The sequence below is a fragment of the Cynocephalus volans genome, chromosome X, assembly GCF_027409185.1.
Source record: "Cynocephalus volans isolate mCynVol1 chromosome X, mCynVol1.pri, whole genome shotgun sequence".
Lineage (NCBI taxonomy): Eukaryota > Metazoa > Chordata > Mammalia > Dermoptera > Cynocephalidae > Cynocephalus > Cynocephalus volans.
Window position 1 is genome coordinate 30,776,546 of NC_084478.1, and position 243,793 is coordinate 31,020,338.

Below are 243,793 nucleotides of genomic sequence, written 5' to 3' on the forward strand. Positions count from 1 at the left end.
TTGAGTTTTCTATGGAAATATTTAAAGTATAAAAAAGTACCAAGAGGAAAATAACAACCGCCCACATTTCTACCATCCAGAAATAACCTCAACATTTTGGCATTGCTACTTCCAATTACAGTTCAGAAAAGATCTATTTCACTGCTGGGAGAGGCAGTGAATTTAATGGAGAACTGGGGGTGGCCTGGCTCAGTCTAGTTACTGTGGCTAAGGAGAGAAGGGAAGTGATAGAAAGGATATGGTCTAGAAAGGACTTGGCACTGACTGAGAAATGGCTGAAAGAGAGGGCAGCAAATAGGATGAACCCCAGGTGTTTGGTGTAATCAAGTGGGTGATGATGATGCTATTAGGGAGATGGGAAGGAGGCGTGGAATAGGTTGGAAGTGGGGAAAGGAGACCAAGAATTCAGTAACTTATAGGTGTACATGGCGTACAAATGGTGCTGTCAAACAGGCCATTGGAGAAAAGATTCTGGGGCACAGAGAGAAGATATTAATTTGAGATGTTGCATATAGATGCTATTTAAAGCCAGGAAAATGGAAGAGATCACCTGGGGAAAAATTCAGAAGAGGAGAAAAGGGGCCAGGACTGAGCCCCAAGAAAAGCCAACATGAAAATGAGTTAGAGGAAGAGCAATGGGGCTAAAAGAATGAAAATGCCTAGCCACGGGGGTAGGAGGAAAAGCTGATAAAGTCTGTCGTAGGCAGAATAGTGGCCCCAAGATATCCACACCCTAATTCCTGGAACCTGTGATAGTTGTTACCTTACATGGCAAAAGGGACTTTGCAGATAGAGTTAAAGTCATGTGCCTTAAAATAGGGAGATCACCCAGGATTACCCAGCTGGATCCAATGTAACCACATGGGTCCTTGAAAGTGGAAGAGGGAGGCAGAAGAGGAGGTCAGAGATGTGATGATGAAAGAAGAAGCAGGAGAGAGTCTAAGTGCTAAGGAACTTGACCCACCATTGCTGGCTTTGAAGATGGTAGAAGGGGTCTGCGAGCCAAGTAATGCTGGGAACGGCCCTCAACTGACAGCCCACAGGAAACTTGCTGTGGGACCCTACAACCATCTTGAACTGAATTTTGCCTACAACCTCAATGAGCTTGGAAGCAGATTCTTCCCCAGAGCTTCTGGAAAGGAACCCAGCTCTGCCAATACCTTGATTTTAGCCCCATGAGGCCCATGCCAGACTCCTGACCTACAGAACTGTAAGATAATACACCGTGTTGTTTGAAACCCCTAAGTTTGTAGTAAATTGTTATGGCAGTTGTAGGGAACGTGAAGGAAAATGGTCAGGGCCCCTCAGATGTTCAGAATCTTGCCAAGCATTTGATGTAAATATGCACATGCGCCCAGGTGTTCCTTGGTTATTGTCTAATGTAATTGTGCATGTGCACCCAGTGTGCTGGGTTATGGGCTTAAGTATAAAGGACGAGCGGCTCTGATCGACAGCACACCCCACCCACCGGATGGCCCCAGTGGCCACAACTGCAGCTGAACGCAATTGCTGCCAGTGCCCATGGGATGCTCCGAGAGGGCCACCGCTGCTGCTGCTTCTGCTGCTACTGAGGACTGAGCTCATGTCACCTGCCAATGGCTCCTTGGATCTTTCCCAATTACCTAGAGCACGGAGCTGCATGTGAGGGGTCTGGTGACCCAGCCTGTGCAACGGGTTTGAAGGGTCTGAGCCCTAGCCTTGACAATACAAATGGAAACTTAGTATAACTAAAATAATGAAACGTTTTGGCTTTAGTTATGAATTGCTTTAACAATACAATTGTCTGTAGCAATACAGCAATTTTTTTGGTGCTCAAAAAAATTAGCTATTATTTTCCTTTTTTGAGACTGTCTTCCTGTTTAACAAATGAAGGTATTGCTTCTCTCATTTGTGGCATAGGTGATCCTTACAAGGTATAACTAAACTACCCGTAGCAGACAGTGTCAGAGGCAATGGTTGATGGGTCTTCTGTTATGTCAGCCTTTCTTAATTAATTGGTTGGCAGTTTTGGGTTTTCTATGGAAATGTTAAAAGTACAAAAAAGTACCAAGAAGAAAATAACAACCTGCATGCTGCACAAGGTATGTTACCTGTCTCCTTACCTCAGTCGTGTCTAGGACTTCTTAGTCCATCATCAGAATTCCTATCCCTGGCTAATTCCTCATGTTCAGAGAAGCAAAGAGGAGCTACATACACAGTACCAGAAGTGGTGAGATAGTTGTGCTCCCTGCCTAAATGTCAGGCTCTAATGATTATTTCTTGCCTGTTGTTCCCATGACAAGGATAATGTCATAGTTCTTGACAGCTGGAATTTACTCATCTATTAAACAGAGCCCTCCAGGGAAAACCTGCAGTCTGTTTGTCTTAGAGCAGTGCTTCTCAAGCCTGGCTGCACATTAAAAGCAGCTGGGAAGTTTTTTAAAAATACTGAAACTCAGGCCCCACTGTAGACCAATGAACAAGAACCTCCAGGCATGGGACAGGGCATGGGTACATTTCGAAAGCACCTGGGTGATCCAAAATGCAGTGATGTTGGAGAAGCACAGCTTTAGAGACTTTCCCCTCCACTCACTTGGTCTCCTGAGGGTAGGGGAGGCCACCTTCCTGTCTATTAAAGCCTGAATCTTTCAGAGCTAATGGACAGAGGCTCCCCAGCTCCACAGTGCAAAGCACTTCCATGGAGCCATCCGGAGATGAACGTCTCCACATAGGAATGGAGGTCTCAGCTGCAGCTGCCTTCGGTGGTGATACTGTGCTCCGGGTCATCCGGGAGACGGGAAGTGTCTAATGCTTGGCAAGCAAAGGTATTTCACTCTTTCTTTCATAAGCTTTATTCAAGATGCTCAATTTTTTAACTAAGCTAGAAAAGTTTATTGATTCTACTTTCACAATGCAGTAGACAAAATGCTATCTACATGCCTTTGTCAGCTCAGGCTTCTATAACAAAATACCATAGACTGGGTGACTTAAATAGCAGGCATTTATTTCTCATGGTTCTGGTGGCTGAGAAGTCTGAGATCAAGGTGTGGGCAGATTTGGTTCCCAGTGAGGACCGGATTCCTGGCTTGTAGACGTCCATCTTCTTGCCATGTCCTTACATGGCAGGGAGAAGAATCTCTGAGGTCTCTTCTCCTTCATATAAGGCTACTACTTCTGTCATGGGGACCCCACCCTCATAACCACATCTAAACCTAATTACCTCCCAAAGTCCCCACCTCCAAATACCATCACATTGGGATTAGGACTTCAACACATGAACTTTGAGGGGACACAAACATTCAGTCCATGGCATCCTATAATTTCCTGAGAATATGTGAACCCAAATAGCCAGACCTTCATTGGAAAGGAAACCTCTTTGGAGTCCTCGGCTAAGACTGACAGGGGGTTGCTGTGGCAGGAAGAATGCCTTGGATTGAATGTCCCCCCAAAACTTAATTTCAATTGTAACTGTTGAGGATGGGAAATCCTATTACGGTAATTGAAAGGTGGGGCCTTGAAGAGGTGATTGGATTATGAAGACCCTACCATAGCGAATGGTTTAATGGTGGTTGTGGTCCTGAAGGCTTTAAAAGGAGAGTGCTTGAGAAGCTCATTCTCTCTCTCTCTCTCTCTCTCTCTCCTTCCGCCATCTCACAATGTGATACTCTTTATAAATCACCCAGTTTCAGGTATTTATGTTATAAGCAACAGAAACAGATGAATATGCCCGAGGAACCCAAATAGCCAGACCTTAATAGAAAAGGAAACCTCTTTGGAGTTCTTGGCTGACACTGACATGGGATTGCTGTGGTAGACAGAATGTCCCCCAAAAGGTGTCGATGCCCTAATCCCTGGAACCTGTAAATATGTCACATTACATGGCAAAAGGGGCTTTGCAGAAGTGATTAAGGCTATGGGCCTTAAAATAGGAAGGTTATTCTGGATTACCCAGGTGAGGCCAATCTAATCACATGGGTCCTTAAAAGCAGAGAACCTTCTCTGGCTGGAAACAGAAGAAATGCGGCAAGAGGGGAAGTCAGACGGACTTGAAGCAGGATAACTCCTCTGTGTACCATCATGGGAATGAAGATGGGGGCAATGTGATGAGGGATGCAGGCAGCCTTGAGGGGCTGAGAGAGGTTCCTGGATGACAGCCAGCAAAAAAAGGGGTGGGGGGCAGATTTCAACCCTCTAACTACAGGCAACTGTGTTCTACCAACATGAATGATCTTGGAAGCAGACTGTTTTCCACAGCCTCCAAAAAAGAGCTCAGGCCAACTGGCATCTTGATTTCCGCCTTGTGAGGCCTAGAACAGAGGAACAAGGGGAGCCCACCCAGACTTCTCACCTACAGAACTATGAGTTGATAAACTTGTGCTGTTTTAAACTGCTAAATTTCTGGTAATTTTTAAGGCAGCAATAGAAAACTAATACAACTGCCAAGGCCGTTTTGAGTTACTATCCCATTGATAAACAATTTTAATGACAATGACTTTGATGGTTGAACATAAACCGTAAGTTGAGATATGAGAAACCCGGCAAGTTTTGGCAGTCAGTTTACTCCTTGAACATTTAGCCTGACTACTGACTTGCCAAAGATGAGTTGTGACAGTGACAACTTGGAAAATGTTTGTTTCCACAAAGTCCTCAAAGACAATAAAGGAAAATATTGATGGGTGTCAGAACTTGTGTCCGGCCAGCCATGTTGTAGTCATATGAAACAGAGCTATGACTATCGAAAAATAATGGTTGAAATAAAATGCATGAATTTGGAAAAGAGATTTAACCATCATCATGATGATTTTCTCCTATAATAGACCTACAAGAACAATAGACTTTTGAGCAATTTATCTTGCTCCTTGCCCACGGATGTTATGCTAAGCAGCTGGGCATATCCCCAGCCCTTATGGTCTTAATTTCCCAGCATCAGATTTCTAGCTCCTGGCCAGTGGTCCCACTAGGAAATGCCTGCATTCTGAAATCACAGCATGAACCTCTAAAAGATTTCCTTGTAGGCATATTTTATTACCTCCAACAACAGAAACCAACTCTACTTACCTTAGGCAGAAAATGGATCTATTCCAATTTATTGAATAGCTCATGAAATTAACAGGAAGTTTGGAGAATCGGCTCTGTAAATGGGCAAGAAACAAAGGAAGCTGGATCCACTCTAAAATTACAGCATAGGAAGAGTCTATAAAAGAAGCCACCTCTGAGCCATGGATGTTATGCCTGACCTGTCACCTCTGGATGCTGGTTACAATGGCTAAAGCTGCAAAGAATCCTAAACGATTCTGCATTTCTAACTCCAGATCCAAAATCCCATGTGGAAGGATGTAAATTTTCTCAGGTTAGGTAATACGGAAAAAAAAAAAAAAAAAACATCCAGTCCCAAAGGTGGAGAAAAGTACTTACTTTAGTTTCCCTAGTAGGAGGTAGGATTCTTCTCCCTTCCAAGACTTACTGCAGGCCACTCCCCAGACATAAAAGGGTGCAAGGTGTGCAGGACTCTCCACCCTGGTCAACATCCCTGAAGACTCTTCTCATACTTTTCATACGTGTGTGTGTATATTTTCTCACTTCAAATAGTACAACCTACCCCATTCCCAAAGAAAATAACCCAATATTTCATCAGTTGCTTCTTCTGGCCCCTCATCCAAAGTATCTGAGTGATACTATTTTTTGTCCAAATCCCTTCTCAACTACCAGCACAGTCTATAAATCATAGTGGGGTAAAGGAAGAGGAAAGAAAGGGCAATCACTTAAAATATGTAAATATGTACATGGCACAGCAAGGAAGAAAATCTGAGTAGAGCTTCTCGTACTTGTTTTTACTCCTGATGATGAGGTTTTTCTGACTTCCCTCCTCCTTTAACCATTCCCTGCCCCCGTTACCTTCAGCCCACCTTGGCTGGCTGCAATGGTATGCTGATAAATGTTTAACAATAATAAAAATATAAATTTTACTGATGTACCGAATATTTAGTGCACAATTTACAAGTAATAAAATATGCAATGTTTTTATTGTAAATTCCATAGAGCCAATTTATAGTCAAAGAGTGACTTACAAATAAATCAACTGGACCACAAATAGAGGCTTGATGACTACCCAATTTGCCCAAAAAGTTGCTCACATCATTAACTGATGAGTGTAGTTCTGACATGGATATTGGTTAATAATCTTGCTTGTATTAACAGGTAAGATGAAAGTTTAAAAAGTAATATATGATGGAACGTCCCTTGTTCATCAGTGATGTGCCTTACTGCTTTACTGAATCAGATCAGTTTTCAAACACTGGAAGAATATTTCCTCAAATTTTTGTGCTCTTCACCATGTAATGGCTACAGATACAACCTGGTCTTAAGTTTAATCTGCATTATGAACATTTGCCCCATCACTTTCTTATGTCTAGACAATGAACAAAAGATATCATGACTTCATCTCTTTTAAAAATACGTAAACCGGCCGGAAGCTCCCGGTCCTCGGGCGCGGGGCGGTCGGTCGTCTGGAAGGCCCGGAGCACGGTGCGCAGTTGGCGGCCGGGCGACAGCGGGGTGGCGCGGAGAAGCCCCTCCCGCCTCTGTAGGAGCCCGGGCGAGTCCGCAGAAAAAGACGGCGCGGGAGCCGCTGGGACGTGGAGTCCGGGGACCTGACCCCGAAGCGGCTCCGCCCTGAGTGCAGCTCTCTGGCCACGCCTCCAGGTCTGGCGTGCCAGTGTGGCAAACGGGCGGCCCATGGGTCCTCTGCCCCTTCTCAGACAACATTCCTGAACTAGCAGCGGCCCTGAGTTCTGTGCACACCGCGTACGCTTTCTCACTCAGCTCCCCTCAAGCTGCTGTCACCTCCTCTAGGAAGTCCTCCCGGATTTCCTTAGCCTGGGCCCCCCTCTTTGTTCCCACTGCAACTGTCCTTCCGTGCACTAAAGTGGGGAGGGCGCTCCTCGCACACGGAGATTAAACTCCAGACAATTACCTGTCCAAGGGCCCTGCAGGATCGCCCTGGCCACACTGGCCTTTAGCTGTGCTGTTCCTGCTACCCAGAATGCTTTCCCTTCAGCTGTCACCTCCTCAGGGCACCCTCCTGGGGTATGAGGAGCCTTGAGTGGATGGGATGGGGCTGACTGGGTCTGGGGAGCCCTGACCAGCCCCTTTAGAAACATGCATTGGCATTAAAACAATTTTTAATTTTTTGAAGTTGCAATGGTAACAAACTGCCATTGCAAAGCAAATTCAGATGATATGCAGACATTTTATAAAGGGAAAAATGGGCGTCCAATTCCTTTCCCCACAATTGTCAGCCTGGCATTTGTTCTTTTCGACCCTTTTCTGAACATATTTAACAGTAATGCCCATGCACACACATGTACACCCACAGAGGTTTGTTTTAAAATTCTAACGTAATGGGATCTTTTTGGAGGAAGAGGGCCCCAGCTTACATTTTTGTTCAGCATTATAGGCTGGACATGTGTCCTTGTCAACTGGGTCCTGGCTAGTCGAACTAAGCCTCTAGTCCCCGTAGGAGTCTACCATGGGAGAAGGAAGGCCTTCCAATGCAAGAGCCACCTGTTGCCATTCAGGCTCCTGCTGGCTGCATTGCAACTGTCCCCAACCTCTGACTTGCCCTTCCGTTCTGTCCCCCATGTAGCTCTTCCTCATGCCCCTCAGACCTTCACTGGACACTGACCCTCTGCTAGTTCCCACCAGCAGCTCTGCTTTGCCAATGGTGGGATTCTCTCGGTTTGTTAGACACTGGGCACAACCACACCACCTGTCCCCAGAAACAATCCTCCTGGCCTGGCACTGGTGACAGCCCTTTCTGCCCTGCCAGTCTGGCCTGAGCACAGGTGTGCTTGATTTTCTCTTGTCCAGATTCCCAGCGCCAGGCATCCTCTTTTTTTTTTTTTTTTTTTTTTTTTTGGCAGCTGGCCAGTGGGGGAATCCGAACCCTTGACCTTGGTTGACACTGTGCTCTAACCAACTGAGCTAATTGGCCAGCTGCCTCAGGCATCCTCTTGAGGATACAGATCGGGAGGTATCCCCTGCCCAGTTTACCACCTGGTCAGGACGTGGAGGAGCCTGGGGAGCCAGGTCTGCAGACAGTTTCCGCCACAACAGTGGCATTGCAGGGTGTGGGCAGGTGGAGGGATGTCGGAAGCCCATGGCCTTGACTGGGTGGGTGTGTGTCCAGGCAGGTGGTGTGTGTGTCTTGACTGAGGATTAGGGAAACTGGCTTCCCACCTTGCTACGACAGACAACCCAGCACCCCTAGAGCAGGAAGAGCTCATGGTCATCAAGATGGAGGAGGATGAGGCCACCCCATGGGAGCCTGGACCCTTGTCTGACCCTCAGGCCATGACCCTGCCACCTGAGCTCAACAGGGAAACCCAGCAGTGCTTCCCCAGCTTCCGCTATGAGGAGGTGGCTGGCCCTTGAGAGGCCCTAGCCCACCTGCACGAGCTGTGCTGCCAGTGACTATGGCCCGAGGTGCACTCCAAGGAGCAGATGCTGGAGCTGCTGGTGCTGGAGCAATTCCTGGGTGTGCTGCTGCCTGACACCCAGGTCTGGGTGGAGTCCCAGTGTCCTGAAAGCGGGGAGGAGGCTGTGGTGCTGGTGGAGGACCTTGCCCAGATGTTGCAGGAGACTGGTGAGCCACAGGGATCCAGGGGACTTGTCAGGAGGCCTGGGGCAGGGGAATGTGTGAGGGGACACAGTTCATGACCTGGGACCTGAGTATTTCCCTGCCCCATCTGCCTAGTGTCAGGGTCCCTGTGTTAGGGAGAAAGACTTAGAAGCTGCAACACATTTGGGGCCTTTTACAACCTCTGAGCCCCCCAGAGGCAGGAGCTTGAAGTTGGTGTGACTTCCCCCCTCTTAGGGTGCATCCAGCCTGTGTTCCCTGCATTTCTCCTTCCCCACAAGGTCCCTGAGTGCCTGCCACATGTCAGGCTTTACAGATACAGTGTGGCAGTACACAGGTAAGGCTCCAATGTTGGGTGCGTATATATTTATGATTGTTATGTCTTCTTGATGGATAGATCCTTTTATCATTATATAGTGGCCTTCTTTATCTCTTTTTATGGTTTTTGGTTTAAAGTCTATTTTATCTGATATAAGAATAGCTACTCCAGCTCATTTTTTGTTTCTATTTCTATGGTATATTTATTTCCATCCTTTCACTCTTAGTCTATGTGTGCCTCCACAGGTGAGGTGAGTCTCTTGAAGGCAGCATATTGTTGGGTCCATATTTTTAATCCAGTCAGTCAGTCTGTGTCTTTTGAGTGGGGAATTTAATCCTTTTACATTAAGACTTATTATTGAAAGGGGTTGATTTACTCCTGGCATTCTATTGATTTTTGTTTTGATGTCTTAAGTATCTTTTGTTCCTTTCTTTCTGATTTATTGTTTGTCTTCTGTGTTTGTTGGTTTCTTGGGATAGTAGATAAACTTTTTTCTCTTTATTGTTAGTATTTTTATTTTACTGGTGGGACTTGTTCTTTCTTGAGTGATAGTTGATTTTCAGGTACCAAACCTACTACTCCCTTGAGCATTTCTTGTAAGGCTGGTCATGTGGTAGTAAACTCCCACAGTTTTTGTTTGCCAGAGAAGTATACCATTTGTCCTTCGTTTCAGAGGGGTAGCCTTGCTGGGTAAAGTATTCCTGGCTGACAATTTTTGTCTTTTAGAATTTTGAATATATCATCCCGTTCCTTTCTGGCCTTTAGGGTTTCTGATGAAAAGTCTGATGTTAGTCTGATTGGGGCTCCCTTATAGGTGACGACGTTTCTCTCTTGCTGCTTTTAAGATTCTCTCTTTGTCTTTGAATTTTGCTGATTTGACAATAACATGTCTTGGAGAGGACCTTTTTGGGTTGAATATATTTTGGATCTTTGAGCCTCTGGAATCTGAAAATCTGTGTCTTTCCCTATACCTGGGAAGTTTTCTGCTATTATTCCATTGAATATGTTTTCAATGGCATTTCCTTTCTCTTCTCCTTCTGGAATACCCATGATTCTGATATTTGACAACTTAAGGTTGTCTGTTATCTCCCTTAGATTATCTTCAATTTTTTAAATTTTTTTCTTTTTTCTGGTCTTCCTTTGTTAATTCTAACAGCCCGTCTTCAAGGTCAGAAATTCTCTCTTCTGCTTGTTCTAGCCTGCTGGTTAGACTCTCAGTTGTGTTTTTTATCTCATTGAATGAATCCTTCAGCTCCACAAGCTCTGCTACATTCTTTTTCAGTGCATTGATTTCTTTGTAAATGTCTTCTTTCAGTCCTATATACTTTTTCTCATTTCATTGTGTTGTCTGAGTTTTCTTGTATCTCATTTAGTTTCCTTAGAATTGTTGCTCTAAATTCCTTGTCAGTCATTTCAAGGACTTCTTCTTCTATAGGATCTAGAGCTTGAGAGTTATTATTTTCCTTTGGTGCTGTCCTACTTTCTTGATTTTTCATATTTCTGGTATCTTTCCTTTGGTGTTTAGTCATTGTGGCAGGGCGGTTCTCGATCCACTCCTTCCTCCCTCGTGTCTAGCCTGGAACCCGCAGGGACTGCCAATTCAGTGTGGCTGCCTTGGGGCCTGTGGGCCTGGTGGCTCTCAGGCCTCTCTGGATGGTGGAGACTGGCCTGGGTTGGGGGGTATCCTATTTTCCCATGAATTTTTTGAGGTACACTCATATATCATCCCAAGAAGACTATTTCTACAAAGGGTATTTATAAATTGTAAAGTCCTGTATGGATGTAAAATCAACTATAATTATTATAATTATCAACACCAACTAGAATTCCAAAAGTAAAGTATGCCTTAGATCATCAAAGGAGGTTTATTAAATAAAACACTATTTCTAAGGGAATCCCATCTATAAGAATATTTTAGGCCAGCAGCATTCATTCATTTATAGGAGAGTTTTGTGGAAATTAGAGTTATTGAAAATTAGGCCAATACAGTGCCTATAGTATTTTAGTCTCTTGCTGTTGCCTATGTCATAGGGACCACCCTAAGCAAAGTGTTGGGTTGTCTTACACACATTCTTGTCTTTCCCTTCCTCACCTTTCTTCTTACCTTGAGACAAACTTTACCTAACCTTTACCAGAAACTCAATCCCTTCCTTCTTTGCCTCCCTGTGCCTAACAAGAACCTCTTAGCCATTTACTTCACTTGAAAGCATCTGACAGCATCGCACTTTTGTGTTTTTTCAAGAGCATGTTAATAAAGTACCAAGATAGCCACAGAGGTATATATCGAGTGGGAACATTTCATACACAAGGGATAAGCCTACTGTAGAGATGTTTGGAGAAAGGAATGTTACACTGTTCGCCCTTAATTTAGATGACAACCAATTTTTCCAACTGATAAAATCAGTCATAGATGGTAATGAATGACACCGAAGGCACAATCCCTCTCTGTACACTGCAATACCCATAAAAGTCTCCCGTCAGTTCTGTGTGATCCCAGTAATGCTCCACAGTGAATTTCACCTTAAAGTGCACTGCTCTCTACTCAAATTTTACAGCTACCCCTCTCCCAATAACGTGACCTTCCTTCACTTTACTTTCAAGGCTTCTTCTATTCTTCCATATCACTCACATAAAACAACAGTAGAAGCAAGTCACTTTGTAGCAAAGGAATAAGAGTACCTGTCCACAAGTCAAGAAATTGTTGTGGATCTAATCGCAATAATTTGCTGATATAAAATGCATTAAATAACTGATGATAAAGTAAGTAGTTTAGCTAAGAGTAACACACCAATAGTGATTTCGTATATTTGATGATAGGTCATGGTAATGTGAGATGATAAGATTAGAAGAAACAAACAGGTTGAGGGGTATATGGGAACCCCCCTATACTATCTGTGTGACTGTTCTGTAAATTTAAAAGTATTCCAAAGAATAAGTTTATTCTAAAAATTGATGAGGAGGTCCGTTGGCCAATTCCTTTGGGAAATTTTCAGTTAAGCAATTAATTTTCTCAATGCTTGTAATTATCAGAGCTTTGGGAGTATCTAATTAATAAGCATCATAACTTTACCAGAGGGCATATATGGTGCTGCATTTTCCAAACATATTTGGCCAGAAACCTTTTTATTTTCTTCAAAAAGTCCCTTTCCAGAAAAGTGCTGACATAGAAAGTTTCTCTCAGAGTGTCACAGCCTCCTGTCCTATACTGGACCATGTTCAGATCTTAATCAGCATCTTTGTCCGAAGAGAGAAAGAAGCCATGAACATTAAATTGGCAGAAGATGTGAAACTAGGGATAATATGACGGATGAGAAAATAATCACAAAAATTAAACTTAATAGGCTACGTCAATTTACCAAACTTAATGGGATGAATATAAAAGGATAAATATATAGTCTACTTTTAGTTAAACAAATTACAAAACAAAACAACAACAGAGTAAGTACAGGATGATGAAGAAGAATGGACTTAAGTGCCCATTACACTACTATGAACAGCTTTGTGTCTCAGGAGATCTTAGGTCAAACTAGTAGAACTTTGACCGTCAGTGAAAAGGCCCTAAAAGTACCTTTATGGTAAGGCCATTTCTGAGATATTGTTTCTTTTTCTTTTCTTTTTTTTCTTTTTTTTTTTTTTTTTTGTTAAGTTCAATGTGCTACATAGTAAAAGGTCCTCAATGAGCCATTTCCAAAGCAGAGGGAACAGGATGATGTGGATCTGGGAAACCATGTCATAGCAAGAAATGTTGAAGAAACTGGAACTATTACCGATGAACAAACATCCTAAGGGGATTTGACAGTTGTCCTTACGTACACAGGGATACAAGGAGAATGAAATCTATTCTGTGTAACTTCAGAAGTCAGAAGAAGGATCTAAGGAAGCAAGTGGAAGCACATCATCTCTGTGACCATTAAACAGCCTCACAAAAGAATGAACATCCTTGAAATGAAGTGAGCTTCCTGCCTCTGGGATTGTTCAAATAGAAGCTGGATGCCCAGCTGTCCAGATTGCTGCCAGGTTGTCTTCTGCATTATACCTGATAAATGACTTCTACAGAACCTTCTAGTGCTAAATCTCAGAATATATGAAACCACAGGGAAGGAAAAAAGTGAGAGGCACCGAGAAGAATGACAAACCACTGAAAACACCCCCAAAGGTCCCTCAGGCCGCACTCTGCCTCTCTTCTAACCATCATCCCTGTGATAATATCTGGAAGCTGCAGGACAAGTGCTGGGGGTTAGCTGAAGAATCAGAGGCAAAATGCCATCCCTGAGTATGTACCTGAGAGACCATTGATGGTATAATTTAATTTACACTAGAGGGCAGGGGAGTGATGAATTCCTCTAGACCAAGTATAGTTGATACTCCAAAAGAAATTTACCAATATAAACAAACACATAAACACACAAACATACAAACAAATAAGTTAATTTTTTATAACTCCCTATTTTTTTCTCCTATGGAAATAATTGGCCTATAAAAAGTTCAATGTGTACAAATTTAAGGCCTGCTTCAAGGTTGCCCCCAAGCTGAGCAAGAACTATCCTGACAAGAGTGAGAGTGAGCTGGACACTCAGGACACACAAGTTAGGAAGGCGCTCTCTCAGGGTCCTGTAATTGCTGGCAGGGTCAGCCCCTGAGAGGGAGTGCCTCTTTAAATGTACGTCACAGACGCCTGCTTACATCACACGAGTCCTGGCCCCGTGATTGGTCAGGCATTCAACGCCCCTCCCCTCTGCAGCCTCAAACACTGGTTGCTTAGGTAACAGCCGCTTCAAAGCCTGCAGAGTGGGAGGCTGCAGACCAGACCTTCTCGCATCTCCTGACCGTATGTAGGCCAGAAGCTGGCACCGACACTACCTCTACCCTACAATGTCCCGGGTCCCGGACTGGAAGAGGGCAGAGCGTAGTCCAGGAGCTCCTGGGGCCAGCTGCGATGACAGAAGTGACAGAGGCAGCAGTTGGAATGGCCCCTCAGGCGGTTTGGGTCCTAGAGCCGCAGGCTCCCATGAACCACCACTCTGCTTTAGACTGGAGAACCACCTGGTTGGCTCAGTCATTGGTCGTGGTGGGTCAAAAATAAAAGACCTACAGCGTTCGACAAACACTAAAATACAGATAATAAGGGGAGATTGCGAAGCAGTAGTGAAAATTTTTGGCAGCAAAGATATGAAAGCAAAGGCCAAGGCAGCTATAGATACTCTTATTAAAAGACAAGAAAGGTACCGTTCAGAATCGGATGTGGATAATGCTGCGTCCCAACCTCCTGTTGGGAGAGACGTAAGCACAGTTAACGTTGTCAGAGAAGCTCCGCCATTGATTGATTGGGATCGTATTAAGGCAGAAGCCATAGCGTGGGAAAAAAGAAAATGGGCAGATTTACCACCAATTAAGAAAGACTTTTACACAGAATCCAAAGCTACAAGCTCCATGTCTAAAGAACAGGTAGACAAGTGGAGGAAAGAAAATTACAACGTAATGTGTGATGACTTGAAAGATGGTGAGAAGCGTCCCATCCCTAATCCAGCTTGTGAATTTGAGGACGCTTTCCGTCCATACACAGAACTTATGAAAAGCATAACAAGGGCGGGTTTTCAAAAACCAACACCAGTTCAGGCACAGGCATGGCCCATTGCCTTAAAAGGAGTAGATCTTATAGGAGTTGCCCAAAATGGCACAGGCAAAACATTGTCCTACTTGATGCCTGGGTTTATTCATCTTGATGGTCAACCGATATCTAGAGAACAAAGGAATGGACCTGGCATGCTAGTCCTCACTCCCACCAGAGAATTAGCTCTTCAGGTGGAAGCTGAATGTTCTAAATATTCATATAAAGGTCTGAAAAGTATTTGTATATACGGTGGTAGAAAGAGAGAAGGACAAATTCAAGGCATTACCAAAGGTGTAGATATCATCATTGCAACTCCTGGAAGACTCTATGACCTGCAAATGAATAAGTTTGTTGACCTACAAAGCATAACCTACTTGGTCTTAGATGAGGCAGATAAAATGCTAGATCTGGGGTTTGAGCCCCAGATTAAGAAAATTTTGTTAGATGTGCGCCCAGATCGGCAGACTGTTATGACAAGTGCAACTTGGCCAGATTCTGTCCGTAGACTTGCACAGTCTTATTTGAAAGAGCCTATGATTGTTTATGTTGGCACTCTGGATCCAGTTGCTGTAAACACAGTGAAGCAAGATATAATCGTTACCACAGAAGCAGAAAAACGAGCTCTTATCCAAGAATTCCTTGAGAATATGTCACCGAAAGACAAAGTCATAGTGTTTGTCAACCGAAAACTTGTTGTTGATGACTTATCAAGTGATTTTGGTATCCAAGGCCTCCCTGTGCAATCACTACATGGTGACAGAGAGCAATGTGATCGAGAGGAAGCATTAGAAGACTTTAAAAGTGGAAAAGTGAAGATATTGATTACAACTGATTTAGCATCCCGAGGCCTTGATGTTAACGATATCACACACGTATATAACTATGATTTCCCACAAAAGACTGAAGAATATATCCACAGAGTAGGGCGTACTGGACGATCAGGAAAGACTGGAATATCGATTTCCCTTATCACTCAAGATAATTCAAAGATTGCCAATGAATTGATTCAAATTCTGAAAAGAGCAAATCAGAGTGTCCCAGAAGATCTTGTAGTGATGGCCAAGCGATATAACTTCCAGAAACAATAAAAGGACACAGAATAAAGACCAGGAAAGTCTTGAGAAAAACCCAAGAAGTTTTAGTTATGTTTACACTGAAAAGCTGTACCAGCTACGGGAAGATTTAAGGCATGCTGAACATACACAGTATTCAAGATACATAAGAAAGTTATTGGGAACATACTGGTGGTTTGAAGACACGACCGATTCTTAAATAACTCTAAGCTTTTAGTATTGTGTATGTTCCTTAATTTTAAAAAAAAGTTTATAAATGACAGTGTGAGATACTTTGTGGGGAAAATTAAATGTTATGTGTTGGTAAAGTCTTGTTTCTTTTATAGCCTGCCATGTCGATCTGTCTTAAACACTTGGTAGAAGGCAGTGATGGTGTTTTTCTTGCTTTAAAATAGTTGTGCTGAATTGAAGCATACATAGCTTTCATTAAGCTTATTCCATCAAAATATTCTCTCCCCAGCACCCCTAATGGTTGATGCCACAGTGATCCCTAAACATATCTCCACTGTCATTCCTGAATTATTTTTTTTAGTTCATTAGAAAATAAGTGCTAAATCTTCTAGAAGATTCTGCAGTTCTATATTATCAGATAGATGTAACCAAGAGAACACGTGTCTGACTCTCTGGGAATCATATCCTTACATGAATTCTTTCACTAACCATTGGTTAGAAATTCCAGGGAGGTCACTTGTCTTCTCTAGGCCTCAATTTCTCCACTCATAAAATGGGATGGTTATCTTAAAAACTTTGGGGTCTCCTTCACCTGCAAAATTCTGTGATCCTATACCTAAAATTGTGTACGCAAGCCTTGTATTAACATCTTAATATCTAATCTAGGGAAAATTGCACCCTTGTGCAATAAATTGAGCAAAGAAACCCTTTTTAATGACCAGAAATGCATTCAGCATTTTAAATAATTTTTGTAATGTGACTGGCAGGTTTCTTTCTATTCTTTGCTTTTCGTCATATTTTATTTTTAATTTTTAATTCAATTTCTCTTGAAAAGGTGAAAACCATATATACACACACATCAGGGGGAAAAGTGAATGTGAAAGAAAAATATAATCTATTGGGGAAAATCAAAAAATCAGATGTCACTCTTGCCAAAGGAACCGATTTTAGTAGAACTCTGATTTTGTTTATAATTCTATCTCTTATGCCTTACTTAGAAGCAATATACATCTCACAATGGCAAACAGAAATCTCCACAATCACACTAAGTAAACTCCAAAATTCAGTATTCATGAAAACGTTGAAATTAGTTAAGCCTTAACATTTCTGGCAAAATAAAGAGAAAAATTCATGCAACTATCTTTTTCCCCAGCTTGCCTTAGTTGTGACCAGAAAGAAGTCAGAAATTAAGAGGAAAAAAGGAGGTAAACATTCTAGGCATAGGTATTAGAGGTTTAAAGTCTGCTTTTAAAAGTTTTATATATAGGCCTCAATATCTCATGAGAAAATTAATAACAATGGTTAACACTTTTGAGTGACATATGCCAGGTGCTTAATCTCATAATTTCTAATATTCATAAGTAACCTACTCAATCATGTTTAAATAACAACAGGAACTATCACTCAGTGTCTATGGGTAAGAAAAGAAAAGTGTGCCTTTCTTCTATAAGTAAAGGCTGAAAAGAAGAGCCAGTGTATGGAGAAGGTAAGTAGAGATAGAACAATGGTTCTTAACCAGGGTACTTTGCTACCCAGGAGACCTTTGACAATATGTGAAGACAGTAATGGTTGTCACAACTTTGGGCGGGGGGTGAGAAGCTACTGGCATCTAGTGGGTAGAGGTTGCTAAACACCCTACATCCTACGGACAGCCCCACATATCAAAGAATTATCTGGCCCCAAACAATAGTGCTGAGGTGGAGAATCCCTGAGAGACCATAAGCAAAACAAAAGAACCAGTTGCATAGTAACCAAGGAGGGACTCCACAGGGAAAAAAAAAATAGAGGTTTTCTAAGCTGTATCTTATGGATTGTACAGAATAAAACCCTACAAATTTCCTATCTTTGGTATCGGCGGTCCTCCACCAGAGACAATTTTGTCAATGTCTAGATACAGATTTGGTTGTCACAACTGCGGTTGGTGATGGTGGCACTGGCATCTCCTGGGTACCACTGAACATCCCACAGTGCATAGGAGAGGCCCCCCCCAACAAAGAATTATCTGGTGCAAATGTCAGTAGTGCCGTGGTTGAGAAACCCTGCAATAAATTAAGCAAAAAGAAAAAACAAAGAACAGCACCAAATCTAGTTGCAGAGAAACCATATTAGTCTGTTTCTGTTGCTCATAACAAAATATACGGAACCGGGTATTTTATAAAGAAAACGAAATTTATTGCTGACAGTTTCTGAGGCTGGGAAGTCCAAAGTCCAAGGAACATATCTGGTGGTGGTGACAATGACCCCTCACATTGCAAGATGGTGGAAGCAGAGAGAGCAGAGAGACTAACCTCCTCATTCACTCTTCTTTTAAAGCCCTCCATGACCCTGACCACCATTTTTAATCCATTCACTACAGCACGGTCCTGAAATCTAATCACCCCTTCAAGGCCCCACCTTTCAATTACCGTAATAGGATTTCCCACCCTCTTGACACTGTCACAGGGTGGGGGGCAGCCAAGGTTTGGGGGCACATATAACCCAAGGCAATACGAATCTTTCTATGAACTTTGTGAAGACCCCTCGTACACTGATTGTTTTATACATTTATTCACTCAGTCATTCCTCAGATTTTTTGAGGGTCTACTATGTTGCAGATGATGTGGCATGCACTAAAGACAAAATATTGGACATAAAGCCCTGACAGAGGTTAGATAGAGCAAATACCACATCATGACGCTTTCCTACTTGGAACCTTTCAATGGCTTCTCATCTGACTTTGAAAAGGATCCAAACGCATTAACATTACCAAAAGGTCATAGATGACACCACCCCTGGCCACCTCTGCAGCCCGTCTCCTACTGTATCACCCTCACTCGCTATACTACAGTCACATTGCCTCTCTTTTAGTTCTGCAAATAAGCCAACATCTGTCCTCCTTTTAGGCCTTTCTTTATGATAATTTCTCTGCCTGGAAAGTTCTTCCCTACTGCTCACCTCATTGCCTCACCATCTCTCCTTTACTACCTCTTTAAGTGAAATGAACCAAAGTCACTCAAAGTCTGTCAGAATGAAGTATTAGAAATGAGTCTTGAAACCCTGGACCTGAAGTCAAGAGGCTTGAGGGCACGTCCTAGCTCTTCGGAAGGCTGCTCGTCAGTTGTCTCACTGGTAAAGTAAGGGGTGAACTGCATGCCCTACCACGCCTTGACATTAAAGATTATCTATTCCAAACTTCTGTCTTGCTGATGAGAAAACCAAGGTCCAGAATAGTTCGATTAACTTGCCGTGGCACACTAAACAGCTTAGAGATCTTTGGTTGGGCAAACCCTTTTTCCAACACTATGTGGAAACTGTTGGCCTATGAAACTGAACACGTTGTTTTGTACTTGGTGGGAGCAGGGGAGGGGGAAGACAGGAGTATTTAACTAAGATAGTAATTCGAAATGCATGTATTTGTAGGTAGGCAGAATATAACAGTATATATATATAACATATATTTAATATACATAATATAGCTACCATTATATCAACTGGAATTTTAAATTTTATCCCTAAGTGTTAAAAATATTCTTCTGGATTGAGTTATTATAATTATTATTTGCACACAATTGATCAAAACAACATAAATATATTATAAATGTTGATAATCATTAAACATTAAAAAGCAAATTTAATTGCATTTTCATTTTTTAGTAATATGGATGGGGCTGATTTTTAATAACTAGTTCATGTATTTATGGAGTAATATGACGTTGCTAGAATGAGAGAGGGTTCAACACCAATTCAACAATTCATTCCTATTTTTCCAGGCCAGTTCCAGCTGTAACCCTTACCTGGCCAGGCAGATCCTGCTTCCTGACTCTTGGAAGGCATCTGCCTTATGCTGATATTCTAGCCTGATATTAATTCGATATTGTCTTATTTTGATATTACTGGCACATTATTATACATGTAAGCACCGAGACAACTTGCTGACATAAATAAGTATATAGGAATGAAGGAATTTTGCTATACCAGTGTCACTCAATTTGTTGAAATTTTTCCAAGTACATACTAAATGCAACATATGATCTATTGACAAAAAATATTTTTATCATGTATCAGCTCATAGCTCATAGGTTTTCTAATTTTGTTGAAAGCAAAGAATTAGAACTATATGACTTGAGAAATAAATTGTCATCTACTCTTCACATCATTTACTTTCTCCATTTCTGAAAGTGCACCAAAAAGACATTACTTACCACACAACTGTTAATTTTACTTGTTCTTTCTCCAACAGGCATCTTGTTTAGCTTAATATACTTAGAAATTTGGCAAATACTTTTCATGAAGTATTCGTCACTACAGTATTATTCCTGAAGTACTTTTATTTCAGCACATGCTTTAATTACATTTTCATCAAAAACCTGGAATGGCACCTTTAGGTCATTCAAGCTATAGAAAATGTCTGCCATATAATCTACATGGGAAAGCCCGTTCTCATTGTCAAACCAACTAGTGGAAAACTATACATCAATCATTACTATGTCCATATATCTTTAGAGTCCTTGCAAATGGATTTTTTGCATCTCAAATTCATTTAAGGTGAGTCACAATTGAGTCCAGGTTTTAGCCAACTCACCAAGTAAGCTATTAGAACTACTTTCATCCTCGAGTTATCCTAGTAGATCTAGAATCTCTGGTAAGTAGACCCATATTGATTGATTCAGCCCAATATGAAGTTTTGTTTTTTCTTTCCAGTTTTGATCTAGCACCCTTAGAACTCATTTCCACATATAATTCCCAGAGTTTTGCTAATTATAAATTAACAACCTGCAATTATTTTGGTGTGTAAGCATTCTTCTTCTGGGGTGACTTGGTGATTGGCCCCCAGAACATGCTGATCTGACTGCAGGGGTGGGAGGAGTAGAGCGTGAGAATTAGCTTTCTGTTGAGTCACTTCTTTTTGGTAAGATCAGAGTCCAGTCAGGAGACACAAACCATACAGTAAATTGAACAAGGAAAGTTTAATATAAAAAATTATTAACCAGTGACAGGAGATAAGGTGCTAAATGGTAAGGAGAACTGAAAAGAACACAGAAATGGTGGATATTGGAAGCAGCCACTACCTGCAGGCTAAGGCAGAACACCCAAGGAAGGAACGAATCTGGAGGAAGCCCCACCCACCAAGACCTAGATTCAGACCTTGGCATAGGGAGTGCTATGGTTTGAATGTGTGTATCCCTTAAAACTCATATATTGGAACTTAAACCCCAAGGTGATGTTATTAAGAAGTGAGGCCTTTTGGGGAGTAATTAAGTCATGAGGGCTCTGACCTCATGAATGGGATTGATGCTCATAAAAGAGGCTTCTGAGAACTGCCTGGCCCTTACATCTCTTCTGCTACATGAGGACACAGCATTTGTCTCTTCTGCCTTTTCCACGATATAAAAATGACACGAGAAAACATCATCTATGAAACAGACCCTCACCAGATACGGAATTTGCCAGGACTCTGATCTTGGACTTACCAGCCTTCAGAACTGTGAGAAAAATTACCAGCCTTGTGGTATTTTGTTATAGCAGCAAGAACAGACTAAGAGAGTATGACTGTAGTCCACTGGATTGTGGAGAAGTTCACCGAGTTGCCACAGGTCAGATAGGGCAAGCAGGAAACCAACTGCTAAGAGTGTTAGTGAAACTCCCTGGGAAGCCACCTGTTGGGAGGCTGGCAGAACTTGCTGAGAAACCACCAGTGGGGGTGCACTGAAACTTTCTGTGTGATGAACCACACTGGGTGTCTTGCAGTTCACTGGGTGCGACATGCTGAAGAAGCAAGAAAAGGCACACGAGGATCAAGAAGAGCCCTTCCTTCTGCAGTGACCTTCCAGTACCCCTCTACTTACAATGCTAACATTGTACTAGTTGGCAAAGGAGAAATGTTGACAGGGTCCAGCCCTAGTATCACAAGGCATGGCAGAGAAGGGTGGATTTGGAACTGAGGAGCAATAATTGTATGCATGGGTAACTGGCTCAGGAATGACCTCATCAAACAAAGGACTTCCTATAACAATCCCTTGACTTATTTGTACTATCTTTTCACTCATATTCTCCAACAGGTCCTCATTTTCTTTTGTATCCAACTTAATTTCCTTGGTCAACCATTCCATTCTCCCAGCCTGGTTAAATCCAACACTGCCAATTCCTTTTCTGTTCTCTCACTGCATGCTGTGGCTGGATTGTTGGAGTCTGGGAACCAGAGGATGTGAGCTGTAAATGTAGGAGGTTTTAGTCAGAAAATGGATGTTTGAAACAGATTATGGAGGAATTGCAATTATTAGTAATGACTAAGGTCTATGTTGAACATGAGAATGAGTGGTTGAGGTAGAGTGAACCACAAGAGAGATTTCAAGGAACTGAGAAACTATGGTATAGGAAGGAATATACATATACAGAAATCCTCAAGCAATAAAGCAGTGCTGGAGAGAATAACAGATAGCCAAGATGAAAGCCTCAATAAATGAGTGAGAGTGGAAAACTCTAACAAGGAAGGCTAGTGGGCATGTAGTCTGATGACATAAGATTCAAATCTGGGGGGTGGGGCTTGAAGGAGGGAGGAATGGTCTGGAACAAGCAATGAAGAGCAAAGAAGACATCTACCCCTCTGCGTGCCCTGTAATACATGGGAGATGAAGGTAAAAATAAAAACAGCCACCATTTGAGAGGGTCGCAAGGGAAGTAATGTCCTCAGGAGAAAGCCGTCCATTAGAACAAGTCTTGTGCTCCATTAGGCGAGCCCTGTGCTCAGGGGTTCATCAGAGAAGAGACAGAGGACAGAAGGGGTTTTGCTGATTGCCAACCAAAAGCTGCTGAGGGCACCTCAAAGGAGTTGGGGAGGGCTGGGGGTGAGGATGAATAGGGGATATGCAGAGCCATGGGGGAATGACGCACAGAAGGGGAAGGCAATATGGTGGTCTGCAATTCTTATGATATACGAGGGAAGAGGAATTTAGGACCTAATTAGAGGAGGCCTGGTGCTCTTAAGTTAGATAGTGGTGGAGTGGTGTGAGTTTTGGAGGAGGGTGGGAGAGACTGGGGCCTACAGCTGTTTGCCTCCTCTCTCCTACCAGGTGAGAAATGATCCCACCTCATGAGAGTGGCTTTCACATTTGACGCTGCCAATGGATATGGGATAGTCCAGAGAGGAACAAGTCTTCAATGAGTACATTATTCCAGATGACCATAGATGATTATTTAATTTGCTGCTCTGTCAGTGGCTGGCAGAGTCCCACCCCTAACACCACCTTCAGCCTCACCCAGGTCCCATTTCCCTAAGGCTGTTTGTTGCCACTCATTCCCAGATATCAATTTCTTTATGAGTTACAGTTCAGGGTTACAAGTAGTAGAGACTGACCCATCATTGGAAGGATACTGAATAGTTGACATATTCAGTGGGAGTGTTGGAGAAGTGGGGTTGGAAAGACAGTAGGAGAGAAAGGGTTGAGTACAACAGAACGATCACCAAATCAAGCCACAGGAGAGTCTGGATAGGACACCAGTGTACCACTGCCTGGTACTGAACCTCGCTTCAGGTACTGCCCCTTTAGACTGTCAACCTAGAATGGATTCTAATGAATTCTAAATTGTCCACTGCTTCCTTGTCCATATTCAAATGCCTGAATGGACTGCCTTAGTGCATGTGCCCAGCTCTAGCTGCCCCTGGTGGCAAGTATCTGTCCTTTCTGTACAGGGAAGCAGGGATGCACACAGAATGTCTGGACCTTTGAACATAATAAATGAGTTTAATTGCTAGCCACAAAAGAAAATCTATTCCAGCAAATAACTCACAAGATCCTATACTCATTTCCAAGGAAAAATAGCCTTTGTATTAGTTGTAATAAGGTTCTCCAGTAAGTAACAAGAAGCCCAAAGTACAAGAAAGAAGTTTTGTTGTCCTCTCTCAGAAATGTAGGCAATCCAAGTCTAGCACTGTGGTTGTACAGACCTTGGCTCCTATTAACACACAGCTTCCACCTCATGGTGCAAGATGGCCACGCCTGCTCCAGCCATCACATCTGCATTGCAGCTAGAAGGAAAGTGAAAAAAAGGAGAAAGAAGTACCTGAACTCTCCCTTCAAGAATACTTACTAGGAGTTATAAATGCTATTTTTGCCTAATGAATTTGGCCAGAATTTAGTCACAGGGCCACTGAAAACTGCAAGAGATATGGCCAATACACCCAGTTAAAATTCAGCAAATTCAGGGTTCAATTAGTGAGGAAGAAGGGGAAAAAGCACTGGGGGACACCTAGATCTTTCTGCTACTTTTAAGATATTTTTCCATTTTACAGTGGTGAAACTGTCTTCTACCTTTTCTGTGTTCCCTCCAAATCACTGTGGCATGAAAGCCACTCAACTGAATAGACTTGCTTGCCACCCCCTGACCTCAGGGCTTTCCAGGACATCATGTAAAGATCTACTCAACCACATTTTAATTGCTGATAGTCTCATTTCCTAATTCCTTCTTGATGCTATAACCTCATTTGCTATTTTCACTGCAGAGCCTAGCAGGCTACCAAATCATTGATATCGATTACACGTCATGTTCAAGTCCTCTTTCTCTTTCTCTCTTTCATCAATTTATTCAAGGATACTTTCTTATTGAACTGATACTTAAACCCCAGGTCATATACAGTTTTGCAATGACTTACACAAATAAGAGCAAGGGAAAGTGTGGGGTGCTTTAGGGCCACGGGGTTTAAACCATGAGGCTATTTTATTGTAGCTTTCAAAATGAATGAAAACGTGATGTTTTTACAGGAAAGAGATATTGGGTCTGATCACCTGTTTTTCTAGGGACACATCTATTTTAAAAACAAAAACAAGTCTTCATAGTGATAGTAATCTTGTACATTAATTGTACATGGAGAGCTAACATTAACCATGTTATATAGAGATAGATTTATATATCTATAGATATGTGCCTTCCTGGCTTTATTGCATTATGATGAAAATGTGGTTTAGAAAATTTGAAGGAGGGGAGGGATGTTTGTGAGATTAGGTGAAATAGGATGTTCTGTAGAGTTTCTATTTTTTAAACTGTTTGCATCATCAGTACTGTTACCAAAATGGGTGCCCTTGTAGGAAAAAAAACAAGTATGCCACACCCCTATCCAGCATGTGTTATGCCCCTCACTAATTTTTAGCTGGAAAATACCAGGAATGATTCACTTTGATTCACTTCCTCAATTAAAGTAATGATGTATATTTAGCCAGTCTCACCTTCAGTAGAAAATGTGTTCTGTGATCTACTACAAGATGAATTTTATTTTTTGCCATGCATACACAGAAGCCATAATGGGCCTTGTACCTCACCCATGTCCTCCTGGCTACTGTGTTTCAGTGCACATGACCTAGATTCCAACCTGCCAACCACTGCATTCCCTTGTCAGGGACTTTCCCTGACCTGCAAAGTGTACTTTGCCTGCCGTGTGCCACAGGTGGCCCTTGATCAAAGGACGGGAGTTGGTGCATAAATACTCTAGCTCCCTCCATCCTCGGCTGGGCTCACTCTGAAGCGTGTGCTCCATCCAGACTCCCAGAGCTTCACCAGTGGGATTGAGCTCCAGTGACCCCCCTCTTCAGCTGCCTTCCTGGCCTCCTCTCACCTCCCCAGTTCCCTACTGGTGTTTCCTTCCTTGCCCAAACAAGCTAGTTCTCCCTGAATCTTCATCTTAGAGTCTGCTGCTGGGGAAAGCAAACTAAGACAGAAGCAAAAAAAAAAAAAAAAAAAAAAAAAATTAAAAGTGTATTCACGTGCTTACTACCCTGGACTTTTGCCTAAATCGTAACTTCTGATTTAGAGAGGGGAATTTGGATTACGGGATATATTAAAATTAAGTCAAAATGATTTGAATCATGACTTCAGTCCCTAGATATATAGATTACTATTTAAATCCGTGTTGGGCATTCTTTTCCTACAAGATCGCCCTCAAACGTACTCATCAAAACTCCCATAGACTACTTTGGAAGTGTCCAGGGGAAGAGACTCTACAGTGCAGTATTTTTTCCTCCAACGACACCTGGCCCTTTGCTGGATGGTGCTCATCGCCTATTCACTTTGCTGCAGTTTTAGTTTTAAAAACACATGCAGCCATTTTAAGTGATTGTTACTGTTTCTAATATGGCAGCCAGGATTGACATACGCATGAATCCGAGCCGCGAGACTGAGCTCTGCGTGGTGCTGGCCCCTAAGACGCTGAAAGCAGGCTGCGGCCGTGTTAATCTCCCTGGGGTAAAGCGAGCAAATAGGGGATTAAGGAAAGGCTGGGGCCTGAGTCACCCCAGGGCAGTTCCAGATCACATGTACATGGAGACTATGTGACATTTAGATGTCTTGGATCACCACAAGCCAGATCATCCCCTAGTCCTTGCTTGGCTTCACCACCCACACTTGGAAGCTCCCGCGCACCCTCCTTACCCTTCAGAAGAAAATAGATGATGAGTGTTCGATTGTGCATGAAGCAGATAGGCTTCCCCTGCTCAGGTAGACCGCAGAGAAGCCACCAAATCTTTCTTGGTGACCTGCCAAAGGGCTCGAGGAGCAAATCACCCTCCCTCCTCCTCCTCTCTGTCTTTCTCATTCTGTTTCTCTCCCTCCCCCACCCCCTTGCCCTCCTATATGCTTTCCTCTTTGTTCTTCTTATGCAGCAAGAAAGCTCTGAAGTTTATAAAACAGACGTTCTTTGTCATGTCCCTGTTTGGGTAAAGTCATGTGACACCGGGCCGCCCCTCAGTCATTCTCCGCAGCTTCCACCTCCCTACGACCTTGTGTGTGGGCAGATGTAGAGTTCCCAGCACATTGGTAATCAGATGCAGTGCATCAGGCCTCCCGAGGAAGAGCTTGTTATCCTACAAATCTGATTCCCAGAACCACAGCAAGTGATTTCAACTTATTTACTGGGATCAAAAGTTGGCAAATAACTACAATATCTGAGGACCAGAGACTATTATATAATCATCCTTTGGTTCAGACAATGAGGTCACATGTTTACCCATCTAATCGCTGATCAGGGACATGTTTGATTGCAGATAATGTGCTCACTGGCCCACAACTTAATTACCGAGTGCCTGAATCAACAAAGCTTTCAGATATAGGTCTTGCCTAATGGAGCATCTGTTAGAAATCATTGCCTCCATTCAGCCTCTAAAGGAAAGGTCTGGGGGATTCAACGGGCCGTTGCCAGCACTGTTCTCAATGACCTCTCATTGAAAAACATGCCAGTTCCCACGGTTCATTTTCTATCCAGGGCCAAATGAAACCAATGACTTCAGGGTGGCAGATATTGGTAAAGCCTCTGGTGGAATTTGCTCTCAGAGGAAATTAATACTACACGACAGAGAGGGGGTGATTTCCTTCCCAAGCTGATAAGGAAATATGTTAGGAAAAGTCTAGGGAAATAAGCAAGCAACAAGCAAAGTGGGGCCAAAATGTTGAGTCTATTGGTTGTGGTCCCTGTAGTAGACCAGGATCTAAGTACCGAGTTTGGAGTCCAGTGGGTCTCTCATTAAGGGCCATTTCTCCTGGTTAATTCCTCCTTCTGAATTGCCCATCGTGTGTTTTGCCTGGATTCCAAATAGAGCTCACACCCTCCCCTCCTGGGTCATGATTATCACAGCTACGATGCCTGGCAATGAATTCAAGATTTGGAAAAAAAAAATGTTTGAAGGGTTGGGTTTTGGGGGGCGTGTTTGTTCTTTTAAGATTTAAGAAGTCTTGGTCTATGTACTATTGTTATTATTTTATCACTAGAGACAGCTATGTTATTTCCTGTTTCCTCATCTGCAAATTTAAATAAATGCAACAAGACATTTTAAAGAAATTGTAATAAAGTTGGATTCACCCAGATGATTTTAGAACACTAAGCAAAGGCCTGATTTCTAATACTAAGCAGAAATTCCCATGCCCTGATGGGTGTCTGGCCTCCTAGTAGTTGATATGTCTCCTTTGGTTTCTACAGATGCTCATCCTCTCCTACCAAATGCAGGAGAACTCACCTCCAGCTGGGTGAGGAGGGTGAGGATTGCCTGAGCCCAAGAATTTTTCTGCATGTGGCCAGAGCCAGAAGACACAGTATAAAACAAAGCAAAACAAAACCATAAATCAAGAACAAAGCCTTCCCTGTTTTCTGTTTGTTTGTTTGTTTTTTGCCTAAATCTTTTCATTAGCCATAAAGTACTGTGGCTTGCACGGGTGGGTGGGTTGGATGTTGCTGTGTCCCAAAATGCTACTGAAAAGAAATTCCTCCAGGACCCTGTCTGGTCTAGCGCACTACAGATGCATGAGCAATATTAAGGAGTAGGAAGAGTTTCCAGAGAAGTCTAGACACCCATTTTGTATGCCTAGAGAACATCAGCCACCATACAGCAACATAAATCCTGCCTACACATCGCTCCTCCCAACTTGCAATCAGATTTGAAAATTAGATTTCAGAGTGCAGACCTGCTTTTTCTTTGCAGTTCATCTACAGGCATTTGAAGCCCAAGAGGCAAGCCTTCTTCCCGATGGAATCTGCATCTTAATATATCCTCACTGAACCAGGGAAGAGCTAGCCATAAAAAAAGCCTTGTTATCTGATAGTGCTGTCTCTCCTACTCAGTGGTGTCACTGAATTATTTTGCTCAGGAGAAGTCAAATGTTAAGGGATTGATTTTTCTCCTTTAATAAACAAGCATGGGGTGAAGGATATGAGACCGAGTGCATCCCAGAATCTGAAAATGATTGCTTAATTGAGGTTGTTTTTCTTTCTCTGAAGAACACCTTTAGGTGATGATGTTGTTAAGGCTGTAATCTTATTTTACAGCTGAGTCCCCTCTTTTATAATCAGCATATATATTTTTTTGACAGTGTCACTTGCCTTCAGTGTGGGATCTAAACAAGCCTGATCATTTGCTTAGAGAAAAAATAAACTCAGTGCATAAGCTGCAAGGGCTTTCTTAGCCTGGTGACGTGCTGGTGGGCTCTTTCTCCCCCAGTGAATGCTCTATGTGTGGCTTGTTGAATGAATAGTGTACATGACTGCATCTGAATGTTATGATAATACAGCCTCTCCTCCGGAGAAGCACAGAAATGTCATTAATGGTATGTGAAGCAAAGAACTGGCGATGGGCCACAATAATGCACACATCAAGCAGCAGGTTAGAATCCCAAGGGAGCATCAATTATCAAGTTAAACACAGTTTCTATTTCGAGGTAGATTGCAAAGCAATGGGATAATGCCACAGGCCATCAAAGGGAACTAGTTTTAATTGATCAGCCTGTAGTCCTTGAATCCAAATGAGCCCTGTTCTCCTTCCTGAGGGGAAAACCCTCATTCTAGGTCAGCCCAAGAATATAGGAGAGGGGATTTCAGAGGATGGCACATTCAAATTAGTAGTGTTCCTTACATGGACCTAATCACAATGGAAGCCTTTTTGTAAATCCTCTTAACGACTCTAGTTAAAAATGAAGGATTCATTTGGGTAATCATCATTCCCCATACCCTGAGCCTAACTTTTAAAATACTACTGTGTCATTCAGCTACTCAGCAAGTAACCTTGGAAACAAAGCTAATTACCTTCCAATCTGTGTTCGTGAAATATAAAGATCCTACAAAATGAGGGGGTTGAGATGATTGTGAGAGCCTTATGCGTACCTGATGGCTTATGCTCCAAAAGGAGAGGCTTTCCAAGTGTCCCACACAGTCCTGAACCCAGCAGGGCCTTCTCCTTTCATTCACACCTCGAGCACAATATAGAAAAATCCCATACATGGGGGAGGAAAGAAAGAGGCGTCTAAGGGGTTGTTTTAAGCAAGGTGATTTTCAGAATGGATTTGCTCCGTGTTCCCCCAGACTATAGCATAGAGCCTGACATACCGGGCATCCAGGAGATGTGGGTGTAGTGAATGTTGTATTGCATTCAAAGGTAGTCACCTTGCAGGACTTTACAGCACGCACACCAAAAACGATGTGGTGCCTTATGCTTTACTTAAACCGGTGTTGTTTCTAGTTTTTTGCTCTCTCTTAATGAACTTTCAACCTTGTTTCTCTCCCATGGAAAAGTTGCATAATGATTGGTTGTTTACAAACCTGTAACATAAAGAAGGCTGCTTTAACTTGACTTATGGGTTTTTAAAGAGCCATTTAGTGTGAAATGTGTGAATGTTTAAAACTATAACTTCATCGAAAGCAAAGACTCTGTCTTTTCTTATATTACACTATATGTACTGTCCAATGAATGATAGAATATAGAACTTCCTAAATCCTACAAATAGTGAATTTGAGGCTTAACAAAATACTTAAAACTCTCAAAAAATCCATTGAATTTGTCTAATGATTTTGGTCTGCATTCTGCTGCAGATTTGCCTTGGGGGACTGCCTTAAAACATGAAAACAGTTTTGTAACATGAAACAGGAACTTAACTTTGAAAGTGATCATAGATGACTTACATTTAAGTGAAATGAATGTTGAGGTAAATTTTGTAACCCTATCCAACTAATCCAATTAGGAAGGAGCGAGAGGGTCTGAGGGAACCCAAGGCCATATTCTACAGAAGCTGTTCACCTGCTCTTCTGGCAGATGACTCGGTTGGCACATTTTGTTCTGACTGATCTTCCTCACCCCACATGTTGATCACAGGATAAACCACAGCCCGTAAAATGCCTGGGACCTACGACCAGATGGGCACCCTTGCGGAAAAACCTAACTCATCAGGCTCACCAACTCTGCAGCCAGTCCCTCATGTAGGCAATGATAGTCCTGCTTTTGGAAACCAGTCTCTACCAAAGAGAAAAGTGATAGAGCATCTGATTATCTACAATGGCTGGGTCTGAAGCAAAAATTAAACTCATTTAGCTCAAGAGATGGCATTGAGGTCTCTGCATATCAGGTAGCTGACACGCTTGCTTTTCAAACACGTGGTTATGATAACCTGGTCCCTCAAATCTTCATACTGCAATGTTGCTCAGACATTTCAGAAGAGCCTAAGGCTCTAGAGGAGTACAGGTGATTCTTTTTGGTTTCTGATATTACTGGACACTGATTAAGTTGACATTGAGATTCTCCATCTTAGCAGCACCAGACACGTTCCCTCTTTCTTTGGACAGCTAACGTATGCTCTGCCCCTCACTTTTGTTCTGATCCCTCAGCTTTGCTTTATTGTGTTCATAATGAACCCTAATTCCATCTGGGTGAGGGGAATTTCTAAGCCTCTATGGAAGTAAAATGCACTCACCATAAAGGTCATTCTCAGAGGAGGAATATCAAAAATATCCAATTTGTCAGGCAACATTTAACTTCATATGCAATGATCAGTCAGCTATAGTTTTACCATGGTATCCAATAATTCAGAATGAGAAGCCCCCACTTAGGCCATATGAGATTTGGCTGACTCTTATATCCCATTTCTCTCCATGTTAAAGAATATGTAGCTATCTGAAGATATGAAAATTAATTTAGTCCATATTCACATTTTACATTTACTCAAATATTTATTTGAACTCATAAAAAGTTTATTGACATAATTTAAAAGGTGAAGAACTAAAATCCATTCCAAATATAGACCAAAATACTGTGGGAAGTAGCTTAGAGAACTTTCCATCAAAATCATTGTTATGCACATTGCTATATCTGTCTCCATAAAATCATTTCCCTCCTCAAAACCATACCCTCCAGGTAGTGAATTCATAGGCTGATTTGCTCTGCAAGGTGCCAAAAATGAAGATAAATTAAAGTGAGAAATGCAACCAACTACAAGAAAGAGATATAAATGTACAAAGAGGCCATTTCTGCTAGAGTCTCAGGCATTCAGGAGGTTCATGATCTTCATACAAATATATAAAATTTTTTAGTGAGCTATATTCATTTGAATCCATTTTCTTCCATTATAATTCTTCACGTCAAACCTGCAAAAGAAAAACCAAAGGAACCATTAGTTTTCCCCCCAGCTTTATTAAGGCATAATTAACAAATAAAAGTTATATATATTTACAGCGTACAATGCAGTGTTTTGATATATGCATACATTGTGAAGTGATTAAATCAAGGTAATTAGCATATCCATCACCTCCCATACTTATTTTTGTGGTGAGAATATTTAAGATATAATCTCTTAGCAATTTCCAAGGATACATTATTATTAACTATAGTCACCAAGCTGTACAATAGATCTCCAGAACATATTCCTCCTGTGTGACTGAAACTTTGTGTCCTCTGACCGACATCTCCCCATCCCCCAACCCACAGCCTCTGGTAACCACATTCTATTCTCTGCTTCTATGAGTTCGATTTTTTTAGATTCCACATATAAGTGAGATCATGCAGTTTATGCTGGGCTTATTTCATGTAGCATAATGTCCTCCAGATTCATCATTAGTTTAGTTTTCATGAAATATTTCTTGGGACAGCTTATAAATCAATATGATAATTATAAGTCAAAATCAAGACCCCATTTTCACTTGGAAATGTCATCTCTTGATTCCATGAATGTAAGGTGAACTATGAGTAGAAGATGTGACCATCATCTCTGGCTCTAGTGATTTAGGTAATTCAAAACTTTATTAGTATGGCTTCCAGTTGAAGGATTAGAGTATAATACTAATGTTATGATTATGATTTATAAGGCCTTTGGTGCCTGAGGTGAATGCAGGGATTCTTGAACATTATTACACATTTGTTTTCCATTAGTCTTTGGTGTCATTCCTTGTGTGTTTTGCATTTATGGCTCTGATTCTTTGCCCCTCCCTATATCCATCCCCATCACCATGTAATTTTGTAGGCTCCTCCCATTGTAGGTGGGGTATAATTCCTCATGCCTGAGTGTGGCCACATGTCTTGCTCTGGCCAACAGAATAAAGCAGAAGTGATGGTGTGCCAGTTCTGAGCCTACGCCTCAAGAGGTATCACAAGTTTTGTTTCCTCTCTTGCACCTCTACCCTTGCCGGAACAGGCCCAGGCTAGCCTTCTGATCCCAGGAGAAGGATGAGAAACATGTGGAGCAGAGCCACCCCAACTAAAATGACCCAGCTGGGCCCCGTCCTGAGCAGAGCCCTTAGATGACCTGCAGACACATAAGTGAGTCCAGACAAGATCAGCTGAGCCAAAAACTCATGAGCTAGAATATGAAATGACTGTGTTTTAAGCACTGAATTTGGGGGGCGGTTTGTTATGCAGCAGTAGCTCATTGATATAGTGCCATTTGTTTTCAAAGTACTTGTGATGCAGGTATTCTTGAACATTATTAGACATTTGCTTTCCATTCATCTTTGGTGTCATTCCTTGCATGTTCTACTTATGTGAATGGGCTGAATCCTTTCTAAGAAATGGAATGCTCCCCCCTTTTTTTATTACCAATGGCTGGAGAAAAAAATGCCACAGACAAGGGTCCTCCCTCTGATAGAGCAGAAACTACAGTTTGGCGCTCTCCACAACCCTTGCTTTTCTCTACTACATAGGCGGGTGAGCAAGATACTTTATTTCTCAATCTCTCTTACAGCTAAGGAGAGCCATGGGACCCAGTTCCGGCCAGTGAGCCCTGTGGAGAAGCCTGCAGCAGAAGTCTTTTAGAAAGCTTTGATTTCCTGTCTATTTCTTTTCTTTTTAATTTATTTTATTTTATTTTATTTTTTAACTTTTATTTTGTCGATATACATTGTGGTTGATTATTGTTGCCCCTTACCAAAACCTCCCTCCCTCCTCCCTCTCCTCCCTCCCCCCCAACAATGTCCTTTCTGTTTGCTTGTCGTATCAACTTCAAGTAATTGTGGTTGTTATATCTTCTTCCCCCCTGGTTTTTTTTTTTTTGTGTGTGTGTGTGTGTCTATTTCTTTAGACAGCACAAAGCCCATTATGTCACTGAACATTTATAGCATTGGTGTGATGCAGGTTGTGTTATTGTCATTGCTGAGATGAAACACATAGAGGTTCGATGATAAATGTACCACTGTGATGTGAGATTACATTAGGGGAAACTGGGTGAAGGGTATATGGGAACTCTTTGCTATCTTTGTAAAATTATTCCATAATAATAGTTTATTAAAATAAAAAAAGGAAATACATAGAGGTTCAAAAAGCAACGTGACTAGCTCAAAGTGTCATAGCTAGTAAATGGAAAAGCTGAGATTTTAACTCAGGTGTTCTGACTCTGGGGCACTTTCCACTGCACTAACAGGGAAGTTTTGGGTGGTTCTTGAATCAGAGAGAAAGGTAGGAAGGTACTGATGACAGCAAAACTGAAAACACTATCAACAGCAGTCAGCAGAGGCTGTTGTCTTTCTCTATCATTTTATTTTATTGTGATAAGAACACGAGATCTACCACCCTCTTAACAAATTAAGTGGTCATTACATTATTGTTGACTCTAGGTACAGTGTTGTACAGCAGACCTCTAGGGCTTATTGGTCTTGCTTGGCTGAACCTTTATACCCATTGATTAGTAACTCCCCATCTCCCCCTCCCCCACCCTCCAGCCCCTGGCAACCAACATTTCACTCTTTAATTCTATGAGTTTGACTATTTTAGCTACCTCGTGTAAGTGGAGTCATGCAGTATTTGTCCTTCTATGACTGGCTTATTTCAGTTAGCATAATGTCCTCAGGATTTATCCATGTTGTATTATATTGAAGAATTTTCCTCATATTCAAGGCCAAAGAGTATTCCATTGTGTGTGTGTGTGTATACATATTCATACACTCTCTTTATCTATTCATCTATCAATGGATATTTAGGTTGTTTCCTTTTCTTTTTTTCAGAAATTACGAATTTTTGGTCCTTGACCATGACCAAGAGAAAGTAAGACACCACCTCCTCCCCAGCCCAGGGTTTCTGAGTGACCAGCAATTTCACAGCCCTCTTGGGGAACCATGTCAGTCCTGTGTCTGACCATTCTCCTTCACGTACCCTGCACCCCGAGTTCAGTGGACCACTTACTGCTTAAGCTATAAGATGCAAGAGCCTTCAGGACTCTCCCTCTTTGCTAATAACTTTTGATGAAAATTCTGCCTCCCTATGACTCTCCATGTAACATGCCAAATTGTAATTATTTGCTTATATGCATCATCTCACTCCTCTCATATGTTTCCCACTATAGGTGTCCTGCCACTAGGCTGTGACCTTCTGAACGATATGAACATATTCCTTTCTATATCTCATTGCCCATAATGGCACCTGACTTACAGCAGGGGCCCAGGGACTGATGCTCTGGTCCACAGGAGAAATGAGAACAGAAGACCTGGAGTTGGAGTTACAGTCAAACTCACATTCTTCAATGTAAGGCCGCAGGCGTGAGCGAGGGGCCACAGATGCTGTAAGCCAGAAGTGTTAAGCTGATGAGCTATGTCCCCACCATGCTGCCCTAGGCCCCAGCCATAGCCCCATCATGACCAGGGTATGCTCTAGCCACTTTACTACTGTGCTCACTGTGCTGGGTGACATATGGCCAGTCTCTCTGGCTAAGTGAGAGACCCATGACAAGATGCTCTTGAAGCCAAGACATTCCTTGGGCTTCTCTGAGCAGCACGGAAACATGTTTTATGAGATATAATTTCTGTCCAAGAAGTGTTCACCCTGTGGAGTACCATCTGTAACCAGTAATTGGTACCATTTATGTGATGGGCTTGATATGGACTCTAATCACCATATACCTGTCCCACATAGGCAAAATTATGGCTATACAAAGAAATATAGGATAAGTCATTTGCAGTGACCCTTCAGTGACTGCTTAAAAGCCATAAGTGCCCTTCATGACTGGGTTCAGCTTGTGGACCTCTCTGACTGTGAGAGAGTTTAGTAAACATAAGGAAACCTTGATCCAGTTTGCCAAGACCATCACAGCCACTGTGAGAAGACCATATTATTTGGAAAAATAAATGCATGGAATTCTTTATGCAATGCTAGCCCTGGGGGAATTGTGCTCTTCCCCTTCTCACTATACCTGAGAGCCTAGGGGAGCCTGTAAAACTCTGTTGAAGAGGAGGACACTGGGCCAGTGCCATTACCCTGTGCTTCATATGGGGGCGGAGAAACAGCTGCCGGTGATGGTGACAGTTTTGAGCACCTACTATGTGCCAGGCACTCCAACACTAATTTTACCTCATTCAGTCTGCAATGTGGTGTGACCTGAGTCTTCCAGTTTTGAGCACCTACTATGTGCCAGGCACTCCAACACTAATGTTACCTCATTCAGTCTGCAATGTGACCTGAGTCTTCCTTGTAGAAGGAGTCAGACAGGAGGTAGTAGACAGGACAGAGGAACCACTGCAGTTGTCCACCTGTGCGTCACTCTGTTCCTTCCAGCTCCCCTGCTCCTCCTGGGTCCCAGTAGAAATTAGGAGGGCCCAGAAAGCCTGGATACAGTACTCTGCTGATGGGTAAGGTCAGATACGGTCCTTCCCAAATGGAGTGCATAGCTCCCAGAGGGCCAGAGTCTCCATCCCTAGCCTTGGGGGACTCAGCACATGCTCAGAATGTCTATATGATATCAGAATACAAAAATTCAAGAATTCAGGGACCTGGGCTCCCCACTCTGTGGCAGGACTTGGATTTAGAAATGGGAAACAATGGGAAGGGATCCAGAGCTAAAATTGCCCATGCCGTCAAGCACACTTGTTTGTGGGAGTGTTGGAATGCAAGCATGTTGGGCGGTCTCCAGGACCACACTGCTTTGCTGCCTAGACGACAGCTGTCAGCTATTCTCCTGTGTCCTGTTCTCCTGTAGGGGACATTTGTGAGAGTGATGGGGAAGGTGAGGCACCCTGCTGAAAAGTCACTCTCCAGTTGCCCCACACATCTTTTGTACCCAAATCAAAAATGACAAGGGAGCCCAATCTCTAGTTTACATTTGGGAAAGGCGCACCTTGGCTGGTACAGGGATGATACACCAAATATCTCCCTTGTGTCACCCTTAGTCCAGGACGAGGAGCATGTGATGTTTACGCCTTGCCATGACCCATTTATAGCTGTATTACTCATAGTTGCAGTGGCCCCACATACATCATGTGGGAAATGGAGTCCATTCAACACTTGTCTGCACTTGGTCCTTTAACCAGACACTTGGGGGCGGTGCAATGATTACTTCCTCCTACATGGTGCTAAATCATAGAGCCATAAACACAGTGACACTCAAAAGTAGTTAAGAGAAAGGCAGCGCCTCATGCTCCAGTTCCATATGCAATGGCTGACCACGTGCCCAGAGCGAATTCATTAAAGCTTTGGAGTTTGTTAGAGGACACTGGAAATAAGACAAACGCCTGGCATTTGTGGAGTCCTGTAGAGTTCACAAAGCACCTTCACACACATCATCCGAAAGCAGTCCTCACGATCACACCCTGAGCAAGCTACAAGTAAGGCTCCTGAGGGATACCACACACCCAAGGTCTGGGAACAGGATGTGCATGCAAGCGACTCCAAACCCAAAATCTTCTTATATCCCAACAGCCATGCATAAAGTCAGAGAAACAAAACCCCACATAAAAAAATTAGAAAAGTTTTTTCCTAAACTATGAAATATCCACCAGAATTGGCTTTTGCACCTCATGAAGGCTGTGGTGGCTGAAGTGAACACTGAAATGTTCCTACCAATAGCTATTTTGAAATAGGCAAGATCAGGAAAGCACGAAGAGCAGGACATTTGTTTTGGTAAAATTCTGCACCTGAAATCTAGATTTAAGTAGTGTTATGTGCAGGACATGGAGACTTTGAGTGACCATCAGGAAAGGCAAATTGCATATCCAGGTCAAATCTCAAAAAAATAGTCCAAAAGAAGTTTTTTAATCCTATTGTATTTAGAGTTTGTTGTATTGTATATCAAGTCAGACTTAGGGGCCAGTAGCTGAGATACAACATTTAACTTGTTTGGTGAGATGTTGATGGAGAAAGGGACATCATCTAAGCCCACTCACTATCTAAGCCACTGGTGGCTTCAGATTTTGTGGGACATTTCTCTCCATCCATCAGAACACATTCCTCCCTGTTTACAAAGTGGCCACTGACTTCATTGGTGAAATTCTGACCCACGACTTCCCTACCAAAGCAGAGTTCAATAATCCCTAGAGGTAGACAAAGGGATAAACATGTCAACGAGACTGCTGTCTTAACCAAGAGGTTCTCAGACATTCTAAAGATGGCAAAATCCTTCTGTGTTGTTTATGCCTTAGCATTGGAGGCCTAGAGACAATGGTGCATACATCAGAAATACCCAGAATCCTCCTACACTGGCTGCTGGTCTGTGGCAACCAGGGTTCTGGAACAACTGAATGGAAAACCAATTTCTTGACATACAGTTAACAGAATATATGAAACAAATATAGGCCCTCCCCCCACCCCCTGCCGCCTTCTGATAATGCATTCCTGGAAACCACAATGTCATAGAGATCACCTTAAAGCTGATTGACTTTGTTTTTACAGTAACAATGATCATAATGCGTGGTCCAAAGACTCAGTATTCAAATAAAAAATATGGCCTTTGGTGTACCATCAGGCAAAGATATAACTATAAAGTCTTATAATCTTTTAAAATAGCAACGCTATTTTCAAAGATGAATGGAACTAGAGTTTTAGTATTACTGCTCATTTTAGAAATTAGGAAATTAAAATCCAGAGGAGTTGAGTCTCTTGTCCAAGATCACACAGCTAGTTGATAGCTAATCTGGGATGAAAAGCCTGCCTGGAGCTCTTTTCCTTACACTAAACTCTTTTTCAAAACTTGTAAAAAATGGGCAAAGTAATCTGTACATATTGACAGTACATTAGAAGCACCTTGTGTGAACAACTGATACATAGAAATCTATCTGCAGTGTATCAAAAGTTGACTTAACAAATACGAGAGTACTTCAAAAAGTTCATGGAAAGATTCGTATTATCTTTTAATTCTATTTTTCCATGAACTTTTAAAAATACCCTCATATGCATATACTTGTTCTAATGAACACCAAAATTTAATAAAAATATTTCTTGCCTTCTCAGAATTTAGCAGTATTAAAATACTTTTAATAAAGTAAAATGCACAAATCTTTTTTTTTTAAATTTTATTTTGGCGATATACATTGTGGCTGATTATTGCTCCCCATCACCAAAACCTCCCTCCCTTCTCCCTCCCCCCCTCCCCCCCAACAATGTCCTTTCTGTTTGCTTGTTGTATCAACTTCAAATAATTGTGGTTGTTATATCTTCTTCCCCCCCCCCGGTTTGTGTGTGTGTGTGTGTGTGTGTGTGTGTGTGTGTGTGTGTGAATTTATATATTAATTTTTAGCTCCCTCCAATAAGTGAGAACATGTGGTATTTCTCTTTCTGTGCCTGACTTGTTTCACTTAATATAATTCTCTCAAGGTCCATCCATGTTGTTGCAAATGGCAGTATTTCATTCGTTTTTATAGCTGAGTAGTATTCCATTGTGTAGATGTACCACATTTTCCGTATCCACTCATCTGATGATGGGCATTTGGGCTGGTTCCAACTCTTGGCTATTGTAAAGAGTGCTGCGATGAACACTGGGGAACAGGTATACCTTCGACTTGATGATTTCCATTCCTCTGGGTATATTCCCAACAGTGGGATGGCTGGGTCGTATGGTAGATCTATTTGCAATTGTTTAAGGAACCTCCATACCATTTTCCATAGAGGCTGCACCATTTTGCAGTCCCACCAACAATGTATGAGAGTTCCTTTTTCTCCGCAGCCTCGCCAGCATTTATCGTTCATAGTCTTTTGGATTTTAGCCATCCTAACTGGGGTTAGATGGTATCTCAATGTGGTTTTGATTTGCATTTCCCGGATGCTGAGTGATGTTGAGCATTTTTTCATATGTCTGTTGGCCATTTGTATATCTTCCTTAGAGAAATGCCTACTTAGCTCTTTTGCCCATTTTTTAATTGGGTTGCTTGTTTTCTTCTTGTAAAGTTGTTTGAGTTCCTTATATAATCTAGATATTAATCCTTTGTCAGATGTATATTTTGCAAATATTTTCTCCCACTCTGTTGGTTGTCTTTTAACTCTTTTAATTGTTTCTTTTGCTGTGCAGAAGCTTTTTAGTTTGATATAATCCCATTTGTTTATTTTTCCTTTGGTTGCCCGTGCTTTTGGGGTCGTATTCATGAAGTCTGTGCCCAGTCCTATTTCCTGAAGTGTTTCTCCTATGTTTTCTTTAAGAAGTTTTATTGTCTCAGGGTGTATATTTAAATCCTTAATCCATTTTGAGTTGATTTTAGTATACGGTGAGAGGTACGGATCTAGTTTCATTCTCCTACATATCGATATCCAGTTATCCCAGCACCACTTGCTGAAGAGGCAGTCCCTTCGCCACTGAATAGGCTTGGTGCCTTTGTCAAAGATCAGATGGCAGTAAGTGTGTGGGTTGATTTCTGGATTCTCTATTCTATTCCATTGGTCAGTGTGTCTGTTTTTATGCCAGTACCATACTGTTTTGGTTATTATAGCTTTGTAGTATAGCTTAAAGTCAGGTAGTGTTATGCCTCCAGCTTTATTTTTTTTGCTGAGCATTGCTTTGGCTATTCGTGGTCTTTTATTGTTCCATATAAATGTCTGAATAGTTTTTTCCATTTCTGAGAAAAATGTCTTTGGAATTTTGATGGGGATTGCGTTGAATTTGTATATCACTTTGGGTAGTATGGACATTTTCACTATGTTGATTCTTCCAATCCAAGAGCATGGAATATCTTTCCATCTTCTTGTATCCTCTCTAATTTCTCTCAGCAGTGGTTTGTAGTTCTCATTATAGAGATTTTTCACCTCCTTGGTTAACTCAATTCCTAAGTATTTTATTTTTTTGGTGGCTATTGTAAATGGGCAGGCTTTCTTGATTTCTCCTTCTGCATGTTCACTATTGGAGAAAAGAAATGCTACTGATTTTTGTGTGTTGATTTTGTATCCTGCTACTGAAAATGCACAAATCTTAAATTAACAGTTTGATTAACTTTTCTTCACTATGTATATACCTATGTATGGTTTTTATTTTTACGTCACTCTTAAATACTACTGTACGTGCCAGCATATCTTCAAGGTTTTGTTCATTTGAGAAATGCTTGTTCCAAGAGATAATGAAACAAGTTTCACTTTTGAAAGAAAGGGAGGGGAAGGGAGAGAAAGAAAACAAAACTCCTATGGTCAGATAAATTGAGAAAAACTGGGTTAAGCAAAGACAAAGCACTTTCTTAGCTCTAAGGCTCCTTAGAGCTTTAAATTTGCAAGTGTACATTGTGTGTGTGTTGGATGTGGGGACTATACCAAATAGCATTTTCAAAATTTACTTAATCCCTGAAGCATTTTTCCAGTTTTTTCTTGTTTGCATTCTTTTTTGTTTTCCATTTATCATTCATTATATCACAAACAGTGTACATAGTATTTCATCACGTGGCTGCACCAGAGTTTGCTCAATTAGAATCCTAGTAAGAACTTAGGTTCTTAATCAATTTTGCTGTCATAAATGAACACAACTTTTTCCACATGAATATTTTCTTGGATTGGATTTCCATCAAAGCATACCTGGCTTGGAAGAGATATAAATCCACGATGACTGAGACTTTCTCTATTTGTTAACCCTCCACTCTTACCATCTAGGCTAGTGCAGTGCGAGCTATAACAGTAGACACTCGACATTTGTTGAATGAATGTGTCTTTTCATGATCATTCTCCCGCTCATCTTTGTGAATTTTCTAAGAGGAAAATTGGCAACCCTTTGTTTTCTTGAGCATCCCTTTGATTTCTAGTGAGGCCGCACATTTTCTCATGCTTCTCTACTAATTATACATCCACTTTTGTGAATTGTGAGTTCATTTCCTTTATCTATTCATCTATTAAGGTGTTAGTGTTTTGCTTCCCAATTTGCATGATCTCTTTACATAATTATACATTTCATGCAAAACAATTTTCTTGATAGAGTTTGCTATTTAATGTTTGCTATTTTTTTCAAGTACAGATCTTTTTTTTTTTAATTATCAGGGTCTTGAGGGATAATTTTGATGACTCTTCCTTTAAAAGCTATCCGAGGAAGTTTAAGTCAATGACTTCATTTTTTTCCCCAAATCATTCCAACCATTATTTTAAAAGCTAGTTATAGCCAAATCTTGCTTTTTGAAGCTATCATCAAAGGATTTTAATTTTATATTCCTAGATGAGAGATCAAAAAAGAATGTTCATGGAAAGGAGACAAGCATTGCTTTGGAGACTGGGATCTGGTTTATAGGCTGTTGTAAATCACTTCCAAAGGTGGAGGGGGGTGGGTATTTTCTTAAACCACCCAGAACAGAAGCCCAAATTTAGATGCACATTAGAATCACTGGGGGAGTTTTTTAAAAATCCCAAAGCCCAGGCTGCCCCAGATCAATGACATCAGAGTCTCTGGGGATGTGATCAGCAGTTTTTGAAAGCTGCCCAGGTGCTCTGATTTGCAGCCAAGGTTGAGAACTAGGGGCCTAGAAGGGCTCCTCAGAGTTTAGTGTCCATATGAATCACCTGGGGATCTTGTTAAATTGCAGACTCTGACTCAGAAGGTCTGGAGTGGGGCCTGAGACTGTGTACATCTAGCAACCTCCCAGGAGATGCTGTTGCTCTTGGTCCACGGACCACACTTTGACAATTACAGGTCTAGAGAAGTGGACCTCAGTGGGGGTTGGAGGGGTTGCGATTTCGCTCCCCCTACTCAGTGGACATTTGGCAATATGTAGAGACATTTTTGTTTATTGCAATGAGGAGCAGGAGGGTGCTACTGGCATCTGGTGGGTAGAGAACAGGGATGCTGCTAAACATCCTACAATACCCAGGACAGTTCCAGCAACAGAGTTACCCAGCCCAAATGTCAATAGTGCTGTGATGGAAAAACTCCGGTCCAGAGAGAGCTGTTTTTGGTGAAAAAAATAATCTCAAACCTGAGCTAGGATGGAGCTTTGTGTTCTGGTGTGGTAAGTGATCCCTTCTGGGAAGCACTGCTGGTAAAACATATTAGTGATTTTCTGATCAACTTAATGAGATTAAGAACCCCTTGTGGGAGATTAGATTTACTTGCCTCACTAAATTTGCCTTGTAACAGAGTTTAATGGTCACTTGTACCTGGTCTCACAATGTTATCTAACCATACTTTTTCCTATTCCAAATTTTTGAACTGGATTTCGAAGCCTCTTTAAGCCGCTTTGACGTGCACTTACAATTAATTCATCAGAGAAATTGCTTGAACACCCTTTGCCTTGCCAGCCTCCAAGCTGGTTCCCAGGTGGGATCCTGTCTCTGCATTCAACTAATGTTTCCTGAGTGCCTACTGTGGAGACATTTTTACAGTGGACTCTGCCTGCAAATTCCAGCTCTCCTGCTTCCTACCTGTGCCACCTTGGGCAACTGACCTAACAACATGAGCCCCAGTGTTCTTCTGAAGGATGGGAAAATAATAGCGTCAAGCTCATAGGATGGCTGTGAGGATAACACACTGCAGCACCTGGCAGAGAGCCTCCCCATAGTCAGTACGCACTCTTATTATTCTGAGACAAAGACCCACAAAAGGCTTGTAAATCAACATATCCCTTCCCCCTCGTCTGTCTTCCAAGCAAGATCCAGTCCTTGTCATCTTAGCTTCAAGCTCTTTGTGGTGCTGATGGCTGGGGGAGATCTAAATGGGTGGGGAGGAGAATCGAAAGGAATAAATTGAATCTAAATTACAGAGGAAAAAAAGAAGGGCTTGGGGACTTAGTGGAACACTGGATTTCTTGGAAAGAAAGATTTGCGATAAGAAGAATCCAGGGTGAAGGGATCTTGAGCTGATGAGAGGATTCTTAGGTAGTTTTAGTGTGTGTTTGACAAAGTAAATTTTTCTGAAGTGAAGTTCTGCATTCCTTTTTGAGGCCATTTTTGGAAATTGATTTATGTTTCTTTTGGATGTGGCTCTGTGCTTAAATGTGCTTAAATAGTCTTAAAGGTGGAAACTAGAATTTCCAGTCTTATTTGGGTTATGTTATATGCCAGAAAAGGTACAAGCACTGTGGATACACTAGTGGACAAATCAGACAAGTTATCTCCCTTTGTGGAATGTAGCATCTGGAAAGAAAGTCAGACAACAAAAGAAGTGATAGCAGTCCACCCCTCCATTGTGATGTGTGCTACTGGCATGGGACAAATGCAGGAAGCTATGGAGGCTTTACCCAGTTTAAGGGGCGATGAAAAGGCTTTTCAGAAATTGTGTTTAACTGAGACTTGAATGATGGGTAGCAGTTAGCCAGCTAATAGGTAGGGGAGGAGAGAAAGATCCTGAGTATGTGTAAAGACCTGGGGTCAGCATGGCACCTTCATAAACTTGGAGAAGTTTACTAGGATTGGAACATGGACTGTTCTGGGTGCAGAAATGCAAGATGAGAAACGCCTGGTGAGTCCAAGTCAGTCAATGCAGGCCCCGAGGGTCATGGAGAGCCACTGAAGGACGTGCAGCAGGGCAGTGGCATTATCACTTTTGTGGGTTTTGTTTTTTGTTTTTTTGAAAGATCTGACTGCAGGGCTCTGGCATCTAAAAACAAGTGAGGAAAGGCTTTGAGGAGTGAAGTGCACGGGTCACTTTGACAGCTGTGGGCCATTAATGCTCCAATTGTTCAGTGAGGTCACCTGTGTGACAGCAACAAGAACAGTGGGTGAATGGAGTTTGCAAATCTTCTTTCAAGGTGAGGAGAGGGATCAAACATATGAGAAGCTCATAGTACTTGTCCTCCAACAGCCTTTGCCTGAGGATTGAGAAAGAAGGCCCTTCTCCATTAGCAAAGGCCCAGGGGCTCCTCACCAAAGCATTTCCATTTCAGATCTTAAACTTCCATTGAGGGCTGAGGACAATTCCCACAGACCATACAAGTATTCCATGGAGCATAAATCCAAGACAACTCACAAGTGACCACAGACTGTTGGACAGGCAGTGGGAACTCGTTCTGAGCTCCCATCTGTCAATTTGCAGTATTTTGTGGATTGGGAGGAATCTGAGCTTAAATAAAGCAGAAATGGACAGTCTCTCGGATCCCATGGCTTAATTTATTGAACAGGGGAAATAAGCCTTGTGAGGCAGACAGATCTATTCCTAACGATTTAACCATTCATGAAGCCCTGCTATAAATGGAACTCAAGAGAGAGGGTAGCTTGTCAGAGGGCAGAGAATTGGGCCCCATTAGACGAAATAGGTCAGGCAGGGAGAAAGTTGTCATGGCTCCTGACTAGTTAAGTTGATCAGAGATGACAGGTCTTGTCGTTTTTGAACTGAATGAAAAGGGATAGAGAATATACAAGACGTTGTTTCCTTTCTTACAAGATGGCTCTTTCAAAGAGGGTCCTGAAAAGAAAAGAACTGATAATGTTTATCACAGTTTAGAGTTTTGTGCTTAAAAACTTGTGTGGATGTAGGTGGGTATGTTTGTGTGTGCGTTTTCAGAAACATAAATTCGTACAGAAAAAAATAATTCTGTGCGTCTCTTAGAGAGTTCCTGGGGCTGGATGATTCTCTTTCATCTGGGATTAATGAAACTTCATCTCTTGAGGAGGGTTTTCCTTTCCATTGGTTTGATTTTTTGTGACATTCTACATTTTTCTTGCCGTTGTGGTTTTCACCCTCAGAAATTGAAAGAGAACACAGGAAAACCATTGCATGTGGGAACATGCCGAGGAGAGGCACTACATGCAAAAGCTCAGATTTATCTCTCAATCACTTAAGGTTCACTCCTGGTTTCACCTCCCCTTAGAGGTTCCACCTTCCTCCCTCCCTCTTTTTGGAGCACCTCCTCCCTAATGACTCAAGGAAGCGAGGAAAATACCTTCCTCGGTGCTCAGAGCACGCGTTTTGCTTGTATTCTGTCTGGCTTATAAGGGTCTCCTCTGTTAGAAGCATCAGAGAAACTGGCTTCACATTTGGAAATAATCTTTCTAATCTTCCCAAAGATAAACAACGTTTTGTATTATAATATAATAAATTGTGGGTGGTGAAGATCAGTAGGACCGAAAGAAAAGCAAATACTGGAATGTTACGGCTACGTGACCTTGGGCCAACCTTACTTTTCTGGACCTCGGTTCTCTCGTCTGTAAAACAGTGAGGGGTACACTGCTGCGGTAGGCAGCTTCCAATAATGGTCCCCAATAATCCTTGCCTCCTGGTATTCATATCCTTGCGTAGTCCCCTCCAACACTAAATAGGGCTGATTTATGTAATCAATAGCGTATTACAAAAATGACGGAGTATGACTTCTAAGGCTTCAGTTCTTATGTCATAATATTTGAGAAAAACTATAAAGCTGCCTATCAGTCGGTCAAGTAGCTGTGATCCTTTGGTCCTGTTTGCTCTTGGACTTGAAAAGTGTCCAAATTTAGAACCTCTTTTGTGTTTTACTTCCACTACCTGGACATCCATAAAAGTATGCTTGAATGAAGATGATCAAACCTGGCTCTTTTTTTATTTTTTATTTTTTGTCTCAGCATATATGAGTATTTAAAACTTGGCAAGGCCTTCCTTAGAAATATTTCCAGAGAGATTGGAATAATGATTTCTCTTCTTTCTTCCCAGTCATTGCTTCCAGAGATCTCTCTGTATTATTTCTTACAACGGCATGCAAATCTAGAATGATCTCAAAGTAAAAAGTTTAGCTAGAAAGAAAACCAGATGGTGCGCTGGATTTAGCCTGTGGGCCCTGGTTTGCCAACCCTTGGACTGTAACAGTGTCAGCACTTAATAAACAGTTACAGAAATTAACATTATATCAGTGAGGTTAAGTGACTGATAGGTAAGTTGATGCCATGACAAAATTCCTCACCCTTTACATTTGAATTGTCCCTCAAAATTTACCCAGCACATTCCACCCCCACAGAGCTAGCCCATCTGCCACACGGAGAGTCAGCCTGGAGTAATGAGTAAGACTCACACAGCCTTGGTCTGACTCCTGCTGCCCCACTGCCTATCTGTGTGACCTTGGGAGAAGTCACGTGACTTCTCTGTGCTTCAGTTTTCTCACGTGTAAAATGGAGCTCTTACATGTACTAACTCATTTAAGTCTCACCAGGTAAAGAGCTTGAAACAGAGCCTGTCCCTTGAAAGCACTGTTCTAGGCATTTGTGATTATTGCTTCATTGATGCTTAGTATATCCGAATTTCAGCAAAGAAATCTAACCAAGTTTCTCACTACACCTTTGGATACTAGCTATGAAACTGTGTAGCAGGTGATAGGATAGTTAGGGGATTTTTGAATACCTAGACCTAAACAATCTAGATTGATGGCTGGCTCTAGGTCAGTGGTTCTCAAAGTGTGATCCCCAAAACACCACCAGCAGCAGCAGCCAGCTCAGCATTCTTTGGGCACTTCTCACAAATGCAAATTCTGTGACCCACTGCAGACTACTGAATCAGAAACCCTGGGGGCTGGGCCCAGCAATCTAAGTTTCAGCAAGCCTGCCAGATGATTCTGACTCATGAGAAAGTTTGAGAACCACTGCTCTAGGCCAATCTAAAGAGAGTTTTGTTTGCAGCAGCCAACGGGATGCTGTCCTTGGTGCTGCCCTGTCCCTACTCTCCACAAGGTCTCAGTTAAAAATGGGAAAAAGCCTTGCTTCTCAAATTGGCAGGTCATCCCTGCAATGCCAGCCGTGAGGAATAACGACACTCTTGGATGTTAGAATGTGGACCTGAAATGATCTCCATAGGTAGGAAGGGCCAGCCAAAATTCACAGAATTGTTGTGATTTTTTAATAGAGATAGCTTTATTTTTACCTAACTCAAGTCTCTTGGGATTCGAACTCCTATGCGTTTAGAGAGATTGTCAGCCATAATAACGGGTACCCAGGCACTGTGGCCCCAGTTAGCACTGTGGTAATAGAAGGTTGACCCTGAGTCAGGAGCAAAGCCCTACTTACTACTTCTTGGTAATTAAGAATTTGATCACCTAGTGAGAAAGAGTGTCACGCAGGAGAGAAAAACAAAGTCGGGGCTCAGTCATGAAGGGGTGGCAGTGGGGGTGGTGAGGAGGTTCAGGAACCACCGTAATGCAGTTGCCATCTGTGCGGGTCGGGAGTATTCTCTGCTGCTTTGTCTTATCTGAGCAATGAGTGCCTCTTCCTATATGTTCTGGGAGTCCCTGCCAGCCAGGGGCTCTGACACCAGCTGGGATGGTGGGATGGCCTGCTCCTGGCAGTGGAAGCAGGTCTGTAATTGGCCCATAATTGGATTGGATCAAACTCAGAATGACTCCCAGGCTCTCTCCCCTCACAGACAACAAGCAGTAAACTTTGTATATGATTCTACAGGGAGTCCAGGACACCATTTCTTAGCTGTTGGTGACAAAGGAGAGCTTTCCAGAAGAGCTGACCTTTAGGGCGATAGTTTAGAGGCATCTTGAAGTGAGGTTTTCCTCAGGCCCATTTGTTTACCACCTGGTCTTTCTGAAATTAAGACATTTCAACCTGATTTCCAAATCCTGGGTCAAATCTGTCTTGGGGGGGGGCAGGGGAGGTTATGTTTGTATGCGTGTAAAGATTATGATATATTATTAAAAATTAGGCAGCAAGAAAACAGTAAGTACAGGTGAAAGTTGAGATAGTACATTTCCTTTGAAATATATCTATAGATTGAGGTGGGCAGATTAATCCTGGATATCTTTCTGTGTCAGTGAAAAAGTCCTTCTGGGTATTAAACAGGGCCATTATCTGTTCAATTCTGGCCCCATGGAACCAGTTATAGCTAATCCCCCTCCTTGGCACCTGTTGCAGACTGCATGGTGATCCTACTTTTCTGATTAAAAGGGATTATACCGATTTTCTACAGATGGACTTAAACAGGATTAATTAATAATTAGTCTTAAAATGAACTTTCTCTGGCGCGAGATAACAATATATCCCACAATCTTCCATCCTAGATGAAGTTGGAAGTCACGTAAGAATGAACTGCTAATCAATTCCTGCGTTGCCTATCTCATAGAACTGTTATGAGGCTCAAAAGAAAGAATGAACATGGAAGTACTTTGGAATTCTTAAAAGCAAGTGCAAGGGCTTGTTAATATTATTGCTCCTATTAGCCCCTAGTTAAAAGATGTGATTTCACGTTTCCTGTAAATCTCCAAATCAGCCTGTTTCCTTACTGCCTGGTTTGTGAAGCCCCCTTAAGCAGCCATTTCATAAAGTCCCCAGGCTGGCATGTTCTTTGGCACCTGTATTTATTGGTGACTGCCTACCTGTTTCACTCATTGCAAAGTAGACATCACTTATCACATTAAGCAATGTCAGAAAGATGGAGAAAACACCCCAGTAAGGCAACAACAGTTGGAAATTGGATGTTAATGGGGCATAAAGCCAGAACAAGATGTCACAGAGAAGACACTCAGAGCATTTCTGGATGTTTAGATCGACATGGCTCTTGTTTTATTTTCTGGACCAGTCTCCATTAGTACACAGTCTATGTACAAAAGACTGGAATCTAAAATAAGTTGTTCTCATAGAAGTAGAGAGTAGGATGGTAGTTACCAGAAGTTGAGAAGGGGAGAGAGGAAGGGTGAGAGGAAGAGGTTAGTCAATGGGTACAAAGCTACAGGTAGACAGGAAGAATCAGTTCTGGTTTTCTAGGGTGACTAGAGCCAATAATACTGTACTATATATTTCAAAATAGCTAGAAAAGAGAATCTTGAACATTATCACCAGAAAGAAATGATAAATGTTTATGTGATAGATATGCTAAACTACCCAGAGTGGATCATTACATAATATATGCATTTATTGAAAAAACACACTGTACCCCATAAACATGTACAATTAATTTTTTAAAAGATAGTAAAAAAAAAAAAAGATGAAATGCCTCTTTCTGGCCATTAAGCCCATATGAAATGCTCAGGAAAATGGTGTATGAAGTCCATCGTTTGACTTTTCCTTGAGAGTAGGGGTATGGCCACTTGACTATCCAAGAATTTCTTAAACTTATCTTCTTCAGAGAGACATCAAAAATTACAAACCAGATGCATTTGCTAATTAAAAAATTGGGGGAAGAGGAGGGAAAGCCCTTGAGGTCCCTAAGACAAAATGAAAGTGCTCAAGTGAAATGTTTGTGATTTTGCTGTCTCAGGACAAGGGCTTTGGAAACAGGAGCTGCTACAGGTTTTGAAAACTGGAACTGCAATGCCTCCTCCAGGAGAAAGAGGATACTTGCAGGTTAGAAATAATCTCACCAACTGGTTCAAGCTGGACCGATTCAAGGTAGGTGGTCACTGAAAAAGAGCTCCTCCTATCGGATGCTTGCAAGTGCTTCAGTAAGCTCAAATTAGTCACAGATAATCAGTAGCTTTTAATTTTCAATGAGCTTTTTTTATATTCCCTTGGGAAATATGCAGAGCTACTCTTTAGAAAGTATTTCATTTAAAAACCAACCAGCCAACTCCTAGCCTTGGAAACAAGGGGCAGAGAGCAAAGGACAGAAGGCATGGGCAGATTGTGGGATGGCATGGGCAGCAAAGGGGATGAACACTTTCTGGATGCCAGTTTGTACCAGGTGCCCCATCTGAGTCAACTCACAGTCTTTATGGTCCCCTATCAAGATTGGCATTATCATTCCTATTTATAGATGTTGCTCAGAGTGGTCAGGAAGTTGCCCAAGTTTACAGAATTACTACGTGACTTAGCTAGAAGCAGAGCACAGGTGTGTCCCATTCCTCCCAGCACATCCCATGTTCAGTGCCTGCTGTAAGGTGGCCAAATTTGCTGCAGAAAGCCTGTCTGTGCCACCTCACACAGCCATGGCCAACTCTGCTGTGATGGCCCACTCATTCCTGCAGAAAACAGGCTCCAACCCCTTCTCAACAGCCAGTACCAATGAAACAGAGATGACAATCAAAATGAAACAGTATGCTTTTCCCAGAAAGTAGAAGCACAAAACTTCAGGAGACTCGGATTCTAGACTGGTACTGACCTCGATTCGGTTGCTCCTGGGACTCAGTTTCTATTGTTAATAGATGGGCGACCTTAAATTAAGTTCCTTCCAATGGTAACATTTTATAGTTAATAACAATAATAGCTACCAATGGGCCGAGGACTTTACACACACTATGTAATTCAGTGTTTCTCAGCCTCAACACTATTCACGTTTGTGGTGGTGGGGGGGGGGGGGGCGGGGGGCTGTCCTGTTCATTGTAGAATGTTTAGCACCATCCCTGGCTTTGACCCACCAGACACCAATAGTACTTACCCCATGGTACGACAACCAAAACTGTCATCAAACATTGCTAAATGTTCTTGAGGGTAGAAAGCAGAATTGCCCCCATGAAGTAGGTATTCTTCTCATTTTTCAGATGAAGAAACTGAGACGAAGCAATTATGTAAAATCATAGACTAAGGGAATAGCAAAGTCAGGGTATGAATCTATACCGGAATCACCTCTCTTCAACATTTCTTTTAGTAAAATATCTGTTTTCCAATATCCTGTCTATAATCTTCCTTTGTCACCTTTATTCCTGCAGCAACCATTATGTGCTGATGTCCCCTCTCACGTCCTCACCCAACTAGACTGTGAGTTCCTTAAGAGCTGTTGTCTTGTATCACTTACTTCTAATATAGAAGTGTCTGGCACAGTAGGTGCACAGATGTTCATATAATAGCAAATTTATCCTAGTACTTTAATCCTTCCTATTGAAATCCAGTTCGTGCTGTTAATTTGCATTATGAAGAAAAGGGTTAATTCAGCCAAGGTAAATTCCAACTAGCCCATATACAAAATGATTAGGAAATGAAAATTGAGTCTGAATTAATGGACATTTGAACACTCAGGTTTTAATAAACCTGTTTGGTAAGTTTTCAGGAATTAATCGTCAGGTCTGGAACTAAAGGGCAGCCATAATTTCTATCCTTTGTATCCAGAACTGAAGGTCAGGCAAGAGCTAGGCAGTAAAACATGTATTACTTGTTAAGGGTTCGAATGTGCCTGCCACATGTCAGGGCAGGTCTTCTGGGGTGGAAGGAAGTGCCTGTCCTTCCTACAGAAGGCATCCAATGACTTTCTGGCAATAGGACATGCTTGCTTTCTGCTGTTTTTCCAGCAGTCAAGATGAATTGTTCTGAGCAGACTTTGTGCCACCTGCCTGGATGAAAGAGACTCCAATCTGTCGACTGCTTAATAGAAATTTCCCTCAGTGAGAAACCAATTGACCGACCGTGCCTGGGATTACAGCCACCACCTCTCCATCTGCATAAGGCCCTAAACCGAAGGGTGTGGAATGATCAGTTCACAGGCAGGGAGCGGTGGCAGACGAGTACAAGTTAAATTTGCAAGTCTTGATTTGCTCCTGGTGATTCCTTCCCCTTCTCAAATGCCACAGCATGTGCAGGGAGTTAAAACGAGCAGCATTGTCACGATGCAGCCAAGCCTGATTAGACAGCCTGGAATTCACTTCCCCAGTTTTCTGCGTGGGCTGCACACAGCGTGAGAGGGAATGAGAGAAAGGACTTCATGGGTAGGAGATGGCTGATGAGCCCTTGCTCATCCAGGGAGCAAAGGCAAAGCGAGCTCTGCAGAGGCCTGGCGTTCCTCTGCTGCAGTTCTGGCAGCACTGGGCAAGGTCCCTGTCATCCTCAGAACTGTCATAAGCACTTCATTCCATCTCCTCTCCCCTTCTTCCCCTTCCCCTCCTTTCCTTCCTTCCCTTCTCTCTCTGTCTCTCTCATATGCTTTCTTTGATAATTCCAGGTATTAACCCTTCCTTTTTCTTCAAGATCCCTAAAAAAAGCAAATTATTTGTGCTTTCATGCAATGTTTAGCCCACAAACTGTGAACCAGGGTGGACACTCTGGCTTATATTTGAATCCCCAGTGCCTAATATACTCAGCACCTGGTGTATCCTTTGTGCTTAATAAATGCTGACTGACTGATTAAATGAATGAGTGAACGAACAAAGGAACAAATAAACCAATACATCAGAGTTGTAGTTCGGTGTTCCTCTTTGTGGAGGTGACGGTTTCTGCAGTCTCTTTAGCCTTTGCTTGCTTTACTCTGACCTAATACAGTGAAATATTTGCAAAGACTGTAACTAAAAGAACTTCTTTAAAAAAATTTTATTATTAGCATATTCATTATTACACACCATGATTTTTCTTTATGCCCTTTATCCAATTTATCACTTCCCAAACCCCCTCCCTATCTCCCCCCAAGTCTGAAATCCTTAGGTTTGTTCTCTCCTTATAAAAGTTCAACGAATTGTTGTGGTCTTTCCTTTCTTTCTAAAAGAACATTTTTTAAGAATGCAGTGGGTGACAGTGATTCAAAGGACTGGCTGTGGAGTATGACGGATGATGGTTTGCACCTCACCTCGGTAACTTACAAGCTGGGTGACCTTGGCCAAGTTATGTAAACTCTCTTAGCCTTCAATCCGCCATAAACAAAATGGGTATCATAATATATACTCCATCAGCCAGCATTAGGAGTAAATGAAATAATGAATGTGAAGCACAAGGCACAATATTGGACATATCATGAGCATATAATAAATGGTAATGCTAATAATGACAATAAAAATGATGATACTGATATTGATGCAAATGATTACTAATGTTTAATATTAATATTTAAAAAGACTTGGTTAGCTACTGAGAGAACCTACTGCTTTCTGATACGTTCAGGATGAAAAAATAACCAGAAAAAATAGTTGGGTTTGAGGCCTAATACCATAACTCAGGGATATTCCATATATACCATATACTAAAAATATGTTTAATTTACCAATTGACAAAAGAATATTTAAGAGTGCTTTATTCCTAAGTCTTTAATTACTGCAAAGAGATTATAAATATTGGGCAATTAATTACTATACTTTTTATTAATGTTTGATTTCTATAAAATGCGATGCATTGTTGGCTTAGACAGGAAAGTCTGCAGCAAGCTGGACCTGACATCAACCTTTCAAGCAGATAAATCAGTGTTACTCACTCTCAGCCCTTCTGACATCTAGAGCTGGATCATTCTTTGTTATAGGGGGCTGTCCTGAGCATTGTGGGACAGCATCCATGGCATCTCCGCACTAGATGACAATGGTAGCCCACCCTTTCCTTCAGTCTTGACAACTCAAAGTGTCTCCAGACATTGCCAAATGTCCTCTGGGAGGGCAAAATCCACACCCTCCCCCACTGAGAACCACTGAGATAGAGTAATGAGTTCTAACACATTGGGAGCAGGGCAAGTGCCAGTCGTTATCTGTACTTTGATCCATGGAAATCTACATGCCAGTGTACAAGGATCCAAGAATTGGTTCCGTAGTCACCTCTGCCTTCCACCAAGCTGGCTGGAACAGATGTGCTTCTCTGGTCTGAAGTCTCCCTAAAATCCCTTTCACTAATTCCAACTCTCTCCTGAGAATTAACACACTAGACTCTCCAGATCTCTGTTTTAATAGAAACTATCCAGGCAGTTTCTGTGTGTTTGCTGTGGAGAGACTCTTAAGGCAACTGCCACAATCAACTCAAAGCCTTCTTGTGTTCACTCTCAAGAGTCCTTTACACCCACACAGCTGTAACCAGGGCCTAGAACAAAAGTTTCGCTAGGTAGGAAAACAAATGAACAAAACATTGATGCAGGTCAGAACCACTGCAGAACTCATCTTTATCCTAACCAAGTGCAGAGCAGAAAAAAAAAAGCATCACCAATCAAAAGAAACATGGCTTCACTCAAGAATTAAAAATCTAAGCTTAAAACCATTTCCTTCAGAGAAACTGAATAAAGCTTCTGTCATTAGGTCAAAGCAGGGTACATTTCAAAATTGAGGGCCGAAAATTTCCAGCAAACCACAGAGAAGACTTTGGAGAAGTATTTTTGTTTTGTTTTGTTTTAAGTTTAGTTCCACGTAAAACAATAAATTGGTCCTCTGTCTTCTGGCAGAGGGAAAAGGTTATGGAATAAGTCAAAGACTATGAGAAATAAATCATCTTAATTCTAAAGGCTGCAAAGGAACATGAGAAATAATCTTACAATAAAATGTAAAGTGGAAAAACAAGATATAAAACTGTGGAAAAAACAAGATATAAAACACAAAACTTGTAGTGGTACAACTGATGCTATGTAAGAAAAAAGTATAAGGAGAGCCAGTTCCCATTTACTAATTACCCCATCCCAGGTGCTGTGCCAGGATATACTTTTTAAAATACATCTCTCTGGGCTGAGCCCGTGGCGCACTCGGTAGCGTGCTGCGCTAGCAGCGCGGCGACGCTCCCGCCGCGGGTTCGGATCCTATATAAGAATGACCGGTGCACTCCCTGGCTGAGCGCCGGTCACGAAAAAAAAAAAAAAAAAAAAAAAATACATCTCTCTAATCTTTCATAACTACCCTATGAGAGAGGTGTCATTTTCTGCTTCTTATGAAACAATAGAAACATAGAGCTCAAAGACGCAAAGGTAGAAGGAAATGAGACCAAGTCTTCATGACCCCAAATCACCACATTGCTAGCAATTTGGTTGTATTGCATCCTATACGTAAACCTAAAGGAAAAGAATGGAAGGGAAGATATCTAAGTGAGTATTATGCTAAAATGGTGATCTTCTGGGCAATTATTCTTCACTTCCCAGCATCAATTGCATTGTTATAGTGTTTATACAAATAGATTTTTAAAACTTATTATGCCCTACTATTTGAAAGGGATGATATTTCCATTCACACAGCAATTTAATCATAAACTTACTCTAAGATGATAAAAGGCATGTTTCTCAAATATGGAGCTGCCAATTTTGATTTGATTGGTTGGTTATTGATTTGAGATCTTTCTTTTCTTTTCATAGAAGCATTTACAACTGTAAACTTCTCCCTAAGCACTGTTTTCATTGGATCCCATAAGTTTTGGTATGTTGTATTTTTGTTTTCATTCATCTCAAAGTATTTTCTAATTTCCCTTGTGAATTCTTCTTTGACTCATTGGTTATCTAGGAGTGTGTTGTTTAAGTTTTGAATTTCTCAGCCTTCTTTCTATTATTGACTTCTAATTTCATTCCATTATGGTCGCAGAACATACTTTGCATGATTGCAATCCTTTGAAATTGATTGAGTCTTCTTTTAGGGCCTAATATGTGGTCTGTCCTAGACAATGTTCCATGTGCACTTGAGAAGAATGTGTACTCTGTTATTGTTTGGTAGAGTGTTCTATACATATATAACTATTAGATCTATGGTTTATATTGTTGTTCAAGTCTTCTATTTCCTCGTTAATCTTTTGTCTAGTTGTTCTAGCCATTACTGAAAGTGAGATGTTGAAGTCTCCAATTAATACTGTTAGATAATCTATTTCTCCCTTCAATTCTGTCAGTTTTTGCTTCATTTGGGGGTTATTTGGGGGGTCTATTGTTAGGTGCTAAACACACTTTTTATCAAGTGTCTGTGTATATCAATTTTCCCTTCTGCCAACACTCTCAGAATTAGCCCTTGAATCAACAAGAATGACAGTGATGCATAAAGCTTAACATTTAAGATTAATGAGCACATTATGTTCTCCTCTATCAGAGATGACATCTTTCTGGATGACTGGTTGGTAAATATGTCTTATCTGGACATAGATGTTCTTTGAAAAATAAAGCCAAAGAATTCTTGAAAATTGAGTTATTTTCTTCGGGTATTACACATTTTTCTCTCCTTTTGAGAAATATGAGCCAAACATGACATTTTGCCTATTTTTTCAGTTTCCTAGGGGAATATAAAGTTATTATCAATGAAATAAAGTCAAATTTCTGAGCCCATTACTGATTATGGTCAACAATGTTACCTTTAGCACTTGTTAGAGAAACTAGCCTTGCTTGTAAGTAGTAATCTCCCTAAGACTACAAGGACTTGGAATGTCTACATTTCTAGGGCACACTAGACTTGCTGTGGTAAGGGCACATCCTACAGACATGCCTTGTGTGACTATTATGTATCAGGTGCATGACAGCCTTTAAGGAGCTATATGGTATCATCATGGAGAAGATATAAACAAGAAAACCAATACATTACCATTTGGTAAGTATTGTGGCAATGTAAACAGAAGATGCTAGTGGTGCTGCAGAGTACTGGAGGAAGAGGGCTGTTATGGACTGAATGTTTGTGTCTCCCCCACAAAATCCTATGTTGAAGCCCTAACCCCCAATGTGATAATATTAGGAGGTGGGGCCTTTGAGAGGTAATTAGGTTTAGATGAGGTTATGCAGGCGAGTCCCCCATGATGGGATTAGTGCCCTTTATAAGAAGAGACATCAGAGCTTCCTCTCTACACCATGCAAGGACAAAACAAAGAAGACAGCTGTCTGCAAGCCAGGAAGAGGGCTCAGAACCTGACCATGTTGGCACTCTAATCTTGGATTTTCATCTTCCAGAATTGTGAGAAATAAATGTCTGTTGTTTTAGCCACCCAGTCTATGGTATTTTGTTATAGCAACCCAAGCAGACTTAAGATAAGGGCACACCTCCCCCAATAGGGCATTATAATGATTCTTTTTCAAATCTACAAAATCTAGAATCAAGACTGGTCAGTCAATGTGGGGTATGGGATAGAGACTAACTTGAGATTACAAGGCTGTTTATGGGTACAAGGGAATTGCAGATTGATAAGAGTTTGGTTAAATGGTTGTGACCAGAATTCTGATAGAAATGTGGACAGTAAAGACTATGAAGATGATGAGGTCTCAGAAATGAGGAACTTATCAGGAATTGGACAAAAGATCAACCTTATTACACCATAGAGAGGAACTTGGCTGCACTGTGTCCATGCCCTTGGACTTTGTGGAAGGTGGAACTTAAGAGTTGTGAACCAAAATGTTTGGCAGAAATTTCCAAGCAGCAAAGTATTAAGGAAGCTGCATGGTTTCTTTTAACAGCCCACTCTGAGTTATGGCAGCAAGGCACAACATAAAGCCAGAATTTAAAAGGGAAGCAGAGCATAAAGATCTGGAAAATTTGCAGTGTGGCCATGTGGTAGAAAAGCCGAAAGCAGGAGAAAAACGTAAGGGTGAAGCAAATAAACTGGTTGCTAAAGACATCAGATTGGCAGTGAGGCAGCCAGATGCTAATAGCCAGGACAATGGGGGGGGGGGGCGGGGAAGCCCTAAAGGCATTTGAGAATTCTGGAAGGGTGCCCCACCCATCTCAGACCCTGTGGTCTAGAAGGTTTGAGTTGTCCCAGAGGACAGACCTGGGGTGCAGCTGCCCTTGGGAAACTGCTCCCTGCATCCCAGCTGCTCTGGCTGGAGCAACCCTAACCTCAAACAGCCCCAAGTGTGTTTCTTGCAGCAGCTCTGGAGAGTAGAAGCCTGAAACCTCGGTGGCATCCACGTTAAGTCAGCAGGACATGGGAGTAGTGAGTGGAGGCGTGGCAGCCTCTACCCAGATTTCAGAGGATGTATGGAAAAGCCAGGAGGAGCAGGCAGAGACCTGTCACAGGGGTGGAGCCACTGCAGAGGCCATCTAGAGCAGTGCTGAGCAGAAAAGTGGGGTCAAAGCCCCCACAGAGAGCCCCCACCAAGGAAATGTCTAGTAGAGGCAAGGCAGCTGGACCCCAGAACTGCAGGTCCACTGATAACGTGCAATGCAGGCCTGGAAAAGCTATAGGCACCAACGGAGCCCACTGGGCTGACCTGGTGGAGCTGTGGAAGTGAGGCTGCTGGATGCTTTGGGGGCCCAGATGCCCCAGTATGCCCAGGATGCAGGAGTTGGAGTCAAAGATTATTTTGGAGCTTTAAAACATAATTTCTGCCCTGCTGGTTTTCAGGCCTGTTTGGGGCCTGCTTCTCCATTCTTCTGGCCTATCCCTCCCTTTTGGAATGGGAACATTTACCCAATATCTGTCCCACCATTGTATCTTGGCAGTAGATAAATTTGGTTTTGGTTTTTACAGGTTCACAGCTGGAAGGAGTTTTGCTTTTGGTCTCAGATGAGACTTCGGACTTTGGACTTTTAAGTTGGTGCTGGAACAAGCTAAGACTTTTGGGACTGTTGGGATGGAATGATTGTATTTTGTATGTGAGAGTGACATGAGTTTTAGGGGGCCAAGGGTGGAATGATAGTGTTTGGATGTGCTGTCCCCCCCAAAACTCATGCGGAAATATGATCCTCAATGTGAGAGTGTTGGAAGCTGTTTGAGTCATGGGGGCAGATCCCTCATGAATGGATTAATGCTCTCCCTGGGGGAGGGGGGCCTGAGTGAGATCTCACTCTATTAGTTCCAGCAAGAGCTGGCACCTCTGTTCTCTCTCTTGCTTCCTCTCGCCAGGTGATCTGCTGCTTTCTGTCATGAGTAGAAGCAGCCTGAGGCCTGTGCCAGATGCAGCTGTCCCAGAATTGTAAGCCAAATAAACCTCTGTTCTTTATAAATTACCCAGTTTCAGGTATTCTGTTATAGCAACACAAAACAGACTAATACACAGATCATTCTAACTCACTCTCATTTTTTGCCCTACAGAAATGTTTCTCAAAATATGGTCCAAGGACCACTGGTTGACCTCAAAAGACTTCCCAATGCACAATGCAAGTGCTTTCCTCAGTTTTTAATGGCAAATGGGAATTAATTCCATAGATTTTCACTTTTATACATGACCCAAAGCTACAAAGTGAGTTGATCATTAAAATTTTACATTTTTCTTCAACATCACTCAGCATTTAGGAAATGCAAATCAAAACCACTCTGAGATACCATCTCACTCCAGTTAGCATGGCTAATATCCAAAAGACTAAGAATGATAAATGCTGGCAAGGTTGCGGAGAAAAAGGATCTCTCATACATTGTTGGTGGGACTCCAAAATGGTGGAGCCTTTATGGAAAATGGTATGGAGGTCCCTCAAACAATTACAGATAGATCAATCGTAGGATCCAGCTATTCCACTGCTGGGAATATACCCAGAGGAATGGAAATCATCAAGTCGAAGGGATACCTGTACTCCCATGTTTATTACAGCTCTATTTACAATAGCCAAGAGTTGGAACCAGCCTAAATGCCCATCATCAGATGAATGGATAAGGAAAATGTGGTATATCTACCCAATGGAATACTACTCTGCTATAAAAAAAAAAAAAAATGAAATGCTGCCATTTGCAATGACATGGATGGACTTAGAGAAAATTATATTAAGTGAAATAAGCCAGGCACAGAAAGAGAAATACTGCCTGTTCTCACTTATATGTGGGAGCTAAAATAAATAAATATACACACAAATAAATGGTGGGGGGGAACACACAATGGTCACAATTCCTTGAACTTGTTAAGACAAGTGAACAGATGTGATGTTGATGGGGGAGGAAGGGGGAGAGGGAGGGGGAAAAGAAGGAATTGGTAAAGGGACACAAAAATCAACTACACTGTATATTGGTAAATTAAAATAAAAAAATAATTAATGAAATTTAGTTTCTCCTCAGGACTATTTTATCTCTAACTCATGATTAATGTTCTTTTGCTTAGCACACAGTCATTTCATTGTATTGTTCTTCTTGATTGAAATAAAAAAGACTCTCCTCTTCTAACTCCAACATGGAATCATTTGTGCATTTAATAAATTTTATTTGATTTAAATTTTTTTTTGCATTTTTCTGAGACCTTAGTTTAGTATGTAATCATGAAGTCTGACTGCCACACAACATGTTGCTGCAATGTGTAACACAAAAAGGAGGAATGCCTGCACTTTTAGAATGATAATTTCTTCTAGAACCTCATCAGTCCCAGGGCTTTCCATAGCTACTATCTTGATGTTCATTAGCACAATTGTAGAGATATTCTTAAGTTTTACCTTGTCAACCATTTCTTTTTCTTGTAATTGCTGCATTGTTACTACTTTAATACTTACTTCATTCCTTTCCAATTGTTTGTTATCACTGAGTTCTTTTACCACTGAAAAGAGAGAAGAGACGGTGTAGGCAGGATTTGGGGTCTTATTTTGCTCTGGCCCAAAAGTTTAATAAGTATTGCCCTAAAAGAACTGTTTGGCCTCACTGGCCTGGTCTTTTAATGTTGCCCTGGATGTTCCACATGTCCAGAGGCTATCTCTAAGCCTCTGTTTAAGCCATTCTGTTCCCATCACCTCCTTGAAATTGTCCCTGACCTCAAATCTTCAAGAGCTCCCCCTCTCGTAAGTCATAACATTGATTATCTCTACTGCCTACATGTGAATGGGTCATACACAGCCTTGTGATATCTTCAGTTGTGGAGCTGCTATCTAATTCTTGAATTGTTATCAGCCTTTTGAAGTGTTTTATCTTTCCATCAAGACTTAAGTATCCTGAGAGCAAGAGACCAAGTTTTGTATCTATGCATCTTAGCCCAGAAGTAAGAAAGTACCCATGGTACAGAAACTAGTCACAAGGGTTCTTTACTGAACACCTGTACTGATCTGAGAGTTGGGAGGGAGCAGAAATGGACAATGTCTGTTTGGACATCAGCACTGAGCAGTATTCTAGGTTCCCCAAACCTTTGTCCATGAAGCCTGAGGTGGCATCTGCTACAATTACAAGCAAACAAGCCAACAGTGGCTTCTGATGGTGGGCCTGTGGGAGTCCTGACAATGCAGCAAACAAGCAGGCATGGGAGTGTTTGCGGACTTTGCCACTGGTCCTGCCTCTTCATCTGCCTCTTAATCTTTCTTAAATCACAGCCACCTTAAATCACAGCCAAGAATCCCAAGAGTTATGTGGCTGAACACCCTACCTTCCCTGCCCCATGCCAGTTCCAGCCTGGATTGGGGCCCCAACTGGGACACTTCTGTGTCTCTTAGTTTTGATTTAGTATGTGTCTATGTTGCCTGGTCTAGTTCATGACTGGGTCCAGGCCCTAAGACTTTTTCCACAAGCCATGATTTCTGATCCGTAAATGGTTAGTCATTGGCCTTTCTGGTTCTTGACATGTAATGTTTTTAATCAATTTCCATGAACAATTCTAGCCATGAGACAGGGCATGAAAAGAATCTGAAATCCCACTTAAAAGGAAGCACAGATCTTGGCTGGAAGGAGATGCTGCTCTGTTTTATATGTCTAACGTATTGTAATATTTAGTCAAGGGTTCAGATCCCCATACCAGCCAGCCACCAAAACAACAAAATAAAACAAAAAAGTATTGTAATAATTATAATGTGGACTTTGAGCCTTGAGTCTCATGGTTTTTACAGTGTGTGACACTATGGAGATGATGGAGTTATTCACTCAATCTTCAAACCAGTGAACTCTTTGATCAAATAATTGGATAATACAAGGTAAGGATGGGTGACAAAGTGGTGACCCAAGAAGGAGGAAGTCAGTCCAACCAATGAGGGGTTAAGTGATGGCTGGTCCAAGGTATTTATTGCTTATGAGTTCACTGAATCAATCAATGTTAAGAAATGCTCTCCCTCTGTGACTATAGACCGTGACTATGGAAGTCTTAAAATCTCAGACATATTTGCAGGAGCAGAACAGATGAGTCAAAAGCAAACCAGCTTACTACCTATCCTACAAGAAATAAAGATCACTCCTTGGCTTAAAACAACAACCATACTCATCTGGAGTTCAGATTAATTACTCTGACAACTTAGATTTTCACATTTCTGTAAGAATAAGGCCTCTCTGAGTGGTTTTGCATTAGAATTTGTTCAGGAGAAAAGAACCATTAAAGTCTTCTCTGAGAAAATGAAGTAAGAAAAATTTGTTCTGGATATTCTGGTACCTTTTCATATTTTATTGAGTTAGTATTGTTCCCTGTACCATACATCCAAGGCTACTGAATCAACCCCACTGCAAGATCCTGTCTGAGCTCATTTTAAAACAGCATTCCTTTGAATCTTCAAAATCAAATTCTGAAACTGGAACTCAGGTTAAATTTAGGTCGGCATGGATTTCATAAAAGCAAAAACCTTTAAAGTTTGCATTAAAAATTCATGTGTCTAACTGAACGGCCTTGGTTGGGTGATAATAATAAATATTACAAAAACTTAATTTCCCTTCTCCAGGCTTTCTCACAAGGAAGTTCTGCAGCTTCGTCCCAAACATATTGGAAGATTTCATCTCAGCTTGGCAATACAAGCAGGTCTGAGTATGATAATCAGTCGTCAATTTGTCCCATTCTGTCACAAATAATAAATGTGTGTAGCCATATGTCAGGTCAGCTCCTGCTCACATCACTTCATCCCCATCCTGGTTCCTGGGATTCATTCTGTGGTCAGAGAATCGACTGTCTTTTATTCTTACTCCTTTGTTCTTTTATATAACTGGGCTGAAAACACCAGATACTACTCTTTTAACTCGAAATGGCTCTTCTCTTTCTCTAGATTATAAAGAAATCTTTTCAGCAGAGCTAACTTGCAAGTATCCTAGTAAGTCAGCATAAGTGTGACACAAATAACATTGCCATGACGCATTGGATTGTCTCACAGAACATTCTGTTCTTCATTCTGTTTAGAGAAGACGACAGAGGAGGACCCATCTGCCCCACTGCCCGCCTCTGCCATCTACATGGTCAGAAGATTTCACCCCAACACCAACAGAGAGTGTGCAACCTACCTGTAAGTTGCAGTGTGAAGAAGGGGTTGAAACATTATAACAAGTAGGTGACGGCACTAAGAGTCAGACCCCCTTTTTAGGATGCATGATAGATGGGAAAAATCAGTCTCTCTAAGACTTGTCTCAAGAACGAGGGCAATAACTGAGTTATCATGAGGCTTAAAAGAAACAATAGATATAATGCTCTTCACACAGTACCTGGCACATAGTAAGTGGTTAATAAATGTTTCTAGTGCTCAGCACATAGCAGATACTCAATAAATATTCGTTGAATAAATGGGTGAGTGGATGAATAAATAAGTGAATGAATGGGCAGTCAACCAGATAAAAACCTGTTTTGTGTTCCCAGCATAGATTCCTCTCCTCCTCTAGAGTTAAATTTCTGCTTAAGAAATGGAATAGACTGTGCATGGTGGGGTTCAGTAATGTTGGATAAAGGGTAGATTTGCTCCCAGAGTCTCACAGGAGAAAGAGCAATGACTTGAGCCAATTCCACACCTCCCCCTGCTGGCAGAATTTCCATAGCAATCCACAGGAGCCAGGTCTGTAGATGAAGGGTGGGCGAGCCCTCTCCAGGGGATTGTTATTGAACAGATTCAATTACAATGAAAACAAGGTCACAAGCCATGCTTGCAGTGCCTTATCAGGCAGTATGTACAGTTTTGAGCCTACCCTTGCCCCATCCACACCCAGAGTTATTACAAAGTCCTCCTGGTCTACCTTACACATACCTGGGTTACCTGTTTCAAGGCCTAAATTCCTGGGTCTCTGCCCCTTTACACTTCCAAACCTACTCAACTCCTTGCTCCTCTGATCCTTCAGGTCAGGAATAACTCATTGCTCTTTGTGGTATGTAGTTGGGGAAACTGAGGAATGAAATGAGGGAGGGCTACCTGGACCCCAAGATCAAAAGCTCCTCAGGTCCTATTCCCAAGCATCTTTGCTCTCCCAACGTCATTCTTCCCCAATTCAGATGGGTGATCAGAAAGGGGATGGCAGGCAAACAGCTGCCATCAGCTCAAAGGATGTCTGACTGGTTATAGAATAAGATAGGCCCAACAGCTTGGCTTTACCAGAAAACTGCACCAGAAATACTGGACAAATTGAAGGCCCCTGGTACGTCATAAACACTTCTTGAATTCCAGACTTCTGGAAGCCATTTCATAGTGGTCTTTTTGAGACAAAGAAAATAGTTTTTCACTCACCTTTTTTCTTCCATCTACTGTTCAGCTTTGGGGACATATTTCAGCTCGCTTTTAATATTCTGGATCTCTGATAGGTTGACCGCAGGTCCTGGAAGTTTCTTCGCTCCTGGAATTGGCTTCTTCTCCTCATCCGAGGTAGGAGGATTACCCTGAAGAGAAAGGAGAATAAATTCCACTCACTGAAAAGACATTTGACCTCTGTGGGTCATAGGCATAAACCAGAAAAAAAATTAAAGCAAGAGTAATGTCAGATTTCCATTCCTGTGGGTATAGACCCAGAAGTGGGATTGCTGGATCGTATGGAAGATCTATGTGTAGTTGTTTGAGAAACCTACATACTGTTTTCCATAGTGGTTGTACTAATTTACAGTCCCACCAACAGTGCAGTAGTGTTCCCTTCTCTCCACATCCTCAACAGCATTTGTTATTCACCATCTTTTTGATTAGAGCCTGGAGAAACTTATGTTGAGTGAAATAAGCAAAGCACAGAGGATAAATACCACATGTGGTCACTGATATGTGGAAGATAAGAGAGAAAGAAGGAAGGAAATAAAGACCACAGTAGTGCTGTGATCCAACAGAGGGAGGGAACATTCCTTGGGATACAAAGTGGAGTGGGGGGCGAAGGGGGAGGGGAAGGGAGGTTGGGGATATGTGGGTGGGGGACATGGGGTACAAACGCAATTTGTGGTAATGGGCATGCTGCCAGTATGGATCTGGCCTTCACATCTTGGGCACGAGAGGTGACAATCAGCTTTGTATCTCATGAATATTCATAACCAATAAAAAAGAATAATGTCAGAGTGTTAAGTGAACAGATATGATGCTGATGGGGGAGAAGGGAGGAAAAGAAGAAATTGGTAAAGGGATATGAAAGTCAATTACATTGTATATTGATAATTTTTTAGAAAAAGAATAATGTCAGAGTGGGACTAGCAGAGAGACTTTCTCTTGTGTTGAGATAGCCTCAGAGTTTCAATAAGATCTTCCAAAGTTTGTATCAAAATGTGGAATAAAGTTGGAAGAAGAAAACAAATAATTTCCACATGACTCATAAAACACTAAAGTACTATTCAACCTCTGATAACTAATAAAAATTATCACTAGTTAGAAGAATTTGTTTCCATGAGAAGCATCTTACAAGATTGAATTTAGTTTGGTATCATGTGATCATAATATGCCCAACAGCAGAGATTTGTAGAATGTTAGTGCATGGCCTGTTCTAACAATGACTTAGACTAGGAATTTTCCAAGTTTTGTTTGGGGTGCAGTGGCTGCCAGCCTTTGTTCCAATGGCATCTTCAGGAAGTATAAGTAAGCAAAACCTCTTTGAATATGGGCAGGATGGAAGGGAGCAACAGGGGAGGCCCAGCTCTCCCGTCCTGCTTTGGAAGTCTTTTAAATTTTCTATCACTGAATGTTACTTTAGGACAGGACCCACGTCCTATGCTTTTTTGTGGCTCCTCCAATGCCTGGAACAGAGGTACACACACCTACTTGTGGATTGTTGTTTAACTGATTACTCCCGATAATGTACCGTAGTGACAAACGTATATACACCAAACACACAGAAATCAGTGACTATAAAACAGTAAGACCAGTTGCTGTGTGTGGCTCTGAGAACTTCAACTCATTGCTACAGAAGAAAGTTGCTTGTTGGCCCCTTCCTCCTATTTGCTTGAGGTGGGGCAACATATTCTAAACTGCCCCGGGAGAAAGGTGTTGGAGGAACATTTGATCAATGTGGCAGCCATGAGAACGTGCCTCAGTTTACTGCATGAGTTTTCAGCCATGAGAACACGCCGATTACTTTACTGCAGGGAAGGTCATTGAATGACAGCCCCAGCTGCTTCGCCCTGAAATCCGCCCATCACCTCGCTGAGGTCAGGCTTCCCACGGCTGCTGGTAGCCAATGACTGAGTGCAGCAGGAATCCTAAGGCGGTCCCATTCCCAGAAGACATGAGACTCCTCTGATGAGCGACCTTGGCTGGAGAACTGGCCTTAGACCAGCGCTGAAGTCTGAGATGCTTCTGCCCAACCCTCCATCTCTCTCTCTTTCCTATGCGTCACAATCTGATGACTCTCTCCCAGCCTCCTACAGCTCTGTCCCATTTTTCCTTACAAGTGTTTTCCACAGTAAAGATCTCTGGGACTGCTTCTTGGAGGACCAAACTAACACAGTCCCTATTGCGAGACTGGCAAAGCTGTCTGTTTGGCCAACACTTGGATGAAACCAGTACAGTTGAGGGCAAAAGGAATAAGAACCCGCATGTTTGCCTCTGGTGAAGCCCTGTGCATCTCCCTGCCCACCCCCACCCCACCCCACCCCCAGCTCAACTTGGCACTGAGCAGCCCTGTCACTTGGGTATTAAAGCTGATGCTCTGTTAGTTCCAGTTTGGCTCCCATGTCTAGTTCTCAAATTGGCTAGAACCTAAGGGAAGAAAGTGTTCAAGCTTCCCTAAACTCTTAACAAATTACTTGGTAGACACATCCTTCACAGAAATGTTTTTAAATTGCTTATTGGAGGGGATAAGTAGACATAAAACTATTGCTAAAGGCTAATAGTTTTTCCTATAGTCATTTTCTTTGACTCTGGTACAGTGCTGATGAAATAGCTAACATGTCACCCACACGAAATGATGAAGTAATTCAATGTAGACTATACCTGCCATAAATACATGAAAACTAATGTTTTCCCGGGTCAATGTACAGAGCCGTAGGATCGGCTGCTTTTCATCAGTCATGTACATTCATCATTTACAAATGTAGATTTAGAAGCAATAATTCAAACAATAAAACATCTACTTGGAAGACTAGGTATTCCAAAATGTTCTTTGCTAGGCTTTCAGAAAGAAATTTTTAACAAGGCCTATAAAGTGCTGTGTGTGTGTGTGTGTGTGTGTGTGTGTGTGTGTATTTTAATATGTGCAGTGGTGAAATGAAAAATGGTGCCTCGCTTATAAATGTTCCCACGGTTGTTAGGTGGGTAGATCTTAATAAAAAAGCATAAAGGAGAAAAATGTTTCCAATTCCTTCTGTTAAGTTCCCAGGTAAGTCACATTCACTAGCTTTGTAACATCAAAATGTACTAGGTTGGCACATTTAACACATAAAGCCAATGTCTGTACTATTTGTCTATGTGCAAAGATTTATGATATGAATATATGCAGATTGATAATGATAATATTTAATGTTAAGCACCTTCCTTTCAAGTTATTAAAACCTCAATGCACCGTGTTTTTTATTTATCAAGGTAATTAGCACTTGATTTGGTAAGGTCACATATAATGGAAAATTATAAGTGGATATATTTAATAATTAGACATTATAATAATGACTCAGGAAGGGGGTATTAATAGTGGTCCATTTTAAAAACTGAATCTTCTCTCATCTTTTAAAAACATAACAGGAATCAGATTGCACTTCTAAGAATTTATTAATTGTAGTAAATTAAGGCATGAACAAGCAGGGTTCCAGATGGCCCCATTTGGCTAAGTATGTTTGTTTGGTTTGGGGTTATTCTTCTTTTGTAAGTAGATATTTGAATTGAGAAGGAATGCAGGGGGCATTCTTTGGTTTAGATAAAGAGATGCAAAGAAGCCTTATCAGCCACAGCACCATTTCCAGTTTCAGGAATGGCTGTTGTGAAGGGAAATGATTCCTTTGGGGGTCACAAAGTATTTGCAAAACTTGGTAAAATGGTGAACAATTTTGCTGCTATCTGGCTTGCATTTCCCTCTTTGCTATCAGATGTCCTACTGAGTTTTTCCCCTAAACTCACCTATGTGAGGCAATACAGTCTGACCTGCTCATTCATGCTCAAACACTGAAGACTCAATAATAGCGACAAACATACTGCCAGCTGTTCTAAGTTACATGTACTAACATTTAATCCTCACATCAACCCTGTATATCTAGTCTATTATTATCCCTATCTTACAGTTGAGGAGACTCAGGCACAAGAGGGCTAAGAAATTTGCCCAAGGACAGTGGCTGGACTGCAATTAAATGATGTGTTTACATCGTGTAAAGGGACCAGGTAGAAAGGGAAATAATGAACAGAAAATCCCAACATGCTATTTTGTGGCTTAATGATGATGGAATTTCAGTCAAGAGAGAGATTTGGGAGGCTTAGTGGGGGCTTGTCAATACCCTTCAAATCACTTCAAGCAAGCCCCTGCTTGACTTATGCAAAAGACCAATTCAGCTTATTAGGATTTGGCTGAAAGGCCTCTGTGTCAGGCACATGCCAACCTCTGGCTGGGTCTAGCAGAAAGAGGTGTACTCCAGCACTGTGAGAAGAGCAAAGGGCTCACCACAGGTGGGCCGGAGACACAGCCAGTGCTCACAGGCCTTGTCAGATGGCCAAAGACTGATCCTGCCTTCCTGCTGGGGTGCATCCTCTTCTTCAAATCTGAGAGGGTGTCAGGATCAGAAAACCTTCCAAATTTAGATGGGGGACTTACTGGCTGTTCCGTTCAGGGATGGTATATTATAATCTCCACTTTATATAATAATCTTAATGCAAGGTGAGGCAATGAATCCCAAATCTACAAAAGTAAGCAGTTCCAAGTTTGCAAACTAAATGATAATAATAAATGTGGATGTGTAAGTTATTTTGAATTCAGATTCCATTTTCCCACTTAAACTATGCCACAAAAGGTGGCTGGGGCCTCACGCTCACCCACAAAATCCTACTTAACCCACTTGCAGCCAAGCCAAGCTGCCTAACTACTGCCCTTACAGTGTTGATTCCATGAGAAACTTATTCTGAGGTCCAGCCCAGAGCTTAAGGATCAACTAATGATGATCCCACTCCCTCCCTAAGAACCCACAAGTCTTGAAAGTTTATATCTGCTTGTATGGTAACAGAATACCACCCCCAGCTCCACCCTCCTGCCTAGTGTTCCCCATGAAGAAGGCATATCACAGTTCAAGAAACACTCCTGGGGTCTCTGGATCTCTGTGGATATCTTGCCCCCTCCATCCTGTGAAGAACACTAGCTGGCCATTTGCATATGTGGCTAATTATAAAGTAGGTGTTCGCAAACCAGGCTGTATCAGTTCTTGGCTATTTTAGAATGTGCTAGAACCATCAGACTGGAGAAGAGGTAAGAGTGAGAGTGAAGTGCTTCCCCGGCCCCCTAACTGAGACACTGTGTGGAGGAAAGTACCAGTTACACAGAGGAGAACCAAAGGCCATCTGTAGCTCAGAGGGAAGATGAGACACAAGCCTCCAGAACAACTGTTATATCAATTTAGTGAGAAAAGAGGGTCAAGCTCCCTTCCAACTGATGGTCGTTTTAGTGACAGACACAGCTTAAAAGGAAGCACAGGAAGAAGAATCTAACTAAAGATAAATGGAGGTGTAGGAAAAATTCCACTGCTGTCCCTTCTACCTCCCCACGCCTTTTTCTTACAACATGCAAAACAACAGGCCCAGGAATTCTTTAAAATTGGATAATTAGATCAATCAATGAACAATAATTTATTGAATACCTACAAATCTATGCCATGCCCATGACCCTTTGAGAAATGGAGGGAACTCTATTTTGCAGACACAGACTCAGAAATACTTGACCAAAGTCCCACACAGAGAGCACATGATCTCAGATTTGACTAGACAGCAGAGTAAGCAGCACCAGAACTTGCGATTATGTAACCATAATAGGGCCAGGTCTTTTCAACTAGCATGTCCAAAACTCTTATTCATCAAAGGTAACTTGGTGGCTGAAATTCCAGAACTTCGCTATGCCTTGTGGTTTTATTTAATTCCATTTTCCTTGTCTTGTGCTAATGAAATGCTCCAAAACCTTAGGTTTTTGTTTGTTTGGTTTTGTTTGTTTGTTTTTTCCCAGAATCAGAACTCCAGTTTCATCAGAAAAGTCATAATTGGGTATGAAATATAAAAGTCTGAGGAAATAACTCTTCCCTATTTTATTGTATTCATTATTAATGTTAGCCTCCATTTTAGCAGATCAGGGACTTAAATTTGGGGGAGAAGTAAAGAATTAGAGGGAGAAAAAAAGACCAGAAACGGAGTCTTGATAGACTCCCTTGTAAAGTCTTTTTTCAAAAGAAGACATCCAGAGATTCAGTTTTTTTGTTTGTTTGAATCCACAGTAATTTAACCTGCTTACTTCCTGCATTTCCACTATGGTTCATCACTCCTCAGAAGCTGTACTAAATACATCCTGATTAGTTCAATAAAAGCTCCCAAGTGAAAACTTATCAATCTAGTGACCATTGCTAGACAGAAAGCATCTGAGAGGCTATGTCCTTCACACCACACACACACACACACACACACACACACACACACACATACACACATGCACGCACAAAACCAATCAACAGACTGGAAGTTAAGCTTGGTATCTTCAAGCAACTGTGTCATGTACTTAAATGTGGCAGAAGGGAAGGGAGAGGCAGTGTGTTTCACGGCTGGCTGAGCAAGACAACTAAAGAAACGGATACACTATATGTTGACTCCTTGACATTCACCCACTCTCTTGTCCTGGAGAGCCAGCCCATGCCTTACTTCTGCCCCTCTAGTGAGGATTTTAAAGGGGAAAGACATTGCCGAGCTCATCTAGCTAAATTTTCCTCACCTCCTCTGTTTCAGGAGTACATTCTTTTTTTCTGGGGGGTTGCCCAGCTCCTGGCCGAAAGGCTCCCATTGGAATATTGATATTTGCCTAAAAGAGAAAACAGGGTAGATTTAGCTCAAGAAAAGTAAGAAACTGCAGTGACACTCTGAGACAGTAATCATTGTGAGAGAAAATAGGCCTGAAAAAAACATCTTCAAAGCTCTTTTTCTCAGGAAAATTTCTGTAATGACAGCACAAAAAACATGCAAAGGAAAATTTGACTTCCATTTATTACAGATTCTGGTACTTATCCTTAGGTCTGTGCAGTGATTTTACAACACCATTGGATGGAAGAATGTGAAGACAGTTTATTCTGGCTCTTGCCCTCCTGTGGTGCATATTATTTTTCTCTCTCTCTGGGATGAGGAAGGAACACACAATGATAGGAAAGGAGAAAAAAGTATCCACAGAAGCCATCCGACATCTTAGCCCTCCTTCAGGTTCCTTCCAATTTATCATGGGGTGGGGGTGGGGGGGGTGGCTTTCACACCTCCTAAGCTGCCTCTTCCTTTCTATAATATCCTGCAGCTTTTCTAGCGTCGCCTTAGGTCTCTGGAATTGACACTCATCTACCTTCTCCCCAATACATGCCTGTGGGGGTCAGTAAGGATTAAGGAGAGTGCTGGAAAGTCAAGTTCCCTTTGTATCACATCTCATTGATTCTTGTCCTTTTTTAAGATAACATACTAATCTCCACTAGTGCTAAACATAAAATGCCTTCTAGTAAATATGAAATTCTCTAAAGATTAAATTATGTAAGGATATATTAACACAGTATCTCGAACTTGGGAAGAGAGTATGTAAATTTGAATCTTGCCGATATTTTGTCCAATATCAAAAGACAAAAATATTTAATTAATGCAGACCAAAAAAAAGTCTTCAATCAGTAGTATCACTCATATAAAACAAACATTAAACATTTTTTTAAAAAGTAGAACACAATTTTTTTTCCATTGAGGATAAAACATTGCCTTATGAGTAATTGTGGATTCAAAAAGTTTAAAGTTCATTTTGATGTTATGTGAACACAATGCCTGAGCAAAGGGAGCAAAATATTTTATTATCTTATGACAAAGATTGGATGATTTGGGTACCACACCAAATGAGATCATTAGGAAGTGTGGTAAGGTCCATTTGGAATTGCCTGATACAAGCTCTGTTGCCAGGGGAATGATTAGCCCATGATACAAGACGTATTCAGTGTCCACGTTCATGCAACATGGTGGGTCTATCTTCTGCTCCCATTGAGAGCAGGAAGTGACTTTTCCCACCTGGGGCTTTAACATTCCCCTCCTTACTAGAATAATGCTCATCCCACAGAAAGGAAACAGATCCAAAATATTTGTGGCAGATAACAAGAGAGGTACATCATCCTGGAGCTAGTCCTAGGGCCAAGAAAACAAGAAGCATTTTTGATCAGATGTACCACATATGCTAAAACATAAGTGCAGCATAATTTTATTTTATTTTATTTTATTATTATTTTTTTAGGCTTTATTTATTTATTTATTTATTTTAATTTTATTTTGTCGATATACATTGTGGCTGATTATTGCTCCCCATCACCAAAACCTCCCTCCCTTCTCCCTCCCCCCCTCCCCCCCAACAGTGTCCTTTCTGTTTGCTTGTCGTATCAACTTCAAATAATTGTGGTTGTTATATCTTCTTCCCCCCCCCCCCGGTTTGTGTGTGTGTGTGTGTGTGTGTGTGTGTGTGTGTGAATTTATATATTAATTTTTAGCTCCCACCAATAAGTGAGAACATGTGGTATTTCTCTTTCTGTGCCTGACTTGTTTCACTTAATATAATTCTCTCAAGGTCCATCCATGTTGTTGCAAATGGCAGTATTTCATTCGTTTTTATAGCTGAGTAGTATTCCATTGTGTAGATGTACCACATTTTCCGTATCCACTCATCTGATGATGGGCATTTGGGCTGCTTCCAACTCTTGGCTATTGTAAAGAGTGCTGCAATAAACATTGGGGAACAGGTATACCTTCGACTTGATGATTTCCATTCCTCTGGGTATATTCCCAACAGTGGGATAGCTGGGTCGTATGGTAGAGGGAAGCATTTTGGAAAACCTAAGGCTGAGCCTTCTATGCTATTCCTCTGCTTAATGAAAATATCAGGTGGCCTAAAGTGGAAGGAGGATGGGGTGTAAGATAGGGGGAAAGATATATCTTATATTGTGGCAAATATGGAGTCATACTTCATGAATTCCAAGATACACCTCTTTTAATATCTCTGAAATAGTAATGTGTCTTACAGCCAATGGTATCTTACAATTTTAATTGGCACATTTGCTTTATCTCTTGGAAGGACATAAAATAATGGTATTTTATGATTGACATTTTCTTAGATTAAATGAAATATCATAGGGGCCTGAAATAAGAAGATCAAAACAATGTAAATAAGACTCACAGAAGATGATCTGTATTGGACCAATAGACTATTTCCATAACTACAGTTTGGATAAAACAGAGGAAATGTCAATATAAGGACTATTTGGGAGAAGATAACCAGTTAAAAGTTTAGTTAGGTTCCCCACTCCCACCCCACACCATTTATTAAGCATCTACAGGGAGCATTTTCCTAGTGGTGAGTTCAAGTTAACATGTTGTTTCTTTTTTCCTTTTTTTTTTTTTTTTTTAATTGCCAAAAGCCCAGCCATGCTCATTGAGAGGGTTGGGGCCAAAATCCAGGCCCCCAACCTTTAGCCCAAAGCTCTTTCCCCTCCATTGTCCCGTCTCTCTATCCCACATCACACACTTTGCCTGTGTATTTTTTTTATTGGTTATGAATATTCATGAGATACAAAGATGATTGTCACCCCTCATGCCCAAGATGTGAAAGCCAGATTCATACTGGCAGCATGCCCATTACTACAAATTGCATTTGTAACCCATGTCCCCCACCCAATTATCCCCAACCTCCCTCCCCCCTCCATCTTTTCCCCCCGACTCCACTTTGTAGCCCAAGGAATGTTCTCTCCCTCTGCAAGTGTTTCTGAAAGACTTGGTTGCTAAACTAACCCATTCAACCAAGCATGTATGCTCTATAGTAGGTAATAGTTTTCAGTAAGGGAACATGTAAAGGTCACCTAGAATAATACAATAAGGTAAAGCACATGTTATGAGATAACCATCTTTTCCTGTCTGGAGATTAATTTTAGTGATGCACATAGCCTCTCCAGGGTTTGTAGGCCGCTTACCATAGTGAAAAGAGCCCAAAGCTAGGAGCTGCTACAGATTCTCTATACTTGAGAAAATGACAACTGCTCTGGGTCTCACTGTTCCCACTTGTAATATGAATGTTAGGCTGTGTCAATGATTTTCAAGCCTCTTCTTAACCATGGAATCCTTCCTTCCAGTGAAGTACTGTAAGAATACCTCAAATGCAAAATAGGCGAGGTAGAGGGTTCACACCTACATCCTCACAACAACCTTCTGAGGTTAGTCTTATTTTCATTTTACTGATGAAGAAATTGAGCCATAAAGAAGCTAGATAACTTGCTCAATGTCACAGAAATAGTACAGGAAGAAAACAGGATTCCAAATTGAAGCTGCCTGACTTTAGGGACAGACTTTTTCACTCTACCAAACCTGCCTACAAAGAGCTCTTTTCACTCAGCTGAAGTTAGCTCTAACCAGCTCTAAAATTCTCTAAACCAGCTCTAAAATTGCAGGTACACCTCAAGAGTGGCCTTCAAAAAGGTGCACACAAAATGGATAATGCCAGAACAGGTGCCAAAGAAAAGCCACATTGAAAAACTGAGCCATTAACTCACTGACTTGATGCTTTTTCTTCTTTAAAGTATCACTCAAGAAATCAGGAACCTAATTTTTTTTTTTACAGAAAATATTGACAGGCACCAAAGCAGCCTGAAAACATATTGAGCACTCAGTTAACGTGCACCAATAAGGGAGTGTAGAGAAGTGCTTTGTCAACTGTGGCATGCATTACACTAATAATAAGATGATTAGAGATGCTTCATTAATATAATTGCAGGGCAGTAATATCTGAGTGACAAATAATAGACTAAATTATAGCTATAAGAAAATTTTCTTATAACTTGAATTTGATCAAAATATGTAGACCTGTAGCTGTCTGGTTTTATCCCATTGGTCATAGAATTGGGTCATATTCTTGTCTCTTTCACTGATTTGCTCTGTGTTTGAATGCAAATAAGATACGTTCTCAATGATTCAATTTTTCCACCTGCAAATTGTGTATGATATTTGCTATTCAAAATGGGTTTGTACTTAATTTGTCATCTAGTCACTCTATATCATTCTTTTAAAAAATGTTCATAGGATCTGCTACCATTTATACTGTCGAATTTATTTGTTTATTGATTGCCTCCTTTCCACCCCTCATCACACAAGCTCCAAGAAGGTAGAGAACCATTGTTCACATTTGTATTCTCTTTGCTAGAAGATGATCTGGTTTACAATATGTGTTTCATAAATATTATTGAACGAGGGAAAAATGGGTTTAGAATATAAGGTAAATTTTTATGAAAGAATAAATAAATGCAGAAAAAGTTTAACATCAATGACCTAGAGTTGATATGAGGTTGGACTCCCTTCTCTATACAGATTCTGTATAAATGCAAAGGAAGTAATCTCTTGTTTTTTCCTTTTGTAATGCAACCCTTTGTATTTCTTTTCTCTCCTTGAAATTTACTCATTTCAGATATTTTAAAATATGCCCTGGTGCAGCAGACCTGGTGCATCACTTTCCCAAGCTATGCATAATTTGTTACATCCTCCAAGTCAGGAATGGAAAAAATCTACTAGATCATCTTTTGCCAGAACAGGATACAGTTCCCTGATAAAAGACCTATCTGATGTGAAATTAATACTACACTTGATCTCACCAGGTGAAGAAAAGTAGAAAGAATTCCCTGTAAGTTAATTCTACTACTCCCTTAATTATTTGTATTGTTCTGCTTGGCTCCAGGCTTTGAGCCCAGAGGATTCTGGAAACCATATTCCCTCCACTGCCTCTCCTGTGTGTCTTACAATGGAATGACATCTTTCCCCAGTGGGTTGGATTCTGATAGCTGCCAGCCACTGGGTACTGACAATTCCTATTGAACTTTGCTTTCCACATCCATTGTTCGCTTATCTCCCCTTCCTTTTGGCCCCACTCTGTCTCTCCTTTTCTGAACCCACTGTGAGTTTTCTGAACAGTTCAGAGGCTTTTGGAGTTTCCTCCCATTGTGTATTTGTTTCGGATAACCCCCCACTGATTCTATCTTTAGTTTTCAAAGCTCCCTAGCAGCTCCTGCCAGAATCTATAGCCTCCCCCATGCTATTCTCCCATGGCACAGGCAGAGGAAATTCTATAAGATTGCATTTTGCAGTATCTCTCTTTGTTCTTCCCTATCCTCACACTCCTAGCCCTTCTCTGAACAGAACAGGATATGACATTTTGAGTTTTATAACATCTTTACAGAAGACTTTCAGAAAGAGGTGTGTTTTCTCATAGCTGATTAGAAAATGAGATTCTTTAATACGCTGAACTTTCAGAAGGAGAGAACAGAACTGTGATTAATAGACGTGGGGGAGGAGGAGGGTTAGCGAGAAATCGGTTAATGGATACAAAGAATGATTATGTTTTGTACTAATGAGTATACTAATTATCCTGATTTGATTATCACATATTGTACACAAGTTCTGATAGTCAAGTCTGTACCACACAAATATGTATAATCAATTATATTTCAGTTAAAGAAAATGAGATTCTCATTTGATATATTAGCTTAAAATAAGACAGACACACACACACCCCTGCCAAGTAAATATAGTCAACCTATTTTAAAATAAAATTCTTGAAATTTTATGCATAACTGCTTAGGGATTCTTAAATGTGGAGTGGATTCAAAACACGCAAAACTTCCCCACTCAACACAATTTTAAGAAACTCCCACTCAGCTCCTGTTCTTCACCCATGATGTTTCATACTGAAAGGTTTTCTTTTTTCTCTGTTCTCAACACTTTTTGTTCTCTTCAATAATTTCCTGAATGACTCAACTATAATCTTGTTATCCAGGGAAAAGCAGATTTCAAGAATGTACTGTACAGCTATTAAGATAATGTGCACAATTGTTTGGAGGCAGGTTTTATCTCTGAAGTACTGTACTGGTGCATGTCAGCATCAAAAGATGACACCTTTTAGCCAGTATGTGACTGTTTGCCTCATGTCACAAAATGGAGCCCTGGTCAGAGTAGCAGAGATCATTAGCTGGAGGGAACATTGAACCACTCGAGAGTCAGACTGCTACATTTGAGTTCTTGCTACACTTTAAAGAAACCAGCATTGGAAATCATAAACCATGCATTACAGTGGTTTATGTAAGAAAGAAACAGTAAATCCATGATCAAAGAAAACACCTTGGCTCTACATTAAAACAAATGGCAAATGAACATTATTTTTTAATGTTTTAAATTTAAATAAAATATTGAAGAAATGCATGTATCATTATTATGATTTTTAGCTTTAATTAATATATTGGATTAATTGAACAACAATAGACTATGGTGACAATCTATTCCTTTGTACCAAAGATTGTCATATACTTGGAATCTTTTTTAAGTTGGAAATCCTACCCAGGAAACAGAGTCCCTAACGCCTGTCTGTAAATATTTTTGCCTTCCACAGAGGCTGCTTTCTTATTCCACAGAGCCTTTATGTCCTGAGCAATGGAGAGTGGAAGAGCAATGAAAACAGGTGGGAAAGGGAAAGAAGTACTAAAATGTTGGGCATCAAAATATTCTGTTCTACATGTGGATTGGGTAGCAACGGAAAACTTCCCACAGTAAGAAGTCACACACTCACTAATGACACAGGGCTCTTGTGATCATTCCTTCAAAGATATGATAAAGGACTTAGATTTAGTTTCACAAGCAGCTTGATTAAGTTGGTTAAGCCCAGAGGTGGTAATTCAGTGGCCATGGTCATTTGGTTTTCAAGACTATGTTTGTCATTGAGTCACTTCACTTTGTACTTTTCACTCCAAGCCAACTTACTTTTAAGATGACTTTAATCGGGGTAAACTATTAGTTTCTTCACTGAAATGTTGATACTGTTTCTGAAAACTGGTCGAATTCTTTAAAAGGGAGGCACCCAGCATTCATAAAATGGTAATTGTCCCTCAAGTAGCCTTGGTACTTAGGATTATTCTTGAAGTGATCCACACCCACTCCTCCAGCCTAACTCTCTGTGCCAAGGGTGGAGATGGTAAGTAATGAGACTAGACAATGTTGCAGAGTGGTTCTGAACATGAACTTTGGATCAGACTGAACAACTGAGTTTGGGTTCTGGCTCTCCTACTTATAGACTGCGTATCCCTGGGGGAGTTATTTCACTTCCCCAAACCTAACATTATGATCCATGGAAATGCCATTGCACTGTGCCAGGTACATAGTAAACCCTGAATAAATCGTAACTATTATTGTCATCCTAATAATAAACCTTAGAAGTTATTCTCAAGAAGTTTACAGACTATTAGAAACTGGACAGAGGTTTAGAGGTCATTTAATGCAACACCCTCCTTTTGCAGATTACAAGGACCAGAGGGGTGAAGTCACATAGCAGAGCTAAGACTAGGGCACAGGACTCTTTTCTGGTCAACGATGAAGCTCTCAGATCTCATGGGAGAGGACAACTAATAGGTACTCAACTTACTTTGATCAACAGTAGGAAGAAAGAACCAGTGACAGCCTAAAGAAGATTGTCTCCGGGTGGGTTGAGGCCTTGGGGAGGTCTGTGGTGGTTCTTAAAGGGGGTGTGTTCATGAGGAAGAGAAAGGACAGACAGGTGCTGCCAGTGACTGGTGTCACTTGGTCTCATTAGAGAGAGTCCCTGAGCAGATCACTGATGAGATTAGATTTCCCGGCAGCTCCAGCTTTCCCCACCACCTGTCATGTCAAATTCTTTCATCTGGAGAGAGCAGACCCAGTATGCCCAGTGTGCTAATATTACTTTGTTGCAACTCTATTCCCATCAACAGTGGGGTGTAACAAGCTGCCTGGAGAGTCTAGAACCGAGGTGGGCAAACTACAGCCCATGGGCTAAAACCTGCTTTTGTAAATAAAGTTTCATGGGAACACAGCCACGCTCATTCATTTATATATTGTCTATGACTGCTTTTGTGGTATAATGGCAGAGTTGAGTAGTTGGGACAGAAAAAATGACCTGCAAAGTCTAAAATATTTACTATCTGGTCCTTTACATAAAAGGTTTGCCAACCTCTGGTATAGAGCTTTATCAGGTGCTTAGGAGACAAAGGCCCTCCCAGGCTTTGGAAGAATCAACTGATCCTTCAGGATGTTTTTATGCCCCTGGCTGAGATTTAATTAATACAACTGAAAAGAAGTATAGACTTAGAATCCCTTTACAATTCAAAGGCCATGTAAAAGACAACTGTCCACCTCCTCTAAGGATGGGTCTAGTTCTTGCCTCCCTCTTATTCTGTGGCATGGAGCAGATGGAGCCAGTTGAAGAGAAAGAAAGACATTCTATGCAGTACTTGGATAGTTAGGAGAGTCATCTCTTAAGAAATTTGTATACTATACACCAGGTACTTGTAATACATTATTTTGTTTATTCATTATAACAACCCTATTAAGTAGTATGATAGTCCCCATTTTACAGAAAGGTAAACTAGGAATGAACTAATGTCACAGATAACTGGTAACTGTTTGACTCCATTTTGTGTGACACACATAGGTGCAGAATTCAATGCCTGAAATGCCTGACTGTTGGAAGTATGGTTGAAAGCGGCTTAACTTCACTCATGCCAGACAAAATAGAGATCTAAGTAATTGTTTCTAGAAATTACCACCACAAAACACTATCCTACAAGATACTCATTGAAAAGGTCCAATATGTTCTGAAATATGTTACTGCCCTCTTAGAAATAGCATGATGACATTAGCAAGTTATGGACTATGAGAAATTTTTCCAAACATAATCATGGAAACTTTAAATCTCATTAACAACATTCCATAAAACTATTGAACTACTGAACTAGGTGATGATGATGGCAATTGATGATAACAGCTAATATTTATTAAGCAATTACAATGAGCTAGGCACTGGGTTAAGCATTTACATGTATTAAATACATTTAACCTTCACAGCAACCCATGAGATAGGTACTACTATTAATTCCCCCCTTGACAGATGAGGAAACGGAGGCATAAGGAGGTTAAACAACTTGCCCAAAGCCACGTAGCTAGTAAGTACGGGAGACTATGAGTTCCTCAAACATGGGGATAAGGTATCAACTCATCTTTATATCGCCTACACTTAGCACAGTGCCTGCCACACACCATGCACCCAGGAAACAACACTTGAACTGGATCGAAATAAGGTCCTAATAAAAGGAAGTGACAACAGTGTATTGAATAGAACATTTAAGACTCTGAAGTGGTATTTACACAATGAGGATACAACCCTCAATCAGGGTTTCTATTTGTTTCACACAGGACTATAACCCAGATAATGTTCCTACTATAAGCCATTTTGTACAGTGTAACCATTTTCATATTTTATTTAATGTGCGCTACTTAAAGTTAATGCAAAGATGATAGGAAAATATCAGATAGTGCCAATCCTATTTTGCCACAAGAAATAATATTTCATTTGAAGGTGCATTAAATTGGGCTTTTTGTGTGCCATAAAATACATCAGAAGAGGCAATACCACATCCAGAAGGAACCACTGTATTTCCTTTGTTGGCAGAGTGGATGGATTTTTTCCTAATGCAGTATAATAACAGCTAATGAGAATAGTCAATAGCAGCTTTTAAAATATCACAGATCTAAAAATATATCAAGGTCAAAATTAGTAAATAAAATACTGGTGAATTTTCAGATTTGAGGGAGGCCAGGGAGCACTAAGGAAGAAAAAACAGTGTACTTTCAGCTTTAAAGGAAGAGAAGCAAAGGTAGTCCGCAAGAAGACTATGTTTTTGTGTCCTGCAAAATAAAAAGGAAGTTTTATGTTTAGCACTTCAGGGGCTTCATATGCAGTGATTAAATGGTATTATTTCTCATAACTTTAACATAAAGCATTCCTGAATGATAATAACTATAATAATGGCTGACACCCAATGAGCACTTAACACGCTGTTTTAAGCATCTTATACATGTAGCCCTAGGAGGTGGGTACTATTATTATCTCCATTTTATAGAAATAGAGGTCCAGAGAGGTAAAGTAGGTAAAGTAATGTCCCCATAATCCTATACCAGTACAAGATGGATTAAGAACCCCAGCAAATTGGTTTCAGAGTCCATGCTACTAACAGCTTGCATACTGGGTAAAAGAGGAGATTTAAAGGCTCAAGGATGTCCACAGGTCTGGGAGAAAAGAATAAATTTCACTACCACTGTTAGGGTAAGTCAGAAACCCACTAGGTAGACACCAGAGAGCTAAATGTGACAATACAGAGTGGAATCCTTGCCAAATGCATAGATTCTTCCTTGGTGGTTTGTTCAATGACAGGTTTCCAGAGGTTGTTATACATCCTGCCACTTAAAAACCCATCAATTTAAGGATATGCATTAGTCATGACAGGTAAAAATCTGTCCCTCCACCCACCCCCACCACTAATGTGCACTAGGATTTCTAAAACCCTCAATGATGTGTTCACAACCTGGCCACACACATGCCCCTCCAAAATACAGTCAACCGTTTGTGATCGTGTTTATGCTGTGATGGTGCATCAGACCTAAACTATTCAGGAACCGCTACATGCCCTGTGGTATTCAGAAAAGTCCAGCGGAAAAAAGGTCCTTTGGAGAAAGCACAGATGGGCTCCATGTTAATGGAAAGGAAAGATGGAATTTCACAATAAACCATTGTGCCCAGAGTCTCAAGGCGGGAGCCATTTGAGAGTCACACACAGAGACCTTAAGAGAAATAACAAATTAAGTACAGAGTAAAAACAAATACTGAAAGTTATTTTCATAATTGTATTTTTGTTTCAAAATGCCTGCTTCCCCCTCGCCTTTATGTGGGTGACACTTAAGTCAGTTTAAACAAACAAGGAATGTGTTTGCTGGGAGGGCATGAGGAGAACTAATGGCATATGGACTTTAAAAAATAAATACCCAAGCCTTGGGAAGAACTCTTGACTACAAATGGATATTATTTAAAGAAAGATGAATTTTAAACAGATGAGTCAACAAACTGTGACCCATTGATATATCCATATATCAACTGGATAAAAAAATGGAAATTGAATATTTTATTCCCTATCAATGAGCATATCAAAAACATGCACATCAAGAAAACATATCAAAAAAACATACACACTACATTTCGGTAAAAGCTCATTTAATTCTTATTTGTAAACTTTGATGATCTTATAATTCAGAGCAATTAAACAAAAATAGCTTCTCCTTTCTCAGTTGTACCTTACCAGTCTTATGGCCTTTCTCAATTGTACCTGAGGAGCCTTACAAAGAGAAATGTTCTTTTCTTCTTGAAGTTAATCATCAGTTAGGGATGAACAATCACAGAAAGTATGACTTACTGAGCAATCAGGCTAAAAGTCACAGAGCTGATGTTAAAACACAAATATACCTACTTACCTGGATGGCTCTGACATTGGAAACTGGCTGTTTTGACATATTCACGCGGTCTTATCCCTGAAAAAACAAGTAAGAAACTGTTAGAGGTGGCAGCATTCAGATTCCCCACCTTGATAAATTAGAATTTAGCTCATGATTCAGCTGGGCAGTCAACCTTTTCACTGGCCATATATTCTTTCAGTCTCAGTTTCCGAAGTTACTTAAAGACTCTCCCTCCTAATGCCTCTGGGAGAGGGAACACTAGAGCGCCCGGATAAATCATTCAGGAGGAGAAATGCTGAGATGCCTTGCCCCTGATGCTAATGATAGGCAATCAGAAACTTGAAAGGCGCTATCATCTCCTTCCCTGCCCTCCTGACCCTCTGCCAAGAGCAGCAAAGCGAAGAGTTTGTGGGAATAAAACACCTTTGTTTGGGGCCTCAGAAGCTCTCTGCTTGAAACTGAACTTTTGATCTGAATTCGTTATTGCCAGGGCTGCTACTCAGTCCATTGTGAGCGCCTCCTCTTCGGTGCACACCCAAAGAGAAATGGCCTGTACCACCTCCTGACTACTGCAATGCTCTCTGCCCACTGCGCATGTGTCTGTTCTGCCCAGAGACATGGGAGACTCTCTGAGGACCTGAGCTGCATCTCCCCACTCTGTCCGTCCACCAAGGTGATCCACAGAGTGCCTTACACAGTGCCCAGGCCCTGTAAACACTGGCAGATGGCAAGGCTCGCCTGTCTTCTTTCAACTAAACAGTCTCAGAAGGCAAGTAGAACTAATGAGACCATGGCAGACCCTCAAGATTTAAAAGTGCTTCCCTCCCAAAGGCCTTTTGCTGTCTTTCAGCATGTGAGACCTGACTTAGAGCACAGTATCTGGAGCATATTTGGAGACATAGGCCAGGATGTGGTTTACTGGGGTTATGGGAACAGAGAATAGCCCAGCCCTGACCTGTTTTTATGGCATGGTCTATTAAATGTTGACAGGACCAATTGAAAAGTTAAAAATTCATTGAACTAAAAGCACACTGTGTTTTAAACCCAAACTATAAAATAGGTTGACTGAGTTCTGTCTATTGACTGATGTAAATGTATGTGTTAACTGGTGATTAAGTGAATTCAGAGAGCAATGTTGGCATTTGCCATAAGTCCTATGTAATCTGAGCGATGTCACTCAACATTTCTAGGCCCATTTCCCCCTCCTTAAATTTTACCTGCTTCACAAGTTGTAAGAATTAAAATGACATAATGCTACTGAAAAGGCCTTGTGAACTATGAAGTATGACACAAATATTTATTGTTTTATCACCATTGCCCGTAAATAGTGACTTTTGAGTGTTGTACTGACCTGCAGCTTTAAGTACAGAGTAAGAACTGATATAATGATGTTCCTCAATGCCTGTAGAGATGAAAGATCTGAGAACTCTATAAAAAACTTTTTCCTTGGTGGAGATCTTCAAAGTCTTAGGCGCTATTATATGAAGTTAAACAATTGCATATTTTTTAAAACTTCTATAATTCGTGTATCCAAATATATAGTTTTAGAGTAACATACATGAAAATAATGGGACTTTTTAGAAGAAGTTTCGCCTGAATGTTTTGGTAATATATAGATATAGCCTCCATGTATAAGGATCCATGTAGAATTATTTTTAATATGGTTAAAAAATTTTAAAAAACAATGACAAAATGAACAATCAGGGATGCATTTTGCTCTATAGTATGTTTCAAATAGATTGCTGTCTTTCCTGCAGTGTCAAAGAGAAATCAAGGGTTTTTAATTTTTGGATTTAGGACACACAGCTCAATTCCAAAAGGAAAAATTTGGTGGCTTAATTTTTAATGTTTTTATTCCTCAAAAGTTATTAGAAGTCATGCAAAGCAATAATTCTCACAGGAGTTTAAAAATCTCAGCATATAGCATTCTTTGTGTGTATACCTCTTAAGTTTAACTAACATCACTTGGGAACTTTAAAAATGTTATTGTACATCTACTGGAAACATGGGAATTGGGAAATGTCTTTGTTATTATTATAAGAGCAGGTTGAAATGTAAAAAGGAAGGCAATAAATGTGTTGCTTATACTGCATTGATTAAAAAAGAAAAAAAAGCTGATTTTATTTTTTCACTGAACCAATTGCACTAACTACTAGATGGCTTTGTTTCTTATAGACCTCCGAACTTAACTGACGTATGGGTCTTGTCTCCTGTATAGTTTTGGTATATTCTCCTTTGCATACAAATCTCTTCCTAATAGACGTCAATCTTTGATAGACACATCTATAGAAAGTTGGTCAGAACTCAGCTCTCATTCCTCACTCACAAACAGGCTAGATTACATGTGTATAAATCAGTTCAGCAGCAGTTCCTGCTGTCCTCATTATTCACAGAGAAATCAGGGCAAAGCATACTGATGAATAAAAATAGACAATGTTCCCTGGCTGTTTCCTTGGCCCTGCGTTCCCCTCTGTCAGGAATTATAGAGTGTAGAATGCACCTTCTTTCTTCATCTGCATGCTTTGTCCCAGGACCAAAAAAGAAAGCTATGCCTAAGATACACACTCCACTCCCACCAGGGCCACTGCTTTTCATCCAAAGTGGTACTCTTAACAGCACTCAATTGCTGTGTCTCCTGGTTCTGGCTAAAATTTGGAAACATGGAAAGTTTGACAAGGCATATATGGACTTTTACAAAGCCCATTGTATAATGGAAATGCTTGTCAGCTGAGCACAGCTGAGTATTCCTGGAAGTTCTGCAAGTTGGTGGGGATCTCTAATGGTCTGAATGCTGAGTCATATACAGTATACCCCCACTTGGTTTTGATTGGGCAGCACCTAAGATCTGATTTCTAAATAAAACTCTTTGACTTACTAAAAGTTTGTCAACATTAATAACACTAATTTAATAAGAAGAGTTTCAGAGGAAAATCAATCAATATTTGGAGAGAAGGGATTTGTTTGTTCTTTTTAAAGGTCAAGTCAATAACTAAAGCTCCATCTCAAAGGGAATTATCTTCTGTTCTGCAGCTAAAAATAATTCCTGAGAAGAGTGTAGAAAGATGTTCGGCTGTCTGAACTGACTAACTCCTTATTCACTCTGCCTTAAATGTGCTCAGAGGGAAGACATACTGTTAGCTATCCCATGCTCCAGAGCCTGGTGCCCACAAAGAAAGGGACAGCAAGTTCTGCCCTCTACCCTGCTGGGTACAGGACAACTGTCACCACAGTGAAGCTTTCAAAAAGATGGTTCTATCTCTTTACAAGACAATGATAGAACTTTATCATTGAGACCAAGCCTGGCACTTAGAAAAAGGAGAAAAGCATTTTAAACTTCTACTGTGTAACAACTGTGGCAATAATTTTGCACTTAGGTAAAACAAAGAACTAGCATTATAGCTTTTCTCTGCCCCAAATTTTCCTGATTATTTCTCAGCTTAGAGCCCGAAACAGTCTGCGGCTGTAATCCTGGTCAGCACAGCTTCAAGGTCGCAGTTATCATGTCTGGACCTTGGACATTTTGTTAATGTCACTTTCAATGAAAACTGTCTTTAGCTCAATATTTTTTCAGCACATTCCCTCGCAATTTATAAAACAGAAGCAGCAATACCACCAATGAACAGTGAATTTACAAGGAAGCTACACCCACTGGTTACAAGCCTACAAAGTTATTAGTAGTCACTCCAAGTTAGGTATCAAGGAAATTTCCTTTAGAAAGCCCAGTTGCCAGAGCTGAGCCCTTCCGCTTACCTGCTTTATGTATCTGTTTACTGCCTGAGGAAAGTTCCAGGCAGCCAGGTGCAATAATACAAAGCTCCTTGGAGGGTGGAAGGGATGCCTGGTGTCCTCTGAGCTGTGATCTCAATTCCGATGCTTTTCATGTAGCTGAAATAGCTCGAGTGCTCTGTGCCTCTCCCAGTATCAGGAGCTGATCCTGGCTCAGGGCTGAAGGGGAACTCAGTTTAAGGATAAGTGTTAAAGAGAATTCCTGTCATAGCTCACAGTTGTTCTTCCTAAATATAGAGTTTGATACAAGCCATACGCTGGCTGCCTCCAAAAGGCTTGACCGTGCCGAAAGCAGGGCTCAAATGTCAGCCAGGAGGTAGCTATGGTAGTTTACTGCCCTCCTAATCTTCCAGCAGATGCTGGCTGCATTTTCTCACATAGTCTGAGGGGGTATAGTGAAGTTCAAAAAGTAGGAAAAGTCTATCTTTAGCTTTATTACCTGGAGGCCAGAAGATGAGGAGTGCTCAATAAAATTTGGGGTAGGCAGCATGGCACCGTATCTCTCAGCAGGGACACTGACGTCAGTGTTTGAATCCTAGCGTGGTCACTTGGGAATTGTTAAAGTTATTTAATAATCAGCACTTAATAGTCATCAAAGGATGATAATTATACTATTATGTTGAACTATATGACACTGCCCTTTTTGTAGGTCAAAAATGACTGGCTGGTGTGGTTCCTGGGCCCAGAGTCCTTGCTCACACTGCTTTAATGCCTCTACTGGTGGTGATGATTTTGAACCCAGAGCACAGGAGACAGCAAAACAAAACAAAACAAAGAAGAAATATCTATTTTAAATATGACAAGGGCCAGGACCAGGTACAAGGCAAAACATTTTTCAAATGGAACCCTGCCAAATCCTAAGGCACACACTCACCATTTTCAAAGCAACTTTAATTTTTTTTTAACTTCTCCAGTCTCTGAAATTACCTTTACATAGAATTCACCTTCAGCAGAAGTATTAAACAGAGTGGACAGACTTCAAATTCACCCACTGGGTGGAAGTGAGCCCCATGTCTGAGTCCTGCCAGCACAGTTGAGCCACTGAACAGTTACCAGCAACACTACTTCTCAGTCTTCTTGTTATGCCAGGAAAAGCAGCTCTGATTTGTATGAGCCCCTGAAGTCATTTTTCTGCTCCCTCCAGCTGAATGCATTTCAAACAGAAGCAGTTGGCTTGTTTTCAGGTCTGTAAACAAACAAACAAACAAACAAACAAACAACAACAACAAAAACTTTCTGGGAGTTTAGGAGGTCAGCAGAAATTGTGGTTCATTTTAGTTTGGGGTTCACTGTTAAGTTCTATTCATGTGCTGTTAAAAAGAATTGTGACCATATACCAAAATAAACTCAAAATGGACATGATTCTTTTAAACAGCACATGAATAGAACTTAACAGTGAACCCCAAACTGAAATGAACCACAATTATGGATTAAAGACTTAAATATAAGACCTGAAACCATTAAATTACTAAGGGAAAATATAGGGGGAACACTCCAGGTAATAGGACTGGGCAAAGACTTTATGAATACGACCCCAAAAGCACCAGCAACGAAAGAAAAAATAAACAAATTTATATCAAATTTAAAAGCTTCTGCACAGCAAAGGAAACAATCAACAGAGTAGAAAGACAACCTACAGAATGGGAGAAAATATTTGCAAATTATACATCTGACAAGGGATTAATATCCAGAATATTCAAAGAACTCAAACAATTATACAGTAAAAAAAAACAAATAATCCAATTAAAAAATGGGCAAAGGAGCTGAATAGACATTTCTCAAAGGAAGACGTACAAATGGCCAAGAGGTACATGAAAAAATATTCAGCATCACTAGTCATCAGAGAAATGCAAATTAAAACTACATTGAGATACCACTTCACCCTAGTTAGACTGGCCATTATTGAATAGACTGAGAATAACAAATGTTGGTGAGGATGTGGGGAAAGGGGAACTCTTCTACACTGCTGGTGTGGGACTGTAAATTAGCACAGCCATTATGGAAAACAGTATGGAGGTTTCTCAAACAACTACAGATAGATCTACCATATGATCCAGCAATCCCACTACTGGGTATATATCCGAAGGAATGGAAATCATCATGTCAAAGAGATACCTGCACTCCCATGTTCATTGCAGCTCTATTTACATTAGTCAAAATATGTGTCCATCAATGGATGACTGGACAAAGAAAATGTGGTGTATATACACAATGGCATACTACTCAGCTGAAAAAAGAATGAAATTCTGCCATTTGGAGTAACATGGATGAGTCTGGAGAATATTATGTTAAGTGAAATAAGCCAGACAAAGAAACAAAACTACTGCATGTTCTCACTCATAACTGACTACTACAGAGGGAGAGAGGAAGGGAGGGAGGAAGGAAGGAATGAAGGAAAGAAAGAAAAGACCACAACAATATGTTGAACTTTCAGGAGAGAACAAACCTAAGGATGCTAGAGATGGGGGGAAGGGAGGGAGGGAGTGTGGGAAGTGATAGATCAGGCAAAGGGCATTAAAAAAAACACAATTTTTAAAAATGAATATGCTAATAATAAATAAAAATTTTAAATGAAAAATCATGTCTTTAAAATTCAGTGTAGACATCATGATTTGAGTTCATATGGTGCCAAAAGTGAGCTATTTATACAATGGAGAAGAGAATACAGTGAGCACCTTAATGTCTCCCCAGGTGTTTAGCTACTGCTACATGTGCAGAGCTCTTCATCAGTAAAAGATGGCATCACTCCATGGACCACCAACAACAATGGGCCATTTTTTACTCCTTACCAATACATTCTGGCACAGTCCTTCTGCCCCATAACCTCTCAGTAGTCACATGGTGTATATGTTGAGGAAAGTGTTCCTGGCAGCAATGCCTTGAACACGGGGCTGGCCCAATATGGGCGTGGCTGCCTCCGTGGGAAGAAATGAGGTGAGCTGCATAATGAGGACTCCATTGATCATAAGTGACAGACACCCAAAGTGTACTAGTTTAAGTCAAGAAAGGGTGTGGCAGACACTGCTAATGCCTTTCTCTTAGTGCCCCTGCCCAGCTGAGTTCTCCTGAAGCTGTGGACAGTTCCCACTACACTGTCAGCTTCATGCCTCAAAAACCTGAATCTCTCTTCTCTGCATTGGGACTCTCAGAATCATCCAGCAGCTGCAGACATGGCCCATAGGTGCCAGAGTGAAAAACCCCTAGGGACAAGCATCATCCAGTGGGGACAGAAGTCAGGTGATAAGTGTCCCCACCTCCCTGTCAGATGATTTTGAGGTGTTGCCTACAGTTTGCTAAGGGCCCCCAGCAGGATTGAGCCCCAGTCACCCAAAGTCGGGATCTGGTCATTAATATACCTTATTGGCTTTCTCCTTTCCCTGTTTCACTTCCCCACTCCCTTGCTGGTTTTCTCTGGAATCATCCCCCAAGTAAACCACCTGCAACCAAGTCCTCGTCTCAGCATCTGGAGTTGAGGTAACCCAAACCAAGACAAAGGGAGTCACTGGGAAGGTTTCATATTGTGACAGGAAGGACAGGGGTGCAGGTGGGCCTCAGAAATAACCATAACTAAAAACTCAGAACTCACTAGAAAGTGATGAAATCTATTTCCCCAACTCCAGTTTTAAGGACCTCAGGGTTCTAATTGCACCAGCCTGAGTCAATCACCCACTCCTGTCCAGGAGCAATGTCACCTAGCATAGAGGAGGCTACTGGGGTGCACATCTGTGGACTAGGTCCTTCCCAGAGAGGGGAATAGTTGTGAACTGAGCAGGCTTTCCAACTGGGGTCTCCCAGAAGCACCAAGAAGCCAAGTACTTTTCCTTGACCTCTTGCCATAGTTCCCTGAAATTTCTACTACCGTTGTCACTTTGTCAGTTTAAGGGCCCCATAAAAACACACACTTACTTGTGGAAAGGGTAACACAGGAAGCCCCTGATATATACCAACACATACTGGGTTGGTGAATGACAATTAACTGAGCCCAGTAGGATAGAGCATAAGTCCATTTCTTATTGGGAGAAGTTGAAAAAAGAAACAAAGAATCTTAAAGTATAGAAAATGCGGAGCTAGGGGGTATGGGACATTGAGGGGGAAGCTTGAGACTTTTGGGCATATTTCAGTGGAGATCCCTAAGGAGGGGTGGGGGAGTAGTGTTAGCAAAAATAAAATTCACTTAAATCTTTCCTACCTGCATGCCTTCATCCCTCCACTACAGCCAAAGAGCAGGAGGCTATCTAACATGTTACATCTATAAAGCCCTTGCTAATCTGCAAAACACTTTCATTTGCATTATTTTATTTAGTCCTCCCAACAGCCCTGTGGGTTAAGTGGTATTATTCTCATTTCATAAATCAGTAAGTCAAGGCTCAGCATGTTAATTCAGAGCCAATTATCCCCAGCTTTTGACTCTCAAATTTAGTGCTCTTTCCTACTATACCACAGTGCCTTCAGGGAACCACACTCACCTGTATGCCCCCATATAAGCACATATAAGTATGATATCAGTTAGGATGCATTTGATTGCAAGTAAGAGAATACGTGACTAGCAGTGGCTCAATCAATAAAGTCATTTAATCATCTCACAAACCTGGGGACCTGAGGGGAGGTAGTTCTGGGCTGGCTCAGAAATTCTATGAAGTCAAAAAGACCCAGGCTCTTTCTAGTTCTTCTACTCTGCCACTCTCAACAAGTTAGCTTTTCATACTCATGCTTCTTACCTCATGTTCCCAAGATGGCTGCCACAGCTCCAAGAATCAGGATCTTTCATGAGCATCCAAACAGGAAGGAATAGCAGTGATGCTGGGAAAAGGGCTTTTCTTCTCAGAGAGGAAACTCGTTCCCAGAAGCTACCAGCTGACTTCCTCTTACGTCTCTGGCTGGAACTGGGTCTCACGGCTGCAAAGAAAGCTAAAAAATAAGTAAATAAATAGCAGAGGACGAATGAAATAGAAATGATTAACTAAGATCAAACACCCTATATATAATCAGGATGCTCTCAGCAATGAAAAGAGAGAACCGTAGTGGTATAGACAAGAAGTGCACACACATACCGAGCTTTACAATGGAAAATGTGCTTTCACATACATAATCTCATTTAAAACTCATCACCTTATAAAGCGGATGTTGTTTATTTATCTCCATTTTATAAATGATAAAACACACATGCCTGGGAAGTGGCTGCGTTGAAACTCTAATCTAGGTCTTCAGGCTCCGAATTCCATGTGTTTCCCCTGATCCGCTGCATGAAAACCAACAGGGAGAGCCGGGCTGCTTATACCATTGTCCCTTCCATGAATGCCCTCAGGGATAAGGCTCTTACCATGTGCCCCAAGTTACAAGTTTCTTTCCAGTTCCTCTTTGATTGTTTCTACTCTATCCTAGGTCTGCCTACAATTAGGGCAAAGAGTAAAATAAGTCATATTATAAAAATTTGTAAATAAATTAATTGATAACTCTTTCTACCATTATGTGTAAATATGTAACCACAAAAAAAAAATCTTATAGGCTGACAGAGAAGACAAATTAAGAAATGAAGAATGATTAGTTAGGAAGAAATGATTATGAAAAAGAAACCACCAAGGTCAAGGGTTCAGATCCCAGTACCAGCCAGCACCAAAACAAAAGAAGTTCTGGGCTGGCTAGTTAGCTCACTTGGTTAGACCACGGTACTGATAACATCAAGGTCAAGCGGAGTTTGGATCCCAGTACCAGTCTGCTGCCAAAACAAAACAACAACAACAAAAAAAAAAAAAAAAAAAAAAAAAAACAGAGAAAGAGGTTGAAAAAGAAACTAGGTATGATCTATGAAAACACTTTATTTTCTCGGAGTGTTCACTTCTGTGTTAAATTTTAATTTTTGACCCACAACTATGATCAAATCAATGCTCATTTTTAATCCAGGAGAGGAGATGACAAGGTTTGTCCCCTGGGACTCATGCCATGTGATGACACCCTTCCTTCCCCAGAAGATGCTGGCATCTTTAAAAAGACTGGCGTGCAAGTGTGGCCCGCCCTGCCCAGCTCACCCCCACTTGGCCCACAGCTTCACTTGTCCAATCCAGGCCTCCAGTTTTGGCAGAGAATAATTCAAATTTTTTCATAACATCTACCACAGTAGTAGTACCAAAATTTTGTAAGGCATAGGTGATTTTATTTTAAAAGGATAATCAGTTGACAACAATAAAAATATAACATTTCGCAATATTGGTAAACCTCAACTAATGAGATAGATGGTTTCTACTGAAGGATTGGTTGCAGTTCTCTGTATCACAGCATCAGGCAATAGCACTACCTACCCTCCCAGGGCCAGTAGCTTTTAATCACAACAAGGTTAGTGAGAATATTGATTTCACTAAATTTACTATCGTGGGAAATAGGAGAACAGGTGGTTAAATTGTGGTCAGTTGACTAATAGGGACCAAGAATAATTTTTATCCTTTGTTTTTTATCAATATTGTTGTTGCTTCCTGTTTTTCTCTCCCCCACGTCCACACCTCCATTTCTCTATGCATGAGAGTAATGCAATATTACCACTTTAAATCAATGATTAACTGCAATGGCCCCTGTGTATTTGGCAAGATGCACATTTGATATTATAGATTACAACAAATAAAATCCAACGACATGAAGATATTTGCCTTTTCTTCAGTCTAGACTTGTATAATCCTACAGATAATTTCTGGAAATATCACTGTCACTAAAGGTATGTTGCCCAATCATTCTACAACTGAATGGTTTATTTTTATGTGTCCCGGCCTTCTTAACTGTGGTTGTAGCTAAATAATAACATGACTCAAATGTCTCCTGGGCACCACTATTTTTTGGCACCTATATAGTTCACTTCAAAGGCATGTGCCCAAGTGTGTGGTTCAGTATCCCACCATGAGCCAAATGGCAGGATTTCCACTCTCCTTCCTTCTCATGTCTCACTGGGTGACCCCAAAGAGATGCAGATCACAGATCATCCACAGCACTGCCTGTGCCCCAGCCTCCTTGCTGCTCTGTCCACATGTCTCAGTGACCTGCAGCTCTGCCACTCCACCTGGTCAGACATGCAGTGATGCCCCCTGCCCTTGGTCCCCAGTGCCTCAGGAGCCTCTCATTATCACTTCACAGAAGGACTTGCCTCTGGAACCCAGCATCTTACTTATTCTCTGGCATGTGAGGTGGTACCTTTCCCATCTTGTGACTCTGCTTTTTTAAAAAATAAAATTTACGGGCCGAGCCCGTGGCGCACTCGGTAGAGTGCTGCGCTGGGAGCGCGGCGACGCTCCCGCCGCAGGTTCGGATCCTATATAGGAATGACCGGTGCACTCACTGGCTGAGTGCCGGTCACGAAAAAATGACAAAAAAAAATAAAATAAAATAAAAATAAAATTTACATACCATAAAATTCATCCTTATATAGTGTACAGATCAGTGGTTTTTAGTACACTCACAAAGTTGTGCAACAATCAGTACTAATTCTAGAATATGTATATTATATATATAGTTATATATATAGCTTTTTATCCATGGTTCCTGGCTCATCTAATCTTCCCCCACCTTTCTGTCTTGGAGTTGGCCATAAAGAAATTCTCTGACCTACCTTGTCTGATTGTAGGTCCCATTTCAGGAGGGATCCTGCCCTATACCCGGAATGAAGGAATGCTGCACAGAGAGGCCAAGAGGAATCAGAACAGACAGGCCTTGCTGCGTTTTCCCACTCAGCCTATTAGTATTAGATCATACGCTTTTTATCTATTCATATTTCTTCTTGGTTATCCATGCTTCAATCATTCCTGGCCAATAAGGTCTCCATAAAAGTCCCAAGAGGACAGGGTACAGAGAGCCTCTGGGATAGCTTAACATGTAGAGGTTCTTGAAAAGTGGCGCACCAAGGGAAGGCAGGAAAGCTCCACACCCCTTCCCCTATATCTTCCCCTATACACCTCTCCATCTGTATCCTTTGTAATATCCTTTATAGTAAACCGGTAAACGTGTTTCCCTGAGTTTTGTGAGCTGCTCTAGCAAATTAATCCAGGTAGGCAATGTCAATTGAATTGGAGGACACCCAGCTGGTGTCCACTGCAGAATTGATTGCTTGCTTGCTGGTGGGGAGAAATCCCCACACATCTGGCGTCAGAAGTGAGCCGTGGGAGTATAGTGAGAGAAAGTTTGTTTTATCCACACCATCCTTACGTCAGTACCACGTTGTCATGATTACTGTAAGTTCATCATAAGGTGTGAAATAAAGAAGTGTGAATCTTTTCAACATTTTTCTTCTTTTTCAAGCTTGTTTTGGCTATTCTGGGTCCCTTGCATTTCCATACGAATTATAGGATGAGCTTATCAATTTCAGCAAAACAAGCTGGATTTTTTTTTTTTTTTTTTTGCAGCTGGTCTGTATGAGGATCTAAACACAGTGTGATCAGCACTACACTCTAACCAAGCGAGCTAACTGGCCAACCCCAAGCTGGGATTTTTAATAGAGTTTGCACTGAATCTGAAGATTGATTTGAGAAGTATTGCCATCTTAACAATATTAAGTCTTCCAATGCATTAACATGAGATCCATAAGGTGTCTTACCATTTATTTAGGTCTTTTAAAATTTATTTCAAAAATGTTTTATAGATTTTTAAAATAGTTTTCAGTGTACAAGTGCACTTCTTTTGTTAAATTTATTTGTTTTTATTCTTTTTGATGCTATTGTAAATAGAATTACCTTAATTCAATTTTTGGATTGTCTATTGTTAGTGTATAGGAATACAATTGATTTTTTCATATTGACCTTGTATCCTGCAGCCCTGCTGAATTTATTAGTTCTAACAGGTCTTTTTTGTGTGTATGGATTCCTTAGAGTTTTCTTTATATAGGGACATATCATCTGTGAAGAAAGGTAGTCTTATTTCTTTCTCTCCAATCTGGAAGATGCCTCAACCATCTTTGCCACAGGAAGCCCATGTTTTGTCAGGTTCCCATTCCCAAGCATTTCTCAGAATCCTGAAGAATTAAGGCGGAATCCAGCCTAGTGGCCACACGCCTCCTTACCAATGGCCTGACTCCATACCATTGCTCTTACTAGTTTGAAATCTGCTTCTCCCAAACTACCATTCTCCCTTGTCCCAAATGTAAATCCAGGCCCATCCCTTCATTTCCAAGGACACACTCAGGCAAGATTATAATATTCAGTAAAAATTCATTAAAGATTTGGGATAGCCTGGAGAAACTTACATTGAGTGAAATAAGCAAAGCACAGAGGGATAAATACCGCATGTGCTCACTCATATCTGGGAGCTAAGAGAGAAAGGAGGAAGGAAAGAAAGACCACAGTGGTGTGTTGGTCTTGCAGAGGGAGAGAACATACCTTGGGCTACAAACTGGAGTGGGGGGGGGAAGGGGGTGGTGGAGGGAGGTTGGGGATAATTGGGTGGGGGACACGGGGTACAAATGCAATTTGTGGTAATGGGCATGCTGCCAGTATAAATCTGTCCCTCACATCATGGGCACAAGGGGTGACAATCAGCCGTGTATCTCACAAATATTCATAACCAATAAAAAAAAGTTTTTAAAAAAAGATTTGGGATAACAAGATAATGGCAAAGTCCAAAACAAACAAAAAGTCAAAACTGGATATCGTCTGTGATCACATGAGCCAAACCAGTTCTCTCCTTAGTCCCTGGTACTATGCCATGACGCAATGGCCATGAGTATGTCTCCCTCCTTGAAATTTAGCTTACTTCCATGTGTACCCAGAGAAAGGAATACTAATTTTTCAAAAATGAAATGTTCAGAGTTATAACTCCACCCGCAAGGAAAAAACCTTTTACATAATTACACAAAACAGTGTAGCATCGCCTTGTCTCCAGACTTGCCATTTCAAAAAGGAACCTTTGTTTCACACTTGTGTAGCTCAACAGCTTTTTTCTCCCCACAGTATTTTCCATAGAAAAATAAAGGAACTATCTAGCCCGACAAGTGAATTCAGACCTCCATCTTCAAAAGAGTGCTTGCTATATGCTCTTCTGTTCACAGAAATTTCTGGCATCCACCTGTCACTTCCTGCTTTTAGCTAAGTCACCCTTTCCCATGAGAATAACATTTCATTTATTCATTCATCACCTATTTTATCAAGTGCCTACTATGATTCAGGCACTGTGCTAGATGCTAAGGGCTTAAAAATAAGTAAGATATAGTTCTGTTTTCTATGAGCCTCTTCACCACAGTCTGGTGGAGGAGACAAACAAATAACAACATGGTTATTAGTTTTATGTGCCGTTGGAAAAGTAACTACGCAAACTTCTATAGGACTCCAGAGGAAGGTGTCCCTAACTCTCCTGTGGTGCTGAGGGATTCACAGGGAAGGAAATGTTTGAGCTGGATGCCTAAAGCATCTATTAAGTCCCAGCACCATTCCATCCCCAGTTTAACTGGGGAGAAAACAATGAATAGACTGACTGTGTCCCTGCCCTCAGAGCTTATCATTGGGGGAGGGTCAGTCAAAGCCATGTAAACAAATAAACAAGATAATTAGAAACCTTGTTAAGTGTTATTTTAAAAAAAGACCAAGGAAGAGAATAATGAGAGGAGAGGCGGCAGAATCATCTCTCCAAGAAGAACTGGGATTGATAGGATGAAAAGAGACTGAGGAAAAGAACATTCCAGGCAGACGGGGCTGCGTGTGCAAAGGTCCCGAGGTTAAAAACTATGTTCTTGCAACTCAAAGAAAAACAATGCAGCCTGAGCATACATGAGATGAGGTGAGAAAGATAGGCAGAAGCTAGCAAAGCCTTTGTAGGCCATTTTGGCAAGAGTTCCTGGTTTTATTCTAAGTTTAATGGGAATCCTTGGAAGGTTTCAGCAGTGGAGTTGCCCAGCTTGAGCTTTATTGAGCCCACTATCACTGTTATACAGAAAGTGAACTGTACTAGAACAAATAGGGAAAAGAGAGAATGATGAAAAGGCTAGTGGTGATGGTGACCTGAACAAAGGTGTTGGCAATGGAGATAAAGAAAAGAGGGGTTCAAAATGTATTTTAGTAATAGGGCCAAAAGCATCCTTGCTAACGGATTGGATACGGTAGGACGGAAAAGACGAATGGTGGAGTCTCTGAAGTTTCAGGCTTGGATCATGAGATTTAAAGGAAGAGAAGACTGAAGGTAGCAGTGACAATGAAATACACATCAAGTGCTTGACATTGGGCCTGGCACATAGCCAGCTCTTAAGGCGGGGCATAAAGAATTTAAAAGCCATCACTGATCTCAGAGAGAAGAGTTTCAATAGATTTTGGGTCTGTTCAAAAACCAGGTCACTGCGGGGTGTGGCATGAATGAAGAGTTGAGGCAGCAAGTGAATTCATCTCTTCTGAGACCCCTGACTAAGAATAAAGAAAAAGGATAGCTGGCTTTGGAGATATTCGATATGGAGAAAAATTGAGGGCTGTATCTTATTTCAATTTGAACAATACTTAAGCATGTTTATAAGCCTAGGTGAAGAGGATGATAAAGGTCAAGAGAAAGTCACTGATGAGCAAGGTCCAGGGGAAGGGATTAAATCCAGCCTCCAGAAGCAGGAACAGTTGTTCTTTCGTCTGAGAAGGAGCTAAGGTGGAGGACTGATGCCAAAATGTTTGTAATAGGGTCTTACAAACAGAGAATAGAGGCCACCTGATGGCCTACCTCAAATTCCTAAGGGTCTTAAAGAGGAAATCAGGTGTAGGGAATGAGAAAGAGCTGAAAGGATTGCCCAGCAGTGTTGAGAGTCCAGCTGAGGTTGGATCTTGCTGTCTAGGAGATAGCTGTTCCATCAGCACAGGGACTGCTTTGCTGGGGTGCTGGTTCTAGAAGATGCCTGTCTTCAGTTGGGTTCCCCAGAAGCAGATCTTCAAATGAGGATTTGTGTACAAGTAATTTATTAAGAACGTGTTTCCAAGAAAAACTGGGGCTGTGATCTCAAGTCTCACAGAAGGTATCTTCTGTCTGATCCCACAGGGGAGGTCTAGAGTATAAGTTACGCCATAGAGTTCTCCCAACCCAGGCAAAGGAGTGGAGGCTGTCATACTCCTGTGTCTATTGGTCATTGGTTAAGGGCTGCCCAGGGAACAAAGTCCCAGAGCTTCTGGCTCTCCTTACCACCCGGAAAGGTATGCTCCAGAAGCCCTCAGGCAGGCCCCCAAATGAGAGCTAAGGTGTTCGGAGCAAATGTGCACTGAATCCAGGAGCAGACAACAAACAGGGGAAGGGAATCTGAGGGGATTTGGGCAGGGCACAGTCATTACCTGCCCCAGCACAGTTATCATTTATAGCATATGGACCTCAGCAAAGTTGCTCTTAACTATATTGACATCATGTTTCTAAAAAGCCTAATTTACTTGGATTAGTCTTACAAAGTTTTATTATTGCAATGTTGAGGTGAGCACTTCTGTTCCTCATTGATCATTTTCTAATGAGTGTTGAAATGAACTATTTTTGCAGGATTTTGGCAGCCTATAAATATATTTAGAGTTCCATTCTCTGGCTTTGTCACGAGAACCCTATAATCTGGCTCTTTTTCAAAGATGACGTAATTCTAGCCAAAAAGACAGTGAATAACAAATGCTGGCGAGGGTATGGAGAGAGGGAACACTCCTGCACTGTTGGTGGGACTGTAAATTAGTACAAACACTATGGAAAACAGTATGGAGTTTTCTCAAATAACTACAGGTAGATCTTTCATACAATCCAGCAATCCCACTTCTGGGTATATACCCAGAAGAATGGAAATCATGATGACGAAGGGATACCTGCACTCCCATGTTCCTCACAGCTCTGTTTACAATAGCCAAGACATGGAACCAACCTAAATGTCCATTGATGGATGATTGGATAAGGAAATGTGGTATATATACACCACGGAATACTACTCTGTCATAAACCAAAGGAAAAATAAGCAAATGGGATTATATCAAACTAAAAAGCTTCTGCACAGCAAAAGAAACAATTAACAGAGTTAAAAGACAACCAACAAAGTGGGAGAAAATATTTGCAAAATATACATCTGACAAAGGATTAATATCCAGAATATACAAGGAACTGAAACAACTTTACAACAAAAAAACAAGTAACCCAATTAAAAAATGGGCAAAAGAGCTAAATAGGCATTTCTCAAAGGAAGATATATGAATGGCCAACAGACACATGAAAAAATGCTCAAAATCACTCAGCATTTAGGAAATGCAAACAAAACCACACTGAGATACCATCTCACCCCAGTCAGGATGGTTAATATCCAAAAGACCGTGAATGATAAATGCCGGCGAGGTTGTGGAGAAAAAGGAACTCTCATACATTGTTGGTGGGACTGCAAAATGGTGCAGCCTCTATGGAAAATGGTATGGAGGTTCCTGAAACAATTGCAGATAGATCTATCATATGACCCAGCCATCCTACTGCTGGGAATATACCCAGAGGAATGGAAATCATCAAGTCAAAGGTATACCTGTTCTCCGATGTTCATCGCAGCACTCTTTACCATAGTTAAGAGTTGGAACCAGCCCAAATGTCCATCATCAGATGAGTGGATACGGAAAATGTGGTATATCTACACAATGGAATATACTACTCAGCTATAAAAAAGAATGAAATACTGCCATGTGCAACGACATGGATGGACCTAGAGAGAATTATATTAAGTGAAACAAGTCAGGCACAGAAAGAGAAATATCACATGTTCTCACTTACTTGTGGGAGCTAAAAATAAATAAATAAATACACAAACAACCTGGAGGGGAGGGAAGAAGACACATCAATTACAATTCCTTGAAGTTGATACGACAAGTGAACAGAAAAGACATTGTTGGAAGGGAGGGGGGCGGTTTCGGTAATGGGCCACAATAATCAACTACGTTGTATATTGACAAAATAAAATTTAAAAAAAAAAAAAAAAAAGAATGAAATTCTCCCAGTTGTAACAACATAGATGAGCTTGGAGAAACTTATGTTGAGTGAAATAAGCAAAGCACAGAGGGATAAATACCACATATCCTCACTCATAAGTGTGAGCTAAGAGAGAAAGAAGGAAGGAAAGAAAGACCACAGTGGTGCATTGGACTTGCAGAGGCAGAGAACGTACCTTGGGCTACAAAGTGGAGTGGGGAGATGGGGGAGGGAAGGGAGGTTGGGGATAACTGGGTGGGGGACATGGAGTACAAACACAATTTGTGGTAATGGGTTATGCGGCCAGTATGAATCCGGCCTTCACATCATGGGCACGAGGGGTGACAATCAGCTTTGTATCCCATGAATATTCATAACCAATAAAAACATGAGGTGATTCTAATCACTTTGATGATACATGGTAGATGGGTTAAGGGGGGAGGGGTCCTTTTGCAGGGTCTGAAGCAGTAACAGTAGCTACCTGGCACATGCAGCAGAGATCTGGAATGTTACAGAAGCATCATTCTGACCTATGAGCCCTTAAACAAAATTTTTACCCAAGGTCAGGATCTATAAAACTGGGGAGAATCATAATTGCATAAACACTACATAGGACAATATCCCCAGTCTCCTTTCCCTCCTGCCCTGCAATGGCTTTTTGTTTTTGTTTTTATTTTTGTTTTTGAGATCAATGAAAATAAAAGAGACAATAAACTTTTAAACAACTGGTTGATCCTAGGGACAAAAAAGGAATAAAACCCAAACATAAAGCATGTCACAGAGACAATGCTGTGAGTTTAGCACACGGTCTCCTCTTCCTGACACTCACAATTGGATTGGGGCCACGTCACTGAGTTTTGGCCAATAGGATGCAGACCCAATTACTCAAGCCAGTCCTGCTCAAAGTGCGGTGCATGTACTGGTGCTTATTTTCAAACTGTTACCAGTTTGCAATGAGCTAATTACAGAAATTTAAAAGTAAGCAACCAGGGACTTTTAAAGCTATTTGATACTGCAACTATATCCAAGTAGCATTTCCTCTTTCTAGTCATTCACTTTTGTTGCATTTTACAAAAGTATTGGTTCATGACAGATTAAAAACTTTTTTAAACCTGGTCCTTGGATCATTTGAGAAGAACTGCTATAAGCCACTCCAGGCCTGATCCTTAAAAATGTTCTATGCAATCCAGATCTCTTTTCCCCCTCTGTAGCTACTTAAACACCATTGGTCCTAGATGTCTTAGCTACAGGATGGAAAAGGATCACCCAATCCATACGACATGAGTGGGAAATGAACTTTTACTATATAAAGCTACAGAAATTTGGGGTTGTTCCTGAAGTGTAGCCTGGGATTATTTGGATTTATACCTGGTATTATTGCCCTTATTCTGGGAGCTGGATCAGCTGGGGCTGAAGGATCCACTTCCAAGTTGGCTGCTTCACTCACATGTCTGGCTCCCCTTGACAAGGGTGGCTGGAAGGCTAGATTCAGCTGGGACTATCAAGCAGAGTGCCTACCTGTGTCCTCTGCAGGGCAGTGGCTTCAAGGTAGGTGACTTCTTATGTGGATGTTCAAGGCTCCAAGAGCAAGTGATCTAGTAAAAGTCCAGAAGCTGTATGACCTTTTACACCTAGACTTGGAAGTCATATAGCATCACTTCTGCTGTATAGTAGTCCCCCTTTTCTGCGGGGGATACATTCCAAAACCCATTCCAAAAATACATTCCAAAAATCAGTGGATGCCTGAAACCACGGATAGAACAAAACCATATATACACTATGTTTTTTTCCTTATATATGAGGGTACTTCAAAAAGTTCATGGAAAAATTGAATTGAAAGGCAATATAAATCTTTCCATGAACTTTTTGAAGTACCCTCGTACATACCTATGATAAAGTTTAATTTATAAATTAGGCACAGTAAGAGGTTAACAACAATAACACTTGGAGGCCCAGCTCCTGCACCAATGTGCAGAGGACACTGAACATGGAGTCAAGGGAGATTATTCCCCAGCTTTGAAATTTGATGCCTGCCCTGCTGGGTTTTGGACTTGTTACCCCTTTTTTTGGCTGACTTCTCCATTTTGGAATGAGAATTTCTGTCTTATGCCTGTCCCACCACTGTATCTTGGAAGTAAATAACTTGTTTTAATTTTAGAGATGGGACTTTGGACTTTTTTGAGTTTGCACTGGAATGAGTTAAGACTTCCGAGTTATAAGGACGAAATGAATGTAATTGTATGTGGAAGAATATGAGCTTTGTGGGACTAGGGGTGGAATGCTGTGGTTTGAATGTCCCTCCAAACTCGTGTTGGAACTTAACCCCTAATAGGGTGATGGAAGGTGGAGACTTTAAGAGGTGATTGGATTGCAAAGACTGTACCCTCATGAATAGATTGACCCATTGATGGAGTAACGGGTTGGTGGTTTAATGGGTTGTCATGGGTGTGGTTCTGATGGCTTTCTTTATAAGGAGAGCAAGTGAGAAGGTTAGCTCTCTAGCTCTTGCCATTCTCACCATGAGAAACCCTGCATTGTCACCAGACTCTGTAGAGAATTCCCAACAAGAAGACCCTCACCAGATGCACCTCCTGGACTGTGGATTCCTAGCCTCTAAAACTGTAAGAAATAAATTTTGTTTCTTTATAAATTACCGAGTTTCAGGTATTCTGTTATGAACAACAAAAAACAAACTAATACAATAACTAATAATAAAATGGAACAATTATAAATATACTTTAGCAAAAGTTATATGAATATTCTGTTTCTCTCTCTCTCAAAATACTGTACTATTTTCTGAATGTGGTTGACAACAGTTAACTTAGACTGCAGAAAAACTGCTGATATGGGGGGCTACTGTACTCTGTCAGTCGAAGAAGAATTCACAAGCCTGCACAGATCCAAGGGAAAGGGCTGGAACTCCCTCTCTGTGGGAGGATGTTACAAAATTTCTGGCCAGGTTTAAAGCCACTTATCCATGATTATAATTTGAAGTTCTGGTTCCAGATACCTTGTATTCCTTTCAAACCATCTGACCCAGAGCCTTATCCATAACAGATACCCACTAATTATGTGTTGATGATAATGAGAGGAGGAAGCTAGGAATACTTTTCCTGTTTTGAGGATAACTGAGTCTGTGGTCATCAGAATTTGAGTGTGCAAAAGTTCCATGGATTCTAAAATGCACATTTTTCACATTTTAACCTGTCTGAAATTAACACTCAAAATTTATGGTGTCTTACAACGATATTTAGCAGTGCTTTCTCTTTCTTAGGGGCACATAAGATAACCACATATCATCCAACCAGTAGCTTCTTAGATGAAACACAGTAAATGCCAGGGACTCTTTAGCTACTAGATGATGACTTAGCTAACGAGAAGCAATGAAAGGAAAGTAAATGATGTGAAAATTCCTGCTACCTCTGAGCTGAAGCTGATGAGCAAACCAAGGAGACTAGATGGAGAAGCTGCAGTCACTGCAGTCAGACAGTCATAAATAACATCAGAAGAAACCCAAAAGGGCATCATATCCAAATTCTTGCCCAATGGCCACCCCACCATCACACTTGCTCCAAGTCTACACAGTCTCTGGACACCCCACCTCCACCACCACCGTCTACTGTAACAGAAAACACCATCAGCCTTGGAGAGGGGCCAGTGGAGGTTCAAATTTGGGCTCTGCAGTTTCCCTGCTCTGAATTTCAATTTCTTCATCTGCAAAATGGGTATAATAATAACTAACTCTATGTGAGATAATGGAATTAAAGCACAGGGCAAGGCGCAGGGGGCATGATACACCAATGTTATTTTCCTTTCGTTTTCCTGCACTAAAATCTCCCATTGTTTCCAACTTGTCTATTTTCTGCAAGTCTTGAAATAATCCTCTTTATTACTTTGTAGGCCTTGAGTCTCTGCTTTGTTCAACAAAACTACTGTGGATGTTCTCAGACTATTTAGTATTCCAAGATCCTAACCGCAACTCTGAAGAATCTGACAAACTGGCCCCATTTTAACTCAAAGAATATTGCCATCAAGTCACCCAAGGCCTGACCTCCCACTCTCCCTGTAGGTTTTCCCATTGTCTTATGAAGCCATTCAAAGCACAGGGGAGAGAGCATTTTAAAGAGGCTCCTAACTCAAAGGGAGAAAATAGCCTAAGTTCACCCCCTTATTCAGTCATTCAAAAAAATATTTTTTCAGCACCTACCATGTTCCAGAAACTGTACTAGCCCATGAAAATATAGCACAGAACAAGATAGGCATAGAAACTGTCCTTATAAATGGAAATCATCATGTCAAAGGGATATTTGCACTCCCATGTTCATTGCAGCTCCATTTACAATAGCCAAAATATGGAACCAACCTAAGTGCCCATCAACAGACAGCTGGATAAGGAAAATGTGGTATACATACACAATGGAATACTACTCAGCCATAAAAAAGAATGAAATTCTGCCATTTGCAGTAACATGGATAAGCTTGCAGAAAATTATGTTAAGTGAAATAAGCCAGGCACAGAAAGAGAAATACTGCATGACCTCACTCACAAGTTGGAGGAAAGAAAAAAAAGAAAAGAAAGAAAAAGAAAAGACAAGACAAGACCACAATAATACATTGAACTTTCAGAAGAAGAGAACAGATCTATGGTAACTAGAGGTGGGAAAGGGAGAGGCGGAGGGTAGTTAGGGAGAAACTGGATAAGGGACACAAAGAAGAATTATGATTTGTAACAATGAACATGCTAATAATACTGATTTGACCATCACATATTGTACACAAATACTGATAGTCAACTCTGTAGCCCATAAATATGTATAATCGATTATGTTTCAAATAAAAAATAAAGAAGAAAAAAGAAACTGTCCTTATAGAGTTCACAGCCTATGGAAGAGACCAACATTAAATTAGTTACTACAAAGAGGGACGGACACGCTCAAGGTAGAGAATCCCGATCTAACTGGGGATCAGCGAAGGCTTTTGTCTTAGCCTGGGTGCTTCTAAAAGCAGGCCCTGAGAGGACCTGGGTACAGGTAATTGACTAGGGAGGTGATGCCCAGAAACAGTAGTGAAGGAGTATGGAGAGTGAGAGCAAAAGGTTTTTTATAAAGCCAATGAAAGGTACCTTTGTGGGCAACTGAGGCTCAGTCCTGCTAGGGACCCTTTGAGAAACTGTGTGAAACATGCCTCAGAATGATCACACCAGTGGCAAGGGAGCCTCAGGTATTTACCCACTGGCTCTGTCCCTCATTCCTTAAGGGCTGCCTCTCAGGAGCACTAACCCCCACCCCACCCCCCACATACTGCTGAACTGTATCTACATCAGGGTTTCTCAATCTGGCACTGTTGACATTTGGGGCCAGATCACTCTCTGTTGTGGGGCTGTCCTGTGCACTGCAGGATGTTCAGCAGCGTCCCTGGCCTTGACCTATTAGATGCCAATACCACCCCTCTCCCAATGTGTGACAACCAAAAATGTTTCCAGATGTTGCCAAATGTCCCCTGGTCTGCATGCAGCTGAGCACGGATCCATGGTGGCAGAAAAAACTCTAAGTTAGAAAAGGCAAAAGATGCTGGAGGAGAGAGAGAGGCTGAGAGGACGTGGGCTGCACAGCAGCAGCTGCTACAGCTTCCCCAAGGATGCCATAATGTTTAAGTTGTACTTAAGAACAGTAGGAATTTGCCTTTGAAAGCAGAAAACAACAAGCCTGGAAGCCCATCTGTTTTGTTAATGCTGGAAGCCCCAGCAGCCAACACAATCCCCAACGATGTGTAGTAGGAGCTCAATAATTCAAACCTCGGTTGCTCCACATCAGTGGAAATGTCGAGAAGCATAACCTAGATGAGCAAAGGGACAGAGCTCCCAGGAAACCTGCTGTCTTAAATATATTCCTCATCCCTAGAGGATGCAGCCCTGTGTGCACAGGGCTTGGCAAATAGAACATGCTTGGCTGCACTTCAGCCCCACTTGCCCTTTGTCCAGCCTGTGTATCCAAGAACACTGTCATAGGCCCCACCCTACAAACCATTCCTACTTCCTTCATGACCCTAGTCTCCATGTAAAAAAGTCTGTGGTGTGTTGAGTTTGGGGGAAATGGAGAAGAATGTAGCCCTGCACAGCTTAATACGCAACTTTAAGTTGCCATCCTAAATGTCCCTGGCTCCTCCTGCTACAGCACTTTGTCACTAGTGACCTTTCTCCCCCAGCTCTGCTGTCACTTTGGTTTCTCTGACCTGCTTTCCCAAGGTCTCCTTATAGTTGTCTCTGTGGCTTTGTCTGCACTTGCCTCTCTTTATCACTCTTTATCTCTATCTTTCTGTCCCTATATCCCCTTCCTTGACCCTCTGACTCTTCCTCCCAATTTCTTTCTCTCCCCCATGAGAGCCCACCCCAGGGCCCATTGTTGCTACATTAAAATGTTTGGGGCGGCAGCTCTAATGCATATGACAAACATGAGCTTTTGCTGGGTCTCTCTCACCCCATTTCCTCTTACACAGGTGGAAAGGTATGGCCATTCTCACTTAGGAGGGCCAAGAATAAACTTAGGTTGTGGGCTTAGAAAAGGAAAAGACTGGCTTTTTAGGTGAACCAAGCCAAGGTAAAGGAATTTTCCATGATATCCATGAGTTTGCAGTGGGGTTTAGAGCCACAACCCCAGGAAGTAATAGAGCTTGGTTTGCCTCCTGTGTCATCTATTTACCTTGAAAACCACATTCGATGGGGGGGGGGGGGGGGGGGGCGGGTAGGAGAATGACTAATAAAAGATTAATTTGTATATTCCTAAATCCCCTTAAGAACTTTGTCTTAGTTCCATATTCTGAACATCACCCTGGAACCAGGGTGATATTAACTGCAAAGAATACTAACTACAAAGGTTCTAAGTGGGCACATCCTTGACACACTGAACCAAGTGGCTTTAATGCAATGAGCCAGAAGGTGGAAGGAAAGATGTAGCCAAATTTAGATCATGTAGAGTCCGAGAGAGACTTCTATGTACCAGGTACAGCTCTAGGCACTAGAGGTACCACAGCAGACAAAACAGGAACCCTTGCTCTCCTGGATATTACATTCTCAGAAGAACCCCTAGCTTTAAGCCCGAGCAAGTCAATGAATGATGAGGTGGGACTGCTGGGGTGGGAAATGCTCGGGGAGAAGCAGATTTGAGGGTATAAAACAAAGTTTGAATAATGTTAAGTTTGTGGTGCCTGTTAAATCTCTAAATGGAGATGGCAAAGAAGAAGATGGATATCCCCATATAGATATCCCGGGGAAGAAGTCCAGGCTATGTATGATCCAAGTTTGGAGGTCACCATTATGGAGATGGTATTTAAAACCAGGGGTTTGGATGAGATCACCTAGAGAATGAATGGAACTAGAGCAGAGATGGGGTCAAAGGGCTGAGCCCTGCAGCAGGATAACATTTAGAAGTCAGAGAGATGGAGGAGTGAGGACGGGGGTAGTTAGTGATTTATAGGTCCAGAGTTTCAGTTTTGCAAGATGAAGAGTTCTGTAAATGCATGGTGGTAATGATGGCTGCACAACAATGTGAATGTACATAACGCCACGGAACTGTACACTTAAAACATATTTTACGTTAGGTGTATTTTACCACAACTTAAAGAAAGAAAAAAGAGAGACAGAGACAGACTGAGAAGTAAATGAGTACAAGAACTCAAATGAAGGGTTTCTAGAAGGCAGATCAACCAGGTCAAATACTGCTGAGAAATCAAAAGTCAACGAAGAGTTGACCATTGGTTTGGCAATGTGGAAAGCATTGGCGACCTTGACAGCAAAGCAGGTGGTGGATAATGGGGGATGAGGAAGGCAAGGTAGAGAAGGTAGCTCACTCCTATAGTGGCAGAAAAATGGGGGCAGTGGCTGGAATTGGTTACAGCAGGAGTCTTATTTTAGGAGGAAAGATAATGCATCAGCTTTGAGGGCTGAGGTTGGAAAGATCCCACAGAGAGGGAAATATTGATGAGACAGGAGAGAAGGGAGACCAAGAGTGTTGGGGATCTGCTTTACACAGCAATTGGGGGTCGGGGTGGATGGCAGGGCTGGCCTCCACAGGAGCAAAGCACGTGCAGCTGCCCCATTGTATCAGGAGGGGGACAAGGTGTGTGGATGCAGAGGCACGCAGGTGGGTCCACTTGCCAAGGTGAAGGTAAGGATGTGCTCTTCTGATTGAGAATAATTTTTCAGTGAAGTAAGAAGCAAGGTTGTCAGCTGAGAGTGAGAAATGGAGAGGAGATTTTGCAGTTTTGCAAAGGTTTAAAATAGCCCTCTTAGAGAGAGGGAGAGGGAATCGGCACAGGAAATGCAGTAGGACTGTGAGGCAGCTCTTGGGTACTAATTAAGGTTCGTGGTCAAAAATGCAAAGTGAGACCAGAATCAATTTTCATCAGAACGTGTATTACTTTTATTATTAATGCTTTCTTAATAGTGTATAATTTCAGTTTTTATTTACTCTTTCATTCACTTATTATAGACAAGAATTTTTTAAATATTTCCAAGAAATTGGGACTATTTTTAATAAAAATTTAAGCCACCAAAATACATTAATCATAAATCTCTAAGTACTGACAACATTTTGTCCAAACATAGAGAGCAGAGACTATTATAAATACAAAAAAGTTTTGACGAAATACCTCTTCTGAATTTAGAAAAACATCTAGCAAAAAATGGATATAAAATATTTTAATACTACAGTTATGAAGCTTGATTAAATATATATACACACAGAGAGTATACATGATTTTATATATATACATGATTTTATATATATGCATATGTGTATATATGTGTTATATATTATGTTGTATATGTATATATTATATATGCTATATATGTATACACACACAAATTTTTAATTCAATGTTCATTTTTTTCTGCCATGCAATATTTGCAAGAGTGTTTAAGGTAGTATGAGACCAAAAAAATCCCAAATTCCCAAATTTAGAAGTTGCATATTCCACAATCTCTGACCTGGATGCTAAAAAAATCTAGAAATTAACAACAAAAAGAAAGAAACAGAAATAATAGGAAAACTCTAAAATACTCTTCTATTGCTATGCAGAAGCTTTTTAGTTTGATATAATCCCATTTGTTTATTTTTCCTTTGGTTGCCCGTGCTTTTGGGGTCGTATTCATGAAGTCTGTGTCCAGTCCTATTTCCTGAAGTGTTTCTCCTATGTTTTCTTTAAGAACTTTTATTGTTTCAGGGTGTATATTCAAATCCTTAATCCATTTTGAGTTGATTTTAGTATATGGTGAGAGGTATGGGTCTAGTTTCATTCTCCTGCATATGGATATCCAGTTATCCCAGCACCATTTGCTGAAGAGGCAGTCCCTTCCCCAGTGAATAGGCTTGATGCCTTTGTCAAAGATCAGATGGCAGTAAGTGTGTGGGTTGATTTCTGGATTCTCTATTCTATTCCATTGATCAGTGTGTCTGTTTTCATGCCAGTACCATACTGTTTTGGTCATTATAGCTTTGTAGTATAGCTTATAGTCGGGCAGTGTTATGCCTCCAGCTTTATTTTTTTTGCTCAGCATTGCTTTTGCTATGCATGGTCTTTTATTATTCCATATAAATGTCTGGATAGTTCTTTCCATTTCTGAGAAAAATGTCTTTGGAATTTTGATGGGGATTGCATTGATTTTGTATATAGGTTTTGGTAAGAGGCAACAATAATCAACCACAATGTATATCGACAAAATAAAATTTAAAAAATAAATAAATAAATAAATAAAATGGTTAACATAGAAAATAATAATAATAAAAATAAAATACTCTTCTAAATAACTGAGGGGCCAAAGAAAAAATCAAAATTGAAATCACAACATATTTATAAATTAACAACAAGGAAAATGATGCACACTTAGGAAAATTCATACCCCCAAAGCTCTAACTCTTGACGGGAGGAGCTGTAAAATAGTATAGCTGTGTTTTTCAATCGACCACAAAGATAAAAAATTGGAAGTCTTAGTGAGATAACAGGAAACCATTGAAGTATATATCTTGTTTTTTAGATAATGCTTTGAGATCCAGTTTAACAACCTTAAATGCTTCCTGCTTAAAAATAAAAGACTCAATTTGGGGACCAGCAGCAGTAACAACTTGGTCCACAAGTTCTCACTAGCACCTCATCCTCTCTAGCCACTCCCATCTTAAGGAGGTGGCCACAGAGGAACAAAATTACAATTAGATAGGAGGAATAAGTTCTGGTGTTCTTTGGCATAGTAGGGTTGACTATGGTTAACAGTTAAGTTTTGTATATTACATAATAGCTAGAGGAGAAGCTTTTGAATGATCTTACCAAAAAGAAATGATAAACGAACGAGTGATGGATACATGAACTACTCTGACTCCATTATCATATAACATATGTATGTATCAAAACATCAGATTGTACTTCATAAATATGTACAATTACAAGGTTTCAATTATAATAAATAAATTAATTTTTTTTAAAAAGGAGGTGGCCAGACCAAAAGAGAACATCCTGCCTTGCTTCCAAGGTTAGGGAAATAGAGGAATAAGGGATTCTGTCTTTTCCTTCTTTGTCCACTGTGCCCATAAAATATCCTTTTCCTTTTTAGGTGCTGATAATGGATGCTCAACGGGGTTGATACACACAGGCCAGTTAGTTACGAGGGAGAAAAGTCATTTACTCCACCCTAATTCTTTAGGTCAAATGAAATATCTTTAGGATATGTATAGATACTCAGCATAAATATGGAAGATTCCAAATATGTGCAAGAGTCAAGGGAACAGCTGCTAGTAGGAAGGGTAAAATGGCATCACTGAGACAGGGAAAGTGGGGTAGGTAAGGAAGTATAATAAGTACACTGAGTTTATAGGAAAAGCACTGATTCAATTCAATAAACACTGCTGGCACCGGAGAACACAGGAAACATGTCTTCAAGGAACTCACGGTTTGGTAGAGGCTCCCCTACAATGTTCATTAAAGCTTTTCCCTCAGTGGTAGGAAAAGAGTTGAAATCTGGAGAGATCCAATGAAAAAATATATGTGAAATTATTTAAAAGGTTATATGGTACCGAATTCTATATTATTTTCACTATCTATGACTTAATCATAATGATCTCCTTAATAATGTATAGCACGGATTGGCAAATTATAGCCTAATGTCTGTGTTTGTAAATAAAGTTTTGTTGACCCACAGCTATGCCCATTCATTTAGTTATTGCCTATGGCTACTTTCCCCCCTACAAAAGCAAAGTGGAGTAGTTGCAACAGAAATCTCATGGCCCACAAAGCCTAACCTATTTACTATCCTTTACAGCAAAAGATTGCCAACCCATGATATATAGAGTCATTCAAACGTTCTCTGGGGCACTCAATTATCTTGGATCTTTTTTCTTTTCCTCTATGAAATGACTATGTTTGTTTTCACATGTGAAAAAGACCACCTGTGTTCAAAAAAATTCTTTATAACGATGTAAAAAACACAGGATGGTATGTTTTCAACTCTCCCAACAATAAAATAACACAGAATTATAATTATTTATTACTTTCTATTTTACTAAATTATTGGAAATAAAAGTTTGCTTTTATAAATGAAAAAATATATTCTGCAATGTGGTAAATTGCTTTTTTCCAGTTTTTTCAAAATGCAAGTTTTTTTTTTTTTCTTGTGACAATCTGTCTTCTGGAATAAATAATTGCTTTGTGTTAAGGTGACTTGCTTTACTCTGTTTTATTATTGCCAAGCAACCTCATCTTAAATCCCAAAGTTCTAACTTCTTTTAATAGACATAGAGGTATTATCTGAGTTCCAAGAATTTATATTAAGCTCTTACAGAGTGTATTATGAATGTTGCCCACACAAGCACTGAAACATAACTCTTGGACAGCTGCATTAGAACCAAGGCTGATTTCAGTTCCATTTACTCTTTCAATATAGCAAATATCCAGCAGTGAAAAACCCTTCAAGAAACTAAGATATTAGTTGGCTTTGGATTAATCCCACATTGGTATTTGCGACCATCAAAGAACTGGAGCCACAGCCATGTGGCCTAAGATGACAGCATGCACTTTATTCTTCCTTGCCAGGTATTATTTCATATGTATTCTAAAAATCATCACTCTACCTAGAACCAACATGTTGGCTCTCCTTTGACATTTGAGTTAGGGTTTAGGAAAAAAAAAAAAAAACTTATGGTTTTTTCTTGTTTTGTTTTAACTTCTCAGTATGCACTGGAGTTGATTTTAGTGACCCTTTACCCACTCCCTAATTCTTCTAGGTCAAGTAAAATATCTTTCACATTTCTCTTTACCCCCTTCCTTCTTTCCCCTCCCACCCATCATATCTGTTCACTTGTCTTAACAAGTTCAAGGAATTATTGTGATTGTGGTTTCTTCTTCTCCCCCACCCTTTATTTGTGTGATTATTTATTTATTTTTAGCTCCCACCAATAAGTGAGAACACGTGGTATTTCTCTTTCTGTGCCTGACTTGTTTCACTTAACATAATTCTCTGAGGGTCCATCCATGTTGTTGCAAATGGCAGTACTTCATTCGTTTGTATAGCTGAGTAGTATTCCATTGTGTAGATGTACCACATTTTCCGTATCCACTCATCCGATGATGGACATTTGGGCTGGTTCCAACTCTTGGCTATTGTAAAGAGTGCTGCGATGAACATTGGGGAACAGGTATACCTTCGACTTGATGATTCCCATTCCTCTGGGTATATTCCCAGCAGTGGGATAGCTGGGTCATATGGTAGATCTACCTGTAATTGTTTGAGGAATCTGCATACCATTTTCCATAAAGGCTGCACCATTTTGCAGTCCCACCAACAGTGTGTGAGGGTTCCTTTTTCTCTGCAACTCTGCCAGCATTTATCATTCTCAGTCTTTTGGATATTAGCCCTCCTGACTGGAGTAAGATGGTATCTCAAAGTGGTTTTGATATCCATTACCCAATGCTGAGTGATGTTGAGCATTTTTTCATGTGTCTGTTGGACATTCATATATTGTGCTTTGAGAAATGCCTATTCAGGTCCTTTACCCATTTTTTAATTGGGTTATTTGTTATTTTGCTATAAAGTTGTTTGACTTCCTTCTATATTCTGGATATTAATCCTTTGTCAGATGTATATTTTGCAAATATTTTCTCCCACTCTGTTGGTGGTCGTTTCATTCTGTTGATTGTTTCCTTTGCTGTGCAGAAGCTTTTTAGTTTGATATAATCCCATTTGTTTATTTTTCCTTTAGTTGCCTATGCTTTTGGGTTCATATTCATGAAGTCTGTACCCACTCACAGTTCCTGGAGTGTTTCCCCTATGCTTTCTTTAAGGAGTTTTATTATTTCAGGATGTATATTAAATTCTTTAATCCATTTGGAGTTGATTTTGGCATATGGTCAGAGGTACAGGTCTTGTATCATTCTCCTACATATGAATATCCAGTTTTCCCAGAACCATTTCCTGAAGAAGTAGTCTCTTCCCCAGTGTGTAGACTTGGTGTCTTTGTCAAAGATCAGATGGCTGTAGGTGTATGGGTTGATTTCTTGGTTCTCTATTCTATTCTATTGATCTGTGTGTCTGTTTTTATGCCAGTACCATGCTGTTTTGGTTATTATAGCTTGGTAGTATAGTTTAAAGTCAGGTAGTGTTCTGCCTCCAGCTTTATTTTAATTGTGCTCAGGATTTCTTTGGATATTTGTGGTCTTTTATTATTCCATATAATTGTCTGAATAGTTTTTTCCATTTCAGAGAAATGTCATTGGAATTTTGATGGGGAATGCATTGAATCTGTAGGTCACTTTGGTTAATATGGACATTTTCACAATGTTAATTCTTCCAATCCAAGAGCATGGGATGTCTTTTGATCTTCTTGTGTCCTCTTTAATTTCTCTCAACAATGGTTTGTAGTTCTCTTTGTAGAGATTTTTCACATCCTTGGTTAACTTTATTCCGAAGTATTTTATTTTTTTGGTGGCTATTGTAATTGGGCTAGCTTTCTTGATTTCTTTTTCTGCATGTTCACTATTGGAAAATAGAAATGCTACTGATTTATGTCTGTTGATTTTGTATCCCGCAATGTTGCTGAAATCATTTATCAACTCTAAGAGTTTTTTTTGTAGAGGCTTTAGGCTATTCAATATATAGGATCATATCATCAGCAAACAGGGAGAGATTGACTTCATCTTTTCCAATCTGGATGCCCTTTAGTTCCTTCTCTTCCCTGATTGATCTGGCTATTACTTCCAACACTATGTTGAATGAGAGTGGCAAGAGTGAGCATCCTCGTCTAGCTCCTGTTCTTAAAGGAAAAGCCTTCTTTTCTCCATTCAGGATGATATTGGCAGTGGGTTTATCATATATGGCTTTAATTAGGTTGAGATACTTTCCATCTATACCTAACTTATACAGAGTCTTTATCATGAATGAATGTTGAATTTTGTCAAATGCTTTTTCAGCATCTATAGAGATGATCATATGGTTTTGTCTTTGCTTTTATTGATGTGGTGTATCACACTTATTCGTTTGCTTATGTTGAACCAACCTTGCATCCCTGGGATGAATCCCACTTGATCATGGTGTATAATTTTGTGTATGTGATGCTGTATTCTATTAGATAGTATTTTATTGTGGATTTTTGCACCTATATTCATCAAGGATATTAGCCCGTAGTTTTCTATTTTTCATGTATCTTTGTCTGGTTTTGGTATTGGGGTGATGTTTTCCCTCATAGAATGAGTTTGGGAGGAGAAGATGGGATAGCTCCCTCCAGCCTGGAAGGACACTTTCTTATTTAAACTGAAGTCTATGAATACCTGTTAGCTGCAGTCACCTGAAACCAGTTTTTTAAAATAATGATTTATTGAGACATCCAGCGGAAAGATGGCAGTCTGAAGGCAGCGGCAGTGGTGGAAACTCAAGAATCGGGGGCCCCAGGGACTGGAAGAAGTCACAGTGCCTACTTGGAAAGAAGAAAAGGTAGAGGCTAGCCTCAGCCCAACCCCAGAGTGGACCCCTAGAAAGGTTGGAGCCGCCGACGCTTGCAGTCGGTGACCGCGCAACTCTGCACCCGCCCATGGAAGCGGCAGCAGCAGCAGCGGGGGAAGCGGCCGCGGCAGGAGCGACACCCTGCGGTACCACCCCATCACCCAGCAGCCCGGCAGAGTCCAAGCTAACCAGAGAGGTAACTCCCCGGAGAGGCCCAAGACCCGAGGCAACCACACACGCAAGGCACTAGTGGCCAACTGAGTAGTCACGGAGGTAGCCATACCAAACTGACAACCACAGCAACATCTTAGTCAGTCAATAGTGTCAAACCTGTGGACTGTGAAGCCCCCTGCCAAAATGAATAAATATCAAAGAAAAGATACCAGAAATATGAAATATCAAGAAAGTACACCACCCAAAGTTAATAAATCTCAAGCTCTAGATCCTATAGAACAAGAAGCCCTTGAAATATCTGACAAGGAATTTCGAGTGACATATCTAAGGAAACTGAATGAGATACAAGAAAATTCAGCTAGACATCATGATGAAATGAGGAAAAGTATACAGGACCTGAAAGAGGAAATATACAAGGAATTCAATGCCCTGAAAAAAAACATAGCAGAGCTTGCCAAACTGAAGAAGTTATTCAGGGAAATAAAAAACACAATGGACAGTTTAACCAGCAGGCTTGTGGAATTTGAAGAGAGAACCTCTGAACTTGAAGATGGGCTGTTTGAAATAACACAAGAGGACAAAAAAAAAAAAAAAGAAAGAAGAATCAAAGGCATTGAAGAAAATCTGAGAGAGATATCAGACAACTTTAAGAACTCAAATATCTGAGTCATGGGTATTCCAGAAGGGGAGGAAAAAGGAGATTGCATTGAAAACATATTCAACAAAATAGTGGCAGAAAACTTCCCAGGTATAGGAAAAATCACAGATCTTCAGATCCAGGAAGCTCAATGATCTCCAAACGTATTCAACCCAAAAAGGTCTTCTCCAAGACATGTTATAGTCAAACTGGCAAAACTCAAAGACAAAGAGAGAATCTTAAAACCAGCAAGAGAGAAGCATCAAATCACGTATAAGGGAGCCCCAATCAGGCTAACATCAGACTTTTCATCACAAACCCTAAAAGCCAGAAAGGAATAGGATGATATATTGAAAATACTAAAAGACAGAGATTGTCAGCCAAGAATACTCTACCCTGCAAGGCTATCCATCTGAAATGAAGGGCAAATAGTATATTTCTCAGACAAACAAGAGCTGCGGGAGTTCACCACCACACGACCACCCTTACAAGAAATTCTCAAGGGAGTACTGGGTTTGGTACCTGAAAAATAACTACCACTGCCATAAAAACCCAAGAAAAATCTAAACACACTAGTATAATAAAAATGGCATTCATGAAGAGAAAACAAACAAAAAGGCTATCTACAACCTAAGGAACCAACAAACACAGAAAACAAACAGTAAATCAGAAAGCAAGGAACAAAAGACACCTAAGACAATCAAACAACAATCAATAAAATGCTAGGAATAAATCAACACTTTTCAATAACAACTCTTAATGTAAAAGGCTTAAATTCCCCAATCAAAAGACACAGACTGGCTGTCTGGATTAGAAAGGAGGACCCAACTATATGCTGCCTTCAAGAGACCCACCTCACCCATAAAGACTCAGATAGACTAAGAGTGAAAGGATGGAAAAAGATTTACCATGCAAACAGTAAAGAAAAACGAGCTGGAGAAGCTATTCTTATATCTGACAAAGTAGACTTTATCAGCACCACACTCTCCCGAGTGAGCCACGGGCCAGCCCCTGACAAAGTAGACTTTAAACTAAAAACCATAAAAAGAGACAATGAGGGACAATACTTAATGATAAAGGGACTGATCCATCAAGAAGACATAACAATCATAAATATGTATACATCCAATGTTGGAGCACCCATATTTATTACACAAACTCTATTAGACCTAAAGAAGGAAATAGACACTAATACCATAAGAGCAGGGGACCTGAACACCCCACTCTCAATATTGGACATATCACATAGGCAAAGAATTAGTAGAGAAACACAAGATCTAAACAATACTCTAGACCAATTGGACATGGCAGATATCTACAGAACATTCCATCCAACAACCCCAGAATATTCATTCTTCTCATCAGCACATGGATCATTCTCCAGGATAGATCACATATTAGGTCACAAATCAAGTCTCAATAAATTCAAAAAAATTGGAATTATACCATGTATTTTCTCAGACCATAATGGATTAAAACTAGAAATCAATAACAAACAAAATTCTGGAAACTATACAAACACATGGAAATTAAACAGCATTCTACTTAATGACATATGGGTCCAAGAAGAAATCAAGCAGAAAATCAAAAAATTTATTGAAAATAATGATACATCATACCAAAACTTGTGGGATACTGCAAAAGAAGTATTAAGGGGGAAATTTATTACATTAAATGCTCACCTCAGAAGAATGGAAAGATGGCAAGTGAACAACCTAACACTTCACCTTAAAGATCTAGAAAAACAAGAACAATCCAAACCTAAAGTTAGCACATGGAAAGAAATCATTAAGATCAGAAGAGAACTTAATGAAATTGAAACCCAAAAAACAATACAAAAGATCAATGAATCAAAAAGCTGGCTTTTTGAAAAGATAAATAAAATTGACAAACCATTAGCATTGCTAACAAAAAGAAGAAGAGAGAAGATTCAAATAACAAAAATTAGAAATGAAAAAGGTGATATTACAACTGATTCATCTGAAATACAAGGAATCATTCGAGACTACTATAAACAACTATACACCAACAAGTTTGAAAATCTGGAGGAAATGGATAAATTTCTGGACACACACAAGCTCCCAAAACTGAGCCATGAAGACGTAGAAAATCTGAACAGACCAATAACAATAAAGGAGATTGAAGCTGTTATCAGAAAGCTCCCAACAAAGAAAAGCCCAGGACCAGATGGATTCACAGCAGAATTTTACCAAACATTCAAAGAGGAATCGACACCGATTCTTTACAAACTATTCCAAAAGATTGAAACAGACGCAAATCTCCTAAACTCATTCTATGAAGCAAACATCATCCTGATACCAAAACCAGGTAAAGATATAACGCAAAAAGAAAACTACAGGCCGATATCCTTGATGAATATAGATGCAAAAATCCTCACTAAAATACTAGCAAACAGAATACAGCAACACATACGTAAAATTATTCACCACAATCAAGTGGGATTCATCCCCGGGATGCAAGGTTGGTTCAACATACACAAATCAATAAATGTGATACACCATATTAATAAAATCAAACACAAGGACAATATGATCATCTGTATAGATGCTGAAAAAGCATTTGATAAAGTTCAACACTCATTCATGACAAAGACTCTGTATAAGTTAGGTATAGATGGAAAGTATCTCAACATAATTAAAGCCATATATGACAAACCCACTGCCAATATCATCCTGAATGGGGAAAAGCTGAAAGCTTTTCCTTTAAGAACAGGAACTAGACAAGGATGCCCACTCTCACCACTCCTATTCAACATAGTGTTGGAAGTACTAGCCAGAGCAATCAGGGAAGAGAGGGAAATAAAGGGCATCCAGATTGGAAAAGATGAAGTCAAATTGTCCCTGTTTGCAGATGACATGATCCTATATATCGAACAGCCTAAAGCCTCTACAAAAAAACTCTTGGACGTGATAAATGATTTCAGCACAGTAGCAGGATACCAAATCAACACACGAAAATCAGTAACATTTCTATTCTCCAATAGTGAACATGCAGAACGAGAAATCAAGAAAGCCTGCCCATTTACAATAGCCACCAAAAAAAATAAAATACTTAGGAATTGACTTAACCAAGGAGGTGAAAAATCTCTATAATGAGAACTACAAACCACTGCTAATAGAAATTAGTGAGGATACAAGAAGATGGAAAGATATCCCATGCTCTTGGATTGGAAGAATCAACATAGTGAAAATGTCCATACTACCCAAAGTGATATACAAATTTAATGCAATCCCCATCAAAATTCCAATGTCATTTTTCTCAGAAATGGAAAGAACTATCCAGACATTTATATGGAATAACAAAAGACCACGCATAGCCAGAGCAATGCTAAGCAAAGAAAATAAAGCTGGAGGCATAACACTACCTGACTTTAAACTATACTACAAAGCCATAATAACCAAAACAATATGGTACTGGCATAAAAACAGACACACTGATTAATGGAATAGAATAGAGAATCCAGAAATCAACCCACACACTTACAGGCATCTGGTCTCTGACAAAGTTAACAAGTCTATACACTGGGGAAGAGACTGCCTCTAGCAAATGGTGCTGGGAGAACTGGATATCAATATGCAGGAGAATGAAACTAGACCCATACCTTTCACCATACACTAAACTCAACTCAAAATTGATTAAAGAATTAAATATACACCCTGAAACAATAAAACTTCTTAAAGAAAACATAGGAGAAACACTTCAAGAAATAGGACGGCGCACAGACTTCATGAATACGACCCCAAAAGCACAGGCAACCAAAGGAAAAATAAACAAATGGGATTATATCAAACTAAAAAGCTTCTGCACAGCAAAAGAAACAATTAACAGAGTTAAAAGACAACCAACAGAGTGGGAGAAAATATTTGCAAAATATACATCTGACAAAGGATTAATATCCAGAATATATAAGGAACTCAAACAACTTTACAAGAAGAAAACAAGCAACCCAATTAAAAAATGGGCGAAAGAGCTAAGTAGGCATTTCTCTAAGGAAGATATACAAATGGCCAACAGATATATGAGAAAATGCTCAACATCACTCAGCATCCAGGAAATGCAAATCAAAACGATATTGAGATACCATCTCACCCCAGTTAGGGTGGCTAAAATCCAAAAGACTCTGAACGATAAATGCTGGCAAGGTTTCAGAGAAAAAGGAACTCTCATACATTGTTGGTGGGACTGCAAAATGGTGTAGCCTCTATGGAACATGGTATGGAGGTCCCTCAAAGAATTGCAGATAGATCTACCATATGACCCAGCTATCCCACTGCTGGGAATATACCCAGAGGAATGGAAATCATCAAGTCGAAGGTATACCTGTTCCCCAATATTCATCGCAGCACTCTTTACAATAGCCAAGAGTTGGAACCAGCACAAATGTCCATCATCGGATGAGTGGATACGGAAAACGTGGTATATCTACACAATGGAATACTACTCAGCTATACAAACAAATGAAGTACTGCCATTTGCAACAACATGGATGGACCCTGAGAGAATTATATTAAGTGAAAAAAGTCAGGCACAGAAAGAGAAATACCACATGTTCTCACTTAATTGGTGGGAGCTAAAAGTAAATAAATAAATTCATACACACACACAAAAAAAAACTGGGGTGGGGGGGAAGAAATCATAACAACTACAATCCTTGAAGTTGATACGACAAGCAAACAGAAAGGACATTGTTGGGTGGAAGGGGGGAGAGGGAGAAGGGAGGGGGCTTTTGGTAAAGGGCCACAATAATCAAGCACATTGTATATCGACAAAATAAAATTATTAAAAAAAAAAAAAAAAGAATGAGTTTGGGAGAATGGCCTCTGTTTCAGTGTTTTGCGATGGTTTGTAGACAATTGGTATCAATTCCTCTTTCAAGGTTTGGTAAAACTCCGCAGTGAACCCATGCAGTCCTGGGCTTTTCTTTGTTGGGAGACTTCTTATGATAGATTCAATCTCTTTTATTGTTATTGGTCCATTCAGATTTTCTATATCTTCTTGGCTCAGTTTTGGTAGTTCGCATGTTTCCAGAAACTTATCCATTTCCTCCAGATTTTCAAATTTGTTGGCATACAGTTTGTTTATAGTAGTCTCTAATGATTCCTTGTATTTCAGAGGTGTCAGTTGTAATATCACCTTTTTCATTTCTAATTTTTGTTATTTGGGTCTTCTCTCCTCTTTTCTTAGTTAGCCTTGCTAAAGGTTTATCAATTATATTTATCCTGTCAAAAAACCAACTTTTTGTCTCATTGATCTTTTGTATTGTTTTTCAGGTTTCTATTTCATTTAGTTCTGCTCTGATCTTAATCATTTCTTTCCATCTACTAACATTTGGTTTGGATTGTTCTTGTTTTTCTAGTTCTTTAAGGTGAAGTGTTAGGTTGTTTATTTGCCATCTTTCCATTCTTCTGAAGTCAGCATTTAATGTGATAAATTTCTTAGTACTGCTTTTGCAGTATCCCACAGGTTTTGATATAATGTGTCATTATTTTCATTATTTTGATAATTTTTTTTTTAAATTTTATTTTGTCGATATACATTGTAGCTGATTATTGCTTCCCATCACCAAAACCTCCCTCCCTTCTCCCTCCCCCCCTCCCCCCCGACAATGTCCTTTCTGTTTGCTTGTTGTATCAACTTCAAATAATTGTGGTTGTTATATCTTCTTCCCCCCCCCCCCCGGTTTGTGTGTGTGTGTGTATGTGTGTGTGTGAATTTATATATTAATTTTTAGCTCCCTCCAATAAGTGAGAACATGTGGTATTTCTCTTTCTGTGCCTGACTTGTTTCACTTAATATAATTCTCTCAAGGTCCATCCATGTTATTGCAAATGGCAGCATTTCATTCGTTTTTATAGCTGAGTAGTATTCCATTGTGTAGATGTACCACATTTTCCGTATCCACTCATCTGATGATGGGCATTTGGGCTGCTTCCAACTCTTGGCTATTGTAAAGAGTGCTGCGATGAACATTGGGGAACAGGTATACCTTCGACTTGATGATTTCCATTCCTCTGGGTATATTCCCAACAGTGGGATGGCTGGGTCGTATGGTAGATCTATTTGCAATTGTTTAAGGAACCTCCATACCATTTTCCATAGAGGCTGCACCATTTTGCAGTCCCACCAACAATGTATGAGAGTTCCTTTTTCTCCGCAGCCTCGCCAGCATTTATCGTTCATAGTCTTTTGGATTTTAGCCATCCTAACTGGGGTTAGATGGTATCTCAATGTGGTTTTGATTTGCATTTCCCGGATGCTGAGTGATGTTGAGCATTTTTTCATATGTCTGTTGGCCATTTGTATATCTTCCTTAGAGAAATGCCTACTTAGCTCTTTTGCCCATTTTTTAATTGGGTTGCTTGTTTTCTTCTTGTAAAGTTGTTTGAGTTCCTTATATATTCTGGATATTAATCCTTTGTCAGATGTATATTTTGCAAATATTTTCTCCCACTCTGTTGGTTGTCTTTTAACTCTTTTAATTGTTTCTTTTGCTGTGCAGAAGCTTTTTAGTTTGATATAATCCCATTTGTTTATTTTTCCTTTGGTTGCCCGTGCTTTTGGGGTCGTATTCATGAAGTCTGTGCCCAGTCCTATTTCCTGAAGTGTTTCTCCTATGTTTTCTTTAAGAAGTTTTATTGTCTCAGGGTGTATATTTAAATCCTTAATCCATTTTGAGTTGATTTTAGTATACGGTGAGAGGTATGGATCTAGTTTCATTCTCCTGCATATCGATATCCAGTTATCCCAGCACCACTTGCTGAAGAGGCAGTCCCTTCGCCACTGAATAGGCTTGGTGCCTTTGTCAAAGATCAGATGGCAGTAAGTGTGTGGGTTGATTTCTGGATTCTCTATTCTATTCCATTGGTCAGTGTGTCTGTTTTTATGCCAGTACCATACTGTTTTGGTTATTATACCTTTGTAGTATAGCTTAAAGTCAGGTAGTGTTATGCCTCCAGCTTTATTTTTTTTGCTCAGCATTGCTTTGGCTATTCGTGGTCTTTTATTGTTCCATATAAATGTCTGAATAGTTTTTTCCATTTCTGAGAAAAATGTCTTTGGAATTTTGATGGGGATTGCATTGAATTTGTATATCACTTTGGGTAGTATGGACATTTTCACTATGTTGATTCTTCCAATCCAAGAGCATGGAATATCTTTCCATCTTCTTGTATCCTCTCTAATTTCTTTCAGCAGTGGTTTGTAGTTCTCATTATAGAGATTTTTCACCTCCTTGGTTAACTCAATTCCTAAGTATTTTATTTTTTTGGTGGCTATTGTAAATGGGCAGGCTTTCTTGATTTCTCCTTCTGCATGTTCACTATTGGAGAAAAGAAATGCTACTGATTTTTGTGTGTTGATTTTGTATCCTGCTATTCTGCTGAAATCATTTATCAATTCCAACAGTTTTTTTGTAGAGGTTTTAGGCTGTCCGATATATAGGATCATGTCATCTGCAAACAGGGACAGTTTGACTTCATCTTTTCCAATCTGGATGCCCTTTATTTCCTTCTCTTCTCTGATTGCTCTGGCTAGTACTTCCAACACTATGTTGAATAGAAGTGGTGAGAGTGGGCATCCTTGTCTAGTGCCTGTTCTTAAAGGAAAAGCTTTCAGCTTTTCCCCATTCAGGATGATATTGGCAGTGGGTTTGTCATATATGGCTTTAATTATGTTGAGATACTTTCCCTCTATACCTAACTTATACAGGGTCTTTGTCATGAATGAGTGCTGAACTTTATCAAATGCTTTTTCAGCATCTATAGAGATGATCATATGGTCCTTGTGTTTGAGTTTATTAATATGGTGTATCACATTTATTGATTTGCGTATGTTGAACCAACCTTGCATCCCTGGGATGAATCCCACTTGATCGTGATGAATAATTTTTCGTATGTGTTGCTGTATTCTGTTTGCTAGTATTTTAGTGAGGATTTTTGCATCTATATTCATCAAGGATATCGGCCTGTAGTTTTCTTTTTTGGTTATATCTTTACCTGGTTTTGGTATCAGGATGATGTTTGATTCATAGAATGAGTTTGGGAGATTTGCATCCGTTTCAATCTTTTGGAATAGTTTGTAAAGAATCGGTGTCAATTCCTCTTTGAATGTTTGGTAAGATTCTGCTGTGAATCCATCTGGTCCTGGGCTTTTCTTTGTTGGGAGCCTTCTGATAACAGCTTCAATCTCCTTTATTGTTATTGGTCTGTTCAAATTTTCTACGTCTTCACGGTTCAGTTTTGGGAGCTTGTGTGTGTCCAGAAATTTATCCATTTCCTCCAGATTTTTAAATTTGTTGGCGTATAGTTGTTTATAGTAGTCTCGAATGATTCCTTGTATTTCAGATGAATCAGTTGTAATATCACCTTTTTCATTTCTAATTTTTATTTGGGTCTTCTCTCTTCTTTTCTTAGTTAGCCTTGCTAAAGGTTTATCAATTATATTTATCCTGTCAAAAAACCAACTTTTTGTCTCATTGATCTTTTGTATTGTTTTTCAGGTTTCTATTTCATTTAGTTCTGCTCTGATCTTAATCATTTCTTTCCATCTACTAACATTTGGTTTGGATTGTTCTTGTTTTTCTAGTTCTTTAAGGTGAAGTGTTAGGTTGTTTATTTGCCATCTTTCCATTCTTCTGAAGTCAGCATTTAATGTGATAAATTTCTTAGTACTGCTTTTGCAGTATCCCACAGGGTTTGATATAATGTGTCATTATTTTCATTATTTTGATAAATTTTTTGATTTCCTGTTTAATTTCTTCTTGGACCCATGTGTCATTAAGTAGAATGTTGTTGAATTTCCATGTGTTTCTATAGTTTCCAGAGTTTCATTTGTTATTGATTTATAATTTTAATCCATTCCATTATGATCAGAAAAATACATGGAATAATTCCAATTTTTTTGAATTTGTTGAGACTTGCTTTATGTCCTAACATGTGGTCTATCCTGGAGAATGTTCTATGAGCTGATGAGAAGAATGAATATTCTGAGGTTGTTGGATGGAATGTTCTGTAGATATCTGCCAAGTCCAACTGGTCTAAAGTGTTTCTTAGATCTTGTGTTTTTCTATTGATTTTTTGCCTAGATGATCTGTACAATGATGAGAGTGGGGAGTTCAGGTTCCCTGCTATTATGGTGTTAGCATCTATATCATTCTTTAGACCTAATAGTGTTTGCCTTATAAATCTGTCTGCTCCAACATTGGGTGAGTATATATTTATGACTGTTATGTCTTCCTGATGGATAGATCCTTTTATCATTACATAGTGGCCTTCTTTATCTCTTTTTATGGTTTTTGCTTTAAAGTTTATTTTATCTGATATAAGAATAGCTACTCCAGCTCATTTTTCATTTCTATTTGCATGGTATATCTTTCCCAATCCTTTCACTCTTAGTCTATGTGTGTCTTTACAAGTGAGGTGAGTCTCTTGAAGACAGAATATTGTTCAGTCCATCTTTTTAATCCAGTCAGTCAGTCTGTGTCCTTTGAGTAGGGAATTTAATCCCTTTACATTTAGAGTTATTATTGAAAGGTGTTGATTTACTCCTAGCATTTTACTGATTTTTAACTAGATGTCTTAAGTATTTTTTGCTCCTTTCTTTCTGATTTTCTGTTTGTTTTCTGTATTTGTTGGTTTCTTGGGGTGGTAGATAAACTATTTTTTCTCTTTATAGTTAGCATTTTTGTTTTACTGGTAGGTTTTGTTCTTTCTTCGGTATTCATGGCAGTGATGGTTGTTTTTCAGGTATCAAACTGAGTACTTCCTTGAGAATTTCTTGTAAGGCTTTTCATGTGGTAGTGAACTCCCACAACTTTTGTTGTCTGAGAAATATACTATTTGTCCTTCATTTTGGAAGGATAGCCTTGCTGGGTAAAGTATTCTTGGCTGGTAATTTTTTCCTTTAGTATTTTGAATATATCATCCCATTCTTTTCTGGCTTTCAGGGTTTCTGATGAAAAGTCTGATGTTAGACTGATTGGGGCTCCCTTATTTGTGACTTGCCGCTTCTCTCTTGCAGCTTTTAAGATTCTCTCTTTGTCTTTGAGTTTTGCCGGTTTGACTATAACATGTCTTGGAGAAGAGCTTTTTGGATTGAATATATTTTGGATATTTGGGCCTCCTGAATCTGAAAATCTGTGACTTTCCCTATACCTGGGAAGTTTTCTGCTATTATTGCATTAAATATGTTTTCAATGCCATTTCCTTTTTCCTCCCCTTCTGGAATACCCATGATTCAGATATTTGAGTGCTTAAGGTTGTCTGTTATATCTCTTAGATCTTCTTCAATTTTTTTAAATTCTTTTTTCTTTTTTCTGGTATGCCTGTGTTAATTCTAACAGCCTGTCTTCTAGGTCAGAAATTCTCTTTTCTGCTTGTTCTAGCCTGCTGGTTAGACTCTCTATTGTGATTTTTATTTCATTGAATGAATCCTTCAGCTCCACAAGCTCTGTTACATTCTTTTTCAGGGCATTGATTTCTTTGTACATATCTTCTTTCAGATCCTGTATCTTTTTTCTCATTTCATCGTGTTGTCTGAGTCTTCTTGTATATCATTTGGTTTCCTTAGAATTGTTGCTCTAAATTCCTTGTCAGTCATTTCAAGGATTTCCTGTTCTATAGGATCTAGAGCTTGAAAGTTATTATTTTCCTTTGGTGGTGATGTACTTTCTTGATTTTTCATATTTCTGTTATCTTTCCTTTGGTGTTAATCATTGTGGCAGAGGATATAACAGTCCACTCATTCCACCCTGATATTTGGCTATGATCCTGAAAGGACTGCCAATTCTGGGCAGTGGGAACTAGCCTGGGCTGGGGGTCCCACAGTGCATGCCTGGCCCAGTACAGCTGACTTGGGGAGCATGGGCCCAGTGGCTCTTAGGCCTCTCTGCATGGCTGGACTGGCCTGGGCTGGGGTTCCCACAGCACCTATCTCTTCTGGTGTGATTGACTTGGGGTGTGTGGGTCTGGCAGCTCTCAGGCCTCTCTGAGCAGTGGGGACTGGCCTGAGCGGGGGGGGGGGGCGGGGCGGGGCCCATGCCACTTGCCTTTTCCAGTGTGGCTGATTCAGGGTGTAAGGACCTAGCGGCTCTCAGGCCTCTCTGGGTGATGGGGACTGGCATGGGCTGGGGGTCCTGCAGTGCCTGCCTGTTCTGGCATGGCTGATTCAGGGCATGTGGGCCCAGTGGCTCTCAGGCCTCTCTAAGTGGCAGGGACTGACCTTGGCTGGAGGTCCCATGGCTCCTGCCTGTTCCTTCATGGCTAACTCAGGGCATGTGGGCCCAACAGCTTTCAGGTCTCTCTAGGTGGTGAGGCCTGACCTCTTGGTTTGCTTTTTAATTAGACCTTAGAAAACTACTTCTCAGTCTCTAAAGAAATAAGAACTAGGCAAACGTCAGCTTTGAAAACCTGAAAGATAGTCATACTTAATATTCATAGTCTTCATCATTGCCATTTGGACATAGTACTCCCCTGGTCCCTGACTTCTCTTCTAATGGTTCCTTCTAGTCACCATCCATTGAGTGGTTTGGGGAGTGTTAGGTCACCTGTTGCAAAGGCTGATATTGTCCCAAAATAGAAGAGAAGAAGCCTATGCCAACAAAGGCCTTAGAAAGAAGCATATACATTAACATGAGAAGATTTTAGAAAGTAGATAGCAGTGATGTCTTTAGGCCAAAAGGAGGAAGAATACAGCTTGGTTAAAGAAAGGAGATAATAAGATTCTTGTTAATTCTGAATACGTTTTATGTCCACACTTTATCTGAAGAGTTTACACATTAGCAATCTGCTTCTGGTCATAGTCAAGCTTTAAAGCCTTAATTGGTACCTTTCCCATAAATAGATGCTGTGGATTTAATTGTGCCCCCCTCATTCACATGTTGAAATCCTAATCCCTAGTACCTCAGAATGTAATCTTATTTGGAAGTAAAAAGGTCACTGCAGCTGTAATTAGTTAAGATGAAGTCACATTGGAATGGGGTAGGCCCTACTCCAATATGACTGATGTCCTTATAAAAAGGTGAAATTTGGACATAGACACACACACAGGGAAAATTTCATGTGAACATCAAGGCAGAGATCAGGGTAATGCATCTACAAGCCAAGGAAAGCCAAAGATTGCGGGTAAACCAGCAGAAGCTAGGCGAGAGGCCTGGAACAGATTCTCCCTCACAGCCCTCAGAAGGAACCAACCCTGCCCACAATTTGATCTCAGACTTCCAGCCTCCACTGTGAGAGAATAAATTATTGTCTGTTGTTTAACCCACCCACTTTGTGGCACTTTGTTACAGCAGCCCTAACAGACTAATATAGAAGAGTCCCCATCAGATTATCAGTCTGCAATTACATGTCTATAACAGCACCATTCCAGGTCACAAGGCATCATGCCCCCGACCCCAGGTTCATTTCTTCTGCAGACCACTCTGGAGAAAACTCCAATTGACTGTGTATAGATCCGTGTTCCTACACAATATTTGGTACTAGTTAGTCATTTTTCCATTCCTCTGCTAAAGCAGCTACTTCCCAACTTGTCAATTTTTCACTTCTAGTTTCTAAACTCAAGTTCTTTAGTAAACAAAAACAATACATACATTCTTTCCTTATCCCCCATTGGATTAGAATGAAACTAACATCTGGGAGGAAAAAAGGCACTCGTTTCAAAATACAAATAACCAGAAAACTCATCAAATGCTTTTCTAAATCAGAATATGTACAATTACCTGTAGTATATGGTCTCAATTTCTGTTTCATTATTTTTCTCCTGATGGACAGGTAAATATATAAGGACCCACCAAATGTCTATATTTGAGGAGTTTTGTTTCATCAAGCCAAAAAAACCCAAATATTATTATTAAATTATTCTCTCTTAAAAAATAAAATTAAAGTGATAAAAGAATCCTAACAAAAGGATAATAGTCAAAGTCATGAGACGAAAGGGTTAGAAGACTTTCAGCTATGATCAAGTCCATGAGACATGAATAAACTTGAACAGAATGTAAACATAAATAAAGACAAGAAATAGCTAGTGTTTTCTATGTTGAGTGTGGTAACTGCTTTAGTGACATCAATTATTCCACTACACAATCTCATAAGGTAGGTAGTACTCTTATTTTTCTCATTTTTTAAATGTGGAAACTAAGACACCAAGAAGTTCCATGAATTGCCCAAGGTCACAGAGCTAGTCATTGGTGGAGCAGGAGTGATCCCCAGACAGCCTGATTCCACAGTCCACACGCTAAGTCCTCTATGACACAGACTCTCGACATTCAGGCACATGCATATTTATATTTCATTTCTCTCCTTCTGCATGTGGGAAGTGAGAGGCAATATTTACTTATTTTTATTGGTTATGAATATTCATGGGATATAAAGCTGATTGTCACCACTCGTGCCCAAGATGTGATGGCCAGATCCATACTGGCATCATGCTGATTACCACAAATTGTGATTATACTCCGTGTCCCCCAACCAATTATCCCCAACCTCCCTCCCCAGCCACCTTTTCCCCATTCCATTTGCATCCCTAGGTGTGTTCTCTCCCTCTGCAAGTCCAATGCACCACTGTAAACTTTCTTTCCTTCCTTCTCTCTTAGCTCCCACTTATAAGTAAGAACATGTGGTTTGCTTATTTCACTCAACGTAAGTTTCTCCAAGCTCATTTAAAAAACAAAACAAAACTCAAAGCCATTTGAAGACATTGGCGGTCAAGATGAGTTGAGGGAACTGATTTTTAATGCTCTTAAAAGCACTTAATTATCGTATTTTCTATATTGTAGATCCATCTTCTTTTTACATTCTTGCTACAATACTGAAAGGTAGGAGTTATTTACTTTTTAAAGTTGGGTTTCCTTGAAGCAGAGCCTGACAGAGGGATTCTTACTGAAGTGATTTTTGTGGCAGTGCTCCTGGGAGCAGGGATGTGGGGAAGCAGGATACCATAGGTGTAGAGGCTTTGCAAGGGTGTGGCCTCAGCTGGAGACCAGCCTCAGCCTGATGCAGCAGAGAGTTCAGGACTACAAATGACACTGATGGGACAATAAGGTATCAGCATTTGCACCCCAATGTCAGTCAATCTTTCCTGGGGGGAGGGGTAGTGGTAGGAGGAGCTACTGATTGGCCAAGGACAACTCTTTGGAGAAGGGGTAGCCAACACTCACAGCAGCTGGAGGTCAGGGTGTAGTGAGTGCACTGACTAGTAGAGATCTGGGCGGGGCACCAACAGCATCCACTAAGCTTATAGAGGTTGTTCTACGACCAGGTCCTTTGCAGAGGTCATTTTCACCAAGAAGCCTCCACTAAACCCCCAGTATAGGCCTGAGAGAATTGCCATTTTTTCTAAGTCTGCTCTCACACAGCAAGACTAAACTCATGCATTTTCCTTTAACTCCAGCAAGCAGACAGCCTTCTTGCAATAAAAGTACTGGACTTCTACAACCAATACCAAAAATAAAAAATAGGCTAGCTGCCTCTGATAGGTCAAAGAGATCCTTCTACCCATTTTCATGAAGATTTGCCTCCCAGTCTTTCCCCTATCTTTTGTTTGTCTGCTTTCTACACTTGCCTTCCTCAGTCTCTGTTATGTTTCTCTTCAACTTCTGTTCTCTACTGACCTCTCTGATTACATCTGAAGCTATAGGCACAGTTCATCACAGACTTCCATTTTCTGACATTGTCCACAGCCAACATCAAAATGACTGACCATAAAGTTGGTGCTTTAGGTCTCACCTCAAACAAGGCAGCCATACTTTGATCTACTGTATATATTGGCCATACACATGAGCTATTATTTGAACACAGGGCTTAATAACTTTACAAAGTTTCAAAAACCAGCTGCATCTACAGTGTGTTTTACTTGAGAAGCTGAATCCCTCTATAGACTAAGGATTCTTAACTTTGTGCCATGAACCCCCCTTTGCATCTAGTAAAGCTTATAGGCCCCTTCTCATAATGTTTTTATGCATAAAATAAAATATATAGGATTACAAAGCTAATAAGTTATATTGAAATAATTATCAAAATATTGAAAAAAAATCTGTGAAATAATAATATATGTTTCTTAGTACATTAAAAAACAAGGTCGAGAGGTAGTTCCATTAAATACCATAATTTCCAAGTGATGAGCATAAATATTTCATTTATAACAATTATAATGTAATTAGAACAACGACTTAGAAGGCATGTATCATGCCAATCACACAAACTGTTGAGTAGCACATACAAACACATATACACACACAATTAGAAAAGACAAGTGTGATCTGCATTCCATCAGGTCAAATGCCATGACCAGTGATTTGGGTCCCAGGAATCAGCAGTGGCCTCTGACTCTTTTGGATTCCAAGGTCATCTCATGGTCCATAGGAACAAGGTCAGACACTAGACAGAAGCCCAGAATCTCCTTGAAAAGCAAAAATAAAGCATTTGGGTGAATATTCTCACCTAAAAAAAAAAAAAAAAAAAAAAAACTTACAAGGTGTAATATGAAAGGTTCAGTGGTAGAAAATTACTTTCCACCATAGTGTGAACTATGTGATCTGTGAGATGTTAATTGCAATTGGCACTTCAGAGGCTGGTGTGAGATTTCTTGTCCTTCATCTCAAAAGAATTGTTTCTAAACTGCTTTCTTTCTAACCACCCCACCATAAAAAATGAGGAAAAAACTTTGAATTTGCTTCTAAGTGTTTTATTGAGTTCTTTTAATTAAAATATTTTGAAAGATAATGTGCTCTCATAAAACTTGAAATGGCAGTTCTCTTTAGAGCTCACACTTTATGTCAGTGAGCCATTATGACCTAGATTGAATGAATTTGGGCCTGACTCATTTTTCTATTAATATAGTAATAATCCCTTATGGATATTCATAATTCCTCCATTCTGACTGTATTTACACATCTCCCTCAGATGAAATATCTTAAAAATTCCATTTTATCATGGAAGAAAAAGGCATAATACATTTCAAACAAGTAATGTGAATTTTTACCAAACTTGGCTTAGTGTTCTTCATTGATTTTCATATAAATATATTTAATTCTTAAGTGAAACTTAAGTTGAGTCAGTTCCAATCCTTGAAGACTAACAACACATCAAAGTCTTTCTTCCCACTCCCACTCCATGAGGTCTCTATACCCCTAGTAAAAACATTGTTTATTCAATTCTTAGGGGCTCACATGTTCTAAACTTCCATTTATTTGTTCAGCAAATATTTACTGAGAGCCTCCTATGTGATAGGCAGTGACAATGAACAAAACGTGTAGATACAACAATAAATAAGAAGTGTTCTGACTCCTGAGGGTCTCATAGTGAGGAAGACAGACAGACCTAACCACACTTTAACCTGACTGGTGATGTAATAGAGGCAGGAACTGAATGCTGTGGAAGTACTGAGACATTCACAATTAACCTGCCTAGGGGATTAAAAAGAGACTTCAAAGAGATAATGATCTCTGAATTGGGTCCTGAAGGATGAGTAGAAGTTTTCCAGTGCAGACTCCTGAAAGAAGACACTCCAGTTTTGCGATATAAAATGTTCAGAAAACAAAACTAATTAAAAGCTGGAAAGGTAAACCTAAATATATTAGTCCAAAATTGGATGAGAAAGATATATATGAAATGCAGGAAAATAATTGCCTTTAGGAAGGTGAGAAAAAATGGGGAAAGAGGAGATTTTAAGCTCATCTATAATGACTTACTTTTATATAGAAAACAAAACAAATTTGATAAAATGTTAATCATTAGCAATTATGGCTTATGGGCACAAAGATGTTTATTGTCTCTGTATTTTTCTGCACTTCTAAAAGTTTGTCAAAATTCAAAATAAATAAATAACAAAAGTATTAAAGGAATTTAATTTACATAATCTAAAGTGGAAAAGGTTAAGGTAGCCAATAAATTCAATTCCAAAAAAGATAGAAATTATCTTTTATTCATCCCTTATATGGAAAGGTTCCCCAACTCATAAATTACAGATTGACTAGGACATCCTGAAATTGTACTTGGTCCATCTCTAAACCATTTGTAAACACAATGCTTTTCCTCTCTGAACCACCACCCTCCCACCTCCAACTTTCACCTCCTGGCTCAAAAATGTTGAAAATAAAATATATAAGAATAGATACCAGATTAAGTAAAATGGCATCCCAGGGAGGAAAAATATTATGTTAAATTGCTAATGAGTTGATTAAATCAGGGAGTTCAAATTCTACAGGCAAAATTATAGGACAAGACTGCAATGAAAATAGTTTTATTTCAATGGAGAACATGCCTCAAATTCCTTTGGGGGTTCTTCTTTGACACCATTCTTTCAGTCAAAGCCCCTCCTTACTTCTCTCCACCACCTCCACCTTATGCTATGGAAAGCTATTATGACTCATATACCTGAATTTTTACAATATCCAGTACACTGATATTCCTTTGATTAATATGCTATTGTTTGTCATGCAAACTAGAGCTCACTGTGACCATGATTCTAACATAATGAATGTTGCCATTATTTGTCTTCCAAGGTGTGATTTGGCTATATGTAGTTGTATTTCCTCAAATTTCTGTCACTTTCCAACTTTCATTGTCACTTTTCAGGTATCAGGCCAATTCCCAAGACTCATTTCTGATTAAAGTTTCTCTGCTTGGATCCATTAGGTATGTCTTCCATGAATGAGTTTGTTGGCATACTTGTAAAACAATGCTCATATTCCAAAACCAACTTCAACTCAATATGACATTAAAGTGATCTTACAAACATTTTTGAAACACAATTTTCGTGCACACTCCACTTGGGTAAGGAATACAAAGAGAAATAACTTCTGTCTTCCCAAAATTCATGTTCTGTGTGAGGTAACCCGCATATAAATGAATACTTAGGATGTTTTGTAATGAGCACTATACTGTAACTGAGATTTGCACACAGCATTATCACAATATTAAGGAAAGAGGGATTAATTTGGCTTTGCATGGTGGCTTTACAGAGGAGGTGATATTTTAGCTGGCTATCAAAGAATGAGTTAGCCATGTGCAAAATATGGTAGAGACATGAAGGGAAGAAAGGCCAGATCTTGGGAACAGGAAGTTGGGAAAGCAAACTGGCCAGACATGTATTTTGGAAACACCCCAGGGATCAGATCTGACAGCAATGTGGATCACATCCATTCTCTCATTCTTTACAGTAAAACTAATTAACCATCAGTGCGTCATGCAGACTTGCCCAGGAGGGAAGGGATCATAGCCTTAAATGTCAAAGAGTGTCAGAGGGAAGAGGAAATAAGAGAAAAGATGAAGTATAAGCCATCATGATATGAAACAAAATGATGAGAAAAGTAGGAGAAAGCAGAGGGAGAATAAAGTAGACGCAGACACTAAAAAAGTTGTAAAGGTGCTGAACCTGAATCTGTTTACCAGTGGGTGAGAACTACAGTGTGCTGCAGCTTAACTGTGCTGTGTACTGGCAGGACTTACAACTGTCAGCACTTGTAGTCCTTTGCTGGAAGGCTCTGTTGTATACAAACAACAGGCTAGTAGTGGCAGAGTTAAGGGCTCCTGGGAACAGTCCTCAACCAGTATCTAATAAGAACTAATAGATAAATACTCCAGCTCCCTTTCCCCTTGGATGGGATAACTCTGGGGTATGTGTTTTACCTCCCCAACCAGACTGAGTTCTAGTTGCTCAGAGTGGGCACCCTTGATAACACATCCTTTATAGGCTGCCTTCCCTACCCTTTCTTACTTCCTCACTCCTGGACTTGTATTTCCTAGGATTATCACACAAGGAAACACCTTGTACTTGAATTCTCATCCCATATGTTAATTAAAAAGAAAGTAGGTGTGAGGGAACAAATGAAAATGGAAAAATGAAAGGTTGAAAAGTGAATATGAAAGAACCAATAAGAGGCAAGAAAAGCAAAAAGGAAACTTGCCATGTCCCAGAAGAGATGAAACAGAAAAAATGCAACTATAGGCCCCTTAAAGCAGAGGTTTTTAACTTTGGTTACACATTAAAATTACCCAAGGAAATAAATACACAAGTCCCATGCAGAAATTCTGATTTAACTGGTCTGGGTAAGGTTTGGGGGCATCTGATATTTTTATAAAGTTCCCCAAGTAATTCAAATGTGCAGCCAGATTGAGAACCACTGGCTTGAAGAGATAAAGACAGTGTTTAAGAGGTAACAAAGATACAATATTATAAATATACAGAATCTGTCTCTGGCCTCTCCTGCCCTTCCAATCTCTGCTTCGTGCTACTCTGATATTTAGTATTGCTGTGATAAGGTGAATAGGCAGGAATACATAACTTATAAGAGTGAGTGGCTAAAAATGAATGGAAAGGGAGAAAGAAAGAAAAGGAAAGCTAGCTGAGTATTAAATAAATATCTACATTACTCTTAAAGGCTTTGGAGTTAGACTGGGTTTTTCTTTCAAATGTATCACTACACTGATTATAGCCTCAGGGTGATCTAGTTTTTCTCAGACTCATAACAACAATTTTTTTTAAAAAATAAGCATTTGATCTACAAGATCTGCAAAAGAAATGAACAAATATGCCTAAGAGAGTACATATGGTTGAGCCTGGGACTTCCTTTCACTTCACTGGGGACAAATCCAATAGACTAGATGACTCTCATGATTTCTATTGTCCTAATTTGGGGTGGAAAATAATTTCTGATTTGATTTTGAATAAGCTTTTGAGCAAAACAATGACACTGGCCAATGTTTGTTGAGCACTAGGTTGGCAGGGAGTCCCAAGACAGGAACAGACTGCGGATTAGCCCCAAAGATTATCATTGAGAGAGACAAGGGCTCTTACTTTAATGAATGGGATGGAAATAAACACTGCAACACATGGAAGTCTCCAAAATTTTATCTCCTCAACGACGAGGACAAAAATTAGTGACACATATAATGAAACCGACACCCAAAGAGTTAACCTTTGAAACTCAAGCATGACTCAGAATCTTAAAGTTGTTTTTTTAGGAAGCAAGGAGACCCTGTTTAGAGGGGACAAAACGAGCTGTACCCAACTCTGACCCCCCAACTTGGAGACTGCCCCTGCACCAGTGACCTATAGATGAACTTCTGACATCAGAGAGCCAAAAACTCCTCTCTCTGATCATGCTAACACCACCATTTCCTGCACATGTAAATCATGAAGAGGCATGAAGCTTGCTTGCACCTGTGCAGATGAATAAAAGACTTCCTCAAACCCTCTAACCAATCACCATCCCTCACAGTCTACACCACCCCTAACCATTCTCTCATAAATATCTCATTCACCCACTATCAGAGAGGCAGATTTGAGAAAGATTTCTCCTGCCTCCATGCTTGGCGCCCAGCAATAAACCTTTTCTCTTCCGCAAAACCAGTGTCTCAGTGTTTGGTTTTGCTGTGCATTGGGCAAATGAATCCCAGTTCGGTTACAATAACATATTAGCAATCCCCCCCACCAAAAAAAAAAAAAAGAAATCTACATGAAATTTATAACTACAAAGAAAATCAAGTTAACTTTCTTCAGTTATTCTTCATTTGTATCATTAAATTACCATTTTAAAGACAATTCATGGTAGATGACACTGTATGGTGCAATGGAAAGAGTTGGACTTTGAAGTCAAACACACTTGGATATCAATCTTAAGTCACTAGGTGTGTGTTCTGGTGTCTACTTCCTCGGGTTGTTGCCAGGATTAAATGATAGAGAAATATGGAGTATGTGCCTGGTGCATAGCAATTGCTCGGTAAAATTAGCCAGCAGCTATATTAGTAGCAGTAGTAATAATAGTATTAATGTTACTTAATAACTTTCCTGAACCTCATTTTCTTCATCTGTAAAGTGAGAAAAATAAGACCCACTGTGTAAGGGTTCTGAGAATAAATTTGCAAATGAAATAACTTATTTAAAATACTAAGCACACTGGTCAGCTGCCAAAAAAACCCAAAAAACAAAAAACAAAAAAACCTGACAGTGTCTGGCTAAAAATAGGGATTCAATTAACACAGCAGCTATTATTATTGGCTTGCTTTCGTTTGCTCGAGAACTCATGATCTTCCCTCACTGATCCTTGTCCCTACTCACTGAACATTTCTTCAAAATCTCTGGAAGTCGGCTATTCAGCCAGTGGACCATAGTTCTCTCTCCACCATGGGGAACACAACATGCAATTAGAAATGTCTATTATCCTAAAAAATTATATTAAGTGACATAAGTCGGGCACAGAAAGACAAATACCACATGTTCTCACTTATTTGTGGGAGCTAAAAATTATAAATACACAAACAAATGGGGGGCAGGGCAGGGAAGAAGACACAACAATCACAATTCCTCGCACTTGTTAAGACAAGTGAACAGATATGTTGTTGATGGGTGGGAGGGGGGAGTGGGAAGTGGGAGGGAGGAATAAGTAAAGGGACACAAAAATCAACTACATTGTATACTGATAAAATTTTAAAAAAGAAATGTCTATTATCCTTATAAAACAGCAGTTAGGAGGATGATTGTATAAAGAAAATGTGGCATATATACACAATGGAATACTACTCAGCCATAAAAAAAGAATGAAATTCTGCCATTTGTGGCAACACTGGATGAGCTTGGAGAAAATTATGTTAAGTGAAATGAGACAAGCACAGAAAGAGAAATCTTCCCATATGTTCTCACTCATATGTGGAAGCTAAAAAAGCTGATCTCATAGAAGTAGAGAGTAGAATAGTGGTAATTAGAGACTAGTAAGGGGGGCAGGTAATGGGGACAGGGTCGTCAATGGATACAAATTTGTAGAGACGAATAAGATCTAGTGTTCTAAAGCAATATAGGGAGACTACAGCCAATAACAAATTACTGTATAAGTGTAAGTAGCTGCTTGAGAGAATGTCGAATGTTCCCAACACAAAGAGGTGACAAATGTTTGAAATGATGATTATGCTAAATACCCTGATATGATCATTGCACATTGTACAAATCTACCCAAATATGACATTGTATAATTATCATGGGTCAATAAGAAAAAATAAATTAAAAAGAAAAAAATTCAGAGACAGAAGTAGAGTAGAGGTTACCAGAAACTGGGGGGCAGGAATAACGGGAAGTTATTGCTTAATGAACACAGAGTTTGTTTGGGTGATGAAAAAGTTTTGAAAATGGATGGAGGTAGTGGTTACACAGCATTGTGAATATAATTAATTCCATTCAATTATGTGTTTAAAAAATGTTTAAAATGGCAATCCTTATGTTATATATGTTTTACCACAATGAAACAAAAACAAAAACACAGCGTTAGGAAAGCTGGTTTGGGTTTTGTCCTCACTCTGAGTTCTCTTTCCCTGATTCCTTTGGCACTCTTTAACTGCCGTCAATCTCCTTTTAGTAACTGCTTAAATACAAGTATCTTTATCTGAGGGAAGGAAGCAGATTATTGCTTAAGACAGAGTCCTCAGGGCAGTCACATTGGAGGATCACTACTCCAAACAGATTGTGGTATGGTGAAATCTCTACTCTAGACAGGCTTGTGCAACCTTTTGCTTGGACAATGGAAGGAGCAGTCCAAGAACAGGTAAAATGGCTGAGAACCAAAATTCTGGTTCTGTGAAACACAGAATGAGCCAAGTGGTATCTAGTGGGTGGTAAAAAATGAACATGGCCTCTTGTTTTGTAACGTATTTATAAGCTTCAAGTAATTCTCCGTTTTGTTGAAGGGGACCTTTAATCTTTGAAGTACATCAAAGCCCAGATTTGATTAAACACCTTTATTGTGAATTTATGAGGCATCTGAATTTATAAAATGGAGCTCCTGAGAAAGTGAATTGTGCAGAGAAATCTGGCTCATAATGACAAACTCAAGCACAAAAGAAATAATCACTTCCTGTTCCACTCAGGTTGCTGAGGTTACTATCTTTTTCATTTATCTTAAATTTCTTTTTGTACTAATGTTGTTTTGTTTCAAACAAGCAATAAATATAGAATAAACATGGTCTAACTCTTTTTATTAACTATTAAATCCTACAGGATTAGCACTCCCATTTTCCATTTCCTGCCTTCTGTCCCAATTCAACACAACTATAAAATAAAATATAGCCTAATTCTATCAGCTTACTTTTTTAAAAAAAAATCATATTTATCTTTTTTTTTCCAAATAGTAAACTAATAGACGATCATGATAAAGAAATGTAGAAATTTCACAAATCCGAAGAAGAAAAAAAAAATCACTCATAGTTCCACCAGAGAAATAAACACTATTAATACATTGGTGAAGATGCTCCTGTACTTTTCTATGCATTTGAGTGTTTTATTTAATCATATGAATATTTTATTTATTTAATGTTTTATTTAGTTACTGTGTACCATAGTACACATTATTGCTTTTATGATCACATTTTAAAGTCATTCAATGTCTTTCTCAACATAATTTTCAATAGCTCCATAGGATTCCATCAAATAGATAATACAGATAGCCAATCCCACATTGTTGAACATTTGGGTCGTTTCTAAGTATTATTGCTATTTTAGCACTTCAGGGAATATTATTCTATATACATCCTTGGGTACATCCATGATTATTTCTCTAGACACACTCCTAGTAGGGAAGTTTCTGTACACTCATTTTGGAAGAGTTTTTTAAAGGATATTTTTTACTTTGTAGAATCTACCACAATTGCAACTAAGTGACTATTCTGTAATTATTTTTCAAATGACTGATTTCCCAAGTAGTCAGTAAATTCCAACATTTTGGCTTCCAATCTATATCTTTCTCACTGTCTTGCGTGCCTGAAAGTAGTGTAAAAATCTTTTGTCAAGAACATGTGTCTGTGTTTTTAGTTTGGGAAACATGGTAGCCATAACCATATGTCATGAAATCAAAGTGTTCAGTAAAGTCTCAGATATTTGCACATCTAATGCTGAGATGTTCCCTATATCCAGTAACTTCTATAAGAGTAGGCCTCCCCTTTCCTCTTACCCCTCTGTCTGCAGACACAATATGGCAGCTGGCACACAGTAGAAGCTCAAAAACTATTTCCTGAATGAATGGTCATTTGGTAAGGATTACATCAATTAACATACCCACCAATAATGAGAGGGGCTTATATCTCATAACCTCAGTCAGCTAATTTTTAGGTAAAAATTCTACATATCCCATAAATGCTCAGCTGTTTAAGAAAATATATTTGAATAGCTCAAGCAGATAAAACTATCTAAAGGAGTCTCTCAGTCTCACCAAAGTTAAAACCATGTAATGTATATTTACCCAATCATAGGTAAGTATCTCTCTAAAGCAGCACCATCCAACAGAAATGTGATGTAAGCCACATATGTAATTTTAAATGTTCTAGTAGCCACATTAAAAAATAAAAAGAACTGAGTGAAATTACTTTTAATAATATATTTTATTTAATCCAATATATCTAAAATATTATCACTTCAACATATACTAAATATAAAAATCATCAATATTTTACATTCTTTTTTCATACTAAATCTTCAAAATCCAATTTTACACTTACAGCACATTGCAACTCAGACATTAAATTTTCATCAGCAATACTTGATCTATATTTAGATTTCATAACATTTAGTTTTCTATACTCAAGATGTTCTAAATACTCATACTCAAGTTGTTCCAAATATACTTCAAAGTTTTCCAAGAGCTGAATCAAGTATCACTTTTTAAGTTTTAATTCAAATTAAATTAAATTACATTCCTCAATCACACTAGTTATACTCTAAATGTTCAATAACCATACGTGGCTAGTGGCTGGTGTATTGAACAGTGTTGTAGATGCCAGTCCTTTAAGTAAGTGTCTTTGGTTTGTTCATTAGCATTTAATAAGTTATCACATAAATTAGACCTTATTGTTCCTGTTTTCAGATGAGGACATGGAAGCTCTGAGAAGTTGTCACTCATATGAGTAAGAGCACACGACTAGGGATGAGTTAAAACTCACATCTAGGCATTTGGACCCCAGAGGCTGAATCCTTTCCCCTGTCCCATAAGCTAAAAGAATAGCTAAATGAAACATCTGTGTTAGGTGCGCAAATATCTGGGACTTTCCTAGACACTTTGCTTTCATGGCATATGGTTATGGCTTCCATGTTGCCCAAATGAAAATCATAGACACATGGTTTTGACAAAAGATTTTTGCACTTCTTTTAGGTGTAAAAGACAGTGAGAGAGACATAGTTTGGAAACCAAAATGCTGGAATTTGAGGACATTTCAATAGTTTATGGCAGCGGTTTCCAACTTCTTTTAAGCAGCGGAACACTTTGTCCTTGAGATCTTAGATAGAACCCCAATATATAAAATCAACAAAAGTTAATGGACACAAAATTACAGCTAGGTAGGAAAAATAATTTCTAATGGTGTACAGTAGTGCTAGGCATCTATAATTAACTATAAATTATTGTATGTTCTCAAATGGCTAGAAGAGAGGAGTTCAAATGTTCTCATCACAAAGAAGTGATAAATTTTTGTGATGATTTATAATTACCTGATTTGATCATCACACATTGTATACATGTACTGAAATATAACTCCACACCCCATAAATATGTACAATCAATACATTTCAATTAAAAAATAAATTCCAAATATTTATATATATATAAATTCCAGATATATATATATATATATTCAAAGAGAAAAAAAAATCAACAAAGATGAACCTGCTCTGATAAATCATAGGTTAGGGCTCCCAGAATATTGCCATTCGCCATCCCCCTCTGCCACACCCCCTCCTCACCATAGCAGCCCCTGAGGTAAAACCCCAGAACCCCATGACACCATGAAACAGCATTTAAAAACCACCCTTCAGAAAGAGAGTAGATGTACTTTTCCCTATTTCACCCAACAAGCACAGCTAAAAACCCCTGGACATTATATATAAAACAAATATAAGAAGAGTCAGAAATGTGGAGAAAGGAAGGCAGATGAGCTAGGGACCTTGGGGACTGAAGAACAACATGGTGGTGAATTCCTGTTGTTTTGTTTTGTTTTTTGTTTTGACTCCAATATCCCAGACTGAGTGCTGGAGAAGCCAGCAAACTGGAAACTTCCAATGGGCACAGATTAAAAAAGCCCCAAGGAAAGCCTGCCCTCTCTAGCGAAAGGATCAGGAAAGTGACAGCCTAAGAAGACAGAAAACTTTGAGACAAAATCTTCTGTATACCAGATAAACACCACAGAGAATACTGCAGCCCCCACCAGCAAAGGCTGAGTGGAAAATCCATACTATCACACTCGCTAGACTGTAACAAGGCACCACAACTCCCCACCCCTCCACCAGGGTGTTGTCAGAGAAGGCCATGTAAGGAGCCAGGACTTTCATCTCTGCTCGTTCACCTTCTGGTATCAGTGGAGACCACGTGGGGAACCTGGACTCCTATCCCCACCTGGCAGTAATGAGGTACCTAACCCCCTCCCCACTGGGGTGGTATCAGAGGAGACCCAGTGGAGAGTCGGAACTTTTACCACCACCTAGCAGTAATGAGGGCTCCCACCCCATGGTGTCAGTGAAGGCTGTGTGGGGAGCATTAAAGAGGCACTTCCGTTCCTCCCAGCCAGAGTGGTATCAAGCAGAGGCATAGTAGGGAAGGAATCTGAACTCCCACCTCAACCCAGTAATAAGGGGTCCCTCCCCACCTCCAGGTGTCAATGGAAACCAAAGCAAAATCTGGATTTCTACCCCACGGAGCAGTAATGAGGCAGCACTCCTTTTTCTCCCTGACAGAGCAATGCCAAGAGAGGCCGCTAAAACAGAATATTTAAGTAAGATCCAGTGTCTCATGACATAATACCAAACATGTTCTGGTTTCAACTGAAAATCAGTCATCATACCAAAAACCAGAAAAACTCAACTTGAAAAAGAAAAGATAATCAATAGACACCATTACTGAGATAACACAGATGTTAGAATTATCTGACAAGGATTTTAAAGCAGCTGTCATAAAAATGCTTCAATAAGTAATTATGAATAAAGTTTAAACGAATGAAAAATCAGAAAATCTGAGTGAAGAAATAGAAGATATAAAGAAAAGTCAAATGGAAATTTTAGAACTGAAAAATACGATAACCAAAATAAAAAATCTCAGTGGATGAGCTTGAGAGCAGAATGTAGATGATAGACCAGCGAATCAGTGAACTTGAAGACAGAGAAATAGAAATTACCTAATCTCAACAACAGAAAGGAAATAGACTAAAAAAATGAACAGAACTTCAGGGACCTGGGGATCTATAACAAGTGATCTAACATCTGTGCCATCAGAGTCCCAAAATAAAAGGAAAAAGAGGGTCAGGCTAAAAAGCATTTAAAGAAATAATTGCTAAAAATTTTCTAAGATTGGAAAAAAAACATAAACAAAAGGATTCACGAAACTAAACTAACTTCAAATGGGATAAACCCAAGGGATTGCAAAAAAGATACCCCATAGTCAAACTTCTGGAAATTAATTAAAGACAAAGTAAAAATCGTGAAAGCAGTGAGACTGAAAAAACACCTAACCTATAAGGTGAAAAGAATTTGAACAGCAGATTTCTCATAAGAAACTTGGGCCAGAAGGAAGTGTCACAATATTTATCAAGTGTTGAAGAAAGAAAAAAGAAAAGGAACTGCCAACCCAGAATTTTATATCCAGTGAAAATATCCTTTGAGAATGAAGGGGAAAACCAAGACATTCTCAAATAAAGAAAAATAAGGAAATCTGTAACCAGCAGACCAATGCTAAAATAATGGCTAAAGGAAATTCTCTAAACAGAAAGAAAGTGATAAAAGAGGGAAATCTTGGAACATCAGAGAGGAAGAAAGAATAAAAATATGGGTAATTACAATAGAACTTCCTTCTTTTCTTGAGTTTTCTAAATTATGTTTCACAGTTGAAGCAAAAATTATAACACTACTGTAATTCTCAATGTATGTAGTGGAAATATTTAAGACAGTTATAGTTTAAATGGGGGAGGGTAAATGGACATCAAGCAAGATTTCTACACTTCACTTGGACTGGTAAAATGTTGATACTAGCCGATTATAATGTTATATGTGTGCAATATAGTAATTAGAGAAACCATTTAAAAAGTTAGTCAGAGAGGTACACTCAACAACACAATAAATCCAATAAACACAAATAAATCACAAAAACTCAAATGAGTCAAAATAGGAAGGCAGGGGGAACAAAGAAATAAAAAATAGAGAGAACAAACAGAAAACAAAAATAAAATGGCAGACTCAAGCCCTAGCATATCAATAATTACACTAAATGTAAAAAGTCTAAATACACTAAATAAGAGATTGGCAAAAGGGATTTTTTAAAAACATGACCTAACTATATGCTATCTACAAAAAATCTCATTTCAAATCTAACCATACAGGTAAGTTGAAAGCAGAAGGATGGGAAAAGATATAATATGTTAACATTAATCAAAAGAAAGCAGGATTTGCTATATCAATTTGCTAAAATAAACTTCAGAGCAAAGAAAATTACCAGGGACAGAGAGGGCCATTACATAATAATAAAGGGATTAATTAACTATGAAGACATAGTAATCCTAATGCATAAAACAACAGAGCTGCAAAATATGTAAAACAAAAACTGATAGAACTAAAATGAGAAATAGACAAATCCTCAACAATTGATAGAACAACCAGAAAAAAAATCTGCAAGCATATAGAAAAACTCAACAACCCATCAACTAACAGGATCTAATCAACACTGACAGAATGCTTCACCAAACAGTGAAATATACATTCTTTTTAAGTGTCCTGTGAAAATACACGACGGGAGACATGTCCTGGGCCATAAAACAAACCTCAACAAATTCAACAGAAGTGAAATCACAAAGAAAGTATTCTTTGACCACAATGGAATCAAAGTAGAAATCAATAACAGAAAGATAACAAGAAAATCTACAAATATGTGGAAACTAAACAACACACTTCTAAATATTCCAGTGGTCAAAGAGGAAGTCTCAAGAAAATTGTAAAAAATACACTAAGTGGAATTAAAATGAAAATCTAACATATCAAAATCTGTGGAACACAGCTAAAGCAGCACTGAAAGAGAAATTTAATAGCACTAAATGCATACATTAGAAAAGAGGAAAGGTCTCAAATGAATAATCTAAGCTCCCACCTCAAGAACCAAGAAAAAAAGAGCAAAATGAATCCAAAGCAAGTAAAAGGAAGAAAATAATAAAGATAAAAGCAGAAATCAATAAAACTGAATACAGAAAAACTATAAAGAAAATCAGTGAAAAAACAGCAACCTAAAAAGGTCATAGACTGTTACTCACTCTAGAGCCAGCCTGCACTTTCACTGTGAAGTGTGTATTCCTTATTTTTTCCATTAAACCTGCTTTCACTTTCTACTCTGATTCTACCCTTGAATTCTTTCCTGTGGCAGAGTCAAAAACCTGATAGGGAACAGGGTCAAGAGGTCAGTGACCCGACCTCCCCAGACTCCCCCCAAAATAGGTCACAGACTATATGATTCCATTTATGTAATATTCTCAAAATGACAAAAATATAGAGACAGAGAACAAATCAGTGTTTGCGAAGATTTAGGAATGGTATGGGGAAAGCTGTGGCTATAACTATATAGAGGTAGAGTGGGGGAAATATTTGTGGTGATATAACAGTTCTGTATCTTGATAGTGGTTCCTCGAATCTGTTGATATGGAAAGTCCAGGAAGGAAAGAACCCTCTCTCACTCAGTTCATCTCCTCCCACCTAGACTCCATTATTACAAATGGTAGTGTAACCTACACTTCATGGTTCCACTTCTGTAATACCGCTTGCCTCTTGCATCAGTCGAGTCCCTGCTACACAGATTCCAAGAAAACGAAACCTAAAACCCCGGAAGAACATGCCCTATATAACCCCTTGCAAGTCCAGCCTCAGAAACTGTAAGCAATAAATTTCATTTTCTTTATAAATCACCCAGTTCTGTGTATTCTGTTATAGGCAACACAAACGGACTAATACACTAGGGAAGCCTGGCTGGGAATCAAAGAACACATCCACCAGTTCCAAGAGGCAGGAATCCTGGTAGAGTGCCAATCACCCTGGGACACACCACTCCTGCCAGTCAAGAAGCCCAATGGAAAGGGGTACCATCCGTTCCAGGACCTGCACATGGTTAACGAGGCTGCTGTTACCCTCCATCCTGTGGTTCCAAATCTCAAGCTTACTACACCTTCTTCTGTCTCCGGCTGGCACCCAAGAGCCAGCCGCTGTTTGCCTTCAAATGGGAAGACCCCCACACGGGAAAGAAAGCTCAGCTAACCTGAACCTGGCTACCACAAGGATTTAAAATTTGCCCACACTCTTCAGAGAAGTGCTAGCCTCGGACCTGACCACCTTCCCGGGAGACAAGTTGAACTGCACCCTGTTCCAGTACATACATGACTTCCTCCTGGCCAGCCCCACTCAAAAAGATTGTTGAGCAGGCACCAGGGCCCTGTTAATCCTACTCTCCACGTCGGGATATAAGGTATCTTGGGAAAAGGCCCAAATATGCCAACAAAAGATTTGGTATCTTGTGTTCCACATCTCCGAGGGATGTTGCTCACTGGGGAAAGAAAGAAAATAGGCTGTCTGCACCATACCCCCACCAGCCACCAAGAGAAAAGTCCGAGAGTTCCTCAGGGCTGCTGGCTTCTGCTGGATTTGGATACCGGGATACTCAGAAAAAGCTAAACCTCATATGAGGCCAGCAAAGGGCCTGAAAAGGAGCTCCTAGTATGGGGACCCAAACAAGAGTGGGCCTTCTCAGAAATAAAGGCCCTGCTGGTCCACGTCCCTGCCCTAGGAATACCTGATGTGACCCAGGACTTCAATCTCTTCGTTTGTGAAAAAAAATCACGTGGATTTGGGAATCCTCACCCAGACTATAGGACCTTGGCAAAGGCCAGTGGCATACTTGTCCAAGCAACTGGACACTGTGGCAGCCAGATGGCTACCCTGCCTGTAAGCCCTGGCGGCCACAGTCACCCTAATTCAGGAGGCAGACAAATTCACCTTGGGACAAAACTTCAACATAAAGGTGACACATGGGGTGACTGCCCTGATGAGTAGTCAGGGGTACAAACAGTTGACCAACTCCAGGATGGCTCATTATCAAGGGCTGCTCTGTGAGAAACCCTGGGTGCGCCTTGAAACAGTGTGGACCCTGAACCCAGCCACACTTCTACTCACTGAATCTGGCTCCCCAGACCACAACTGCAAGGAAATAATGGATGAGTTATACTCCAGCAGGCCTGATCTGACAGACCTGCCCTTGACTGACCCAGACATAGAACTGTTCACAGATGGGAGCAGCTATGTCCATGAAGGACAATGAAGAGCCGGATACACAGTAACTACTCATGAAAGAGTTATAGAGGCTAAGCCCCTGCTTCAAGGTTGGTCAGCACAACGAGCAGAACTATGGGCACTAATCCAAGCACTCAGATACTTGAAGGGGAAACAGGAAACATTAGAATCTATACTGATTCTAATATGCCTTACACGTCCATGAGGCCATACACAAGGAAAGGGGGCTATTATCAGCAGGGGGAAAGACAATTAAAAACAAAGAAGAGATCCTCCAAATACTTGAAGCAGTGTGGGAGCCCACTCAAATGGCTGTCATACATTGTAAAGGACACCAGAAAGGGACTGACAAAATCAGTAAAGAAAATCGGCTGGCAGACCAAACGGCCAAGAGAGCAGCCTCCCAAACAGAGCCTGCTATGGACCTGGGCAATGCTGCCAAAATCATGCTGGTACCGGAAGCAATGCAACACGCGAGGCCCTTGAAGTCACACCGAGCCGATATTACTTTATAACTAGGCTCCCCTCATTGTGCGCCCAGATCAATTACCTATGCCTGACATGCACCCGGAACAATGCTGGACAGAAACCCAAGCCACCTACATGCTTACAAACAACCAGGACTGAAGCACTGAAATAAAGCCCTCACCAGATGGGTCGAGGCTCTGCCAACCCATACTGAGCAAGCACAGGAAGTAGCCAGGGCCCTCCTAAAGGAAGTCATACCAAGGCATGGGCTGCCACTAACTATGGGATCTGACAATGGGCCAGCCTTTGTGTCAGACTTTGGCCAAGACACTAGGAATCAAACGGAAACTCCATGTGGCATATAGGCCACAGAGCTCAGGGAAAGTTGAGCACAAGAATCGGACCCTCAAGCTAAGCTATGCCAGGAAACAAAGTTGCCTTGGGTAGACATGCCTTACTCCAGGCCCAATGCATACCAGGGCCTTCGGAGTATTCCCCACCATGAGGTCATGTATGGGAGGCCACCCCTAATTGTAGCCAAACCTCTAACAATTGGGGGAACTAGGGTTATCCCAACATTTGCAAGCTCTAGGAAAAACTCCGTCAGGCCACAAGGGAAGTACTAGAACAAGCCCCTATTCCTTTAGGGAACTGGACACACCCCCATCAGCCTGGGGATATGGTCTGGGTCAAAGATTGGAAAAAAAAAGACCTCTCCAGCCTGTTTGGACAGGGTCCCACATGGTGGTTACTCCCACAGCTGTTAAAGTTGCAGGCATCACACCCTGGATCCATCACACGCAGGTCAAAAAGGCAGCCCAGAGACCCCCTTAAAGTCCGGCTCCAGAGACAGTCAGACAACAGCCCTTCCCTGGTCACTCTGGAAACTGACCAGTCAATGCATGGCCAAAGCCTGAGGACCAACAATGGACCCCCTAACTCCTCCCCTGCTTCTGCTCCTGACTCATGCCCTGATCTCCCTAGCCCTGCTCTCATGTCTACTAACAGAGTTATAGAATGAGATCATGGGGAGAGGGGACCCAGATGTGGCTTCAAAGTGCCTTTGTGTATAAAGGTCAAATACCCACCCTATGCACGGAGGGCAGCCACACTTTTTGGAAGGGAGAAATAGTGGCCCCAGGATCTGAATGTCATAATGGTCAGGGGAAAACTCTTCGTAGGACTTACCTAGGCCACCTGGGACTAGGCAGTGGGGGAAGAGGACAAGACAGGGTGTTGCAACAGAAGATGCAGGAGGCAAAGACCCAGCTTAGCAAGGCCCACACTCAGGCTGGCTACCATGGGTCATGCCTCTCAGAAGCCTCTTACTGGTAATACTCATGGTGGAACCCTGCCGTTAGGCCAGACAGAGCCTGAATATGATGCTCATTCAAAGGTTTACAGAAAGAGCATCAAAGGGGGGAATGATATGGAAAGTCCAGAGAGGAAAGAACCCTCCCTCACTCAATTCATCTCCCTCAACCTAGAATCTATTAAACTACAAATGGTAGTGTAACCTATATCCCATGGTTCTGCTTCTGTAATACTGCTTGCCTCTTGCATCTTGCATCAGCCGAGTCCCCACTACACAGATTCCAAGAAAATGAAACCTAAAACCCCAGAAGAACATGCCCTATGTAACCCCTTGCAAGTCCTGAGTCGGCAGTCAGACTTCGGGGCGTTAGCTACTCTGAGTCCACCGGCATACTGAACCTCGAGTTCTCCAACCTTCTAAGTGTCACTTGGTTTCTTGGCAGCCTATTTGCCTCCGTTTCTATAACACTATAACTATTTCAAAATTAAAAATTAAAAGAAAAAAAAACTGGTCAGACTGAACCATATCAAATGTTGGTAAGAATGTGGAGTAACTGGAACTTTCATATAGTAGGTGTTTGGCCACATCTACTAAAGCTAATATGTATATGTATATGAGCATATGGTGTGCGTGTGTGCGTGTGTGTGTGTGTTTATTTTTTGGTTTTATAATTTCACTCCTTGGTATATACTCAAGTATTTGTCCACCAAAAGACATGTGAAAGTATGGGTATTGACTAGAAAGTGGCATGAAGGAGCCTTCTGGGGCTATGGAAACAATCTATATCTTACTCTGGGTGGTGTTCACATGAATGTATACCTATGTAAAAATTCATCAAGCTGTATACTTAAGATTAGTGCACCTTAATGTATATATGTAAAACCTCAATAAAAAGTAAGCAAACAAACCAAAAAACCCCACTTGTTTTAGAAGACAATGTCTGCAATGTCTGGGCTATTGGGTCACTTTGAATAACACCAACTGAGAAACTGTGTATGAGGGACACAAATATACCATCCTGCTCATTGGGGCCTTCTTCATGGCTTTGGGGCCTTCTTCATGGACTTCCCTTCCCACCTTTGTCACCTCCTTTGGTGGCATTATTTAAGCCCCAAATCTGTTATCTCTAACTGTTTAACCCAAGCATGGGTTGTTACACTATGCCTTTGCTTTACCTCTGTTAAAGACGTCACAGCTTGGGTGGATATCTGTTTACAAATATTTGCAGGGAAGTATATGGCACAGTAGTTAGGCATGTGGGCTGTACAGTCAGATTGCCTGGGTTTGAATCCCTACTTTTTCACCTATTAACCCACCTTTGGGCAAGATCTTCAGCTCTGTGGCCCCACAGTTTCCACCTCACAGTGAAACTCTGTCCAGTAAATTCTAAATTAAAGGTAGGTAAAATAGGCAAGATAATAAGCCAGCTTCTCAAACTTGGGTGCAAGGAGCAAATCTGATTCATTCTTGTTCCCTAGCATTTAATACGGTGCATAGCACACAGCAAATGATTGATATAGCCTAGTGGTTAAAAGCAAGGTTTATGGAGCCACACAGATATGGCTTCAAAACCCAGATCCAGCCCTTACCAACTGTGTGGCTTTGGGCACACAACTTAAACTCCCTGATATCAAGCTTCGTGTTTATAAAATGAGAGAATGAAATAAATTATGAAAAGTACTTAGCAGTGTCTGGTACATAGTAGAAGCTCAAAAATATTAACTTAAAAATAAATACCTACTTAACTGAATTGAACTGCCAAGGGGTTGCAGTTGAATCTACAAAATGGACAATTGTACTTCTCTGAATAATTTGAACCTCAAGTCTGCTTGGGGTTTAGAAGAAAATGTTGGCCTTCAGAATGCCCATCATAGCTTAAATGTGCAATGTGCTGTTTGAGAGAGGTGAACTTCTCTCTCTTCAGACTCAGCCTCCGAGGAAGTGCTCCCATGGGGCAAAACGAGTGAGCCTGGGGCAGGGGAAAGAAAAGCCATTGTTTCCCTCTCTCCTTCTGAGTAAAGGCAAAGTTCTCTGCGGAAGCTGGTGTGTGGCACTGGGCCCACTGAGGGGTACTGATTTGTTCTTTCCAGGAAAAAGTGCACATTATTCATCTTTTAATAGGCTGTCTTGTTCTAGAGGTAACTCCTATGACTTTGAAATAATGCACTTGTGAGCCTTAGGTATCTGCTACTTTAGAGGGAAGGTGTGCTGCTTTGATTAAGTGGGTACACAGGAGAGCTCTGTTCTCGGTACCATGATTAATGGAGGAAATCTCCTTAGTCCCATTCTCTGCCTTTTCCTCACTCGACTCTCAAGGCACACGGTCTCCCCAGAGCTCATGATGGCTAATAACTTGTTCTATGGCACTGTGTTCTCCTATATGGTCAAATATGTCATTCTACACACTGGTTTGAAAAGTTCCTAGGCCAGTATCACTTGTCCTGGAACTTATCACTTTTTCAAACATTTCTGCAGCACTGTACTATTTTGTCCTCACAACTGCCCAGTGAGGCAATATACTGACCTATTTCACAGCTGAGAAAACTAAGGCACAGTGGGTAGTAATGGAGGGCAAAAAGAATGGGAGTTAGCCAGCCTGAAGAAGGAGGAGCTGCAGAGGCACTTAGGACCTAATTAATAATTTAATTAATTAGTTAAGTAAATACCAACAGATGGTGCTTTTTCTACTAAGAAAAAGAGAAAAGATACATTGACACACTGGGAATTTAAGTCAGATATGTAGGAACACTTCCCCAAAATACACTAGCACACCCCATTTTATGGAAAAAGGATTCCAAAAAGTTGTCCTAAATATAATTTGCTTCTATATTCATGAGTTTACTGATTATTTCTATAAATATCTATTGCCTACCTCCTAAGTGCAAGACACACTGGAGAAATGAAAATATGAAGAAAATCATGTACCCTTAAGAAATATACAATGTAGTAGAGGAGATTTGAAGATATACAGATAAAACAGAATATGGAAGTACCATTAAGGTTTTCAGAGGAGGCAGAGGCCCATGGGCAGCAAGCAGTCCCAGGGAGGGTTTCGTAAAAGGCACCTTTGAATCTTGAGGAGTTCTGATTTGCACAAATGGAGAGGGTGGGAGAACCGACCAGAGATTGGGGCTGGCATGAACAAACACACCAGAAGCCAGAAAGCACAGGACTTTCTCATTGAGTTCGAATTACTCCAGATGGGCTTATTACTATTGAGGCCTGTTTTAGAATGCTTGGGGGAAAGGAACCTCTAAAGAATATGAACTAAATTCTCTCATAATGTGGATTCTCCCCCTCCTTAGGTTATGCATTTTGAAAATTCAAAGCAGTGTTTGTGTGCTTTCTGTAGAGCAGTGGAGCAATTCTATCTGGAGGGATATGGCAGAGAAGAGAACCTTTCCTAAATATATCAGGATGTTATTTTTAGTATAAATGAGCCCCAACGAAGGCTCACAGATTGGGCCAGTTTGTGCTTTGCAACTTCTGACCCCAGAGAGAACTGGTTTAGAAGGCACCTTTGAAAAACACTTGGGATTTCCAGCTAAGCAGGTTTTGTAGCATCCAAGATTTGTATAAGCCTTGTTTGGTGAGCTGTATGTTCTGGGCTTAGAGCTCACCTACCCCGGATGTGTCCCAGGCAGCTGTTCTGGCTGTGCTCACTGCATGACCTTCGGGGATAAACCTAAAGATGAGGTGTAAACACCCTTCCCAGCAGGCTGTAGGTCAGGGGGATTAGGAAGCCACCTGGTTTGTACCCTCATGGAATTACTGACTGCAGTGGCCTGGAATGGCCTCTGCAGTTATTTTAAAGCCAAGTAGTTGGGAATTAGTCATCACCTAGAATTTAGTATGTGTGTTTCTTGGCCTCACAACAGAAAACTTTGCTCAGTACACATGCAATGTATTTACCTTCAGGTGCAACATGTGATAAAACTGTACTGTTCTATAATATTTGCTCTTATTATAGTCCAGGACGGTGGATCATCTTGAGCCTTTGGCTGCTTTTTTGATCTCCAAAAGGGAATTGCTGCAGAGATTCTTTCCCATGGGTAGATCTGGGTCAGGATCTGCTCTTATTTCTATACCCTCCTTTGCAAACCAAGCGTCACCGGGGGTTTTCTCCCTGCATCAGCAGGAGGGATACAAGAGACTGTCTATCTTGGGAAAAATTCCCACAGGATCAAAGATTTTTGGTTGTCAGAGCCGATATTGCTTCCTGGATGGCATGTTTGGCCCCTGACCTCTACTCTGCTCTGCCACTCAGTTCCTGTTGACTCTGGTTCTTTACCGCACAGCAGGCATTTGACCAACAGCTTGGTCCTCCAGCCATGTCCGCCATGCTCACTGGTGCCTCATCCTTTCCCTGTTGCCTTCCTGGCTGCTCAGTCTCCCTGTCTGCTCAGCTCAACCCTTCCTGGAGCACTTGCAGTCTTTCTACAAAGGGACAGTTCACCAGGCTCCTGAAGGTTTTGCCTTCACTGTGGGCCCAACTGAATCTCAGCATCTTATAGGAGAACGCCATGGTCTGTCTTTTCCAACCCTTTCTTCTCTTTGTACTTGGCTTTGATCCTTCACTGCACCCCTGCCTCAGCTCTCTGAACATGGCTACGTTTTCCTGTCTTTGCAAATCCCTACTACCTATGTTGGTACTACTGACAGACATCATGTCTATATGTAAAAACCATATGGTCCAGCAATTCTAGTCCTAGGTATATATTCAAAAGAGTTGAAAGCAGGGACTCGAACAGATCTCTGTATCCAACATTCATAGCAACACTATTCACAATAGCCAAAATGTGGAAACCACCCAAATGTCTATCAACCAATGAATGGATAAACAAAATGCGATATATCCATATAATGGAATATTATCCAGCCATAAAAAGGAATAAAGTACTGACACATGCTACAACATGGATGAACCTTGAGGACGTTATGCTAAGTGAGAATAAGCCAGGTACAAAAGGACAAATACTGTATGATTCCAGTTTCTGTGGCCTATAATAGAATACCGGAAACTGTGTAATTTATAAGAAAAATGAAATTTGTTTCTCACAGTTTGGAGGTTGGAAAGTCCAAAGTCCAGGGAACACATCTGGTGAAGGCCTTCTTGGTGGTGACTCTCTACAGCAATGTCACATGGTAAGAATGGGCTGAGCAAGAGAGCTAACCTGCTCACTCACTGTCCTTATAAAGCCATCAGAACCACGCCCATTACCACACATTAAACCATCAATGGATTAATCCATTCATGAAGGTACAGTCCTCATAATCTAATCACCTCTTAAAGGCCTCACTTTTCAATTACCATAATAGGATTTCCCACCCTCTTAACATTGCTATAATGGAGATTAAGTTCCCAATATATGAACATTTAGGGGACACATGTGACCCATACCATATGCAACATCTAGAATATGGAAATTCATAGAGCTAGAGAGCATATTAGAGGTTATCAGGAGCTGAGGAGAGGGTCAAGTGAGGAGTTGTTTAATGGGTACAGAGTTTATGTTAGGGATGATGGAAAAGTTTTGAGTATAGATAGTGGTAATGGTTACACAACATTGAGAATGTAATTAATATCATTGAATTATACACTTACCAATAGTTAAAATGATAAAATGAGAAATATTATGTTATGTATATTTTACCACATTTTTTTTTGGCAGCTGGCCAGTACGGGGATCCAAACTTGTGACCTTGGTGTTATAAGGCTGTGCTCTAACCAACTGAGCTAACTGGCCAGCCCCTTTTACCACAATTTCTAAAAAAACTTTTTTTGAAAAAATGTCTCTATTACTAGCACAGTATGAGTTACAGAAAATGGGCTTTCTTCTTTGGGTGCCCTCCACCCACTTTGTCTCTCAATACACCTGCAGACAGTAGTTGGCACACAGACATTCTCAAATATGAAAACCAGATCAGCTCACATAAGGATAGAAGTTACTATACACTAAAGGCCTCACCATTTCAAGAAGAGTTTATTCAGCAGGACTATCATGGTCTTACAGAGTTACAAGGAAAAATACACTCATCAGAAAAAAAAAAATCAAGGCCTGCCTTCCTTAAGGTGGCAGAGAAAGCAGCAGAGTTAATTGAAAAGGGGAAAGGCAACTTCATGTACCAGAATGTGGGAACACTGAGCTCATGCCCCCACCCCACCCCTATTCCTCAAGCTTCTTTCTTGGATTAGCACAATTGTAGAAGAAACCTTAGCTCTGAACAGCCATTCTGTCCCTGGCACCGTTGCTACCCCTAGAGGGCAGCATCTCTGGAATCTATCCAAGAGCAAAATGGATTTTTAGGGATCAAAGATTTAATTCACATAAAAAGCAAGGTTTACAGCTGGGAAGAATTACTGTTTAGTGTTTTCTCCTTTCTGTAATTTATTTCTGATGTGTTAAAAAACCCTGGGGGGGAAATGAATGTGATTTTTTTTTTTAATTAAGACTGGCTCCAGTGAAATTTTCATCATTCTCCCCAAACTTCAAAATTAAAAAGACAACATGAGTACTTATAAAAATGTCCCTTAATGTTCTAAATAATTTCTTGAAGGTGTACTCTATAATTTTTATTGGCTCTCTAAGTTTAAAATTCACAATCTAAATAGGTAAATGGCAGTGTCAAGCAAAGATTGACACTCCATGTTGTACGCTGAAAATGGACACACAGAAAGGAACAGTAGCAGCCTACTTTGGTTTATTTGTGGGATAGAAAGAACTAGAGCCAAAACCTCCTGACTCTTAAAATCCAGGCCTCTTTTCCAAAATACCATTCTGAACAGATGCAATGCAGGGATTAAGATCAGGTTTCTTGGCCAGGGTCAAAGTGACAAGTCAGCAGTATGAGGAATTCTGAGTGAGGGATAAAGCACCAAGAACTCAAACTCTTCAAGACTGAGATGAACCGCTTCTGGGCCTTAATCCTTCAGGCTGCATGAGTCCCAGCCAGCGTGGGCCCAGCTGCCAGCCATGCTGGGATGTCACCTCAGCTAAAGGTATATCAGGGAGGCATGAGTAGGCAGAACTAGGTGGGCATAGGACTAAGGGAGCTGCCTTTGCCTTGGGTGGCCTGTAGTTCAAATTGCAATGTTCAAAATAATAGAGAAGGCTCGGGTCTGGAAGGACAGCAACACAGAAGGGCAGTAAGTTAGTGAATGGGACACCATGGCCAGAATCTCTGGCCAGATTCTGCATTTTAATGAAGAGAAACAGGATATGTGGGTCTCAGCCAGTGGCTGAGGATGGTCAACTCCAGCACAGTTGGGAGAGAGAGAAATGCAAGAGCTGGGAAGGCTATAAAAGCCTGGTCAAACAGGGGCCTGATCCAGATGAAAAAAGGGCAGTTCAGGTACACAAACTACACACACAGGGTGAATGTTCAGGTATCATTTGGGAATGCTTCTGGCTATAAGTAACAGAGAAACAACTTAACCGTGGCTTAAAACTTAAGAGCGTTTGTTATTTACCGAATAAAGAGTCCAGAGATAAGCAGTACCAGGATTAGTTCAGCAGCTCAACAATGTCATTGAAATTTCAGGCTTTTGTCATTCTTTTCCTTTACCATTCTTCAATATATTGGCTTGTTTGCCCTTGGATGTGTTACCTAATGATCACAAAATGGTTGCCACAGCTATAAGAATCATATTTTCACATAACTGTCCCCAAAGACAAAAAGCAGGGGAAAATTTTCTCAGAAGAGTTCTCATTCCCAGAGCTGTGTCACATGACTACCCACAAAAGCAAGTAGTATTTGACTTTTTCACTTCCTTAGTGTGAAGGAGGCAAAGGAAATAGTGGAATGGTTAAAGGATAACCATGCAACAGTGTCTGCCACAGTGTGACAGTGAGGCTGTGGCTTGATGGGAAATGCTGGGGCCCAGGGTTTCCCCATCAAGCATACCAAACAACAGGCCCAGATGGCCAGACCACTTCCAGACTTCCATTTCCTAGTGGGGATGGGGTTTCTCAGACCCTTCTTTGGACAGCTCAGGGCCTGTATGGGACTAAACCTTTGGTTGAAGGTCTTTAGTAATGACATATGTTTTTAAAAATCCTCTTAACCTAAAACTACACGCATGAAACGCTCTCCTCATATAAGAAATAATGCCAAAGCCTGTCATTACACCCTTCAGGAGCCTGGCTGCTGCCAACAGTTAACTGCCTATCTTTGCATCGATGTCAGGAACTTCTAGGCCTCCCCTGGCCTCACGAAGGTAAGGAGAAGCATTACCATCCTGGGGCTGCCCATGCTCCCCCACTGAACAAAGTTTAATGAAACTGCCCCCAAGTCTCTGGCCTCCTCAGGTGCCCCTTGGGAGGCCAGGGCCTCAAATTAGCTTCTGTGGAGGGCTTTCTAGGTGTCTTGGAACTGAGTGTCCTGATAAACCGGATAAACCCTCTCTTGATGGGTGCAATTCCAAATCACAACTATAACCAGATGCAATGGTCACAGATAACAGTTACATAGCATTTGCTACCAGCCAGAAACAACATGTGCTATGTTCTTTATATGCCCAACTCATTTAGCTCTCACAACAAACCCATGAGTAGGCACTGGTGTCATCACCCCCTTCTCACAGATGAGGAAAGTGAGGTACGAAGAGGTTAAGGAACTTGCTCAGGATCACACAACTAATGTGGCAGAGCCAGGATTTGAAGCTGGACAGGCTGGCCCCAGAATCCATGCTCTTAACCACTACACTACCTCTTATCCAAGTACACTTTGCAGTGCTTTGAACAAACACAACAAAAGAATGCAGTTCACAGAGGCAGTAGGAAATACATGGATGAAGAAGAAATGGTGGGTACTGTCATTCATTCACTCATTGGTCCCCAAGGTCTGGTGCTTTTACCCAGTGTTGTGATGTAGGTCGTGGTGGCACCCATTGGGCTGGGAGGATCACTCCATCTGGATAGCGGCATGCTTTGTTAATAAGAAGCCTAAATGGAGAGTGTCTAATCCAAATATTTGTGGAAAGAGCAGTACCCGTAGCTGGGCTGCTCTGGGCCAGGCAAGATCAGACATGGCATATGTCAGGATGGAGTTGTCACTTGGGTTACACTTAACATTCCCACATAATGGAGTCTTTGTGAACTTTTTAAAATATATAAACAAAACATCTTGTTTCTCATGCAGTTACTTCAGAGAGATTTTATGGCTGCCTGCCTAATGCTGACATGAAATAACTTTTGTCTTGACTGTTGGAGTCATTAGATATCAATATTTGAAACACAAAGGTTGCTCCTATCAGTTTTAATTACTTTGTGGCTTTTTTGTCTTGAAGTGCCAAATATAAAATTTGTTTTAAGTAATCTTTTTATATGTACAGATTTCATTCAGGGCTCATTTTATAGGTTACTTACCACTTTATAAAATATACAAAATTTGGGTTAAGATATGAGGAATGTTTAATGAACTGATGTTTTGAGGCTATAATGATGAAAGTAAATCTCCCTCTGACTTTGGCAATACCCTGAAGTAACTCTGACTCTGTCAAGAGGAATACAAAAATTCCCAAAACTCAAAAATAATACTTAACCTAAATCAGGTGTTTAGAATTTGCTTCTGGATGATGTGTGAATCACAGAGCAGGTATACAATATATTCAGCTAAACGGTGACTCTCTAAGGACATAATCCAATTCTGGGCCTGCCATTACCTCATCTTAAGCTGACTCACTTTAATGACATAGAAGGGGTGACATTAATGACATATGTGATAAATGACCACCAACAATTACCCTAATTCAACCTTTTTGATCATTTAACACTTGATTATAAAAAAATGAGCAACATAGAATGAAGACCTTGGTTTGCACTGCTAAGATGGAAATTGAAATTTAATATTTAGGATACAGGGCTGGCCAGTTAGCTTACTTGGTTAGAGTGTGGTGTTGGTAACACCAAAGTCAAGGGTTTGGATTCCCATACCGGCCAGCCCCCCCTAAAAAAAAAAAAAAATACGACAGTCCAAATGCCACCAACTTAGAAGTTCCTTCTGGCCCTAATTAGGGAAGAGAGATGGCATCCTGTGAGGGGGTGGGTCACATGGAATGGCACCAGGTAAGGAAGAACCTCTAAAGCTTCGCTACAGAGCTAACTCTCAAGATTGGTCCTACACAAAAGTATGAAGTCAGGAAATATTGCCTATCTGCAATCCCTCGTATCCCTTTCTTGGCCTGGCCCCCTTCCCCTCACTTTCCCACCTCTCTCCCTTGCTTTCGCACTAGTGGAGAAAAAGATGGTCCGGGAAGGCCTCGAGGTCACCGTCTCTTTTCTGAACTCCTGACTTTGATGTTCTAGTTATCCAGGTTAATTAAATCTGTTCGGACATTGCTCATGTAACCCAGACTCATAGGAAATGAAACTCTTCACCTTGGACAAATCACTTCGCCTTCCTGAGCTTCACTTTCACAATCAAGAAAATAAGGGAATTGGATTCCATGACTCTCAAGGTGCCTTCCAGCTTGGATGCTTTGTGACCAGAGGCTCCTATTGGCTAGAGTGGGGACCCTCTCTCTAGCCAGGGCCTGGAGCATACCACCAAAGTTTTTCTCTTAAAAACTCTTCTCATTCTATCAGAAGGTACCTTATTTGGGCTATAAAAAGCCTGATGTCTCAAATGGGGATCCATATCTAAACCCCAGAACACAGAAGATGATTTGAGTGACACTTTTCTCAATTCTCCCAAGGAGTGTACCATTCTAGAAGATACTTCTGAGATGGAAGTTACAGGAAAGAAGTTAACTCGTTGCATACAATGGATGCCCATAATGCACTGGAGTCTAATTCTCTCTTGGAACCCATTTGAGAAAGACTGTAATTGTCCCCTGAATCTTTTCTTTGGATTTGGAGGAGCTCAGCTCAAGCATCTCCCCACCTTGTGAGAAATTCCATGCCCTCCCCAAATGTCTGCAGTTCCTAGGAGCTCATGATTTCCTGACCACTTCTCAGTAAGATTTCTGGCTCTTGCAGAGTCTCACACATTTCTTTCTACCCTGATATCTTGTCTATGTTCAGGGGGGAAATACAGCCCCTTATCCTTCATCTAGTGGAAAGAAAACAGCTATCCCCAAAGCAAAGAACTCTAAGTCATGTATTCCAAAAGTTAAAAACCCAGCTAACAAAATAGATCCTTAACGTTTTGTTCCCTCAATGTTTAATCCCCCTGTTCTTCTGAGTGAATACTGTAATTCTCTTTCTTTTCACATCATCATCTAAATCTTTTCCCAGGTGAACATCTAGTCTATTTACTTTGACTCCCTTTGCTTTCAAAAATATATACTTGAATTGTTTTTCAAAGCTGTATAAATTTGTTTACGAATACAAGAGTCTCCATTCCTTGTGCATCCCAACACAATTTCTGGAAAGGGGTGGGGCAGGAGATGGTGGCTTCTACTCATGAATAAGAAAACCGGTAAAACTGATATGTTAAGAACTGAGGCGAATTCACATTTGGCTCTGGCTTGTAGCTGCTCTCCTTCTTTCTTTCCACATGAATTTTTTAGTAAATGTCAAATGTTCCATTTCAAAACTTTTGAGTCTGTGGTCAATACAACAGACCACATCAATTCCCATCAATTTCAACAGAAAACGTTTCAAAAAGGCAGATAAGTTTCTAGCAAATATTAGATACTGGACAGGCATGTTCTAAAAGTCCTACTGATGTCAGCTGGGACTGCAGTCATCTGAAGGCTCAGCTGGTCTGGAACATTCAAGATGGCTCGCTCACATGTCTGGTAGTAAATGCTGGCTGCCCACTGGGATTTCAACTGGGGCTACTGACGTCTGTTCTCCTCCATGTGACCTCTCCATGTGGCTTGGGCTTCTTACAGCATGGTGACTGGGTTATGAGAGAAAGTGTCTGAAAAACAAGCATCCCAAGAGGAGGAAGCATAAGCTGCCAGTCCTCTTAATGACTGGGCTCAGAAATCCCAAATGTCAGCATATCACAAGCAGTCACAAGGCCAGCTCAGATTCACAGGGAAGGGAAATAAGTTCTACCCTGGATGTAAAGAGTGGCATGTGTATAGAGGGAGAGAAGGAACTGTTGGGGCCATCTTTGGAGACTAGTACACAGTCCATAACTCCCATGCACTCAGTGCCTGCTCCCCCAATACCTGCTGTTAGATCACTGTGATAACTAGATTTTGGAAAATCTTCTAATTACCTGACACGGGCTTGCCATAGTGACATTTTGAATCTTGGACTATCCAAAGATAGTCATATCTTATTAGTCCTTTCCTTGTAAAGTAAACTTTTGGATTGTAATTTTCTTTGTGAAGCTCCTAATTTTTTTTTTTTTTTTTTTTTTTCTGCTTCTGATCTTATTTTTAGGTCCTGACTGTATGGTTCAGGATCCAATCTGGAAAACAGAAACCATACCAGTTGTTTTAACAGAGAAAACTGAATATCGAGATTTAGTAAAGCTGCTATTGAAGGGCTGAAAAAGCAAAAAGGGAAACACTGATGTAACACAAAGACAGTAAACTGCAGGAAGCAGCTACCAACCCTGGGGCTGGGGAAACAGAAGTTAGAGCTGGCAGAGCCTAGAAGCTCAGAGGAGCCCTGTGGAGCTGGGACTTAGACCTTGGAGGAGGAGGAGCTGCTTGGCTGATGCGGGTGTCTCAGAAGCTAAGAAAAGGGTCTCGTGGAACTGGGACCCAACCCCCTGAGGAGAGAATGAGAAGCTGGTTCCAGGAGTGCTAAAAACCACCTGGAAAGTGGAACCAGTTGGTGCTGGAACCAACAGCTGCTGACAAATTGAAGTGCGGCTGATGGGCTGATGCTGACAGACACAGGAAGCCGACAGGAAGGAGCAGTCCCCTCTCCTTCATCCAACCTCACAGTCTCTAGTGCTTCTCTAGGCAGAGTCTAAAAGCTGGCAAAGCAAACATGTCTTTAGAGTCCCAGCCCCAGCATCACAAAGAAAGGTGTGGAATTGAGAAACAATGGTTTAGTAACCCGTACAGTGCTTTACCCTGAGTGGCAGGGATTTTGTTATTTTATTTCCATGAATGATGCTTATAATATTGTTTATAAGGGTTGGTGGAAGGAGATAAGCACAGGAATTGCTAAATCCGTGAGTGAAAATGTACTTTCACCTATATCCCAGGGGCAATTAGTTAACATTGAAGGGCTCTAGTCAGTAATCCAGTTCCAGGGTAGCTATGCAAACATGGCCATCTGAATCTGCCCCAGGGTTTTTACATTAACTTAAGGGGTGTTAGAAATAATTTCTCATTGGTGGGATGAGGGGTGTTCGAGGTATGTGATGTGCCAGAAAGACTGCATGGAACTCACAGCTCTTGCATAAATGAGAAAGAAGAATTCAGCACACACAGCAGCCTACTAACATTTAGGCCCAACATTCTATTTGATCTTGTGTACCACTGTCTTCATAAAGGACGGGATCTGACTAAAAGGCTTGCTCATGTGTCTTCAGAATATTGCTGAGCCTGTCTTGGCTTAAACCTTTGGTGCTTGTTGGAATGCCTAAGGAACAAAGAGTAAGAAGGTCACTGAGCTCACAGGAACAGGTTGCCTGTTTCGTGACTGTTTGCTCTAAGCCCTTGTACATTTAGACAGAATTTGGTCTGCAACTTGCTTTTACAGTTATACCTTACCTGGTTGTGAGACAGAAGATACAGAGCTCTCATCTATCTCTTATTGTAAGTATTTCACTATATTAATTAAAGAACCTGGCAATTACCAAGCAGCCATGCAAGCTTAGGTTCATTTACAAGAGCTCCAAGAGTGCAGGTGGTGGTGGTAGCATCACCAATGAGAGGACTCCGAGGAGAAGGTAATATTTAGGAGGAACCAGTCAGAACAGCACGGTCAGCAGATCATCCACCCAGGAAGATTCACTTTCTAGGATTCCTCCGCAGAAGTTTGGAAATGTGTGTGCTGAGAAGCCACTTCTTCAACTTCCAGTTCATTATCCTCCAGTATTCTAGATCCTGCCATGTCCCCCTCTCTCCACCCTCATCCCTCTCCCCCTCAACTCCACTCCTCACCCAGGCCCTGCCCTGCTAGGGCTCCTCTCTCTGGCCATCCAACTATTCCCACCTGGACTTTGAGAGGTTCACTCTCAAAGTGGGAATGGGCAGAGGGGAAGTCCTCAGGGTCATTATTAAGTTTGAGCAGCTGTGCTGAGAATTTCGTGGCAACTTTTGAAATAACTGGGAGATGAAGGGAAACAACACAAAGAATGGGACACACTGCATTATACATTTGGGAAGAGGCTAATCATACTATCTAGAGTTCTCCACATCCCTGCTTGGGAGTTTAAAGTGTAGTTTCCAAAGTCTCTTTGTAACTATCTGCCATCACACCACAATACACACACACACACACACACACACACACTCTTCCCAAAGGAATTACTGATCTCATTTGAGAAACAATCAGTTCAATGTTGGAAGTCATGCCCTTAAGTTAGCCAGGGAAGTCAGGACAAATTTTTAAAGGCTCAGGCTTTTTACAAGAAGAAATTCGGAAAATAAACAAATAAATGTACAATTCTGTATACTGTAACCTAGGATGATTTGGGCCTTTGGGGGAAATGGAAACTATCTGGCACCTTCAGTTGTGATTTCTGTTCTAATGTTTGGCCAGGATGGGATTTTCCAGGGCATTCACGCAGTTCATTAAATATGTTATTATGTTGGCTTACGTTTCTCTTTCAATATAAGAATCCAGCTCCTAGAAAACATTTGCCTGACATGAGTCCAAATAGTTTAGACTTCAGAAGCAAATCCATTTTGACTAATAAAAGACTAATTATCTAAATAAAGCAAGATGGTTTTTCTTAAATGAGAATCTGTGAAATCCTATATCCTTAAATCTAGCATATTACTAGCTTAGACATCTCTGAACCTATGCAACTTGGATCAGATTTCTCATCATTAGAAAAAGGAATAATTTCTCTATCATTGGAATTTGAAATGAGCTGCAAGAATGCAGGCCTCAGCTGGCAATTACCTCTAGAAGTAAACAAATCCGTATGCTGGGACCCTGGAAGATTTGGGTCTCTTCCATTACTTTTCCCAATCCCCCCACCCCCACCTGACACACGCACACCCACACTTCCACCCCATACCATCCACCAGCCATTCACTTTCAAATCCTTTATCAGCCTTTTTGTCTGCCCTTTATTGGGGACTAGGAATGGTTCTTGTCTTTAATGAGATTTTCTTCTCAAATTCCAGAGACAAAACATTAGTGTTCATATTTTCGTGCAGAGCAGCTAGTCAGGTGTGACTAAGCGACTCTTCTAGCCCTAAAGCCAGAATTACGTAAATTGACACACTCTGAAAAAGAAAATTAGCATGTAACATCTGGGTCTCTTCACTCAGAAATACAACAGTTAAGAATGAGTCTTCTGGATATAAACAAATAACTTGGAGTACCTTATCTTACAAGGACAGATCCTACCAATCCCTCCAGGGGGGATATGCCTTTGTCCCTTGATATCCAATCAGCCATGAGAGCTGATCATTATTCAGGCTGCATCCTTTGAATTATTGCAAACATTATCACCTTGGTTCTGTCTTTTTTCTTATAACCACACTACTAGGGTCACCTGTAGGCTGTCTTGCGATAGTGTGTGGATGACAAAATCTAACAAAAGGGAGATTTGTGTAGTGAAAATAAACCACAGAGAACAGAGAGGACTTTGGAAAATGCAAAGGCTGTGCACCTATTTCATTGCCATCCATCTTGAGGATAGTCTGTACGCTAGACTTCTCAAAATACATTCCTTTGAGCAGATCCTGAAGCCAAACTGTATTCTCAGTTGTTTGTTCTTGCTCACGTACACATTAACTAAATGAAAACAAAATGAGTACTTCCTATACGCAAGGCACTATATTAGGTGCTAAGGACAGGATGGAGAAATAGAGTCACAGTCTCAAACTCAGGAAGGTTACAGTCTAGCAGGAGAGACAGTCAATTAAATAAGAAAAAACAATGCATTGTGATAAAGGCTCTAATAAAATCCAGTGCTGGAACTACGGGAATGCAGAGAAGGAGGAACTAATTCATTCCTGTAGGAGAGGACATTTACACTGCTGACCAGAAGGGGTAAATATCCTGGGGAGGATGGGGGTGGGAAGAGAGAGGTGGGGAATATAGAGGGAAGGGCAGGACAAGGCAACAGCACGTATGAAGGCTTGAAAGTGAGAGACAGCATGCTCCATTATTGGAACTGAAAGATGACCAGGAGAATAGTGAGGGAGATGCAGTGAAGGGGAGATGTTGCAAGACAAGGAAATGGAAAAATAGGAAAAAATCAGATTGTGGAGTGTTTTGGACTTGACTCTAAAGTCAAGGAAAAGTGGGGCTGACTGGATTATTGTTCCCAATTCTTTGCTCCCTTCACGCTACAGAGCTATCATTCCCTGGCCTTGCCATGGCTTCACGGTGGGCAGAATATACTCTGCTATCCCTCGACTTTGGATTCAGCAATACGACTTGCTTTGGCCAATGGAATGTTAGCAGAGAAGGCCAGCAGAAGCTATGAATGAGTTTGCATGGTTTGGCTTGCCTTCTCGCACCCCTGCAACCTTCTGTGAAAAAGATATGCTTTGGGTAGCTGCTGCCCCTTCAGCCTAGGCCCTAGAATGAAGATTCATGGACTAGACCTAAACCCAACCAGAAGGCTGGAGTCCTACCCAGCTGAACCCAGCCTCAGCCAAACTGCTGCCAACCTGCAGACCTGAAAGCATGAAAATAAATATTTATTTTTGTAACACACTGAGATTTGGGAATTGTTATATGGCAAAAAATTGACTAAAATACAAAACCATGGCAAAATTGTCAAGAGGGGAATGACATGGTCACAGACAGATTTTAGAATGCTACCTGGTTCCATAATGGAGAACAGATTGAGGAGAGAAGACCAGTTGGAGGAAGTGCAGAGTCTAACTGGGAGATGGCTTTGTTAATCCAGAGAGAAATAATGGTGGCCTTGCCTAGGGTGTCAGTGGTAGAGGATGGTAAGCACTGATTCCTGTTTAGTATTTCGTTAGTGCAATATTCATTCTTTGTTTTTTTCTTTTTAGTATGAAACCTATTTTCCTCTAAGACCACAGTCTCTCTAAGCCATTAGAGCTCAACAGCTTCTTTAGCAGTACAGCTTCATTTGTTCATTCATGTATTCATTCTATTGCCATTTATTGAATGCCTGCCATGTGTCAGAATAAAAAGATATGAACATCCCCGCCATCCAAAAGTTCACAGACCAGGAAAGGGACAGACACATAAACAAATAATTGCAATAATATGCTGTATGCACTGTAATGTACTGTAATAAAAATGAGAATAAAACCTAGAGATACATAAAGGAGAACATGATCCTTTACTCTATAAATGTTTCTGGAAACATTTATTTTCACTCATGTGGACCGGGGTCTTTGTTTTATTCACCAATGCCTAAAAGAAAATGCCTAGCACCCGATAGGTGCGTGATAAATATTTGGATTTTGTACTTAGTTTCCTGAACTTGGGCTCAGATTCACCCTTCTCTCTTTCCAGCCTGGACTGCCTCAGATAGGATTCCCATGAACTAAGATGATGGTCAATAGTGTAGCATACCAAAGACAGTGTAGGATGGAGACTTGAGAAGACATTGCACTCGGCCACCAGGAGGCTGCTATTGACATTTGAGGGCAGTTTCTACAGAGCGCTGGGTTATGAAACCATACTGCAAGCACAAGCTTCCTCATCCTGCTTCTTTGGGTTTTAAGTTCTACACCAGTTGGAATTAGAATATCCCCCACATGCACTGTAGATGTGGGAAGGCTAGCAGGATGTACTACCTTAATGGTATTTACCTTAATGAATTCACCCTCGTCTAAATCTGGCCCTTGGTTGCTAAAATCTATGAGCTTTATCTTGGAGATCCTGATTCACACTAACCCACAAGAGACTAAATAATACACACCAATATGCTTCATGATACATTTTTCTGAGAAATATCGCTATCACCTGAACTTTTTTACTCTTATATATCTAAACAGTACATTTTTTTTCTTATAGACAGCTGTAGGGGATGTCTAAGTATCAGAAGATAGCTTGAGGTTATGGAATTAGAGCAAAGAAAGAAGACTTAAATGTTAAAATGGAATCAGGTATGATTAACCTGACATAACTTCAGGGTTGAAGTATCAAGGATTTTGGATATTTACTAAGATTCACAGGAGACTCTCTCCCCAGGACAGTCCATAGAAAGGCACTGCCCATGTTCTCCTAGCTCACCTGCTTTTTTCTAGGGCTCTACTGCTGGCCAATCCTTGTTTCTGATTGACACCTGGGTTTCCAAGAAGCCTCTGTAGGCAATTCCCTGCATTAAGGCCTGGGCCCCTTGCACATGGAATGTTTCAATACAGAAACGTTGAATAGGCAAATGGAACTTATAAAACATCAGCAAGTCATGAAGCAGTGCTAAATAAAACAAAATCTGGCTAGCTCTTCTGATAAAGCTGGTTGTAGTATTACAATGCTGGTATACCAATCTAAATTTGGGGTTCTACCTCCACAACAAGGGATTAAGGAAATCTTCACAACTGTTTGTTTGAAAAGTCCTTGGTCTCCCAATGAACCAAAGTAATAAATCATTGTCAGTCATGTATTCAACCTTTACATCTCCCCCAACTAACCCCTAATTGACTAAGCAGTCTCAAGATTAAATTACACAGCACTAAATAAAATGTAAAAACAATCATGTAAACAGTATCACTATAGGTCACCATTCTTGTCAACCTTAGCCTGCCTGTGTACATCTACCCATGCATTTATTACTATATAAATTACTGGAACACAGCAGCAGTTTTCCATGGGGGGTTACTTCAGAATCACCTGGTAGGGTGAGAATGGTAGTCTCTAGCAACATTCCATATGTCAACCAGAAGAGGAAGTCCTTTCATATTTATTTAAAATTCTTGTTTTTTCTGTTAGTATTTCTACCACAATTGGTACATGGTTCCCAGTTTGTTGTTTTTCTTTTGAGGTATCTGTCCTCCTCAGATGCCTGGTTATTTGGGCCTGTGAATGTACATTCCCATGCAGGTACTGGCTCCTTTGCCTTGTAATATCTGCAGGTAATGGCTGAAGGCCAGCTCCTAATCTGGGTCAGTGTAGTGGATTGAATTATGTCCCCCCAAAACTCACTGAAGCTCAGTTGTGTCCCCCAACTGTTGCACTCTCTTTGTCCTCACATGGATTTGCCACCACTCTTCTCTGGGTGACAGAGATGCAAAGGATTACTCAAAGCCCATTTCCTCTGCACAGTGAGACACCCTGAAGGGGCTAACTTCTTGTAACCCTCAAGAGAGAGGCATTCCTCCTTTGGGAAATTAACATTGAACTGGGGTTCTGTCTCAGTATTTATTTTCCAGGCCAGAAAGTTACAGAAAAAGAACATAGGTGGAGTTATGGTTAAGTATAGTTTAACAATAGAAGCTGGTAACATCAGTGAAATAACAAAGTGACATTCCATAATGCAATTTGCGAAAGGTTAAGTTGATCCATCAACAAAAACTTGTTCTTAGCAAATACTGTCTTTTCCTACAGCAGTTTCCTCAGTATTTTTACATAATAAAGCAACTTTTTTAAAAAAACATATTAATCAGTAGGTTAACCTGCTCTCAAGGACATCTATCCTTGAGAGCCAGCAACTTTGCCATGTTACAATTCTATATCCACAACAGAGACTTTAGCCTGGGGAAAGTTTCCTGTCTTTTGCAAGGTTAACATTTCTATATGTAATTTTAAAAAGTTAGGTTAAACCTGAAACTACAGGGCTTTGGAAACTAGGCCCTGTGAAATACATTTGCTTTATAAATGTTAGTATACTCCACACCCCAAGCTTTATGTATTAGAAATTTAGCCCCCACTGTGACTGTTAAGAGGGTGGAAAATCCTATTATGGTAATTGAAAGGTGAAGCCTTGAAGAGGTGATCAGATTGTAGGACTGTGCAGTCGTGAGTGGATTAAAAATGGTGGTCAGGGGAGTGGTTCTGAGGGCTTTAAAAGAAGAGGAGAGTCTGTCTGGCTCTCTCTGCTTCCACCACCTTGCAATGTGAGACCCCTGGGTCACTGTAGCCACCACCAAATGGACTTTGGACTTCTCAGCTTTAGAAACTGTAAGTGATAAATTTCGTTTTTCTTTATGAAATACCCAGTTCCAAGTATTTTGTTATAAGCAACAAAAACGAACTCATACAGTCAGCTCCAAAGTTCAAGAAGAGGAGTGAAAGGAGTCCGAGGTCTGAGAACCTCGAAACCACAGCTAATCACTCCTGGTTGCTCTTGTCCCACCAATCAAATTCTCAGGTCAGGGGCACACCTGTGAACCCTCAACAAGAAGCAGCACTTGGAGAAGGTAGTCCTCATAGGTGACATTCCATCAGCTGGGAGGGTTTGGGGGGTAGGGTGATTGCCCGAGGCCAGGAAGTCTACCTTGTTTTCAGCCACTCCTCAACAGGAGCGAGGAGGAGCGTGGCTTAACATCACCCCCATGCCTGTCCCTACCTCCCCACTCTATCCCCACACCCTGCAATCCCAGTCTGGTCTGTCTTGAGCGTGTCCCTAGAGAAAAGTCCCACATTTGCTTTTGCCAGGAGCCCTAAAAGTATCATAGCTTGGGACCATTTTTTATACTAATTTCTTATTTCTTGGCCCAGGGCTGCCAGACCACACAGGTAATGTAAATTCAGACTATAAATCACCTGAGGAAAGATGGTGATTATTAATTCTCATGAATATATATATACATATATATTTTTTTTCACTCAAAGCCCCAGTAAGGCAGAGAGAGGTCTTTGTTTCCTACATCAACTGATGGATGGATTTTCTTTATACACAGCTGTAGCCCTTCTAGGGTCCCAGGTTTATACAAGATTCTTAGTTCCAATTTCCCATCTTGTCTGGGCCCACAGCCCTGTCTCCCGACCCCTAAAGTTATTAAAACCCAAGTCCCTCAGTTACAAAGATCAGAGTATTCTCTTCTTCTGCCAGGAGAAACAAAGTATCAGCACCTGCTTATGCTGTGGAATTACAGGTCCAGCTCTGATTTTGGCCCTGAACTATTTCCCTTACTATCCTAACTATGCATTTAAAAGGACATTTGCCTTATTTTATCCAGCACTTTTAGAGTGTTCTGTAGGGGAAGGGTTTTCAGATTATTTGAACTGCCACATAGCCCAAAATGAAAGTCCTCTTGAAGCCTAGGGAGTATGTAAACAGAAACACGTCCAGGTTCCAGCCTCAGACTCCTGGCCTTGCATTCAGCCTGGGGCTGGGACCAGGTATATTCTGAAGATGTGCCACCTCAAAGTGATTCTGATGTGTGTCTCCGCTTAAGAACCACTGCAACAGAAAATAATAAGTCTGGATCATTATATCATGCAAGGAGACTTCATATTTTGCTGGAAAATAAATCTTGGCCTATTTCTCAAAAGAAATGAAACCTTTATTGGCATCTACAAAGATAAAATGCTTTTGCTACAGATGATTGCCTTTTGATGGTTAGTTCTTTTTATAGCTAATTGGATCCAGAAGACTTTGTTGGAATTATGTATCATTATATAGTGGACAATTTCATTTTCTGAAAGTGTAAGAAAAAAACCAGATGCTTGTATCATGTTCCCTGCATGAAAACTTTCCTTTGCCAAAATTTTGCTGAGCTCTGAAAATATTTTAAAACTTTTACAGCATTTGCTTTGGCCTGTCAATATGCTGAAAGCTGGTATCATAGCATTTGACCTTTGAGAGTTTTTTAGCTAAATGTATAAAAATTCGGCAATTTTTAATTGTTTCACTGATAAGATAACTAAACAAGTAGATGAAAAATTGCAAGTGCCAAGTACAGATGCTATCTAGGTTGCAGCTCTTACTAAAACCCATTAAATTCAAATGAATAGAATGGCCATTGTGAATATTATGCAGAATATTGTACAGAATTTGCACAGGTGTATTATGATTTAAATGTTTTTTCCCTCCAAAACTTACATTGAAATTTGGTTGCCATTGTGGTGGTGATGGGTGGTGGGACTTTTGGGAAGCAGTTGGGCCTAGGGTTCTGCCCTCATGGGTGGTATTAATGCCATTATAAAAGAGCAAGTCCAGCCCCCTCTTGCTCTCCTGCACTTCCACCTTCCACCATGTGAGGATGCAGTAAGAAGGCCCTTGCCAGATGCTGGTGCCTTGAACCTGAACTTCCCAGCCTCCAGAACTACGAGAAAATAAATTTCTGTTCTTTATAAATTACCAAGTCTGTGATATTCTGTTATACCCTCACAAAACAAACTAAGATAAGATACAAGCTAAATTTTTCAAGTGATCTATCAGTATCATTGTTGACACAATTTATGCTTTATGTAAAAGTAATCAAAATAAAAATTTTAAAAATTACATTCTGCAAATGTTCTTACTTATAAGTATTAGAAAATGCAAAACTTTCTTTTCAGTTATTTTAGTTAAATAATCCTCATTATCATATCTAAGCAGTATATTCTTGTCCCAAATTGAACCAACTAAAAATACATATTCCATATACCATGTGAAGTGTTTTTCAGGAAGTATCTCATTCGTTCCTTACAAGAAACACCTGCTAATATTATCCACATTTTACAAATGAAAAATGAAGTAATGTGCAAGAATGCACAACCAATATGTAGTAAAACTGCAATTTGAACCCAGGCCATCTAATTCTAGAGCCTGTACATTTAACAACAAAACTGCACTGGCTCTTAAATTTAAATACTAAAACAAAACTAAACTAAAACAAAAACAAGGAACATGCAAGCAAGAAATCTATCTAAGGAACATTCTAGGATCACAACGTTTAATATCAAGTTTTATTGGCTCTACCCCTCCAAATATATCCCAAACCCAACTACCTCTCACCTCTTTCAACACTGCCTCTCACAGTGACTACTGCAATAGGTGAACTCAGTTGCTCTCACAGTGTTGTCCTGGGACCAGCATCACCTGGGAAGCTGTTAGAAATGCAATCTCTGGCCTTAACCCAGACCTATTGAATCAGAAATTCCAGGGGTGGGGCTGGCAAGCAATATTTTAATAAACCTTCAAGGTGATTTTGATGCACAATTTAAATTTAACAACTAGCCAACAAAAAGATGCATTTGTTTACTCTTCTGACAGCTTTGCCAACTTTAGACAGTCTCTGTTGAACCATCTTTCTTTTAGGAGCCACTCTTCTATCATTACAGTATAAAGTTCTGCCTTCAAGAACACAAGGATCTTCTGTTCTTCTCAGATATGTGCCTTACTTCAACAGCTGAACTGGGTATGCAAAAACTCAAATTCTCAGGTCTCCTATGAATTTCCCTAGTAATTTCCAAGGTTTCATATACTCGGTCTATGCACAGAATCCTTTATACTAAAGCTGAGTTTAACAACAAAAATGATTTAAAAGGATTTCTAATCCCTGCTTGTGCCCCTCAAAAAATATTAAAGGTCACTAAAATTAAAGGACTGAAAATATCAAGTGCAAATGAGGACAGGGAGCAACTAGAACTCTTTTGCATTGCTGGTGGGAGTGTACATTGGTATATCACTTTAGAAAACTTCCTACCAGCAAATATTGAAGATACAGATATGTCCACTCTATGACACCTGGACATATAGTCAACATAAAATGAGTGTGTTTACCAGCACATATAGACAAGAATGTTCATAGCACTGTTATGCACAATAGCCAAACACTGGAATGCCCAAATGTGCATCAACTATAGAATAGGTAAATAATCTGTGAAATACTACACAGTGACTAAAAAATCCTTCTTTTGTTACATAAAACAATATTGATTGATCTTAAAGATGTAATGTTGAATGAAAGAAATCAAGCACAAATGAGTACATACTGTATGATTCTATTTTTATGAAGTTAAAAAACAGATAAATACTAATCTATGGTAATAGAAACCAGAACAGTAGTTACTTCTTCCAGGGCAGGGGGTGGGGGGGTGTTGACTGGGAACGGGATGAAGAAGACATGTGGGGTGCTGGTATATTCTGTATTTTGATCTGGGTGGTGGTGACACAGGTGTGGACACACGTAAAAATTCATTGAGCTCAACCCTTAAGACTGTACATAAGTAACATCTCAAAATAAAAGAAAAAAAGTGAAAACAACAAAAAGCATTAAAGGCCATCCAAATCATAAATTACAGTAGCTCTCCCAAAGTCAGCTCTTCTCTCCTCCCCAATTTCCTCACACTCATAGCCGCTACAGTACCTTTCACTGACCAAACCTCAAAATTCTCTGATGTCTAGCAGGTAATTTTTCCTTCATCTCTTCTCTTCTTTCAATCTTAATCCCAGGCTTGACTCGGCTTTTTGCTAAATGCTTTCCCCTTGCCCACCACATCTCAGGTCCACCTCTTTCTAAATCCAAAAATGTATCTTGTCCTCTCAGACTTCTTCAGTTATGAAGTTAACTGAACTTTCCTAGCAAAAAGATAGCCCTGAATAGTTATTTCTTTTTGGGCCGGCCCGTGGCTCACTCTGGAGAGTGTGGTGCTGATAACACCAAGGCCATGGGTTCAGATCCCATATAGGGATGGCCGGTTAGCTCACTTGGGAGAGCGTGGTGCTGACAACACCAAGTCAAGGGTTAAGATCCCCTTACTGGACATCTTTAAAAAAAAAAAAGTTATTTCTTTTTAATGATATTGTGTACCAGTACAAACAACTGAACCTTCATCTAAAAGGTAGTAAGCTTTTGTCTTCCTCTTCCTAGCAATATCTACTAGTCTATACCAGGTATTCCATGCAGGATGGCTTTTTTTGCTGAAGTGAAAAGGTAAAACTGGGAAGCAGCATGGCATCTTGAGAATGGTAGAAGAAACAAATTGTAATGTCTTAAATATAAATATTGACAGTACATCTCAACTTTAAAAGGCACTGATCATGTGGACAAAAGACAGTGGTAATCAACAGCACTTTCCTGGTGTAATTCCACAATATTAAATTTATAGTCTTTGACCATTTTTTCTTAACCTGGGGTCTGAGAATACCTGGGGTTCTGCAGATATATTCAGTTCTTCAGTAACTTTTCCCTGTAAAACAGGTCCATAGGATGTTACCAGGGGCTTGGGGTGGAGGGATGGAGAGTTTTTTAATGGGTACAGAGTTTCAGCTTGGGAAGATGAAAAAGTTCTGGAAATATATGAGGGGCTTTCAAAAAGCCCACAAAAAAAAATTCTTAACGATCATTTAATTTCATTTTTCCATGAACTTTTTGAAGTACCCTCATATAGTGGTGATGGTTACACAACATTGCGAATGTACTTAACGCCACTGATCTGTACACTTAAAAATGTTTAAAATGCTGGTTTTTATGTTATGTATATTTTACCACAATTTAAAAAAAACAGGTCCATAGGGACTTCCATTTCCAGTAATATGGCATATCAAGCCATGCTGGAAAAAACCTTCCTAGTACAAAAATATCCAAAATGTTGGAAAAAGTATTTAAAATATTTCATAAAGGTATAGTTGATATAATGAAAATAAAATCCTCAGAGGTTAAAAAAAACAATACAGGATGAAAAAACATAAATCCAGGGAGGTAAGTGAACACTAAAGCTGGTGGTTGGGAATATACCCAGAGGAATGGAAATCATCAAGTCGAAGGTATACCTGTTCCCCAATGTTCATCGCAGCACTCTTTACAATAGCCAAGAGTTGGAACCAGCCCAAATGCCCATCATCAGATGAGTGGATACGGAAAATGTGGTACATCTACACAATGGAATACTACTCAGCTATAAAAACGAATGAAATACTGCCATTTGCAACAACATGGATGGACCTTGAGAGAATTATATTAAGTGAAACAAGTCAGGCACAGAAAGAGAAATACCACATGTTCTCACTTATTGGAGGGAGCTAAAAATTAATATATAAATTCACACACACACATACACACACACACACACAAACCGGGGGGGGGGGGAAGAAGATATAACAACCACAGTTATTTGAAGTTGATACAACAAGCAAACAGAAAGGACATTGTTGGGGGGGGGGGGTGAGGGAGAAGGGAGGGAGGTTTTGGTGATGGGGAGCAATAATCAGCTACAATGTATATCGACAAAATAAAATTTAAAAAAAAAAATAAAATAAATAAATAAATAAATAAATAAATAAAAAAGCTGGTGGCTACCCTGATGCCATCTGCTGATCTTAGGTGGCACAGAGGTGCTGTTTTAACAAGCCTTCAGTGGGGACAGAAGAAAAAGCCCAGAGTATTGGAAACTGGACTTTCAAGTGGGTGCTCTAGAATAAACCAACCACCCCCAGATAATGACCTTAAATAAATTTGCCTCTCTTGGCCTGGGCTATAGATGGAGGAGAAAAAAGTCTCCCATGAAATCTTCTCATTATGAACTGGCCTCTAGTAGGTTTGGAGTCTGTAACTCTTAGTAATTTCTATTGCTCCTAGTTCAGACTTCTTTTCCACCATCTTTTAAAAAATATTTAAAATCATCATAGGTCAATTTTTCAGATATAACACACCCAATTCATTCACCTGTTCTTCATATGACATATATCCCAGACCTTTCTACCAACCCCCCTCCAACAGTCTTCCTTTGTGTACTTTATGATTTGTCCCAGTATTCCTCTTAAGGAATGATGGCCATAGCTGTAAATGGAGATTCAGTTATGGCTAAACCTGTACAGAGTTTACAAATTACTCCAAAAGCTAGTGGCTTAAAACAACATTTATCATCTTAACATTTCTGTGGGTCAGGAATCTGTACACAGCTAAGCTGGATCTTCTGGCTCAGGGTCTCTCACAAGGTAAGAGTCAGAGAGTTGGCTGGGGCAGCAGTCATCTCAAGGCTCAACTGGGGACGGAGCTGCTTCCAAGCTGGTGTGTGTGGTTGTGGGCAGGATGCAGTTTTTCACAGACTGTTGGTCTGAGGGCCTCAGTTCCTCACTGGCTATTGGTCAGAGGCTGCCTTCAGTTCCTTGCCACATGGTCCACTCCACAGGGCAGCTCACACATAATAGCTTGCTTCATCAGAACAAGCAAGTGAGAAGAGCCAGAGAGACAATGTAAGCAAGACAGAAGTCAGTCTTTCATAACCTAATCACAGAAGTGATGGCCCATCAGATGGCAGAATAGACAGTCCTGAGAATCACTCTTGCCCACAATCAACCAATTTACAACTATTAAAAAGCAAACACTGCCAACCTGGGACCGCTAGAGCTCGGGGGAAGAGGAGGAAAGACCCACAGTTTGTGAAGGCAGGAGAAGCCACAGTGAGAGAAAGAAGAAACCACTCCAACCGTTTCAAGCCCTGTCTGCATCAAGGCCAGCCCTGTGAGAGACAGGAAGAAACTGCAGCATATTGGGCAGGAGCTGGCAAAAGCCACAGCTGAGCCCCTTGCGTGAAGTTACCTGCAGTTTTCAGGGAAGAAGAGGGCCTTGGAACACAACCTACCATCCCCCAGGCCAGCAAGACCACTGACAGGGTTCCCATGGACCCACTTAGGAGTGAGGACCACAGTCAATTGAAGGAACCAGCCAGAGGCTGGTGAGTCATTGCTAGGGACCCACACAGGGCATATCATAGGAAGTGTTTGGAGTGCAAGGGGAGGCTGACCCGCCAGAGGAACATTGGGGTGCAGAGTAGGCAGTTGATCTTCATTCCAATCAGCACAGGCACACTCAGTAGAGACTGGTCAGGGAGACAGAACTGCAGAAGGTGCAGTTTGCTGGAAAGACTCAGTACTGGACCAGAATTTCCACATAGCCCAGGTGTATCTGACTTCACAAGACCCGGAAGGGATTAAAAGGCCAACAATTAAATTCCAGTCTGTATAAAAAACCTTCCCCAGAGAATCATCAGCAAAGCAGCAATTTAACACAACCACAGAGCTCAAGTGCTGGTTCCCACAGGAAATTCCTCCAGTTTTTGAGTTAACCAAAACCACAGACCAGAGACCAAGCTCTGATATCAACCAATAAGGGTCTAAAACCACGAAAGAAGACCTATAAAACCTACAAGAGGTCGCAGTCTCCTCAAATGCCCAGGCCATCAACGTAGAAACAAAGATCAAGAAACAACAGAGAAATATGACACCAACAAATGAAGCATCAGCAATAGACCCAGAGAAACAGCGGATTTATGAAATGTCTGACAGAGAATTCAGAGTAACCATCTTAAGGATGTTCAGGGAGTCACAAGAAAATACAGATAGAAAATTAAATTATATCTGGAAAACAATCCAGGAGTGGAATGAGAAACTTGACAAAGAAATTGAATCAATTAAAAAAAACAGAAACTAGAAATAAAGAACACATTATCTAAACTGAAAACCTCAATAGAAAGCTCCAACAACAGACTTAAACTGAAGAAAGAATCAGTGAGCTTGAAGATAGAACATATGAAATTACCAAACCAGAGGACCAAAAAGAAAGAAGAATAAGAAAAAATGACACAGAAATAAAGCAAATATGGGACTCCCTCAAGCAAAATAACCTCTGCATAATTGGCATACACAAAGGAGAAGAAAAGAAAGAGATACAGAAAGCATATTCAAGGACATAATTGGCTGAAAATTTCCCAAGTATGGAGGAAGATGACAGCATCCAGCTATAGGAAACTCAGAGGTCACCAATCAAATTCAAGCCAAGGAGGAACACCCCAAGGCACATCATAACCAAATTACCAGAAACCAAAGACAAAGAAGAATACCAAAAGCAGGAAGAGAAAAGAAACACATAACATTCAATGGAGCTCCAATACGTTTCTCAGAGAATTTCTCAGTAGAAACCCTATAGGCCAGAAGAGAATAGGATGATATATTCAGGGTGCTGAAGGAAAAAAACTGTCAGCCAAGAATTCTCTATCCAGCAAAACTAATCTTCAAATATGAAGGAGAAACAAAGTCTTTCCCAGACAAATAAAAGCTAAGGGAATTCATCAACACTAGACCTGCATCACAAGAAATGCTAAAGGGAGTTCTTCGATCTAAAAAAGTCAATGCTAAGGAGCAGCAAGAAAACATTTAATGGTACATAATTCGTTAGTAAAGTAAATTCATGGAAAACCTCAGAATACTCCAATGTCATGAAAGTAGTGAACAAACCATTTACATCCTTAGTATGAAGACTAAAGGACAAACCTAACAAGACAACAACAAGTACAACAACCATATAAGAGAAAGGCAACATTAAAAGATGCAACTTGGGACAACAAAATGTCAAAAAGTAGGGGGAAATGATGCCAAAACACAGAGTTGGCTTTGGCTTCTTTCTTTTCTCTTGGATACCAAAGTTAAGTTGTTACTAGTCTAAAATAATCTATTATAACTATAACATTTTTTGTAAGTCTCATGGTAACTACAACACAAAAACATATAAGAGACATACTAAAAATAAACAGTGAAAAATCAAAGTACACTGCTAGAAACAATCACAAAGGAAGACAGTAAAATTGGAAAAAAGGATCAAACAAACAATCAGAAAAGAAAGGAACAAAATGGCAGTGACAAGTCCATATATATCAGTTATAACTCTAAATGTAAATGGATTAAATGCCCCCAGTTAAAAGACACAGAGTGGTTCAATGGATTATAAAACAAGAAGCAACAATATGCTGCCTACATGAAACTCACTTCACCTATAAAGACACACACCGGCTGAAAGTGAAGGTATGGAAGAAGATATTTCATGCAAATGGAAACCAAAAAAGAACAGGAGGAGCTATACTTATATCAGATAAAATTGACTTCAAGCTGAGGAAAGTAAAAAAATAAAATAAAATAATAAGGAAGGTCATTATATAATAATAAAGGGATCCATTCAACAAGAGGATATAACATTTCTAAACATATGCATCCAATTCCAGAGCACCCAGTTATATAAAGCAATTACTATTAGACCTAATGGAAGAGACAGACTTAACACAATAACAGTTGGGGAGTTTAATACCTCATTTTCAACAAAGGACAGATCATCCAGACAGAAAATTAACAAGGAAACATCAGAATTAATCTCTACTATAGGACAACTTGACCTAACAGACATTGATAGAACATTTCACCCAACAGCTGCAGAATACACATTCTTCCCAGCAGCACATGGAACATTCTCTAGAATAGACCATATGTTAGGACACAAAACAAATATCAACAAATTTTAAAAAATCAAAATCATATCAACTACCTTGTCCAACCACAATGGAATAAAACCAGAAATCAACAACAGAAGGGACACTAGAAACTGTATGAATACATGGAAATTAAACAATATGCTCCTAAACAATGATTGGGTCAAAGAAGAAATCAAGAAGGAAATTAAAAAACTCCTAGAGACAAATGAAAATCAAAATACAACATACCAGAACCTAGGGTACGAGCAAAAGCAGTTCTAAGAGGGAAGTTTATAGCAATAAACGCTTTCACCAAAAAAGAATGACTCCAAATAAACAACCTAATGTTACAAATCACGGAGCCAAAAGAGCAAGAGCAAACCCAAAATCAGTAGAAGGACGAAATAACAAAAGACCAGAGCAGAAATAAATGAATTAGAGATTTTAAAAAAATACAAAAATCAATGAAACAGAATTGGTTCTTCAAAAAGATAAATAAAATCGATAAACCTTTACCTAGACTAATGAAAACTCAAATAAAATCAGAAGTGAAAAAGGAGACATTACAACTGATACCACAGAAATACAAAGGATCATAAGAGACTAGTACGAACAACTATAAATGAACAAATTGGAAAACCTATAAGAAATGGATAAATTCCTTGACAAATACAACACACCAAAGTTGAACCATGAACAACTAGAAAACCTAAACAGATCAATAATAAGTAATAAGATTGAAGCACTAATAAAAAGTCTCCCAACAAAGGAAACTCCAGGACCAGATGGCTTCACTGCTGAACTCTACCAAACATTTAAAGAACTAATACCAATTCTTCTCAAACTCTTCCAAAAATTGAAGAGGGGATACTTCCAAACTTACTTTATGAGGCCAACATTAACCTCATACCAAAACTGGAAAGACACACAACAAAAAAAGAAAACTACAGACCAGTATCCCTACTGAACACACATGTGAAGATCCTCAATAAAATACTAGCAAAAAGAATCTAACAACACATTAAAAAGATCATTCACCATGATTAAGTGGTATTCATCCCAGGGATGCAAGCATGGTTCAACATAAGCAAATCAATAAATGTGATACATCACATCAACAGAATGAAGGGGAAAAAAACATATGATTGTTTCAATAAATGCAGAAAAAGCATTCAATAAAATCCAACACCCCTTCATGATAAAAGTACCAAACAAATTAGGTATAGAAGGAATGTACCTCAACACAATAAAGGCCATATACAACAAACCCACAGCTAATATCACAGTGAATGGACAAAAATGGGAGGCTTTTCCTCTAAGATATGAAGCAAGACAAGGATGCCCACTTTCCTCACTCTTATTCAACATAGTGCTAGAAGTTCTAGCCAGTTCAATAAGGCAAGAGTAAGCAATAAAAGGCATCCAAATTGGAAAAGAGGAAGTCAAACTATCCTTATTTGCAGATGACATGATCGTATATGTACAAAACCTTAGAGTCAACCAAAATATTACTAGAATAAATGAATTCCATAAAGTAGTAGGATATAAAATCAACATGCAAAAATCAATACCCTCCCTATATATCAATAATGAAATATATGAAGAAGAAATCAAGAAAGTAATCTGATTTACAATAGCTGCCCCCAAAATGAAATACCTAGAAGTAAATTTAACCAAGGAGGTGAAAGACCTCTACAATGAAAACTATAAAACATTGGTGAGAAAAATTGAAGAGGACACAAATAAATGGAAAAGTACCCCATGTTCTTGGATTGGAAGAATTAACATCATCAAAATGTCCATTTTACCCTATGCAATCTATACATTCAATGCAATCCCTATCAAAATACCAATGACATTCTTAATGGAAATAGAAAAAACAATCTCAAAATTTGTATGGTACCACAAAAGACCCCACATAGCTAATGCAATCTCAAACAAAAAGAACAAAGTTGGAAGCATCACACTTCCTGACTTCAAAATATACTATAAAGCTATTGGAACCAAAACAGTATGGTACTGGCATAAAAATAGACAAAGAGATCAATGGACCAGAATAGAGAGCCCAGAAATAAACCAATGCACTTATAGACAACTGATTTTTTACAAAGGTGCCAAGAATATACAGTGGGGAAAGGACAGCCTATTCAATAAATGGTGCTAGGAAAACTAGATATCCACATGCAGAAGATTAAAACTAGACCCCCATCTCTTACCATACACAAAAATCAACTCAAAATGGATTAAAGGCATAAATTTAAGACCTGAAACTATGAAACTACTAGAGGAAAACATAGGGAAAACACTCCATACAATGGGAGTAGGCAGCACATTTTTGAGCAAGACTACAAAGGCACAGACAACTAAAGCAAAAATACACAAATGAGACCACATTAAACTGAAAAGCTTCTGCACAGCAAGGGACACTATCAACAAAGTGAAGAGATAACCTACAGAATAGGAGGAAGTGTTTGCAAACTACACATCAGACAAGGGGCTAATATCCAGAATAATTAAGGAACTTAAGTGACTTAACAGCAAAAAACCAAATAACCCAATTTAAAAAATGCGCAAAGGACATGAACACACACTTCTCAAAAGAAGACATACAAATGGTCAACGAGCACGTGAAAAAATGCTCAAAATCACTAATCATCAGGGAAAGCCAGCCACTCAAAAAGCCTGGAAAAGTGCTTTGCAGACACCCAACCTCAGCATTACCTTGCAAGAAATAGAAGGATGGGTGTGGAGCTGAAAGCTAGGTAAATAACCAGCACAGACTTGTCATCTATGTCAAACATGGCAAATCCTCAACCATTCTCTCTTTGAATGTCTCTCTCCCTGTTCTTTTATCTCATTTTGAAAGTCTAATTAGATGTAACAGCTTCCCTATCCTTGGTGTCATTTACCCTCTCTTCAATATTTTCCATGTCTTTACCTTGCTGCATTCTGAATAATTTCTTGAAATCTATTTTTCTTTTTTTTTTTTTCTTTTTCATCCTGGCACTGCCCCGAAATCTGTTTTTCAGTTCATTAATTCTCACTTCATCTGTGTCTAATCTGCTGTTTTAACCAATCTATTGATTTTCTAATTTCAATTATTTTTCATGTCTGGAAATTGTTTTTGTTTCATATCTGATTTGCTATTTTTTAACTGTCTTGTTCCTGAGTTATATTTTCAATTCTACATATTAAACATGCTTATTATATATTGTGTATCTGATAATTCCAGTATTTGTAATATCTGCAGACCTGATCCTTCATTTCTGCTGTCACTCATAGTGACTTATGTTTTTTCTTTTTCTAATCTCTGGGCTACCTCGCCTTTGTTCCTCTTTCAACCTTTTGACATGTGTACATCCAATTTTTTTATAATCCTCGCTGTTTTGAAATACCTACCATGGTTTCTGCACTCCTGCCTGGATACTGACTCAAATACCAACAAATTCCAAGCAGGATAAATAAAAAGAAATCCATACCTAGACACATCAAAGCCAATTTCAGAACACTAGAAAGAAGCTAGAAAGAAGACAGATTGCCTAAAAGAAGTGACAGTTGGACTGACAATAGACTTCTTAACAGAAAAAAATGGAAGCCAGAAAATAAATAACATCCTCAAAGTGCTGAGTTAAAACAACTGTCAAGCTAGAATTATATACTCTATGAAACTATCATCTAAACATGAAAGGAAAATCAAGTTATTTTCAGACAAAACTCAGGAGTTTTCCACAAACTGATACTCTCCGAAGAAATTCCTAAAATACATACTTCAGGAAGAAAACAAATTATCCTGAAAGGAAGGCCTGAAATGTAAAAGGGAATAGTGAGCAAAGAAAATGGTAAGCATCCAGTTATCTGAAGAAACACTGCCCCTAAAAATAATAACAATGTCTAATTTATATGGTTAAATAAAATCAACAGAGAACCAAAATACCAGAAACAATGACATGCAAGTCAGGAGTGGGAGTGATGACCATTAAAACCTTCAAAGGTCCTGGTATTATTTATGAGAACAGTGAGGGTATTGATTAACTTTAGACTTTTCTGAATTAAATAATAGGGATGCACTGAAGTTTAGTTTAGGCATTGGGATTTGGGATTTGTTTTCCCCCTTAGCCTTGCCTTTGGAAGTGCAAGTGGCCAAATGCCTACTTCAACATCATTTCTGACATCCCTGAAAAGCTGTGCAACCAGTCATCGTAGGATTGAGCAGGCACCGCATATATGAGTATAATTAGTGAAACAATGTCAAAAATATTGTTACCAGACTCAGGTCCAGCTGCCCGCCCCCTTGAAAAGGAAAGAAAAGGGCCAAGCCCGTGGCGCACTCGGGAGAGTGCGGCGCTGGGAGCGCAGCAACGCTCCCGCCGCGGGTTCAGATCCTATATAGGAATGGTCGGTGCACTCACTGGCTGAGTACCGGTCACGAAAAAAGACAAAAAAAAAAAAAAAAAAAAGGAAAGAAAAAAACTCAGAAGTCAAACAGTTGGTGTTAGAAAAGCAGACGTATTCAGCTGAAGGAGATGTTAGAGGCTATCCCATCTCCAAGATTTCCATTCACTGAGGGGTTTTTAAAGGAAGGGTTGAGGGAATGGAATGTGGGAGGTGAAAAGCAGGAGAGCAGGAGACGTGAGTTACGAGGGACCCGTTTTTATGGGTCAGGTACAAGGTCTTGCCAAGGCCTCATCTGGTTTCTGTTCTCATCTTCACTGTTATCTCAGGACCTTGAAAGATTTTGATTTGCGCCAGTGTACTTGGCTGGTACTCAAGGTCAGCTTCAGTCATTTGGCCTTGATCATTTCTCAAAACTCTACAAGTCTCAAAGAAAGAACTGTTAGCTTTGCAAAGAAGTAATTAGCTTCTCAGTCTTGTTTTCCTACTTAGCGAGCAAGATAAAAAAAAGTCAGGGGATGGGAAGAAAGAATGGAGAGAAAAAAAACTGTCCTTTTAAAAATCCTCCCCCGCTCCGCAGTCCAGGCAGCTTTAGGATCCAACATGGCTTTAGTCCTGCTCACTCCAACAATATGAGTAAGATGTGTCACTTAAATGTATTGAAAATACTTTAATATTCACTTTCAAATATACCTAAGCATTCTAAAAATAACTTGGAGTGAAATTTTTCTTTACGAACTTTCTAAGTTTAAATCCATCACTTTAACAAATCTATACTCATTACTGAAAAGTAAAATGTTGCAATGATTATGATTTTTTTTAACTATTTAAGTTTAGATAGAAAGTCAATGATCAAAAATCTATACTGTTCAGCTTTTGCCAGGTTATGCTGCAGCAACAAACTCTGAAATAAATAACTGTATTTAATTTTTTGTTATTTAATTCCACTTAGGCCATAAGTCTTAAAAGAAAAAGTGTCACTAGGGAATTCTTCACATCTTGCAAAGGTAAATTTAAAGCAGAATTTCAGCTTTTCCACTTCAAATTTTCACAAGCAGGAAAAACAAAGTCCTGTGCAACAACATCCTTGATAAATCTTCAATTTAGATATCACAAAGAATGTAAAACATAAGAAGAGTAAAAGAAAGTATTAAAGTAAAATGAGGCATCAGAAACACATTTTATTCTCACTTATCAAACTAATAATAGACTTTACAAGAAGGCTTTGAAAATACCTTATAGTTGTAAGTCTAGGGAAGTTAAAAGTTAAAGAAAAAGCTTATTGATAATATTACTATAGACCAGGTGTTGGTAACGTTTTTCTTTTAAGGGCTAGATAGTAAATATCTCAGACTTTACAGGCCATAAGGTCTCTATCACAACTACTCAGCTCTGTTGTAATGCAAAGCTGCCATAGATAATATGGAACAAATGAGCATGGCTGTGTTCCAGTAAAACTTTACTTGCAAAATAAGCTGGAATTGGCCTTTGGGTGGTAGTTTGACAACCCCTACTATAGACTATGTACTATTTTCAGTAAGTGAAGATGAAGGATTATTGAGATTGGCTGAAGCTATGAATCCTACTTAAATTCCTTCCAGAAAATGTAGTATCAAAAAACTTTCTTGAATTCAACTCTGCTGTGTACAGAAAGGCTATGATATTATTAAATACACTACTTTATCTTGGACATCCAACATTTGGATATGCAGAAACAACTATGAGTCATATTTAAGTTTGACAGAATGGTGGATTAATGATGAATTCAACTTTGCTTCTGCTTGATTGTTGGGAGATTGTTGAGGTCTCATACAGCTATTAATATAATATATGCTGATTAAAGAACTACTTATAGGATGGAAAATCAGTAAAAAAAGAGTGCCATGCAATTGGTATTGATAATATAACAAACATGGTGAAGCCTAAGAGTGATTTTGGAACCACAGGCATGTTTTATTCACATACCCTTCAGTACTGTAATTAGAAAGCAATCGCAACTGTTTATAAGTAGAAAGTTAGTGGACTACTTCATCATACCTCAGTGAAGACAACATACATGATATCCAAAGATTTTGGAATTGCCTTGTCATGTATTAAACAAGATATTTAAAGAAGATGGAATAACAGCTACTACATGTTTAAAAGTCATCTTGAGCAAAACAAAAACAATATATTTTTAGAAGAAAAACATATCTTATTCAAACTGCTTTCAGAGAAAGTGGTTTGTTTGCTGGAACCTGAAGAAGTAAACAACCAAACCAATGCTTTCAGAATGCAATTATTTCTTAACATGATAGCTGCTGAAAAGATTCTCTTATTCTGCTCCAGGAAGAAGCTGATACTGGTGTACATGCAATGAAATTGAAATGCAGGTGGGAAGACTGAGATGACTGGTTTCTTGAAAGCCAATATTGTTCCACTGCCATATTTGTAAATCCAAGGCTTAAGGACAAATTTTATCAATGACTGTGTAAAGTGCCAAGTGCAGGCAAAAAAATATATATATATTAGAAATAAAAAGTATAAGTGAGGACACTTACTGAAAATATTTTCTTCAGCTGGTACTCTAAGCTTCCACTTATGAGACTGCTTCAGTCAAATTGCACCATCATCAGCAACCACACCAAGACTAGGATTTTAAATGTAGATGAATCTTTACCTTAGTCAGTTCCTATTAAACAGAAATGAAAGCTTAATAATTTTGTGGCAGCATGGACACTAGCAGTATCCCATAATAGCAGAGGTAACCAAACATTATCTGCTACTCTACCCCCGTTAGGTGAAAAAGTGAACACCTATCTGTGTGGTAGATAAACCTAGCGATTACTTCTGGGCATATTCTTCTCTACTTCTAGGTATACAGAGGATTACACTCCCCCTACCCTTTAAGTTAGGCACAGCCATTTGACTAGTTTTCGCTAATGAAACAGGAGTCAAAGTAACATGTGCATACCCGGGACCGTAGCATCTTACTGCCAGAGACAGACCCCTAGTATGCTCTTTGCCTGCCTTGGGAATCCTAACACCCATCTTGAGATGTAGACATGATAAAATAGTGGAGTCTCCATCAGCCTGCTACCTTCCTACCTATACATACTGCCAGCCCATGATGGATATGTAGCACACACACAAAAAATCTTTGTTGTTTTAAGCCACTAGATTTTAGGGTTTATTTCCAAAGCATAACACAGCCTATCCTGACTGGTGCAATTTAGTGTGATAAACGTAAAGTATAATGACCCCAGAAGCAAACTATCAGCTTTTACTGACGAGAAATAAATACTCCTGAATATAATGTCACACTTTAAAAATTTGAATACTAATATTTTTAATTGACAAATAAAAATAGTATGTATTTATCATGTATAATATGTTTTGAAATACGGATACATTGTAGAATGGCTAATTGAATGGCTAACATTTTAAATAATAAAGTTGTAATATAAAAAATTTAATCTTTATATTTCATGTATATTCTATTATCTCTGAAGTTTATTATATGTTGGTGATATTCTGCTTCAGCCCAATATTGATTTTTAACATGCAGATGTTTTGCATTCAGCCAAAATAAATATTTGGTGCCCCTCTAAAAATAATATACTTAATAAAAATTATATGAATAAAAGCCTGGCTACGTGTTGTTTATTTAAAATACTTATTGACAGAAACCTGAAACGATTTGTAAATTAAGTCACAAATTCATTCTAAGGAAGAATACCTTGATCTCCTAGAATTCAGGCATTCTTTGCTGCCATCTTGCATCCTCTATCTTGTCTCTTCTGCTGCCACCAGCTGGCTTCCACTAGTGCTCAATTCCAGCAACCAGCAGGATTCAATTCAGTGCTTTGTTTTTACTGCTGCGTCCCTGATGAGAACACCAAGTCAGATGAATAACTAAATTGGTAGGCTAAAACAGAAAATCAATCAATTATTTTCCTACATATTTTAAGCTATTAGATAGCCACACGGTAGCTGGTATGTATCCCAGCAAGTGGTCCAGACAAGGCTTCAAGGCTAACAAAAGAGAAGACATTTCAATTCTTAAGTTAATATTATCCTCCCAGGGAAGAGTATTGTTAAAAACTACTGAGTCATTATATGGGAGCAAACAAAGGTCAGTTCAAACACAACAGTGTACCAATAGTTTTAGTGTAGTTTTAAGCTTTCATAACTTCAGAAGTATAAATTCTAAGAACTTACACAAAACATCATTTGAAAGTAAAACTAAATTTCTTTCATGCTTATTTGGTTTTGTGAATTTCTGAACAGTAAATATATTTTAATTATTTGTTTCAGTCAACATTTGCCATCTTCTGTTAGAGGGACTAAAAAAATTAAAATTTTAAATTATCCAAAATTCACAAAATTTAATAAGCATAAAAGAAATTTCAATAAATTTTCAAGTGATGGTTTTTGCAAGTTTGTAGCATTTATACTTCAGAAATTATCAAAGCTCAAAACAGAATTAAGAATTTTGGGACACCTGCACATGGAAAACTGAGTCACAGGGTGCTTGAATATTAACTTTTATAATTTATACCCAGCTATGTCCAAAGAAAATTGAAACCATTTATAACAACACATATACACACATATATGCAAAGAGATGTAAAACTGAGTCATAAGATTTCTTGAAGCCGGAGAGACATTTTGCTAAATGATTAAAACTTTAGGAAAAGTACAGGAGAGTGAGGCAAATTAGTAGTAACATATGTTAACACAGGTTTCTGGTATCATACTATATTTGCACTTTGAAGGGGGATGAGAGTGCATTTTTATTTGAGATACTTGTTCTTAAGACATTATGCTCTTGATATTTTGGTATTAGTATTATTGCTAATGATGCTTTTCCAGAAAAGGTGAAACAAATAACTTTTAAAGACTAACATTAAGACAATGCAGAAAAACACTCAATATATATTAGTTTTTCTTCCCATTAGAGATTATCTAGTTCGGTGGTTCTCAACCTTGGCTGCACAGCTGAATGTCCTCAGGAGCTTAAAGAGCACAGACGTTTGGGTCCCACCAAGCGTCTGATTTAATTGGTCAAAGCTACAGAATGGGCATCAGGGATTTTAAAAGCCCCCTGGTGATCCTAATGTGCAGCCAGGTTGAGAACCACAGCACCTGTTCAATATATAATCACGTATACGTTAACATATACATATGTGCAGATGTTCAGCGCTCCAATTCTTAATTATAGCGCCAATCTCAAATTTATTGAAAAAAGAACCTAATTTAATCAACATGGACAAATCTCAAGAATAGGTTGAGCGAAATAAGCCAGACAAAAAGAATACTGCTTTTATTGCTCGATCCTATTTACATAAAGTTTTTGAAAATATCAGAACGTGGGAGGAAGGAGGGGACTGACTGGGAAGGGACGCGAAAGGGCAATTCCTGAGATGGAAATGTTCTCTATTTTGATTAGGGTACACGGATATATACATTTATCAAAACTCATCGAAATAGACAACTGAGATCTGTATGTATGATTCTACTGTATGTAAATTACTCTTCAGTAAAAAGAACGAATAAACCTAATTAACTTAAGTCTGGATACCTACGACAGGGTCGGAGAGGCAGAGACGATTATTACTTCAGATGACCTCAAACCCTTGCTAAATTAAAAGGAACATGAAACCCAAGAGTAGAACCGGTGAGAATGGAGAACAGACAGCAGGGAGGGCCAAAGCCTAACAAATCGCTAGAAGTCTGGGAACAGAGGCTGACCCCACTGCAGGAAAGCCGACGCCCGAGTGTCCACGAAAATAAATCCCCGCGCCATTTTCCGGTACTCGCACGCTCGCCCGTGTGTCCCCAACGGAAGGGTCCGGAGGGAAACGTCGCTACCGCTAGAAAGGAACCGGCAGCGGCTTGGTTCCCGCTCGCATGCTGGGGCTCTAAGGGGTCGAGCGGTTTGCTGGTTACGGCTCGCAGGGAGAAGGACGCCGGGGCTTTCCTTCCCTCCTCTGCCGCCGCCGCCATGATTCCGGTGTCGCTGGTGGTGGTAGTGGTGGGTGGCTGGACTGCTGTCTACCTGACCGACTTGGTGCTGAAGGTGAGGGCCTCAGGCCTAACGCCCAAGCCCGCGGGGCTCAGGTCGCCAGAGGCCTTCTTTTTTCTTCCCCTGCCTCGCGACTCCGGGGTTGGAAGCCGCGCGACCGGTGCCCACGTGCGGCTTTCCGCGTGGCGCATCGGTCCGGTGGAGTAAATAAAGCAAGGCTGGCCGCGGGAGGGGTGTGGCGACCTGCGCGGCTGCCGCTGTCGCAGTGCGGAGCGGTAAAGGCTCCGCAGCGGTCGTTTGGGTCCTGCCCGGGAGGCGCCGTTGGTGGGCTTGGGAGAGCCAAAGCCCTGCCGGCTCCCGCGGCAGCAGTGTACTAGAGAGGAAAATGAAACGTCCGCTTAGGAGAAGCATTATTTTTAAGGTCACGATCCTCTAGAGACTTTGGTATTGGAAAGAATCTAAATCCAGTCGTGATTTAGATCAGCGGTCTGAGACGTTAAAGTGCATAAATCATCTGGGGTTCTGGTAAAATACAGATTCTGATTCAGCAGGTCTGGGACAAGGCCTGAGATTCTGCATTTCCCACCAGTTCCCAAGTGCTACAGATGCTGCTGGTCCACATACTTCAAAGTAGCACACTTCAAGTAGCAAGGATTTAGATAACCGGTTTCTGACCACTCGAACTGTGATTTGCATTCTGTACCCCCTTCTTCACACTAACCACACACACTCTGAGTGTATGGTACATTTTTCAGTTATTTGAGAAAAGTAGCAAAAAATTAGGAACAGTTGTCTCTCCACATGCTTCAAGCAATCTTTTAGAAGCGGGGGGTGGAGGGGAAGGCTATATGTGTAGAATAAGATCATATACATTCTCAAATGTTTAATAAAAATTCCAATTATGAATAGTAAAACCTTCATGTTATGAATACCGTTTTAAATAGAATTCGATAATACTTGTTTTAGATTTAACAATAAAATGAAACGGGGCTTGTGCTTCTTTGTTACATTCAAACTTGCAAGATTATACAGTGTAGTCCTTAGAGGGCTGGGCTCTGGCACTTCCTAGCAGTTGTGATATTGCGCAAATTACTATCTGTGCCTCGGTTTCTTATCTTTAAATAGAGGTAATAATAGTAAGGGTCTCCTGAGATTATAGAGGATTACATTAGTGTGTCCACTTAAAGTCTTGCTACTCAACCTGAGGTTCAAAGACCAGCAGCACTTGTATTATTATCTGGGAGCTTGCTAGAAATGCATAATCTCAGGCCTCACCACTGACCTCACCACTCACAGAATCAGAATCTGCATCTTAACAGGATCCCCAGGTGATTCTTCTGCATGTTCATGTTCCAGAAGCACTGATGTAAAGTACTTGGCATAGTGCTTAGCATGTCATAAGCAGTACAGGCCACAGTGATTTTGTTGTTTGAAAAAACAGTCACATGATTTCTTCATATTGGATATATGAAAAAATAAAATAAAAAGAATTTTTCAAACCTCTTCAGTCTCTGGTCAAGTGTGTGAGGTGATCAGGATGTCACTTTAATTTCAGTGACAGCTCCTAGCTCCCTAAAAGCACTGTCCCCTGAGCAAAGGACCTAACATTCAGAGTTATCTGCCTAGGGAATGAGGAGACCTGCTGGTACATTCAGCTTCTCTACTTCCAACTTGGTTGGCTGTTCCACTCGGTTTTTCTAAGATTTCTGCAATAGAAATCTGCTGGAGGGGTGTGTCACTCTCATTTTCCAAGTCCTGGAAAATGAGCAGGTTTTAAAAACCACCTGAAGACTGAGAATAAACAGCATTACAGATCCAAAGCAAACAGATACCTATATTCAGACTCAGGTTATTTTTTATGACTGTGATAAGGCTCAAATATCCTTCTAGGACAGATAAGTTTTTCACACAGGTGGGCATCAATATGACAGAACACTCGGTGTGCTTACTGTAACTGTGTCAGTTATATAATGCAGCCTTATGTTATCCAAAATCCTACATTACTAACGGATGTCAAACTCCCCTAAAAATAAAACTCTTGTTAAAACTGTGTATAAACAGCTATTGCCACAACGCCAGAGGATGTAAGAGACATTACTGAGACCAAAATGGCTTAAGATAAGTTTTGTGCTTTTACATGATCAAAGTTGGCCTAACTTCTTAGGGTTGTTGCTCAGAAGAAGATAGAAAGCACTGATTCCAACTAACCTGTTCCTTCTTGTTGGATTGGTAGGGGGTCTTTTTAAATTATAACACAAGACCTCTTCCTTCTGTGGTAACAAGGCTTCTAGACCTGTGCTGTCCAATGTGGAAGCTATTAGTTACATCTGCCTATTGAGCTAGTCCAAATTGAGATGTGCTCTAAGTGTAAAGTTGACACTGGATTTCAAAGAATTTACAAAAAAAAAGTAAAGTATCCCAACAAATTTTTTATATTGATTCATGTTAAAATGGTATTTTGGGTTAAAAATATATGAAAACTAATCTGTTTCCATTTACTTTTTAAAATTTGGCTGCTAGACTACTTAAAATTACATATGTGGCTTGCATTTGTGGTTCACATTGTATTTCTATTGGACAATACTGCTCTAAGCCGGGGTCAGCAAACTTTTTTTGTAAAGGATCAGATAGTAAGTATTTTAGGTTTTGTGGGCCACACAGGGTCTCTGTTGCATATTCTTGTTTTTTGTAATTTTTTTTATGATTCCTTAAAGATGTAGAAACTATTCTTAGCTCTAGGAAAATAGGCTATAGGCTGGATTTGGCCTGTGAGCCATAGTTTGCCACACCTTAACCTCAGCAGACCAGCTAGTCTGAGGCCTTTAATATTCTGAAGAATAAACAAAGCTTTAAGATTATAAACATTTGGGCAGTCAGCATCTTGATTTCCTATAGAAAATATGAGTTTTATTTTCGTATACATTATAAATTGTTCTTCAAAATTGAGTGATGTTTAACTTTTCTTTTGCTCTTAGTCATCTGTATATTTTAAACATTCTTATGAAGACTGGCTGGAAAACAACGGATTGAGCATCTCTCCTTTTCACATAAGATGGCAAACTGCTGTTTTCAATCGTGCCTTTTACAGTTGGGGACGGCGGAAAGCAAGGATGCTTTACCAGTGGTATTCTTCATCTTCCCTTTCTGGTTTAAATTAGTTATTATGATCATGAGAGATAGCTTGTTAAATTAACTGTTTTCTTCATTTTTCAGTCTACTGAGATTTTAAATATTACAATATAAAAACTTTCTGGTTTTATATAAAATTATGGTTTCATTGTGCTTTTGCATATATTAAAAACCAAGGCATTTATGGTGTTTTATGGTTAGAAGGTTTATGATTATCTCTGGGATACCCAAGATACTGACAGGTTTTATAGTTGAGAGAATGTGAGGGCGGGAGATGGTGTGGTCTAAATTCCTTTTTGTTAAAAATTCAGGTTGAAGTAGATTAGAGCTAAATGTAAACAGTCACATCATCAAAAAGTTAGCAGAAAATGCAACAGCAAATCATAGCATACAAAGTAGAAAGAAGGAGGGGCTGGCCAGTTAGCTCAGTTGTTTAGAGCACAGTGTTATAACACCAATGTCAAGGGTTCAGATCCCCTTACCCACCAGCTGCCAAAAAAAAAAAAAAACGTAGAAAGAGAAATAATAAAAGAGTAGAAATTAGTTAAGTAGAAAGTATATAGTAGAGAAAATTGGCAAAGCCAAAAGTTGGTTCTTTGAAAAGATTAATATAATTGATATATCTCTGCCATGACTGATGAAGAAAAAAAGAAATCAAGTAACTAAAAATCAAAATTGAAAAGGGTATATTACTGAAGATTCTATAGACATTAAAAAAAAAGACTGTCATGAACAAGTAATCTGTAAATTTGACAATTTTGACAATTTAGATGAAATGGAAAAGTTACTTGAAAAACGCAACTTATCAAAAAGTTAGAAAATGTAACAGATTATTCCCAACTATAGAAGGGTAATTTCTAATTATTAAAACAGTAGAAGAAAGAAACTACCACTAAATTTTACCATGTTAATGTATAAACTCATTTGTCATTAGATAAAACTAATATACAATGCAGACTATAGAATAGGAAGTAGATGAAAAAGGAGAGATATCTATAATGTCAAAAGAGCTTTCAGGCTGGCCATTTAGCTCACTTGGGAGAGCATGGTGCTGATAACACCAAGGTCAGAGATTCAGATTCCTATTACCAAGCCAGCCACCAAAAAAAAAAAAAAAAAAAACAAGTTTTCACAACTATTTGAGAATAAGATCAAAACAATGCTATATAAATGAGCAAATACATGAGAAGCAACAAACTTTTCTCATTGAGAACGATATTCAACCTCTTTAGTTAACAGAGAATTGTAAATTATTAGAATGCTTAAAGAAACTAATACCAGTGCTTCAGTCAAGTATTTGAAGTTCAGGTAGGAAAAAGAAGCATAGTTATTAAATTTTGTTTTAGCCATTATTTTGAAGCTATGAAATGTAACTGGTCAATTAATTTGTTAGTCCACGAATTGTGAGGAATTGTATATTTATGTGATTTCTTTCCTCTTGCCAGGTTCAATTTTGGAATGGTGTTTGGCGTAATTGCCATGTTTAGCTCTTTTTTCCTCCTTGGAAAAACGCTGATGCAAACTTTGGCTCAAATGATGGCTGACTCCCCCTCTTATTCCTCCTCCTCATCCTCCTCCTCCTCCTCTTCCTCCTCCTCTTCTTCATCCTCTTCCTCCTCCTCCTCTCTTCACAATGAACAGGTGTTACAAGTTGTGGTAAGTGCCTTTTTACTTTAAATAACTTTGTTGAAATATAAACATAAGATATTTCTTCTGGCTAGTATAACTCCTCTTCATAATATAAATATGAAAATAAATTAAAAGTCTCACAATTTTTCAAATTACCTTCTTAAACAACAAGCACTAGTAAAAATAAAATAAGGAATTGCAGAATTCAGAGGTGATGGTAATAATAGCAGCAGCAGCAGCAAACAAGTGAACCCCATCAAGATTGTCAGCAATTACACAGACATTGTGCTTAATTCATGTAGTCTTCTTAAGATGTTAAATGATCATTATTTTCAAGGAATAAACATGCTAATTTAAGATCTCTCTATATATATACATAAATAAATTGCATTTTAATCTTATGCAAAGTGTTCCCCTTTCCTCTTCATGGCTTTCAGAGTCTATTACCAATAATATCCTTTTAATTAAAGGTATGAGACCTTTCTGTATGGTCATCATGATTTCGTGATGTGAAGAATAATGCGCTGAGTGTTATTCTTTTGATTGTAAGCTATTTATAATAATTCTAACTTTAAAGCACATGTTTATACCTATGCCCTATCATTTCATGTCTCCAGTTTGAAAGGGGGCTTTACATTAGCTGACTTTTATTTCACATTTTTACATTTATATTTCCCATTTCCATGAGTCATGGATTTTTAATCACATTTTTATTAATGGAATAGACTGTTGAAAGTTTAGTAACAGATTTTTTTTTTTAAACTTGTCTCTCTTTCATCTACTAGGCTGGGTCACTATGGGAAGATTTAGAAGTCATTGTAGAGAATGATAATGAATTTCTCCTATGGTCATAGCTTTCTCAGAAGTTAAAAAGATTCACCAAGTGAGGCCTCAGAAGAGATGATTTATTTCTTCAGCAAACATTACTGAGTATATTCTGCCTACTGGCAATGTGCTAGGTCCTACTTATATGGGCAACAAAATCCAATCCTAGCACTCATGGAGCATTTAGTCTAGAAGGAAAGCTGCCATGATTGTGCTACAATTGGACATCGTATAAGGTGCTGTGGGAACAGAGAGAAGGAGTGCAAGGAGGTTTTCCTGGCACTGGGAAGAGAATAAAGAGAGAGCTTCAACGAAAGGATGAGAGTCCAAATAGCCTGGGAAAGGGGGATGGAAATTGAGCATCCCAGTAATAGAGGGAACAATATAACATGGAAAGGCAGAGGGAATAATCATAGTAATAATTAAACCAAGTTAGTATGCAGTGCTTCCTATGTAGGGTTTTTCGTGCCCATTTTATTTCATTCTTGCAACAATCCGGAGGTAAGTATTCATGTTACTCCTCACTTAGAGATGAGAAAATCAAGGCCCAAAGACATTAAGTCACTTGCCTGTGGTTACAGCTGGTAAATAGCGGATCCATCATCACTGACCTTAGAGCCTACACACATTATGCTCTACTCCTCTTAAGAAAGACAAATAATTCTTCAAGGAACTATAAGTAATTTTGATCTCAGTCTATGAGGTAGGTGTATGGTAGGAGGATGGGTGGGAGTGGTGACAATAGAACAGGACAGTGCAGGAGATAAGATGGGACGTATATGTTATGTAATTTGATTTTTACCTGTAGATAACAGATTTGTGCAAAATGGACCAAAGTCAGTTAGACAGAAGATGGGGAGACCTTTTAAGAGGGCAGGTGGAGTAACTCATGTTAGAAGTGATAAAGGAGATTGAGTCAAGTGATCTTTTGGAGTGGAGTTCTCAGACCTTGGCAATTAATTGAATCACAGGCCGGAGGGAAAAGGAGGCATTTAGGATGACTCTCAAATTACACAATTAGTTATTGTTCACCAAGAAAGAGGATAGGAGAGAAAGAAGCCGGTTTGGAAGAAATATGATCATTAACCTATCTGCCTGCTAGAATTAGAATAGCAAAGTGTTGAGAGAAGAAATTATTTCTTCTCTTTGCTTCTCAGTTTTTCATAGTGCTCACAAAAATATTGACTCTATTAGGAGAGCCATGCTTTGGAACAATTTAGAAGTCAGCTACTCCCTGTAGTACACTGTGCATGTTTATTGTAAGTTTAAGAATATTATGTGTCCTGACTTTGATACGAGCTCTTGTAGTTTAAAGAACATATTTTCTGTTTACTCAGTAATTCCCTACAGCCTTGTTCAGTATTAATTCAGTAAACCTTGGCACTCTGTGTTGTTTAGAGTATTCTGTATTCAGTATTCTGGTACATCTAATACCTTGTGTGATCATGGCACAGACAGATGGGCAATCGTGTACTGTTGCCAGCAAATAAGAACTACCATCTGTTGGTATCATCACACACTCAAATTCTTACCTTATCTCACTCATTATTACATCCAGAAAACAAAGAGAAGGAACAAATATCCCGTTGGATCAAGTTTACTGATTCATTTGAAGTAAAGTTAAGGTAACCAGGATATTTTGTGATATAGAGGGTGTGTATGAGAATTAATCTTTAAGTATGCAAAATTAGAGAGTGGTCAAAGAAAAGAAAACTACTGAGCTGAACAGACACCTGCCACATGGGAATGGAGTAGGTATGTTCCCTGAAAAAAGTTGCTTAGTAGCTTCATATAATGAGTGTCATAAACATGTCCATATCCTTTGACCCTTTACTTCTGTATCTGGGACTCTAGCTTAAGGAAACACTTCCAAATATAGAAAAAATAGTATTCATCAAGCTCTTTAGCCTAACATTATTATGAAGAATTAAAGACAATCACAATATCTAATTGAGGAATGTTTAAGTTATTGGATGAAATATTATGTATAAATTAAAAGTGATGATTATGAAAGCTAGTTTCATAACTAGAGAAAGGACACTTGGAATTAATGGAATTTAGAAAATGATTCAAGCAGCATTGTTTGAATCTCTTCAGTTTCTAAAGAAGGCTTAAAAAGTAAAATTCCTCTATTGTGCCTAAAAATTCCAGTTGAATTAAAACTAAAACTTGAAATCATAAAAGACCTTGAAAGAAAAAAAAGAGTCTTATTGTTTATATGAACACAGAATGAGGAAGTCATACACATAAAACCAAGGGCAGAAGCCATGAATTTTTTTTTAATGTAGCATTGCCATCTTTACTTTTATTTATTTCTTATTTTTTAAAGACTTTTTTAGAGCAGTTTTAGGTTCACAGCGACAGTGAGAGGAAGTACAGAAGTTTCCCATACACCTCCCACCCCCACACATGTGTAGCCTCCCTTATTATCAACATCCCCACCAGAGTGGTACATTTGTTAAAACTGATGAACCTACACTGACAGTCCTTACCACCTAGACTCCATAGTTTACATTAGGGTTTACTCTTGGTGTTGTAGGTAAGCATGGATATTGATAAATTTGACTACCTAAAATTTTTTGTATATCAAAAACTAAAAGCAAAATAAAGGGCAAACAAACTGGGGAATACATTTGTGACATGTAGTAAAAAGGGCTGATACTGATATTTGAAGTCATCTTACAGATCAGTAAGAAAAAGATGAACACTTTAGGAGAAAAAGCAAGTCATGAGTAGGCAACTCACAAAAGAACAAAAACTGGTCAAAAGTAGGGGGAAAGTTCAGTTTTACTAATGAGCAAAGAAATGTAAATCAGGTTGCAGATTTGAATAAAATGAGCTTGCTCATAGTTATGGAAGGGTCTCCTTTTGGAGAGCAGTTTGATAATCTATCAAAAGCCTTTAAATTTTGTGTAATATGCCCGCAGAGCCTGAGCCCTTAACAACTATGTTCTTTAAGAATTTATCCCTCCTTGGGCCAGCCAGTTAGCTCGGTTGGTTAGTGTGTGGTGCTGATAACACCAATTTCCAGGGTTGGATCTCTGTATTGGCCAGCTGCCAAAACAAACAAACAAAAAAAGAATTTATTCCCCCATAGTATTTGGGTGTGTGTATCCAAATATCTCATTATTTATAAGAGCAGAAACTTTTAATACAATTAAATGCCCAATACTACATTCCACAGAATACAGTGTAGCTATTAAAAATCATGTTAAACCAGAAAATACTCATGGGAAGATGTCGGTGATACTGCTAAGTGAGAGGGCAGATTTTAAAGCCATATTTATAGAAAAGTATAATTTTTTAAAGTATGTGTACATAAAGAGAGTAGAAGGACACGTGTCAAAACATTGAGAATGGTTTTTGCTTTTGTGTTTGGGAAGTGGGCTTCTATTTTTCTTTGAGTTTTCCAGTTTTTCTGCTTTAAACATTTTATTTTTTATTTTATTTTTATTATGAATCAATATATTAGAGATTTATATGTAATACACACACACATAAAAATTATAAACACATTTTATAATTAATAAAAAATAATAATGAAGGAACTTCCTCGATAAGGATACCTTTTGGGTCCCAACTCCTGGACTGTGAGAAGTAGATGCTCAGTATGTAAATTGTATTCATGAGCCTGGTGTGCCTCACTTAACTTAATTTATAGAATCTCTCCTTAACAGAAGACATAACTCAGGAGTGATTATTTATCTTATTAGAAAACTCTTGGCTATCCGGGCCGGCCCATGGCTCACTCGGGAGAGTGTGGTGCTGATAACACCAAGGCCACAGGTTCAGATCCCTATGTAGGGATGGCCGGTCAGCTCACTTGGGAGAGCGTGGTGCTGACAACACCAAGTCAAGCGTTAAGATCCCCTTACCGGTCATCTTTAAAAAAAAAAAAAAAAAGAAAGAAAGGAAACTCTTGGCTATCTAAAAGAAATTTACTGTTCAGCCCTTACAATAGGAAACTTCCCTTGCGTATTTAACGATGTATATAACATGTACAAAATCTTAGGAGCACGTGATTGCAAGACTACTCCTGCTTATGTCCTTAACATGTCTGTGTTACAAATGCCTTAATTTCTGTGTCAAATTTCAATTTTTAATATAGTGCGTATCTTTCTGATACTATTTTTGTGCCCAATGTAATGGACAAACTGATGGGATAGAAGGAATGAAGGGCATGGTGCTCCCACATTGATCAGGCACTTTATTACACCAGCTTTCACTACCAACTCTCCTATAACTTGAGAATATTAAAATGAAAGTCACTGGTTTGGGGGTGGAGGGAGTATCCTATATTACTCAACGTAAGTATTTGGAACCTTGCAGTAACAATTCAGAGGAAGGACTAGGAATTTTAACAAGAATTCCAAAGGCAGGAATCCAGCCCTTGAGGGGGGATCAGCTGCTGCTTCCTTCACTGTCACTCTGCATTCCTTGGCACTTTGACAGGCTCCCTCATTCTTTCCCATGATGAAGGCTTCAGGAAGCTAGTTTCAACTTTTTAACCTGATGTTTCCTGTTCTTTTTAGATTGATGTGGTGCTTCTTCCAGAGAAACTGCCTAGTTCAAAAAACTGAGTGGTATTTTTGCTTTTATTATGATAGAAATGAAGAAGTGAACCATTGATAGTCATGGTACTTTTAGTTTACAGAACATTCAGCTTGGAGGTTTAAGCTTTAATTCAGAGCAAACGTCATGTCTCTTGGTGCCCAAGTGGGGCTCTCTTCACTACCACTGATAATTACTGCCATGTTGTGTCTATGAACAGGTTCCTGGTATAAATTTACCCGTCAACCAACTGACCTATTTCTTCGCTGCAGTCCTCATTAGTGGTGTTGTACATGAAATTGGACATGGGATAGCAGCTATTAGGTAATGATATTTACCTTTTTCTTTCTACTATATGCAAAGAAGCTTTTCATTTAGGAGGGTTTATTGCTAAAATCTGCTATATTTGATACTACATTTGATTCATTATTCTTTCTGTGGATATTGCCCAGTACATATCCATCACTTCTAATTTTGAGGTAGCTTCTCTTTTATAGAGATTAATATATTGATGAACATGCTCAATTATCCATGTGCTTATCTGTAATCTGGGTCTTTCTCTCCTTTGCCTTTTGCTAGTATGGTTATATCCTCACAATGCTTTAAGGCTTTTCAACCAATCCTGAAAGCTAGTCTTTCTCTTCATCATTGGGCTGGAACGCTAAACACTGTACTCAAAACCTGCCCACCTTAATACTTTCTTTGGCTTATCATCTGAAATAATTTTCTGCTTCTGCTCATGGCCTCTGCTGGCTAGAGCTAGAAAACTGAAAGCACTGGTTTTAACAAATATCATAGCCTATCTAGAAACCTAAGTGGAAGGTAAGAAGAGGATGAGACTTGGGACTTGCTTTGAATATCATGCCCTGCTGTTGGTTTTGATTACCCAAATGTATCATTGTAATTATACCTGAGCATTTAAAAGCCTCCTAAACTTATAAAATCATGATGGGGAGAGGGCGTGTCACAACTCTCCTGCCACCCCCACTGATAATTACTGCCATAATCAGCAAGCATGCTGATGGTAATGTGTTTTATCCTTTGGGTGCGTGGACCAGAGAAAAGGTTAGAGAAAATTTAATCACTTATTACTTTTCAGTTGCTTATGAACAAGAGTCTATTGACTGGCAGTAAACCATCATCTTAACAGAGCATATACTGTTACACAGGTGTGTGCAGTAGCAGTTTAAAGGAGCAGCTACCTTTTTTTTTTAATTTCTTCCACCTTTGCTTTCACATTTTTAGCTTTGCAGCCTTTACAAATAGAAGCATCATTATTAACAGTTTAATAATATACAATATGTTTGTGAAATAACATAATTTTAGGGTAAATTTTTTATAAAATCTCAACTGCCAAGAAAAAACAAATTGTACAGTTGTTTTATATAAGAGCTGTTTGGTCTTGTGAGACTATGAAATGTAATGTTCATTTTTAGAAAATGAAGTGATAAAAAATAGTTACCTTAAGGACAATCAGCATTATGCAATTTTAAACATACTTATTTTAACATTAGCTCAACAGGAATACACTTAAATAAATCTCCACCATTGTTTATAAAAGCTAAGACAAATAAGTATATAGGTAATATACTTAAATTATATATTCTCCTGTGTCCTTCTCAAAAAATAGTTCAGAGTAAATAATAAAAATATTTTTCATTTAGTTTCTCATAGAATTATTATCCAATTTTACATATGTGACTCATTTCTGTTATTTACTCAGCATATTGGTTTCTAAAAATTTTGAAGTTGAAAGTCTATTTCAGAATGCCCTATTTTACAAAATTTAATTTCATAGATAACCAAATCTGTACACTGTTATAGAATTATGATTATATACGAGGGTACTTCAAAAAGTTCGTGGAAAAATAGAATTAAAAGATAATATGAATCTTTCCATGAACTTTTTGAAGTACCCTCGTATAGATAGAATGTTTTTGGCTGTCCAGAGAAACTTTGTTTTTTAAGCAAGAATTTTAATAACAGTGAGAAGTTCTATATAGTATTAATTTGACAAATGCAGTAGAATTAGTAAATTAATTACTTTTTCTTATGTGATTTCTTAGGGAACAAGTTCGATTTAATGGCTTTGGGATTTTTCTCTTCATTATTTATCCTGGAGCATTTGTTGATCTGTTCACCACTCATTTGCAACTTATATCACCAGTCCAGCAGCTGAGGATATTTTGTGCAGGTAACAAGACTTAATTTTTTTTTTTTTTTTTTAATGTTCATGTGTGGTTTTGGTTTTCTATGGTTAGTGGTTTTATGGAAAGTACTCACATCACAAATGACATCTAATCTTTTGGTTAATAACTTTAATTTATAAGACTCCCTAAAAAGTAGTACAGTAAAATAATTTACATTCCTGTTTCTTCTTTAAAACCAACTGAAAACAACACAAATTATTAAAAAGTAAAAAAGAGTAAAACTTTATTTTTACTGAAGTTAAGAAATGGCCACAGTGTGAAACCACAAACTTTGAAGAATATCAACTCAGCTGAAACATAGTGAAATTTGCATAAAATCAAGAGAGAACATGAAGAATCAACCAAGAGATAAATCAAGAGAATTCAGGAATGGAGAAGAGATGGTATGTGAGGATGGGTGGTGAACTCTGGTACTGTCAGAGTTCAATCAAAAAAACAATCACTCAGAAGAAATTCTGGGAAACACATTTCCATCTGAGCTTAATTGACACAAGACAAATCCATCACAACCCTCCATCTCTTTAAATGGAATAACAGGCTAAGCAAGTGTGGATTAGAATTCTTAAACAGACTGTGAATATAGTAGAACTAACAAAAAAAGTTGATGGTGGGAAAAGTAAAAACAGGAAGTCTAAGTACTAATCCTCAACATCATAGTGAAGAGAGCCTACCTGAAGTTGATAAATCAGGAAATAGAGGCTTAAGTGTATCACTTAAGATTATAAATGTAAACATTACAAGATCTAAAAACACACACAAACCTTTTTGTTATCAGAGTGGAAGCATGAAACACAGATGAAAGAAAACAGACCTTATATTAAATGATATAAAATAAAGTAAGATTTAAGACCAAAACATGTCTATTTTGTCAATAAATAAAAGTGAGATAAGCTCACCTATTATAAGAAAAATGCCCTTAGTTTCAATTAAAATTCCAAATTTGTGCTGTATAAATGAAATCCACCTAAAACACTACTCAAAAAGATTGAAGGTAAAATGATGAGAACATGCCATGCAAATGTGAACAGAAAATAAGACTAAAAGGATTAAGTTAGACATAGGGTTCAAAACTGTAAGAAATTCTGTTTCTTTATAAATTAGCTAGTTTTAGGGCTGGCTGGTTAGCTCAGTTGGTAAGAGTACAGCCTTAGAACACCAAGGTCACGGGTTCGGATCCCTGTACAGGCCTGCTGCCAATAAATAAATAAATAAGCCAGTTTCAGATATTCTGTTATGAGCAACAGAAAACTGATTAATACAGTAAGAGTAGGAACCTAAGTAAAAACTACCTGAAATTTAGAAATTTATTTTAATCAGACCTGGATCAATTTCATTCAAAGCCATAATTGCAATATAATCTAAAAATGATGAAAATGAAATCATTTTACTGTGGCAATATGTAAACTTTTGCTAAAAGGAAAATTCACTGCCCTGGGCAGTTACTGTGCAATTAGAAATGGAAATAAATCAGTTAAGTATTCAACTTAAGAAGTGCAAAAAGAACTACAAAATAATTAAGAAATGATGAAGTAATTAGTAAGGAGATAGGCAGAAAATAATAAATTAGAAAAAAAGAAAAATAGAACTGTTAAATCCAAGAGTCTTTGAAGAAATAAAAGATTAGTTAAACAATGGGAGAAAGCATCTATTGACAGAATTAGCAGTCAGATTGGGGAATAACAACTGATACAGAGAAAACTGAAACAATTTTAAATGTTCTTTGTTCATCTCTGCAAAAACATTTCAAAACCTGGATAAATACTAGGGTACTTCAAAACATTCATGGAAAAATAGAACTAAAATATAAATCTTTCCATGAACTTTTTTTTTAATGTTATTTTTTTACATTCTATGATGTTGTTGCAGAGCAGTTGGGAGGGAAGGGGAGGGGAGAAAGGGGAAGAAAATGTGATGTAAGAAGGAGGAAGGAGGAGGGGTGTGATTGAGGCCTGTGGCACCCCCACATTCCCACAGGGGAGACCAGGGGGCTTACAGTGGTGACTTGGTCATTGCTAGGCTGGATGCAGATTTCAGGGTGGTGTGGCAAAAGCCCTCCTCTCCCACCTCCCCAGTTCAGGAACCCAGGGCCCTTCTTGCTGCAGCTTGTTGGTCGTCACTGGGCTGGTTGCTCGTGTTGTGGGGGGACCGTGACGAAGACCCTCAACCCCCCACCACCCCAGCTTGGGAGAGCCCAGGGCGCTTCCTGCAGCAGCTCAGTGGTTGTGGCTGGGGTGATTTGTGCTTGTTGGGAGGGTGTGGCCAAGGCCTTTGGCTCCCACCCTCAGGACTGGTTGCAGGTGTCAGGGCATGACTGAAGCCCCCAGCCCTCCCCTCATTCTGGTTTGGTAGTGCAGGGGACTTCAAGTCCTTCTAGGTGTTACAGGTGTTCTTTGGTGAAATGAGACCTTTACTAGTTAATATCAAACTTTGTCTCTGGTTGTGGGTACTTTGTTTTTTCTTTCAGTTCTGTGTTGTATTATTTGCTGTTCCCACCACTCAAACTCTGTGCTGGAACTAATTTGTTGTCCTTTGCTTACTTCTAAAATGGGGGAACTTCCTGTGAGGACCAGTACTTGAGCTCTGTGGTTGAGCTAAATTGCTGCTTTGCTGCTGATTCCCTAAGGAAGGCTTTTTGTGCAGCTCAGGTTTTAATAGTTCACTTTATAGGTACTTCTGGTTCTAGTGAAATCTGGTGCACCTGAGTTGTGTAGAAACACTGTTCTGGTGTTCTGGGCCTGAGTCTTTTCATCAAACTGCACCCCATGCAATTCTGTATTCCTGACCAATCTCCTCTGAGTGGTCCTGTGCTGATTGGGGGCAGATCAGCTGTCCTTGCTGTGCCCCAGTGTTCCCCCAATGGGCCTGTCTCCCCCACTGCCCATGCTCCAAACACTTCCCATGGGATGGGCCATGCACGGTCCCTTGCGATGACTCACCAGCCTCTGAGTGGCTCCTTTTTTTTCAGTTGTGGCTCCTTGGTCCAATGTGGGTCCCTGGGAACCCCATTAGTGGTATTGCTGGCCTGGGGGCCACCAAGGCCCTCTTCTCCCCTGCCACCTCCAAGCAACTTCATCTGAAAGGCACAGCTGTGGCTTTTGCTGGCTCCTGCTCCATGTGTTCAGCAGCTCCAGCCTGGAAATGGCCGGTATTCAAAATGGTCAAAGGAGTTTTTTCTTTCTCTCATTGTGGCTTCTCCCACCTTCACGCACTCCGTAGATATCTCCTCCTCTTCCCCTAAGCTCTGGCAGCCCCAGCTTGGCTGTTGTTGCTTTTTCATAATTATAAATTGGTTGATTTGTAGGAGAGAGTGACACTGGGGACTATCTATTCCACCATCTTGACTGGAAGTCTCAGCCAAGTGCACCCAGAGATGCAGCCTAAACAGCAGGCAGGAGTGCTGGGGGCAGGAGCGGGTAAACGGCAAAGCCTGCACCCCCAGATCACAGACTGATTTTTCACAGAGGGTCTTTAGGTAGGGGATTCAGGGCTGCTCACATATCAGATTCAGGTGATCATCTGCTAAAACCTGATCTGCTTCCCAGCAGGAGCTCATAGCTCCTGCTCCCCCATGGAAGGAGAAAAAGACCAGAAACAGACCTCCTAGGAGCTAGGAGCTATTGAACTCATTGTTTGTGTAACTGTCTTCACACAGCTACAGCTGGGCAGGCTGTATTAGTCCTATTTCACACATAGCCTAGGGTCCCAGAGCTAGTACAGTGCACAGCCTAGTTTCTAATTCACGTGTGTATGGGATGAGGGGAGGGTCCTGCCCATCTACTATTCAAAGTGGTGTTGGATTTATTATGTGAACAATTTTCTTCTATTTCAACCTGTCAATATTGAACTTTTAAAATGATTTCGAAAAGTTACAAAAATAATTCATGTTTGTCATAAAGATTTGAGGCATTATTGAAATGTGTGAAGTAAACTGAAAACGCAGGTCTTCTTTCATCCATGTCTCCTTTTAGATTTTTTCCATGTGCATACTCACGTATAAATTCACATGTGAATTTAAATCTTGTTATTGTCCTCTTTGTTCTGATAGAACAGGATTAAACTAGACTACAGTTGTTCTAAAACTTACATCCTTGACAATAAATAAAATCTACAGAATTCTTTTTAATGGCTGCATAGCATTTCATAGCATGAGTTGATTAGCTGGAAAGAGGCAATTTTCTTAAATTTGGTTTTGAGAGTTAGATCTCAAATGGGGATGCTGTCAGATTTCAAAGTTGGTCTATGTGGGGGTGGCAAGCTGTAAAGATAATTGAGCTTTGCAGATTTTGATACAGCAAGAGCACATTACAGTCTTCCCCACTTACCAGTTATTTTCTCAATGCCACTTGAAAATAAAAATAGCTGAAATCAACCCCAGAAGGTATAGGAAAAAAATCTAAATAGGCCAATAATTACAAAGGGAGAAATTAAGAAAATTGATGAAGAATGCCCCTGAAAGTTTGATAGGTGGAATTCTTTCAAATCTTGAAAAAAAAGATTTTTCTTTCGAATTACAATTTATTTTTTTATTTTTTATTTTTCTGACCGGTAAGGGGATCACAACCCTACGCACAGTGTGGTCTGCACCACGCTCAGCCAGTGAGCGCACAGGCCATCCCTACCTATGTAGGATCCGAACCCACGGCCTCGACGCTACCAGCACCACACTCTCCCAAGTGAGCCACCAGGCCAGCCCTCGAATTCCAATTTAGTATAAACTTTCCAGGCAACAGAGAAGGAAACCAAGATTTTTTAAATTTTTTTAAAGCGATACAACATCTGGTAAAGCCCCCCTCCCAAAAAAAAAAAAAAAAAAAAACCTACCGACACGCGGGCTATCTCAAGAATACAAAGATGGTTCAACATTAGGAAATCTGTTTTAATGCAAATATTTTTTGCTATTAGGGAAAAAAGTTCTTCATCTCAGAGGATACTGAGACAGTATTTAACAAAATTCAGCATTCATTAATGGTAAAAAAAAAAAAAAAAAAAAAAATCCCCAGTAAAAGGAGGAAAAGCTGGATACTTCATAATGGTATAACACTTAGAGGCATTCCTATTAAAGGACAAAACAATCCCACTATCAGCTACTACTGATACTATTTTAAGTGTTGGTCTGTAAATATAGTTCAATGAAATTAAATGCGACAAAATGTATAAATGTTAGAAAGTAGGCTTTTTTTTCCTACAGATATTGAGGTATTGTTTTATGCCTGGGGGGTAGGGTGGGCAAGAAAATCAACTGAAATGAAATACAGAAAGATTCAGTAAAGAGCCTGGTTACTAAATTAATATTCAATGAACAGTAGCTGGGCGGGGCTGCAAGAGAGCTAACGTGGGCACGTTGGCACGGGAATGCGCGCCCACGCTTGCAAGACGTCCTGAAGCGCATGCGCCTGGTGCACCGAGAAGCACCCGCGTCTTCCGCCTCAGCCTTCCTGTGGAGCTTGTCCCTCGTGCTCCACATTTCTTCTCCACAGCCTTCGGGTCAGCTACCAGCTGCCAGGTAGCCAATCTCTCAGCCATGGCCTCAAACGATGCTTTCTACGTCTCCACGGAAAACTCGGAGGCTCCGGCAGACATCAGCCAGCTGCACGAGATCAGTGTGGAGAAGGTTCCTGAGGTGACCGGGCAGATGGAATCCATCCAGTTCCATGATGTCGGCGACAGTTGGGTCCACGGTGGCCACCTCCAGCTGCCTATGATCATGATGCAGCCGCTCGTCCCCAGCAACGGGAACCGCGGAGACCATGACCAAGAATTAATCATGGTGCAGATGCAAGAGGAGGTGGTGTGCTCCTCCGACTCAGACAACCAGGCCAGTAATTCTGCGGACCAGATATTCATCCCATCGGGTGAGGAAGACATGTACTTCCAGCAGGTCCTGGCCTCTCTCTCCGCGGCCTCATCGACCTACAGCCACAGCGAGAGGCGCGGCGACGAGAATTGGCCCGGTGACGAGAATTGGCCCGGTGACGAGAATTGGCCCAATGAAGAGAATTGGTCTGACGAGACTAACAGCGTCTCCGGCCTGGGCAGCAAGAAAAAAGAGCGGGAGAAGGTGCCGATCAAAACCCTGAAGGGTGAGTGCTCCGTCACCGTGCGGTCCCCTTCCAAGAAAAATGATGTGGAAACCGTTCTATGTTCTGAGACCATGGTCAAAGGACAGACTAAGAACTCTCCTGATTATTATGAGTACATAACAGGGAAGAAGCTTCCTCCTGAAGGGATTCCTGGCGTTGACCTCCATGATCCCAAGCAGCTGGCAGACTTTATTCGAATAAAGCCCAGAAAACCCAAAGAAGATACTCCCAGAACGGTACCTTGCCTTCAGCATGACTGCACCAAGATGTTCAAGAATAACTCTGCTATGAGGAAGCACCTGCACACCCACGGGCCCAGAGTGCACGTCTGTGCAGAATGTGGCAGAGCTTTTGTGGAGAATTCGAAGCTCAAACGACATCAGTTGGTGCATACCGGAGAGAGGCCTTTTCAGTGCTCATTCGAAGGCTGCGGGAAATGCTTTTCCCTGGAGTTCAACTTGCGCACACATATTCGAATCCATACCGGCGACAAGCCCTTCGTGTGCCCCTTCGATGGCTGCGATAAGAAGTTCGCTCAGTCAACCAACCTGAAATCGCATGTTTTCACACATATCAAGAACAAAAACAGCAAGTGAGAAGAGAAGAGTTTCCTCAAACTCAGGGAGTATCTTTCAATGTGTGCTCGGGAAAAAATATGCGTCTCCTTTGTGTGTTGTTTCTAGGAAAGAGTTTTTAAAAATGAATCCTACATGTATATTTGAGTTATGTTTTGATAAGTTAGTAAAAATAAAAAGTTAAAAAGTAAATCTATATAAGTTAATATTGCTAAGATGCCCTGTCTTGTTCTGTAATCTGTGTCAAGTTTGGTCCCAACAGGACTTCTCATCAAAAAACAGCTCTTTCTGCTCCTGTGTTAAAAGGGACTTTTCACATTATTATGAAGTTCGCTTATTGCTTGCAATTTTTAGAAAATGTATTTTAAAAATGCTAATGTTTATATTTTAAGGAATATGCTTAGTAATTCTATGGTTTTTCTGGAGGTTGATAATTTTGCTTGCGAAAGATTTTCTTTAAAAGAATGAACAGTTATATGCATACATATTTTCCTGCTAAAAAGAAAGTTATATAGGTTTTGTTTCCTGTCTTAATTTTGGTTGTATTCTTTGATGTTAACATTTTGCATAACTATCTTTAGCTATATTGAATTATAGAGTATTAAACATTAAATGATGTAATAGTAGCAGTCAATTTAAGCCTATTTTAGTCGTTTTATTTTCCCAAATATACTACCAGATGCTATTGTTTACTGTAATTTCTTTGCCTGTTGAGAGTAGTCCTCAGTTGTAGAATGTATTGTGTATACATTGACTTTTAAAACTTGATGCGTACATCTCGTGTAATAATGCAAAAATAAAATACCTGTTTTAAAGGCAGAAAAAGAAATCTTGGCTACATAAATAAATACAAAATCTAGAAAATAAAAGGGGGAGGGTGCTACCGGCATCAGTTGGGTAGAGGCGGTAAATGCTGCTAAACAGCCTGCAATGCACAGGACAGTCCCTCACAACAGAATTATCTGGCCAAAATGCCAATAGTGCCATAGTTAAGAAGCCCTGGGCCAGCTCTGTGGCTCACTCGGGAGAGTGCCACGCTGGTAGCACCGAGGCTGCGGGTTCAGACCCTATTTAGGGATGGCCATTGCTCTCACTGGCTGAGCGTGGTGCAGACCACACCGTGCCGAGGGTTGCGATCCCCTTACCGGTCAAAAAAAAAAAAAGAAACCCTACTCCAGAGAAAGTAAAAGTTGTAACAGAGATTCCAGAGGTATACTTACAAACAAATCATTAATGGACAAGAGGTTTTTATGAAGGAAATGTGTGTGTTACACCACCCTCACTGCCACGTAGCTGTCACGGGCAAATCCAGAATTTAGAGAGGTGATCCAGTACCAGTTGCATGCCTGACTAGAAGTAGGAGACTACCCAGGGAGTCAAGGAATCAGTGCTGCCCTGTGCCCCCACCTTTGTTCATTTGTTTATGCCTTGTTTCTGTGACTAGCCACTAGTGGGGGGGGGGTTACAGCAGTATTCTAAATTGTTTTCCCCAAATTCCAGTGCATCAAAGAATTAGAGGTTTTTTCGGTATTAATTTTGTTAAGGAAGGTATGAAAGCAATACAGAAAAACACAGGTCAGTGTGTTTTACAGTCGTGAAGTGTGAGAGGCTTAATATAAAGGAGCCATTTGACCACACCAAAATTTATTTTTGTTATTTTATTGTTGACCACACCAAAATTTAAAATGTCTGTATCAGCAAAACTACAAGTCAAACAAACTGGAATAAGAAAATTATAATACTTGTTACAAAGGTACAAATTCCTCAGTGTATATAAGTAATACATGCAAATTAGTTTTAAAAAAAATTTAAGATATCCCAGTCAAAAAATTAGCAAAGATGTAGCATGCAGGTAGAAATAGGCAGCTCCCAAGACAATGGAATTTCACTTTTCACCCAGCAGATTGGCAAAGGCTAAAGTTATGATAGCATCCAGTGTTGTTCAGAGGGTGGGAAACATGTCAATTCTGAGAACATAATGCAAAGTCATTGGAGGTCAGTTTTAATGCACATATTTTTTGACCCAACAATTCCATTTCTAGGTAATTTTCCATACACTCACTGATACATAACAATATAAGGAAAGCTGTTTATTGCAGTATTGTATGAAAAGGTTAAAACAGCCCTACTAAGTAATCATTAGTAGGGAACCTTACAACTTGATTTGTTAATTAATATGGATTACTCTGTAGTGAAATAGGATAGATATGAATGTGCAGGTATGGAAAAATGTTCAAAATAAAGCAAAATATAGCATAATAAATTTTATACCATTGGTATTTTTAGAAGGTGTATCTGTGTATATTAGAAAAAATAATTTACGGGCCGGCCCCGTGGCTCACTCGGGAGAGTGCGGTGCTGGTAGCCTGAGGCCGCGGTTTCGGATTCTATATAGGGATGGCCGGTGCGCTCACTGAGGCACGGTGCAGACAACACTGTGCCAAGGGTTGTGATCCCCTTACCGGTCAAAAAAGAAAAAAAATAATTTACCTGATAAGTCCTGGACCAGATTTACTCTGGGTATTTCTGAAATTTTACAACTTACAACACTTTTTTAAAAAGGAACATTTTACAATGTGAATATGGTACATGGGACGTGTGTTTGCTAAGTAGCTGCTCTAATAGCTAGGAATAACAGTGGCTTAAACTCTGATAAAACATTCCAAATGTAAGTAGTTCAGCGTTGCTATGATAATTTTGCGATTTGGAGAACTCAGGCTCTTTTGGTTTTGTTAGCTCTGCTGTTCCCAATATGCAGCTTCTGTGTCGTGGACTGAGTCCAGCATCATCATAGCATTCCAGTCAGTAGGACAGGGTTGTCCCCATCACTTCCACTCACATCCTGGTGTTAGTAGTGCCTCCACCTTGCCCTGTGAGAAGTACTGCAATAGAAAAAGGGAAGACTAGGTATGGGAGGAGGGTTACCTAGTGGTGTGCTAGTGGATATTTACCACCTGGCTCTAGAGGGTAGGGTGGGGAGCTCTGATAGTGGCATTTGCCTCTGTGGTGTAAATGCTCCCACCATGGCCAGTTTCAAGCTGCCATCCTGCAGTCCCTGAGAGAGGAATTGAGAAGAGATGCACATGGTTGGCTCTAGCAAGCTGGTAAGAGCAGGCTGCAGCACACCACTGGATTCATATAACCATCTGTACCATAGGATAGGATAGAAGATGTTAAGAAAAAAATGAGCTTAAAAACATAGTTGTATACAACTATGTCTTGAAAAGCCTTGTATTGTGTGTTTGTGTGTGTATGTACCCAGACACACAAGAAGCATCTCAGCCTACAACTACACGTCACACTCATTCTTCAGTTATTGAAGTGAAACTATTTGTTTAGTGGGTAATCATCTTTAAAATCCCTTAAAACTATTCTTAAATATAAAATATCTTTTAAAAGCTACTGGAAAACTTACTGGTTTATACTCTTGAATAAATGATTGCATATATATCGTATACATGCTGGTGTGGGCAGAGAAAATTTCTGGAGGGTTAAATGGCAAATAACAGGTTTACTGTTGAGGCTGGTGTTTAAGAAATGGTATTTAGGGAAAGTAACATTTTATTACTTTCTCCTATACTGTTTGGATTTTTTTATAGTCAACATAAATTTTTTAGTAATTTTTTTAAAAGCCAATTAAACATTTTTTAATTCACTTCATATTAGGGTTAAAATGAGCTAAGTGGGATTTTTTTTTTTTTTTTTTTTTTTTGGTCCTTAGAATTGGCACCTAATGTCCAGAACCAGGACCAGAGAAGGTTATATGTCCCCACCAATAATTGGGTCCACACAACCACTCAGAGCTTATTACCTGGCATAAAATTAACTAGTCCTGCCATCCCAAACATTACCTAGTGTATCACTTTCTCATCCCCAGTTGTGAGTTAGCTTAGTAGAGAATTGAGTGGCTTTGCCCTGCCATCTGTCCCAGGCAAAAAAAAGCAGGTGAGGTTGGGGTGGGGAGGAGATGCTCATCTTGCCCTGAAACCAAGAAAGGGCAAATTCAAAGATTTGGCTGGTTCGCTCAGTTGGTTAGAGTACAGCCTTGTAACCCCAAGGTCACAAGTTCGGATCCCCAAACCAACCAGGCACCAAGAAAAAAAAAAAAACCACAAAGATTTGGAATTGTCTATGAGAAGAAAAGATTAGTATCTCAGTCCCTAAAAGATTAGTATCTCATTGCTGAGCTGTGAGCTCACCCTGCTGCTACCATCAAAGTGGAAGAGAGCATGGGAAACCTTGCATGTTCCCTGAAGTTTGGGAATATACGTAAATTGCCTATTTAGAGAGAGTTACAGATACATGTACACCCACTGCCTAATTTATTGGTTTTAAATTTAGGGGCATATAATTTCATTGCCTCTAAAATGTCTTCCCACTTACCTGTAAAAAATCCAGGATGTCATTTATGTTAGGGTACTGAAGAATACCTAAATATAGTTTTATAATGTTACTTTTAAAGAGTTGTATGTGTAATACCTATATATATACACACACACACATATATATGTATACGTGTGTGTGTGTGTGTGTGTGTGTGTGTGTGTGTGTGTGTGTGTGTGTGTGTGTGTGTGTGGCTGACCAGTATGAGGATTCGAACCATAACCTTGGTGTTATAAGGCTGCTCTCTTTTTTTTTTTTTTTTAATGAGTATTAAAGGATTTATTTTTATTTATTTATTTATTTTAATTTTATTTTGTCGATACACATTGTGGCTGATTATTGCTCCCCATCACCAAAACCTCCCTCCCTTCTCCCTCCCCTCCTCCCCCCCAACAATGTCCTTTCTGTTTGCTTGTCGTATCATCTTCAAGTAATTGTGGTTGTGATATCTTCCTTCCCCCCCCCAGTTTTGTGTGTGTGTGTGTGTGTGTGAATTTATAAATTATTTAGCTCCCACCAATAAGTGAGAACATGTGGTATTTCTCTTTCTGTGCCTGACTTGTTTCACTTAATATAATTCTCTCAAGGTCCATCCACGTTGTTGCAAATGGCAGTATTTCATTCGTTTTTATAGCTGAGTAGTATTCCATTGTGTAGATGTACCACATTTTCCGTATCCACTCATCTGATGATGGACATTTGGGCTGGTTCCAACTCTTGGCTATTGTAAAGAGTGCTGCGATGAACATTGGGGAACAGGTATACCTTCGACTTGATGATTTCCATTCCTCTGGGTATATTCCCAACAGTGGGATAGCTGGGTCGTATGGTAGATCTATCTGCAGTTGTTTGAGGAACCTCCATACCATTTTCCATAGAGGCTGCACCATTTTGCAGTCCCACCAACAATGTATGAGAGTTCCTTTTTCTCCGCAACCTCGCCAGCTTTTATCGTTCAGAGTCTTTTGGATTTTAGCCATCCTAACTGGGGTTAGATGGTATCTCAATGTGGTTTTGATTTGCATTTCCCGGATGCTGAGTGATGTTGAGCATTTTTTCATATGTCTGTTGGCCATTTGTATATCTTCCTTAGAGAAATGCCTACTTAGCTCTTTTGCCCATTTTTTAATTGGGTTGCTTGTTTTCTTCTTGTAAAGTTGTTTGAGTTCCTTATATATTCTGGATATTAATCCTTTGTCAGATGTATATTTTGCAAATATTTTCTCCCACTCTGTTGGTTGTCTTTTAACTCTGCTAATTGTTTCTTTTGCTGTGCAGAAGCTTTTTAGTTTGATATAATCCCATTTGTTTATTTTTCCTTTGGTTGCCCATGCTTTTGGGGTCGTATTCATGAAGTCTGTGCCCAGTCCTATTTCCTGAAGTGTTTCTCCTATGTTTTCTTTAAGAAGTTTTATTGTTTCAGGGTGTATATTTAAATCCTTAATCCATTTTGAGTTGATTTTAGTATACGGTGAGAGGTATGGATCTAGTTTCATTCTCCTGCATATGGATATCCAGTTATCCCAGCATAAGGCTGCTCTCTAACCAGCTGAGCTAACCAGCCAGCCCTGATAGGTATTGTTTTTAAAACAATGAAACGCATACTGATTTTAAAAATGAAAAGCCAGTAGCCATCTGTCTGAAATTTGGTGGGGAAGAACAAGAGAAAAGATGAGATGGCATACTTCATGAGCACGTTGTAAATGAAGGTGTTTAAATTTTGAATTAAAGTATAAAGAATTTTTAGAAGGGGGATTAAACAATACCTGCTATTTGATCCCAAATGAAGAGTAGATTGCTTAAAAAAAAAAAATTATCTTTGCTTTGTTGCTAAAAATCCCTTTAAATAGTGAAGATCAAATTTGACCATTCTGGCTCCATACTTAAGTTTTAAAAATCTTTCTTAAATATTGAGAATCCTGTTCTTTATATCAGCCAGGTGTAAGTTTATTTGGGAATAAATAAAAAGCCCAAATTGCAGAAATGCAGTTTGCAGAAATGATGCATGAATATAGTAAGCTGTAGCCTTGCCCAAGTGATAGCTTATATTCTTTCAGATGTAACTTCTGTGGGTGATTCAAGGAATAATGATGTGAGTTGTTAATTTACCTATGAAGTTATCTGATGACCTGCAAATCACGTCTGTGTGCTTAGAGAATTGAGATAGTTGTGTTTTCTTTTTTATTTCCAAGCTGTACTTAGCACAAGTAGGGCTTGATTGAGGTAAACTTTAGCCCTTTTTAATAATAATTACCAGCTTCCAGGCTAGGGGTACCTTGCTGCCTTGATCATAGCCATAGGTTTTCTTCTCCCTTGACCCATGACATCATTCTTAAATCCTGAATCACCCACAGTCAGATTTTTCTACTCTTGCCCCAGTCTCACTGCTTAGTGAAACTGGAATAAAATTGGCCCTCAGTTCCATCTAAGCCCTACTGTTGCTTGGTTATTCTTTTATTGAAATCATGAAGAAAGCAAGAGAAGGCATGCCATCATAACTATTTAACATTTTTCTAGAAGTTCTAGCCACTGCTATAAGAGCTGGAAAAAATGAGGTGTGAATTTTGAAGGAGATAAATGATTACTATTAGCAAATAACAGAAAATCCAAGAATGGGCCAAACCGTGGCTCACTTGGGAGAGTGTGGCGCTGGGAGCACCAAGGCCGCAGATTCAGATCCTATATAGGGATGGCCGGTGCGCTCACTGGCTGAGCGCGGTGCAGATGACACCAAGCCAAGGGTTACGATCCCCATCCCCTTACCAGTCACAAAAAAAAAAAAAGAAAAGCCAAGAACAATTTAAAGACTAAGCAATCCAAAATGGAAATTTCAGTTTGGTGGGCGATTACAAAGTAAGTATACAAAAATGAGTGTAGTGTTCCCATGTATCCGATACAACCAGATAGTGTAAGGAGAAGAAAAGATTCCATTCAGAAGGTAATATGACATATAAAAAATCAGAAATTAACATTTTGCAAGAAAAGTATAAGGCCTATATAGAGAAAACTACAAATCTTTAGCAAGAGATATAAAAGATTTGAATAAATGGAGAGATGCCATGCTCCTATGTCAAAAATGTAAAGTTGTGGATTTACCCCTAGTTATTGCAGTCATTAATTATGACATTAGAAATCCTAGTTCGGGGCCGACCCCATGGCTCACTCGGGAGAGTGCGGCACTGGGAGCGCAGCGGCGCTCCTGCCGCGGGTTCGGATCCTATATAGGACTGGCTGGTGCGCTCACTGGCTGAGTGCGGTGCGGGAGACACCAAGCCAAGGGTTATGTTCCCCTTACCAGTCGCAGAAAGGACAAAAAAAAAAAAAAAAAAAGAAATCCTAGTTTGATGGGGCTGGCCCATGGCTCACTTGGGAGAGCGTGGTACTGACAACACCAAGTCAAGGGTTAAGATCCCCTTACTGGACATCTTTAAAAAAAAAAAAAAGAAAAGAAAAGAAAATCCTAGTTTGAATAATATTTAGTGATAGTCTAACTGTGACATTAGAAATCCTAATTTGGATATTTGGTGGTTGTTAAAATCATTCTCAAATTTGTCAGAAACAATAAAGGGGAAATAACCAAAATGAATAAAGTGAAATAAATTAACAAGAAAATATTTGCTTATTAAATACTGAAATATTATTACTACCAGTAATTACAACTGCTTTATTGTCACTGGAACAGACTGACCACTGGAAAAGAATGGAAAATCCAGAAGCAAACCAAAGAATATATGAAAATGCATTGTACATTAAAAGTAGCATTTAGTGGGGAAAGAATGCATTACTCAGTAATAATTGGCTAAACACTTCAGTAAAATTAGTTATACAGGATTTGTAAATCGCACCCTACACAAAAATAAACTCCAAATGGTAAATGACTTAAATATAAAAATAAAACTATTTAAGACCATTCTCTTTCACAAAAGAAGTAATTGCGCGTAATATTAGGGGTGGGAAAGTCTTCCTTTGAACAGCTGCAGGGGTTGAATATATGATGGAAAAGATGGGTTGATTAGACCACATAATTTTAGTGTTTTTTTTAAAGAAAGACACGGTTGCTTTATGATTTGTTGCTTTCCAGTCTGTGTCATTATGTAAGATACGTACTCTTTGTTCTGCTAATATTACTCTCCATAATAGTTTAATTCTTAAAACCATCTCATTTTCCAAATGCTATTTGGGTTTCCATACTCCAGCAAGAATTTTTTTTTATTTCATCTTAACTTTTATTTGAATATATGTGAGGTTTCTTTGTTTGTTTTTCTTTTTGTTTCTTTTTTCTTTAAGATATGTGAGATTTCTTTCAAAGATCACAAGTATGTTTAAATTAGTGATGTACACATTTTATGAAAAAAGGGTATAGTTTTTAGAAGATATTAGTTCTATTCGTATTAAATCGTATTAGCATGTGGTCTTCCTAATGTGGTATTAGCATGCTCATTTTAGATTTCAGTGTCTGAAGTAAAGTTGACCTCTAACTGAACATCTGTCTGCTGTAGATGTCTCGTGCCTCACAGCTTCTTCTGGTCACTTTATTAATTTATCAGAATCCCTAGGTGTTCTGAAGTCCAACTACCTTTATCATTCCTGCCCCTGCTTGACATTATTGCTTTTTTTCTCTCTTTTCAGGTATCTGGCATAATTTCGTCCTTGCATTATTGGGTATTTTAGCTCTTGTTCTCCTCCCGGTAATTCTCTTGCCATTTTACTACACTGGAGTTGGGGTGCTTATCACTGAAGTTGCTGAGGTAAATTTTAGTGGATTTCTTGGGGCTTGTGTGTGTGTGTGTGTGTGTGTGTGTGTGTGTGTGTGTGTGTGTGTGCGCGCGTGAGAGAGAGAGAGAGAGAAAAGAAAGGCAGTTTAATTTAAAAAAATATCTGTATGTCTGTATAGCAGGAAATTATCCTGCCATCCCACCTCTACCCCAAAAACCCCCAGGTGCAAGAGAAAATAATCATAATTACTTTGACAATGTATTTTAAATACTCACAGTTTTAAATTGACAGTGTCATTAAATTGCCCAAACTTAGATCTATTTTGTTTTTATTAAAATATGCCATTTTTAATACCTTATAGATTCATTCATAAATGCTTACATTTTAAGAATGGATTAAAACACAACATACAAATGAAAAAAAAGTCAATAAGCATTTTCCAAAGAATAAGACCTAGTTTAGGGCAAAACCATGACTTATCAGCTAGGATGTGCCTAACCTACTCATTTGTGAAGGAATGAAGAAGAGAGCTACTCTGAAGAGGAGCACAACAGGTTCAAAACCCACATCTATCTGACTGGTCCATTTTTGATTAAAAACATTGTCCTTAAATGGGCTTTGATCCATGTTTGGAAACACCAGAACCTGTTAGGTAGTGTGTATAGGCAAAAATACTTAGTTCTGCGTCTTGACACTTTGAACATTAAGGTAAAAGAATACGGGTATTTAAAAATGCAAACTGCAAAGTACATTTGAATCAATCAGAACTTTTTCTTAAAAGTGAAAAATAACTTTTTTTTTTCAAGTGTGTACCATGGTCTTTTATTTATATGATGAACACAAAAATATTAATCTATGGATATAAAAATCAGAAATAAAGGTTCAGAGAGACTCAAGACACTAAGCCTAATCACGAGCCCTCAGCAACCCATTAACAAAGTTAGCCATAATCGTACCTTAACTCATTCTTCTGGGGAAAATAAGAAGAAAACTTCTAAATCTTAGAGTTCTAGAGAGTCTCTTCCTTAAGCCCTTCCTACTTGGTGCTTCTTTAACCAGAAGTTGTTATGTAATACTTAGCATTTAGCATCAGGAACTTTTATTCCAGTTCTCCTCATATACCGAGTGCTCAGTTTCTTCTGAAGAAATTACCGTATACGTTCAAATCTAACAAATAATGTTGTGAAAAACACTAGCTTTTTTTTTTTTTTTTTTGGTGGCTGGCCAGGAAGGGGATCCAAACCCTTGACCTTAGTGTTGTTATAACACCATGCACTAACAAACTGAGCTAACCGGCCAGTCTACATTGGCTTTTTTAAAAATACCATGAAAATTGTTTTTGTTCTGAGTTACTAAGACAGGATCAAGATTTTCTACCTGTAGTTTGTTGATAAAATGCATCATTTACTCTTATTGTTTATTCTTATATCTCTGCTTTTGAGTCAAATGTCTTCAATCCTAAAAAGAACCATGAAACCTAGGCTATCCAGCCAGAACATTTTGTAGGAGTTTAAGTTAATGTCTTCAACTCTGTATTTCACTCTTTTAGACAGTAACTACTATAATGGCATCAAATCTTCTATTCAGACATTGGGAAGAGCAAAATCACCTTTATGAGCAATTGGCTTACATATTTACTGGGCTGATGATATTGTCTGCAGATTTGAGACTGTGTTTATATAAGGACTTGTCTTGTAGTTTTGTCCACTGAGGATATAGAAAAGTGAAGGCAGTCTAATGACTACATTCACAATTTTTTTTTTTTTTTTTTTTTTTTTTTGCAGCTGACCAGTATGGATGGGGATCTGAACCCTTGACCTTGATGTTATAACACCATGCTCTAACCAACTGAGCTAACTGGCCAGCCTGCAAAGACTTTTAATTAGCAGTGAAGGAAAAACTTTGTCATTTTAATATTAACAGTCAGCAAGTGGATTTTTTTTTTTTTTTTTTTAAAGATGACCAGTAAGGGGATCTTAACCCTTGACTTGGTGTTGTCAGCACCACGCTCACCCGGTGAGCAAACCGGCCATCCGTATATGGGATTCGAACCCATGGCCTTGGTGTTATCAGCACCACACTCTCCCGAGTGAGCCACAGGCCGGCCCAGCAAGTGGATTTTCTTTTCAGTTGTGAAAAATTCAAAGTGTTGGAGAATTGGGAAGAGCAACTATAATTGTTGTGTTTTATTTTGTTAATTTTCTAGAACTGTATGTTTTAGGTTCAAAGCTGAATTATTTTCTGCGTTATTCAAAATAGTCTACGTAATTAATTCAGTGTCTAACTATTATTTGCTCAGATTAATCATAGCTTGTCTTCATACATTATCTGATTTGGGTTTGCTCTCTCTCTTCCCAAGGACTCACCTGCCATTGGACCCAGAGGCCTTTTTGTGGGAGACCTTGTCACCCATCTACAGGATTGTCCTGTTACTAATGTGCAAGATTGGAATGAATGTCTAGATACCATTGCCTATGAGCCCCAAATTGGTTACTGTATAAGTGCATCAACTTTACAGCAGTTAAGCTTCCCAGTTAGAGGTGTGTATATTTCCTCAGTATAATATAATGCTTCAAGCACCAGGACCTGCCATTCACTAATCCTTACACCATGTCTCTAGATTTATTTTGTTCTAATTTTTTTAATGCAAATCAGTAAGGTAAATAGTTCCAAACTAATACACATTTTTCTTGGTAAGTTGGATACTAATAGGAGTATGTATGTTTCCTTTATTACATATTGTTGTTGAACTTCTAAATACTTTTATAATATTATATTTGACTTTCAGTACTCTAGTATCTAATTCTTTCTACTTACAAAAAACTTGTGTTAAATCAGCATTCAAGCTCAACCATAACCAACTAACTAAATTCTAGTAATTATATACCCTCAATATAATATTATCTTTATGCATGTGTGTGTAGATATATAATAGTATCTTAATTTATTCTTCTATAATAAAAAGTTAATAATACAAGTAGCAAGCAATTCTCCTTTCCATGAGCTTATGTCAGAACAGATAAACAACTGATAGTTAACAACCAAATAGATAAAATCAAAGCATAAGCATTCTATATTAACATATTGTTAGCCCAACACAGGTATGTAATAAGAAAAGATTAAAAGAAATGAAAAAAATTTGGCAAACACAATCCCCACCTGAGATTTACTCTTTTGGCTGAAATATACCTAAACTTAAATAGTTGTAATGGTAGCTGTGTAGACTATGGCATGCCCAAAACTATTTGGGGTGGAGTTACGTTATGTATTTTATGTGGCAGACATCCAGAGGAAGTTATCTTGGCTTCTGAAAATACCCCGTGAAGTCAGATATGTTGTTCTGGTCAGCCGGTGACAGGCCTATACCAAGTTTCTTCTCAGAACCGACTGAACTTATTTTGAGTTCTTTCAGCTCTGAAAAATCAGCCTCCCAACTCTATACAAAATTGTGGGGAATCAAATTATTGAAAGTGTTGGAAAATACAAATTACCTTTACATAAGTGAAGAAATGCCCTGGATACTTGGCCACATCTACTGGTGCAGGGAAATGTGATTAATAATCAAGAATAATTTTACTAAAGTACTATGTTCAAGGGCAAAGTAGTAAGAACTAATTTTTAAAAATTTTTTCAAATTTAGTCTCCTTATGTATAACCCATTTTTTATTATAAAAAAATGTTTAAACACATAAAAGTCAAGAGAATAGTAAAAATGAGCCCTTGTGTATCCTTCTCCCAGCTTCAGCAATTATCAAAATTTTGCCAGTTTTTTCATCTAAGCAACCCATTTAGGGGGTAAAATTTTAGAGAACATCCCAGGCATTCTATCATTTCATTCATAAACTTTAGCCTGTCTTTAATAGATGATGACTCTTTAAACATGACCACAATACCGTTATCACACTTAACAAAATGAGCAATAATAATTCCTGATATTTAGTTTTCCTAGCGTTTTTTATAGATAGCTTATTTGAATGATGTGCTTTCTAGATCTCTTTTAATTTATAACAATTCCCCAACTGTTTTTTGAAATGCCATTTCTTTGTTGGAGAAACTGAGTCATTTGTTTTGTCAAATTTCCCATATTCTAGATTTTTCTGGTTGTATCTTACTCTCTTCATGTCACTAATGTGTTCAGATGTCTCCCAGTTTCCTATAAATTGCTAATTAGGTCTAGAGGCTTGATTAGATTCAGGATTCATTTTGGCTTTTTTGGCAAAAATACCTTATAGGTATTGTTCGGTAATTCCTATTGCACCATATAAGGAGATGCCTAGTGTCTGGTCATGTTAAAGTTGTTCAGTGGGCCAACCTGATTGTTTAAGATTGAAATATTTGTAAATTTTCCCTATTCTCAAGAGTCACTTGCCATCTTCCAAAACTTTTCAGATGACAGAAGGGTTGTATGTTATCTGCAATGTGTTCTTCTTTAAGAGAAATAATCCATTATTTCACATTTCTTGAGCCCTTTTCATTTTCCTCTACTTTCTCTAAATTTGATGTAATCTATATTGAATCACAAAAGCCAAAGTGACACATTAATCAAAGCTCTCTCCAATAGGATTGTTTTATTTAAGATGTCTGCATTTTCAGATGTTTAGGGTTTTGTCCTTTTCCTATCAGGCAGAATGTAAATGAAAATTTTCCCTGAAATACTGTGAAACTCTTTCCTTATTGATTTTTTGAGTATTTCAATATTATGGGTCACATGCTATATTTTGGAGGTGTTTGTTTAAACACCTAAAGCAGATATTACTTTTTCTACACTAATAACAAATCAATCCCAAAATAATAATTCTTTATAATCTACTTCAGAATCAAACCCAAAATAATTCTTCAATATCTGTTTTATCTCCTTAGGAGTAACTATATCAGTGTACATGTTTATTTTACATGACCATATCTGATAAACCTGTGCCCCTATTTAACCATTTTTAGATGGAGTGCATATAATTAGCCAGTTTAAAGGAATATTAATGACTATAAATGTCACTTAAGATAGATACTAGATTTTTTTTTTTTCTAAAAAGATGACTGGTAAGGGGATCTTAACCCTTTGACTTGGTGTTGTCAGCACCACGCTCTCCCAAGTGAGCTAACCAGCCATCCCTATATAGGAATCCGAACCCGTAGCCTTAGTGTTATCAGCACCACACTCTCCCAAGTGAGCCACGGGCCGGCCCTATACTAGATTAATTTTAATGGCAGGCTTTGCCACTGGGGCTATGGACATTTGAGAAAGCTATGGGGGGCTGGCCGGTTAGCTCAGTTAGAGTGCAGTATTATAACACCAAGGTCAAGGGTTTGGATCCCTGTACTGGCCAGCCGCCAAAGAAAAAAAAGAAAAAGAATACTATCAATTGATAGTATTTTACATGTTTCTAGGTAACTTTGTTATCCTTCATTATGAGTACTGGTAAAAGATATGGCCAAATATGGTAATACAAGGTGGCCAGTAATCCAAGAGTTATTCATGTTCAATTTAGAGCAGAATTCAGTACATATAACTAAATTCTAGGAATTTACACCACTTCAGAACAATAAAGCCACCTTGGAAAGATCTAACCCTGGAAGTGCTTGTAAGCTGGCCTCTTATTTTCTGGCCTCTTATTTCATACCCTGACTCTCCCAGGTATAGTATTAAATTTTTAAAGATATTCCCTAAGATATTCATTAATTAAGGTATTAATTAAGCAGGCTAGATATTTTCCTGAAAATATTAATAAGTATATTTCTGGCAAATAAAATGTGGTTAATCTATCTGAAATGATTATACATTTTATGAAATTGTTGGGACCTGCATTTTTCTTCTGTTAACCCTTTCCCTTTTGTTTTTTAAACATTTACCTGCTTAACTGTGAACATTACCAGTACAGCCAAGGCTGGTCCAAGTCTACTTCTGCCCTTGGTGCATGGGGCAAGCCTAAGTGGCTTGTCCCAAAGGCTCTTTGGAGATTAAATGGCCTGTCTGGGAAGCTCCAAAAAAGGACACCAGATGAGAGCTTGGAGCCTTTTGCACCTGGGATAGTTCTCTGGTCTCATTCTGGGTCAAAACAAAACAAAAACTTTTCCCCCATTTATATTCAAGCCACTGCTTTTAGGATTGCTAGGTATCCATATACCACTTAGTGATTTGAATAGAACTGAAAGCTACAGGCAACTAATTTGGCTTTTTTGGGGGACTGTTTTCCTAACAAGGAGTTTGCATCCTCTCTCTTTAGTTTGAGGAGGCACTCTTCATTTCCTATATGCATAAAGCCAAATTCCTTTTTTCTTTCCTTAAAGCATCATCTTGAGTAAGGAAAACTGTCCTCAACAAGTCCAGCATTTGTACTACATTTTAAGAAATATGAGACAGAATATTAAAGGCAACTGCCACTTAAAATGAAGCCGTGAGCCCAGACTCAAGCATTCCCCTTAACCAGCCTATATTCCTATTCAAAGAAGGTGAGGGTATATGCCCTTACTTGCCTGGCAATGGGAATATTGTACTGCCTTACATGTCTGTAACTGAAGTGAGAAAAGGCCCTTCTTGATCTAGTTTAAGGTAGTAAAAGGAAAACTCTGGGCATCTTTTCCACAAACTTTGAGTACTCAGATTGTTTTTATGCCCTAATCTTCTCTAATATTTGAAAGAAAACATGTCTTGTTTCCCATTGTGTACATCAAGGTATGATCCAAGGTTTCTTTGCTATGCTAAATTGAAGAGTGAGAGTGTATGTATATGTGTGTGTGTATATATACTTGTGTGTGTGCGCATATGTGTGTATTTATAATTTTTTAACTACTTGTTACTAGGCAATGCTGGTGTAAAGTCTACGATAGAACTGAGAATAAATAGGCTTGCCTCCCCGTGTTAGCCCTCTAGCTATGCTTATATATTTAATAAGCTAGGGTAAGAAAATTGTTCAGTCAGTTCATTTTAGAGATATAGAAAGTGGTAAGGACTGTGAACGATAGAATGAAAAAGTCTCTTCTCTCCAGCCTTATTCCAAAATCACCTCTTGTTTAGACCATTGTTTGAAGACCAGACTATTTCTACGACTGTCCTAGGGCCCATCTTAGTGTGCATTCAGAATATACAGGTTCTCGTGGTGGTAGAATTATGAACTACTCTGGCCTTAAATTTTTCTAATTGTCTCCCAGACTGGGAACATTTAAAAGACAATTTTAATCTTCTAGAGTTAAATTGAACCTGTGAATGCCTTGAGACATTCCATTGCAGTCTTGAATCCTCCTTCCAAAGTAGAATTGGATTGGCCTCTCATGATTGATAGAAGTACACTGATGTAAAAAATTACTTGTGGCATTTCCATCTTATAGATTAAGAATTGAGTCACAGAAATTGGTTAAGTTGCTGGTCCTTTGTGTGACCCAGTAGAAAAGATTCTAAAATAAAATATTTTTTAAGGGGATGGCCAGTTAGCTCACTTAGAGCATGGTGCTGAGAACACCAGGGTCAAGGATTCGGTTTCCCTTACTGGCCAGCCGCCTTTAAAATATATTTGTGTATATATATATATATATTTAGGCCTGTAACTTTTAAAAAAAAGTGATATACAGAGAAATATCAAGTTGACTTCTCAAATGGAAACAAAATATTTAAGTCTTTATTAGAAAATTCTGTATGTCAGGAGGTACTTAGTCTTGTCAGCGAGGTCACAGCCATGGATTTATGTTTTGGTTAGAATAATCACCATAGGAAGAAGTCCTAACCCAGAGATCACAAATTGATGGTAGCTTAGAGGCCAAATCCAGCCTTAGTAAATGCATTTGCTTTGTCTTACACTGTGTTTTTTACATTTTTAATTGACTGCCAATATTTAAACTTCAAGAGGTTTCACATGAGGGCCCAGATCTCTGATTTCTCTTAGAACAAAATGGAAGATGTCAATTCTGAGCCCCAGGTTGAGTGACCTGGCTGCTAACCACTTAGAACAGGGTATGTATTTTCTAATTTACCACAGTCCCTACCCTTCCTATTTTTTCCACACATGATCCACTTCATTTATTTGGTACCTGCTTGGCTCCTTTAAGCATTTGTATTATCAGACCTGCTGTATCAATAGTGATATCAAGTCCTTGACTTCCAATTCTGTATTGTACACAATCCTCCAAGAAAAGTTAGTGATTAAGCATTAGTTGTAGATTGTATAAAATAATTACTAACACAAAGGCAGGTGATGTAGAACATTGTTTATGTACTTGGTGTATATTAAGTAATCCACTTTATGTGAGGGACTAAGAAGCTATTCCCTCAAGGAACTCCCAGTCTTGCCAAAGAAACAGGCCATACCCAGATTATTACAGTAAAAGATTAAATTTAAGTAATGACAGGAAATGGTGGGAGTTGGAGGAGATGATGACAGTCAGTCTTGACTGAGGAGATGAAGGCAGGTTTCACAGCAGCAGCCCTTAAGCTGGGCCTCAATGGTGAGTCTAATTTTAGGAGGCCAACATGGACCTGAATTTAAGAACCAGAGAACAAACGGTGGTCAGGAAACTGCAGTAATTCAGTTTAGCAAGAGAACAGCAGAAGATAAGGTGGTAAAACAAAGTGGAGGTCTATAAGTTTTGGGCTGTGGAGTTTAGACTTTATTGGGGAACAGTGCAGAGTCTTTGGAAATTTCAGATTAGAGAGATGATATTCTTGGAGTTCTACATTGGAAGATTAATCTGAAGCATTCCATATGTGTAGGACAAGCTTGCATATAGTAGCCAGGTGGGGTGCAAACAGATTTGTTAGGTCAGGTGAGAAGGAATTAGTCTGCACTCAAGTGGGAGTAGATAAGGAGAAAAATAATGTGGAGGTAAAAATTGGTGGGACTAGGCAACTGATCAAAGAGAACATTGAGGGCTTTAACCTGGATTGATAAAAATAAAAATCGTAAAAAACTTTTTAACTTATACTTTACCATTAGGGCTAATGAGTGATATAGGCACAAGTTTGATTTTGCCATTAGATTCACAATTTGCTTTAATATTGTAAATACTACTAATCACTCAAAATTAAATACCCATTCAGTTATGATTAAAAAAAAAAGAAGAATAAACTACCTACCCAGGGCTGGCCAGTTAACTCACTTGGGCGAGCATGATGCTAACACCAAGTTAAAGGGTTCAGATCCCTGTACCAGCCAGCCAGCAAAAAAAAATAAATAAATGAAAATAAAAATAAATACCCACACAGCCAACTAATGCAAAGGGAAAATTGATGCATCACTTAGTTTGCTTTGCCCCTGTTTTGTTCTTCACTATGTGTTGGTCAAGGACAGATAACAAGAGTGTGTGGCTAGGGAAGATCCAGTATAACTAATACAAGATATCTTCCTCAAATAATCTAGTAAAACAAAACAAAAAACTATTTAAAAAGCAAGCAAGCAAAAACTCTTGACTGACAGATGAAATCCTTGTAAAATTACATTGCATATTGACTAACATTTTCACGCTAAGTGCTCCTGAAGACACTTGTAGTAGAAAACCTTTTGGAGTACTAGAAAATGGGGATAACTTTACTCTTGAGTCTGTCCTCTTAAGCTCATCTGAGTGTGGTAGTTTGTAGTTAAGATTCAAATTTAAGTGGTGCTTACCACATATCGACTTATGCTTTACCAATTTGATGTGTTGAATGCGGGAAACCTTCCAAAATAAATGCATGAAATCATTTTTTGTCCCACCTGTATCAGTGATTTAGCTTCCTTATTCTTCCCCAGATACAAGTGAAGCAGTCCACCAAAGAACTTTAAAAAATAAATAAATAATGGAAATAAACAGTTGCCTCATTTCTGTTGTCTTTCAAAAATGGTACCTGGATTACTGGTATGCAGGCAAATATGTGTACATCTTTGGGTCAAATTGGGCTTTCCTGGTTCTGTGGGTAAAGCCCCAAAGTAAGCCTGGAAGTAGAGTAGGTTTTTTGGATATAATGGAGATGTCCTTAGTGATGAGAGTCTCTTAGGTCCTCTGGCCCCCTCTGCTTGCTAATACCACAGTACAGGAATTCAGAAGTAATGTTGGATCAGTGGCATTAGGGCATCTATTAGTGGCTCACTAAATATTTGTGCTTGGCCAGCTGGAGTTATTATTGCAAAACCTGAGACCCTGGAACTTCATTTTTATGGGTGGATAAGTTTATATGAGGACAACTAACCTGGGGTAAGTGCTGCTTCATGATTTCAAATTGGATGGATCTCTTTTTGTGATGTGAAATCAAACTGCAGTGAGTAGCTGTCAAGCTGAACTCTGAATTATTTAGTTGCTTCCAAATTCATATGCCATTTTACTCTTTTTGTCTTAAAAGCAAAATTTTTATTACAAATGTACTTCTATGTAACAGATTCTAATAACCACTGTATTTCTCTTTAGCATACAAACGGCTAGATGGTTCCACTGAATGCTGTAACAATCACAGCCTCACAGATGTGTGCTTTTCCTACAGAAATAATTTTAATAAGCGTTTGGTAAGTTGTCCCTGAGGCAGTCTTGCTTATATGATGTAACTGCTACAAAATGAACATATAAAACTAAAACAGAATCTATTAAAACTTCTCCGTTTAGTTCTATTTACCTTGTATCATTTATTAAAATCTGTACAATTCAGATGTCACATTTCATCTGAAAATCTTAAAAAAAATTATAGTGGTAATATTTTATTTGGCCAAAGTAGGGTACTTGAATCTAATTTATAGTAGGTGCAAATATATGGCAGTGCTTTTTTATGAACTTCATTCCTAACATGCTAGGTGACATGAAAAATATTGAAGGAATGTCACTTGGATTTTTCTTCTTAATAAATCATTTATAATATTGATTAATTAATATTTTATTTATAGCATACATGTCTGCCTGCCCGGAAAGCAGTTGAAGCCACCCAAGTTTGTAGAACCAATAAGGATTGTAAAAAAAGCTCAAGTTCAAGTTTCTGTATAACACCTTCTTTGGAAACTCACACTCGCTTAATAAAAGTGAAACATCCACCTCAAATTGATATGTTATACGTAGGACATCCACTGCATCTTCACTACACAGGTGGGTTTCATTGTGGTAGACCCTTGGAAAATCATTAATATCACATATGTTCTCAGTGGTAGAAACTCAGTACAAATCCTTGCATTATTTGTATTTATTATAAATTTGGTCACTTATCAAAGTCTTGTTAACTTGTTGTGAAGCATTACATGAAGTTTAGGCAGGAAGAAGATAATCTGAATTTATAAAGCAAGATGGAGCTGAATCCCATGCCTGCCTATGGAGTGCAACTCATTTTTCCTTCCCCACTATTTATGCCCAAGTCAAATAGATGATCTCTCAGATGTTCTTTGAGAGTTTAATTTATCCAAGCTCCCCCAAATAGTGGCAAGAGCAGCATACCCTAGAGAATAACAGGATGCATAGGGATGTGACTATAATTTATGTGTGATACATGAAGTTTATATGAATATAATTTCAAAAGTGGGCCAGCATAATCATTTTAACAGTGGCAACATGATTGGAATAAGTCTAAAGCTTCTCCATATGGCTGAAGATCATATAGTCTAACTCATTTTGTTGTACAAGATTTTTTGTGTTACTTTTTTTTTTATAACAGTGTACCATACAGGTCACCCACTCAAAGTGTACAATTCAGTGGTTTTTAATATATTCAGAGTTGTGCAACCATCACCACAATCTAGTTCCTGAACATTCATCACCCCAAAAAGAAACCCCATACCCAATTAAGCAGTCTCTCCCCAATATCCCTCAGCCCTTAGCAACCACTAATCTACTTTCTGTTTCTATGAATTTGCCTGTTCTGGACATTTCATATAAATGGAATATTTTGTGACTGGCTTCTTTCATGTAGCATAATTTTTTTAATGTAATTTTACATATTTGTGGGGTACAGTGTGTTATCTCAGTACATGCATATATTGTGCAATGATTCACTTAGGGTAGATAGCAAATCCATCAACTGAACATCTATCTTTTCTTTGTGGTGATTATGGTCAAGATCCTCTTTTCTAGCTGTTTAGAAATATGCAATGCAATATTACTAGCTCTAGTCAGCCTAGAACACCGGAACTTATTCTTCATGCCACCTCTTCCCCTCCCCATAACCCTCCTTCCCTTCCCAACCTCTGGTAACCATTATTCTACTCTCTACTTCTACGGGAACCACTTTTTTTTTTTTTTTTTTTTTTTTAGATTCCACATATGAGTGAGATCATGTGGTATTTGTCTTTCTGTGCCTGGCTTACTTCACTTAACATGATGGTCTCCAGTTCCATCCATGTTGCTGCAAATGACAGGATTTCATTTTCTTTTTATAGATGAATAGTATTCCATTGTGTATATATACCAGTTTTTTTAATCCATTCATCTGTTGATGGGCAGTTAGGTTGATTCCATCTCTTAGCTATTGTGAATAGGCATGTAGCATAATGATTGCAGGGTTCATCCATGTTGTAGCATGAATCAGTACTTCATTTCTTCTATGGCCAAATAATATTCCATTGTTTAGATAGACCAGGTTTTCTTTATTCATTCATCAGTTGGTGGACATGTGTGTTTTATGTTAATCTTTTTTTTGGGGGGGAGGGGGGCAGCTGGCCAGTACAGCGCGATCCAAACCCTTGACCTTGGTGTTATAACACCTTGCTCTAACCAGCTGACCTAACTGGCCAGCCCTGATGTTTCTTTAAAAGGCTCTCTCATTGCTTTTATATTCATATCCTGAAATACAACCAGGGTCATTTTTCTTATTAGTTTGACACTGAATGACTCTAGACTGCGAATATTAAATACAGCCTCAACAAATGAAGAAACCTCCCAAGTTGTGGCAATTCAGAAATGTGTACTGTGGGTTCTGCCTAATTACAGGTAGTTTTTAATGAACAAAAACAGGATTATAGAATCCACAGAGTTAGAAGAGACTTTAAAAATTCCCTCATCTTAATTTTTGTTTTAGCAATGAAGAAAAAACCAAGATCACAAAGAGGTTAACTAGCATAGTAGTTGCAGTAAATGTGATTTTAAGGTTATACGTCTTTGAAAGGGTAAAGACTCTTTTGATGTAAATTATAGTAATTTTTTTTGTCAGTCTCTATATTTGGTAATTATACTTGGTATACAGTCAGCTTTATCTTACTCTCACCTCAAAATATAATTACACACTGGGATATGAATTTTTTCATCCTATTATTTTATTAGATGTTTTAGAATAATCAATTGCTTTTATATGTGAGCCTGCCTGCATTTGTTTAGGAAGGGCTTTTTCAACTGATGTAATCGACTAGTCCAATTTTTGACCATATGTAAAATTTATAATGCTGTTGTTTATCTGATATGAATAATATTCCTTATTTCTTGTTTTTCTTTTTTAGTGAGCATCACCAGTTTTATCCCACGTTTCAACTTTCTGAGTATAGATCTGCCAGTGGTTGTGGAGACATTTGTCAAGTATCCTTACTGTTGTGAAAAATGTTTTAAAAGTGTGTTACTTGGAGCTTGGTCAGTTTTACCTTGAATAGAGCATTACAAGGATAGGCCTTAAAAGTATCACTTAATTGCTAACAACTAAAAAAGAGACCTGAACATTGAAAGAGATCAGATTGTAACTAAGAGGGAAGAAGTCAGAGGAGAAAGATTGATCAGAGAGAGAGAAATGTTAAGATGTGGAAAGGAAGGAACCCAGAATACAAATTGAGAATTGAATTTATAAGTCTAAAATCTTTAAGTAAGTTTATAAAGGATAAAAGCTTCAATTACTATGAGGTAATGAATTCTGCCCCACCTGAGCCTGTTAGTTTTGACCAAACCAGGAACTACATAAATCCATCCCACTAGTCCCAGGGAAAATTGAGTAAGGATAATCAAACTGGTTTCCACTACTAAAAGAACAATTCAGAGGACAAAATCTCATGTGGTCTTTAGCATATTACGTTGCATATAAAAGATGATTTTTTTTTTTTAAATGATTATTATGTAGAATTGAATTAATGGAAAGTTTTGGAAGGGTTCTTTCTTTTTGTTCCTTCAAATCTTTTAAATTTCTTTCCTCAATGATTTGCAAAAAAATGAAAAGGAAAACAAATGAGCAGTTCTAAAAAAATGTGTACCATCAAGATTGTGCCTCATAGACTCTGCAGCTTTGTCACAGAGAGACTTATGCTGTGACCTTACAGATGACAGTACAATAAAATAGGGCTCAAGGGCCAAAATCTGTGTTTCCTAATACAAATAATACTTTATAAAGATTAAAAAGTAATTTTTCCCTTATTTCTTTCACATTTCTTTCCTTTGTTGTTTCATCAAAGGATTAGAAAAACTTGGTCTTCCTAGGAGTTCATTATAGATTGGCTTAGTTTGTAAGTGGTTGGCCTTTATTTTCCTAGTCAAGGTTTTTGAACTTCAAAATAATATAAGCTCATTTGTTTTAAATAGTAGAGATCTAAGAAGGAATGGGAGAGATTTAAAGAAAGTAAAGAAGTCAACTGTAATCTCAAATTCATAGTAAAACATCTTCTTCTGAGTCACAGAAATGTGCTTTCCACCCAAACGTCACAGTCAGCTTCTTAACTGATTTTAACCAGGTACCTGATTTCCCTCTCAGGAGCTCTGGCTATTGTTAATGCAGTGCCCTGCTTTGCTTTGGACGGACAGTGGATTTTAAACTCTTTCCTGGATGCCACCCTTACCTCAGTGGTTGGAGACAATGATGTCAAAGATCTAATAGGATTTTTCATCTTGCTTGGTGGCAGTGTACTTTTGGCTGCCAACGTTACCCTAGGACTCTGGATGGTTACAGCACGGTAATATTTGCACTCATGTGACAGAATCTTTGAGTTACAGTATGCAGCTATGTGGTAATATCCATTGCCATTGAAATCCTTACTTGGTATGAAATATAAACTGTTCCCTTAAAACTACATCGTAACCAACAACTTTGAGCTCCTCTTATATCCAGAGTACCCAAACTCTGCAGTGAGGGATGAGCAGGAGAATTAAAAGGCATAGTCCCTCATTGCATTTTACTTTTACAGACTGAATGTACACACTTCAGATGCTTGTGGAACAATTTCTAAACAAGTGCAAATGTATGTAATACCATTTTGTGTGACTGCATATCGTGTTGAAATAATATAAAGGAGAACAGAATTGGGTGGAATTAATCATGAAAAACTTCTTGAAAAAGCATCATTAATCAAGATTTGAAGGAGACCTTCCACTTTGGCCAAGTGGAAGGATGAGTGTTTTCTTGGCCTATATCTCTTGTCCTTTTCTTGTTTGAAAAGTATTTTAAAACTTAATGTGTATTATTTTATATTCTGAAAACTGACGTCTGGATACAATTAAATTAGTAAGATTCTATAAAAGAATCTGCTGACATGAAAGGGAAAATCTTTGTAACATCATGCCAAATAAACAAACAAGAAGTAGGGCCTATGATATCATGAGGCGTGTTTTGCCCCACAAGAGTTGCCTCTTTGATAATGTCTCCACCCCCTCACAAAGCAGCACTAGCCTTGACATTAAGAGTGAGCTGCAGGAAGTGTCTCACCAGCAGCATGTGAGCTGAGGCAGTTAGGGTTGAACCTCAGAACTGAGCCTGGTCTTACAGACCACAGGGTCTTCAGCAGTCCTGGTTACCATTCTTGAGAGAGTTTTGAAGCTTGGAACTCTTCCAGGGTAGACATTTTCTCTTGTGCTGCTGAGGCCTTCTGGGGCCTAGCTCCTAGGTTCCTGTCTTCAAGAAGCAACAACCAAAAACCCTGAGCCATACTCTGTCCTCACCAGCAGCTCCCATGTTTCTCTGTGTCGGGTGATTAAACACCTAGTCCTTGCTTTCCATCTCTCCCCTAAGCTACCTCTGTGGGTCCGCAGAAGACTTGGTAGTATAGTGAGAATGGCTACACACGAGTACAAGTGTGGATTTGCCAGAGCCTGGGAACTGACTTGAACCCAAAAGAGCCACACCTAGTTTGAGGTCTTGTCGAGTGGAAATGCAGCCCTGGGAAATTTTGGAAGTCAACAAACCAGTGTGAAGTTGTTGGTCTTAGAAGTGTATGAACATGCTGTCTCTGATGAAAAATACATGTTTCTCTCATACACTCAAAAGTGATAAAAGGCAATAACTCATTAATAGCCATGTAGCCAGCTTCTTCACTCAGTGAGGCATTCCATGGGGTTACCTTTTTTAGATCACCGAGTTGCTCTTTAAACACTAAAACTTTTTAATCATTTTAAGAAACTCTTTTTAGATTGTATTACAAATTTGCTTTCTTAAAACAAATTATATATTGAATATAATTTTAACATTTTATTATTGACTCAGGTCATCAGTTAATACCAGTACTAAAACCATACAAATTATTGGTTTATCCCAGAAAGTATGGCATTTGTTCTATTCTTAGGTAGACAGTCATTCAGGATCAAAATGTATTTGCATAGTAACGTTAAGACCTGTTCAGGTAGTAGAGTTTTGGGAATGCCATGAACTACTTATATAATTAATTCAGTTACATGAACTAAGCAATTTACTAATTAAATGTTGTATATGTGCAAGCCAATTTTTAAAAAACAAAAATTTTTAATAGAGGAAATTCTATTCATTAACTTCTTTTTCTAGGTTTAAAAAAAAAATCTCACTTTATTTTAGCTGTTAAATGTCTTGGTCTGTTGATCTATCGGGTCAGGGTTTGGGAACCACTCTACTAGGAAATTGAGCAGATCAGTACCATTTGTATAGAAGTGGCCTCATTGTGGAAGAAAGGAAATATTGTTGTTTCTTCAGCTTGATTGTGGGCACTTCTAGAGCAAGGACCATGTCATATTTATCTTTGCATCCCTGGCACGGTGCATGAGACATCAAAAGTACCTAATAAATGTGGTTGAATGGATAATGATTAGTGTTATTTATGGATTAGAAAAGCATGTTTCTATTTAAGTAAGCTATAAAAAGTACTATTGACTATTTACTGTAAATATATGTTAACATAAAAAAATAACCTGGTCTTGTGTCCCTGGTGTATTATCATCTTTATGGAAAGAATCCATTTTGGTTTCTGTAGAGTGATTAGAAAAATGAATTATTTTAAGGATTTGAAGAAAGTGCTCATTCTGTGTTGTCACTTTGTTCAACAGTAAAACTTTATTCTGTGTTCCTACTCTGCATTGTTTACAAGTTTGAGAGTTCTTTTTTTAATCACCTACAATCTTAAAAATGTATATATTCTTTTCAGCATCTCAGTTTGGTCAAGCTAAATTTGACCTTTTGATAATCACTCTTATAGGTCATTGTCTGTTCTAACAGCAAATTGTAAACATGTGCTTCGTAGATATGTGGCTCTCAGTCATCATTTTGTCCTATGATATTTATTGAATGTCCACATAGTAATGGTGCACAGGTATTTTTTTCTATAAATCTTTTGACTGTGTTGTAATTCATTCTTAAGCTTTAACTTGAAGATATCATTATTGCCAGCATTTGATGTTTAGCAATAAAAGCATAAATGTGTACCAGCATTTTATGTTAATCATCATCTATGTGTTGTCTTTTTAAAAAGAATTTGTACTCTTTTCTATCAAAATTTTTCCCATTATATAAAGATCTTATTTGTTTTTAAATTCTTGATTCTAAAAGCAGCCTTCAGTTTTCATTCATAGAATCTGTGTAAGAAAGTTGTTATAGGCCTCAGGAAGAAGTCTTTAAATGATGCTCCTGTTCTCTCACTACTGTTTTGGAAATGGCCAGTTTATGGATGAAGAAAGAAGACTATTATGTTTACTTTGATTTGTGTCCAATATAAACATACACACAGAGACACACACACATGCACACTTTCTTTCTAGGTTATTAAGGGCCAGATAAAATAGGCAGGCAATTTGTGGTGGGAAAGGGGGAGGGGGAGGGGGGTTAAGGGAGGAATTGGTAAAGGGCCACAAAAAATGATTATATTATATAATGTTGAATATACTAATTATCCTGATTTGAGTATCACATATCACAAACAGGTATTGATACTCTGTATCCCACAGATATGTACAATCAACTGTTTCAATTTAAAAAAATAAACCAATAGGCTGGGAATTTAACCCAATTCCTGATTATCTAGCCTCATTCCACTTCTCACCTCTGATCCTGTTACACCACAGTTAAGAGCCATCAGACTAGATGACGGATTATCTAAACCACTTTTTTTTAAGAACAACTTTATTGAGATATAATTAAATACCATACAGATCACCTACTTAAAATGTGCAATTCAGTGTAAGTCATTTTTCTTTTAATGTCTGATTAAACAGTAGTATATGTGTGCTTTAGTAAAATCTAACCTTTTAAGTAAACGTATATGTGATATTTCACAACTTTTTAACTCTTGAGTGGCCTCCAGCACTGGAATAGAGTTGACTAACACATTTATTTTTAAGGTGAAATGTGGATACACTTTGAGGCAGTATGTCTTTTTAATCAGGGCATGTGCAAGCTACTCTTGCTGTTTAGGCCATACTAATTTAAATATCCATTGTATAGTTTATCAGACCATGGCAGATGAATTCAATGAAAGGAAAGCCTCTATTTTAGAACCTAATACTACAATAGGTTATACTCAGGGTGGAATTAGAAAAAGGTGGTAATTTTTTACAATTTTTAGAGGAAGTTGTAATTCTAACTACCAAGCAGGTTATATTGTGTAATTTAATTTCCCATTAAAACACCCTTATTTCTTAGTTTTGTTAATGATTGATGGATAGTCAATAATTGTCCCTTCTTAGTCACTGAATGCTTCTCAAACGTTTCTACTGATATGTTCCTGGCACTGTACAGGAGGGGAAACCCAAAAGGATCTCAGAGTAGAACCCTGTAATTGGCTCTCCATGGTATAAAATTGAAGTCTCACTTTCTCTTAAATTCATGTGGATTTTGCATTCCATTAATCAGGCATCATAAAAGCAGTTCTCCTCTTAAAGATATGAAACTTTCAGAATATTAAGATTTTCTTTATTTCTAAAACACATTGGTAGAAAGTTTCTAACAGCTGATCTGGAGACTAGTGAAAGTCTATAAGTTTTTATCCATCCATAATGAAATTAAAAAAATTAAGATCATGCATATTGTCTTTAATTACAAAATAAATGTATGATTGCTGTTATAATTCTGCCTGCAGCCTTTTATAAAAGAGCTCTCCTCTATTTGGAGTATGGAAACACATACTTAATTTCCCTTAGCATTGCCAGATTGCCCTCCAGAATGGCTTTTTGTAACTGACACTCTCTTATCAGCAAGGCATGAGAGTTTCATGTTTCCCCACACCCTTACCTCCACTTGAATTATCTGACTTCCATGTTCTGACAAATCTGTTGGGTGTAATGACATTTCATTTTGGTTTGCATTTCTCAGATTATTAATAAAGTTGCACATCCATATAGTTGTTAAGCCTTTGGATTTTTCATTCTGCCACCTGTTTATTGATATCCTTTGCCCAGTTTTCCATCAGGTGTCCTAATTTTTTCTTATTGATCCATAGGAATTTCTTGTATATTTTAGATTAGGGGTCAACAAACTATGGCCTGCTCACTACCGATTTTTGTAAATAGTTTTATTGGAACACAGCCACATTCATTCATTTATGTGTTATCTCTGGTTGCTTTCATGCTACAATGCTAAGTTGAGCAGTTATAATGGAGACTATATAGCTCACAAAGCCTAAAATATTTGCCATATTTTACAAATATACAGAAAAACCTATGTTCTGGATATGAATCTTTTTATACAACAACCCATGTTCCAGATATCAATCACTTGTCCATTTTAGATGGTTGCTGTGGATTGAGACTCATTGAAACTTGATCCCCATGTAATAGTGTTAAGAGGGTGGGAAATCCAATTATGGTATTTGAAAGATGAGGTCTTTAAAAGGTATTGGATCGTGACAATGAGGCCCTCGTGAATGGACTAATCCATTCGAGGAGTAATGGGTTAACGGTTTAATGGGTTATCATGGATGTACACTGGTGACTTTATAAGGAGAGCACATGGAAGAGCTCATGCCATTCTCACCATGTGATACTCTGCGTTGCCACAGGACTCTGTACATAGCCTCCACCAAGAAGACGGCCCTCACCAGATGCTCCCTGGGCCTTGAACTTCCCAGCCTCCAAAATCGTAAGAATAGATTTCATTTTCTTTATAAATTAGCCAGTTTCGGGTATTCTGTTATAAGCAACAGAAAGTGGACTAATACAATATTGCAAATAACTTTTCCCAGTTTCTCACCTATCTATAAATTTTATTTATGAGGCCCTTTGTTGAACAAGGATTTTTAGTTTGATGTAGTCAAATCCTTTAATTTTTTAATTTATTGTTTGCATTTCATGGGTCTTACTGAAAAAGTCCTGTCATGCCCCAAGGTCACAATAATATTCTCCTACATTTTCTTCTATTTGCTTTGGAGTTATACTTTCAAGGTGAGATCTTTAATTTCTGGAATATATGGTTTGAGATAGGGAACCCAAGTTTATTTTTCCGTATAGACAGAACTATACTTAAAATAGGCATAATAGTATTTTTCTTTTTAAGACTGTTAAAACAGTTTATGTAAAGTTCTTAACACGGTGCCTGGCATACTGAAGTTAATATTAGTTATACTTATATTACTTATTTTCAGAATGCAGAATTATGACATAATTTGCCCTGATATCTCAATCTCCACTAGTGTTAGATCTTGACTCCTTTTGGTATGCCTTCTAGGCTTCCAGTGCCTTTAGGCTGGTTCTGGTTGTCCAGAGTATCTCCCAGGCCTTGACACTTTCAAGCATTTATTTCCCCAATCAAAATGGACCAAAAATTGCAATATTTGAACTATTGGCTAAAGATTTTGCTTTGTGGAACTAGTCAAAATACCGTTTGTTTGGGATGGCCCGTGGCTCACTCGGAAGAGTGTGGTGCTGATAATACCAAGGCCACGGGTTCGGATCCCATATAGGGATGGCTGGTTAGCTCACTTGGGAGAGCGTGGTGCTGACAACACCAAGTCAAGGGTTAAGATCCCCTTACCGGTCATCTTTATAAAAAAAAAAAATCTTTGTTCATGGGTGTGTTCACTGGTGATAACATAAGCCAACATTTAAATCTGGTCTTATGAAAAAAGTATCTTAACTCAGAAGAAGGCATTGTGACAAAACAATATAGGAGAGAATTGGGGGAAGGATGGCCTTTGAGACCACCAAATCAGAAAAGAGAAAGCTATCTACTCAGTGCATGGTCTTGGATATGGTATTTCAAAATAAAGTTTTTTGGGGAGACCGGCCTGTGGCTCATGTGGGAGAGTGTGGTGCTGATAACACCAAGGCCATGGGTTCGGATCCCCATATAGGGATAGCTGGTTAGCTCACTTGGAGAGCGTAGTGCTGACGACACCAAGTCAAGGATTAAGATCCCCTTACTGGTCATCTTTTTTATTATTTATTTTTTATTATTTATAAATAAATAAATGAATGAATGAATAAAAAATAAATAAATAAATAAATTCTTTTTTACATATTCATTTTAATTTGCATTTTTTTGGTAAGAAAAGAGGCTAAACTTTCTTTTTTTAATATGTGTGTTCTTTTGTAGATTGTTTATCCACGTGTTTTGCCCATATTTCCCTGCAGTGATTGTCATCTTCTTATTGCTTTTCATCATTCAGGATTCACATTTTTTTTTTTTTTTTTTTTTCCGTGACCTGCACTCAGCCAGTGAGTGCACCAGTCATTCTTATATAGGATCCGAACCCGCGGCGGGAGCGTTGCCGTGCTCCCAGCGCAGCACTCTACCAAGTGCACCACGGGCTCGGCCCAGGATTCACATTTTTACAAAACATTATAAACATATTTGACCATACCTTAGCTTCTTTTACAGGTCACTGACTTTCATACTTTATTCCTAGCATTCTTTTCTTACCGTTCAACCACTTTGTTTCCATCCCTTAATGGCTTCTGATTTTCCTTCTAGGCTTTACGTGTATCACCAGATATCTACAATGGGAGGTAGCACTTTGCAATTTACAAACATTCACTTTTCCAGTTCATGGCACTGCTTTTCGGTCATGAAAATAGCTAGGAAAAAGAGATTGATAATCAGGAGTTTGTTTGGAGAGTATAGAATTGGAGATAGTATAGGAGACAGGTAGTGTAATTTTTTTTGCCTTTATAGAAAAATAATTTCTTACTAGAAAAGAAATGCACATTCATTATAGAAAATATGTTAATGAAAGTAAATTGTGATTTATTGAAAAAATAGGAATATATTATATATGAACTGGTAAGCTGCTGTTTAAACTTAACAGTGTATTATAAGCATTTTTTCATGTTATTAATATTCTAGTATTATTTCAAGGGCCATATAATATTGCAGTGTTAAATATGCCATAATTTAATCAATCCCTACTATTTCCAATTTCACAGTGTTACAAGGAAAGCTGTTAGGAATATCCTTGTGATTAAATCTTTTTGCATGTCTATAATTTTTGGGGATAATTCTGGAAACTCTTTGGAAAATCCTAGAGGAAAGATTGCTATCTTGAAGTGTGACCACAGTTTTATATATACATATTGCCTTTTTGCATTTAAATTCTTTCTGTTAATTAGGTATATATAAATGGCATCGTTTTAATTTGCATTTATTTTTATTTATTTATTTATTTATTTTTGCTGTACCTGCTGGCATGGGATAATTTGCATTTCTTTGATTAGAAAAAAGGCTGAAATTTTAAAATGTATTTATTAACCGTTATGTTCTTTTTGTTTATCCACATCCTTTGCCCATTTTTTCCTGGGAGTGATTATTATGTTCTTGTTGCTTTTCCTCATAAGCACAGCTGTTCCCTTTGATTTGTTCCATGTGAATATATTAAAACTTCATTTAAGTATAATGTTTATCCTTACATTTTTATATATCATGGTCCGTCAGTCTTTGCCATATGTTTTCCACCTTTGGTGATAAGTTTTGAAAGTCTTTCCCACCCCAAGATTTTATAAATATTCACAAACATTTTCTTACAATAATTTTATGATTTAATTTTTCAAACATTCAACTCTTTAACCCATACGTAATATATTTTGATGTTGGTGCAAAGTAGGGATATAACCTTATGGTTTGTTTTTCCTAAATGATTAATCAGTCATCCAAAAGGAGATGGTTAGTCTTAAGAGGTATTTCATACCAGCCAAGGAAAGGCATAAATTTACATCCTTTGGAGAGAATAAATATAATGAGTGGAACTGCTTCTTATTTGAAAAAAAAAATCTTATTTATATAGGAGGAGACTATTATTTTACTTTTATAATTCAGTAATACAATGAAGTATGTTTTGGTTGAATAGAGTGCTTAAATCATTTTTTTTCTCAAGGTGTTTGTATTACTCAACCTCTGTTGCTTTTAACAGAGTACCTGAAGCTGGGTAATGGATTAAGAAAATAAAATTTACTTCTTACAGTTTGGAGGCTGGGAAGTCCAAGGTCCAGGGAACACATCTGGTGAGGGTTTTCTTCTTTGCAGGGTTTCTTTACAGCAATGCAGGTATCACATGACAAGAATGGGCTGAACAAAAGTGAGCTGAACTTCTCGTGCACTCTGCTTATAAAGCCATCAGGCATACCACCAGCGCCAAGGAGCATGCCAAAAACATCACCTCCGTGTTGGTGGCCCACCACAGCCACCACAATAACCACAGCTGCCGCAAAAGTGGCTAGAAATCACAACCACCACGTAGATGGTCCATCAGCCACTGGAGTGCATTGACACAAGGAGAGTCACCAGCAGAGACCAAAGAAAAGAAGAGGATGTCTCTCTCCACAAAGCCCATTCCAGAGTGACAGAAGAAGCATCTGCTCTACGATAAAATTGGGGGACCTGAACACACCTTTCAGCATTGGACAAATCATCTAGACAACAAATCAGCAGAGTAACCATTACTCTTTCAGAGGGAGAGAAGAAATCTAGGGTTTTCAGTGGTGGGAGGAGGGAGGGAGAGGGAGATAGGGAGAAATTGGACAAGGGGCATAAAGAAAAAGTACAATTTGTGACAATATACATACTAGTAATATTGATTTGATCAACATATGTCAACACTGAATCCCAAAAATATGTATATTCAATTACAATACAAAAAAACCCACACACCCATTAGTCCACAATGGATCAATCTATTCATGAGGGTAGAGTCCTCACAATCTACTCACTTTTCAAAGGCCCCACCTTTAATTACCATAATTGGATTTCCCACCCTCTTAACACTGTTACAATGGAGATTAAGTTTCCAATACATGAACTTTTGGAGGACTCATTTAACCCATAGCAGTGTTTTTATTTCTTGTGGAAATAGTGTTTGTCATTTCCAAACAATATAGATTAGCAATCTGGAGATTATCCTTAACACATATCATCATCTAAAGGTACGGTTTTCAGGGCTGGCCAGTTAGCTCAGTTGGTCAGAGTGTGGTGTTATAACCCCAAGGTCAAAGGTTCAGATCCCCATACTGACCAGCCACCAAAAAATAAATAAAATAAAGGTATTGTTTTCATCAACTTCTTAATTGAAATTTTTGTGTGTGTGGGCATGGTAAGGCCTAGCCTCCCTCAGAGTGGTTAATTTCAAGGGACTAGAGATGGGAACACTCCCAGAACATAAAGATTCCCCACCATGGATGAAGGTTCCTGAAGATCTGAAAGATCAAGATGTGTTTCAGGTCCAGATGCGGCTGCTGGAAGACATGTTTGGCCCAGACAGATCTCAAATTCCTTACATCAAGCAAATAAGCATAGCCATGCCCGAGCTGAAGGCTGTGGAATCTTTGGACCTCACCAAGGTCGTAGTTTATGGCTCTTGTACAAGCTCCAGATGAAATGGATGCCCCAGTCCATGGCTGAGTGGCACTGCCAGCGGCAGGAGCAAGGGATGCTCAGACTTGAGGAAGACGTAAGTGCCCTCGAACTAGGCCCTTGGATGAAGTGAAGCCAGTTTTTGGCCAACATGACTGGGACCAGGATGTAGAGATTAGGTTGTGGCTGGACTGGAGTGGTTCTGGCTTTATTTATACTCTGCTGCAGCCTGAAGAGCTAAGAAAAAAACAGCCGCTTTTGGGTCTCTGCTTTTGCTCTAAGTCTTGATGTGAATATCTTTTTCCAAGGTTGCTAATTAAGTAATAAAATTTTAAATAAGGTAAAAAAAAATTTTTTTTCTTTTGCTTCATAGATTTTCAAGCTTTAGTTCCTCTAACTATAGATTTAATATTAGCCTTTAAAGGTTAAAAAAAAAAAAAAAAAACTCTTCATAACAGATATCCTTATTTTAAAGTATTTTATCTTCATCTGTTTTAGTTATATAATGATTAGGTATGAAACACTATTCCTGGATCACTTGTTCAAATACATGCATTAATTTTTATTGTCATAATTTAAATTATGAAAATAAGGGGTAATGAGGATACTATGAATTTTTATTTTATTTCTTATAAATTTTAACGGTTTTTTCCATTCATAATAAATGACCGGTTTAAAAGAAGTTAGTTAAATGTGTTTTTTTTTCCCACTTAAAATGCTTTTCTTCTGAGTTCACTATAGTTGGTTTTTAAACTTGCCAAATTTTAGAGTAGGACTCTTGTAAATATGTTACACTAAGAGGTGATTATTGGATAAAAAAGTTCCATTTTTCTTGCTCATCCCCATTCTTCAATCATTAGAACTGATATGTACAGTCTTTCATTTATTTAAGGCACACCTACTACATGCCAGGCACTGTTCTAAGGCTCTGGGAATACAGCAGTAAATAAGACAATTTTTTTCTTTTGTATTTTATAAGAAAAAAAAATCATTTGCTTTTAAACCAATAAATATATACTTAGCACTACTGAGTGTTGCAAGCATGGAGTGGCATAATATTAAGCTAAGAAGATTACCAGAGGCTAAGTCTTAAAAATACATTAAGGAGGGCTGACCAGTTAGCTCAGTTGGTTAAAG

General features: G+C 39.5%; 4 protein-coding genes, 1 long non-coding RNA gene and 1 pseudogene across 8 annotated transcripts; 4 read left to right on the top strand and 2 right to left on the bottom strand.

Moving 5' to 3' along the window:
* The first annotated feature begins 13,808 nt into the window (after positions 1-13,808).
* On the top strand, positions 13,809-15,635 carry LOC134367837 (probable ATP-dependent RNA helicase DDX53). Its single transcript, XM_063084526.1, has one exon. The coding sequence runs from the start codon at positions 13,809-13,811 to the stop codon at positions 15,633-15,635; it is 1,827 nt and encodes a 608-aa protein (XP_062940596.1).
* A 15,584-nt stretch (positions 15,636-31,219) lies between these two features.
* Positions 31,220-86,587, bottom strand: SMPX (small muscle protein X-linked). 4 transcript variants are annotated; one of them, XR_010022385.1, is made up of 6 exons: positions 86,383-86,587; positions 82,651-82,707; positions 71,003-71,089; positions 64,390-64,538; positions 60,505-60,548; positions 31,220-31,653 (listed from the first exon to the last, which is right to left on the bottom strand). XR_010022385.1 is itself a non-coding variant. In XM_063083855.1 (5 exons), exons 2-4 carry the CDS (start codon positions 82,687-82,689, stop codon positions 64,404-64,406), a joined length of 261 nt encoding a protein of 86 aa, XP_062939925.1. In that variant the 5' UTR covers positions 82,690-82,707; positions 86,383-86,586; the 3' UTR covers positions 31,220-31,653; positions 64,390-64,403. The 4 variants fall into 4 exon arrangements, 3 of the variants coding, with proteins under 3 accessions (XP_062939925.1, XP_062939926.1, XP_062939927.1); XM_063083855.1 differs by lacking the exon at positions 60,505-60,548 and having other exon boundaries at positions 86,383-86,586; XM_063083856.1 differs by lacking the exons at positions 60,505-60,548; positions 86,383-86,587 and adding an exon at positions 83,056-83,170.
* Positions 86,588-91,227: 4,640 nt separating this feature from the next.
* Positions 91,228-187,512, bottom strand: LOC134366625 (uncharacterized). Its single transcript, XR_010022349.1, has 3 exons — positions 187,429-187,512; positions 186,251-186,381; positions 91,228-91,314 (listed from the first exon to the last, which is right to left on the bottom strand). It is a non-coding gene; the product is annotated as an uncharacterized LOC134366625 (long non-coding RNA).
* Positions 187,513-189,582: 2,070 nt separating this feature from the next.
* Positions 189,583-235,328, top strand: MBTPS2 (membrane bound transcription factor peptidase, site 2). Its single transcript, XM_063083408.1, has 11 exons — positions 189,583-189,771; positions 192,693-192,841; positions 194,292-194,502; positions 200,072-200,175; positions 201,918-202,045; positions 217,729-217,847; positions 220,175-220,355; positions 228,181-228,275; positions 228,648-228,843; positions 231,177-231,252; positions 232,386-235,328. Exons 1-11 carry the CDS (start codon positions 189,697-189,699, stop codon positions 232,606-232,608), a joined length of 1,557 nt encoding a protein of 518 aa, XP_062939478.1. The 5' UTR covers positions 189,583-189,696; the 3' UTR covers positions 232,609-235,328.
* Positions 207,583-208,737, top strand: YY2 (YY2 transcription factor). The gene has a single exon (XM_063083677.1). The coding sequence runs from the start codon at positions 207,583-207,585 to the stop codon at positions 208,735-208,737; it is 1,155 nt and encodes a 384-aa protein (XP_062939747.1).
* A 7,114-nt stretch (positions 235,329-242,442) lies between the features above and the next one.
* On the top strand, positions 242,443-242,789 carry LOC134366679 (developmental pluripotency-associated 5 protein-like; annotated as a pseudogene).
* The last annotated feature ends 1,004 nt before the right edge of the window (positions 242,790-243,793 follow it).

Bases quoted from the DNA above. Each gene is read 5' to 3' on its own strand.
- LOC134367837 (XM_063084526.1), top strand. From the start codon at position 13,809: ATGTCCCGGGTCCCGGACTGGAAGAGGGCAGAGCGTAGTCCAGGAGCT.
- SMPX (XM_063083855.1), bottom strand. From the start codon at position 82,689: ATGTCAAAACAGCCAGTTTCCAATGTCAGAGCCATCCAG. The intron at 71,090-82,650 runs GTAAGTAGGTAT...TTTCTCTTTTAG, and splicing joins CCAATGTCAGAGCCATCCAG to GCAAATATCAATATTCCAAT. The intron at 64,539-71,002 runs GTGAGGAAAATT...CTTTCTCTTCAG, and splicing joins GTACTCCTGAAACAGAGGAG to GGTAATCCTCCTACCTCGGA.
- MBTPS2 (XM_063083408.1), top strand. From the start codon at position 189,697: ATGATTCCGGTGTCGCTGGTGGTGGTAGTGGTGGGTGGCTGGACTGCT. The intron at 228,276-228,647 runs GTAAGTTGTCCC...TTTTATTTATAG, and splicing joins ATAATTTTAATAAGCGTTTG to CATACATGTCTGCCTGCCCG. The intron at 228,844-231,176 runs GTGGGTTTCATT...TTTCTTTTTTAG, and splicing joins ACTGCATCTTCACTACACAG to TGAGCATCACCAGTTTTATC.
- YY2 (XM_063083677.1), top strand. From the start codon at position 207,583: ATGGCCTCAAACGATGCTTTCTACGTCTCCACGGAAAACTCGGAGGCT.